Source organism: Chlorocebus sabaeus, chromosome 2 (assembly GCF_047675955.1).
Source record: "Chlorocebus sabaeus isolate Y175 chromosome 2, mChlSab1.0.hap1, whole genome shotgun sequence".
Classification (NCBI taxonomy): Eukaryota; Metazoa; Chordata; class Mammalia; order Primates; family Cercopithecidae; genus Chlorocebus; species Chlorocebus sabaeus.
In genome coordinates, this window is record NC_132905.1 from 19,490,116 (window position 1) to 19,776,950 (window position 286,835).

Sequence of the window (286,835 nt, forward strand, 5' to 3'; positions counted from 1 at the left end):
AGACACCAATGCAATGTGGGTGAATAACCAGGCAGGCGTCCCCGCAGTGATTAAACACCAAGGGAAGACTGTCTTCCCGAGTCCGTGACAGGCGCTGGAGTTTTGGGTCCACGGATAAAATGTGTCTCCTTTGTCTCTACTAGAGAGAAAAAATAACTAGAATTGGAAGGACAAGGAGATTGAAGGGTAGCAAGAGAGGCTGGAGAAGAGAGTGAAAAGACCACTTACCCAATTTGAAATTGATGAGATGTTCCTTGGGCTTGTTGGTCTGAGGACCCGAGGTCATAGGTGGATCTCTTCACAGAGTGAGGGTGAGGACAGGGAACTGGCCTCCAGAAGGAGTCCCTCTGACCTGGGTCTTTGGCACCAAATGTCACGCGCGTCCATGTGAAGAGACCACCAAACAGGCTTTGTGTGAGCAACAAGACTGTTTATTTCACTTGGGTGCAGGCCAGCTGAGTCCAAAAAGAGAGTCAGCGAAGGGTGGTGGGATTATCATTAGTTCTTACAGGTTTTGGGATAGGTGGTGGGGTTAAGAGCAATGTTTTGGGGGCAGGGGGTGGATCTCACAAAGTACATTCTCAAGGGTGGGGAGAATTACAAAGAACCTTCTTAAGGGTGGGGGAGATTACAAAGTACATTGATCAGTTAGGGTGGGGCAGAAACAAATCACAATGATGGAATGTCCTCAGTTAAGGTTATTTTCACTTCTTTTGTGGATCTTCAGTTGCTTCAGGCTATTTGGGTGTATATGTGCAGGTCACGGGATATGATGGCTTAACTTGGGCTCAGAGGCCTGACACAAAAGACCTGAAAAAGACAGCTTGAGACCAAAAGAATGTCTCTCCCTCTCCCCGGTTTCATTTCTTTTCTTTTTTTTTTTAGTAGCAGTTTACGCAAAAAGTAAACAAAAAAGTCTTTTACTATCTCTTATTAATACTATATGAAGCAGGGCACGGTGGTTCATGCTTGTAATCCCAGCACTTTGGAAGGCCAAGGCGAGCGGATCACCCTGAGGTCAGGAGTTCGAGACTAGCCTGGCCAACATGGCAAAACTTTGTCTCTACTAAAAATTCAAAAGTTACCCTGGCATGGTGGCTCATGCCAGCAATCCCAGCTACTCAGGAGGCTGAGGCAGGAGAATCACTTGAATCCAGGAGGCAGAGGTTGCAGTGAGCCGAGATCGCGCCACTGCACTCCAGCCTGCGTGGAACGAGACTCCATCTCAAAAAATAATAATAATAAAATAAAATAACTGTATGAATATCTAGTTCAAAAGAGAAAACTGATTCTACTTTTGCATCAGTGCATTATAAATATGAAGGCTAATTTTAATAAAGCCTTATAAATCATCTAATCTCCATCAGCTTTGGCCACACAAGATAATATTTCCCTAAACCTTTTATAACCTCTTACAATTTTTCCATTCCTCTTTCTTTTCCCAACTTTCTATAGCCATTCAGTTAATCTATTTTATTCTTTCCTTCTTTTATCCCAATTTGATACAGCCTTTAAATAACCCCAAAACTAGGCAAAATCACTTACTCTTTAACAAAAACTACATACTTATGTCTTTCTTGTAGTCTTCCTTCCTAAAAACGCGTCTTACTTTCCTTACATATTCTGAATACAGAATTGTCTTCCTTCTGGTCTCTAGTGTTAGTTACCATATATTAGTTAGAATTTCAAATCTTAGTAATCTCAATTTATACTGAAAATCTAAGAAGTAATTTTTTTTTTTAGACGGAGTCTCACTCTGTCACCCAGGCTGGAGTACAGTGGTGTGATCTTGGCTCACTCCAACCTCCACCTCCCAGGTTCAAGTGATTCTTCTGCCTCAGCCTCCCAAGTAGCTGGGACTACAGGCACACACCACCACGCTCGGCTAATTTTTTGTATTTTCAGTAGAGACAGAGTTTCACCATGTTGGCCAGGCTGGTGAACGCCTGACCTCAGGTGATCTGCCCGCCTCAGCCTCCCAGAGTGCTAGGATTACAGGTGTGAGCCACTGCCCAGTCAGAAGTAATTTTGTCAGTATGTACTACAATTTATGAATACACATTTTATAATATTTGGAAACACAAGCTTTCTAATGGAACAATTTTTCAACGTGGAATAGGATACTTTTACTAGCATATCTTAATATCTTTTTTTTTTTTTTTTTTTTTTTTTTGAGACAGGGTCTTGCTCTGTTGCCCAAGCTGGAATATAATGGTGTGGTTATAGCTCACTGCAGCCTCAAACTCGTAGGCTTGAGTGATCCTCCTGCCTCAGCCTCTCGAGTAGCTAGGACTACAAGCATGCAGCACCACTCCTGGCTAACTTTTAAACTTTTGTTTTGTAGAGACAAGGTCTCACTATGTTGCTCAGGCTGGTCTCGAACTCCTGGCCTCAAGCAGTCCTCTCACCTCAGCTTTCCAAAGTGCTGGGATTACAGGTATGAGCCACTACACCCAGCCCCTAAATATCTTTTGTTTCTCTGAAATAAGAAACCAAAAGTATATGAGCTTAAACTTATATGTAGTAATTAATGTCTTAGCATTGTATCTTATTTGGAAATGATCTAGATATTCAATAAATATTCATAGTTTAATTTAGCTTGGCAAAACTCTAAAGTCATAGTTACCAAACAAATTTGAAAAACTTTTTCCCTTTTGTGGCCATCGCCAAAGCAGGAGTAGCCAAAATGAAGTTTGATCCCTTTGTGACTTCTTTCTTTTCGTTTCTTGTTTTGTTTGTTTGTTTTTGAGATATAGTCTTGCTCTGTCGCCCAAGCGGACTGCAGTGGCACAATCTCAGCTCACTGCAGCCTCCCACCTCCCAGATTCAAGTGATTCTCCTGCCTCAGCCTCCCAAGTAGCTGGGCTTACAAGCGTGCACCACCACGCCCAGCTAATTTTTGCATTTTCAGTAGAGACTGGGTTTCACCATGTTGGCCAGGCTGCTCTCAAACTCCTGACGTCAGCTTCCCAGTGTTGGGATTACAGGTGTAAGCCACCACACCTGGCGTTAATTAATTTTATTAAATAACATATATATATTTTTTTTTAATGGAACACTTCAGAATTTACATGTCATCCTTGCACAGGTGCCGTGCTACTAATCTTCTCTGTATCATTCCAATTTCATTTTATTTATTTACTTATTTGTTTATGTATTTATTTTGAGACAGAGTCTCTCTCTGTCACCCAGGCTGGAGTATAGTGGTATGATCTTGGCTCACTGCAACCTCCACTTCCCAGGTTCAAGCATTTCCCCTGCCTCAGCCTCCCAAGTAGCCAGGATTACAGGCATGTGCCACCATACCCAGCTAATTTTTGTATGTTTAGTATAGATGGGTTTTCACCATGTTGGCCAGGCTGGTCTCGAACTCCTGACCTCAGGTGATCCACCCACCTCAGCTTCCCAAAGTGTTGGGATTACAGGCGTGAGCCACTGCGCCCGGCCTTCATTTCAATTTTAGTATATGTGCTGCCGAAGCAAGTACCTCACTGAATTTTAGACAAGGTAGGAAATTTACATTTCAAAGCACAAAGAAGAAATTTAAGCTTTCCAGAAAGCCGCTTAAGATTTACATTTTTTTTTCCTTCAGCAAAAATCATACCAACAAGAAAGGATGCAAACAGAGAGAGGGACTCACCATATCATTAAAAGAGGGGTTTCAGTCACCTGAAAAAAATTCCCCAAAACAAGATCCAAAATAGAAGAAGCAGAAAGGCCCTATTTTAAAAATTATAGTCTGAATACCTGCTTTTAATTAAGTTGACTTTGAACTACAGAGCTCTTAAGAAAATATTTTTATCAGGTTTTAGCCAGGTAAATAACAAACATTCTTGATTTTATTTTTGTTTTTGGCTTTTCCTCTCTGGAATTTACATTAAGAAGAGTTTTGTAGGAGGGGCATATTTGTTTGTTAGAGGTCTAGGGTAATCACTCTTTTAAGCTGTTTGCCTTTGAAATGTTTTAATTAAATGTGTCCTTTCTTTCTGAATACGTGGTTTCATTAAGCTTAGGAGAGAAGGCTAAACAAAACAAAAAAATTCCTATCATAGTCTAAATAGAAACCAAAATTTTAAATCAAAGGTATATGTGCACAAGTTACTCAAAACCAACATAAATAGGTGTGCCTGAGACTAACAACAGGTGCTCATACAGCACCCGGCACAGAGCCCGGTACACAGTAAGCACTCGGTGTTGGCTAGCTATTCTCATTATCATCATCATCACTGTCATCCTCATATATGTATGGGTGGCTGATTAATCTCTGAGATCATGGATGCGGAAGACTTTGGAAGTCAAGACATAAAAAGAAACTTTGAAGAGGGCCAGGTTATCCCAGGCCAGGGCAAGATACTAGAGCTGCACTGTAGCACTGCAAAGCTATAATAAAATGGGAAGCAGCAGCCCATGATTTCTGGGGGTGCTGGGGAAGACGAGGACACAAGAGGAAACCACTGATGGCTAGTGATCAGCATGACTAAAGAACCTCCCACAGCCAGAGTTTTGACCCATGATAGTACAGGATTCGGAGGAGGGGGCATTCCCCATCCCAGCAGATGTGCAGAGCCAAGGCTCAGGGGACAGTTGTCATCAGGAAGAGGATTCCTGCACTGGTGATAGGTTGAAGGAAATGACTTTATTTGGTCTTGGTCTCTCGGAATAAGGGTCCCAAGATTCCCTGCCCTGTTGTGGCCACATAGCCAGCAACAGTTCCTAATATAATGTGATATTAAACATGTTAAGTTATATATAAGACAATATATTTATTTACATAATAGCATTACATCTTTGTTCATAATTACATACATTAAAATTTACATTTACTGTCATATTTACATTCATATGATACATATCTATAATTATTTCATTCCTACATTGTGGTTGTATACTTTTACGTTAACCTCTTCATGTGACATTGATTTTGTAATGTCATTTTATTTAGAGAGAATAAGAAGATACTTTAGTCTTTTCTCTAGCACCGTTGACTAATGTTTTCTTGTTTTTTTTTTTTTTTTTTTTTTTTGAGACAGAACCTCACTCTGTCACGCAGGCTGGAGTGTAGTGGTGCAATCTCGGCTCACTGCAACCTCCACCTTCTGGGTTCAAGCGATTCTCCTGCCTCAGCCTCCCAAGTAGCTGGGACTACAGGTGCACCTGGCGAATTTTTGTAATTTTAATAGAGACGGGGTTTCACCAAGTTGACCAAGCTGGTCTCAAACTCCTGGTTTCAAATGATCCACCCACCTTGGCCTCTCAAAGTGCTGGGATTACAGGTGTGAGTCACCGCACCTGGCCCCTATTTTTTTAAGACAGGGTCTTGCTCCATTGCCCAGGCAGGACTGCAGTTGTCTGATCTTTGTGCAATGCAGTCTCAAACTCTTGGGCTCAAAGGATCCCCCCATCTCAGCCTCCTAAGTAACCAGGACTACAGGCATGTGTCTCCACACGCAACTAATATTTTAAGATTTTGTAGAGACGGAGTCTCACTATGTTGCCCAGATTGGTCTTGAACTCCTGGCCTCAAGCCACCCTCCCACCTTGGCCTCCCAAAACGCTGGGATTATAGGCATGAGCCACTGTGCCTGGTCCCAAATTTTTTATGGTCGATAGTTAAAGTTTCTTTCAGCTTCACAACTTATTACTGGCACAGTAGCCCCCTCTTATGCAAGGTTTTTACAGGAAGCCTTAATAATCAACCACAGTCTGACAATATTAAATGAAAAATTCCAGAAACAATTCATTAAGTTCTACATTGTATGCTGTTCTGAGTAGTGTGATGGAATTTGGTGCTGTCCCACTCCACCCCACCCTGTCCCCCCGGGGTGTGAACTGTCCCTTTGTCCAGCATCTTCACTACCTGCCCATTAGCCAACTTAGTAGTTGTCTTGGCTATTGGATCAAAAAAACATAGTCTAAATAGAATTCCTTACTATCTACAGTTTCAGGCACCCACTGAGGGTCTTGACATGTATCCCTCAAGGATAAGGGGGTACTATTGGAAGGTCATAAAATTCTAGGATTGTTATCAAATTTAGAAGAACCTTTATCAAGTTTCTTTCATATCAGGGCTGTAAGATTTCCGGATTTGTTATGTTTCCTTGATTATTAATCTTAAAATTTTTTTGAACTGATGCTATTTATTATATCCTTTTTGTAGTGGTGTATTTTGACTTTTGTTATTTTCATCAATGTCATTATTCCGTGACAACTTCTCCTTAGCTAGATCCCCCAAAACGCCAGAACCACGGGGGCAATACCCAAAAGGAAGGGAAGTGTGACAGAGAGGGAAGTTGGAGTGGAAAGGGGTAGCATTCTTAATAAACTACAGTTAAAACATCTTACATTGGCAAATTCTACTAAAGCATGTGATCCTGAGAGTGCATTACTTGGCCCCTCCCAGGCCCCTGGAAGGCCCCTGGCAAGTGAATGGCTCTAAGGCTTAAGCTGTGACTTTCACAGTAAGTTTGCTAAATCCATTTCTGCCTCTCCCCAGCATGATGGGGAGATTTTGTCCACCTCCACTTAAGCGTTGTTTTTTACAGGAAGCCTCCAGAAAAAGCTAGTTGTCACTACCTCCACCCCATTATCTGCATCGTGAGGCTGGAGGCCATGACTCTCTAGTTCCTTCTGTATCCTCAGTAGACTGAACAGTGCCTGGTACATAGTAGAATCTTAGGCTCAGAGGGCTGAAGTGAGCTGCCAGGGTCATGCAGATAGGAACTGCCAGAACTCAGGATCAGCCAGAATGAATGAATGAATGAATGAATGAATGAATGAACGAACGAATGAACTCTAGCTTCCCAGGCTCAGCCAGGGAAACCTCGTTTCTTTTCTTTTCTTTTCTTTTCTTTTTTTCTTTATTTGAGACAGAGTCTCCCTCTGTCACCTAGGCTAGAATGCAGTGGTGCGATCTCAGTTGACAGCAATCTCCACCTTCCGGGTTCAAGCAATTCTGCTGCCTCAGCCTCCCAAGTAGCTGGGACTACAGGCGCACTTCACCACCCCTGGCTAATTTTTGTATTTTTAGTAGAGACAGAGTTTCACCATGTTGGCTAGGCTGGTCTGGAACTCCTGACCTCAAGTGATCCGCCTGCCTCGGCCTCCCAAAGTGCTGGGATTACAGGCATGAGTCACCGTGCCTGGCCAGAAACCTCATTTCTTACCAGAGCCCTCGATGGCCTGCTTCCTGTCCTCCATCCTGGAAGACTGACCTGGAACCCCAGGAGAGGCAGAGATCTCTCACCTGGAAAATGGGTCTAATGACTGCGCCTCCCCCGCAGCAGGAGAGGACTGCAGATGGTGCGAGATGAGAGGAAGATCTCTGGCCCTGGAGACAGCATCATCAAGCAATAGCTTCATCTTTGCAAGCTGGGGCCTCCGCAGGAGCTTTCCCCTCCTCTCTCCAGGCTAAGCCTGTCTCAGCGCCCCACCCCCCACCTGCACCCCAGTCCTTTGGAGTCATCTTAAGCCTTTGGCTGATGTTTCTTTGCTGATGTCAACCAAGGTGATTGTTTTGTCCTCGTAAAGTAACTCTTGAACATACAGGCACTTCTCCCTCCCTCCTCTTGCTTTGAAGGGCGGGATGGCACCTGACACCATGGGCAGGATGAGGGCCAGCCCCATACCCATGAGGTCAGAAGGCAGCTGCCCCTGACCCTGTGGGTTTCTCTCAGAGGGGCCAGGTCTTCCTCACCATGTGTCCCCAGCACCTAGCCTGCGGCCCAGCCCAGGGTCACATTCAGTAAATGCTGGCTGAGAATTAAGGGGGAACTTTCTGGTTCCCCTCCAACACTTCTTTCTTTCTTTCTTCGTTCCTTCTTTCCTTCCTTCCTTCCTTCCTTCCTTCCTTCCTTCCTTCCTTCCTTCCTTCCTTTCTTCTTTTTTGTTTGCTTTTTGTTTTTGTTTTCCCAAGCTGGAGTGCAGTGGTATGATCTCGGCTCATTACAACCTCCACCTCCCCAGTTTGAGTGATTCTTCTGCTTCAGCCTCCCAAGTAGTGGGATTACAGGTGCCCGCCACCACGTCTGGCTAATTTTTGTATTTCTAGTAGAGACGGGGTTGTGCCATGCTGGCCAGGTTGGTCTCGAACTCTTGACGTCAAGTGATCCACCTGCCTTAGCTTCCAAAAGTGCTGGAATTACAGGCATTGGGCCACCGCACCTGGCACCAACGCTTTTCTGCAAGTGCTACAGTGTCTGCCACAGAGACATCTGTGCACACCCGGGGGCGGCTGAGGGGCCATAAGCCTCCTTTGACTCCATTATCTTGCCTGTGCAGGCCAGATGACTGCCTGAACCCACAACAGCTTTGCCAGAAGAGGGGCTCACTCATCACTTCCACATAACCTGTGCCCCTCTCCCACTGGGACCAGCTGGGGTGGAAGGGGTGGGGGTCAGGCTGGGGAAGGCTCCTGGAAATTGCATTTGCAACCTACCCCTCCCCTGCCAACCTCTACTGCCACACTGAAAGGAACAGGGAGACATCACTAAATTAAGGACCTAGGTAGAGAGAGAAGAAGAGAGTGTCCTGTCAGTCTTCAAAGTTTATTCAGAGCTCTTGGTACAGGAAGGCCCTGCTAGAAAACTCCAAGAGCCCAGGAGGGCCTTGAGCATAAAAGCTCAGAGTTGTCCTCAAGAAGCAACTGCATGGCAGTTATATCAGATGCACATTCAACAATAATCACAGCAAACCCTTACACAGATCTACAAGCCCTTAGCCACACTTCAGAGATCCCAACGTTTCTGAACAAAATAATTTAAGTGTAACACCAAAATTCATTCGGTAGCAAAAACCTAACCTGAACAGATGTATGAATACTCATATGTTGTTTTCTGCAGAAATATTAACGTGTTTCGTTATGGGATGCTAAGCCAGATCCCACTACCCACTAGTGTGTGATATAAGTCATGTGCTTTCCAAAACCCCAGAACTCCCTAAATTCCAAAATGCGTCAGGATCCTAAGACACTGGAGTTTCAGTTAAGGAGTTGTGACCTGTGTAGCTCCCTCCATGACAGGCACTGTTCTAACTGCTCTCCATCTATTAACTCACTCAATCCTTACAATGACCTGACAGAGTAGAACTTACTATTACTCTTCTAACTTTATAGATAAGGAAACTGAGGCAGAGAGAGGTGAAGTGACTTGCCCAAACACATACAGCTAATGAATGCTGTAGCTGAAACTTCCAGAGCCCAGTTCCAGAGCCCATTCTCTGAACAATTCTACCATCTATTTCCCCTAAAAGGACTGGGGTGGCCGGGTGTGGTGGCTCACACCTGTAATCCCAGCACTTTGGGAGGCTGAGGTGGGTGAATCACCTTATGTCAGAAGTTTGAGACCATCCTAGCCAGCATGGTGAAACCCCATCTCTATTAAAAATACAAAAATTGGCTGGGCTCGGTGGCTCAAGCCTGTAATCCCAGCGCTTTGGGAGGCCGAGACGGGCGGATCACGAGGTCAAGAGATCGAGACCATCCTGGATAATACGGTGAAACCCCGTCTCTACTAAAAAATACAAAAAAAACCTAGCCGGGCAAGGTGGCGGGCGCCTGTAGTCCCAGCTACTTGGGAGGCTGAGGCTGGAGAATGGTTTAAGCCCGGGAGGCGGAGCTTGCAGTGAGCTGAGATCCGGCCACTGCACTCCAGGTTGGGCTATAGAGCGAGACTCCGTCTCAAAAAAAAAAAAAAAAAAAACAAAAAACAAAAATTAGCTGGGCATGGTGGGCACCTGTAATCTCAGCTACTCAGGAGGCTGAGGCAGGAGAATTGCTGGAACCCGGGAGGCAGAGGTTGCAGTGAGCCAAGACTGTGCCGTTGCACTCCAGCCTGGACCAACAACAGCAAGAATCTGTATTAAAAAAAAAAAAATGGATGGTGGGGTGGGGCATGGAGGTTGAGGGGTGTGGTAAACAGCAGGAGATAACCAATTTATGTTGTGTGTGTGCTATGGTTTGGATGTGGTTTGTCTCCTCCAAAATGCATGTAGAAACTTGGTCCCCAATGTAATGGTATTGGGAAGTGCAGCTTTTAAGAGGGGATTAGGTCATTAGGAGGGATTAATGCCTTTCTTACAGGAGTGGGTTAATTCTCACAGGAGTGGGTGAGTTATTGAGAGCAGTTCATTACAAAAATGAGTTTGGCTTCCTCGGCTTTGTCTTGCTTCCTCTCACCCTACGATACCTTCTGCCATGTTACAACACAGCACGAGGCCCTCACCAGAAGCTGACCAGATGCAGCCACCCTGTCTTGGACTCCCCAGCCTCCAGGACTGTAAGAAACAAACCCCTTTTCTTTATAAATTACCCAGTCTCATGGGTTCTATGATAGCAACAGAAAGTGGACAAATTGTGTAACATGCACACGCCCAGGAGGGTGTGTGAGAGGTAATCCTGTTGTTACGGTTGTTCTGTAGGGTGGACAACCATTGGGAATTTCCCTGGGACTGTTTTGGTTTTAGCACTGAAAGCTCTGTATTTCAATAAACTCCCCAGACCTGGTAAACCAGGATGATTGATCACCTAGTTCTTGGCCTCTTTTCCTATGAGCAACATGAGGATCATGACCCACTGAGGAAGATTCTAGGATCTGAAGATGCTCATTATCTATATAACACAGCTTCTTAACCCAAACCAGGATCTCCAGCAGGCACTTACTCAAGATACGGGGAAGAAGCCCTGGAGGAAACACTGGCTGTATCAGATTCAGTGAGGGATAATGCCTCTGTCTCCACTTGGCATCTTCCTGAGAGGTTTCCAAGGACAAATGTGACTCTATCAGGTTTTCGCCTTGAGTGTTGATGCTGGCCTCCATTGTACATACAGTGGGAATACACTCGATATTCTAATTTAGAAATGCCTGACTCTCATCCCCAGCTTTGAATTTTAACTCCTCAAAGCCCAAAGTGACTTCTCAGGAATGACCCACACCATGAGCTCATATCTATCTTCCTGAGGACTGCCCAGACCTGTCGAAGTACAGAGAAGAAGGCAAGGCCTCTGCTCTTGAGAAGTAGGTATGGGCTATGGAGGCAGGAAAGAACTGTGCCCCAGGCTCAGAGAGTGGGGAAGAGAGTCCTGTGTGCTGAGGGCTCCCATGGACTCCTGGAGCGGGATGAAGAAGGAATGGGGGGAGGATGGGGTACCATACAATCCTCCTGAGAGCTGAGGATTTCCCCAGTTAAGAACTGAGGCTGGAGACTGCTGTTTAAACATAGCAGGTTGAACACACTTATTTCTCCCCATGGTTCTCTGAAATTCCAAGAAAATGAGACAGGGAATTTTTTTTTTTTTTTTTTTTTGTTAATGCATATCTATCTTCTGGGACAAAGAAAACATATGAGGAAGAAAATAGCAGATGAGAAGAATCAACCAAATTCCGGAAGCTGGAAGGCAGATGGTGAGTGGGGACTGACAAGAAACCAGGAAGCTGAAACCTAGCTGTTCACGGGGAGCCATTAGGACAAAGCAAATCACAGAATCTTGGAGAGGCTCAGGGATTGGACGGACCAGAAATCTCTGAAGACCTTGTGGTGTGGGGTAGGGCAGAAGACAGAAGGGTGGATTGGTTGTCAATCTGGGGGACAACTGGATGTCTAGGTCTCCTACCCCAGCTGGCACAAGCAATTGCGACCCCACCCCACAATAACAGGAGGCCCACCCACTGGATAGGCTGGGTGAAAAGAATAATCTGAGATGATGTTTGCTATGGTTTGAGTGTGTTCCCCAACAAACGTGTGTTAGAAACTTAATCCCCACTTTGGGAGGCCGAGGCGGGCGGATCATGAGGTCAGGAGATTGAGACCATCCTGGCTAACAGGGTGAAACCCCATCTCTACTAAAAAAAATACAAAAAATTAGCTGGGTGTGGTGGCGGGCGCCTGTAGTCCGAGCTACTTGGGAGGCTAAGGCAGGAGAATGGTGTGAACCCGGGAGGCAGAGCCGCAGTGAGCCGAGATGGCACCACTGCACTCCAGCCTGGGTGACAGAGCAAGACTCTGTCTCAAAAAAAAAAAAAAAAAAAAAAAAAGAAACTTAATCCCCAATGCAGCAGTGTTGGCAGGTGGGGCCTTATGGAGGTGTTTAGGTCATGGGGCCTCCATACTCAAGAATGGATTAATGCTGAGTATAAAAAGGCTCAAGGCCATGAGATTGATCTCTTGCTCCCTCTCTTACCCTCTCTGACTCTCTCATCTTCCACCATGGCATGACGCAGCAAGAAGCCCTTGAAAGATGCCAGCACCTTGATATTGGGTTTCCCAGCCTCCAGAACCATGAGCCAATACATTGCTGTTCCATAAAAATTATCCAGTTTCAGGTGTTCTGCTATAGCAGCACAAAATGAACTAACACAATGTTGGCACAAGACTCAGTGCTGGGCCTGGCATACAACAGGTCCTTAGTACGTTGTCACTATGATTATACTCAGGCCTCTTTCTATCTTGCTCTCTTATTTTCTTCCGGTCAGAAAGAGGCTCAAAGACATATGATATGGACAGCAGAATCTGGCGTCCTGCTAACACTCTTTCCACCTACCCATACACCCTCCTCACCTACTAGGCTATTTGATGTGGCAGAAATGACCACCCTTCCAGTGTCCTGCACTATCCTCTTCTTCCCCCTCCACCGCGTCCTGCACCGCCGAAATGGAGTTTCGCACTGTCACCCAGGCTGGAATGCAGTGGTGCGATCTTGGCTCACTGCAACCTCTGCCTCCCAGGTTCGAGCAATTCTCCTGACTCAGCCTCCCAAGCAGATGCGATTACACGTATGTACCCCTGTGCCTGGCTAATTTTTGTGTTTTTAGTAGAGACAGGGTTTCACCATGTTGGCCAGGCTGGTCTCGAACTCCTGACCTTGTGATCCACCCATGTCGATCTCCTAAACTGATGGGATTACAGGCGTGAGTCACCGCGCCGCGCCTACTATCCTCTTCTTTAGTAACAGAATCTCCTTTTTTTTTTTAGCTGGGTACCTTGCCTTACAGCTGTAAGAGATTTCCTAGTCTCATTTGTAATTAGGTGTGACCATGTGGCTATATAAGCAGAATTTGTTGAGAGAAAAACCAGGTATCTAGATCTTTAAAAGAGAGAAGCACCAGCTGCTGCTTCCCTTCCTCAGCCCTGCTCTCTTGACTGCAGATGTGAAGACCGGTGCTCCAGCAGCCATACTGCACAATGAGGATAGGGGCTGGATGCTAGGGATGGCAGAGCAGAGGGATGGAAGGAGCCATCTTCACAGAGTTGTCACATCAGTGGCATTGCCTGTCTCTGGTTTTTTTTTTATCTGTTTTTACACAACAGAGAAATAAACTTCTGTCTTTTTTCAGCCATTATTATTTGGGGGTTTTCTGTTGTGTGCAACTGATCTTAATCCTGTCTGATAAATGTGAGTGAAAATGCAACCTCTCCCTTGTCCTATTTCTTACTCAGAGATCTTAGAAGATCAGAATCAGCAGGGACCTTGGCTGTGTGGGGCAAAATCTGGCCCACAGGTGTTTTCTTTGGCTTGTACAAAGTTTTAAACATTAGGACACATTTGAATACAGTTTAAACATTAAAAGAGGGGTCGCTGACTTTTTTGGATGCTTGGAGGATCTGGCAACACTGGATTTATGTTTCAGCACAGTAGCATCTTGATGAGGCATTTGCTCTTTCATTGCCATGATCTCCACCTCTCCTATTGTGTGAGGATTCTCTTCTCCTCCTCCTATGAACGAGGCATGTCTATGGTTTATTCTATTAATTAGTATGTATTATACCCACTACACAGATGAGAAAATCAAGGCTCAAAACAACTTTCCCAAAGCCACAGAGCTGTAAGAGGTGGAGCTGAGGCTCCTGATCATATACATTTGATCTTGATTTTTATTTATTTATTTGAGACGGAGTCTCCCTCTGTCGCTCAGGCTGGAGTGAAGTGGTGATCTTGGCTTACTGCAACCTCTGCCTCCCAAGTACACATGATTGTCCTGCCTCAACCTCCCAAGTAGCTGGTATTAGAGGCACGTGCCACCACACTTGGCTTTTTGTTTTGTTTTGTTGTGTTTTGTTTTAGTAGAGACAGGGTTTCACTATCTTGCCCAGGCTGCTTTTGAACTCCTGGTCTCAAGCAATCCACCCGCCTTGGCCTCCCAAAGTGCTGGATTACAGGCATGAGCCACTGCACCCAGCCCCGATCATCTGTGTTTGCGCTTGAAACTTTTTTTTTTTTTTAACTTTTTTCAAAATGTTTATATTCTGTGTGGTTTTTTTAAAAAACTTAATTTTTTTTGGTTTAGATTCTATGTATTTTTTAATATTTCAATATATGTATTTATTTATTTGTTTTGAGACCGGGTTATGAGACTGGCTAATTTTTGTATTTTTGGTAGACAGGGCTTCACCATGTTGTTCTGGTCTTGAACTCCTGGGCTCAAGGTGTCCACCTGCCTTGACCTCCCAAAGTTCTGGGATTACAGGTATGAGCCACTGCACCCAGCCTGAGTTTGCAACTCTTGATTTCTCAACCCCTTGCTCAAAGTTTCACAGAGGAAGACACTAGAGCCCAGGAAAGTCTTGCTCTGTCGCCCAGATTGGAGTACAGTGGCTTGATCTCGGCTCACTGTAACCTCTGCCTTCCGGGTTCAAGCGATTCTTATGCCTCAGCCTCCCAAGTAGCTGGGATTACAGGTGCCCGCCACCACACCCAGCTAGTTTTTGTATTTTTAGTAGAGACAGGGTTTTACCGTGTTGGCCAGGCTGGTCTCGAACTCCTGACCCCAGGTGATCCGCCCGCCTCGGCTTCCCAAAGTCCTAGGATGACAGGCATGACCCACTGTGCCTGGCCTGGAATAGATCTTGAACTAGATTTTTCAGGATGGTTACATGAGAGGTAGACATTCTCAAATATACACAATCTTTGTTGTCTTCTCACAGGAGTGGCGTGCTGTGTGGATAATGAATGTTGGGGAAGGTGTCTCTCTCCAGCCCCTCTCAAGCTTTCTGTAGTTGCTGGTCCACTCTGTATTGCTGTGAAGACGCTCAAGACCAGCCTGTATCACTCGGGGTCCTGGCAGGAACCAGATGCCATTCTCAAACTGAGTCATTGAAGAGGGTTTAATATGGGATTTATTTACAAAGGTGTGGGCTGGTGTGGCTGCCCATATGCCCTCGAAATCACCTCTACATGGCAAGAGCTACTTACTGCCAAAAGAGTCTCTCTCTCGTTGCTGAAAATATTTTCTAGCCATGCGAGCAAGCTCAGACAGTTACGCTGAACAAACTAAGAGTGCCAGGAAGTTAATGTTCTGGAAGCATTGCCAGAGGGGAGGGGGCAGACAGATTCCCCAGCTTCCTCGCTGGGGACCTCAGTTGGGTTAAGCCTGTGACATATTTGTCATCTCCCAGAGTGCTGCCCAGGGATAGAGCTCCAGATGCTCAGTGTGGTGACCTGCTCATGTCAGCTTCTTCCCCTTTCCTGTCTTGTTTCTGCACCCACATCCTTCCCATGTTTCCTCTTCCCAAATAAACTACTTGCATTCAAATCTTTGTCTCAGGCTCTGCTTCTGGGGAAACCTGAACCTAGAGAGGAGAGTTTAAGGAAAGCAACAAAGGGTGCTGTGGGACTCTGGGACTGGTAACAAAGGAAACCACTACCTTTCAAGAAAACGGCAGGAGGCCGGGCGTGGTGGCTCATGCCTGTAACCCCAACACTTTGGGAGGCCAAGGCAGGTGGATCATTTGAGTTCAGGAGTTTAAGACCAGCCTGGCCAACATGGTGAAACCCCATCTCTACTAAAAATACAAAAATTAGCCGGGCGTGGTGGTGGGTGCCTGTAATCCCAATTACTCCAGAGGTGGAGGCATGAGAATTGCTTGAACCCGGGAGGTGGAGGTTGCAGTGAGCTGAGTTTGCACCACTGCACTCCAGCCTGGGCGACAGGGTGAGACTCTGTCTCAAAATCAATCAATCAGTAAATAAATAAATAGGCAAGAGGGAACCTGGAGAGGGGAGGGTACGGAGAGGACGGCCAGGACTGTCAGGAGCTGTGGCTTTGGTAGAGAGACACAGTCAGCCCAGTGACTTCGCACTGAGGGAAAGGGGGAATGAAAATCCTGACCCCTCTGCTCTCACCTGCTGATCTCCTGCTGGTGCCCCCTGTTGACAAAACCCAATCAGAGCCAGAGAGCAGGAGAGCCCACTGGTGTCACCCACAGCGGTGTGGCTGCCGGAAACAGAGCAGCAGAGCAGTGTGCAGAAGGGTGGAGAGTGCACCTGCAGTGGCGAACAGAAGAACTGCAGCACGCAGCCCAGCCCTTTGGATATGACCCGTTTGGAAAGCAGAATTTTGATAGTCTAGGATCTGGGTAAAGGGTTTTCCAGGTGTCAGGATGGAAGTGACTAAGGTGCAGAGACTGGAGGGTTGGGCCAGGTAGGAGCAAGCATTCCTGTTATCTACTGCTGTGTGATAATCTCCCCCTAAAACACAATGACTTAAAATGACATCCATTTTGGCCAGGCGCGGTGGCTCACGCCTGTAATCCCAGCACTTTGGGAGGCCAAGGCGGGTGGATCACGAGGTCAGGAGATCGAGACCATCCTGGTTAACATGGTGAAACCCCGTCTCTATTAAAAATACAAAAAATTAGCCGGGCGTGGTGGCAGGCACCAGCTACTCGGGAGGCTGAGGCAGGAGAATGGCGTGAACCCAGGAGGCAGAGCTTGCAGTGAGCCGAGATCTCACCACTGCACTCCAGCCTGGGCGACAGAGTGAGACTCCGTCTCAAAAAAAAAAAAAAAAAAAAATGACATCCATTTCATTACATATCTCAATACTGTAGGTCAGGAATTTGGGCTGGGCTTACTTGGGTAATTCTTCTGTCCCACATGGCATTGACCAAAGCCTGGTTTTCAGTGGGCAGCTGGGCTGGATGGCCCACCACAGCTTCACTAACATGATTGCTGTCTTGGTAGGGATGGTGGAAGGCTGGGCTCAGCGGGACTGCCAACTGGAATGGCCATATGTGGACTCTCTTAGCATGATGGTCTCTTCTAGAAGCTTGGGTTCGCAGAGAGAATGTTGAAGAGGCCCTAAAGGACACCACAAAGCTTCTTAATGACCAAGGCTCGGAAATCCAGGAAGCTTGCTCCCATCATGCTCTATCACTCCAATGAGTCACTCAGGCCAGCCCAGGTCCAAGAGGAGGAAACCTAGACTCCATCTTGCAATGTGAAGAATTGCAAATAATTTGTGGTCACCCTTAAGCAACCAGCAACTCATCTAGATTGACCGGCATTTCAGCAATGTGGTGGGAAGTGGTGGGACTGATGCTGAAGAGGGACTTGAATGTCATGAGAGGCTGGGGAGGTAATAAGGTGAGGAGTGAAGTTTCTCAAGTCAGATTCAAATTTAAACCCCAGTTTTGCCACTTATAACCCATGGGCCAAGCAGGCTGTCTCTCTATCTGAACCTCAGTGTCCTCATCTGTAAAATGAGGAGAACACCTACATCTCAGAATGACTGTAAAGATGAAACGGGATGGTGCTTATAAAATGCTTCCCAGTGTACCTGGCTCCAAACGTGTCTCAGTAAATGGCAGCCCCTATTATTGAACCTGAGTAACACGGAGAGCCAGGAAAGGATCTAACAAAAACCTCCCCTGGCTTTGACAATGTATGAGACCCACTGATGTTTGGCTTTGTGTCCTCACCCAAATCTCATTTAGTAGCTCCCATAATTCCTACATGTTGTGGGAGAGACTCAGTGGGAGATAACTGAATCACAGGGGATGGTCTTTCCCATGCTGTTCTTGTGATAGTAAATAAGTCTCAGGAGATCTGATGGTTTTAAAAATGGGAGTTTCCCTGCAGGAGCTCTCTCTTTGCCTGCTGCCATCCATGTAAGATGTGACTTGTTCCTCCTTTGCCTTCCATCATGATTGTGAGGCCTCCCCAACCACTGTGGAACTGTAAGTCCATTAAAGCCTCTTTCTTTTGTAAACTACCCAGTCTCAGGTATGTCTTTTTTTTTTCCTTGAGATGGAGTTTCGCTCTTGTTACCTAGGTTGGAATGCAACCTCCACCACAACCTCCACCTCCCAGGTTCAAGTGATTCTCCTGCCTCAGCCTCCTGAGTAGCTGGGATTACAGGCATACGCCACCATACCCAGCTAATTTTGTATTTTTATTTAGTAGAAATGGGGTTTCACCATGTTGGCCAGGCTGGTCTCGAACTCCCGACCTCAGGTGATCCTCCTACCTCGGCCTCCCAAAGTCCTGGGATTACAGGCGTGAGCCACCACGCCTGGGCTTGGATATGTCTTTATCAGCAGCATGAAAATGGACTAATACAGCCACCCTTTCCCTCACTCCCACATACAACCAAACCCCAAATCCAGCTGATTTTACACCCGAAATGCAGCCTGAATATGTTTCTCCACTTCCCCCACTGATATCACCATGCCCTACCCAGACCACGGCAGTTGCCTCCTTCCTGGTATCCCATCCTCCCTCACCCCCGCTTGCCCCCTGTGATGCCCTCCCCTCACAGCAGGGAGCACAGGCTTCTCAAAGTGCCCTGTGGGTGCGAGCCACCTGGGGGTCCTGTTTGTATAAAATACAGATTCCAGTTCAGTAGGTCTGGGATGGGGTCTGAAAGTCTGCATTTCTGGTCAGCTCCCAGGTGATGTGGGTGCTGACGACTCCTGGATCACACTTTCAGTAGCTGGAGAATTTTTTTTTTCCAAATAAAAGGGTGATTCTGTCTCGACTCCACTTAAAACACTCCACTGACTTCCTAGCAATCCCACACCATCACTGGGTCCCACAGCCCGGGCAGGATTCAGCTCCCATCCGACCTTCTAGCCCCTTGCTCTCCACTCTCCTGTTCTCTCTTTCCCCTTTGTTTATGGTTTTGTTAATTTATTTATGATGAAATGAGATGAAGCTACCATCCACACCAGTACTGGAACATTATCAATAACCTGTGTGTGGCCAGGCGTGGTGGCTCATGCCTGTAATCACGCCTTGGGAGGCCGAGGAGGGTGGATCACCTGAGATCAGGAGTTCGAGACCAGCCTGGCCAACATCGTGAAACCCTGTCTCTACTAAAAATACAAAAATTAGCAGGGCGAGGTGCCACGCGCTGAGGCAGAGAACTGCTTAAAAGCCGGGAGGCGGAGGTTGCAGTGAGCCGAGATTTCGCCACTGCACTCCAGCCTAGGGGACAGAGCAAGACTCCGTCTCAAAAAATAACAAACAAACAAAACAAAACAAAATAAATTAGCCAGGCGTGGTGGTGGGCTACTGGGGAGGCGGAGACTGGAAAATCGCTTGAAACGGTGGGAGGATGGGGATGTGGGGAGGTGGGGGAGGGGGGCCGGAGGGGCGGAGGTTGCAGTGAGCCCAGATCGCGCCACTTCACTGCAGCCTCCGCGAAAGAGCGAAACTCCTTCTCAATCAATCAATCAAACAATCAATCAATAAGCTGTACCCGGGTGTTCTTTCCCTCCGTCCTTACCTCCTCCCAGCTCCTTCCCATTCACGTGAGATAACCACTCTTCTCCAGTATCTATGCTCATTTTTCCCTTGCTTTAAATTTCTTTCCACTGGTGCATGTGTCTAAACATACACACTTTTGGTTTTGCTTTTACACATTCTAAAAGTTGCACCGTTGTATTCAGTTTTCTGCAACTTAGTTTTTTCACTCAACGTTGTTTCTGAGGCATTGCTTCTGTTGTTATCTGGCTGAAGTTCATTCCGTTTCACTGCTGTCTAACGTTTCATGGTGTGAATATTCCAGTTTATTTGCCCACTCGCCCATGGAGAGGCATTTGGGGGTGTTTCCAATGCTCCTGTTATTGGGAATAGCGCGGTGTGAACATTCTGCACAGGTCTCTGGCTGCGCCTGGGCGGGTTTCTTAAAGATGAATGCCCAGGAGGGGACTGTCTGTGTTCTCCCTCCCTTCGAGCTCCAGCTTTCCTCGCCTCCTTTCACTCCCAGCTCCCTGGAGTCTCTCACGTAGAATGTTCTCTCCACCCCTGGTGAATTCCTGCAGGTTCTGCAGGCCAAGGCTGGCCCCCCTCGAAAGCTCCTTAACTATACAATTATGTTGTGTGTTTCTGTGACGAGCGTCCGTCTCTCCGGTGGAAAGCACGCCCCTCGAGGTTTGCGATGCTCTCGGGGTCCCCGCTTCTAGCTCGGGCCTGGCTCACAGCAGCGCCCAGACTGCAAGGGGACCCTTGAAAGTTGCTGGAGGAGCCAGGGGGAAGGCAGCGCCCAGCGAGGCGGCTGGGGCTCGCGCCCACAGGTGGGTCCGGTCGGGCGCCGCGGGGCCGCAGTTTTCGGGTCGGCGGGCGAGGACGCTGGGTCCAGAATTCCAGGAAACGCGCGACCCGGGCCGGCGGACGGGGCGGGGGCTCCGGCGAGAGGGCGGGCCCGGTGAACCGCGCGGGGCGGGGTAGGAGGCGGGGCCCAGCCCCGTTAAGATCGTGGCCGGCCGCGGCCACCGCGGGCCCCAGAGAAAGCCGAGTGGCCACCGAGCCGGCAGAGACCCACCGAGCGTCGGCGGAGGGAGCAGCGCCGGGGCGCACGCGGGCACCATGACCCAGACGCCCGCCTTCGACAAGCCCAAAGTGAGAGCGCGCGGGGGCTCTGGGGCCGGGGGACCAGCGCCTGGGCGGCCCGAGGGGCTTAACGGGGCCCAGCCCGGGGCGTCTGAACCCCGGGAACGAACGGGGGCTCCTGCAGGCGCGTTCTTCCTTCGGCTTAGGCTGTGGCTTGCTTGCGGGCTAATCAGAGACAATGGAAAAGAGAAGGTCCGGAATCCAGAGGCCTCCAGAGTCTGCTTCTGCCCCTGACTTGACCCCTCTGGGTCTCAGTTTCGCTGTCTGTCAAGTGGGCATCCTAGCACCGTTGAGCGCTGTGTGGGCCTGGGCAGGGGCTTGAGGTCTCTGAAGCTCAGCTGTATGATCGGGCCCGATGTCTACGCCGGATAGGCACCTAGTGCTGTGCCCGGCGCCTACTGAGTGCTCAGTGAATGGAAGCAGCTTTGTACGCCAGCATTATGGTGGTGAGCGCCAAGGAGCCCGGGTTTGTGGATGCGTCCCGGGGAAGAACCGTGAGCCCTGCCAGAGAGGGGAGGGAGGGGAGCAGGGCACCCCCTTACCCCCGCGGGAAGAACAGGAGCTAGGTAGGCCCTGGGTTTGGGGCCCTAGCAGGGTTCACTCGAGGGCAAGCCATGGCCACTGGCCCCAGGGGAGAATCCTCTTGTCTCTCCGCCCACCAGCTGTGGCGTCTTGGGACTGGTGGGGTCAGGGAGGGTCCGGACCCCCTTGGCCTGTCTCAGAGTCCGAGAGGAGGGGCCAGGAGTCTGCCAAGTAGGGTGAATCAGCCAGTAGGGTGTGAGAGTGGGGGGTTGGGGTAGGAGTCAGCTGCAATCAGCCTCAACTTACCCTTCTTAGAAATAGGTGTGAGTGGCCCCACAGGTTGGCTCAGGCCTGTAATCCCAGTGCTTTGGGAGGCTGAGGCGGGAGGATCACTTGCATCCAGGAGTTTGAGACTAGCCTGGGCAACATAACTAGACTCCGTCTCTCCAAAAAATAAAAAAAGTTAAGGGAGGTGGGTGTGGTGGTGCACTCCCCTAGTCCCAGCTACTCAGGAGGCTGAGGCAGGAGGATTGTTTGAGCCCAGAAAGTCGAGGCTGCAGTGAGCTGTGATGGTGCTACTGCACTCCAGCCTAGGAGGCAGAGCGAGACCCTGTCTCAAAAAAAAAAAATAAGAAATAGGTGTGAATGATGATGACAGATATCACAGACGTGCCGGTGAGAATCCAATGAGTGTGCATGTGTTAGTGTGAGGGAAACAGGCTGTGGGTGGGAGAGCCCACCTACCTTCTGCGGAGGGTGGAGCCCGGCCCCCACTACTGATGCCCCCAGCCCAGAGAAAATGTTCAGCTACTCCCCAGCAGAAGCTGGGAGCACTGAGGTGCTGTACAAGCCCTCCTACCCCCACCCCTGCCTCCTTCACATCTTACTGGAGCCAGGTGGCCCATGATTGGCACCTCTCCTTTTCAGTCTTTTTGTTAAATGCTCTGGGCTCCCTCTGCCCTTGGGCTGGGGACCCACTGTCCCCTGATGTGAATCCTATGGCAGTAGCAAAGCTCCTTGATTGGCCCCGCACGGTGGCTCACGCCTGTAATCCCAGCACTTTGGGAGGCGGAGGCGGGCGGATCACAAGGTCGGGAGATGGAGACCATCCTGGCTAACACGGTGAAACCCCGTCTCTACTAAAAATACAAAAAATTAGCCAGGCATGGTGGCGGGCGCCTATAGTCCCAGGTTTGCCGGAGGCTGAGGCAGGAGAATGGCGTGAACCCGAGAGGTGGGGCTTGCAGTGAGCCGAGATCACGCCACTGCACTCCAGCCAGGGCAACAGAGCGAGACTCCGTCTCAAAAAAAAAAAAAAAAAAAAAAAAAAGCTCCTCGATTGCGAATGTGTTGGAGTTATGGAGACAAACAGCAGGGCCCACTTCTAGAGAACTTGTTGCAGACACCCACTGGATCCTTGCAGTTCTTCTGTAACAGACCATCAAGGGAGGGGCTCATATTATTATCCCCATTTTTTTGGCCTTGCCCAGTCCTCCCATCTGATTCAAGCTGGCAGATCATTTTCCCTGTTGGGACCTCAGTGTCCACATCGGGAGGATGGGACATCAGCTGCTTATGTGGGTGTCCTGTGTCCTGAGTCCCAAGGCCACAAGGTGATGCTTGAGAGTGAAGGTAGACTGTTACCTGCCATGTGTTTGAGGCGTGACAAATCTTATATGATTGTGAGGAGGAACTTGCCTGAGCTGGCAGGAGAAGCGGGAAGGAGTGTGAATCCCAGAGCCACTATGACCAGAGCCAGCTCCCTGCCCTCTCGTGGGTGGGACAGATGATAGTTATAATTATTAGCATTACTAGCTGCAGCTTATGGAGTGTTGATGTTTCTGTGCCAGGCACCGTTCTAAACACATTATCTGCATTTTTCATTTAATCCAGGCACGGAAAGGTTAACTAGGCCCAAGATCACACAGCTAGGAAATGTCCAGTCTGGGGTTTGAGTCCAAGGGAGGCTGACTTCGTAATCCCATGCCCCTAACCATCTTTCCTAAACTACCTCTGCAGAAACCTTTGGGGATAGAGGTGCCAGTGCCCCAGGTGCAAACCTCCTGAGACAGGAGCCTTTGCTGTGTCCTTTAGCTTCTCTTACCTGCCACCAGCTGAGGCCTGGGACCTGATCAGCTAGAAGAAAGCAGAGCAGGGCAGTGCTTTTCAAACTTAACTCAGATGGCCTGACTTTTAATGTTCACACTGTGATTCTGTGTGGGTCGGGGTGGGGCCTGTGATACTGCACTGCTGACCAGCTCCCGGGAAATGCTAACGTCACCGATCCAGGAACACACTTTGCGTAGCAAGGGCCTAGGCAGCTGCCTTCTGTTGTGCAGGACCCCTATTGACTCCAATGGAGATAGCACCAGGTTCAAGAGGCTACCTTCTTTGGAAGAGGTAGCCAACAAGATATGGGGTTTTACTGGGGGCTTACCTACAGGGAAGAGAGTCCAGTGGTGGCAGGCTGAGCAGAAGAACCGCAACCACTTGCAGAAGCATGCAGTTTATATAGCATTTTCATTTAACACCTTCCCCCAACCACCTGCACCTAGTAACCTTCATTTAACCCAAAACAAAGGGCCTCGGTCCCTATACCCCTCTATGGTCAGTGTCCCGTGGGAATGCGGTGGGGCTCAGATGTTCCTCATAGATAAGGAATGGATCTTCAGGTTGGCCACTCCTGGATTCCTTCACTCAGAACTCTAAACACACATTCAAGTGTGCCTGCCACACAGGGTCATTGTCAGGGAATGCCCAAGTCAAGTTTTCCCTGTCAGGTGTGTGAACACCTGCTGGGCACTGGAGGAAGTGGAAAGGGAGGTTGGAGGGGTGGCCCTTATCAACCTGTGTTCACAGGTGGCACCAGGCACTCAGGCATTCTGCATCCTGGAGGCCAACGCCGATCACATGCCTGTTGTTATAATAATCAGAACAATGGCTATCCTTGAAGTAGTCCTGGGTACCAGGAGCCTTCAGTGACTTCTTTTTTATTTGAGCCAGAGTCTCACTCTGTCGCCCGAGCTGGAGTGCAGTGGCACGATTTTGGCTCACTGCCACCTCTGCCTCCTGGGTTCATGCGATCCTCCTGCCTTAGCCTCCTGAGTAGCTGGGACTACAGGCTTGCACCAGAGTCTCACTCTGTTGCTCAGGCTGGAGTGCAGTGGTGTGATCTTGGCTTACTACAACCTCCGCCTCCTGAGTTCAAGCGATTCTCCTGCCTCAGCCTCTGGAATAGCTAGGATTACAGGCGTCAGCCACCACGCCTGGCTAATTTTTGTATTTTTAGTAGAGACAGGGTTTCACTATGTTGGTCAGGCTGGTCTCAAACTCCTCACCTCAGGTGATCCTCCTGCCTCGGCCTCCCAAAGTGCTGGGATTACAGGTGTGAGCCACTGTGCCTAGTCAGTAACTTTTATCTCACGGAATCCTCTGAATGACTTGACAAGGCATAGGTCTTCATCCCCATTTACAGATGAAGAAACTGAGGCTTAGAGAGTGGAGGGACTTGCCAGGGCTACACCAAATCTGAGAGCTTTGAAGCTGTAGACTGGCGAGTGAACTGGTACAGGCTGGGACAGCAGTTTCTTTTTTTTTTTAAGACAGAGTTTCGCTCTTGTTGCCCAGGCTGGAGTGTAGTGGCACGATCTCAGCTCACCACAACCTTCCCCTCCCGGTTTCAAGCGATTCTCCTGCCTCAGCCTCCCAAGTAGCTGGAATTACAGGCATGCACCACCATGCCCAGCTAATTTTATTTATTTTTAGTAGAGACAGGGTTTCTCCTTGTTGGCCAGGCTGGTCTCGAACTCCCAACCTCAGGTGATCCGCCCACCTCAGCCTCCCAAAGTGCTGGGATTACAGGTGTGAGCCACCACACCCGGCCAAGGGACAGCAATTTCTAAACTGTCCCTTGTCTGATGCAGAGGGGAATTGGGGCTAAATCAGCAATGTCCCTTTTCTGTCTCACATTTGAATGTCTACTCTGCACGAGGCGCCGTCCTGCTTTGCATACAGTGACTCATTTAATGTTTTTGTCAACCCTCTGAGGAAAGTCCTGTACTATTATTAACTTCACTTATCTAGGAGGAAACTGAGACTCAGAGAGGGGAGGGAAATTGCCAAAGTCACACAGCTGGCAAGCAGCAGAGCTAGACTTGAACCCAGATCTGCCTGCACTGAAGCAGAAGCTGTTCATTGCTTTGCTCATTTGCCACTCCCACTTTATGCAGAAAAAGGTGGGGCCGTGTGGGGGGAAGAGTTAGAATCGGGGCGGCAGTGTGGGCCAGTGCGTTAGCCCCGGATGTACTGCATAGCAGCTAGAGTACCTCAGGGAGACACCTCCTGAACCTCAGCTTCCCCCTCTATAAAATGGGATGACAAAACCACGATCTGGGGGTTCTTGGGGAAACTGATGTGCGGACTGGTTTTTGCACGGTGCCTGGCTGCTACCAGCAGGCCCTCAGGGGTGGGTTTCCTTCCTGGGGACTGGAGTGGGGGCTGCGGTAGACTCTGAGAGGCCTCCCCAGCTACAGTCTCCCTCCTTTTTTCTTCCTGACACACAACCCACCAGGTGCACTTCTCTTCGGGCTTGCAGTGGTTTTCAGTTACCAGAGCCACCTGTGAAAACACAAATGGCGCCAGGAAGAGCCTGCCTTTCCCATTTTGACTAACGTGGCAGTTGGTGGGGGAAGGGAACAGAGGAGACTGAGTTTCATTGAAGCCTTTTGCTTCAGAGGAGGAAGGGAGGAGCGGAGAGGGGAAGTGGTCTGTGGTCATACAGGGAAGCAGGGGAGGCCAGACAGCTTCCCAATCCTGCATTCAACCTCAGGGTGGGTTTGGCCTGGGTGGCGGGGGCCCTGTGATTCACGAGAGACTTGTCCACCTGCTCAGGTGTCTTGAAGGGGTCCCCATGGGACCCCCTGGGGCGGGGCAAGGTAGTAGGACCATGGTCTGGCTGTGGGTGGTGGAGAGGAGCAGGCTGTGGGGGCAGAGGGAGGTTGGAATCTGTATTTACCCAAGGTGTTGAGGGTAGGCTTGTCCTCAGCCCTTAGTGTTCTCAGGCCCCAGAGCAGTTGTTGAGGATAACCTCTGCATGCCTAGTGACCAGGGAGCTAGAACAGCAAGGAATTGGAACTTGGACACCAACTAGGGTCAGGCTGTCTGGGTCTGAGTCCTGATTTCCCACTTTCCAACTAGAGGAGCTTGACTGAGTCATTTAACTTCATGGTGCCTCAGTTTCCCCTCTCTAAAATGAGAATTATACCCATTCCCACCTCTCAAACACCAAGTGCAGGCCTGGCTCCGAGCAGGTGCGGCAGCAATGGCTGCCATTGGTCAGCACCACCATGGTTGGTAATGGTCCTGCTTAGACTTTTGAGACAGAGTCTCAGTCTGTCGCCCAGGCCGGAGTGCAGTGGTGCGATCTTGGCTCACTACAACCTCTGCCCCCCGGGGCTCAAGTGATTCTTCTGCCTCAGTCTCCCAAGTAGTTGGGATTACAGGTGTGCGCCACCATGCCTGGCTAATTTTTGTGTTTTTAGTAGAGACAGGGTTTCACCATGTTGTCCATAACAATGGCTGTCCTTGAAGTAGTCCTGGGTACCAGGTGCCTTCAGTTACTTCTTTTTTTTTTTTTTGAGCCGAAGTCTCACTCTGTCATCCAAGCTGCAGTGCAGTGGCACGATTTTGGCTCACTGCAACCTCTGCCTCCTGGGTTCATGCCATCCTCCTGCCTCAGCCTCCCGAGTAGCTGGGACTCGGGATCCACTTCCCCTCGCTGGTCCTCCCTTCCAACTCTGTGAAGAGGAGGTCTCGAACTCCTGGCCTCAAGTGATCCACCCACCTCAGGCTCCTAAAGTGCTGGTATTAACAAGAGTGAGCCACCGCGCCTGGCCCCTGTTTAGATGTTAGCATCAGTGACCCAGCACCTTGCTATGTGGCATGAAGGGAGCGTGCTGCTGTTAAGACCTCTGGGTTTAGAGTCAAATAGCTTCGTGGCTGTGGTGTGTATTAGACTTTCTAACGCAAGGTCCTCCCACTCTCTGAGCCTCAGTCTTGTTGCCTTTAAAACGAGTATAGGTATGCTGAGGCTATGCTGTGGCTCCACAGGAACTTCCCCAGGTGGAAGGCACACCTTGCCTTCTGTGAAACCTCTGAGCAGCAGAGCTGTGAGGCCTCAAGTCAGCAGGAGACACTGTGGGGACTGCTCAGTCCCTTCCACTGTGTACCTCGGAGCTGGTGGAGCCTAGATGAGGCTGAGCACAGAGGGCTTCCTGGAGGAGGTGGAGCTGAAACAGTTTATCAGCCCAGGGCTGCTCTGTCTCCTGGCCTCACACTAAAAGTCAGCTGAGAGGCCACAGTGGCATAAGTCACTGACCCTGGCACTGCCTAGCTCATCACCAAAAGCAGGGCTAGAGAGGGAGGGGACGTTCGGCTGGCAGTAGGCACCAGTGGCTCATCTGGGTCTGGCCATGGTGCTCAGGTTCTGTGAGCTGACCGGGCAGCCCTGGCTCCTTTGCCCCTGTGTGGGTTCTGCCAGCTCCCATGGGGGCAGGTCAGCCCCTTCCTTGTTGCAGGGAGAGCACCCAGCATCGCTGACATGGGACAGGGAGATGAGGAAATATGGCGTGGTCATTGAACATAGAGAGCAGTTGATGCTGTGCAAGGTGCTGTCGTAGGCACTGAGGACACGGCATGATGACACAGACAAGGTGCTCCGTCTCAGCAAATGGCTCATGAGTGAGACAGACATGTTACATACATGAACCCAAAAAGTCAGATGAAAACAAAACAGAGCAATGTGTTTGGGAGGCAAAGCCAGCTGCTGGAGGGCGAGTAGGGCCATCTACCTCCCAGGCAAACCCAGTCAGCTTAGTTCTCCCTGGCAAGCCTTGGGGACAGCTCATCGGACTGGGTTTGCCTGGGAGGTAGACGGCCCTACTCGCCCTCCAGCAGCTGGGAATGTGGAAACATGACTCAGATCTGGGAGTATCTGGCCCAGGAGTCCAAGACCTGGGTCCTCATGGTAGCTCTGCTGCCGACACACTGAGTGACCTTGCGCGAGTGAACCCAGCGCCCTGGGCCTCTCTGGCGGGCATCTCTTGAGAGCAGAGACTTAGTGCATTTCCCCAGGGCCTCCACAGTGCCTGGCACATAGTGGGGCTTAGTAAATATTTGTTGGTAACTGAGGATGCTTCCCGTTCACATCAGCGCTGGGAGGATTTCCTGCTGTGGGGACTGTGACTGGGCTGGCTGTAAGTCAGCCTTGCAAAGAGCAAAGGCAGTGGGAGGGGGCGTGGGATTCCCCTCCAGAGAGGTCTGGAGTGCCAGGGAGGGGGTATGGCCTGTAGGCAGGGCTTGGGAATAGAGGCAGAGGGACTTGAGTTCCACCCTAGTTCCACCACCATCAATTTGTGTAACCCTGGACGGGCCACTAAACTTCTCCGGGCTTAGCCTGGCAAGTCCACTTCCCCATCTGTAACAGGGGCCGACATGTACATTGCCTAGGGATCAAGATTAAATGAGATAAAGGGTCTGAAAACAGTAGGTAGTTGCTTTATCATTATTATTATTTCTGTATTATTGATGTCTGAGGCTGGGCCCACAGAGGCAGTACAGTAGAGTGGTTAGGAGCTCAAGAATCAGACTAGGGTTCAAATTCTGACTCCATCACTGACTGTTTTGGGGGTACTTCTTTGAACCTCAGTTTCTTCATCAGTAAAATGGGAGTGAAGTCGCTACCTTGCTGGTTGTAAGGATGAAATAAGATAATGCATGTAGACGGTCTAGCACATAGTAGATACTCAAAAGTTCGAGGCCACTGCTGACCCTTTTCCCTGAAAGGGGACACGAGAGCGGGGTCCCACCGCATTGTCATTGTCATCTGGAATAGGCTGACAGACTTCCCATGGTGTGTTGCAGTTTTCTAGAAAATTCAGTGAGAGGCCTGCCTGAGCTTGAGCCAACGGTGGAGGTAGCTTCCTGCCTCTGCTCCACTCCTGAAATGTGTCTGGGCCTCTTCTCAGGCAGCCCTGAGAAGGGATGAATGCTACTGGTCGTGGTGGGCAGCTGGCTCTGCTTTGCCCCTTCCCGGAGGCGCTCCTGCCTCCTGCCCGGCTCCCTGAACCCCTTGCTCCTGCACCCCGGCACCGTCTGGCTCCTGCTCACTGAGCACCCACTGTCTCTGATGCTGCCTTGACTACTTCCTGCATGTTATTCAAATCTCAATCAGATCTTCCCTCCCACAGTAGCTGGTCTTCTGTTCTGGCTTCCTGCCATCCTGTCCTCCACACAGCAGCCGGGAAAGGTTTTTTTTAAAGGGGACTCTCCGATTTAACACACTTGGGTGGAAAACCCTTTGCTTCGGCCTCTGCAGTCTCCCTGCCCCCCCCTCCACTTTGCCCTGGCCTCATTTCTCACCACTAACCTCGCTCTGCACTCTCGCCAACTCCCCGCCTGCTTCCTGATTCGGACACTAAGCACACACAGCTCCCCTGCCTGGAGCCATTCTCCCTCTGCTTCCTTCTTTCTTCTCCCTGGTGAACTCCTCCTTTAAGTGATCTTTTCCCAACACACTTTCTACATTGCGCCCACCCCAGTGTGATTTTTCTTTATCTCATAGCACTTGGTTCTGCCTCTTAGCACAGTTTGCAAGGCTGAGTTGAGAAAGGTGTGTTTGCTCATTCTCAGGCAGGAGAGGCTACCTCGTGCTGCTGCGGTAACAAACAGCCCCCAGGTCCGAGGGGCCTGCAGCGACCCAGGTTCACCTTATACTGTTTGTCCCTCCAGGGACTCCAGTGAGGTTTTGGCTCCTTGCGATCACTCAGGGCCCCAGGCGGATGGGAAGACTCCACTCTGAACATTGCCAATTGTTGTGCCAGAGTAAAGCAGAGCTGGCAGGTGGGGTTCTTGAATTGACATTTGAATACTTTCACCAGGCAGGGCAAGGCAGCTGATGCCTGTAATCCTAACACTTTTGGGAGGTCTAGGTGAGTGGATCACCTGAGGTCAGGAGTTCGAAACTAGCCTGGCCAACATGGTGAAACCCTGTCTCTACTAAAAGTACAAAAATTAGCTGGACGTGGTAGTAGGCGCCTGTAATCCCAGCTTCTTGGGAGGCTGAGGCACGAGAATCCCTTGAACCTGGGAGGCAGAGGCTGAGGTGAGCTGAGATCTTGCCACTGTACTCCAGCCTGGGCAACAGAGCCAGACTCCATCTCAAAAAAAAAAAAAAACAAGTAAAGAAACAAATAAATACTTTAGCCAGAAGTAGCCATGCAGACCACCCCACCCACAAGGGCACATGACTACTGCCCCCATTCACTGCCTGATCCTCCTGTTCTCTGGGCTCCAAGGCCAGGCCTGGTTTGACCTTCTGACTTCCTCCTACCTTCCCAGTAACCTCATGCAACTCCTCTCACTCAGCCTCAATCATCCCCATGGATGTTTAAACTTACCCAAGACATCCCTGCCTTTAAAAAAGCCCGCCATTCTCTTGACCCACATGCACGTCCTGCCCCCTCCAAGGCTGCTAGTTCCTTTAGGGGCAAAACTGTGAAAGAGTAGTCTAAACCTTCTTCCTCTTCTTACCTCCACTTCTCTCTTACCTTATTCCAGTGCGGATTCTACCCTCACTCAGGCCTCTAGAATGGTTCCTCTAGGGCAGTGGTTCCCAACCTTGACTACATATTTTTTTTGAAAATCCTCTGCCTGGGCCTGCCACCAAGGATTTTGCTTTAATTGACCTCAGATGGGGCTGAGGCCTTGGGAACTGGCCAGAACTTCCCGTGCTCCTAACTTGCAGCTGAAGTTGAGAACTACTCATCCGAAGCCCCCAGTGCCTGCGCTTTTAGCCCGGGGGACATGTTTCTGCCTTTTCATCCTGTGACCTCCAGCAGGGCCTGACTATGTGAGTTTCCTGTGGCTGCCGTAACAAGTTGCCACACCTGGCTGGCTTCAACCAACAGAAACGTGTGCCCTTGTAGTTCTGGGGGCCAGAAGTCCAACATTAAGATATCATCAGAGCCACTTGCCCTCTGAAGGCTCTCGGGGGAGTCCATTCCTTGCCTCTTCCAGTTGCTGGCGGCTCCAGGCATTCCTTGGCTTGTGGCCGCATCATTCCAGTCTCTGCCTCTGAGGTCACGTTGCTGCTTCCTCTTGTGTGTGTTTCTCTTAAAACTATTTGTTTCTCTCTTATAAGGATACATGTGATTGCATCTAGGTCCCAACCAGATAATCCAGGATAAACTCTTCCTGTCAAGACATTTAATAATCACACTTTGCCATATAAGGTTTTTTTTTTTTTGAGATGGAATTTTGCACTTTCACCCAGGCTGGAGTGAAGTGATGCAATCTCGACTCATTGCAACCTCTGCCCCCGGGTTCAAGCAATTCTCCTGCCTCAGCCTCCCAAGTAGCTGGGATTATAGGTACCTACCACCACGCCCAGCTAATTTTTGTATTTTTAGTAGCCACCATGTTGGCCAGGCTGGTCTTGAATTCCTGACCTCAGGTGATCCACCCGCCTGGGCCTCCCAAAGTGCTGGGATTACAGGCATGAGCCACTGCGCCTGGCCATAAGGTAATATTTTTTTGAGAGGGATTCTTGCTCTGTTGCCCATGCTGGAGTCCAGTGGCTCAATCTTGGCTCACTGCAACCTCCGCCTCCTGGGTTCAAATGATTCTGCCACCTCAGCCTCCCGAGTAGCTGGGACTACAGGTGCGTGCCACCATGACTGGCTAATTTTTGTATTTTTAATAGAGATGGGATTTCACCATGTTGGTCAGGCTGGTCTTGAACTCCTAACCTCAAGTGATCCACCCACCTTGGCCTCCCAAAGTGTTGGGATTACAGGCATGAGTCACCATGCCCAACCCATATAAGGTAACAGTTACAGGTTCTGGGCATTAGGATTAGCACGTAGACAGCTTTGTGGGGGCCACCATTCAGCGCATTGTGCTAACCCTGTGAACCACTGCTAACTTGACATCTGATGGCCTGGCCTTCTGCATACCACACACCCTCCCACCTCTCTGGCCACAGTACTGTAGGCTCAGCCTCCTCCGTAAAGCCACTAAGTGCTTGCGCTGGTCAAAGCTTCATCCTAGGCCTTTTCCTTACCTCCCTTATGTTCTCTCCCTAGGTGAGCTCCTTCAGGCCCACACCTTCTGTGCTCACCTACATTCCCACCCACATTCCCAGCGTGGGCTTCTCAGGGCAGCTCTGGACTCACATCCCATTGGCTTCCTCCATTTACCTTTGGATATCTCAAAGGCATCTCCAGTTGGCTGGACGCAGTGGTTCACACCTGTAATCCCAGCACTTTGGGAGGCCGAGGTGGGCAGATCACTTGAAGTCAGGAGTTCAAGATCAGCCTGGCCAATATGGTGAAACCCAGTCTCTACTAAAAATACAAAAATTAGCTGCGCATGGTTGTGGGTGCCTGTAGTCCCAACTACTCGGGAGGCTGAGGCAGGAGAATCGCTTGAACCTGGGAGGTGGAGGCTACAATGAGCTGAGCTGGAGCCACTGCACTCCAGCCTGGGCAACAGAGCGAAACTCCATCTCAAAAAACACCAAAAACAAAAGGCGTCTCGGTTTGACATAACTAAGACCAAACCAGTCATGCCTCCCTCCCCCGCGTCCTCCCTCCTGGAGGGAGCTCCAGCACTTGGTCTTCTCTTCCGGAGTTCTCTGTCTCAAACTGTGGGAATTGCTCCCCACCCAGGCCTAACCTGAAGTGTGAGCCTTGGCATCTCTTTCTATCCGCCTGTTTTTCCTCTATGCACCTCACAACCCTGGTCCAAGCCACAGTCATCTTTCAAATGGCTGCAGTAGCCTCTAACTGGCCTTGCAGGAGCCACCCTCTTTCTCTAACCAGCTGCCAACCCTGCAGTGGCTTCTGTGTGCTTTCCAGATAAAGCCCGACTCCTCGTGGCCCGCACAGCCCTGCCTGGGTGGTCCTATCCTGCAGCCTCTCCAGTCCCGTGAACCATCCCTTCTCTGAGCCTCTATTTAATTCCTTTCATACACCCCGTTTTCTCCTGCCATAGGGCCTTGCACATGCTGTTCCCTCCACCTGGAATTTTCTTCCCGCCTCCCTCTGTACCCCCCTTTGCGTTATGGGTTCCTCTCTATCCTCCAGCTTTTCACTCAGGCTCGTTGTTGGCCCTCTAGATGTGTTCACTTCTCTTGTTTGTTACCCTCTGTCATAGGAGTCGTCTTGGTTTGTGACTGTACATTTTCCCATGTGACATTTGCTTAATGCCTCTCCCACTCTGGGGCCTGTACAAGCCCCAGGAACAGGACTTAGACCCTTCTGTTTAACTCTACAATCTAGCATCCAGCAGGAGCGCAGGCCTTCACTGACTTTTATTTTATTTTTATTTTTGAGATGGAGTTTCGCTCTTGTCGCCCAGGCTGGAGTACAGTGGCATAATCTCGGCTCACTGCAGCCTCTGCCTCCCGGGTTTGGGTGATTCTCCTGCGTCAGCCTCCCGAGTAGCTGAGATTACAGTTGTGCGCCACCATGCCCAGCTAATTTTTTGTATTTTTAGTAGAGATGGGGTTTTGCCGTGTTGGCCAGGCTGGTCTTGAACTCCTGGCTTCAGGCGATCCACCCACCTCGGCCTCCCAAAGTGGTTGGATTACAGGTGTGAGCCCCCATGCCTGGCCTTCATTGACTTTTAGTTGACAACTATTTAGCATTTGCTATGTGCCAAGAACTCCCTGTGTACTAATGCAGTTAACCCTCATGAAGCCTAGAAGGAAGGACTGTCATTCTCCCCATTTAACAGATGGGGATGCCGAGGCACAGGAAGTGAAGTGACTTTCTCAAGGTCACACAGGGAGTAAGTGGAGGAGCCGAGATTTCAGCTCTAACCACGTGAGGCTCTATACAGTGTGACTCCGGCTCTCTGGCTGGGCCCTCTCCATAGCCCTGTGAGGGTTAAAGATAGAAAACAGAGGCTCAGAGAGGTGAGGTCCCTTGCCTGAGGTCACACAGCTGGTTGGCCGTTCCCTGGGCTATAAGCTTCAGTATTCCCAATGCTGAGCATATTTTGAGAGCCCAAGAAACAAACATTTGACTGGGTGGGAACTGAACTCATTTTGTCAGGGAATCCAGCAACTAAGCTGGCCCCGAGCCTGGGTGTGAGGACCGCTCTGTCCCTTGCCAGCTGGATGACCTCAGGAGAGATCTGATGACTCTGAGGTCCTGCTGATAGGACCTCTGGTGTCTCTGTTCCCTGCTGGCCTCCCATGGGCCTGGGTTGGGTTTCCTCTGCAGGAGGCAGCTCATGTATGTGCTCCTAGATGCCCTTGGACCAGCAGCTCCTTGGCTGTTCCTCCCTGAGCCAGGACAGCCAACTTTCTTATCCAGCTCCCCATGCTCCCCACCCCAGCATGAGATGTCAGCTGAGAGTTTTCTGGATCTCCCCTGGCTACGGAGAAGGCTTCCATCATTTGGAACAGGAAGAGCAGGAACGGCAAAGTCCCTTTCCCCACCGTCTCCCACTGCCTGCTGTGCTTCTAACAGCTCATACTAAACACCCTAACTGAGCAGCAGGGGCTGTTTCCTTTGGGCTATCGATGTCCACCTACACTGTCCTTTTTAATCCTTGCAATTTTTCTTGGACGGGGGGCATAATATTCCATTGTTTTTCAGTTGAGGAAACTGAGGCTCAGAGAGGTCAAGTGTCTTGTCTGAAGTCACACAGCAGAACTGGGAGTCAAGCCAGATGGGCTGCCTCCAAGGACCCTGCTCTTAAACTTTAGAGTACTAGAAAGTTCTTCTGTTGCCTAATATTGATTCCTGATAGGCTATGCTTGAGTAGCATCTGCTTTTGAAAATGGAGCCTGGGCCGGTTGCGGTGGCACATACCTGTAATCCCAGCACTTTGGGAGGCCGAGGTGGGTGGATCACCTGAGGTCAGGAGTTCGAGACTAGCCTGAGCAACATGGTAAAACCCCGTCTCTGCTAAAAATACAAAAATGAGCTGGGCGTGGTGACACCTGCCTATAGTCCCAGCTACTCAGGAGGCTGAGGCACAAGAATTGCTTGGCCGGGCGCGGTGGCTCAAGCCTGTAATCCCAGCACTTTGGGAGGCGGAGACGGGCGGATCACGAGGTCAGGAGATCGAGACCATCCTGGCTAACATGGTGAAACCCCGTCTCTACTAAATATTACAAAAAACTAGCCGGGCGAGGTGGCGGGTGCCTGTAGTCCCAGCTACTCGGGAGGCTGAGGCAGGAGAATGGCGTGAACCCGGGAGGCGGAGCTTGCAGTGAGCTGAGATCCGGCCACTGCACTCCAGCCTGGGTGACAGAGCAAGACTCCGTCTCAAAAAAAAAAAAAAAAAAAAAAAAAAGAATTGCTTGAACCCAGGAAGTGGAGGTTGCAGTGAGCAGAGATCGCGTCACTGCCCTCCAGCCTGGGAGACAGAGCGACACTCCATCTGTCTCAAAAAACAAAAAAAGAAAAAGAAAATGGATCCTGAATTTTGAAATATGCTGTGGCTCTTCCCTAGTTCGGGACATCTGGGTCAATTCCTTTTGTTAAAGCAGTTTATTTAGTTGGCTGAGAGTGAGAGCTGCCTACGTGACCTGGAGCACAAACTTTGGAATTGGGCTTGGGTTAGAATTCCGCCTCTGCCACTCACCAGCTGCAATTAAGAACAAAGATACTGGGTTGGGCCCCTGCTTCTATTACTTGCATGCTGTGTGGCCTTGGATGAGATATTTAACCCCTCCGAACCTCAATGTCCTCAGTTGTGAAAGAGATTGAGATAACAGCTAAACCCATGTCCCAGGAGCGGATTAAACGAGATAGTGCAGTACAGAGTTTACTGAAGTGTCTGGGGTCAGCAGCCGGCCAGTAAATGGTGGCTAATGGTTATCATGATTAATTAATTAAGCTCTGAAAGGTCTGACGGGAACTCATAGGTATTTGTTCTCTCTCTCCTTTTCTCTATCTCTTCCCCCTGCCCCCTTATAGGTAGAACTGCACGTCCACCTAGACGGAGCCATCAAGCCTGAAACCATCTTATACTATGGCAGGTAAGTCCGTAGAGAAGAGCCCTCTCTCCCTGGGATTTGGGTGGGGTTCACAGCTCCACCCAGAGGACCCTGGGGAATTCCAGGGTCACTGTTCCTTCCTGTCTCCCTGTGGGAATTAAGCCACGTCCAGGCCAGAAGTGGGACTGTGGAGACATGGAGGCCTCAGCACTGAGCTGGAGACCCGCAGACCAGCTCCTGAGCTTTCTGGGCCTCTGAGTTTTGTCCTCCTGGTGTCAAGTGAGCCAGGCCTGAACCTGCTCTCCCCACCCACCCACATACATGCATGAAGGTAGTTCCCAGGGCTGAATCAGTCTTTCTTTTTTTTTTCTTTTGAGATGGAGTCTTGCTCTGTCACCCAGGCTGGAGTGCAATGGCACGATCTCAGCTCACTGCAACCTCCATCTCCTGGGTTCAAGCGATTCTCCTGCCTCAGCCTCCTGAGTAGCTGGGATTACAAGTACATGCCACCAGGTCCGGCCAATTTTTGTATTTTTAGCAGAGAGGGGGTTTCACCATGTTGGCCAGGCTGGTCTTGAACTCCTGACCTCAAGCAATCCACCCAGCTTGGCCTCCCACAGTGCTGGGATTGCAGACGTGAGCCACCGTGCCCAGCTCCTGGTCTTTTGACTTAGCTGAGAGCCTATAGCTGGTGATGTGCCCACATGAGATGCCAGTACCATTTGTTGAGCATCTCCTAGAGCTGGGCTGGGCTTTATCAGCTCATTGAATTCCTCCACGCTTGGAAGAGGAAGATATGCTCTCTGCATTTTACTGAGGAGGGAATGGGCTCAGACAAGACAGTTGTCTAAGGTCACACAAATTAATAGCAGATCAAGAGTTGAACCCAAGGCTGTCTGACCCCTAAGGCTTTACCACATCATCAGGGTCATAACCTGCTAGGAGTCACGGAAAAGTGGCTCCCCCACTGTGGGCCCAAATCTCTGCATCTTCCAAGTGAGAACACACTTCCTGCCTCCGCTCTCAGAGACGCTAGGGAGCCAGAGGGTCCCCCTGTTCCCCGGCGAGGAAGGTCCTTCCCTTCCTACCCAGACCTCAAGGGCTCACGGCAGCTCCTCTCTTAGGACCAGCATTTAAGGGCAGGGACTTTAAAATCCAGCGGATCTGGATTGAAATCTGGACACATTATCTCCTGTCTGCGAACTTGGTCTCTATCAACTGAGGCTAAGAACAGGTGCTCCCTAGAGAGACGACCTAGGAGATACCGGCTCCTTGTCCGCCCAGCCCTGCCCCAGCACACCTGCGTTCCTCGCATGTTTGCACAGCACTCACTTTGTCTGGAGCCGAAAGAACTCAGTCTCTCCCTCATGGTCTTGACATTCAGCTCTGGACCCAAATTTGAACATTTCTGCTCCATAAGCCAGAATCCTGTTCTTCAGAGGCCTGCCCCTGTAGGGAGAACAAGGGATCCCTGGGGGTTGCCCCCAACTCTCGGGAGCATCTCCACCAACTCCCTGAGAGATTTCTGGTAAGTCCACTGTTCTCCATCTTTTCGCACTTCCGGGGACCTTTTTCTGCCCCTGGAAGCTGCCACTGATTTAATTCCTATTTAACTGCAAGGCATAAGATATATTAACATCTCCTGTGTGCCAAACACTTCTTTAAATGCTTTACCGGGGTTAAGTTATTGAATCCTTACAACACCTTGTAAGATAGGAACTCTACTGCCGTCATTTACAGATGAGGAGACTGAGCCGCAGTAAGTGGAGTAAGGTGCCCAGTAAGCACAGGGCAAAGGTTTCATCCCAGATAGTCTGCCCCCGAGTCCATGGTCCTGGCCATTACCCCCTGTCAGTTACAGGTTTTGGTGAAGTGACGCACGTAAAATGCTTAGTTCAGGGCCTAGCACACATTAATGTGCTCCATAAATGTCACTTAATGATAATATTCTTATTAATTAGAGCTTATGTCTCTCAGTGGGGTGAAGCCTCTTGGCTTATCTCTGCCTGGCCTTTGCCCTTGTCAAGCCACCAACTTACCACACAGCCCCTAATGAGGTCATTCAGTGGGGCACCAAGACGAGATCGAACCGAGGCACTCATTAAGGGGTCATGGAGTCATCAGCTGCAGCCAGGGCCTGTGAGCACCGGGCAGGGCCAAGAGAAAGGGGAAAGGAACCACCAGCAGGGGCACTGGTCTGATCGTCCGTCCCTCACACCACCTCTGGGCCTTGGAGATGGCGTGTGGCAGGAGCCAGCTGGAGCTTGGCCTGCAATCAGCAGGCGGGGGACTGGGGAGCGTGTCACACTCAGATATGGGTGTCTGTAAATGCACACAAATATGGGCTAAGAATGGAAGGAAGAGGGGAGCCTCTGGCCTGAGCCCTGCTAGGCCCAATTCAGTGGCCCTTTTCCAAGCTCTGGGACTCAGGCCTGCCTCATTAATTTGTTCTCACCCATTTCTCCTTCCTTCAGTTCCCGGGATTCTGCCCTTTTCAGGGACTTCTCCAACATAGTTCTCAGTCTTGTTTATCACCCTGTCAGCTATTTCTACAGAGATTCTGAACTGGATTGCTCTTTCCTCCGATCACTGCCCGGGTCTGGGCCACCACCGTCCCTCCCTGGTGCTGTGGCCTCCTGATTGGTCTCAGCTGTCTACTCTGGCCTTCCTCTCTATGGGCCCTGTAGTGCTGTAGCTGGAGCAACAGCCTTAACCCATGGTCTTCCCAGCTCATTCCCCAGCTTCCCCACCTCACTCAGGGCCAAAGCCAGAGTCCACACATGGGCCTTAAAGTTCTGCAACGCCTGCATTGCCTCTCTGACCTCTCTAAGGCTCCCTGCTTAGTCCACACTGGATGTTTTTCAAACACGCCAGACCTAGTAAACCAAGAGAGACTGGGTGGCTTGGCCAAGGTCACACAGCCTTTAAGTCACAGAGCTGGGATTCAAACCCAGACCATTGGGCTTCCGAGTCAAGACACGCAAAGTTTCCTTTCTTCCTCTGTGCACCCCTACAAGGAAAATACTATGTTTTACTGACAAGGGCACCAAGGGCCTTAGAGGGGAGAGCTCCTGCCCGGGATGATGTGGTAAATAGGGGTGCGAAATGGACTTGACCTGCAACCCCTGAGCTCATTCTCCCTCCCTGGGCTCCTGAGGGTGGGCTTCTTGTCGCTGTGTAGCCCACCAGGGCAGGAAGAGGATTAGACAGTGCCCCAGCACAGCAGCTGTGGCTGACCAGGGAGTAGGGATCGTCTAAGAACAGAGCGTGTGCAGTGGCTCACACCTGTAATCCCAGCATTTTGGGAGGCTGAGGTGGGTGGATCACCTGAGGTCAGGAGTTCAAGACCAGCCTGGCCAACATGGTGAAACCCCGTGTCTACTAAACATACAAAAAATTAGCCAGGCATGGTGGCGGGCACCTATAATCCCAGCTACTTGAGAGACTGAGGCAGGAGAATCGCTTGAACCAGGAAGGTGGAGGTTGCAGTGAGCCGAACTCGCGCCACTGCACTCCAGCCTGGGCAACAAGAGCAAGACTCCATCTCAAAAAAAAACAAAACAAAAGAAAAAACAGAGCGTGGCCCTATGAGGAGCCTCGGCTTGTGTGGGTGGCCAGGGACAGCAAGAGGTGCTCAGGCCAGATGGGCGCTTTCCAGCTCAGTCTGAGCAGCTTCCGGAGGCCAGATCCAGTGGGAGACTCTGGGAGTCCCTGTGCTCTTTGTCTCCTGTCGGGCCCCCGCGTTAGTTCTCCGGCCTTGGCTCTGGCTTCCCTCCAATTTGTTTCCCATGCAGCAGCCAGAGGAGCCTTTAAAAAGGTAAATTATTTCACGCTAGTCCCCTGCTTGAAATCCTACAGTGCCTTCCCAGTGCTTTCAGCCAAAGCCCTAGTCCCTTCCTAAGCCCATCCTGGCCCTGCTCTCCCTGGTGCATCATCTACAGAAATGCCTGCTCTCTGACCTCCAGCCACCCTGAGCTTCCTATACCCGCTGCTTCCTGCCTGCAGCCTTAGTACAGACCCCTCCCCTGCCCAGAACCGCCCCCTCCCCAAGGCTTCTGCTTAAATGTCGCCTCCTCAGAGAGGCCTTCCCTGGCTGCTCTGTCTAAACTGTGTGTTGAAAAGGTCCTTCTTGATGGTTGTTGAGGAGGGAGGCTGGAGAAGAAGAATCGAACAGGAGAAATAGAAAGCAAAATAATTTGTTCTTGGGGACCAGCTGGCAGTGGGCAAGGGGAGGCGCCCGTCTCTGGTGTGGACAGCTGGGTAGATGGAGGAGCCGTACTTGGAAATGTGGAACCCAGGAAGGGAGTGATCTAGAGGAAGGGGAAAAGTGGCATGAGATGCCTGCCTCTCAGCAGGCAGCCAGACACATGGGTCTGTCTTGGTCACTGCTACCTGCCCAGTGCCCAGCACATCACAGACCCTCAGTGGTGGTGTGTGAGCATAGAGAATTAGAAGCCGTGGCCCTCTGGATCCTGAGCTGAAAACCACCAAAGGAGATGACTTGGCCTGGCCAGGTGTGTAAAAGGCAGAGTCTGAGAGAGAATGGCCAGAGGGCAGAGCCCCTGTAGGTGGAGTCCCGGGAGCTGGAGGGAGACCGTTAGGAGAATCGCACATGGCTGGTGCAGCAGGTCCCAGGCAAATGTGGCCACTGGGTTTGGCAATATGGGAGCCACAGCCCTAGCGTCATCTCCTTGCCTTCTACCCAGCAGTTCCCAGAATGATATCCAGAACAGTGTTTGACAACTGGTACAGGCTCTTCAGGGGCCGCAGTTACTGGGCAAGGCCTTATGAGGGTGACTCTGGGGCAGCTGGCCAGCAGTGGGAGGGGAAGCAGTCTCAGGGGAACCCAAGGCACTGAGTTCCGACCTGCAGGTGCCAGTGCCGCACCAGGACACCGTTCCCCTGCAGGCTGGTGGGCACAGGGATTAGGGACTGGTAAGTAGCTGTGGTGGGCTGACTAGCAGGCTGGTGGGCACAAGGGTGACCCCCTGGTGGTACCCTCTGGGCACTCATGGGGACTGGGGCTAACATGGGGAAGGGAGCACATTCAGGGGGCTTAGGAAACATATTTATGTAGGGAAACATTTTAATATTTTACTAACAGAAGCTATTAAAATACTTACAAACTTACATACAAATACCATTTGGTCAAACCCTTCTGTTTCTTTGGCAATTTCCTCCTTTTTTTTTTTTTTTTTTTTTTGAGACAGGGTCTCCCTCTGTCACCCAAGCTGGAGTACAGTGGTGCAATCTTGGCCCACGGTAGCCTCGACTTCCAGGCTCAGGTGGTCCTCCCACCTTAGCGTCCCAAGTAGCTGGGACTACAGGCACACGCCACCACGCCTGGTGAATTTTTGTTTTGAAGAGGTTTCACCGTGTTGCCCAGGCTGGTCTCAAACTCCTGGGCTTAAGTGATCCGCCTGCCTTGGCCTCCCAAAGTGCTGGGATTACAGGTGTGAGCCACTGTGCCTGGCCTCCTATTTTTCTGTTTCTGCTTTGTGGATAATTGGATGCTTGGACCTCCTGATTTAATCTTCTAATTTTCTTTTATCTATTTTTTATCATCTTGTCTTTTTGTTCTACTCTGTGGAGGATTTCTTCACTTTTAGCTTCCAGTTCTTTTCTTACCTTCCGACGTAGCTGCCGCATTCTCTTATAAATGTCTGAGCGCACGTTCCTAGGTTCTGAATGTTCCCTTGTTTCAAGGATGTTATGTCTTCTCATCTCTTTGAGGATATTCATTTCTTTTTTGTTTTAGTTCTTAGGTTTTCATCTGTTCTCTGTGCCATTTCCTCGGAGTGCTTTTGTCTGTTCTCTTGTTTTGTCCCTCATGTTAGAAGCATTTCTTTCTTTTTTTCTTTTTTTTGAGACAGAGTCTTACTCTGTCACCAGGCTGGAGTGCAGTAGCATGATCTCAGCTCACCACAACCTCTGACTCCCTGGTTCAAGGAATTCTCCTGCCTCAGCCTCCCAAGTAGCTGTGATTACAGGCACCCACCACCACACCCAACTAATTTTTGTATTTTTAGTAGAGATGGGGTTTCACCTTGTTGGCCAGGATGGTCTCAATCTCCTGACCTCATGATCCTCCCACTTTGGCCTCCCAAAGTGCTGGGATTACAGACGTGAGCCACTATGCCCAGCCTAGAAGCATTTCTTAATGTCTGGTGTTCTCTGGCTGTCCTGAGGTGACCTTGTGAGCTGGAGCAGAGCCGGGATGGGAGGAGGAGGCAGGAGCATGTGCTGAAGGGAGGAAGCCCCCTGAGCTCGCGCCCTGCTTTCTGTGGCTGGGAGGGGAGGCCGAGATGCTTGGGGAGAGATGAAGGCTCCAAGCCAGAGTGACTGTTTCCAGCATGCCCTTACTGAGCGCTGCTGTAGTCCAGCCTGGTGTGGCAGCTGTGGGCAGGGAGGGGAGAGAGGTCTAAGCTGGATGGCAGCCCACTGGGACCCTCCCCTGAGCCTCCACCAGCCCTCTCCCATTGCGCTGGGCCAGGCAAGCCTCTGATGTGCCAGATGGAGGTCAGAGGAGCGAAGTCCTGATGCCTACCCCTACCCTGGGAATTGTGACACTGCAGTGACCCTGATAACCCCTGAATGGGCATAGGACCAGCTGGCCGTGCCAGCTCCTGGGGCTGAGGAGGAAGTCATGAGCTTGCCCTGGCACCTTCCTTGTCTCCAAGCATCAGTCAACCAAGGATATGGAGGGCGTGCGTGCACGTGTGCACACATACACACGCACACACAACTTCAACCTGTTTATCCCTCTTGAGATTTGCTGACTTGTGCACTGGGGGTAAAAGGTGCTGGGAAAATTCTGGTCCTGGTTCTCAGTTTCCCTGTCTGTCTAGTGGGAGCAGCTGGACTGAGATGCCCATGTCTTCTGCTGTGGTCCTGCAAGGAGGCCAGTGCTCCTGAATCTGCTCCACCCTGGCCCATCAGGCCTGCCTGGACCGTGGCCCAGGTTGGTCCACCACTCACTGTGTTGCTTCCAGGAGGAGAGGGATCGCCCTCCCAGCTAACACAGCAGAGGGGCTGCTGAACGTCATTGGCATGGACAAGCCACTCACTCTGCCGGACTTCCTGGCCAAGTTTGACTACTACATGCCTGCTATTGCGTGAGTTGCCCCCAACCCGCAGGTCCTGGGGCAGCATGGATCCCTACGACTAGGACCAGGCCTATCCCTCAGCCTGTGGGGGCTAGAGAAGGTGCTCTGAAACCACAGCTGTCTTTCTCACCATTGTGTACACTTAGTGAGTCTCTCCAGTGCCTTTAGGCCTCGGTTTTTCCTTCTGAGATGTGGGTGTGATGGACTGAAATTGCTTCAACTTCTACAGAGAAATGGCAGAATATGGGAGCTAAGAACACAGGGTCAGAGGCAGTGCAGGGCTTGAACCCGGGCCATCTATCTCCTAGTTCAGAGCTTCGTGTCGTGAGGGGAGGGGAGGCCTGAATGTGGGGTGGGGGCAGGGAGATGTGGGGAAGATTCTCTCGAAGGCTTTTTTTTTCCCCCTGTCTTGAGTCGCTGGGGAATAGCACTAGGTACTGAAAAGGCCCAGAAGGGGTATGGGTGAGTGCTAGAGAGAAATTTCAATGACTTATTTATTTATTTATGTATTTGTTTATTTATTTATTGAGACAGAATCTCACTCTGTTGCCCAGGCTGAAGTGTAGTGGTGCGATCTCAGCTCACTGCAACCTCCACCTCCCAGTTTAAGGGATTCTCCTGCTTTAGCCTCCCAAGTAGCTGGGTTCACAGGCACCCACCATCACACCCGGCTAATTGTTTTATACTTTTAGTAGAGATGGGGTTTTACTATGTTTGCCAGGCTGGTCTCGAACTCCTGAACTCAGGTGATCTGCCTGCCTCAGCCTCCCGAAGTGCTGGGATTACAGGTGTGAGCCACCGCACACAGCCTCCATCCTCATCCTCAAGATGCAAGAACTTCCAGTGACCCCTTCTGAGAGTGGCCTGATCTCCCCTGGGCAGGGCACTATCTTCCCACACTGGGTTCTCCCAGCACTTGTGTGCCTTCCCTCACACATTCTAGTAACCACTTCATTTTCACTTCTCATGGCAGGAACTTCCAGCTAAGCACAGTCCACCGTTATGTGATCAACACAGTGGCCCTGGCAGGCCAATTTGTGCCTTGCTTCCGGAACAAACATACAGTGATAACAATAAAAATGTTTTGAGCGTGTGTCCACTCTGCTCCAAGCACTGAGCCGGGTGGGTTTTATGAAGTTTGACTCATTTGTCCCCACAACAACTCCTTGTTGTCAGAGGGTGACTCACCGGGGGTCACATAGCAGATAAGTGTGGACACAAGGATCTAAGTCCATGACTATATCCCAGGAGTCTCTCACATCCAGGCGTCCCTCTGGACTTGTCCAGCTGTGTCCTTTTCTCTTATTTCTCTTCCCTGCCAGCCTTACCTTCATCACCGACAAATATTGGGCTACTCTGTCCTAGGCATGGTCCCCAGCTGAGAGGTCACAGCCATCACAAGACAGAGGGGTCCTTGCCACATGGAGACTGCATTCTAATAGGGGATACAGCCAACTGGCTGATAAACCATATGACACACAATGTTGAGTGGTGATAAGGACCTGGGAGAAAAAGAAAGCCCCAGATAATGGTGGAGGGGCCGTTTTAAGATAAGGCGGTCTGGGCCAGGTGCAGTGGCTCATGCCTGTAACCCCAGCACTTTGGGAGACTAAGGTGGGCGGATCATGAGGTCAGGAGATTGAGACCATCCTGGCTAACACGTTGAAACCCCATCTCTACTAAAAATACAAAAAATTAAATGGGCATGGTGGCGGGCACCTGTAATCCCAGCTACTCGGGAGGCTGAGGCAGAAGAATCACTTGAACCTGGGAGGCAGAGGCTGCAGTGAGCTGAGATGGCGCCACTGCACTCCAGCCTGGGTGACAGAGTAAGATTCCATCTCAAAAAAAAGAAAAGAAAAGAAAAGAAAAAGATAAGGCAGTCAGGGAAGGCCTCTCTGAGGAGGTGAAGTTTGAGCTGGCTCTAAACCAGGGGAGTGGGAGAGACGCAGTGTAGGACACTATCGGGGAAGGGGAAGAGCAGGCCTGTGTCTTCTCTGGTGGCCTCAGGGAATGAGGGAGAAGGAAGATGTTGGGGAGCCTGGCAAGGCCTGGAGGATGTAGGCCTTGTGGATGGGACCTGGGAGTTGTGATGTAATTCTCTGTGGCAGAAAGTTATTGGGGCTTTGAGGGGAGAAGCGATATGCTTTGATTTACCTTTTTAAACCCCAGCTGCTGGGTGGAGAACAGGATGACAGGGGCAAGCATGGAGACAGGGAGGCCAGTTAGAGATGGCGTGATGCAAGCCAGGATGGAGGAGGGAGAACTGGCATGCAGTTCCAAAGTAGAGCTGATAGGACTTGCACAGTGTCTAGGATCTTATCCAGTGAATGCCCAGAGCTTGGGTCTGGGGGATGAGAATGGGGCCAGAAGCGGGTTTAATCTGCCAAGGGTTGGGGATGTCATTTGCTCCTGGAGTTCCCAAGGGCCTTGGGGAAGTTTGATCCCAACCCCTTTCTTCCCTTCCCAGGGGCTGCCGGGAGGCTATCAAAAGGATCGCCTATGAGTTTTTAGAGACGAAGGCCAAAGAGGGCGTGGTGTACGTGGAGGTGCGGTACAGTCCGCACCTGCTTGCCAATTCCAAAGTGGAGCCAATCCCCTGGAACCAGGCTGAGTGAGTGATGGGCCTGGAAGGGGCCGTGCTGTGGGTGTGGCTGGGAGGCTCAGCTCTGAGACTGGAGGGGTGAACTGCCGGGAATTCCTGACCCAAGCAAGACTTTGCTCTTGCCCCTAAGCTGGTCCCTGGCCTCAGAAAGATGGGTTTAACTCTGTCACAAGAGACGTGGTTCCCATCCTCACCTTGCAGTTATGTTCTTACCTTGGGCACAAGTGTTTGGCTGTGTCTTGCTCTGGCCACAGGCCTGCTGTCCAGGAATGTTAACCTCCTTAGCCAGCCAGGATTTCTGAGGGGTCTCCCTTGTCACTGACGCAGATCAGATCTCTAAAGGTCCTGCTCTAACTTCATAACTGAAGTGAGCCTGGCCATTTCTAGCCCCCTGCCTGGGCCCACATGGATCTCTAAGTGGTGTCATAAAACCATCCTGCCCCATTTTCTGAACCATGACTCTGATACATATAGAATATGGACATCATGGCAGGTCTCAGCTGAGCAATGCTGGCCATCTGGGGGTGGAGAGGGCCATGTAACACCACACACCTCCCACTAAGACCTAGGAGCACCCAGCTGCTTTAAGAGCCAGAAGGGACATGCTAGGGCCTGGGGACATCTCTGCCAGTCTTTCCTTTGAGGCAGTGGGTCAATGGGGGAGGAGGGTCCTCCCCAAAGCCTCGTCTTCCTCCTCTGTCCCAGTCCCAGAGCTGCCCTTTAGGCCTTCCGTTTGCCTCAGGCCCATCCTTACTCCTCTCCTCACACAGAGGGGACCTCACCCCAGACGAGGTGGTGGCCCTAGTGGCCCAGGGCCTACAGGAGGGGGAGCGAGACTTCGGGGTCAAGGCCCGGTCCATCCTGTGCTGCATGCGCCACCAGCCCAGTGAGTAGGATCACCGCCCTGCCCAGGGCCGCCCGTCTCACTCCCTTGAGCCCACTGGCAGGAACTTGGGGCTTCCTGAAACAACTGGAGACCTCCTAGGCGGGCTCAGAACTTCCTGGAGATGTTCTCCTCAGGGACGCCATGCCTTTGTAGCCACCCTGCAGGAAGCTCAACACCACATAGGAACTTAACTATTGAAAAAAAAATCTAGGCTAGATTCTGATCAGCCCATGGTCCCCCCTTGAGACCCCCTAGACCAGGCCCCATCCTGTCTAGGCCACAGAACCTGTGAGTAGGCCTGATTTCCAGGATTTCTGAGGGGTCTTCCTTGTCACTGACGCTGATCAGATCTCTAGAGTTTGTGCCTCGTGGTGAACAGCCTCACTGTGTGACCTTGGGCAGGTCACACCACCTCTCTGGTTGTGCACCAAGACACCTCAGTTGTGCAGTGTCACAAGGAGATGATCACACTTAGTTCATTCCTCTACCCTCAGGATTAGTGAGAACCAAAGAGCTAGCTGCATGCATTTCCTCTAACCCTTGCAGCAGCCTGTAGAGCAGAACTACCGTTGCTTATTCCCATTTGACACATGAGGAAACTGAGGTGGAGTGAGGTGCAGCCTCTTGCAAGGCATGAACCCTGCATTTTCATCCAGGGACATCTAGTTCCAAAGCCTGTGTTCATTCATTCTTTCTTAAACACTTCATAATAACTTTATTGGTTAACAGTACATAATACATTAGCAATATACTTCGCAATACTAGTGTGAATTCTATTTTAGACGACATGTTAAACGGTCCTCCATTTCCTCATCTGCACATGGGAGTGAGCCTACCATGAGTGTTGTTGGAAACACCAGGTGAGAGAATGGTCCGTGTCATTTACTGAGCTCAGGCCCTGTCCTTGGTGCTTTACACACATGGCCTCGGCAAAGCCTGGCCACCCCTGTGCAACAGTGGCAGTGTTCTTTCTGCAAAGGGCAGAAACGGAGGCCCTAAGCCGAGCAGGTTTCCGCAGGCCATGTGGTTAGGACATGGCAGTTAGGATTTGAAGACACTGAGCCCTGTTTTGTGCTGGTCTCTCATGGTGGGGTGGCGGGGGGGGGGGGGGGGGGGGTTGGATGGGACAACAGGCAGGCTGGGAGGTCTCTCCATGGTGCTGGTGACAGAGCCTGGGTGGGCATCTCGCCCACAGACTGGTCCCCCGAGGTGGTGGAGCTGTGTAAGAAGTACCAGCAGCAGACCGTGGTGGCCATTGACCTGGCTGGAGATGAGACCATCCCAGGAAGCAGCCTCTTTCCTGGACATGTCCAGGCCTACCAGGTGGGTCTTATGGGAAGGAATGGAGAGGCTGGCCCTGGGTGAGCTTGTCTCCCACCCATAGTTGGGAGAAATCACAAGAACCAGGGAGCATGGGGTCTCCTGAGTTCTGAAATGTGTCTTTGTTGAGTCTTAAGGCTTGGAACTGGAATCCCCCTGGGCCAGGTGTGGTGGTTCATGCCTGTAATCCCAGCACTTTGGGAGGCTGAGGCAGGAGGACTGCTTGAGCCCAGGAGTTTGAGACCAGCCAGGGCAACATAGTGAGACCCCATCTTTGCAAATACAAAAAATGAGTCAGGCGTCAGGCATGGTGGTGCACGCCTGTAGTCCCAGCTACTTGGGAGGCTGGGCTGGGAGAATTGCTTGAGTCCAGGAAGTCGAAGCAGCAGTGAGCTGGGATCACGCCATTGTACCCCAGCCTGGGTGAGAGGGAGACCCTGTCTCAAAAAAAAAAAAAAAGAGAAGAAAGAAAGAGAGAGAGAGAGAGGAAGGAAGGAAGGAAGGAAGGGAAGAAGGGAGGGAGGAAGGGAGGGAGGGAGGAAGGGAGAAAGAAAAGCCTCCATTTGGTGTTGGGAGTCCTATGTTGAGCCTGCTTCTGACTGTGATTTGCTGTGTGAACCTGGGCAAGACTGTCTTCTGTGGGCCTCTGTTTCTTCTATTGGGGTGACTGAGTTGGAGCCAACATCTCAAAAGTCGCTTCCAGCCTGATGATGAATGGGCTTCCTGTGGAGGGGCAGCATGGTGGGGAAGAGTCAGGGCTCTGGAGTCCCACTGCCCGGGCTCAGAGCTTGGTTCCACACTTCCTGTCTGACCTTGGTCACATGACTCGACTCTCCTGAGCTTCATTCAGTCCCTCATTGTAAAATGGGTGGGATAATCGTTGTGAAATTAGATAATGTAAACAAGTCACTTCATATACTACCTGATACATGGTAACTGGCTAATGAGTGACAGCCGCCACTTAGATAAGGACTTGGGGGTAAAAGACCAGGTTTCCCCATGCTGTTGAAGCAGGCGGCCTGACTGGGATGGTTCAAGCTCCACAGCGTGGTCAAGGCAGGGCCTGCCGGGGCCCTCTCCCTAGGGCGCCCATGACCTGGCTCTCCCCCTTCTAGGAGGCTGTGAAGAGCGGCATCCACCGTACTGTCCACGCTGGGGAGGTGGGCTCAGCCGAAGTAGTAAAAGAGGTGAGGGCCTGGCCTGGCCATGGGGTCCCTCCTTCCTGCCTCCTCCCGTACTTGGCTCCATTGTGCTTCTCTACAGGCTGTGGATATACTCAAGACAGAGCGGCTGGGACATGGCTACCACACCCTGGAAGACCAGGCCCTTTATGACAGGCTGCGGCAGGAAAACATGCACTTCGAGGTAAGCAGGCCAGGGATTTGGGAGGAACCATCCCCGGCTGTCCCCACTTCCTATATAGAGAGGCAGAAAGCAGGGCAGGTCCCAGGAACTCGAGGGGTGGCCCCAGGCCCAGACACGGGGGAGGGATCAGCATGGCCTGGGGCCATCCCTGCCAGCCACACACCTGCTCTTCCAGATCTGCCCCTGGTCCAGCTACCTCACTGGTGCCTGGAAGCCGGACACGGAGCATGCAGTCGTTCGGTGAGCTCTGTTCCCCTGGGCCTGTTCAATTTTGTTCCAGGAAGGCCAAAGAGGGAAGAAACTGCAGGGACTGGGCATCAGCCCACGCCGGGCCTCTTAGATATGAAATCTCTTTGACGCCCTGGGAAGCAGGCATTGCTGTCCTCATCTGACAAACGAGGAATCTGAGGCCCAGATGTGCTGTAACTTGGCTGGGACTACCCAGCTGCTAACCAGCAGAGCTGGGGCCTTACAGCTCATTCAGCTGGAGCAGAATGCTCCGATACTCTGAGAGAAGCTTCCAAGCTTCCATACCTTCCAATTCTCCCAACTCTGCCTCCTGGGCATCGCATAGGAAGCAGGAGTCCCTCTGGCCAGCATGTTCTCTGTTCCTGGCACCTGGCCCTTGGGACCCCTGGGCAGTCCCCTGACAGCCAGCTTGAAGCTTTCCACTGGAGGGTCTGTTCCACCCTACCTGGCTCCCATCCTGGAGTCTAACCAGGGCCAAGACCCTTCTTCCGTCCTGTCGCCAAGCCCTTGGAACAATATCAGGCCTTAGGAAAAAGCTGCCTTCCCCAGGACAAGGACAGCAAGAACTCAGGGTGACCATGGTCAGGCCAGCACTTATCCATCTGCCAGGCATATGAGAAGGGGAGGGGCTTGGGCTCTGATGTTCTGATGACAACGGAGTCTTGAGGCTTGCCTTAGGGACATGTTGCACCTGTGGAGGTTCTTGGAGGCACGTGGGTATACGTGATCCAGGAGTCATCTGCACAGATATGGTGACTGAAGGAGAAGCAGTGGCCCCAGGAGGTGGTGGAGCAAGAGGGCCTAGGATAGAACCCAGTGGGACAACGGTATTTAAGGGACCAGCAAGAGAGACAAGTAGGAGGAAAGTCAAAAGTGTGGTGTCAGAGAAATCCAGGGAAAAGGTCTGAACAAACAGCCAACAGTGTGAAATTCTGCTATACAAGTCAATTGTGGTCGGAGCTAGGAAAGATCCATTAGATACAACAAGATGGTGGTCAGGGATCGTGCTAAGAACAGCTTTCATGGTATGTTGGAATAGCCAGCTCCCAGTGGGACTGAGGAACAAGCAGGGTAGGGTGCAGAGGGGAAGGCTAGAGAGGGTGGCAGCTGGAGGGGGATGTTGCTTTCTTGTCTTCCACCCCCACCCCCGCACCAGCTGCCACTCTGCCTGGTTCTCATGTCTGGCCTCTCTGCTGCCTTTGCCCAGCTCTGGTCTGCAGGATGGGTTGGAGTCTGGAGTTTGTGGTTACCTAGACTTGAACAAGTCACCCCAGTTCTGAATTTATTTCCCCATCTGCACAAGGATCAGCTCTTTCAGATCTGTTTGAGGCTGCTTTGAGGATCAAAAGCGGGTGAACGTCAATGTGTTCTATTTACGTACGAGTAAAAGGAGGCTCGTTCTCTCCTCCTCCCGCTTCTGCAGGCTGAAAAATGACCAGGCTAACTACTCACTCAACACAGATGACCCGCTCATCTTCAAGTCCACCCTGGATACTGATTACCAGATGACCAAACGGGACATGGGCTTTACTGAAGAGGAGTTTAAGAGGCTGGTGAGTGGGTGTGAGCCATACTGGCCTTGACTCAGGTTTGGGAGTATGATATCTACAGGTCTGGTCTGGGGCCTCGAACCTTTGGAGAGAGGGAGCGAGTTTGCCTCAACAGTCCAAGACAAGCCCAACCTAGACACTTTCCACAGAGAAGACTCTTTGTGTTGACGACCTGACCTAGGACCAGGTTTTGGATCCTTTGCTTGGGTTGAGTGCCTTTAAAGAATCCAGTGAAAGCTATCAGCCCTCTCCCCAGAAAGGTGTGTGCAGCTATGAAGTCTCGCGCGCTCTCTTCAGGTTGTTCTTAAATCCCAAGCTGAATGAGTCCGTTCCTGCAGGTGTCTGCGGGGTGTCTCTGGCCCCCTACATGCTACCCTGTCTCTCAAAGTTTTCTCCAACTTCCTTATCACAGCCCTTTATCATGTAATGACACATTAAGAACACAACCTCATGGTCCCTGCTCTGGCACTTGCTGCCGTGTGACAGTGGACAGTGGACAAATCCCTCCCCCTCTAAGCGTATCTGCCCATGTTCAGTGAAGAGGATGGACTATCACTACATTGCTAAGAGCTGCCTTCTTTGTTCCCTGGTTCCATGTCGTCTGCCATTCTGGCCTTTCCAGAACATCAATGCGGCCAAATCTAGTTTCCTCCCAGAAGATGAGAAGAGGGAGCTTCTCGACCTGCTCTATAAAGCCTATGGGATGCCACCTTCAGCCTCTGCAGGTAGGTTCCTGTCTGGGTTTCTGGGCGGTTGCCCCGTCCTGGCTCCAGCCTGGCTTTCTGCGGGACTTCTAGCAAGATGCCCTTCCATTCTTGGGCAGCACCAAGAATGTGTGATGACTCCCTGGTTCCTGGGCCCTGGCTGGGAGCAGCGTCTCATTAGGTTGGCTTGTTTTCTACATAACTTCTTGAGAGGCTGTTCTAAGGGGAAACTTTCTGAAGTCCAGTCCCAAAGGTCTGGGCAGTTTGGGACATCTCCATGGCTGCCCAAAGCCAAGGGCAGGGAGTGAGGCCCAGGCCTGTTCTGCTCCTTTTTTTTTTTTTTTGTATTTTTTTTTTTTAGTAGAGACGGGGTTTCACCGTGTTAGCCAGGGTGGTCTCGATCTCCTGACCATGTGATCCGCCCGTCTCGGCCTCCCAAAGTGCTGGGATTACAGGCTTGAGCCACCACGCCCGGCCTGTTCTGCTCCTTTCTATGTGGTCTTGGCAAGGCATCTTCTTGACATCATAGGAAGGAGTTCCTTTCTGGTTCTGGTGTTCTATGATTTTTACAACATCCTGGGTACTACAAGTTGCCTGATCTTTCTGCTTCTCTGAACCAACGAGCAGGGCAGCACCTCTGAGGACACCACCCCTCCAAGCCTTTGCCCTGTGGAGTCACCCCAATTCTGTGGCGCTGAGCAACATTTTTACATTTATTCCTTCCAAGAAGACTATGATCTCAATCGTCAGTTACTGATGCTCCTGAAGCCTGTGTGTCCATTTCTGCACACACGTATACCTCGGCATGGCCGTATCACTTCTCTGATTATGTGTCCTGGCCAGGGACCAGCGCCCTTGCACATGGGCATGGTTGAATCTGAAACCCTCCTTCTGTGGCAACTTGTACTGAAAATCTGGTGCTTAATAAAGAAGCCCATGGCTGGTGGCATGCAGCAGGTGGCATGTAATTGGGTGGTCTTGGGCGGGCCGATATGGGCAGGGTGAGCATGGAGGGAGCCGGGTCAGCCTGCTCAGCAGCAGGGCCTGAGTCCAGGGGCGGCTGTGAATGCTAGGCCAGAGATCCCAATGCTATGGGCCAAGAGGGGTCCAGAGACTGTCCTCCTTCCAGAAGAAATAAGGCTTCTCTGGTTGTCTGCTCAAACATTCCCTGAACTCTCAGCCCCCTCCTAATTCTAGGTTTTAAGGAGTAAACTTTCCTTTTGGGTTCCTGAAGCTGGTGGCTGGGGTGAGAGTGGATGAGATGGAAGAGGGCTTATCAGACACTGGCCTTGGAGGGTGCTGGCCTCTGCGGAATGCCAGCATCTTCTCAGAACCGTATGCTCTGGGAGCCTGGGGCAAGTCTGGCTAATTGTGGACTTGGGGAAAATAAGGCCCAACCCGTTTTTGCTGCGTTAAGGAGAAATAATCTTAAGCCAGTCACACAAATCATCAGCATTTATTTCCTGGGTCCTAGGTGTCACTTATCCTGGTGGAAAGGGTAGAGGTGGTCAGATCATTTTGAGCCAAAATCCCTTCCCTAAAAATGGATCTGTGGAGCTCCATGAGGGAACCTCAGAGTGCACAATGAGAGTTTAGCTAAAATAGCTTAAAAAATGTGAATTGATTGTCAGCTCTCTCCGTCTCTGCTGAAAAAACGTTTAAAATTTTTAAAAAGTTTAAAAGTGTTTTCTAAAAAAGGGACACGCAGGTCTTGACCCGGAAGATTGGGCTGGAGAGGAGGTGTTGGTGTTGGGACAGGGATCCTGCTGGGGCTACTCGCAAGAGGAGCGTTCCTGCGTGGGCTGCTCACTGTAGGGCAGGGCCCCGCCCAAGTCCTGGCGCCAGCTCAATAAATAACATCTTGTGGTTACAGTGTCTTGAAAGTGTACCTGGGCACGGTGAGAAGGTGGTGGGAATGTGGAGCCTGTGGGTGTGGGCAGAGGGCTTTCCCAGAGTGGAGGCCACAGAGGCCTCTGGGGAGCCTTCTCAGTCTGGCCTGGTTTATCTGGGACATGGGGCTCAGAGAAGAGGCTGCTGGGCCAATGCCAGGGTTCCCCCTCTGGGAGGGGACAGAAGGTCTCTCGTCCAGCCTTCTTGGACAAGGTCAGACTCAAGATGAGGTGGTCCCATCGCTGCTCTGGGGCTGGTTGCCAGCTTCCTTGTCTGGGGCGCTTCCCTCCACCTGTCCTTCTGGAGAGGAGAGAAAGAAGTTTTTCTTGGGCACATATACACAAAGCAAAGCACAGAAGGAGGTGTGAAAGGGCACAGCCAAACTGATAGCAGTGGATATGCCCTGGGGAGCAAGACAAACTGGACTGAGGTGGTGGTGGCCAATGGGACTTCAGCCTGGTCTGTAATATCTTTTTACATGGAAATGCACATGGTGTTAGTATAATTAAGAGTCAATTAAGGGCCATTATGGATGGGTGCTTAAAGCATCAAGTGAAGGGCTCTTGAAGGTAGTTTTATTTGTGCAGGTTCCCCAGAGGGAGAGGCCAGATGTTAAGTCCCCAGTGTGTCACAGGTGCTCAGCAAACGGCAGCTGTATTTTTTTTTTTTTTTTGGGGGGGATGGAGTCTTGTTCTGTCGCCCAGGCTGGAGTGCAATGGCACAATCTCGGCTCACTGCAACCCCCACCTCCCAGGTTCAAGCAGTTTTCCTGCCTCAGCCTCCGAAGTAGCTGGGATTACAGGCTCCCACTACCATGTCCGGCTGATTTTTGTATTTTTAGTAGAGACAGGGTTTCACCATGTTGGCCAGGCTGGTCTCAAACTCCTGACCTCAGGGGATCCGCCTGCCTCGGCCTCCCAAAGTGCTGGGATTATAGGTGTGAGCCACTGTGCCCGGCCAATGTTCTTCCAAGTAAAAAGCACTGCACCAGGCCAGCTCAGGGAGTGCCAGGGTGTGGCCTGCATCAGGGCCTGTGGGCACCAACTGTGCAGCATGGGGGGTGTGTGGCGCCTCCTCCTCAACTCCATCCTGCCAGACATCTTGGTGGGGTGAGGGGCAGCAGCAGGTTCACAGAGATGGAACACCTCACCCAGGGAGTCAGGATACAAGCCAGGTCTCCTCCCTTTCAGCTTCCCTTGAGCCCCCCTGTGCAAGGTGGGACAGGCAGCCCCAGCCACCAACTGGACCAGCAGTGCAGGGTGAGGGGGGTGCCAAACTCATGCCCAGGCCCCAGTCTCCATGTCTTCCTCCTCAGGCTGCATGATAAACAGGTGTCTTTTCATAAGGTGTCTCACGTGGGGCCTGGCATGTGGGCAGAGCTCAATAGGTGGTACCTTCTTAAACCCCAGTGACACTGTGCAATGTCACTATGTGCCCTACAAGCTCACTGAGGGCCTGAGTTCAAATCCAGCCCAACCAGACCACACCTTTTTATCCTTCAGGCTAAGCCCTTCACAGAACCAGGAGAACCACCACCCTATAGCAAGCTCTAGGGTCTGCAGATGGACGGGCACTTTCTTGTGCAATGCACACAGTAACATGGAGGTGTAACTAGGGTCATGATAAGCACGAGAAAACCGAGGCCCAGTGAGGTGAGCTGATTTGCCTGGATCAAGGGTGGAGAGCCCTGCCTGCCACCAAGGCTAGTACCCCTTCTACCAAATTTAACCTCTTCCAATAAGCAGCATTCCTGAAGGTTTATAGAGGCCTGACATCAGCACTGCCTCATGTGCCCCTGCAGCAAGCTAGGAAGTGGGTGGTAGCTTGGGACCCTGTCCTGAGCAAGCTGCCTAGAAAGCCTGCTCTTATTCCCAGCGGGGTGGTGCCTGAACTCTGTACTCCCCCTGCCTCGGGGAGTCTGCTGGACGGGGCCTGGCCCACAGCCCTGCCTGTGGAAACAGAACTGCTCACTGTGGGCTTCCTGGAAGGTTCCTTGGCCAGTCACTCTTGCCTGGACACCACCATGAGTGTTTCGTTTCTTTCAGTGAGCACTGTTCTTTCCTCAGGTCCCTTTTTTAAATGTCAGTCACCCTGGCAGGTGAATATCATGTAGCCAGAGGACCCACACTTTAGGGAATCTGAGTCAGGGAAAACAGGTGTTAGGAGGGCCTGGGAACATGGGCCAGCAACTACAACTGCTGAGGGAGAGAGAGACAGAACAGAGCTCACCAGAGCTGAGGGTGAGGATACAGAGGCCTTGAGAGAGCCCAGGGCAGAGTGCCCAGTGTGGCAGCTGGACATGCTGGTCATTCAGTTGGTCAATGAACAGCCATTGATTTGGCACCTCCATCATGTGCCAAACGCCACCAGGCACCGAGGGCACAAGACGCAGAGCCTGTCAGGAGCAGCTCAGTCTAGAGCAGGACCATTATGCTCAGTGGGCTCATGGAGGCAGCAGGAAGAAGAGGTGCCTCCCCCATCTGGGAGGGGCACTGCAGTCAGGGAAGGCTTCTCAGCTGAGCAGATGCCTGGGTCTCTAAGAATGAAGAGAACCCAGCCAGGCAAGGGGAGAAGCAAACAGAGGTGCAGCATGTGAAGGCCCACAGGGGCTTCTGAGCAATCAAAGTACTTTACTACAGCTGGCGAGGGGATGAGAGTTGAGGCTGGAGAGGAGCAGGGTGAGCCCGTGGAAGTTCTGCCTGGGCCACGTGACAGAGGAGGATGAACAGATCATAGGACAGAGGAGGATGAACAGATCATGGGACAGGGAAGGCTTGTGGGGTGGGGTTCCATCGACAGGGTGCCGGGGGCTCTCTCTAAAGGCGGCCAGATTCTATGTTAACTCCCTGGATGGCCCGGAGCAAGCCCCCCAACTTCTCTGGGCCTCAGTTTGTCCATCTATAACATGAGAGGGCTGGGTCCATGCCCCCACAAAGTCTTCTCTGTTCTGTACTTTTAATTCACTTCTGGCCAGTGAGGGGCAAGACGACTAGGGCTACCCAGGGAGGGGCAGGGCTGTGGCCCTCCACGGACAGCCCACGGGCAGACAGATGCAGCCTGACGGCTGTGCTGTGAAAAGCACACACGGCCTCTGTGGCGCTGTGAGAGCAGAAGGGAAAGGCCTCAGCCGTGCAGGGGTCAGGGAAGCTTCCCAAGGAAACTCCCAGGCTGACCATGGACTTGAGCCAAGGGGTTCTCTGGGGGGATGGAGCGGGTGGGGGGGTTCCAGCCAGTACTTGGGTGGGTGGATGCTGTTTCCTCTTGTCATTCGGTCTGTGGTTCCCAAGCACCTGCTGTGTGCCAAACAGAACGCAAGGCCTCTGCCCTCCTGGCGCTCACATTTAGACCCATGAGACCTTGTCAGAGAGTGATGAGGGTCATGTGATTGGGGAAGGGTGATCTAGCAGTCAGAGAAGGCCCCTTGGAGAGGCTTGACTAGAAACAGACCAAAGGTAGATGTGGCTGGAGGGTGGCAGGGAGAGGAGTGGCATCGAGTGAGACTCGGGCAGGGTCTGGACTACAGCAGGACTGCCCCAGAGCAGTGTGACAAGCTTAGCTTCACTCAGTGAAGCCACTGGGGGATTTTTTTTTTGGCAGAAGCATAATGGACAGAATGGTTTAAACGAGGTCTGCCGGCTGCTGCATAGCGCTGAACAGGAAGGGCGGAGATGGGTGTAGGGAACCCAGGGAAGCCGGCCACTATAGTCAGCCAGGTGAGAGCTGTGAGTGGCCAAAGCCAGGTATGACTGTGGCGACAGCGAGAAGTGGAGGGACCTGGGATTATCTTGGAAGAGAACTGACAAGACTTATGGGTGAATTAGGGGGCAGGAGGACAGGAAGAGCCCTGGATGCCCGGCCAGAAGAGTCCTTGGGGCCTGAGATTCGAACATCTTCCAACCTAGAGACTGCTGGACTCTGCCACTGCCCATGGGGCAGGGCTGATTTTAATGCGGTTTCTTCTCTAAGAAAGTGTGGGCAGTCTAGGACTTGGAGGCCAGCCCGGGGCCTGGCAGAGAGCTTCTGACATGCAGGAGTGCTGAGGACCTGCTGGCTCTAACCTGCCCCCTCGAGTGCCAGCTCGCCCATGTCTCCAGCCAGCTTCCTCACGCTCACAGCCTCCGAGTCTCCCTGGATGTCAGGGACTGCATTCCGACGGCCTGTCCGGTCACAGGAGATGAAGTCTGAGTAGGAGGACTCGACCTCCATCATGCCTGTCGCATCGCTCCTCAAGCCTGTGGGGACAGGAGGCAAGGGGGCAGAGGTAAGTCCAGATGCATTCCGCAGAGAGGACAGCTCCAGTTCCCCAGCACTGTGGCTTCTGTCAAAATGACAGTTATTGCCTCTTATTGAAAACAAAGCAAAAAGCACAGGAAAGTACAAAGAACAAAACAAGTCACCCATAATTCCATACCCAGACAACCACCATCAACATTTTAAAGCACATGGGCTCAGACTTTTCTTTAAATAAACTTACTGACAAACATGTACACATATTTATCAATACCACATGCCAGGCACTGGTTATATACTGCAGACACTGCCATGAACAAATTGGCCATGGTCCCTGGCCTCACAGAGCTTACCATCGACCACAGGTGGCATAAAGTCACCTCATGCCTAAGTCATAGCCTTGGTGCTCAGGGCTTCAAGGGAGAATGCAGGCTGCTGAAGTGATCACTAGGACCTGATCAAGGCTGGGGGTCACCAAGTGACATTTTACCTGAGAACCGAGGATGACGAGGCGTCATGTAGATGAAGAGTGAGGGGAAGAGCATTACAGAGAGGGGAACAGCACGTGTGAAGGCTCTGAGGGAGGGGGGGCATGGGGGCTTGGAAGGACAGAAAAAGCCAGTAGGCAGGAGTATGGCGGAAGAGGGACAATGACACTGAGGACACTGCTGAGGTAGGCAGGAGCCAGACCACATCTGGAACTTGGTTCCTGAAGGGCTTTAGGCCAGGTCATGAAGGAGCAGTCATGCATTTTCAAAGATGACTCTGGTGTCTGGGCAGAGCAGTGCCGGGAAGGGGCAAGTTAGGAGGCTCCTGCAAAGTTCAGGTGCCGAGATGGTGGGTGGAGGAGGGTGGCAGTGGGAAGGATTCTAGAGGTAACTTGGAAATCAAACCAAGAAGTAGTGTTGGACTGACAGGTAATTTAGGTTTCTGGTGTGAATAAGTAGGTGGACATAAGTATGGTTTGCTGACATGTGGAAAAACAAAGGAGGAATATTTGGGGGCATAAAGTCCTATTTGGCGTATCTGGTAACTCTGAGATGCCTGTGAGCCCTCCAAGGGGAGAGGCAGTGTAAGTACATGGAACCAGGAAGCTGGAGCTCAGAAGAGAGGTGGAGTGGAGAGGAAAGATATGAAATTAGTAGTTCTTACTACACAGATAGCAGTTCACAGCCCTGGTGCTTGGTGACACAGTCTAGAGAGAGAAGAGAAGAGCGCCACATATATAAAGAAGAGCCACATACATTTAGAAATGATTTGGGACCATACCTTATGTTGTTATGTAGTCTACTCTTTGGGACGCTTTAGAACATGTCACTAAGGCTCCCTCCACATGAATTTTGTGCCAGCATACTTGCATGGGCAATGATTTACTCTAGGATGAGGCCTCCAGAAATGAACACACAGGTACTTCCCAGTTTTCTACTGCCACACACAGCACTGGGCCTTTAGGAAAGTCTCTGTGCCCATCCCTAATTATACTAGAGATATACTAGAGATATTCTAGAGATATACTGAGAGTATATCTCTAGAAGCAGAATTGCTGGGCTAAAGGGAAGGGTGAAATACTTTTTAGATTTTTGACACATTTCCCAGTTGCCTTCCCAAATGGCATAGTGGTATTTATAATGACAAAAAATTGGCAGAAAGACTTATAAAGTCAGCATTGTTTTTATTTATATTCCCACCGGTAGCACACAAGATTGTCCATTTATGTACTCTTGGCAACAAGAAGTACTGCTACTATATTAACAAAAGGTTGATTTGCGAAGGGGATACTAGTATCTCTCATTGAGCACCTATGGTTTTCTGAAGGCAATTAGATAGCAGTCATTGCATGGACTCTGGCTACCTCGCAGACCTGAATTAGTAAGTGGGAGGGGCGGTCTAAGCACTGGCCTGACTTTAGGAGTTCATAGTCCAGTGGGGTGGGCCCACCTAGCAAATCCTAGTTCTAGACCCACTCAGGCAAATGCCCAGTGTTTTCTATAGTGTGAGGATGTTTACTGCACCTGGTCAGTAATAGCAGCCTACAGGAAACCACCCAAATATCCACCATGAGGTTAGGCATTGCATGAATTATGAAGTATTTATTAAAAAGAAATGTGCCATACAGCCACTATGGAAAACGGTATGGAGGGTTCCTGAGAAAATTAAAAACAGTACCATATGACCAAACAATCCCACTACTAGGTATACATCCAAAGAACTGACATTAGTATATCAAGAAGACATCTGACCTCCTATGTTTACTGCAGCACTATTTATAATAGCCAAGATATGGAATCAACCCAAATGTCCAACATGATTGAATGGATACAGAAAATGTATATATACACAAAGGAATACTATTCAGCCATTAAAAAAAAAATGAAATCTTGTTATTTGGGACAACATGGATAAACCTGGAGGACATAATGTGAAGTGAAATAAGCAAGACACAGAGAGACAAATACTGCATGATTTTACGCATACGTGGAATCTTAAAAAACAAAAGTTGATATTGGCTGGGCACGGTGGCTCACGCCTGTAATCCCAGCACTTTGGGAGGCCGAGGCAGGTGGATCACGAGGTCAGGATATCGAGACCATCCTGGGCTAACACAGTGAAACCTCATCTCTACTAAAAATACAAAAAAAAAAAAAAAAAAAAAAAATTAACTGGGCGTGGTGGCAGGCGCCTGTAGTCCCAGTGACTTCGGAGGCTGAGGCAGGAGAATGGCGAACTCGGGAGGCGGAACTTGCAGTGAGCCGAGATTGCGCCACTGCACTCTAGCCTGGGCGACAGAGCAAAACTGTCAAAAACAAACAAACAAACAAAAAGTCGATATCATAGGAGAGAACAGAACAATGATTACCAGAGACTAGGGAGGGGAAAGGAGAGGAAAGGATGGAAAGCTGGTCAACGGGTACATAGTTACACTTAGATAGGAGCAGTAAGTTCCTATTCTGATGCACAGTAAGGTGATGGTTAACAACAAGGCATTCTAGGCCAGGTGTCGTGGCTCATGCCTATAATCCCAGCACTTTGGTAGGCCGAGGCAGGTAGATTACCTGAGGTCAGGAGTTTGAGACTAGCCTGGCCAACATGGTGAAACCTCACCTCTACTAAAAATACAAAATTAGCCGGATGTGGTGGCACATGCCTGTAGTCCCAGTTACTATGGAGGCTGAGACAGGAGAATCGCTTGAACCCATGAGGCAGAGATTGCTGTGAGCTGACATCACGCCACTGCACTCCACGCTGGGCAAGACAGAGCGAGACTCCGTCTCAAAAAAAAAAAAAGGCATTCTATATTACAAAATAACTAGAGAGACTTTTGAATATTCTCATCAGAAATAAATAAATGCATGAGATGATGGATATGCTAACTGCCCTGATTTGATTATTATACAACATATATGTATCAAAACATCAAGTTGTACCCCACAAATATATACAATGACATGTCAGTAAAAAAAAAATAATAAATAATAAAGTAAGAAATGTGCCAGATGGCCCTGTACTGACATAGGGCAACACCTGAGATAAACTGGCAATTGAAAAACAGAGGTTGCAAAACAACACGTAAAATAAAACCCAGTTCCTGTGGGGAAAGATAGCAGACATATGAAAAAAAAAATCTCAAAAAACATGTATCAACCCTGTCAACTGTGGTTCTTTGTGAGTAAGGGGAACTTTCGTTTTCTAAGTCTATATTTTTTCAATGGTTGAAGTTTTCATAAACCCAAATTATTGTGCAATGCTTTTCGAAGGTAGCTGACACTGGCAGAAGTGCCCAGAAGGCACCCAGGGTGGGACTGAGCTAGTAAGTGCTGCAGGGGTGTGGGTGCGTGTGTGTGTGTATGAGAGAGAGAGAGAGAGAGAGAGAGAGAGAGAGAGAGAGAGAAAGAGAGAGAGGATCACTAGGGAGGGCTGGGCCCACATCCCCCACAACATCTAGCTCAGAAGAAACACTTAGCTAAAGAATGAATTAGGGGCCCTCAAAGATCAGACAGGTGAGACAGGGAGGTGGGAGGTGTCCTATGGTAGAAAAAGCAAAGAATGAGACGCGTGACCTTAAACCCAAGCTTTGCCACCTAACCCTGGGCAAGACCCTGCCTTTCTTCGGGCCTTCGTTTCCCCTGTGTAAAACAGAGGGCCAGGACACTGTCCACGGCAATTCCCCCCAGCTGCAGCAGATGGCGCGCCCTGCCTATCTTCCTAGCAGCCTTGCGTGCTGCCCTAGTCACGTTCTGGCTCCTCCTTGGCTAACAGAATTCCCGGAAGTTCCAGAGGTGGCTCCTTCTGCAGGTCACGAAGGTTCACTCCTGCCCTCTCCCTCTGCGGAAACCGCTCAGTGCTTAAGGACAGGGAAATGGCTTATGATAACAGTAACAACAGAGGATAAAAATGATGCCGAAAATTCCTACAATAACGAAAGGTACCATGGCCCAGGTGCCTGTGTTTTCACACACATCACGCACGCAGTGGCCACAGCTGCCCTCTTGAGGTGAGTGAGGCCGGTATAAGCCACAACTCAGAAGGGCCTCATTCCCACCTGAAACCTGCTGCTCTGGAAAGGGACAAACGCCGAGCAGGCCACACTGGCTCCCGGAGCCTCCAAGTCCTCAGCTCTTCCTCAGTTAGAATGTCAGCTCCACGGGAACAGGAATTTGGTCTGGATTTTTCCCATGTCCAGCTGAAACCTAATCCTGGCAGCTGAGCCAACAGGCTCTGGCTGCTCCATTTCCTGATTCTCATCTAGCACCTGGTAAAGAGCAGGCGCTCCATGCACACTCGCTGGATTTCACTCTCTGAAGGAGAGGGAGTTTGTACCTATCCCTCTTCTCCCCCGCTGTCCCCCTCCTCTGTGGGGAGGAGCAGCAGTTCCTTCTTGGACTGTTGAGAAGGGCCTCCGTGCACCGTGAAGTGCTGTGCAGGTGTTCTTGTACCAGGACCTGACACCATGGGATGGAGTTACAGGCTCCATCTGAAAGGCCAGCTTTGTGCTGGAACGTCTCCTGGGGCTTTGATCTCACAATGCCATCTGATGTTACAAGCTGCCCAGTGTAGGACACTGGCCCTCAGGACACGGAGACAGCAAATGCCACACTCAAAGACCAATCCTAGAAAACATCAACTAGGCCAACATGCTCTGGCTACCGTATACCCTCAGGGAGCAGCAACTCCAAAGATGGCTCTAGAGAGCTCTCCAATCCAAAGCACAAACACATAATTTAATTTTTCTCCCACATTTATATTCGTCACTTACCCTCTCATCTTTAAAGACAACAGCAAACGGGGAAATAAAGCATCCTCAGAGTTGGAAATCATGTCAGAAAAGGGTCATTCTCAAACCCTGTTAATGAGAGTGTAAACTTCCAAGACCTCCTTGGGCAGTGACTTGACAGCGTGTATCCAGAAACCTCAACTTTTTACATATCTTTGAGCTACTAAATCAGTTTATAATAATCTATTCTAAGAAAATAATCTAAGATCTACATGAAGATAAATGTACACCAATGTTCATCATAGTATTTTTTTTTTTTTTTGAGGCAGGGTCTCTCTGTGTCACGCAGACTGGAGTGCAGTGGTACAATCATGGCTCACTGCAGCCTCAACTTCCTAGGCTCAAGCGATCCTGTTGCCTCAGCCTCCTGAGTAGCTGGGACTATACCATGCCTGGCTCATTTTTTCTCAGAGATGGGAATCTCATTATGTTAACCAAGGTGGTCTCAAACTCGTGGTCTCAAACTCCTGGGCTCCAGTTATCCTCCTGCCTCGGACTTCCAAAATGTTGGGATTACAGGACTGACCCACTGTGCCTGGCCCACAGTATTATTTATAATAGCAGGAAACTAAAGACACCAAAATGAGTTCCTAAATGGATGTGTCAAATGTCCTAAATGGACAATGGAGAATTATTAATATATATATACTTAACTAATTTATATCTAAATGAAATACCATTCAGGCATTAAAATGATGTTTGTGAATATTTTTTAAAGACATGGCAAAATGTTCACATATAGTTAAATGAAAAAGAATATCAGTGATATAATTACATACATTAATATTTTTGTAAGTGATTTTAAAATCCATTATATTTCCTTTTTTATAGTGAACACATTCACTTAGTCTTAAAATTACTTAATTTTAGATTATGTGTAAATGTGGTCTAAAACTCAAAAGGTCCAAAAGGACAGAGATAAGACCTTAGTCTCCCTCCCATCTGATCCAGACACCCTCCCCAAGGCAAGCACGTTTTGGTGTCCTTCCAGACAAAATCTATGCAATATACATGTTCCCTCTTTTTCTCCTTCCCTTCTTTTTTCCTTTATTTAAAACAAAATTTTATTTTCCATCTTGCATTTTTTTCATTTAAAAATGTGTCTTGACTTTGGGAGGCCGAGGTGAGCGGATCGCTTGAGGTCAGGAGTTCAAGACCAGCCTGGCCAACATGGTGAAACCCCATCTCTACTAAAAACACAAAAATGAGCTGGGTGTGGTGGTGCACACCTGTAGTCCCAGCTACTCAGGAGGCTGAGGCAGGAGAATTGCTTGAACCCAGGAGGCAGAGGCTGCAGTGAGCTGCGACTGTGCCACTGCACTCCAGCCTGGGTGACACAGTGAGACTCTATTAAAAAAAAAATTATATATATATACACATACATACACACACACACACACACACACGCCTTGGAAACAACTGTAGATCACTCTGAAGCCACTGCAGCACTGATTACATCAACACACTGAAAACAAACCCAAAGTAATAACTAAATTGTTCCTTTTATTGTCCACATGATACTCTGTTGTCTCACTGTTGTAGACTGATTTAATTACCTCCCTATTGATAGACCTGAGGGTTGTTTCCATAAAAGTGGAATTGCCACCTCAAAGGATCTGTGACTTTTTTATTATAATAGGTACTGCCAAATTCTCCCCACAGAAGTTAGTTCCTATCTCTCAGTCCGTTTTGTGCTGCTACAACAAAATATTTTTCTTTTGAGACGGAGTCTTACTCTGTTGCCCAGGCTGGAGTGCAGTGGCGCGATCTCTGCTCACTGCAAGCTCCGCCTCCTGGGTTCACGCCATTCTCCTGCCTCAGCCTCCCGAGTAGCTGGGACTACAGGCGCCCGCCACCACGCCCGGCTAATTTTTTGTATTTTTAGTAGAGACAGGGTTTCACTGTGTTAGCCAGGATGGTCTCGATCTCCTGATCTCGTGATCCGCCCGCCTCGGCCTCCCAAAGTGCTGGGATTACAGGCATGAGTCACCGTGCCCGGCCAAGTCTCAGTAATTTCTAAAGAACAGAAATTTATTTCACACAGTTCTGGAGGCTGGGAAGTCCAAGATCAAGGCGCCAGCCTGTGGTGAGGCCTGCTCTCTGCTTCCAAGAGGGCACCTTAAACACTGTGTTCTCACAGGGCAACTGGCAGAAAGGCAAAAAGGGGCAAACTCACTCCCTCAAGCCCACTTATTTGTTATTTATTTATTCGATGGAGTCGCGTTCTGATGCCCATGCTAGAATGCAGTGGCATGGTCACTGCAACCTCCTCCTCCTGGATTCAAGGGATTCTCCTGCCTCAGCCTCCCAAGTAGCTGGGATTACAGGTGTGCACCACCACACCCAGCTAATTTTTGTATTTTTAGGAGAGATGAGGTTTCATCATGTTGGCCAGGCTGGTCTTGAACTCCTGACTTCGGGTGATCTGGTGGCCTCAGCCTCCCAAAGTGCCGGGATTACAAGCGTAAGCCACCATGCCTGGCCTCAAGCCCTTTTATAAAAGGTGCCTAATCCCATTCACAAGGAAGGAGACCACATGACCTCATCACTTCTTAAAGGCCCTACCTCTTAATACTATCACATTGGTATTTTGGAGGGAACACATTCAAACCATAGCAATTCCCAGTAGGTATATCAGATGAGCGCTTGGCTTCACCACAGTCTTCTTAATGCTGTTTTGTTCCTAATCTAAAAAGTGGTTTTAAAACCAGTGCCTGATTGTTTTAGTTCCTACTGCTCCTAGGAGTGAACCTGAGCATCTTCCCATATGCATCTCCTTTTCTGTTTACTGTTTCTTCAAATCCTTTTGCCCATTTCTAATGGATTTTAGGTCTTTTTCTTACTGATTTGTAGGAGTTCTTAATATATTAGGGCAATTAGTCTTTTGTCTAATTAGGAGCTACTAGTATTTTTTACTTGTCATTTGTACTTTGACTTTATTTTCGGCACTTCTCCCCACACCCATATTTTTTATATTCATTAGTAAAACTGATCTTTATTTTATGGTTTCTGGGCTTTGGAACATAATTAGAAAAGTCTTCCCCACTCTAAGATTAGTAAAGAAATCCCCTTGTTTATTTCTGGTACTTTGTTTTTTGAGACAGGGTCTGGAGTCACCCAGGCTGGAACCCAGTGGTGCCAGCTTAGCTCACAGCAACCCTGAACTCCTGGGCTCAAGGGATCCTCCTAGCTTAGCTTCCTGAGTAGCTGGGACGGGACTACAGGTGCATGCTAAAGTGCCCAGCCAATTCCTTTTTTTTGTTTTTCTTTTAAGAGATGGGGTCTCACTATGTTGCCCAGGCTGGTTCTGAACTCCTGGGCTCAAGTGATATTCCTGCCTGAGCCTCCCAAACTACTGGGATTACAGGTGTGAGCCACCATGCCTGGCCTCTAGTACTTTTATGGCTTCCCTTTTCATATTTAAATCTTTGATTGATCTAGAATTTATCTGTAATAAGGTATGAGTTAGAGAGCCACCTTAATTTTTTCTACCTATCTCAAATCATTTGTGGAGTAATCCATCATTTCCTCATTGATGTGAAAAGCTACCATTGTTACATACAAAACTGTCTATTGGGGTCTGTTTCTGAATCTTTTCATCTCTCCAGCTGATCTGTCTACTCATGTACTAGTATCATGTTTTCTATTACATTAGCTTTAAATTTAAAAAATAACTGTAGAATGGTTTCCTTCTCATAGATAGCTCAAATCTTTTTTGACTTTAGATTTTTTTTCTCTGGCTGTTTTTGCTGGTCTATGTTTTCTAATGAACTAAATAGTCATTTAACTTGTCCCCCCCCAATTTCTCTTGTATTTATCAGGACTGCACTAAATATATACAGTAATATCTGGTACCTGAATGTAGACAGAAATCACATTTTTATGATACTGCGTCTTCTTTCTTTCACAGTTCCTCTCCCATGAGGTCAGGCACTCAGATTTCCCTTTTGCTCCTCTGCGTACTCCAAAGGGCTGGCCCAGCGCCTGGCATATGCTGGTGCTTGACTCTTACTTGCAGAATGAATGATGAATTATTGCATGAGTTCTACTTCTGATGTGCAAGGTAAGTGCCTTCCACACATTCTCTCATGTAACCCTAAACACAATGAGTAGGCACTATTCTAATCCTCATTTTAGAAATGAGGAAACTGAGGCTCAGGCAGTAAAGCAACTGCCTTCATCTTGTTAGAATGCTTTTATACAGTCTCCTAGTCCAACACCTTGACTACTTGTATACCCCCTTAGTTCCATCCTTTACTGTCTTCTAATGTTTCTCTAATTGTTCCACACATCTCATTCTCTCTCATGACATTATCTTCCATTCATTTCAATGTCGATCCTCTCACTGCTGAGCTGCAGACATCTAGATGAATCCTCCCGGAGGATATCAACAAAATTATGCTCTCCCTCCTCCAGGACTCTCTCTCATTCATTCTCTTAGTCAGGAGCCACCTCCACAATCAATTATGCAAGTCAAAAACCTATTACCCGTAACACATGCCTGACTTCTTCCTCTCTGTAAGAAGGCATCCCGCACCTTAAAGCTCAATTACCCAGGTTCAATTATTTTCTCTCTTCAGGTCCATCCTCCCATTTTCTCCACGCAGTAATCATGGCCTCAGTTAGGCTTTATCATCTCTATCCACTCGATTACAACCTTCCCCAACTGGTTTTTCTGTCCCCAGTCTTCTCACTTATTCCTCATCCCACCCCCAATTCATCTTCAAGCCCTCTGTCCTCTACTTCAAGAGGGACATTCCCCAACATCAGCTGGCTCATCCTCATGCTCAGCTCAGGAACCTTCAATGATTAAAAAGAAGCATTTAGATCCATTTATGTATACTGGCATGGAAGGATGTTCTCAATATATGATTGCTAATATGCCCTAACACATGGGTCTACGGTCTTCTCTCCTGAGTTCTGAGTCTTCACTTCCAACAGTCCATGACCTATCTCCAGCAGGGAGACAGCTTTGATTCATTCAGGACCATCACAGGACAAATACCTGTTCAATTAATGAAAAGTTGTTGTAGAATCTAACCGAAAGATATCCCAGAGCTCATCTAGACAAGCCTCTCATCAACAGCTGCAGAAACGGAGGCTCAGAAAGGGCAAGGGACTTGCCTAGGGTTCTTGATCTAGCGGTCTTAACTCCTGGTCCAGAGCTCTTTTCCCCACATCACACGGCCCCCTTGGGAGTCCCTGATGACATTACAAATCTCTGAGGGGAACGGGTGGCAGGGCCGAGGGCATCTAGGGTGCTCGTCCAGCCCAGCTTTGCTGTTGACCAGCTGTGAGGCCATGCACAACTCCCCTCACCTCAGCAAAGTGGGGCTAACAGTCACACCCTGCAGTGCAGAGGGCTGTTATGAAGATTCAATAATATGGTGATGCAAAAAGTATAGTAAGTGACGGGGAATGTAAGCGGAATTCAATAAATAAATGATTAGGATGGTTCATTTGGAGGCTGAGTTAGTAAAACCTGCCTTAGGACGTTTCATTCAGCTCCTTTATTTTTACTCTGTTTAATGGTGCTACAGAAGATTAAAACTTCCTTCTCTGGTGCTTTATGGTGTTGCGTGGTAAGAATATAAATTCCCCAGAAGTAGTGACCCTGGCTGGTGTGTTTACTGTTATATGTCCAGAAGGCCCTGCACATACTTGAAGCTCAATGAATAGTTGATGAACAAGTAAATAATAGAAGATGTTCTAGATTACAGGGAAAGAAGAGCAAAGAATGTGCGGCCCTGCATCATAACAGTGGCTGGAGATCTGGTTCAATACCCGTGCAGTAGGGTGACCCCTGAAGAGTCCCCTTCTCTCTCTCAGCTTCCTTTCCCACCATCTAAATAACAAAATTTGAAATATGATCTCCAAGTCTTCCAGTCTTTTTTTTTTTTTTTGAGATGGGGTCTTACTCTATCACCCAGGTTGGAGTGCATGGCATGATCTCCGTTTACTGCAACCTCCGCCTCCCTGGTTCAAGTGCTTCTCCTGCCTCAGCCTCCAAAGCAGCTGGGATTACAAGCATGCACCACCACACCCAGCTAATTTTCTTTTTGTATTTTTAATAGAGATGGGGTTTCACCATGTTGGCCAGGTTAATCTTGAACTCCTGACCTCAAGTGATCCACCTGCCTCGGCCTCCCAAAGTGTTGAGAATATAGGCATGAGTCACTGCATCTGGTCTCTAAGTCTTCCAGTCTTGATATTTCATTTATTCATTCAATGTACTGAGCAACTTCTATATGCCAGGCACAGGGTATATACTGGAAACTAAAAAAGATATTTACAATGTGTAAAGAGAAAAAGGCACTGAACAAGTCAATGAATCTATCATCACAGATTATGATATGAGCTATGGGAGAAGAGGACAGGGTTCTCTGCATGTGGATCATTCAGTTAACGGCTGCATGATCAGGAAAGGCCTCTCTGAGGAGGTGGTTTTTGCTGAAATCTACAGAAAAGTTGGATAGAGGGTGACCCAGAAAGCCAACAGGTAATTTGAGTCTAAAAACAATCTAGAATCTCGTAGCTCAGCCTGAACCCTACGGGGTGCTAAAGAACGAAGCTCTTTCTTTTCCTCATCCTCAGAAGGTTTTGGTGTCTTGTGGGATCTGGATGATTGCCAGACATGTGACTGACCTTGAATGCCCAGGACAAAGGGTGAAGCCCTTATACTCTGTCCCCAGACCTTTTGGGGCCCTGGGGTCAGAGGTTATGGTGCTTGCAGGTGCCTGCTCTGGGCATTTCCCCACAGGAAGCCACTTCTCCAGTGGGTTTGTAATACTCCCCCCAGCTTTGTAAACTGAAGAGGCCCCAGTATCTGCCAAGAGCTACATGGTCTGTTCCAAGTCTGCAGCTATTAGTCCTCATTGCTCAGGCAGATTCCATTACAAGCTTCAAATTGTTTTCCAAATATACTAGAAAGGTCATTTCCTGTTTTGCTTTTTTTTTTCTTTTTCAAAAATTCAATATTTGCAGAAAACACACAAAAAGCAAACAGACTTTTGCAGAAGACATGAACAGAAGTGGGACTTGGTCTCATGGGAGAAGTTTTATCAGGGGTGGGCAAAATGTTCTCTAAGGCTTCTCTGAGGGACGAAAGGGCCGTGGAAACAGAAATGCCAGGGCCCTATTGAACAGGCATTCATCAAATTCCAAGGGTAGCGGCTTCTCTCTGTGATGGAAAGCCAGAAAACAGAGGCACTGAGGCCAACAGAAAACCCAGGGCCCCAAAATGAGAACATTCCATGAACCTGGGAAAAGGGAGGGCTGCCGGTTCTAGCCATGTGTGGCCTGCCCGGGGCTGGCTGCAAAGCCCTACCCAGCGCCTTAGGGGCACATCCAGTACAAGGTCACCAGAGAGGAGCCTGATGCCTGCCTGGGCAGTGCCTGCTGCCATTCAAAGAGTGGCCCTGGGTGAGGCTTTGTTTGGAGGCAGAGAGGCTGGGCCTTGGTCTCTGCACCTGCCAGGCCTAGACCCAAGCAGGCCTGGATGCAGGCAGTGATAGGGAGGGAAGGGCAGGGTGCTGGGGTCAGACAAGGTCCTGAGTGACTTCTACGCTGCCTATCCCCAGGGACACCTTTCTGTCCTCCTCTTCCAACTCATTTCTTCTCGGACCACTCTCCTCATGGGACTTCCAGACACCACACCCTTTGGGCCTCCCTCCAACCACTCCACACAGGCACATGCTACTGCCAGTACCTTTGTGTTAGGATGCCAGTCTCTTCTGTTTTCTCCCTAGGGGCTCTTATCCTTTCCTTGAAATAATCTACGTTGGTGACCTTCAAAGAGCCCCAACCCTCTCTTAAAAGTCTAGATTTGTGACAGCCTATTTGTGACAGCCTATTTGTGACGGTCTATGAGCGTGTCATTTGGCTATCCCACCAGCACTGCAAGCTTCAGACGGCAAGTCACCAGCCTGCTCGCCCTGGCCTTCCCAGCTGAGCAAGAGCACCACCATCTGCCCAGCTGGAAACCCGCAGCCACCCCTGACCTCCCTTCTTCTTCACCACCCATTGACAATTCTTTACCAAGTCCTGTCATTTCTTTTTTCTTTTTTATGTTTTTGTAGAGACAGGGTCTCACAATGCTGCCCAGCCTAGTCTTAAATTCCTGGCCTCAAGCAATCCTCCCACCTTGGCCTCCCAAAGAGCTGGTATTACAGGCATGAGCAACAGTGCCCAGCCTAGTCCTTTTGTTTCTACCTGCAAAACAGAGCTTGAATCTGCTGACCTCGCTCCTCCACACGCACCACCCAGGCTCCAGGATGTCTCACCAGGACTCTCAGCAGAGACCCTGACCAGAGTCAGAGTCCTGTGTCTCTCTCATCCCTAGCCCAGGGTCTGTGTTCTATATGGCAGGCAGGGTAACATTCTCAAAATGGAAATTGGGTCATTGGAATTTCCCTGTTCAATCTCTGATGCTTTTCTATTTCACATCTAGTGAAATCCACACTCCTGATGCCAGCCCCTGAAGTCCTACAAGGATCTGGCCCTGCCTGCCTCTGCAGATGAGCCTTTGTCTCATTTCTGCTCTCTTCTTGGTCCATTTTGCTCTGGTCACACTGGGCCTCTCTTTAAATCCTCAAACCTCATTTAATTCCTGACCTCAAAGCCTTTACTAGACTATTTCCTCTGTGTACAACATTCTCTGTAACCTCGCTCCCTATAGAGCCTCCTAAGTGGATAAGTGGATTCCTGGCCTTGGTTTTCCAAATGTTCTTGCTCTAGGACCTGACATGGGCTCCTGTAGGGCACGAAGCCTCCTGAGTTCCTCTGCCCCCAACTACTGCATGTCAGGAAAGCCCTGGCAGAGCTGCCTGGAGGCTAATGCGGTGTGGTGGACGCCACAAGGATTTCAGAATCTCAGCTGTTGTCCCTATAGCGGCACATGGTGCTGGGCACCTCACTTGACTGCAGACACCCCTTCTATAAAATCGGAGGGCTTACACCTGCCTTAAAAAGTGGCTGTGGGGATTAATTGGAGCCAACAGTTATATTCTTTATTATTATTATTTTTTGAGATGGAGTCTCGCTCTGTCACTAGGCTAGAGTGGAGTGGCACGATCTTGGTTCACTGCAACCTCCACCTCCCAGGTTCAAGCGATTCTCCTGACTCAGTCTCCCAAGTAGCTGGAACTACAGGCATGCACCACCATGTCCAGCTAATTTTTGTATTTTCAGTAGAGCTGGGGTTTCACCATGTTGGCCAGGATGGTCTCGATCTCTTGACCTCGAGATCCGCCCGCCTCAGCCTCCTAAAGTGCTGGGACTACAGGCTTGAGCCACGGTGCCCGGCCTGTTATACACTTCTTTCTTACTGCATGCCAGACTGTGCTAAGCATCTTACAAGCATTTAATTTTATAGTAACTCTATAACATAGAACATATAATTATCCTGTAGTACAAAAGAGGCAGCTGAAACTCAGCGAGGTTAAGGAGCTTGCCCAAGGCCATATACCCAAGGAGTGTGGAGCCAGATGGAGCCTGTGCTATTAGGCTATAAAGCAGGGGAGTGAATTAGTATCATGCCTGGCATGTAGTATGGGTTTACTGAAAAGTACCCATTCCCTTTTCCGACCTTCTTTTTCCCCTGTCCCCGGCTTCATAATAAGGCATTTCTGAAGGAAGAGCAAGAAAGTAAGCAAGTCCCTGGAAAACGTTCTACAAGGCTGTCTAAAACATACACCAAGATGGTTTTACCCATGCTTATGACCTCCTGTTTTGGATATTCAGCTGGATAAAAACCTTCAGAATCTTTTCATTAATGCTGGGTTGATTCTCTTGATTCTACCACCACATTCTACTCTTTGGTATTTAACTTCACAGCAACAGTAAAAATAATTATTTGGGGGCATGAATTTTTTAAAACGCTTACCTCCTCAGCAGCTACATCCTCCTGGCAGGGTGGTGTTACTATTTCATGTAGGGCCAGGGCTAGGGACTGGAATTGTGACACAAACTCTCTTCAACCCATGAAAGTCTGTGCTTCCAGGAGGTCTCTGGAAAGCTGAAGAACAGTCCAGCTGCATCACTGCTTGGTGGCCGGGCATGCTGGGTCCTCCCCAGGCCTCCTGCTGTGTCTGTATTATCAAACTTGCTGAGGCTCAGCTACACAGCAAGGTTCCCAGAGAGTGGCAGTCTCTATCTTACTGTGAGGGGACAGGAAGGAAGGGAAAGTGAGATCACTTCCTGGCAGCCCTGCCTAAGGCCTAGGGGCTGGGCCACACTCCAGGTCTGCCCATGCCAGGCTGGGCACCTCTGGACAAGGCTCTTCCCCTCAAACCTCAGGAGTCTCAAGTGTGGAATGAAGGGGGAAACTGGGTATCTCTGTGGTGGTTCTGAAACAGGTCTGCAAATTATCTGACATTCCTCCTCTCAGGAGGTAGAGTTTAATTTCAATTTCCCCAAATGAGCTGGCCTTAGTGACCTCTAACAAATAGAATGCAACAAAAATGATTTTGTGTCACCTCCAAGATGAGGCTATAAAGGGTTACATAGCTTTCACCTGGCTCTCTCTGGGGACACCTGCCTCTATAGCTTTGAACTGCATATGGGAAATCTCAGGTGGCCATGCCGTGAGGAAGCCCAAACAGGCCTATGAAGTAACCACAGGGCAGAGGTCCTGAGACGGCTTGGAAAGAGCAGCAGCCGGCCAGCATCCAGTGGTGCCGGCCCCAAGCTGCCCCAGTTCCAGTCACCATCTAACTGCAACTGCATAAAAGATCCAAGCCAGAACTGCCCAGCCAAGCTGTTCCCAAATTCCTGACCCACAGGAACCATGAGATATAAGAAACTATTGCTGCTGTTTTAAACCATTGAGTAACAGAGGTGATGGATTACTCAGGAGTGGATAACCGAAGCAATCTCTAACATTACTTCTAGCTCGGGGGTAAGGGAGGTAAGAGACTTCTAGCTCTGAAGGAAGGGCAGGAACGCAAGGAAGTCCTTGGAAAACTGCCCATCCCTTCACAGTAGGATGGAGACTGCCACTCTCTGAGAACCGTGCTGTGTATCTGAGCCTGGGCAAGTTTAGATCATACATCCACAGCAGGAGGCCTGGGGAGGACCCAGCATGCCCGGCCACCAAGCAGTGATGCAGCTGGACTATTCTGCTGCTTTCCAGAGACCTCCGTGGAAGCACAGACGTTCATGGGTTGAAGAGAGTTTGTATCAATCTAGTTCCTCTAGAATTCTATAAAATGCATCTCCAAAATACACTGTGGAGAATGAAAAGAAGCAAGAGATTATCTCTATAGTATTCATCCATTCCTTCAGAAAAATTTTACTGATCCCTCAGTGTATACTGGGCTTGGGACTAGATGCCACAGATACAAAAAGAGTAAGATACCATTGTACACGTGAGGGAAGTCCATGGTCTAGCTAGGGAGCTCAGTTCATAAACCCGCAATTTTTAACTACTGGTAGTAAGGGGGCACAAATCACAATTACCAGAATCACTAGAGGACAGTTTCTAATAGTAATTCTAATAAAGCCAGGTGGGGAGACCTGGTGGGGGATTATTAATATTCTAATAATGCTAGGTGGGGGGACCTGGTGGGGGATTATTATTATTCTAATAATGCTGGGTGGGGGGACCGAGGGTGTGCTCTCTAGCTAATGATCACTGTCCTCATCAGCTGCTGTTACTGATGGTTGGGTATCACAGTCCACACATATGATGAGAGAGAGGAGTTTAGAAACCACTTCTGTTTACACATCTAAGTATGCCAGGCAGAGGGCACAACATGCAAGAGGCAAGGGGAGCCTGCTGACCAGAAAGACCAGTAGAGGCTGTGGGGCTGGGGAGCGGTGAGAGGGAGAGGAGGTGAGTGGAATGACAGTCACTGGGGCCTTTCAGGGTCTTGAGGGCCAAGAGCAGACTTTGAATTTTGTTCTGACTTTGATTTTACCCTTAATATGTGAATGCTTCCCTTCCATGCCAATATTCAGAGGCTTCTCACTAGTGGAGGGTGAGTGAAGCCCTTCAGACAGTGAGGGAGTCTCTTCACACACTGCTCAGACACTGCACTGTGTGTCCATGGCCACTGCCAGCAGTGGCTGGGGCCCTGCTGCCTCCGGCTGCAGGATGTCCTTCCATCCTTCCTGCCTCCTGATAGAAGTAGGGTTCTGAACCCAGAACTCGCTACATAGGTAAATACTGGTTGAACAACAGCCTCCCTTGGAACCTGGAAGAGCAACATGTTTGCAAGCCAGGGACCATCACTACTTGAGCAGACTGTAGATGTCATCCGTACCTCTGGCCCACATTATCATAGTTTACACAAGGTTCCTAAGCCCTTGGTTATTCAGTATTCCGGGCCTCGACCCCACACCTCCAGATACTGAGTCTTCATGGGACTGCCAGCCCCCTGTGAACAGTCCTGTGTAACTCCTGGTGGCCCATGGCATGGTCCCTTAGCCTGAGTCCCCCTTCCTCTTCCCTGACCCACCAAAAGAGATGAAGTTTCCTTGTCTGCCACCTGCAGCACCTTGACTTCTTCCTAATAATAACCACAGTCGAAATTCATTCAACAGTCATTCAACAAATACACACAGAAATGTCCCGTGAGCCAGGCATGATGCTGATACATTTGCTCATTATCTGCCGTTCCAACTGATTCCAAGAGGGTAGGTACCCTGCCTTTCTTGTTTGTCACTGTGTCTTCGAAATATAGCACAGCTCCTGACATACAGATTTTAATCACTCAGTGACTAAATAAACCACCTGAGTCCTGGCTCCTGACCAAATAAATAATAACAATGATAAGAGTAAAACAAAACAAAAATGTATTTAAAATTAATTTATTTAAAATTTAATAAAATAAAAAAATAGCTACCACTTATGGGGTGAATACACTATGTTCAAACATGCTGGCATGTCTGGGGTGCTGAGCGTGCATTTTCATGGTTATACTTGGGGCATCCCACAGCACGGTTGTACTTTTACAGCATAAAAAGTACTTGGGGGCGCTGGATGTGGTGGCTCACGCCTGTAATCCCAGCACTTTGGGAGGCTGAGGCGGGCGGATCATGAGGTCAGGAGTTCGAGACCAGCTTGACCAACATGATGAAACCCCATCTCTACTGAAAATACAAAAATTAGTTGGGCATGGTGGTGCACACCTGTAATCCTGTTACTCAGGAGGCTGAGGCAGAAGAATCGCTTGAACCCAGGAGGTAGATGTTGCAGTGAGCCAAGATCATGCCACTGTACCCCAGCCTGGGCAACAGAGCGAAACTCCAGCTCAATTAAAAAAAAAAAAAAAGTACTTGGGGCATCCCAAAGGACAGCTGTGCATTTACGGTTATAATTGTGAACGTCAGCAATATTTGATACTGTATCCCAGTTCATGCCTAAGCAGAAACACTAGAGGCCTGGTGTGCTCTCAAGACGCTGGCATCCGAGAGGCTGGTGGCCAAGAGAGCACAGTGGCCCACACTTTGGGTTCTCTCTAGACCAGTGTTCTTAAACTTTAAGGGTCACAGACACATTTGAGAGTTTGAGGGAAGCTACGGATACTTTGCCCAGAAAAGGATATATTCTCTGTGTGTGTGTGTGTAACCATACCTATGATTACAGGGGGCTCTTAAAGCCCTAACGCCTACCCATAAGCCCTAGCTAAAAACCCCAGCTCTAGACATCACAAAACCCTGCATTCTTAAGGTCTGGAGGCTCTGGACCTCAACTCTCCCAGCACAGCTGGAACAGAAGCCTTCCTAAAATGGCCTTGGCCAGAAAAACAGTCCTGGGAGCCGACTGCTGCATCCTAGTCACTGCAGACATCTGCAACCAGGGGATTCCCAGGGGCCCTGAGTCAGAACAGGTCACAAGATGGGTGGCTTGGAAGGTTGCTATGGCAAGGCCCTGAAGCCTTGCTGATAAGCAGCTGAATAGTTCCAACCTCAAGGCAGCTTCCCTCCAGATGAGACCCTTGCTATGACAACAGTGAAAAGGACTCTTAAGAGAGGTGCTGGAGGCAGAGCAGAGGCCAAAAGAGGGAATTCAAAGGAGCTGGAAATCCCCCAGACTCCCAGGGCTACTAGTACCTAGAGAAATAAAGGCTGGATTCTCTGCCCCAATTGCAATGAGACAGAGCTGAAAGGGGGTGAGGGGTGGGAATGGGGGAGGCAAGTAAGCTATGGATCAGAGCCTGTATGAATCGGGGCTCCACCAATTGCTAGCTGTATAGTGCTGAGAAAATCACTTAACATCTCTGAGCCTCAGTTTCTTCTTTTGTAAAACAGAGATATCAACCCCCAACCCTTAGGGTTGTTGTGAAATTAAAGGAAATTCATGCGTAATGTTTTTGAGTCCTTTCCTCCTAGGAATCTGAAAAGGTAAGGAATGAAGGAAGTATAGGATGATAGTTGAGAGCTCACTCTAGTCTCAGACGAAACCTGTTAGGCAAAATTCCTGACCTCTCCGGACCTCAGGTTCTTCAACAGTGAAATGGGGACAATGATACTTTATAAGGTTCTACTGGGATTGGAAATAATGGATGTATAATGCCTGGCTCACATGACAAGATGCTCAATAAAAGGTGGTGGTTACTATTATCAGAAAGGCAAAGCTAAATTCAAGAAGTCGTTTTGGTGTAGCTGAAAAAATAGAAGATGTGGAACTAAAAAAAGCTCGAGTGAAATCTTGGTTATGCAACTTTCCAGCTCTGGTACATAGGCTAAATGATGTAATCTCCAAAGGCCTCAGTTTCCTCCTTGGCAAAACATGGATAATAACAGAAACTACCTAATTAGACACTGGATATAAAGGTTTAGCCCAGCATTGGCACAACAGCACTCATCCATATGCTATAAACCATATTCTTTGAGTTTACACAACAGCTCAGGGTATGACTGATGGCTTCCTGTGACCTGGGCAGATTCTTTAAATTGTTTTCAGTTTTATTAAGGTATAAGTGACAAATAAAAATTTTATATATTCACACTGTGACATTATCACAATCGAGCTAATTAACATATCCACCACCTCACACAGTTACTTTTTGTGGTGAGAACACTTAAGATATACTCTCTTAGCAAATTTCAAGTATAAAATACTGTATTATTAACTGTAATCATGCTGTACATTAGGTCTCCAAAATTTATTCATCTTATTGATCAGCATCTCCCCATTTCCCCAACAACCCTTCTACTCTCTCTGGAGAGCACCCTTCTACTCTCTCTGAGTTCAACTCTTTTAGATTCCACATATAACTGAGATCCTGCAGTATTGTCTTTCCATGTCTGCCTTATTTCACTTAGCAGAATGTCCTCCACATTCAACCATGTTTTTGCAAATGTCAGGATTTTCTTGTTTAAGGTTAAATAATATTCCTGCGTGTGTGTGTGTGTGTATGCGTGTGTGTGTGTGTTGATCACTATAGCATTATAATTTTTTTTTTTGAGACATGATCTCACTCTGTCAGCCAGGCTGGAGTACAGTGGCATGATCACGGCTCACTGCAGCCTCAATGCGATGCTTGGGCTCAAGTGATCCTCCCACCTTAGCCTCCTGAGTAGCTGGGACTACAGGTGCATGCCACCATGCCCAGCTAATTTTTAGATTTTGTTTTTATAGAAACAGGGTTTCACTATGTTGCCCAGGTTGGTCTCGAACTCTTAAGTTTAAGCAATCCTCCTGCCTCAGCCTCCCAAACTGCTGGAATTACAGGTGTGAGTCACCAAGTCCAGTCTATAATATTTGAAATCAGGTTGTGTGATACCTCCAACTTAGATCTTCTTGCTCAAGATTGCCTTAGTCATTTGGGGTCTTTCATGGTTCCACAGGAATTTTAGGATTATTTGTTCTATTCCTATAAGCAATGCCATTGGAATTTTGATAGGAATGGAATTAATTCTGTAGATCGCTTTGGGTAGTATGGACGTTTTGACAATATTGATTCTACTGGGCAGATTCTTTAAATGGCTTGGTGTGGACATAGCCTCAACTCTTTCCAGAACTAGGCATTAGAGATCTTGTTCAGCCAGGCAGGATTCTCATTTTTCACTCTGTCCCCTGGCTTCACTGGCTCCTCTCAAAGGAGTTTTCCTCATGGCCAGGAGACAGGGAGTGACTTCAGTGTCCATGGCAAACCAGATTAGGGGGTGTCCTTCCGGCAGAAGGAATAACTATGTGCTTCCCTGGGGGAATGGCCTGCCCTCCTTGCTGAGGTGCAAAGCCAAGTAGCCTGGGAGATGAGCCGGCACACTCCTAGCTGCCAAGCAGTTTGCCCAAATGGTGGGAAGGCAGCTGCCCTGTTTAATGCACCTGGGGAAAAGGACTGATTGAGAAAAGTGCTAAATGGATGTGCTGGCCCCAGGATTCAGTTCTGGACCATGTTTTGGTTGTCTGAGGGCTCTATACAGGATTTTCAAGGTTTGTAAGAGAATAGCTGTCCCTTGATTCCTCTGCATCCTCTGCACTGTCTGAAAGATCTGAAGGAGCACCGCAGAATGGCAGGCACTACACACAGAAGTCAGAGAGCACGGACTCAAGACTCCGGCCCTTCTCCTTCTTCCTAATTGTGTCACTACCAGCAAACAGTTCCACCTCTTTGAGTCTCAGTTTCCTCATCTATCAAATGGAGATAATATATATGTACTTCATAAGATCAAACTAAATGAGGCTGAGAAGGATGTAAGTGCTTATCACGCCTGGCACATGGCTTAAATAATAGTTTTAGCAGCTTTGCCCAACCACTCTTTTGTCTGTGGGTGTGGCCCAGCACATACCTGGCCTTCAGTCTGTGTTTGCTCCCTCCCCTCTGTAGACTGGTCCTTCTTGGCTGCAGGGAGAGAGAGCTGTGAGACTGATCCTGAGGCTAGGGCTTCTTCACTACTTTCATCCCAGGGGATAAGCTGCAGTGACAGGATGCACTTAATATGTGCTTGAGGATTTCAACAAATCCTTACATGGCAAACAAAACAGAGAGATTTCTCTGGAAGCCCTAGCTGGGCATGTAAAATATCTATGATATTTTGAGATATCCTGATGATATCTCATGAGATGAGAGAAAAGAAGAGTAATACTTATTATCTTCATTTAATAGATAAGGAAGCTGAAGCTCACAGGTGTGAAGTGACTTGTCTAAGGCCACCTGTACACTCTGCTTTACACTGGGTGCCCCCTCCCACCCACCCAGCACCACTTCCTCTTCTCTCCCCAAGGAGGTTATCTCATCTCAGACTTCGGGTTCTGTCCTCTGACTTCTTGAAGGTCCGAGGGAAGGAGAAGCACAGGCGCTAAGAAGAGAGTAGGCCAGGCACAGTGCGGAACTCTCTCAGTCCCTTAGAACTTTCTCAGTCCCTTACCCAAACTGGAGCTAGACAGTCTCCTTCCTAAGCCTGACTCACAATTCTTCCCTGCTTAAAACCCTCCAGTGACTTTCCATTCAGAGCCATCAGGATAAAGTTGATTCATTCATGGCCACCTCCAGACTCAACTCCAGCCAGGGCACCCCCTCTGCACTGTATTCAGCCCATGGAATTTCCATGGAGTGCTGCACCCCCCAAGCCTCCAGGCCTTCGCCGTGCTTCTCCGCAAGCCCCCAGCCTCTCCCTGTCCACTCTTCTCCAAGTCATCTCCTGCATACCTTTCAAGCCTCAGCACCCTCCGCCCACTAGCCCTCTGGACCTACCACAGACTACTGCTACTAGTCTATTGTCAGCCATACCCATAAGCTTCCTGAGGGCAAGGACTGTGCCACTTCTGCTTTGTTCTCTGGTGTCCAATTTATAGAAGATGCTCCATAAATATCTGCTAAATTAATGTAAAAATGAAAAAACTTTTCCTGGCTGAGGCAGGAGTATAAACTGAGCTGCACCAGACACAGCTGCACTGTGCCCCTACAGTGCTGAAGAGAGAGAAAAATCACAAGACCTTCTCTCTCTCATGCAGCTTTCAGTTCTCACACTATCCTTAGCTTATGGACAGACGCACAGTGGATTCCGCAAGTTCTTCAGAGCGAAGCTCTCATCCCCAGGCTCTTTAGCCTCCTTATGAAAATTCCAGCTATGGAGAAGGTCCAGGTGGGTGTAGGCCAATCCAGAATAGCCTTCAATTCTGATACTTTAACAACTACATCCATGGATGCCAATAGATGCCCGGTGGGTAAAAAGATCTCTGTGGACCCAGTACTTCCAACTTGACAATTCAAAGAAATTCACCAGATTTGTTGATAAATACTGCTGCTTTAGGTAAAAAGTCAATTATTATGCTACCCTGAGTTTAAAATTATTAACTTATGCCAGAAACATTTAGACATCATAAACTATGGACATTGACCCAAGGTGGCCATACTGCCAGGCGGGCCACTTGTGCTCTGTGAATGGCAATTTGTTCTCAGCCGGAGGGACCGCATCTTCATCCCCTCTCACCAGACTACTGGGCCGAACCCATTTCTTTGGGTTAGGTTTTGCCTGCTTTTGCTCCTCTATTACAGCATTAAAATGAAAATTCCCATAATGTGCCCCGGTCTTTGTGAAAACAGCTTTACAGAAAACTCTTGGCGGAGAAGAAAGCTGGCACCAGGCCCAACATTGCTAATAACTCCTGTGTATGATTGCACCTGCTTAAGTACATGGCCGGGAAACCCATCCCCTCTTAAGCCACCAGAGGCAAACTGTCTTTCTGATGCTATTACAAAAAACTGCCTGAAAATGGAATCTTGACTGTGAAATTGCAGCGTGATGTTATGTATATAACTTCTGAAAAAGAGCCATCCTGCTTTTTCTTCATAGGGTCAAAATCTCCCACTAATTTCATTTGGAACTTATGTATTTTCTTCCTTCAGCCAGAAATAAAGATATTCAGGCAAAAATGTGTGCTGCTCTGGCAGTAGAGCATGAACAGCACCACTACCTACCTGGTTTAATTTCTTTTTCCTGCTTGCATCTCTTCAGATTTTCCACTGTTGACTAATCAGTATGGGAATTCTAAGGAACCAGAAGAAAAGCAAAAATTAGAGCTAGACATACTCTGGGAAGACAATCTTTTGGGAAGACAAGTTGACAATACCTATTAACATGTTAAATGTGCACACATATCCTTTGGGGTGAAATTCCTGGACACGTCACATTCCTGAAATGTCCAGGAATTTATATTACAGATATATTTACCTAAGTAAAAAGATACTCAGTGAAACACTGTACAGTAGCAAAAGCAAGGGGGGAAAATAACTTAAATGTCTATTAATAGAAAAACAGTTAAATTATGGTGTATCAATACCATGAGAAACTATACAGCTATTTCAAAGAATGAAGGAGATTTCATTGTACTGATATGGAAAAATGTACATGCTTGATTGTGAAAAAGTATATTGTAAAATTGCATATATTATCATTTTTTAATTTTAAAAAATCTTTACTTTTTTTTTAATTTTAAGAGACAAGGTCTCACTCTGTCCCCAGGATGGAGTATACTAGTGCGATCATAGCTCACTGTAGCCTCAAACTCCTGGCCTCAAGCAGTCATCCACCCTTAGCCTCCTGAGTAGCTGAGATTACAGGTGTGAACTACTGTGTCCAGCTCAAATGTGAACGTGATTATTTATGTTTAGAAAAAAGAAAAAAGTGCAGCATTTGTGTACATGCACATTTTTAAAAAGTATACATACTTTACACTTTAAACAATTGCCAGTATACATAGAAAAGGGCAATGGTTCCCCCTGGGAAATTTCTCTCTTTTGAAAAAAATTCTTCTCTTTTGAGAAACTGTGAGAAAAGAAATGAAAGACTTTCACTTTGTACATTATCTATTTGTTTTGATTGAAAACTTTTAAAGAGACACGTGAAACTTTTAAAGAGGCATGTGTAACTTTCACATTCATTACACATGCTATGCAAAAAATTCTATATCTAGCTAACATATCAAGTGTGAGGGCAAAAGATATTTTCAAACAAAGACTGGGCAAGTTTACCATTCACAGGCCCCAAGAATACTCTCCAATAGAAAGAAAATTGAATACAGAAAATAAGTGAGATTTTTAGAATCAATAATGAGCAAAGGAAGGAATAATCCAGCACTCTTCTTTACTCCCTCTCCCTCCTTTACTCTTGGTATAACTGACTCCTCTTCTCAGTTTTTTTTTGTTTTTTTTTTTTAATGGAATCTCACTCTGTCACCCAGGCTAGAGTGCAACGGCACCATCTTGGCTCACTGCAACCTCTGCCTCCCAAGTTTAAGCGATTCTCCTGCCTCAGCCTCCCAAGTAGCTGGGACTACAGGCGCGTGCCACCGCACCCGGCTAATTTTTGCATTTTTTTAGTAGAGACGGGGTTTCACCATGTTGGCCAGGCTGATCTTGAAATCCTGACCTCAGGTGATCCACCCGCCTCGACCTCCCAAAGTGTTGGGATTATAGGCATGAGCCACCGTGCCCAGCCCTCTTCTCAGTTTCAATAGCACCTTTTCAAGGAAGACCCCAGCCACACTCTCCTCTTTCACTCCCCCTGCTTATTGACTTCTTAAAGTCACCAGTTGTGCTTGTAACTTCATGCAGGTAAAGGCCATGCCTGTTTTATTTAACATCATCCACCTATCACCTTGCTCAGTGCCTGGCGGGTATTAGGTTCTCAAAAAATGCTGGCTAAATACGTGAAAAATTTATTGAAGGCTCAGCTCAAATGCTACTGCTCCTCCAATTTCTTAGGCTTTCTACAGGACTCTGTCCCTATCTTGGGGCATTTTCACAACGTGTTCATGTTATCTGAGTCTTTTTTTCCTGTCCGGCTGTGAGTGTAGGAACCTAGTTTTTAGATTCCTTCCTGGGCAGGGGTCGTCGTGAGAGACCACTCGACACGGAAGTCACAGCGGAGAGATTTATTGCTAGTGCGCTAGGGTCCTATGTCTGAAGTTGGCCACAGGACCTCGAATGCCTAGTACAGACAGTTTATAAAGGCAAAAACCACAGAAACTCACAAAGCTTGAGGCGCAAGATGATTGGAGCAGGTTATGGCCTGAGCAAGGTGTCTTACTCTGATTAGTTGGTTTGAACCCGCGCGGGGTATTTCTCGGACTTGTTTTTCTGTTTGAGTTCCGGGAATTTTGGGTGGGTGTTTTGGATAGCCACATGGACGTTGGGCGGGTGCTTTAGATGGCCACCTGGTCATTGGGCGGGTGCTTTAGATGGCCACCTGGTCATTGGGCAGGTGCTTTAGAGCCTGGTGTGGCTTTTCTAAGCTTTCTAAGTTTCTAAGTCTCTAAGTCTCTAAGTTTCTAAGTCTATAAGTTTCTAAGTCTCTAAGTTTCTAAGTCTATAAGTTTCTAAGTTTTTGTGGCCTATTTTCATTCCCTCCTCTTTTTGTGCCTTAGAGGCTCAATCTTGAGCCTCCTCTTCTGTCCTGAGGGCCTGGTATTGTTGGGTCAGGACCATAGGGTGTACAATGTTTAATTTATCTTTAATAAAGGCGAGGGTGTTTTGGATAGCCACATGGACGTTGGGCGGGTGCTTTAGATGGCCACCTGGTCATTGGGCGGGTGCTTTAGATGGCCACCTGGTCATTGGGTGGGTGCTTTAGAGCCTGGTGTGGCTTTTCTAAGCTTTCTAAGTTTCTAAGTCTCTAAGTTTCTAAGTCTCTAAGTTTCTAAGTCTCTAAGTTTCTAAGTCTCTAAGTTTCTAAGTCTATAAGTTTCTAAGTTTTTGTGGCCTATTTTCATGAGCAACCTCAAAGTCTTATTTACCCTGACATTCCCCATAGCACCTTGCAGGATGCCTAACACATAAAGGGTTCTCAGCAGTAGATGAATCCATGCACATGCACAGGAAAGTACAAATGATGGCCGCAGGCTCTAACCAACTGCAGATAGTAGTGACTGGAGCCCAGAACACAAGCACCTTTGAGATATGCAAACAAACATGAGACTCTGCCCAGGGAGAAATTAAAATTAGAGCTAAACTTGAAATACAGTGGTGTGGGTGGGGGGATTGGGAGACAGGCCCTTATTCAAAAACAGAGAAGTGAAATCACTGAGTGATGATTTATTTTAAGTGTGTTTTTCTGTACTATCTAGCTTTTCTTCCCTTAAACATATTCTAATTTTGCAATCAGAAAAAAAAATCCACAATAAATGTTATAAAAACAAACCAATGGAAAATCAGTGGTGATTTTAGACTACAAAAGTCACCCGTCCCTCTGTTTCCTTACTACAACTTTGGACTTCAGATTCAGGGCCCTCTCAGGTGGGGCCCATACATTTTGTGAGGAAGTGTTCTTTCCTCTGAAGCCACAGGGGATAGGAAGGTGCCAGAAATGAGTGCTTCAGCAGGGGCAGCTCTCAGTTGCTTCCTAATGCAAATGCTGGCAAAGCTCCCAGAGTCAGGAACAGTAAGGAGAGAGCAGAAGGAATCAACCCAGTGCAAGATCAGGACCTCCACAAGATGCTGATCCAGTGCCTGGCATTTTAGAGCACTTGTGCATATTTCTTTCGCAGTACTTTTCACATGCCATTAAAATTATTCACTCCTCTGCCTATCTTCCCTTGATGGACAGAGAATTCCACAAGACCAGAGGCAGTGTCTTTACCCGGTCCTCTAGCCCAGTGCTTAGTACTAACAGGCTCTCAACGTACATTTATGGAATGTTAAAGGCCACACTGATAAAGTACTAAAACAGTACTAAAACTGACCTAGGTCCCTGGGACATAGTAAGAATACACCAAATACTTTCTTCAGTGCCATGAAGGGCCATTATTCAGTTCTGAAGAGCCAAGCTAAAACCTGTAATTTCTTGAAAGATTAAAGAGACTTTTTAGGAAAAGGGGCTTCCTCCAGTAAGAGCGGATGCATTATATATTCTAATCTGCAATTCATAATCAGTCAGCATAGGTGCCGATGGCAACTTCCAAAGAAACCATTCTTTGAAGGAGCAGTACTCCAAGTTTTCCTAAGGCATTTCTGAAGGATTTCCAGGAGGTAGTGAGCTCAGCCTAGGGTCATGATTAATAACCTGTTTCCCAGAACTTTAGATTTTCCACCTCAGTCTCCACTTAGGAATTCCTTCTGGCCCCTCGTGAAAGCACGTGGCAGAGTTAATTGGGCCAGTTCAGCTTCTTGTCTGTCACACCCAGCACATGCTACCAGCTTCTTCCTTAAGTGGCTGGGCCAGGGTCCTCTGGTCCCAAGAGAACAGCACCCACTTCTGCTTTTGGCCTCAGCACTGGCTGGCTGATGTGAGGTTCAGCACCACTTGACTGGGTGACAGGAAATAATGTTTGAAGAGCCAACATGGCAGCTCCAGGGTCCATCACAGGGGTTTCAAAATGATGATTTCAAAGATAACTTCCAGTTCCTCATGCAAATGCCATCCTATGTCTGAGGGGGCAGATGCCTGTGTACACTGGCTGACATTCTCTTTCTGGAAATTGAGAGCAGCTAATCCTAAGCATGTATTTTTGTACCAAGTAAGTGCTTTATGAGCCCTATCTCATTTCATCCACATGGTACCCCTTTGAGGTCAGTATGACTGTGACCCCCCACTTGCCAGAAAGAGAAGTAGGTTCTATAAGGTGAAGTGATCAGTCTAGGATCTCCCGGCTAGGAGGTGGTGAAAGCAGAGCTCTTACCTGCTATCCCTTTCCAATTTCTCACCGAACTCTAGATTGTCTACATTGAAAGAGATGGTGGACACCAACCAGACGCAGGGCTGCAAATTCCCACAGGGGCCAGGGGCCAGGGAGGAGACTAGAGGGCACAGTGATAGGGCAGGGGGATGCACAAATGGCAATGAACTGGAGAACACACCTGCCTAAAGGCATTCAAATTAAAACCAAAACACTACTCTGACTTCTGACTCAAGTTCACTCATCATCATTTAACAGATAGAGTGACTGAAATCCAGGGAGGTGATATGAAAAAGGCACTGCAGTATGGTGAAATATTCAAGGGCTTCGGGGATAGCCAGTTCTCATTGGGAACTCAAGCTCTATCCCCTGCCAGCTGTGAGACTCTGGGCAATCCACTGCACCTCTCTGTGCCTTTCTCATGTGTAAAATGGAGATGATCTCTGCCTCACATCATTGCTGTGAAGATTAACAGAAGTCAGCACATCCAAGATGCCCAGCCCTGTGTGTGACATTTATTTCAGGAAGATACAAAAGCCAAATAAGATCTCTGGACACATCTTTTCCACAACCTACCTCCACTCCCAAGATGCCCTAAACTCACTGCCAGGAGTGACTGAGGTGGGGTAGATCAGGAAACACACTGATAAGAGAAGCAACTTTGACACACAAAACAAGAACTGAAAGCCACCCTCATCTGGTACATGAAGGCCTAGTTGAGGAGTGTGACGCATTCCATATTTCCACTCTCCACTTCCTGGCAGGGACCACAAAATCTAGGCACCTTCCTTCCAGAACATCACCTCCTCCCTACCACCTTAGGAAAAAAGGTGGCTTTTTTCATTACCCCAAATCTCAAGATCCCGGGGGGGCTGGGATGAAGCAGAGGAGGCCCTGGCCTTCCCACTGCCCATGCCCATGAGTGGGTCCATGGCAGCAACAGTCCACCTTCAATGGGATGAAATGCTGGGGAAGACTGCAGCTTTAAGAAGTGCCAAGGGACCCCATCTCTACTACAAATACAAAAATTAGCCAGGCGTGGTGGCAGACGCCTGTAAACCCAGCTACTCGAGAGGCTGAGGCAGGAGAATCACTTGAACAAAAACGGGAAGCGGAGGTTGCAGTGAGCCGAGATTGTGCCATTGCACTCTAGCCTGGGAGACAACCCTCCTGTTAACTAAAACCTTAATTCAAACAAATAGTTTCTAAATACCACAACTTCCTGAGGATTAGGGTCTCTGATGCGCTTAAAGATAAAAAAAAAAAAAGAAAGAAAGAAAGAGAGAGAGAAAGAAAGCAAGAAAAAAAAAACCCTTAATTTGTTAAGACCTGGCACCTTAGAAACTCAAAATTAAAGATCTGATGTCTTTTGCTTTTTTTTTTTTTTTTTTGTACTCTGGCTGTGGCTATCCTTCCCTTGCGGCAGGAGGGGGTGGGTCTATGTTAAATGATGAAAGAGGGGCAAATAGAGGGATTTTCCCCTTTCTTCTCCCTCTCTTGCCAAACTAGGAACTAGGATGGTGGGCTTTAAATTTAAATTACGTCGTGTCTCCTTTGTACCTACGTGCCAGGCTTTCTACTACGCAATGGGGCACAGTGATGGGCTAGACAGACACGCAGAGAGGGTGCACATGGTCTAGTGGAAACATGGGGAACTGAAGTTACGCCAGTAACTATGTAAATACAGTTCAGTTAAACATGAAGGGGTTCAGGATAATATGAGAGCCTATAAGTAGATGGTTGCCCTCAGTCAGTGACGGGAGGGAATAATACTGACCATCTAGTGCTCTGTAAAGGGTTGAGCATAACATAGGGCCTAGTGCTTAAGAGATACTCAATAATGTCAATTCCTTCTTTCCTCTCTCCCCAAGTGTACGTGCTTGTGTATGCGTGCGCACATACACATACCACTGAGACTTTTTCTTTGTCTTTCTTCAAGAACACCTAACCTGAAAAAGACCCATAAAAACTCAGAAGTAACTTAATGTTGCCTGTTTTATGTCTTCTTTTAACTGTCCTCCAGGCACCCGGTTTTAGCTCCTCTGGGAAACCAAAAACCTAGGATACTTTGCTCCTAAAGCCATAAGGGCCCAACACAAAGGGAAAAGAAATATGGACAGTTCGTTTCATACTGAATTTGGAAATACAGAGATCATCTAGTTTTGTCCCCTCATTAGATACAAATGAAGAAACAAGACCTAGAGAGTGTGAAACGCTTGCCCAAGGTGACAGTTTCCTCGGGTGACCCTTCTAATATATGGCAGCTTTTTGTTTAAGCTGAAATCTTTCCCTGTTAGCTGTAACTTTTCAAATATACTTAACCTGCTAACGGGGGAGGTGGGCTCCCACACACTGCAAGCCATCTCAAGCCACTTAGGAACCCTCAGTTCAGGGACCCACCAAGTAAGGGACCTGGGTTTTCCTCGCTACAGAGTAGCTCGCTTAGTTTCAAACCCTGAAAACAGATACCAACAAATAAAACGCCTAAGGGCTTACATGTCCTGTTTATATTCTAGGCATAAACAGCAAATTTGTAAAAGGAAGTAATAAAAAGATCGCAAACCCAAGGTTAAAGATTTCCAACCCCTTCCCATCTTGGAGTTTTCCACACAGCTGCTGTAGCACTGGGTTTATATGTGATAAATTCATGAAGTCTGACCGTATCTGTAACTGAAATTTAACACAACAATCATATTCCTGAGGCGGAAGATAATGGGGAATTTTCACCACTTTCAGAGACTTTTCTTTCTAGAATGTTTAAAAATTATTATACCACCTTTGTAATCAGAAAAAAAGTAAGGGTTTTATAAACACCAATTTCTTAGGGAAGATTTATTTCTTCACCTATATTTGGAGCAAGGAGCTGCTTTTAAAGCTCTGAATACGCTGTCAAAGTTCTTTGGGTAAAAATGAAACGGCATCTGAATGGAGCCCATCTGTGAGACTTGAGGCTCCTGACTAGCCTTAGGCAGTTTCAGACAAGGCCATAATTTTCAGAGCAAGCTCACATATATCATTATATAAAAATAGACATTTTGTGGCCAACAGGCTGGAAAGCAAGCTCTCCAGAGAGCTCTGCCTCCAAGCTCTGCTTCTCCCTGGGGGTGGTGGGCAGGGGAGGAGAGTAAAGTTCTACTTACAAGAGCAAAAGTTTCCTCAAAATCCAGCGGTCCTCAGTCAGAAGCGGAGGCAGAATTTACGAAACCAGGATTCAAGGTTAGCAGTCCAGACCTGTGGTGCAGGCAGGATTCTCACTTTACCCTGCTCTCTGTCTCTTCCCCGTGTCTCCTAAATGAAAAGCACTTTGAGGTTTTAGTGGGTGTTTCCCATGTCTCGGGCCAAGTAAGTCCCCATTTGTTGTAATCCAATGCTCAGCCTGATGATGTCAACCACACAACTCACTCACTCAGTTTCCACCTCTCTGTCCACGGGAGAGATCCATTTCCTTTGGACAATGAGCCAGGGGGCTGTAACTGCATCCCAGGCCACCACGCTCGCCTAACATCCTTCCTTCAATTTTCAACCCTGCAGCTTTAGTGACAAAAGGCTTCCTATCCACTCACTGAGCCAGGGTTCCTGGGTAAATTCCTTTGCTTCTTAGTGGGTTGTCTGCTTTCCCATGTGTTTAATTCCTTTCTTTGGTATATAATATACTAGTTAAGGTGGAGATCTTCACCCCACCCCACACCTATCTCCTTCTTCCTGTCCAATTTTCCAAGTTGTTTAATTTCTCCCAAGTCTCCTAGGTACATGCTGGGCACAGCACATGAGTTTGTCCTTCATGTAGGGTGGGTGATGTGTGCCCACGGGCAAGGCTTGGAAACAGCACTGGTCTGTCCCCTGGGGAACTGGGTTCTGGTCTTGGTCAGGCCTTCAACTGAATGAATGACCTCAAGCAAGTTACATTCCTCTCTGGACCTCAGTTTCCCTATCAACAAAATGCTGGCTTTGGTGCTTTCCACTTCTGAGATTCAATGACTACAAATCAGTGACTGGGGAGCTTATCAACAAATGCATTACAGAGCATTTTACTACAAGCTACCCAACTACATGCTTGAGGGAAGGAAGAACCCTGGAGAAGTCAGAGGCCACTGCCCAAGATGCCAGGCTCAGCTGGGCACCTTTACCCCCTTTATGAAGGAGATGAACAGATTCTTTGGGAGTAAAACCAAAAGAATTCACTGAACAAGTCCTTAGGGACATGAAAAGCAGCAGCATAAACTACAAGACAAGACAAATAAGTAAGAGACTGTAAGTGTCCTTAGGGACCAACATGGAACAGCAGTGGTTACGAGAGATCATTTCTTGCATTTGGAGAATGCTTGATGGGAAAGACAAAGAACATCTCTCTACTTTTGTGTACAATGGGAAGCAAGGTGACATGCATAGTGGTTAGGAACATCATTTGGGAGCCACAGATGTGGATCTGAGTCCTGTGTGACTTAATTTCTCTGAACTTCAGTTTTTTTCACTGTCAAGTGGGATACTCATGCCTCTGTTTTAGGATTGTGAGAATTAAAAAACACATGTAAGGAAATTGAAAGTATTTGGTACATAGTAAGTATTGAATCAATGTTTGCTCTTGTTGTACATAATCTCATTTGATTCTCATAACATCCTTAGGAGAGTGAGATAAGTGCTATGAGGCTACATGAGCAACCTCTCCTTCCTGGATAACAAGACATATACAGAGAAGTCAGGTGACATGCCTAAGGTCACACAGCTCAAAACGAAAGGGACAGAATTAGAAATGAAGCCTCAACTACTAACTAGGTCAGCACACATGCCACACACATGACAATGCCAATGCCATTTCTCAAAACGGTTGCTGCAGCCAGCCTGGGAAAGGAAACACGCAGCCCACGAGGTCGGAGAGGCTGCTTTCCTTGCTTTGCTACCCAAATCCTATGTGGCCTGAAGCAAGACTGGGCTTCGACTAACTCTCTCAAAAGGAGCAGATCTGATATGTTTCAATGCCACTTCGATGGTGATGGGAAGGTAGGACCGGAGCTCTACTGGGAAAGCGGCTCTCTATAGTGGGGAAGAGGCTGTGGTAGTTTATGGTTTAACGAGAATTTTTACTAGTTCTCAGAAAACATAGATGCTTATCAAAAAACACCCAAGAAAACAGGCTATATGAGGAGGGAGTTTGCCAGTCTGAAGGCTTTTCAACAATGTGACATAGGACTGCTGTGGAATAAAAACCACACCAGCCTGGCTGGGCGTGGTGGCTCACGCCTGTAATCCTAGCACTTTGGGAGGCCCAGGAGGGTGGACTGCCTGAGCTCAGGAGTTTAAGAGCAGCTTGGGCAACACAGTGAAACGCCGTTTCTACTAAAATACAAAAAAAATTAGTCAGGTGTGGTGGTGTGTGCCTGTAGTCCCAGCTACTTGGGAGGCTGAGGCAGAAGAATTGCTTGAACATGGGAGGCGGAGGTTGCAGTGAGCCGAGATTGCACCACTGCACTCCAGCTTGGGTGACAGAGTGAGACTCTGTCTTAAAAAAAACAAAAAACCAAAACAAAACCAAAAAAAACACCATTTTGGTAACCCACAGAGAGCAGTCGCTCACAGCTCGGAGAGATCTGGGCTTCCTTCTGGACGCTAGACCTTCTTGCTGTGCCTTGGTTTCCCCGTATAAAATGAGAAGAATAATAGCCTTACTCTCCAAGGTTCTTGTGTTGGTTATGTGCCTGGCACATACTATACATTGAAAAATATTTGAATACTTCTTGTCTAATTCTGACCGTTTCATCATCCTTTGCCCTAATGGTGATGTGACAATGAAATAAAGTCATTTTAAATAAAGAGGGTCCTGTATTTCTCCAGAATGTCAGGATGAGTAACGAACAAAAGCCCACCCAGAGCTGTCAGGCCTGTTCTCAGCAGCAGCACTCAGTTTGGAGGGACTGGAGGTCGGGGCCATTGTTTGGCTGAGCCTTTATTCCAGAAGCCTGAGTAGGCGTCAGGAAATGAGGCTGGGCTCTTGAGATGGGTGCTTTGAATCATGTTTTGTTACTTGAACAAAAATAATAGTAAGGAGCCCATTCATAAAAACAACATCATTTTCTTCAACAACATGTACTTTGTATCACTTCCCTTGTGAACTGAGTAATTCTATGTCTGTGACAGAATCCCGGAAGGCAGAACCAAAGCAACACTGACACATTCATTTCTTCTTTAACTGACAATACTGGACACACTTATGTGGGCGGGGGCCACGCTGTGCACTGAGCACTCTATAAACACCACTTAATGTCATCCTCACAATAATCAGGTACAGGAGATATTATTAATATTCACATCTTACAGCTGTAGCAACAGATGCATGGTGAGCAAACTAACCTGCTCAAAGGCTCACGGGAGCAAGGGGCAGAGCCTGCGCTCTAACTAGGGACTGTGTGGGGCCAGTCCTGAATCCACAACCCCCTTGCACTACTGCCTCTTAAAGGGCTTCCCTTCAGGAAACTTGGCTATTTTTCACAGACAGTAGTATCAGCTCCTTTGAGGATGAAGGAAACTCTGGCTGTTTAATTCCACCCTCTACCCCCAGTTTAGAAGGGGTCTCTCCTTCCTCTGAATTTCCTTAGTACTCTCTGTTTCTTAAGAAACACACCCTTTTCTCTGTTGACACATATTTTTTTGGGGGCAGGTCTTTTTTGTCTGTCAGAATCCTAACTTCTTAAGGAAAAGATCTGTGTCTAATTTAGCAGCATTTTGTACATATTATGAGATACTTATTAAAACAAGGAAATCCATAAACAAACCCCAAAACTAATATTGGATATTTACCATATACCAGGTAATATTCTGTTTATTTTATTTATGTTGTAGAGACGGGGGTCTCGTCATATGCCCAGATTGGTTTTGAACTCCTGATCTCAAGTGATCTGCCTGCGTTGGCCTCCCAAAGTGTTGTGATTACAGGTGTGTCCAGTTGTATGCTAACTGCTTTATATAAATTACCTAATTTAATCCCATAAGGAGCTCTATGAGGTAGGTATAATTATTATCCCTGCCTGACACATGAGAAAATCACAGACACAGATTGATTAATTTGTTGGGGCAGAGTGTTAGTCCGTTTTGCATTGCTATAAAGGAATACCTGAGGCCGAACAATTTATGAAGAAAATAGGTTTATTTGGCTCACGGTTCTACAGACTGTTTAACAAGCATGGCACCAGCATCTGCTTCTGGTGAGGCCTTAGGAAGCTTTTAGACATGGTAGAGGGAAAGGAGAGCCAGAATGTCACATGGCAAGAGAGGGAGCAAGTGTGAGAGGGAGAAGTGCCAGGCTCTTTTTAAACAACCAGGGCCAGGCACGGTGGCTCACACCTGTAATCCCAGCACTTTGGGAAGCCGAGGCAGGCAGATCACCTGAGGTCATGAGTTCAAGACCAGCCTGGCCAACATGGTGAAACACCATCTCTACTAAAAATACAAAAATTAGCTGGGCGTGGTGGTGCACACATGTAGTCCCATGCTTTTTTTTTTCTTTTGAGATGGAGTCTCGCTCTGTTGCCAGGCTGGAGTGCAGTGGCGCCATCTTGGCTCACTGCAAGCTCCACCTCCCTGGTTCACGCCATTCTCCTGAGTCAGCCTCCCAACTAACTGGGACTACAGGCGCCCACCACCATGCCCGGCTAAATTTTTTGTATGTTTAGTAGAGACGGGGTTTCATTTTGTTAACCAGGATGGTCTCGATCTCCTGACCTCATGATCCGCCCGCCTGGGCCTCCCAAGGTTCTGGGATTACAGGCGTGAGCCACCACGCCTAGCCAATAGATTTTTTTTAAATTAAAAAATAACCAGTTCTCACTTGAACTAACCGAACAAGAACTCACTCATTACAATGGGGAGGAGATCACGCCATTCATGAGATCCATACCCATAACCCACACACCTCCCACCAGGCCCCACTTCCAACACTGGGGTTCCCATTTCAACATGACATCCAACAGATATCCATCAATATCGTTAAACATTCCAACTACATCAGCTAGCAACTGACGGATATCTGTTGAAGGAGTATATGAATAAAGAAATGCTGGCCACCACTACCCACTTTCTAGTCCACACAGCTGCTGTAGAGTGCAATCGCTCATCACCCTATCAAAGGCAGGTTTCAGCTGCCATACCATTTCCAACTCACTTATTCACTATGCTAAGCAGTTAGAAGGTCCATGTTTTCTCTACACAATTAATTGAGAAGCATATTGATAGAGATTTATGAATAAAAGTAGATTTTGTTCTTTTTAACTATAATCATAATTGCTTATTATAAAAAGATAAGAAAATACAGAAGAACAGGAAAAAAGGAAGAACAATACATCATCTTACCACAATCCTAGTGTAAGGCCCCAGAGAAGGAACCACACTTACACTTAAAACAACGTTCTTGGTCAAGCGTGGTGGCTGACACCTGTAATCCCAGCACTTTGGGAGGCTGAGGTGGGCAGGTCACTAGAGGTCAGGAGTTTGAGACCAGCCTGGTCAACATGGTGAAACCCCGTCTCTACTAAAAAACACAAAAAAATTAGCTGGGTGTGGTGGTGCACACCTGTAGTCCCAGCTACTCAGAAGGCTCATGAGGCTGAGGCAGGAGAATTGCTTGAACCTGGGAGGCAGAGGTTGCAGTGAGCTGAGATCATGCCACAGCATTCCAGCCTGGGTGACAGAATAATAATCTGTATCAAAACACACACACACACACACACACACACACACACACACACACACAGAGTTTTGAATTCAGAAACTTAAGTCATTTTTGAGGGGCGGGGAATCAAACCCACAAAAGATGACTAAGACACTGCTGGATGTATTTTTTTTGGTTTTGGAGTACACATGGCTGCTTTTTCTTCAGGGTTCGATGTCCTGAGGATCCACTTTGTGGTCCCCTTTGGACTGCTGATTTGGTGTCTCTGAAGAAGAGCTGGAAGGAGAAGAGAAGCCTGACCCCAGTGATTATGTGGCTAGAAACTGGACAGGTTCACAGGGTATCACACTGTCCCCTCCCTGCCTTTTTTCAAGCCACTTCCCACTAGCTTGAGATAAGTTTCCAACTACAGCTGTTTTGGGATAGATGGACCTTCACTTCAACAGTGACCTTAACTTTAAACAGTCTTGGACTCACTGATTTTTGCAGCTGACAGGAGCATGTGGTCTCCTCATTTTAGGGGTGAGGAATGCCAGATCCAAAGAAGGCAAGGGACTATCCTGAGGTAGTACAGCCTGGTGCTCCAACAGGAGAAGGTTTGAGACTCTCACTTGCTACTCTCTATTGGTCTGAGACTCTCACTTGCTACTGCACTTTGAAATACAAATTTGAAGGGCTCTTCCCTCTTATTTTGGTTAACGCCTACTCAGCCATCAGATTTCAGATTAAATGTCACTTCCCTAGGGCGCCCTTTTCTCTGAGCCACGTTAGCTCCCCCTGCTGTAATGGTCTCATGGTACCCCTATGTCTCTTCTCATAACCCTTAACATATTTATAAGTACATGGTCCATGTGTTTCCCCATCAGACTGTAAACTCCACAAGGTCAACAGTATGTCTCCCTGGTTCACTGAAAACATCTATCCCAAGTGCCTAGAAGAGTGCCTGCCATAAAATAGGAAACTCAATAAATATTTTCTAAACACACACACTACTTAGTCCAGTTTATGGTAAAACAATATCATACTTTTTGTAAAAAGCACCATGTCTTCTGAACTACAAATTGGGCCTTCTTGCTGAAAGAAGGATCATTGGAGAACAAGGGATTTCATTTCAAATAATTTCCAGAAGATAGAAAAAGTTCAGATCAGAGAGGTATGATGACAGAAACTGAAGTCTGGAGCACAAGGACAAGAAAGCACCATTGGAAATGAGAGACAAGGAAACGTGTGGGACCCCAGGGAGGCTCTGGACCTGAAGACAACAGGTGTGGAGAAGATTCAGAAGGGCCAAAAAATGAAGGGATCCACTGAAGGTCCTGTGCCACCAGCTCCTCTATCCCATACCTGAAGCACACAGAGGGCCCAAAAGCTTTGTAGAACCATAGCCAAAGACAGGAGGCCTCTTTAAATAAATTGAATGAACTGCCTAGGATTGATCTAAGGCTTCTAGTAAGAGACTGGCCACCTTATGCTAACATGTGAAGGGCCCTCAGTCTAACTGCTGCTCCTGCTCATGTGCCCTAAAGGATCTTCCACTTAGTACCTTAGTACCCTTCTAGTACCCAGCAGCTTCCCAGGCAGGACAGAGGCCTATGGGACAAACAGATGAACTGAGACCTACCCCTTAAAGAAGTCTTTTATTATTGATTGTCAGTGGTCAAATAAAGCATGACAGGATGTCTGATGAAAACCAACTGCATGACAGGAGTTCAAGTTTCAAGACCAGCCTGGCCAACATGGCAAACCCCATCTCTACTAAAATTACAAAAATTAGCTGGGCGTGGTAGCAGGTGCCTATAATCTCAGCTACTCAGGGGGCAGAGGCAGGAGCATTGTTTGAACCCAGGATGCAGAGGTTGCAGTGAGCTGAGACCATGCCATTGCACTCCAGCCTGGGTGACAGCCAGACTCCGTGTCAAAAATAAAAATACAAAAATTAGCCAGGCATGGTGGCACATGCCTGTAATCCCAGGTACTTGGGAGGCTGAGGCAGGAGAACTACTTGAACCTTGGGAGGCGGAGGTTGCAGTGAGCTGAGATGGTGCCACTGCACTCCAGCCTGGGCAACAGAGCGAGACTATCTCAAAAACAAACAAAAAACTGATGAGTCAAGAAAAAGCAGTATGGTAATGTGAGGTCCTTGTTTGGATCTGATTGGAACTAAAAAAATATGGAGATCACTGCTAATAATAATAGATTATTATTTTATGTGGGATAGTAGTGTGGTTATATTTTAAAAGGAATCCTTATTCTCTTAAAAGTACATGCTAGGCTGGGCACAGTAGCTCATGCCTGTAACCCCAACACTTTGGGAGGCCAAGGCAGGTAGATGACCTCAGGTCAGGAGTTCGAGACCAGCCTAATATGGTAAAACCCCATCTCTCCTACAAATAAAAACATTAGCCGGGCGTGGTAGCGTGTGCCTGCAGTCCCAGCTACTTGGGAGGCTGAGACAGGAGAATTGCTTGAACCAGGGAGGTGGAGGTTGCAGTGAGCCGAGATTGCACCACTACACTCCAGCCTGGGCAACAGAGTGAGACTCTGTTGCAAAAAAAAAAAAAAAAAAAAAAGCTAAGGTAATTACTGATAAAATGACGTCTAGAATTTACTCCAAAATAATCTAGTGGCAGGGAAAAATGGCTACCAGCACAGATGAAACAAGACTGGTCATGGGTTGTTGATTTTTGAAGTTGGGTAATGTGTGGTACATGAGGATTAATTATACTGTTCTTTCTAGTTTCGTACATGTTTGAAAATTTCTGTAATACAATTTTAAAAAACCCCAGATATCTCAATAAGCATATTATTTAGATATAGAGAGATAAATGCTAAATCAAATGCCTAAAAGGATCAAAAGTGTATGCTCTTGGAAGCAGGATAGGAGGAAGGGTAAAGAAAGGGAGGGGGCAAGGAACAGATGGTTTTTATTATAAATCTTTTATGATATTTGACCTTAAAAAAGACTAAGGCAAACTATTTGCATGTACCATTCTGACAAAAACAAAATTCATTTAAAAAAGGAAATGGGAGTAATATGATTTAGAGAAATAGAAGTAACCACCAAAAGAAGTAAAAGCAGAAAAATGGCTGCCTCAGGGTGGGGAGGTAAGCAGGAGACAGATGCTTTTTAAAAAGTCATATTCATGTATTACTTGGATTTTTTAAAGGTAGCTATTATCAGTTGCTACTATCAGTTACTAGCAGGGCCTTTTGCTAATCTCTACATTTATAAACTGAATACTTCCTCAGGTTTAGAATCCTAAATCACCCAGAGTGAATATCTCCATATTAAGTGTAATAATAACAATTATTGCTATTAAACAATTGTTTGCCATTTGTCAGTGCTTTACATATGTTACTTCTAATCCTTCTAACATTCCTGCAAGGCAAGTATAGATATTCCCATTTTACAGATGAAAAGGTTGAGGCTGAGAGACATTAGCCATTTGCTTGAGGTCACAGTGTGGGCTAGGCCTGTGAGACTCAAACACCAAGCTCCTTCCATTACCCTACTTCTCCTTTGCATTCCATTTGTTTGGTATAGTCCAGAAAGTACCTTTACATAAATTTTCTCATCAACCACAAGAAACAGGAGGGACATGACTATCTTTTTGACAAATGAAGAAATCAAACCTAAGAAAAGTCAGGTAACTTGCGCAAGAATCCAGGCTCCTGATCCTTAATCTAGTATTTCTTCTACCATTCCTTATTTCCCCTCAACAACAAACTGTTAAATCAGTCATAGTCTCCTTATGGGCATTTGTCAGAAGAGTCACTGTACATGAATGCAGCAATGCAGCCCAAGCAGGAATTTTAAAAAGGGGGGGGGACATTTTTTCCAAAGGAAATATACTAATAAACCATGGAATGTCCTCAGTTGCTCTAATGACAGCATGTTGCTTGAGTCCTCAAAGGGACTCTTGAAATGTCAGCAGCCTGCCTGCCTGGCACAGAGCAGATGAGTTGCTGGCACAGGCAGTCTGCAGCAGTTCTGACAACCAGTGCCACTCTACTTAGTTCCAAAGAAAGAAATGAGACATGCGTGCCTCTGCCCTGAAAAAAGAACTTCTGTGCTTCCTAAATCTACTTCAGTCAAAAGCCATGGGGCCCCAGGGCTTTTTAATAGTTGCCAGGAATCTTCTTAGAACAGTGCTACTCATCAGAGCAGAGGCATGTTTATGAAACTGTACATCAGGTTGCATAGGGGTGGGAGCCAAACGTGGGATAACTAAAGAGGGTGAACATGTGACCCTCAGTCATCTCAAGTCAGGGTAGCTGAAGCTCTCCCCACAAGAGAAGCAGCCCAACATTTGGGCACAAGAGCCTTAAGCCTGGTGTGAGATGCTCCTCAGTCTGTGCTGGCATCTGAATAATGGCCAAGCAGCAGTTAGGGGGAAGAGGCTGTTTACTTGAGTTCAAACTATTTATAGCACCAGCAATCTGCACATATTTGGATGACAAATCTCTGGGCTTCAAGTGAGTGGTGCTTTGCTCCTGGACAATTTCATCAAACACACTCCCTCCCCACGCCACCCCCAGTCCCCCTCACTAACACATGTTGCCCTCAGGATGTTTTATTTAAGTTGCTGAATTTTAAAAGATTATAAAAAGAAACCACATTTTAAGAACAAGTGACTTTTAATCCATTTATTTCCAAGTTTGAACTACATATTTTCTTTAAGGCTTGAATCAGAAATTAGATTATAATACCTGTATATTATATAAAAACATACACTTGCCCCACACGTGAACAAAACAGTAACTGGATGATGTCTGTAATTTAACATGTATATTGACCTGGGAAAGTGGCTCATGCCTGAATCCCAGCACTTTGGGAGGCCAAGGCAGGTGGATCATTTGCGGTCAGGAGTTCGAGACCAGCCTGACCAACATGGTGAAACCCTGTCTTTACTAAACACACAAAAAAATTAGCCGGGTGTGGTGGTGGGCGCCTGTAATCCTGGCTACTGGGGAGGCTGAGGCAGGAGAATTGCTTGAACCTGGGAGGCGGAGGTTGTAATGATCTGAGATTATGCCACTGCACTCCAGCCTGGGCGATGGAGTGAGACTCCGTCTCACAACAAACAAACAAAAACATGTATATTGTTGTAAAGATGCTGAGGCCCGCTCAAGACCTACAAAGAGAACGTTTCTTATAGTGCAATTAACATACAATGATTAAAGGCTTTCAGAACAGATCCACAAACAATGTGTAATTATACACGCATTACAAACAAAAGAGGTCTTATTACCTATGAATTCTGGGGAGAAGCAATGGTAGTGTATGGTGTTCACCAATGCCCAATGCGCCCATTGCATGCCATACAGGAAAAAGGCTCAACTGTAACAAACCCATGTGCAGAGCCTTCTGCACAGTTTTAACTCACAGAAGGTGTTACAGCCTTGCCAATGAATGTGTTTGGAAAAACCAGTCTACTCTAAAAGCTGCCTTGTGTTTACAGCAAAAGCATTGATGATCTGAATCTTGCATCTCCCCTGACCCAGGCATTGCCTAATTCTAAAGACGAAAAAGTGCTTGTTAGTTAACATGCTTGTTGGCAGCTTCCAGTCCTATAATGCAGGCAGGATATGGTGTAGAGAAAAAGGCCAGTAAAGTGAAGACAAAGGTTTATAGTACAATGGGTGATGGTAGACAGTTAACACGGCGAGAGGAAATAGAAGAGATTCCTAAAAGGGACTTACATGTTTTCTTGTCTTTTCCCTCTGCCAGTAAAGCTCATTAGAAGGTCCCTAAGACAATCTTTGAACAACCGCACTTTTTTTAACATTAGGAAAAAAGTTCTGGTCATGGTAAAGAAAAAGAGGTGTGTCTATACATAGAATGTAAATTATTTAGAAATTTCTTCAGGTCACTTTGTTGTTATTATTATTATTACTATTATTATTTGAGTCTCACTCTATTACATAAGCTGTAGTGAGAGCACGACCTCAGCTCACTGCAACCTCCGCCTCCTGGGTTCAAGCAATTCTCCTGCCTTGGCCTCCCAAGTAGCTGGGATTACAGGCCTGCATCACCACATCTGGCTAATTTTTGTATTTTTAGTACAGATGGGGTTTCACCATGTTGGCCAGGCTGGTCTCAAACTCCTGGCCTCAAGTGATCCACTTGCCTCGGCCTCCTGAAGTACTGGAATTACAGGCATGAGCCACTGTGCCTGGCCTAAAGCATGTAATGTTTGATCCCATGTTTTTATTTCTAGGAATTTTTGAATTATAAAACTATCCTTATCATTGAGACCTTAGCTGAGATGTCACTTCTTCAGAAAAACTTTCCCAAGCCACCCAACCTAAAATAACCACCCATCTACCTATCACATCACTTTCTGTTTAAGTGTCCATACAGCACCACTTTTTTTGTTGTTCATTAATTTCTTTACCGCCTGTCTTTCACTGCTGCCTTCTGTCCCACATTAAAATATCAGTTCTGTGAGATGAGGGGCCTGGTCTGTCTTGGACACCATTCTTCCCAGGTAGTGCATACTAGCCAGGGACACTGCAGCAGCATCTCATTTAATCTTCACAGCCATATGAGGTTTCTGTTATCCTTCCACTTTAGAGACAGGCAAACTGATGTACAGTTTCATTTTAGTGAGTGGGCAGTAACTGGCAGTCGGAATCTAAATACTGGTATGTGTGACGACAAAGTCCACATTCTAAACTACCTCTCTCAAGATGAATCAAAAGTTTAAATAGTTTAAATGTGCACTTTTTAAACCAAACCATCCTAGTTGTGGAAATGTATTAAATGGAGATGATCACACAAGAACACATAATTAGATATATCTTATTTATTGCATACAACTTATCATAGCAAATACTGGAAATGTTTAGGCAAGTCACCAGTTAGCCATAAGGTTCAAGTTTACGTTTTAGTAAACAGGCCCCCATATCAGACACTATGAGGATTTAACGAGACAATGCATAGCACCTGGCTCACAGTCCATGTTTTGTTGTTACTGCTATATTTATTCATTCATTCGAGACAGGGTCTTGCACTGTAACTCAGGCAGGAGTGCAGTGATATCACCACAGCTCACTGTAACCTCAAACTTCTAGTCTCAAGTGATTCTCCCACAACTCAGCCTCTGGAATAACTGGGACTACAGACACGCACCACCATTCCTGGCTAATTTTTTTTCATTTTTTGTGGAGACAAGGTCTTACTATGTTGCCAGGCTGGTCTCGAACTTCTGGTCTCAAGTAATCCTCATGCCTTGGCCTCCCAAAGTGCTGGGATTGCAGGTGTGAGTCACTGAGCCCAGCCTACATTTAAATCTCTAAAAGGATATACAATATACCAAATTGTGTATCTCTGGACAGCAGGATTACACGGGGAGTGTGAGATATGGCAAGGTTCACACCTGTAATCCCAGCACTTTGGGAGGCTGAGGCAGGCAGGATCACTTGAGGTCAGGAGTTCAAGACCAGCCTGACCAACATGATGAAACCCCGTCTCCACTAAAAATACAAAATTAGCCTGGCATGGTGGTGCATGCCTATAATCCCAGCTACCTGGGAGGCTGAGGCAGGAAAATCTCTTGAACCCAGGAGGCAGAGGCTGCAGTGAGCCAAGATCATGCCACTGCACTCCAGCCTGGACAACAAGACTGAAACTCCATCTCAAAAAAATAAATAAATAAAATTAAAAAATAAAATAACAAAAAATAAAAATAAAAAATTACATGTTTATGTATATTTTATTTACAGTTTTGGAGGTAACCACCACAATTACGAAAAACCATTAAAGTAAAAAACAGCTTTCAGAAGGCCTGGCTAAAGCAAGTGGGGATTTTTTTTTACTTTCATCACTATACCTTTCTGTCCTGGAGTGTTTATTTTTGTGTCTGTGTATTACTTTTATAATTTTTGTTACACTGGCAAAAGAAGGAAGGCTGGTGGGATTGTGTGATCACCAACCACAATAAATAATAACGGACTGAATAATGTAAATATACATTTCAGGAGAAAATTTAGTCTTACCTTGACTGGAATAGATATTCTACTAGACATGTGCCTTATCAAGATTTCTTTTAAATGATACTTCTCAGTGTTGTGGAAATAAGAGAAAATGTAGGTGAAAATGGAAAATGGTACAACATTCCTAAAGGGCAATTTGACAATATGTGCTAGAATCCTTAAAAATGTACAGGGTATATGGGACCTCTCTGTACTTGCTGTGCAGTTTCACTGGGAACCTACAACTGGACTAAAAAATAAAGTTTCTTAATTAAAAAATGTAAATGCTCTCTGACCCACTCATTTCGCATCTAAGAATCTATCCAAAAGAAACCACTATAGATGTGTGTGCAAAGACTTGACTTAAAGTTATTCACTTCAGCACTATTCAAAATACTGTAAAACTGAAAATCGTTAAAGTCCACAATTAGGGAGTAGTTAAATAAACTTTGGTAGATCTACAGAATGGAATATTACACAGTCACGATAAGTAATACTATCAAAGAATATCTGATGACATTTAAAAAATGTCACATAAGGGCTGGGCGCGGTGGCTCACGCCTGTAATCCCAGCACTTTGGGAGGCAGCGGCAGGTGGATCACAAAGTCAGGAGCCAAGATGGTGAAACCCTGTCTCTACTGAAATTACAAAAAATTAGCCAGGCGCGGTGGCAGGTGCCTGTAATCCCAGCTACTCGGGAGGCAGAGGCAGGAGAACCGCTTGAACCTGGGCGGCAGAGGTTGCACCACTGCACTCCAGCCTGGGCGACAGACTGAGACTTCATCTCAAAAAAAAAAAAAAAAAAAAAAGAGTCTCACTTTCATGTTAAGGTGAGCCCCTATATATAGAAGGGGCTCATGTTTGTAAAATGGAAAGTAGAAAAAAATGGAAGAAACTATTAATCAGTAGTATATCAGGATGATGACATTGCAGGTAATTTTTATTTTCTTATTGGTATTTTCAATTAGTATTTTATAATAAAATATAGCATTACTTCTACAAAAAGAAAAAATACAAAAAGTTATCTTTAAGTGCTTTTGGATCATACATACCAAGCGCTACAAAATGTGCACACATTGACTTATAAACAAGAGGGACATTTATATCAGAGTTACTTACTGCTTTGTTTTCAGACAGGGTCTCACTCTGTCACCCAGGCTCCAGTGCGGAGGTTATAGTAAGCCAAGATTGTGCCACTGCACTCTAGCCTGGGCGACAGAGCAAGACCCTGTCTCAAAATCAATCAATCAATCAATCAATCAATCAATCACCTATGATTGCCCGAGGTAAAGTACATATTAAAGTCAGGCCTTTTTCAAACTCAGTAGCAGCTGCTATAAACCAATGAAGGGCATGAAGGATATAAAGACTATAAATGGGCTAACTGCACTAGAAAATGTAAAGAAAATTATAAGCCCATGTTCTAGGACCGTTATGGGACAGTTTCTGATGTCCAGTATCTGACGTTACCTGTGCTGGTAAAGGCAGCAGTGGTTTTTCTCCAGAAGAGTCCCCCTTAGTGGGGCTGGCCATTTCTCATGGAAATATTGTCCGTGACTGCTTCACTTCCATCTGTGTAACATCCAAGCACAGATGTTAAACTACCTTTCTGCTTAAGCCAACTACAGTGAATATTGTTGTTTGCTACTAAGAATCCTGACCAATACATGCCCCCAATAACACTTCCATTATGGTTCCCAGCACAGTACATTATAACTACTTGTTATATTCTATCTCCCTTAGTAGATGGAAAATTTTGTATTTTATTCAACTCTATAGTCCGAGCACTAGCAGAAGGCCTGACAAACAGAAGGCACTTAATGAGCATAAGCAGATATTAGAAAAAAACTCACTAACACACGAAAGCTATTGCTTTAGTTAGAATGGTGAAATAGGTAATTTTTAAATGATGCTTTAAAATATTTTCATAAGCGCCCACGTCAAAGTTGGTATCATTCATCCAAGACCAAGTAGCATAGATAGTAGTATTCATATCAAGGTCAAGATGTCCTAATGAAGAAAAACAACTGCTGGTTTTCTTTATTTCCATTAATGATTTTTACTGGTTGTTCAAAGGACTTATCTTAAACCAAGCCTCAAAGGTCTGAGAGGTTTATACACATCTGGAACAATGACAGGAATGTGAAATCATGATCATGAAAGTCTGTTTCCTCCTATATTCACAGCCTACCTTATAATATAATAAATGAATGGAGAGTTATAGAAAGTTACAGAAAGACCACTGCCTGAGATGGACTTGGGATCAAACAAAAAAAATGAGAAAGGGAAAGCCCTCCAAAACTGATCCTAGAAATCATGGCTAAAGCTGGGCACATGTGTAGTCCCAGCTACTCAAGAGGCTGAGGCAGGAGGCTTGAGCCCAGGAGCTCTGGTTCTGGCTGTGGAAAACATAGCAAGACCCCATCTCTAATAATAATAATAATAATAATAATAATAATAATAATAATAATAATAGCTAGAATAGAATTCACAATAACTCACACTATATCACAATTTAGAGAGAGCTTATACATAAAATGAAGCTGTGTCCTTTCATGACATCAGGAAAAAAAAAACACTTTAAAATAGAACAAAAATGAGATCAAAATCATAATGTCATGAGGCCAGTGATACCACAGTAGCAGAAAGTCTCAGGAAATGAGAAGGAGTAGTGACAAAGGATTCAGTTTAAAATCATTTTTCCCACCTGCTGTAGGAGAGAGGCAGCTTTGACTTCAGATGCTCATTCCAATTCCTTTGGGTGAAAAGAGAGTAATTCCTCACAATCCCATGATCCCCCTAAGAGATGATCAAGATACTTTACCAGAGCCCCCTTCTCCACAGTCAAAATTGGTCTCTCCATCTGACTGAGAAAAGTGAGGTTAATAAGTAGTCTTATACCTCACCCCAAAAATAGCTCCTGGTGGATCCACAAATCTAAATGCAAAAATATGAAACCATATAAGCACTAGAAAAACAAATGGCACATTTTATGACCTCACAACGGAGAAGGTATTTCCAAATACTATGATATAAAATCCAGAAGTCATTGAAAGAAATATTAATAAATGTGACTATGTATAAAAATATTCTGCATGGCAAAAAGCATGATGAGCAAAATAAAAATCAAACGTCGAACTAGAAGAAATTATATTTCCTATCAATATAAATAGCTTATTTCCTTAACCCACAAAGAAATTTTCAAAACTGGTAAGACAGACGGCCAGGTGCAGTGGCTTATGCCTGTAATCCCAGCACTTTGGGAGGCTGAAGTGGAAGTATTACGTGAGCCCAGGAGTTTTAGACCAGCCTGGGAAACACAGTAAGACCTCGTCTCTACAAAAAAATACAAAAATTAGTGAGGTGTAGTGTCATGTGCCCGTAGTCACAGCCACTCAGGAGGCTGAGGTAGGAGGATCGCTTGAGTCCAGGAGGCTGAGGCTACAATGAGCTATGATTATGCCACTGTACTCCAGCCTAGGCAACAGAGCAAGATCCTGTCTCAAAAAAAAAAAAAAAAAGAAAAAGAAAAAGAAAAAAGAAAGAAAGAAAAAAGAAAAAGAAGAAATTGACATGACAAAGATCAACAAGCCAAGGGCTTGATTCCAAGCCCTCCTCTGAGTCTTCCCAGCTGGGTGCCTAGACAGAAACAGAAACAAGCCATGCTTGTTGTGCCCAGTCCAAACTTCTGACCCACAGAATCCCTGGAAAAAAAAAAATCAGTTGTTCTAAGCCACAAAACTTTGGTAGTTTGTTATACTACAATAAGTAGTAAAATATTGGATTGTGCTTTGCTAATATATAGTTGGGAATTTTTCATAGTAAAATGTAGAAATTTTCCTGAGTAAAAGGGCTTGTGATTTTTCCTTTCTCATAATGTCACTGTCAGGTTTTTTGTTTTGCTAATCTCTTTCTATTCTCAGGAAGCATTTGTGTAATATTAACTCTTTCTCTTAAGTGCTTGGTATACTCCCAGTGATGGGCTAGTTTTCTTTGAGGGCAGAGTTTAACTGCTGATTCCATTTTGTTTTTTGTTTTTTGAAATGGAGTCTCACTCTTTCAATCAGACTGGAGTGCAATGGTACGATCTCCACTCACTGCAACCTCCGCCTCCCGGGTTCAAGCGATTCTCCTGCTTCAGTCTCCCAAGCAGCTGAGACTATAAGCATGGGCCACCATGCCTAGCTAATTTTTGTATTTTTTTTTTTTTTTTGAGACGGAGTCTCGCTCTGTCGCCCAGGCTGGAGTGCAGTGGTTGGATCTCAGCTCACTGCAAGCTCCGCCTCCCGGGTTTACGCCATTCTCCTGCCTCAGCCTCCCGAGTAGCTGGGACTACAGGCGCCCGCCATCTCACCCGGCTAGTTTTTTTGGTATTTTTTAGTAGAGACGGGGTTTCACCGTGTTAGCCAGGATGGTCTCGATCTCCTGACCTCGTGATCCGCCCGTCTCGGCCTCCCAAAGTGCTGGGATTACAGGCTTGAGCCACCGCGCCCGGCCTAATTTTTGTATTTTTAGTAGAGACGGGGTTTCGTCATGTTGGCCAGACTGGTCTCGAACTTTTGACCTCAGGTGATCCTCCCGCCTTGGCCTCCCAAAGTGCTGGGATTACAGGCCTGAGCCACCACGCTGAGATGGCTCCATTTTTTTTTTTTTTTTTTTTTTTTGAAATGGAGTCTCGCTCTGTCACCCAGGTTGGAGTATAGTGGCGCGATCTCGGCTCGCTGCAAGCTCCGCTTCCCTTCACCCCATTCTCCTGCCTCAGCCTCCGGAGCAGCTGGGACTACAGGCACCCACCACCACGCCCCGGTAATTTTTTGTATTTTTAGTAGAGACGGGGTTTCACCGTGTTAGCCAGGATGGTCTCGATCTCCTGATCTCGTAATCTACCCGCCTCAGCCTCCCAAAGTGCTGGGATTACAGGTGTGAGCCACCGTGCCTGGCCTCCGTTTTTACTAATAGTTATATTACTGATACATTTATCCATTCACCTAAATTTTCAAAATTTTGGTTTAAAATTATTCATAGTGACCAGGCACAGAGGCTCACACCTGTAATCCCAGCACTTTGGGGGACCAAGGCACGTGGATCACCTGAGGTCAGGAGTTCGAGACCAGCCTGGCCAACATGGTGAAACCTCGTCTCTACTAAAAATACAAAAACTTAGCTGGGCATGGTGGTGCGTGCCTGTAATCCCAGCTACTGGGGGGCTGAGGTAGGAGGATCGCTTGAACCTGGGAGGCAGAGGTCACAGTGAGCTGAGCTCGTGCCACTGTACTCCAGCCTGGGCAACAGAACAGAGTGAGACTCCATCTCAAAAAAAATTAAAAAATTATTTATAGTATCATTATTTTGTTAATGAGTATACAATCTCCCTTTTTCACTCTTTTTTTTTTTTAAGCACAATTTTTTTTTTTTTGAGACAGGGTCTCACTGTGTCCCCTAGGCTGAAGTACAGTGGCATGATCTAGGCTCACTGCAGCCTCCCCGCTCCAGGGCTCAAGCCATCCTCCTACCTCAGCATCCTGAGCGGCTGGGACTACAGGCACACACCACCACACCTGGCTAATTTTTGTGGAGATGGCATTTGGCCATGTTGCCCAGGCTGGTCTCAAACTCCAGAGCTCAAGTGATTTGCCCGCCTCAGCTCCCCAAAGTACTGGGGTAAAAGACTGTGCCCAGTCCCTTCTTTTTAATTCTTGATTTTGGTTATTTGTGCTCCTTTCTTTATTCCTGTCTTCCTTTTCTTGATCAACCTAATCAGAGTATTATCATTTTTATTAATCTTTTCTAAGAAACATACTTTGGCTTCATTGATTTTCCCTACTATACATTTGCTTTATACTTTATTAACTTCTACTCTTTTCATTCTTTCTTTCTTTTTATTTTATTTGTTTTAGAGACAGGGTAGGAAGGGTCTCACTATGTTGCCCAGGCTGGCCTCCAACTCAAGCAATCTTCCCACTGCAGCCTTCCAAGCAGCTTGGACTATAGGCATGCACCACCATGCCTAGCTTCTCTTTATCTTCTTTAGAATTATTTTGCTGTGTTTTCTCTGACTTACAAAATGTGGTCTGACTTACAAGATGGATGCTTGCTCAGTTTTTAGCTTTTCTTCAAGGCCATATACTTTTGAATCTGCAAATTCATCTTTCTGCAGTTCTAGAAAATGATCAGCAATTATCTCTTCAAATATTGCTTCTGCACCATTCTTGTTCCACTCATTTTGAAATTCCAATTAAATGTACATTAAAGCTGGGTGCAGTCCCACCTACATACTTGAGGTGGGAGGATCACTTGAGGCCAGGAGTTTGAGGCCACAGTGTGCCATGATCTCACCTGGGAATAGCCACTGCACTCCAGCCTGGGCAATGCAGGAAGAAAAAACTTGAAAAGAAAAAAAAAACTTTTAAAAATGTATATTAGAACTTGTCACTGGGTCTTTTTAATTCTCTAACCATCTTTTCTATACTTTACATTTTTAAAATCTCTTGACAGTTTATTCTGGAGAATTTTCTTCTATTCTATCTTCTAGTTCACTATTTCTCTCTCGCTAGGTAATCTGCTTTAAATTCATCCACTGCATTCTTGTTTTTGATTATTATATGTTTTGGTTCTAGAATGTCTATTTGGGTTTTTTCAAATCTGTTGTCACTTTTTTTTTTTTTTTTTTTGAGACGGAGTCTCGCTCTGTCACCCAAGCTGGAGTGCAGTGGCGCAATCTTGGCTCACTGCAAGCTGCGCCTCCTGGGTTCACGCCATTCTCCTGCCTAGCCTCCTGAGTAGCTGGGACTACAGGCACCCGCCACCACGCCCGGCTAATTTTTTTGAATTTTTAGTAAACACGGGGTTTCACTGTGTTAGCCAGGATGGTCTCGATCTCCTGACCTCATGATCCACCTGCCTCAGCCTCCCAAAGTGCTGGGATTACAGGTGTGAGCCACCACGCCTGGCCTGCTGTCACTTTTGACAGTGTCTACTTACTGACTTTTTTTGTTTTTTGAGACAGAGTCTCGCTCTGTCGCCCAGCCTGGAGTGCACTGGCACGATCTCAGCTCACTGCAAGCTCCACCTCCTGGGTTCAAGCGATTCTCCTGCCTCAGCCTCCCGAGTAGCTGAGATTACAGGCGCCTGCCACCACACCCAACTAATTTTTTGTATTTTTAGTAGAGATGGGTTTTCACTATGTTGGTCAGGCTGGTCTTGAACTCCTGACCTGGTGATCTGCCTGCCTCCGCCTCCCAAAGTGCTAGGATTACAGGTGTGAGCCACCGCACCTGGCCTATTGTGACGTTATTATCTTGGCTTCTATTTCTTTTTGAATAGTAAATAGTGTTTTATATTCTGCATCTGAAATTCCAATATCTCATGGCTTTGATAGTTTTGTTGTATATGGGTTTTGCTAATTCTTTTCATGGTATCTTATTTCCTTGTGAACCTGGTTTTAATCCTATGTGCTAGTCATTACATAAAAAGTTATTTAGAGGACTATTTTGATGTTCGGGATGATAACATCTTCCTCGAGAGAAAATTTTCACTTGCTTCTGCCAGCTGCCTGATGGCACTATTACTTGAGAACCATAATGATGAAAGATCTCGGTCTACGTTCCCTAGACCTAGAAGCTGGTTGGCAAGGCTATGTGAGGGCTGGCTTAGTTCAAGTTCCCTCTTATGCCCTTAGGGGTTCCATTCAAACTAGAAAAGTGGTTTATCTGATTCCCCGTCCTTGACGGACAACAAGCTAAGAATTCTGTCCTCATATGTGAAGCCACCAATGATACAGCTTAACCTTAAAAAATGCTTTCTCGGGATCAGCAAATGCTTTCAGAACAAAAATGGCTTTGGTGGCTATGCTTACCTGATAAATATTGAAACTCTAAACCTCAGTAACTTGGACTTCCTTTTTCACCTGGTGTGACACTTTGTGGCTTTTGCTGAATACATGGCCATAAATAACTTTGTATCTTGTAAGTTAAAAGTCAGTTCACTTTGTAGATGGGAGTGTAAACCAGCGAAAACTTCTAAGGATGAATTACAATATACATCACAATTGTATTTATTTATTTATTTAGAGACAAGCTCTGGCTCTATCGCCTAGGCTCGTGTGCAGTGGCATGATCTCTGCAACCTCTGCCTCCCCAGCTCAAACCATTCTCCTTCCTCAGCCTCCTGAGTAGCTAGAACTACAGGCATGCAATACCACACCCAGCTAATTTTCTTTTTTCTTTTTATTTATTTTGTATTTGTTTTCATATTTTTTTCTTGGGGTTTTGCCCATGAAAAAAATGTTTCCCCGGCTGATGTTGAACTCATGAGCTCAAGCGATCTGCCCATCTCAGCCTCTCAGTTTTGGAATTACAGGCATGAGCCACCACGCCCGGCACTACATCAAAATGTTAAATATACATACTCTCTGATCCAGCGCAGTCTTCTTGAAATTAATCTCACAGATATACTTACAAAAATGCACAAAGACACACATAAATAATTTTCTTTGCAGCAGTGGTTTTTGCTAGTAAAAACTGAATATGACAACCTGAATATTCACCAAGAAGTGGCTAGTTATTAATACATAAATTATCGCATGTTTATACAACAGAATACCAATGTAATGCAAATGCATCATTTTTTAAGTTTTCCAACATCCAGTCACTTCTTTCTATTTGGGGTACTTCAGCATTGTGCATAGTCTCACTGGGACTCTGAACCTTAAGAAGTAACACTATGACAAAGGAACAGTTGGAATTTATTCCTGACAGTGTCCAAGGACAGTGATGGCAACACACTGGCCTGGGTGCTTCAGCTAAAACAGGATGATGATTCCCTGGCCTGCCTTGGTTCTGACAATTTGGAAGCCTTGTCTGACACTCCTTCAGTACATTGCCTGCTTCTGTTACTCAAAGCCAAAAGGTTTGTGATACAACCATGAAGTCATTCAAAAGAATAAAATGTATCTATGTGAACAGTAGTAGTAGAATATTTTGTATAATATGATCTCATTTATAGAATTTTTAAGCAACCAATAGATTTTATGTTTGTTTGGACATGCATAATTTCTGGAAGAATTATCCAGGAAATTGTTAAGAATGGTTTACTTCTATGAAATGAGAATGGAGATTTGAAGGAAAGGGGAGAAGAAATCTTACTTAAATATTCTTTACCTTTTAAAAACTTTATTTTTTAAAAGTTTATTTTAAGAAGAAAAACAGGCAGATGAGATGGACTGCTTTAAAGCTGAGATAAACTGAAATTTTTAGGTGCTTATACATACTGAGGGCCATTCAAAGTCAAAGCCCCCTGTCATTCTTTAGGTGATAAGTGATAAGGAATGACATGTGCAAAGAAGAGTTTAGGCATAACTTCAGCAGAAAGAGCTTTATTAGCTGGGCACAGTGGCGCGCATTTATAGTCCCAACTACTTGGGAGACTGAGGCAGGAGGATCACTTGAGCCCTGGAGGTAGAGGCTGCAGTGAGCTGTCATCATGCCACTGCACTCCAGCCTGGGCAACAGAGCAAGACCCTGTAAGAAAGAAAGAAAGAAAATGAAAAGAAAAGAAGGAAGGAAGGGAAGGAAGGGAAAGAGGGGAAGAAAGAAAGAGAAGAGACAGAAAAGGAGAAAGAAAGAGAAAGGAAGGAAGGAAGGAAGGGAGGGAGGGAGGGAGAAATGTGAGGTTGGACTGGAGTGCTGGCAGTATGAATGGAATAGAAGGGAATAGTCCAAAAGATAAGATGATTTTCTATCTCTTACAATTATTTGTTACCCAAATACTTACTATTTTAGAGTGTCAAGCACAGGACAAAAGATATCTGAACTTTACCAAAATCAACCAAACAATCGATCAATCATATAGTCCACTTATCAAGTCTCAGTTCTCCTACCCATAAAATGGAGAGAATAAAATGCCGAACTCATAGGATTATAAGGGTAAAAGAAAGCTATGTATATAAAACATATGAAGTCTTCCATAAATGTTAACTACTAGTACTACTAATATTACTATTACTACCACAATGATGAGGATAATTTAAAAAGCAACCTCTCCGTGTATTAGAATAGGACTCAAGTATATCTAAACAGCCTAACTTTCAGTAACACATTTACAGTATGGAAAGGGATGGCATAGAGTACATATTCATTGTCCTTTTTAAAAATATTATAGTCATTTAAAGACAGAAAGTTTTATTTCTAATGACTAGTGATTTTACAGGGGTAATCTTATAGAAAGCTAGTCAACTTTGGAGAAATAGTGAGGTTCCTAGCCCCTCTGCTGCGTAAAGGCTGCCTCCTGAGTTCCCAGACATGGAAAAGCTTTAAGAATCCCAAAGGGCACCAAGTCTCATCTTTGTACCACATACTCCACCATAGATTTTTTTCTTTTTTTCTTTTCTTTTTTTTTTTTGAGACGGAGTCTTGCTCTGTTGCCCAGGCTGGAACGCAGTGGCGTTATCTCCACTCACTGCAAGCTTCGCCTCTCGGGTTCACGCCATTCTCCTGCCTCAGCCTCCGGAGCAGCAGGGACTACAGGCGCCCGTCACCATGCCCGGCTACCTGCCTTGGCCTCCCAAAGTGCTAGGATTACAGGTGTGAGCCACCTTTTTTTGACGAGTCTCGCTCTGTCACCCAGCTGGATCGCAGTGGCGCGATCTCGTCTCACCGCAACCTCTGCCTCCCAGGTTCACGCGATTCTCCTGCGGCAGCCACCCTAGTAGCTGGGACGACGGGCGCTCGCCACCACGCCAGTTAATTTTCGTATTTTTAGTGGACACAAGGTTCCACCATGTTGGCCAGGCTGGTCTCCAACTCTTGACCTTGTCAAGTGATCCACCTTCCTTGGCCTCCCGAAGTGCTGGGATTAAAGGGGTGAGCTACTGCGCCCAGCCTAACACAGTTCTTAGAGACCAAGGAATAAGGGTATAGTTTTTTTTAAACATTTACTGTTCAGGAAAGGCTAAAAAATAGTACAAAGAAATGAAAAGTCCCTCTCATTAAGTATAGATTACTCTAAATACACTGAAAATCCCAGTAAAATCATTTATTTATATATGACCTTAACAGAGTAGATAGATTCATGGCCCCCTTTTAATTTTAATGAAGTACTCATATTGCAAGATGCATAAAACCCCCAGCAGTTTATTTTGAAACTGCAAACAATCCTGGAAGGCTTGAATAATGAGCCTGACAAACTGGAGACTTTTATTCCACTACCATAAAAATAATGAGTGGGGCCTTTTGAAAAGCATGGCATATTCCAAAGGCTTAGAAGAAAAAAAATCATATGAAGGAGACTTAAACCTATACATCCGGTATGATTTTTACACACCAATTTGAGAAAACTAATAAAGCCAACAAATACCTATCAACTCTCTACTCTGCCATAAATAAAAAAGAAAAAAGAAATGTTTCAATTGGAATCCAAATTTAGTACAGATCTTCATTAACTTACTACTATTTGCCGGGCATGGTGGCTCATGCCTGCAATCCCAGCACTTTGGGAAGCCAAGGGGGGGGGGGGGGGGGCAGATCACCTGAGGTCAGGAGTTCGAGACCAGCGTGGCCAACATGGTGAAACCCTGTCTCTACCAACAATACAAAAATTAGCTGGGCATGGTGGCGCACACCTGTAATCCCAGCTACTCGGAAGGCTGAGACTGGAGAATCGCTTGAACCCAGGAGGCACAGGTTGCAGTGAGCCGAGATCACACCACTGCACTCCAGTGTGGGTGACAGAACCAGACTCCATCTCAAAAACAAACAAACAAACAAACAAAAACCTTACTACTAATATTAGCCAAAAGACACATTATGGCTAATAATTAAGTTTTGGTTCTAACATATGTGAGATAACGCGATATATAAGACAAACACACTTTTTTTAAGCTCAGAGATTCAGCTAAATGAGAACAGAAAATAAAAAGATTATTTTAGGTTAAATGATTTAGTTGTTCATAGTAATAAAGCAGCAATAAACTTTAAATTAGGTCTCTAGGCTGGGTGTGGTGGCTCACGCCTGTAATCCCAGCACTGTGGGAGGCCAAGGCAGGTGAATCGTGAGGTCAGGAGATCGAGACCATCCTGGCTAACACGGTGAAACCCCATCTCTACAAAAAATACAAAAATTACCCTGGCGTGGTGGCACACACCTGTAGTCCCAGCTACTCAGGAGGCTGAGGCAGAAGAGTCGCTTGAACCTGGGAGGCGGAGGTTGCAATGAGCTGAGATCGTGCCATTGCACTCCAGTCTGGGTGACAGAGCAAGACTCCGTCTCAAAATAAAATAAAGTAAAATAAATAAATGAGGTCTCTAATATTCCTCCCAACTCTTAGGTTTTATGACCTTATCACACAAGTATTTTCTTACTAAAAAACATGAGGTTCCCTAGCAAGCAGACACACACACACACAAAATATATATATATGGAACAATAAAATAATCTATACACATATACACACACAAAATGAGTGGGAGTACTAAGATGAAAGAAATATTTTCAGAGTATGAACAGGATGCTTTTCAGATGAAATCCTCAAGTATCAACAAAGAACTGTGGGTGAGCTTAAATCATGTGGGCCTAAACTACTCTGTAACTTATCTAAAACCAACATGATGATATCTCTGAATTTAGACGCAGAAAGATACATGGTAGTCTGGATACTTAGGAGGATTTAGTTTAAAGCCAATGTGTACAAGAATATTTATAAACTTACATAAAACCTATAGAGTCTGGCAAGCTTTGGAGAGACAAACAAACAATTCTGGTCAGAAATGAACTTCCTGTAAATAGATTTCAGTGTTTTGACAGTAAACTGTTCAGCACTATTCCTTATAGTTTTTGTAAAAGGAATAAAAGGAAGGTAGAGAATACACAGATCGCTCAATACATTTTCATGTTTGTTTACTTGTTTGTTTTCAATTGAAATTAAAACATTTTTTAATTTCTAATACTGAGGATAATTCTATCGATAGTATCTTTTCTTTTTTCTTTAAGAATAACAACATAAACAAAAATAAAAATGACAACATCAAAAAAAAATAGCACAGTAACATGTTAAATGATTTCTGGTAGTCTGTCAAAAATACAGATATTAAAATAGGACACTTAAATGATATTAAGCTTCAATAAATCCGTAAAACCCAAAACCATAACAATTTTTAATACCCTACTCTCAGAAAAGAAAAAATGTTACGTTACTGAAGAACAAAAATCAATCAATAAGGTGATGATTTGCCTGTATCTTATCAATTGAGTTGGGGAAAATCCTGTCTCTGTGGCTGCCCCCATGCTCCCTGCCCTTTTCAGAAGACTTTCTTCAAACTGCAGGCAGCCTCAAAGTCTTTCCAGGAAATGTTTGAAAAAACACAGTCTGTTGCCTTCTGCATAGACATTTTGGATCTTACAAAGCACTTAGAGGTTTGTCCTCTGCTAAAAACAAGTTAGGAGGACCAAGAATCTGTTTTTTTCCCCCAAGCTGGAAGCTCCTGCCCACCAGCAAATTACTGCCTATTCCAGCCCTGTCCCCACTGGTACTTGCTACCCCCTCACCCCCTCACCCTTGTCCCAGTTCTTAGCTAGCAATTAGCATCAAGTCTGGGCCCTGCTCAAAACCCCATCCTTCCCCTTGCTCTGAATATCAAGTTAAAATGATATTCAAAATGGGGTGTTGGTTACATAGGTGTATGCATTTGTCATGAGCATTTCACCATATGCAAAATTTATTTGGATTAAAAATTTTTTTAGGCCGTGCGCAGTGGCTCACACCTATAATCCTAGCAGTTTGGGAGGCTGAGGTGGGTGGATTACTTGAGGCCAGGAGTTAGAGACCAGCCTGACCAACATGGTAAAACCCCGTCTCTACTAAAAATACAAAAAAAATTAGCCAGGCCTGGTGGTGTGTGCTGTAATCCCAGGTACTGGGGAGGCTGAGGCATGAGAACTGCTTGAGCCTGCGAGGCAGAAGTTGCAGTGAACTGAGATTGAGATCATATCACAGCACTCCAGCCTGGGTGACAGAGCAAGATTCTGTCTCAAAAAATAAATAAATAATTTTTTTTAAAAAATTAATAAACTGGTCTACAATGCTCTGCTGGCCCTGTTAGCTTCTCTGAATTTATTTTGTGCCAAACTTCCCTCTCACTGTCCTTTGGTCACTTTTTTCAGCTTCTCCAAGAGCAAGTTCTTCTCTCGACCCTGAGACTCATAGCTCATTTCAGCATGTAAAACTCTTCAGCCAATTCCACACTCCCTTAACTAACCCCTTTCTCCTAGTTAATGCCTACTCACCCCACCAGGCTCAGCTTGGGTGCCTCTTCCTCCAAGGAGCCTTCCTTCCTCCCTTCACCTGTGTGCACAAGAACACACTCACGTATGCAGGCCAAGGCATCTCTATGCTCCCTTAGCATTTATTATAAACGAGCATTAGAGTATAAGGTCCATGACAGCAGGCACTATGTTTTTATTAGTCACTGTCATAACCCTAGTAGCAGGTATATCACAGATGATCAGTAAATATTCATTTAATGAATGTCAAATGAAGGCATAAAGATGTCAGGCATTCTGATCTATAAACCTTCACCATTTTGCTGATCTAATATGCTGTCAGGACTCTGTCATCTGAAATCCATCTGTGCAGATGTCACAGCTCTGACTCTAATTCTACTTGGGTTTCCTATCTCAGAACATTCCTATCTCAGGAAATTTTCCAGGTTCAACTTAACGCAACAATTTTCAAAGAGCAAAATGTGTTTACTCTTAACATGTACACTTCAGGCACTTGTCTAACCTCTCAACCAACAGAAGTGGTTTGTCTAGACAAGGATTTATGTGAGATATTCGCTACATGGCGTTGGTCACATTGGCACTCCAAGGCAGCATAAACTTTAGCCTTTCCTGGGGTGGAATTAATGATGTGACACCTTCAAGCTTTCAGCTTTGGAAAATAAAAAAAAAGTAAGTCAACTGATTCCCTAAAAATTCTCTCTCTTGCAAGGTTGTTATGAGGCGGTGGGAAGAAAAATGAGAAAGATGAGTCAGTGTGAGTCAGTGTTAAGAAAAAAGCTCTGCTTCTGGTAAATAGTTTGCTCTTTTACTGACAGGACTAGGATTACCCGACTCCCACTTCTAAAAATACACAAATAACAGGTGGTATACATTATATAAGTGGTTCCAAAACACAGACTCAGATCATTGATTCTAAAAAGGGAACAGTTAATCAGCAATGAGCCAGACCTTCCCCAGAGCCTGCTTCTTGGAGAAGCCCCCAGACTAAGTAAGCATTTCCCTAAAGACAATTAAGATCCTAAATGCTTCCACAGCTCACTCAAGTGACCTAAAGGAATGACCGAGCCACCCTTACAATAACAACCACTTCATGAGCACCTACTACGTGCCAATAACTCTGCTAGGCTTCATACAATTCATCTTTAAACTTTACAACAATCCTGTAAGATGGTTGTTATTATCCATGTCTTATAGATAAGGAACCTGGAGCACAGGAGTTGGGTTAGATTTATACAGAGCTGCATAGCGGCAGCACCAGCTTTGATTCGGAAGTGCCTGCTTGTTTCCTTTCCTTCCAAACTGAATTCAGAAATACGTATGAATCACCCTGAGTAAGGCAATGCATCAGGTACTGCAGGGGATACAAGGCTAGAAAAGGCCACTCCAATTATCAAGAAAGTAAAATACGAAGTAAATGAGACTATCAAGGAGAGCTTCATTTCTCTATTTCCAAGATCCCAAATAAGGCCCGCCACATAGAGGTTGCCCATGAAACTACTACTGAAACAAATGTGGAAGAAAAGGGAAACACACAATCGAATGTAACACAGGCAGTCTGTGGTTAGTGTCACAAGACAGAATGTGCTGTGATGATTTAGATTCTATCTTGATGGATGGCTTTGAGAAATATGCATGAACAACATGGCATTTGAGATAACTCTGACAAACAGACTGACAGGCAACAGAGAAAAGTAAAGAGATCAATGGAGTATGTGGGGGGTTTAACAGCTGAGACAAACCATTTGGTACCTCTAGCAGCACAGGGAGAAATAAAGCTAGAAGAAACAGATTCTACATTGTGTTGGCCCTGAGTCTGCTTCAAGTCCCTTTTTATATAGAAAAGCGTAGCAATTATGATTATTTCCCAGCCGATTCAAATACATGGGGAGACACTCTTAATGGTTAAATAAATAAAAATCTGCTGTATAACCTTCTGTGGAACAAAGTGGTGGCGGCAGAATATAACAGAATAAATGAATGTTTGTTTACAAATTTAGAACATATGTGGTTGTAAAACTAAAGGAGCATTACAGGTAAGTTCTACCACCTTTATTACCACAACTCTGCATCATGATGATAAGGGTTCTGTGACAGCACATTTTATTTTAATTTAACCTATAGCTCCTTCAGCAGAGGATCAGTCAAGTCAATGACACTCAACAGGCACAGCTGGCTAGAGGACTTTCCGGAAACAGAGGGGATGGGAGGCGTTTTTTGGTTGACATAACAGTTGATTGTCTCCTCACTCAAAGGGGCATTTAGTAGGTAGAGACCAAGATGTTAAACTTTCAGCAAATTGTGGGGCTGTCTTATAGAAACAAAAATTGTCCCTTTACTCTGCTTGACTTTTAAATACCAAGATATTCATGTAAAGCTTTTTATAGTTATCTGAACCTAGAACTCTACTCCTTTTTGTCTGTAACAAAGTACTTTTGCATGATTTCAGAGGCAATGTATTTTCCAAGAATGCATTTACCAAGTAAAAGGAAAATGATGCTTTGTTTTGTATTTAAGGAGTGAATTCTCATGTCCATGATATATTTTCAAATAGTTCAGCAAAAAATGGAAATACACACACACATGCAGCTAAACTATATGCAGCAAAATGTTAACAACTGTTTGGGCTAGGTTTTTGGTACAGGTGCTCATGGTACTCTTGTTAATTTTTTCCGCATTTGAAATTTTTCATAATAAAAAGCTGGAGGGGAATCCATCTGGCCCTCATTAAGTGAGAGGTCATAATAGAGGTTAAGACCACTGACTCCAGAGCTCTGGGACCTCAGGCAGGTTACTTTCCCTCTCTCTGCCTCAGTTCCTCCATCTGTAACATAAGGATAATAATAGTGCCTATCTCATGGAGCAGTTGTAAGGATTAGATGACTTAAAAAAAAAATGAAAGTTGTGGCTAGGCACGGTGGCCAAAGCTTTAGCAGAAAAACACCTGGGAAAGCTTCACCAGAGTCCTCGTCCACCATGACAACACTCCTCCTGCTCATTCCTCTTATCAAACAAGGGCAATTTTTGCGAGATTTCAATGGGAAATCATTGTGCACAGAAATCATTACACATCCACCTTACAGTTCTGATTTGGCTCTTTCTGACTTATTTTTGTTTCCTAATCTTAAGAAATCTTTACAGGGAACCCTTTTTTTTTCAGTTAATAATGTAAAAAAGACTGCATTAATATGGCTAAATTTCCAGAACCCTCAGTTCTTTAGTGACGGGCTAAATGGCCGGTATCATCACTACAAAATTGCATTAAACTTGATGGAGCTTATATTGAGAAATAAAGTTTATCTTTTTCATTTTTATCTTTTAATTCAATTTTTCCATGAATTTTTTTGAAGTCCCCTTTTATGTACTTAACAATGCTTGTGTGAGAATTAAATGAGCGAATATATATAAACACACAGCACAATGGTAAGCACATATTGGATGCTTACTACATATTTAAATGAAAGAATAAAACTGGTCCTGAAGATTCAATATATACAAAACTAAGGTATACCTCAGGTACTAGATAAAATTCCCCCAGTTCCTTCAGAAGTTAAAATTAGTTCCAAATTCCATTTTTAAACGATTAACAAGGAAGATCAGAGATTATATTTAGACCTCTTCCTAACTCCCTTTTCACTGAAAGAGATACAGTATTATCAAAGAAAAATAAATAATTCCTATAATTACAAAAATCCAAAACTTTTTCTGTTACTTTCTCAAATGGAAGTTTGTTTTCTTTTGAGACAAGGTCTCACACTGTTACCCAGGCTGGGGTGCAGTGGGGCAAACACAGCTCACTGCAGCTTCTACCTCCTGGGCTCAAGCAGTCCTCCCACCTCAGCCTCCCAAGTAGCTGAGACTACAAGCATGGGATACCATGTCAGCTATTTTTTTCTATTTTTCATAGAGATGGGGTCTTACTTTGTTGCCTGGGCTGGTCTTGAACTCCTGGGCTCAAGTGATCCTCCTACCTTGGCCTCCCAAAGTGCTGAGATTATAGGTGTGAGCTATAGCGTCAAGCCTTAAATGGAAGTTTAAATTAGAAGTAACACATCTTCTAGTACAACACTGGCTGGATGACTACTGGAGATGATTTGTGTGGGAGCTTTTGAAAAGAAATATCAACAAAGTATACCGAAATCTCCAGAAAAATAATCCAGAAAAAAAGACTGTGTCATAAAACATTTATACAGAACAGTATATGGGGAAAAAAACGAACAGTTCATATGTCACTGGGACCAAATGACAGCTTCAGGATATTGCTCATTTTGAGATAAAACTGTATCTTGTACACGCTTTTGGTATTTGGGCATAGAGTGGGGGTTTAGTTTGTTTGCATAAGTAAGTCTGCAAAAGTACAAGATACTAGAAATCACAAATACTACGAATGCCAAAAGTTTAGTATCTGAAAAAGCAAAAATCAAACTTTTAAAAAGTCAAATCTAAAACGCAAGTGGTAGTTTTAAAAGTTTTAAAACTTCCTGAGAATTTAAGTCTACAGCATTGACTTTCTGACCTGGGTTTATGTAACTCTTATACCCAGGGGATGTGACAGCTGATTGTCTTGTCCAAACAAACAGTGCAGAAAATGATTAAAACCATCAGGGATATTTCATTTCTATTCCCACAGTATCTAATTCTTATCTCAGACAGATATATGTGTGTGTGTGTATGTGTGTGTAGTGTGGGGTGGGGGGGTTGGATGAATGTTCTACATAATTAGAATTCTTTATAGTACTAAGGAGAAGGCAAAGTGTTTTAAAGTCTTAAAACTGATTTTCTAGAGAAATTCTGGCTTTCAGAAAGTAGCTAAGTACCTGTGGATGACAGAGCTATCTTTAATTAGGAGTTGAGCAAATTGTTATAAGCAAAATCTAGACAAATAAAGATACTGTTTATATTTCAAAGACAGGGAAACAGACTGCTACAAAACTTTTCCAACACAAATCCCCGGCAAATAGTTTTCCTTAGGAAAACTATTTTTATCCCTTTATCAACTTGGTTGATAAGTATTTCATTTTCAGTGCATATATGGACAAGCTATATAAAGTAAAATTATTTTCATTATTTAAAAAACATTTTGCAAATGGAAACAAAGCTTAGTGTGCTGTAATGTTTATTTGCTAGGCTGACAAATGACTCTGCCACGAATATTATGAAGTCTCAGAATGAGAATACACAGAAGGAATTGGCTCGACTCCTGAAAAAACCTCCAGAACCATGGTCCCTCCCTCCAGATTAGAACACCACTCTGGAAAATTGCGATTAATGTTAATTAATCCAGAACATATTTACATATATTATTCCACTGCCTGTGTGGGATAAGATGCTACCTTTTTTTTTTTTTTTTTTTTAAGAGACAGAGTCTCGCTCTGTCGCCCAGGCTAGAGTGCAGTGGCGCGATCTTGGCTCACTGCAAGCTCTGCCTCCTGGGTTCACACCATTCTCCTGCCTCAGCCTCCCAAGAAGCTGGGACTACAGGCACCCGCCACCACGCCCAGCTAATTTTTTGTATTTTTAGTGGAGACAGGGTTTCACCGTGTTAGCCAGGATGGTCTCGATCTCCTGACCTTGTGATCCGCCCACCTTGGCCCTGGTCCATCTTGCTCTATCATCCAGGCTGGAGTGCAGTTGTGTGATCTCAGCTCACTGCAACCTCCGCCTCCCGAGTACAAGTAATTATCCTGCCCCAGCATCCCAAGTAGCTGGGGTTACAGGTGCACACCACCACACCCAGCTAAGTTTTGTATTTTTAGTAGAGAGGTTTCACCATGTTGGCCAGGCTGGTCTCGAACTCCTGATCTCCAGTAAGCCGCCCGCCTCAGCCTCCCAAAGTGCTGGAATTACAAGTCATGAGCCACCATACCCAGCCTATTTTTAATGGAGAACAGGGTTTCACCATGTTGGTTAGGCTGGTCTCAAATGCCTGAATTCAAATGATCCACCCACCTTGGCCTCCCAAACTGCTGGGATTACAGGCATGAGCGACCACGCCCCACCAATGCTATGTTTAAGATGCTATTACTTTTCCCATTTTTCTGATGAAGAAACTGCAGCTTAGAAAGGTCGGTGTCCAAAGTCACCAAGTTAGTAAGTGCCACAGCTGCCACACTCAGCTCCCACGAGCTACGTGGGAGTGATAGTAATGGCGGTGGCAGCACGTAGGCTGTACTCACCGTGCGTGGGGCATTGTTCTTCACACTTCCCTGTGTCAACTCATGTGATCCTCAAGACAACCCTATGAGGCAGGTTTGTATTTGGACCACCAGCCTCCTCTTTCTCTACCCTGCTCACCACAGATGGCCTGCTTCTCTCCCCACAAAATCAAAATCAGCATCCCGATGTCATCATATTCTCTCTACCCTTAGTCTAAATCAAAATTTGTTCTAAAATGCTGGTAATTGTTGAAGCTTGATTATGGATAATGGAGGTTTTTTCCAGTAGTATTCTCTCTACTTTTGCCTATATTTGAAATTACCTTATAAACATTTAACATGTTTTGCTCTAACATGGAATGTAAGCTATTGAAAAGGCTACAAGACTAGCTCCACTGACAATGAATTCAAAGGAAGTGTTACTGAAGATGGCTATGCAATAATAGAAGAACAGTGACGTTGATTCATTCTCTCATTCCAGGAACATAAATTGAGCACCCATTGTATGTTAGGATGTACAGATGTCCAAGGAAGGACTCCTGTCCTCAACAAGCTAAGAGTTTAGTAGCAGACACAAAATAAACACAAAGGTAATTATGGAGGAGGACTATTTATGAGAAATGTTATAAAAACAAAAGTTTGAAGTGCTATGTGATTTGGAAAAAGAAATAACATCAGGACAAATTCCATTACATTGAACTCCCTGAGACAGTCCAAACTTTTTGGTATATTCAACATTATTTAAAATCAGTGAGGGGCCTGGGTGCAGTGGCTCATGCCTGTAATCCCAGCACTTTGGGATGCCGAGATGGGTGGATCACCTGAGGTCAGGAGTTCGAGACCAACCTGGCCAACATGGTGAAATCCCGTTTCTACTAAAAATACAAAAATTAGCCGGGTGTGGTGGTGCATGCCTGTAGTCCCACTTGACTGAGGCAGGAGAATCACTTGAACCGGGAAGGCGGAGGCTACAGGGAGCCAAGACTATACCACTGCACTCCAGCGTAGGCAACAAAGTAAGACTCTGTCTCAAAAAAATAAAAAAAATTTGAAAAAACAAAAAATATACTAGAAAGGTGTCTCGGGAAAGAAGCTTACCAGGGCACCATTTATAATGACCAACAATAAGGCCTGGTGATATTCATTTCAATTGATACACAGTAACCCATACATAACAACTGAAGAAACAAAGTAGAAGCTCTCTCCCTGATGGGATCAGGACTAATCATGGTATAACTCATTTTAAAAAAATACAGTTAAAGAGAGGAATCATTAAAAATGTATGTTTATTTTCCAAATACTTGCTAAGGGATAAAAGCCTCTCCTCTCCCCTCTCCCCTCCCTTCTCCTCTTCTCTTCTCTGAGACAGGGTCTCTCTCTGTCACCTGTGCGGGACTGCAGTGGCATGATTATGCCTCACTGCAGCCTCAACCTCCCTGGGCTCAGGTGATTCTCCCACCTCAGCCTCCAAGTAGCTGGGAGTACAGGCACGCACCACCACAATCTGCTAATTTTTGTATTTTTTGTAAACACAGGGTTTTGCCAGATTTCCACAGTTTGAGGCTTGTGTCTCAAACTCCTGGATTCAAGTAATCCACCTGCCTCAGCCTCCCAAAGTGCTGGGATTATAGACGTGAGCCACTGTGCTCAGTGAAGGCCTTTTCTTGAGAGTAAGTTCAAGCAATTAAAGTTTCTGCACGAACTACACTCATGATGTACATCTATGATTTTCAGTTTTCACTAGAACGATACATGTGAAGTATTCTGAAGGCAGAAACATATATGTATATACGTTTTGGAGACAGGGTCTTACTCCATCTCCCAGGCTGGAGTAAGTGGCGTGATCATAGTTCACTGTAACTTCAAACTCGTGGGCTTCAGTGATCCTCCCACTTCAGCCTCCCAAGTAGCTAGGACTACAGGGACACGCCACTACACCTGGCTAATTTTACTTTTTGTAGAGATGGGGTCTCACTGTTGCCCAGACTGGTCTCAAACTCCTGGCCTCAAGTAATCTTCCTCCCTCAGCCTCCTAGTGTTAGGATTACAGAACCTCACCTGTCAGAATCTCCATATTTTTATAAATTTTTTTCTTCAATCTTTTCAGAGGTCTGTTCCACCTCTAATTTGAAAAGAATATTTTTTCTTAGCCATTTACCTTTATCAGGTAAACACATTCAACTTATTTTTCATAAAAGCAGTATCTCTTTTCCTTTTTCCCTTTATATTTCATTGGTTAACATAATATTTAATTATTTTGTAATCACAATAATAAAACTAAACAGGCTAGGGAACAAACCCAGTTGACTCTTATTGACTGTCACTGTTATCAACACATTATGAGCAAACATTTATAATGCAGGCTGGGCACTGCAGGTGTGGTGGCTCACACCTGTAATCCCAGCACTTTGGGAGGATGAGGTGGGTGGATCACCTGAGGTCAGGAGTTCAAGACTAGCCTGGCCAACATGGTAAAATCCTGTCTCTACTAAAAACACAAAAATTAGCTGGGCATGGTGGGCCACACCTGCAATCCCAGCTACTCCAGAAGTTGAGGCGGGGATGAATTGCTTGAACCCAGGAGGTAGAGGTTGCAGTGAACAGAGATTGCACCACTGCATTCCAGCTTAGGCCATAGAGCAAAATTCCACCTAAAAAAAAAAAAAAAAAAAAAAAAAAAAGGAAGAAAGAAAGAAAGAAAAAGGAAAGTCAATGTAAAAACTGCAATTTTCACGGCCGGGCGCGGTGGCTCAAGCCTGTAATCCCAGCACTTTGGGAGGCCGAGACGGGCGGATCACGAGGTCAGGAGATCAAGACCATCCTGGCTAACACGGTGAAATCCTGTCTCTACTAAAAAACACAAAAAACTAGCCGGGCGAGGTGGCGGGCGCCTGTAGTCCCAGCTACTCGGGAGGCTGAGGCAGGAGAATGGCGTGAACCCGGGAGGCAGAGCTTGCAGTGAGCCAAGATCCGGCCACTGCACTCCAGCCCGGGCGACAGAGCGAGACTCTGTCTCAAAAACAAAACAAAACAAAACAAAAAACTGCAATTTTCTCCAAATAGAGGGGATAGCTAACATTGTTGGCTGCCTCCTGTGGTGGGCACTGCCCAATTCCAGGCTTGTATCTATTTTTCATTCTTCCACAGTTACAGAATCCCTCTGTTGTTGGGAATGGCAATGTGTACAGCTAAGAAACTGCATTTACCAGCCTTCTTCACAAGTAAGAATGGACAATGAGATGTAAACTGAACATGGTGGTTGGGACTTAGGGTACTTTTAAAGGGTGTCCTCTGCCCTCCCCTTTCCTACTTCTTCCTGCCTCAAAGACTGTTTGGCTAGAGAGCCAGAGCAACACGTGCAGCCACGAGGTGACTGCAAGCTGTGTGATAAGCATGGTGAAACAGAAAGAGATCGGCTGCCTGAAGGCACTGTGGAACTACCATGCCAGGAACAGACTATCTACTTTGGACTTAATATTTTTTGAGAGAAAAATAATCTGTCTTCTTTAAAGACAGGTTATTTCTTTAAACGTGCTGTTATCAGCAGCCAACACAATTCCTCTTTGACCAATCTACTTAGCGTCCATTCCCCTACCCATAGAAAAAAAACTTTCCTAACAGAAACACAATTCTGTTTTTGATTGGTCTAGAGATAATTTCATCCCTCTTGTAAACGGCTTGTTCAAGAACCAGGCCTAAGCCCATCAGGGCATCACATTGCCCTACTGACAGGAACTGGCTCAGGAATGAGCACATGACCCAGTCCAGGCTAATGAGATTCTAGGGTTAGTTCTCTGGCGGCTTCTGAGAAAAATTCTCACTCTAAGGAACAATTTTTCTTTTTCTTTTTTTTTTTTTTGAGATGGAGTTTTGCTCTTGTTGCCCAGGTTGGAGTGCAGTGGTGTGACCTCAGCTTGCTGCAACCTCCACCTCCCAGGTTCAAGCGATTCTCCTGCCTCAGCCTCCCAAGTAGCTGGGACTACAGGCATCTACGATCATGCCCAGCTAATATTTTGTATTTTTAGTAGAGAGGGGGTTTCACCATGTGGGCCAGGCTGGTCTCGAATTCCTGACCGCAGGTGATCCACCCGCCTCGGCTTCCCACAGTGCTGGGATTACAGGTGCTTTACAGGTGTAAGCCGCCATGCCCAGCCAAGACAATCTTTCTATTCCTTAGGTGGGTGCCATACATAGATCTGGGGTCTAGGCCTATTGCAGCTATTTTGCTGCTTGCCTGAGGAAGAGGCCAATATTCTAGGGAGGGCACACCCAAGGAAATCTTCGGGAAAGAAGCCTGTGACAGTAGATTAAGTTAACCTTGAAGTCTGTCCAGGACAAGTATAACTGTATCAGCCAAAACATACACATGTTGTAGAGGTCATCTCAGAAGCAATGGAGTAGGTACTGAGAGTTATGCAAATATTTTGGGAAGGCTAAAGGAAGTCAGGTCTTCCCAGCGGTCATGCAAGGCAGGGCATGGGGTCTTCAAAATATTTCTGTGCCCTTTCCATACGAGGCCTGATAAAGAACTTACTATACAGTAAGTTTGCAAATACTGAGTTATTTTAGAAGTGCTTTTTGAACAGGTTTTTGCAAAAAAAAAAAAAAAAAAAGGTTACTATATAAGTGTTGATGTGTCAAAGGCTTTATAGTAACAAATGTAACAGCTGACATTTACATGTTAAGTTCTTTCTATCTGCGAAGACTATGCTGAGCCCTTTATTTCACGCAATCCTCACAAGAAACAAGGAACTCTCATAATACCCACTTTACAAGTGAGGAAGCTCTGAAGTTTAGCAAGGTTAAGTATATTGTGCAGTAAGTAGAAAGTGCCTGGGCCAAGATGTGAATTCATGTCCAAAGGACTCCAGGGCCTCATTCCTAACCACAACTTTGTACTGCTTCCTTATGAATATACAAAAGCACAGCAACCCTATCTCTGAGAGTGCACTTCTTCAAAACATTCTGTTCTCCTAACCCTCTTAAGTATACTATACTTGTCACATCACAAGTCCCAATTTTTTGGTTTATAAAATACAGCTGCCAGTCACAGTGGCTCACACCTGTAATCCCAGCACCTTGGGAGGCTGAGATGGGCCGATCACTTGAGGTCAGGAGTTCGAGACCAGTCTGGCCAACATGGTGAAACCCTGTCTCTACTAAAAATACAAAAATTAGCTTGGTGTGGTGGTGCACTCCTGTAGTCCCAGATACTCAGGAGGCTGAGGCAGGAGAATTGCCTGAACCCAGGAGGCAGAGGCTGCAGTGAGCCCAGTTTGCGCCACTGCACTCCATCCAGCCTCGGCGACAGAGCTAGACTCTGTGTCTTGAAAAAAAAATTATAAAAGAAATTTTTAAAAAATATGGCCACTACATTTAATATGTGCTATAAATAACATGCAGAGATCATCAAAAACCAATGAAAGTTAAGCCTTATGCACATAAGAAAACAATAGAATTATGTTATGCTTAACTGACACTGAAAATCAAGATTAAACCATCAGTTTTGTTTTTTTTCTTAAGTTTCATTCTGTTGATTAGCAGAAACACGGAGTAGGTAGGTTTGCAAAATCAGGACTGGGAGAAAGGAAGATAACTCACATTAATTAAGCCCCTTCTAGTGGCCAAGCTTTATAATGGTTAACTCTCACATGACCTCATGAGACATTTTACAGATAAGGGAATCTAGACTTAGAGACCTTGCCCAAGGTTACCCTGATCTGCCTGAAAAGCAAGTTTTTGTTATTCTCATTATGCAACTCTGCATTCCTATGAGTTCTAGCAATTTCTAAGGATTGGCTAACAGAGAACAATGACCCTGAGGCCACAGGAAAGCTCTGTAAGTTATTAGCCTCCCTGGAAATATCATTTTCATTTTCAGTTGCTTTCTTTTTTTTTTTTTTGAAACGGAGTCTCGCTCTGTCGCCCAGGCTGGAGCGCAGTGGCCGGATCTCAGCTCACTGCAAGCTCCGCCTCCCGGGTTTACGCCATTCTCCTGCCTCAGCCTCCTGAGTAGCTGGGACTACAGGCGCCCGCCACCTTGCCCAGCTAGTTTTTTGTATTTTTAGTAGAGACGGGGTTTCACCGTGTTAGCTAGGATGGTCTTGATCTCCTGACCTCGTGATCCGCCCGTCTCGGCCTCCCAAAGTGCTGGGATTACAGGCTTGAGCCACCACGCCTGGCCTGTCATTTTCAGTTGCTTTCTATTATAGTGTCTTTGGCTTTAACAAATTACAAATAAGAAAATAAGCTATACTTGGCCGGGCGTGGTGGCTTATGCCTATAATCCCAGCACTCTGGGAGGCCGAGGTGGGAGGATCATTTGAGGTCAGGAGTTCGAGACCAGCCTGACCAACATGGTGAAACTCTGTCTCTACTAAAAATACAAAAATTATCTGGGCGTGGTGGCACACCCCTGTAGTCCCAGCTACTCGGGAGGCTGAGGCAGGAGAATCACTTTAACCTGGGAGGCAGAGGTTGCAGTGAGCCGTGATCGCGCCATTGCACTCCAGCAATGAGCAACAAGAGCGAAACTCCATCTCAAAACAAACAAACAAACAAACAAAAAAGAACCTACACTTAAAAATCTAATGCTTCAAATTTTACTTAAAAACCACAAGAAAACAAGTATTATGTTTTATATAAGCCAATTAAAAAATACATATTTCTTTTCTTAGGTAGTAAAATATAATCAATAAGCAGCAGAATGTTAAGTTTTGGTACAAATATTCAAATAAAAACACAGTCTGCCAGCCAGGTCAACATACAGAGATCCCGTATCCACAAAAAATTTAAAAATTAGCTGGACGTGGTGGCACACACCTGTAGTCCCAGCTACTCAAGAGGCTGAGGTGAGAAGATTACTTGAGTCCCAGAGTTCGAGGTGGCAATGAACTATGATTGCACCACAGCAACTCCAGCCTGGGTGACAGAATGAGACCCAGTCTCAAAAACAAAACAAAACAAAACAAAACCCACAGTCTAGTCTTAAAAGCACACAGCCCATGAAGAATCACTTAAAAAATAAATCAAAGTCTGTATTTCCTAGTCCTTCATTGCTGATGTCACTAAATATCCCATTGCTCATGTCCTAAGCCCATCCTGATTAGAAAAGGGAGGAACAAAATTAGGGCTACTCTTGCTACCATCATATGCATAGGAGGTCTGGCTCCCTCCACTGAATTCCCATGCCTAGAAGCTAACCAAAGGGCTGAGTCAGTTTCTCCACCCACTCATTCCTGCCCAGTCCTAACTTCCTTCCCCTCTCCAACCAACTAATACTGATGAGGCCCTACATTCCTTTAACGGTTCCAGTGCTGGTTAGAATCAGTTATTCTACCTCAGTATAACCAGAGAATCAAAAATATCAGTACCGCCAGGCACAGTGGCTCATGCCTGTAATCCCAGTACTTGAGGAGGCCGAGGCAGGTGGATCACCTGAGGTCAGGAGTTCAAGACCAGCCTGGCCAACATGGTGAAATCCCGTCTCTACTAAAAATACAAAAAAAAATTAGCTGGGTATGGTGGTGGGCACCTGTAATCCCAGCTACTCAGGAGGCTGAGGCAGGAGACTCTTTGAACCCAAGAGGTGGAGGTTGCAGTGAGCCGACATCATGCCACTGCACTCCAGCCTGGGCAACAAAGCAAGACTCCATCTCAAACAAAAACAAAAACAAAAAAACAAAACAAAAACATCAGTACATGTGAAAATCCCTGGAAGGTTTTTCACATAACTCATGTATCCAGTTCAATTTGACTACCAGGGTATTAATTTGGTCACTGGGATAACGTAATTAATTTTGGTTAATTGGTAGTCACCCAAGAAAGCCTTTAAAGGAAGTTCTAAAATGAATCAATATATTGTATAATTTTATAAATGGATCAATATACTGTATTATTTTATAACTAGCATGCTTGAACATAAATGAATCCTTGACCGAGAAACTTGTTATAGCATAGGGTGGTTGCTTAAATACTGGAAAAACTGGGCAGGGCACAGTGTCTCACACTTGTAATCCCAGCACTTTGGGAGGCCGAGGCAGGTGGATCATCTGGGGTCAGGAGCTTGAGACCAGCCGGGTCAACATGGTGAAACCCCGTCTCTCTTAAAAAAATACAAAAATTAGCCAGGTGTGGTGGGGTGTGTAATTCCAGCTACTCAGAAGGCTGAGGCAGGAGAATCGCTTGAACCTGGGAGGCAGAGGTTGCACTGAGCCAAGATCGTGCCAATGCACTTCAGCCTGGGCAACAAGAGTGAAGCTCCATCTCAAATAAATAAATAAATAAATAATAAAATAAGTAAATACTGGAAAAATTATATGACTTGACCAGGACGCCATATATTTTACATCATGACTCAGAGATACATAAATGGAGCTGAAACAGAAGTTTCACAAAACTTATTCTTACTCTATATGATGTATCTGAGATGAACTGTGATTTTTTTCTATTTTTCCATTAAAAAAAAATGCTAGGCCGGGCACGGTGGCTCACACCTGTAATCCCAGCACTTTGGGAAGCTGAGGTGGGAGGATCACTTGAGGTCAGGAATGCGAAACCAGCCTGGCCAACATGGTGAAACCCCATCTCTACTAAAAATACAAAACTTAGCTGAGTGTGGTGGTGTGTGCCTGTAGTCCCAGCTATTCAGGAGGCTAAGGCAGGAGAATCGTTTGAACCCGGGAGGCAGAGGATGCAGTGAGCCAAGATCGTACCACTGCATTCCAGCCTGGGTGACAGAGCGAGACTCCGTTTAAAAAAAAAAAAATGCTGGAACCTTTACCCCAAATATTCCTCAACCTACATTAGCAGGCTACAATGTAGGTTGAGGAATAGCAGTTTGAAAAACACTAATACAGGCAGCCCTTCCACTGTGTGGTTTTGCAAATATATAAGGCCAACCCAGGAAAGCAATGTTGGGAGCAGTTAGTGTTGGACAGAGAATATAGATTCTGGCTCTTTTTTATTACTACATTAAGTTGAGCTACTAAATGAGGAATTTTTTTTCCACCTACCAGAGTGGAGCATAGATGACAGTGTGTAAAGGCTTCCTTTAATTGGGAGATAGTGGGATTAAACAGAGCATGTGACTTAGCATCAGAAAATGTGAATTCATTTTGTAACCCCAATATAATAAAATAATGGATCTAGACAACGATCATTAGTAGTTGCTAAGCCATTCTGTGAAAGACTGATGGGAGACTTATAATAGATTGATCATACTATCAACATCTGAACCCAATGATCAATCTTAATTATCATGCAAAGAGAGCTAATTAGACCTTACTGCCTCCTGACATGATACAATAGGATGTGCAGAGCATCACCTATAGGGTACAAGGGACAAAAAAACCATAAAAGGAATAAACATATTAAATGGATGCTGACCAGGCGCAGTGGCTCACGTCTGTAATCTCAACACTTTAGGAGGCCAAGGCAGGTGGATCACTGGAGATCAGGAGTTCAAGACCAGCCTGACCAACATGGTGAAACCTCACCTCTACTAAAAATACAAAAATTAGCTGGGCGTGGTGGCATGCGCCTGTAGACCCAGCTACTCAGGAGGCTGAGGGAGGAGAATTGCTTTAACCCTGGAGGTGGACGTTGCAGTGAGCCAAGATTGCACCACTGAATTCCAGCAGTCTGGGCAACAGAATAAGACTCCATCTAAGAAAAATAAATAAATAAATAGATGCAATCAACCAAATGCAGAATATGAGAAGTTGCATAGGGCAAATGATACGACTTTATAAAACAAATAAATGGCAAAGGGAAAAAAAAAAAGAAGAGGAGAAATTGCTACAGAGTAATAAGATTTTAAACAAGGGTATCCATTCTTTTGGCTTTCCTGGGCCACACTGGAAGAAGAAAAAAAATCACACACACAAAAAAATCTCATAATGTTTTAAGAAAGTTTACAAATTTGTGTTGGGGGGCCGGGCGCGGTGGTTCAAGCCTGTAATCCCAGCACTTTGGGAGGCCGAGACGGGTGGATCACGAGGTCAGGAGATCGAGACCATCCTGGCTAACACAGTGAAACCCCGTCTCTACTAAAAAATGCAAAAAACTAGCCGGGCGAGGTGGTGGGCGCCTGTAGTCCCAGCTACTCGGGAGGCTGAGGCAGGAGAATGGCATGAACCCGGGAGGTGGAGCTTGCAGTGAGCTGAGATCCGGCCACTGTACTCCAGCCTGGGTGACAGAGCAGGACTCCGTCTCAAAAAAAAAAACAAACAAACAAACAAATTTGTGTTGGGCCTCATTAAAAGCTGTCCTGGGCCACATGTGGCCCATAGGCTGCAGACTGGACAAGCTTGATTTAAGAGATGATCAATCAGGTCTAATATGGGCACCTTGTTTGGATCCCAGTGAACACAGACCAACTGTAAAAAGACATTTATGGGCCGGGCATGATGGCTCATGCCTGTAATCCCAGCACTTTGGGAGGCCAAGGCAGACGGATCATGAGGTCAAGAGATCGAGACCATCCCGGCTAACACGGTGAAACCCCATCTCTACTAAAAATACAAAAAATTAGCCGGGCATGGTGGCGGGTGCCTGTAGTCCCAGCTACTCAGGAGGCTAAGGCAGGTGAATGGTGTCAACCCAGGAGGCGGAGATTGCAGTGAGCTGAGATCGCGCCACTGCACTCCAGCCCGGGCGACAGAGCAAGACTCCGTCTCAAAAAAAAAAAAAGAAAAAAAAAGACATTTATGAAAGTTGGGCAGGCTGGGCATGATGGCTCATGCCTGCAATCTCAACACTTTGGGAGGCTGAGGCAGACGGGCAGATCACCTGAGGTCAGGAGTTTGAGATCTGCCTGGCCAACATGGTGAAACCCCATCTCTATTTAAAATACAAAAATTAGCGGGGTATGGTGGTACATGCCTGCAATCCCAGCTACTCAGGAGGCTGAAGCAGGATAAGTGCTTGAACCCAGGAGGCAGAGGTTGCAGTGAGTAGAGATCACGCCGCTGCACTCCAGTCTGAGTGAAAGAGTGAGGCTCCGTGTTTAAAAAAAAAAACAAAAACTGGGTACACTGACGTACGTCTGTATTTCCAGATACTGATGAAGCTAAGGTAGGAGGATCCCTTGAACCTAGGCGTTCAAGTACAGCATGGGCAACATGGCAAGACTACATCTTGAAAAACACATTTTTTTAGAAAGCCATTTATAAAATTGTTGAGGAAACCGAATACCAAATGGATATTATGTAATACTTAGGAATGACTACTGCTTGTTTCCTTAGGTGTAATAATGATATTGTGACTACAAGGGGGAAAGGAGGAGGAAAAAATCCTTTTCTCTTAGATGTGTGTATTGAAGTACAGTATTCATGGATGAAATACGATGCCTAGGATTTGCTTTATGATAATTTAAGGCAGGGTGGAAGTGGGCAATTTAGATGAAATAAAAGTGACCATATGTTGGTAACTGTTAAAGCTGAGTATATTAGGTGTCTTTTGTTATCTTTTCTACTTTTGTATGTTTAAAATTTTCCATAATAAAAGGCTAAAATATAAGAAGAAAATAAAACCTGGATTCAAACTCCAGGACTTATTAGATATAGTATCTGAGAGGGATCTGTCACATCCTCTGATCTTCAGTTTTCTCATTTGAAAATGAGAATGATGATCCCTACCCCACAGAATTGTTGGGAGGACTAAAATGAGATCATGGATTTGCATCTTTTGGAAATCCTGCTCTTCTAAACTGCAGAGCTATTGACAAATGTTAGCACAGCAGTTAGCTCCCTCTGTCTGCAATGCTCTGGAAGTAGAGAGACTACAGGTTTGTGGGAGTGGAGCTAAGTGATGGGCTGAGTCCATCTGGACCCCACACATTTTCATTTTGTAAGAGCTCCTTAATATGACACTGTGTACATTATATTGTCTTTTTCTCTCAAAAGGAGGCTGTCAGAATTTTCAATAAAATGTAAAAAATTTTAAGTTTTAAACTTTTAACAGAATTGTGACATGCTCTACCTTGAATTATTTTTGTTTCTTATTTTCCCAATTATTCATATTTCTCCTACTAAAGTTAGAAAGTATATTTACAGGATGGCTGGGTGCAGTGGCTCACACCTATAATCCCAGCACTTTGGGAGGCCAAGATGGGTAGATCATCTGAGTTCAGAAGTTTGAGACCAGCCTGGCCAATATGGTGAAACCCCGTCTCTACTAAAAACGCAAAAAAAAAAACAAAAAAAAACCGCTGGTGTGGTGGCGTGTGCCTGTAATCCCAGCTACTCCGGAGGCCGAGGCAGGAGAATCACTTGAACCTCAAAGGCGGAGGGTGCAGCGAGCCAAAATTGCACCACTGCACTCCAGCCTGAGGGACAGAGTGAGACTACATCTCAAAAAAAAAAAAAAAAAAAAAGTGTATTTACAGGAGACTGTGTTATTGACATAAAAGTCAACACAGGCAGGGCATGGTGGCTCACGCCTGTAATCCCAGCATTTTGGGAGGCTGAGGCGGGCAGATAAGTTGAGGTCAGGAGTCAAGACCAGCCTGGCCAACATGGTGGAACCCCATCTCTACAAAAATACAAAACTGCTGGGACCGGTGGCTCACACCTGTAATCCCAGCATTTTGGGAGGCTGAGGCGAGAGGATCACCTGAGGTTGGGAGTTCAAGACCTACCTGACCAACATGGAGAACCCTGTCTCTACTAAAAATACAAAATTAGCTGGGCGTGGTGGCGCATGCCTGTAATCCCAGCTACTCAGGAGGCTGAGGCAGGAGAATGGCTTGAACCCAGGAGGGGGAGGTTGCGGTGAGCCGAGATTGCACCATTGCACTCCAGTCCGGGCAATAGGAGTGAAACTCCATCTCAAAATAATAATAATAATACAAAAATTAGCCAGGCATAATGGCGGGTGCTTGTAATCCCAGCTATCCGGGAGGCTGAGGCAGGAGAATTGCTTGAACATGGAAGGCAGAGGTTGCAGCGAACCGAGATCACGCCATTACACTACAGCCTGCAACAGAGTGAGACTCCGTCTCAAAAAAAAAAAAAAAAAAAAAAACCAAAACATTGTTTAAAATATTCCAGGTGCTTTTAGAATAATAGATATGTGTACTTCAGTACTAAAGGTTCATCTCAAATAAAAGGAAATTAACAGAAGTTCAAGCATAGGCAACACAAAGGGATACCTGGCACTATCTGGCTTCAGCTTAAAGAATGGTTGGAAAGAGCCAGTGTAATCTCTCTAGGTGCAAATCAGATCAAGTCATTTCACTTCCTTTCAATGGTTTCTCCCACCTTCTAGAAGAAGTCCAAACTGCTGAACAAAGGCTCAGGTGGTTCTCCAGCCTTATTTCCTCCCTCCTCCCCTAGTCAAAGCCCCAACAGGACTGATGCCCCTTCCCACCAGAGGCCAGGAAAGCTTCATCTTCCACTCCTCTCTCCCTTACCTCTTAGTGGTCAAGTCCTGTTGATTCTCCTTCTGAAATGTCTCTCAAATCTGCCCTCTCCTTTCCCTTCCTGCTGCCACTGCCCTTTTTTACCCTTATTTCCCCAGCCCCCTAAAGAAGATATTTCCTGATTTTTTTTTTTTCTGATTATGAAGGCAATTCATGCTCATAAAAAAGGAAAATTAAGGCAATGAGGAACAGAATAAAAGTTTCCCCATGATCTCATAAACAGCTTACCTTTTAGTACACTTATGTTTCACTGCAGTATTATTCACAACAGCCAAAAGATGGAAGCAACTCCAAGTGACCATCAATGAATGGATAAACAAAGTGTGGTATAAACATGCAATGGAATATTATTCGGCCTTACAAAAAGAATGAAATTCTGACAGATGCTACACAACAAGGATGAACCTTGAGGACAGGATGCAAGATTCCACTAACACAATGTATCTAGAGTAACCAAGCACATAGAAAACAACAGTAGAATGGGTGCTGCTAAAGGCTGGTGGGGAGGGCGAAATGGGGAACTAAACCTATTAAAGGTATAGTTTGGCTTTTGCACTTTTGCAAGACGAAAAAATTGCGCAGATTGGTTGCACGGCATGAATACACTTAACACTACAAAACTTTACACCTAAAAATAGTTAAGATGGTACATTTTATCACAATTAAAGATTTAACATTTTTAAAAAGAACTAGTATTTCCAGACATTTTTATTATAAACATGTATACATTTAAAAAAAACAGCAACATACTGTACTGTAATCTGCTTTTTACACCTAACCATATCACATAAACATCTTTCTAATATATATAGCTCCCACCTAATGGTCTTTTTTTTTTTTTTTTTTTTTTTGGGATGGAGTTTTGCTCTTGTCACCCAGGCTGGAGTGCAATGGTGCAATCTCAGTTCACTGCAACCTCTGCCTCCCAGGTTGAAGGGAATTTCCTGCCTCAGTTTCCCAAGTAGCTGGGATTACAGGCGTGCATCACTACACCCAGTTAATTTTTGTATTTTTAGCAGAGATGGGATTTCACCCTGTTGACCAGGGTAGTCTCGAACTCCTCACCTCAGATGATCCGCCCGCCTTGGCCTCCCAAAGTACTGGGATTACAGGTGTGAGCCACCATGCCGGGCCAATTTTTCAATTTTATAAAACCATGAAAGTCAGTATCTTATGATGTCTTATGACAGACACCTCTTTTTTTTAACCTACCCTTCTCCAGTATCAATACTCTGATGTTCCCATGGGAAAACTACTTTACCTTACTCATCCTGTCCTCCCATCCCCATGCCCAGCCAACTCTTACTCTGTGTGGCTAAGCCAGGTACATGTATTTTTAAGTTTATTTCGAAGTATTTATTTTTCATGTTGCTATTGTCAGTTCTCCTACAACTACCTTTTCTATTTTTGGTTGCATAAAGCGATTGCTTTTTGTCTATCTTATAACTGCTGTTCACTTAGCCTTATTATATCTAAGTATTTTTAGCTTAATTCTTTTGAATTTTTTCAGCAGACAATCATATCACCGGTAGAGATTTATATCATCCAGGTAGTGGTTAAGAGTAAAAGCTCGGCCGGGCGCGGTGGCTCAAGCCTGTAATCCCAGCACTTTGGGAGGCCGAGACGGGCGGATCACGAGGTCAGGAGATCGAGACCATCCTGGCGAACACGGTGAAACCCCGTCTCTACTAAAAAATACAAAAAACTAGACGGGCGAGGCGGCGGGCGCCTGTAGTCCCAGCTACTCGGGAGGCTGAGGCAGGAGAATGGCGGGAACCCGGGAGGCGGAGCTTGCAGTGAGCTGCGATCTGGCCACTGCACTCCAGCCTGGGCGACAGAGCGAGACTCCGTCTCAAAAAAAAAAAAAAAAAAAAAAAAAAAAGAGTAAAAGCTCTGGGTCTTCAGGTAAACCTAGATTCAAATACTGTGTGACCCTGAGTGAGCATTCTACCTCAGTTTCTTTATCCATAAACTTGCAATTATTAGAAGGCCTATCTCACAGGGTTGTTGTAAACATCACATTATTCATCAAGAACAGTGCCTAAGGCCGGGCGCAGTGGCTCATGCCTGTAATCCTAGCACCTTGGGAGGCCGACACGAGTAGATCACTTGAGGTCTGGAGTTCGAGACCAGCCTGGCCAACATGGCAAAATCCCATCTCTACTAAAAATACAAAAATTAGCTGAGCGTGGTGGCTCGCACCTGTATTCCCAGCTACTTGGGGGGCTGAGGCAGGAGGATAGCTTGAGCACAGGAGGCAGAGGCTTCAGCGAGCCAAGATTGCACCACTACACTCCAGCATGGGTGACAGAGTGATACTCTGTCTCAAAAAAAAAAAAAAAAAAGAAAGAAACAAAAAAAAGTGCATGAAAAGTACTTAACACAATACTAGTTCAATAAATGCCTGCTATCTGCCCATAATGAAAATTGTGACTTGCCTTCCACACTTATACCTTTATTTTTGTTGCATTACACTGGTGCACTCCTTTCAGGAATAACCTGGCTTCCCACGTCTCCAAAAAGTAACAGGCATCAGACTCCTATTGAAGGATCTGTACTGTGGAACTCCTCTACTCCCACCTTCTCAGGAAAGTTATACTATCAATTCTCTCCTTCATATCCTGTATCTTCTCACCCTTTCCCTCTCTACTGGCTCTTTGCCAACAGCGTTTAATCTCTCATGCTCAAAAAAACTTCACCTATTCCCCAATCGCTCCCCAGCCTTCTCTCTACCTCCCTTCGCAGCCAAACTTCTCTGAGCTGCCTACACTTTGTCTTTCTCACATCCCACTCTTAACTCATCCCACTGATATATTATATTGAACCTTTGAAAGCTGCTGATATTATAGATTCCGCCCCAACCATTTCACCAAATCTGCTCAATGAGGTCCCAACTGACCTCCATATTTATTTACCCAAAAAGACACATTTTAATTTTTAACTTGTATTACTCAGACATCTCAGCAACATCTACAAAGGCCAACCTCTTCCTTTGGACTTCATTACTATACTTTGCTGGTTTCTCTCCTGTTCCTGTTTCTCTAGCCATTTCTTTTAGTGTAGCCTAAGTGCATGACTCTTTCTTCCAAGAGAATGCAACGCAGTAGCCCTGAATAATCTCAGCCTTTTTTTTTTAACCTCTCTAGATGGATCTCTTTCAATATTGATCTTTAACTTCCAGTTGTAGTGGACTGCTTTTGGCTCCATGAACGTACTTTTGAATATGTCTGGAATATCCCCATGATAGCTAACTCAGACTACACCCTCTAGACATTTTATCAAAACCCTACCTGAATCTCCAAACTATGCTAGATTGACCTTAACATGCGCCCCCTTTCACAATTCTCCTCACAATTATAATCACTTGTTTGATGCATATTTTCTTCACCAATCTGTGATCTCCTTGAGGGCAGGGACCTGCTTCCTTACTACCTACACGGTGCCTTGCACATAGAAGATGCTCATTAAATATTTTTTTAATTAGCCAGGCACAGTGGTGTGCACCTGCAGTCCAGCTACGTGGGAAGCTGAGACAGGAGGATCACTTGAGCCCAGGAATCTGAGACCAGCCTGGGCAACGCAGTGAGACCTCATCTCAAAAATAAATACATACACGCACACACAGTCACACACACACATATATATGAATCACCACAAATGAATGCCTGCAAAGTGAAAAACAGATGGGAGGAATGATAAGACCAAGAGAGAGCCAGGCGCAGTGGCTCATGCCTGTAATCCCAGCACTTTGGGAGGCTGAGGCAGATGGATCATGAGGTCAGGAGATCGAGACCATCCTGACTAACACGGTGAAACCCCGTCTCTACTAAAAATACAAAAAATGAGCCGGTCGCGGTGGCAGGCGCCTGTAGTCCCAGTTACTCGGGAGGCTGAGGCAGGAGAATGGCGTGAACACGGCAGGTGGAGCTTCCAGTGAGCAGAGATCGCGCCACTGCACTACAGCCTGGGCGACAGAGCAAGACTCTGTCTCAAAAAAAAAAAAAAAAAGACCAAGAGAGAAACACAAAAAACTGATCTTTCTGAAACCATACCTTTGATCAAAAACACACACCTCTGGCTTAAAACCCTTTGATGGCTTCCCACTGCCCCCAAGATAAAGCCCAAACTCCTCCACACTTACGAAGAGTCTTCCAGGAGGAGCATCTGCTTGTCTCTCAAACACCATCTAGCCAGACCCCCTCCAACTCTCATAATCTGCTCTCCAGCTAGCCTGAAATCCTTGCAGATTCCCAAGAAGTCTGCACTCTCTCCCCAAGGCTTTGCACACACTGCTTTCTCTACCTACAGCAAGGTACACTCCACCAGCCTCATCTTCTGGTCAACATAAACGCAGCCTTCTTGTCTCATTTTGGAAGTCACCTTCTTTTGGCATCTCTCCCTGATCATCCACACTAACCTCACCTCCAGAAATCCAGGTTAAACTGTTTTCTCTGTGCATTCACAGTCCCTCTGCACGTCCAAAATCATAACCGGAATCACTGTGAATTCTTGTTTACGGGTCTGTCTCCTCCGGAAAACTGTGGAGTTCCCTCAGGACACGATGTCTCTTGTTCACTTTTTTACCCTGGCTATCAGCCCGGGCCCTGACTCACAATAAATGCTCAATGATGGTCTTCGTTGTAGTAGAATAATAAAAGCTCCCAAGTATTGAGGACTTACCTCCACGAATTTCAAATATAAATTTACCTTGTAATAACGTCATCAGACAGGTGCTACCATGATTCCCATTTTGCAGACGATAAAACTGACGCACAAAGAAGTCAATCCTCTCTGGCCCCAGAACAGTCGCACACACAAATACATTTTCTGCACAGTTTCGAGTTATTTTCCGGCCCCCAAATAAGAAGGGATTTTTTTTTTAAAGAAACTTTCGAATGAGGTTTACCAATGGCTACAAATAAACAGCCGAAAACGGACTCTCCCTGAACGCGGGGCGGGGTCAAAGGGCGTCGGGGGCTCAGTCCCCAGCGTGGCTGAGGGACAAAGATCGGACCGCAGCCTCCCTCCCCGAGGTCCCCGGCGGTTCAGCCCCTCGCTCCCTGCGACAAGTCGACGCCAGGCCCGGAGCGTTGGGGCCGCAACCGGGCGCCCAGCTCCTGCTCACCTGCGGTCTCGCCGCCTCGCAGTGCCTGGGCCGCCGGCCCGCAGCGCCTCCCCGGGGCAGCCTAGCGCCAGCAGCCAGCAACCCGCAGCGCAGCCCGTTGCCTTGGCGACCTGGGCTGCCGAACTCCCGCGGCACTCGCGCTACGGCGGCTCGGATGGGACCAGGACGGTTCGCGTCCCTTTCCGCAGCCGCGGAGGGGGCAGAGGAGGGACGAGGTGAGGGACGAGGTGGGAGTCGAGGGCTGAGCCGCGAAGGAGGGATCCGGGTTGGAAGTAGGCCCGGGGAAGAGAACGAAAGGGGGACAGTGAGGCCAGGGAGAGGTCTTGGGCCGCGAGTACTGGTTGTGCCTCAGTTTATCTCTTTGTAACCTCAGATGGGGACCGTGCGAGGAGGAAACGGAGCCTGAGGTGGTGGCTTGGTAGACTGGGTTTTTGTTTTTTTGTTTTTGTTTCGAGACAGAATCTCACTCTGTCGCCCAGGCTGGAGTGCAGTGGCGCAATCTCCGCTCACTACAACCTCTGCCCGCTGGGTTCGAGCGATTCTCATGCGTCAGTCTCCCGAGTAGCTGGGATTACAGGCAGGTGCCACCACGCCCGGCTAATTTTTGTATTTTTAGGAGAGACAAGGTTTCACCATGTTGGCCAGTCTGGTCTCGAACTCCGACCTCAGCTGATCCATCCGCCTGGGCCTCCCAAAATGCTGGGATTACAGGCGTGAGCCACCACTCCCTGCCAAGACTGGGAATATTTGAAGACAAGAAAACTCATGTGGGAGGGGTGGCAGATTCCTCTCTTTTATAGTCTGAAGGGGTGGTGTGTCAAAGAGTGATTAAATTGGTTTCTTTGATGGAGAATTAGATCATCAGATTTAACTTCAATCTGAGGAATAATTTATTTTTCCTTGTGTCAAGCAATCACACTTCTTGGAATAACTGCAGAAATGCTGAAACCCGAGCACAAAGGATATATTCATTACTTCATTTTTGTAAAAGCAAAAGGGTTGCGACCAGTCAAAATATCAAGGGCTGGGCGCGATGGCTCACACCTGTCATCCTGAAACTGCCTTTGCGAAGAATAATAACTGAGATATCAGACCTAATTGACCCTGTCTTGCTTCTAACCCCTAAACTGTCCTGTTCATTCCCGGGTATAGGCTAAAGTAACTTTTTTTTTTTTTTTTTTTTTGGGACGGAGTTTCACTCTTGTTGCCCAGGCTGGAGTGCAATGGCACCAACTTGGCTCACCACAATGTGCACCTCCCGAGTTCAATTGATTCTCCTGCCTCAGCCTCCTGAGTAGCTGGAATTGCAAGCATGCACCACCACGCCCAGCTAATTTTTTGTATTTGTAGTAGAGACGGGGTTTCTCCATGTTGGTCAGGCTGGTCTGGAACTCCCCGCCTCAGGTGATCCGCCCACCTCGGCCTTCCAGAGTGCTGGGATTATAGGTGTGAGCCACCGCGCCCAGCCAGGCCAAACTAGCTTTGGGAAAGAATTTAGTGTATCGTTTAAATAATAGCCCTTTCCAGAAAGCCAAACTGTTCTTGTAAAACAAATGAAAGGCCACAGGCTACCAGCCACCAAGCCAAAATGAGAAGGGCTGGAGTTCTAAATATTACCTGTCATTATTCTTATTCTAGAGGTCATAAGATTTTTCTATTTTGATTTTTTGAGACAGTGTCTTGCTCTGTCGCCCAGGCTAGAGTGCAGTGGCACGACCTTGGTTCGTTGCAATCTCTGCTTCGCAGGTTCAAGCAATTCTCATGCCTCAGCCTCCCCAGTAGCTGGGATTACAGGGACCTGCCACCACGCTGGCTAATTTTTGTATTTTTAGTAGAGACGGCGTTTTGCCATGTTGGCCGGGCTGGTCTTGAACTCCTGACCTCAAGTGATCCGCCTGCCTCAGCCTCCCAAAGTGCTAGGATCACAGATGTGAGCCACTGTGCCTGGCCCCCAATTACTCTTGAGGTAAAATCACTGCTGTGAACCTAAGATAGCCTTTTGAGATGTCTTTTCAGGTTTTTGCATTTCTAACAACCAGATGTCCACACTGGACCTGCCAACCAATTCTGTGGCCCCCATCCAGGAACTGACTCAGCAGAAGAGAACAGCTTTGACTCTGCAATTTTTTTTTTTTTTCTTTTTGAGACAGTCTTGCTCTGTCGCCCAGGCTGGAGTGCAATGGGATGATCTCAGCTCACTGCAAGCTCTGACTCCTGTGTTCACGCCATTCTCCTGCCTCAGCCTCCCAAGTAGGTGGGACTACAGGCGCCCACCACCACTCCTGGCTCATTTTTTGTATTTTTAGTAGAGACGGGATTTCACCGTGTTAGCCAGGATGGTCTCGATCTCCTGACCTCGTGAGCCACCCGCCTTGGCCTCCCAAAGTGCTGGCATTACAAGTGTGAGCCACAGCGCCCAGCACCTCTCTGCAATTTCATCCTCCAGCCGAGCAGTCAGCACTCCTGATTCATTGGCCCCCTACCCACCAAATTATCCTTAAAAACTCTGATCCTTGAGTTTTCAGGGAGGATGATTTGAGTAATAACAAAACTCAGGGCTCCCGCACAGCAGGCTCTGTGTGAATTACTTTGTCTTTTGTAATTCCCCCTTCTTGATTAATCGGCTCTGTCTAGGCTGCGTGCAAGGTGAACCCCTTGGGCAGTTACAATCCCAGCACTTTGGTAGGCTGAGGCAGGCAGATTGCTTGAGCCCAGGAGTTCAAGACCAGCCTGGGCAACATAGTGAGACCTTGCCTCTACAAAAAAATAAAGAACTTGGCTAGGTGTGGTGGTGTGCACCTGTAGTCCCAGCTACTCGGGAGGCTGAGGTGGGAGGATCCCTTGAGCCTAAGAGGCAGAGGTTGCAGTCAGCAGAGACTGTGCCACTGCACTCCAGCCTGAGTGACAGAGGGACACCCTGTCTCAAAAAAAAAAAAAAAAAAAAAAAAAAAAAAAAAAAAAAGCCGGGCACGGTGGCTCACGCCTGAAATCCCAGCACTTTGGGAGGCCAAGGCAGGTAGATCATGAGGTCAGGAGACCAAGACCATCCTGGCCAATGTGGTGAAGCCCTGTCTGTACTAAAAATACAAAAATTAGCCAGACATGGCAGCACACTCCTGTAGTCCCATCTACTTGGGAGACTGAGGCAGGAGAATTGCTTAAACCTGGGAGGCAGAGGCTGCAGTGAGCCGAGATCACACCACTGCACCCCAGCCTATATGACAGAGCGAGACTCCTGTCTCAAACAAACAAACAAAAAGTCTATCCTTAGGGAATTGAGGAAATAAATTATGATACAACCATAAAATAAAATAGATTACCATAGCAAGAATTAAGACTGACCAAGGTAGATATAGATGTAGATACAGTTTACATACAGAGCTGTCTTCAAGCTATGTAACCAGCCAGTGGGTTTACCTTGCCTGCTACCTAGACAGAGGGGACTTATCAAGACGGGAGTTGCAATAAAGAGTAACTCACACAGAGCCGGCTGTGCGGAAGACCAGAGTTTTATTATTACTCAAATCAGTCTCCCTGAGCATTCGGGGATCAGAGATTTTGTTTGTTTGTTTGTTTTGAGACGGTGTCTGTTGCCCAGGCTGGAGTGCAATGGCACAATCTCCACTCCCTGCAGCCTGTGCCTCCCTAGTTCAGGTGATTCTCCTGCCTCAGTCTCGGCTCTGGTGTAGCTGGGACCACAGACATGCGTCACCACACCCAGTTAATTTTTGTATTTTTTAGTAGGGACAGGGGTTTCACCATGTTGGCCAGGCTGGACTCAAATTCCTGACCTCAAGTGATCCACCTGCCTCAGCCTCCCAAAGTGCTAGGATTACAGGCATGAGCCACTGCTCCAGGCTGCGGAATCAGAGTTTTTAAGGATAATTTGGTGGGTGGGGGGAAGCCAGTGAGCAAGGAGTGCTGATTGGTCAGGTAGGAGATGAAATCATGGGAAGCTGAAGCTGTCCTCTTGCATTGAGTCAGTTCCTGGGTGCGGGCCACAAGATCAGATGAGCCGGTTTATCAATCTGTGTGGTGCCAGCGGATCCATCAAGTTCAGGGTCTGCAAAATATCTCAAGCGCTGATCTTAGGAAACGTTTAGGGAAGGTCAGAATCTTGTAGCCTCCAGCTGCGTGACTGCTAAACCATAATTTCTAATCTTGTGGCTAATTTGTTAGTCCAACAAAGTCAGTTTAGTACCCAGGCAAGAGGAAGGTTTGTTTTGGGAAGGAGCTGTTATCATCTTTGTTTTACACTATAAACTAAGTTCCTCCCAAAGTTAGTTCAGCTTACACCCAGGAAGGAACAAGGACAGCTTAAAGGTTAGAATGAAGATGGAGTTAGATCTTTTTCACTGTCTCAGTCATAATTTTGCAAAGGCGGTTTCAGCTATATATATGGCAGTAGTCTCCGAACTAGTCCTGCCGTTGCTTCTACTATACCTCAACCCTAACACATCCCTGCTCCAGTCTTTATTCTAACCAGCAGCCAGAATGATCCTTTTGAAAGATAAATATGGCCGGGCTCAGTGGCTCATGCCTGTAATCCCAACACTTTGGGAGGCTGAGGCGGGTGGATCACGAGGTCGAGTACAAGACCATCCTGGCCAACATGGTGAAACCATGTCTCTACTAAAAATACAAAAATTAGCCAGGCATGGTGGCGCGCACCTGTAGTCCCAGCTACTCAGGAGGCTGAGGCAGGAGAATTGCTTGAACCCGGGAGGCGGAGGTTGCAGTGAGCCGAGCGAGATCGCGCCACTGTACTCCAGCCTGGCGACAGAGTGAGACTCCGTCTCAAAAAAATAAATACATAAAATAAAATGTAAACTGTCAGGCCTCTGAGGCCAAGCCAAGCCATCGCATCCCCTGTGACTTGCACGTATACACCCAGATGGCCTGAAGTAACTGAAGAATCACAAAAGAAGTGCAAATGGCCTGCCCTGCCTTAACTGATGACATTCCACCACAAAAGAAGTGAAAATGGCCGGTCCTTGCCTTAAGTGATGACATTACCTTGTGAAATTCCCTTTCCTGGCTCATCCTGGCTCAGAAAGCTCCCCCACTAAGCACCTTGTGACCTCCACTCCTGCCCGCCAGAGAACAACCCCCCTTTCACTGTAATTTTCCGTTACCTACCCAAATCCTATAAAACAGCTGCACCCTCATCTCCCTTTGCTGACTCTCTGTTTGGACTCAGCCCGCCTGCACCCAAGTGAAATAAACAGCCATGTTGCTCACACAAAGCCTGTTGGTAGTTTCTTCACACGGATGCGCATGACATAAACATGATTGGCACGGTGGCTGAAAGCTTTTTTTTTGAAACTCCATCTCAAAAAAAAAAAAAAAGGTAAACATGACCATGTCCCTCACCTGCTCAAAAGCTTTCAACTGTTTCCCCATTACATTTAGAATAAGATCTACAGTTGTCACCATCAACAAGGCTGGAAGTGAACTGCCCCCTGAATACTTGTCCAACCTCATCTCTCAGCATTTTCCCTCTAAGCTGTCACCATTGCAGGGTGTCCAGGTTCTTGGCGTCTTGAACAAAGAATTGGACACAACACACAAAGCAAGAAGAAATGAAAGGATTTATTGAAAATGAAAGTACAGGCTGGGCACGGTGGCTCACGCCTATAATCCCAGCACTTTGGGAGGCCGAGGCACACGGATCACGAGGTCGGGAGTTCGAGACCAGCCTGGCCAACATGGTGAAACCCCGTCTCCACTGAAAATACAAAAATTAGCTGGGTGTGGTGGCGCACACCTGTAATCCTAGCTACTCAGGAGGCTGAGGCAGGAGAATTGCTTGAACCTGGGAGGCAGAGGTTGCAGTGAGCCAAGTTCAAGCCACTGTACTCCAGCCTGGGCCACAGTGCAAGACTCCATCTCACCAATACACTCCACAGTGTGGGAGGGGGCCCAAGCATAGGGGCTCAAGGGCCCCTGTTACAGAATTTTTGGGAGTTTACCCTCTACTTGGGACACGCCGTATGTAAATGAAGAGGATGAAGTAGAGTTACAAAGTCTTTTACTTGGCCTACACCCTATGGAGAGGATATTTCCTGTCATAGCTGAAGTGTGAATCGGCCTTTTGTTCCCTGCCTCCAGACCCTGTTTTCCTGTCTCAAAGCATGCTTTCATCTCAGGGCATTTTCTCCTGCTCTTCCTCCAGGTATCTTTATGGCTTGCTTCCTCACTTCACTCATGTCTGTGCCCCAGTGTCAAGCTGTCTAAAAGACCTGCCCAGACTACTCTTAAAAATAGTAGGGCCGGGCGCAGTGGCTCATTCCTGTAATCCCAGCACTTTGGAAAGCCTAGGCGCGCGAATCACTTGAGGTCAAGCGTTCGAGACCAGCCTGACTAACATGGTGAAACCCTGTCTCTACTAAAAATACAAAAATAAGCCAGGAGTGGTGGTATGTGCCTGTAATTCCAGCTACTGGGGAGGCTGAGGCATGAGAATTGAGTGATACCTTACCTTGGTTTAATATGAATAGACTCTCCCTTAGCTGAGAAAGCCAGAGGGACTCCATTTGGCTCCTTCATTTGTAAGACATCTAGGGCTCCTTACCCACCCCCTTCCTCAAGGACTTAACTTGTGCAAGCTGACTCCCAGCACATCAAAGTGTGCAATTAACTGATAAGGTACTGTGGCAAGCTATGTCCACAGTTCTAGGAATTCGCCCGGGTGATAGTACTCTAAAGCCCCCGCATTTGTGTCCGGCAGATAGCACCCAGAGCCCCTGCACCTATCACCTTGTGATGAATTTAAAGCCCCTGCACCTGGAACTGTTTGTTTTCCTGTAACCATTTGTCTTTTTAACTTCTTTGCCTGTTTTTACTTCTGTGAGATTGCTTCAGCTCGATTCCCCCTCCCCTTTCCAAACCAAAGTATAAAAGAAAATCCAGCCCCTTCTTCGGGGCTGAGAGAATTTTGAGCGCTAGCCGTGTCTCGGTCACCAGCTAATAAAGGACTCCTGAATTAGTCTCAAAGTGTGGTGTTTCCCTATAACTCCCTTGGTTACAACAATTGCTTCAACCCAGGAGGCTGAGGTTGCAGTGACGTGAGATCATGCTGCTGCACTCCAGCCTGGGTGACGGAGTGAGACCCTGTCTCAAAAAAATAATAATAATTAAAATTAAAAAAAGAAAAGAAAATAGACCTCCACCAACTCTGTGTTCTCCTTTCTTTTTTCACAGCTTTTTTCAGTGTCTGTTATATACGTGTGTGTTTGTTGCTTGATTTTTTCCCCCTACAGCATAAGATCTTTTAAGGGTAGGCACTTTGTTTTGTTCTCTACTATTTTCTCATCACTGGCAACAGTGCCTGACACATAGTAATAGCTTGGTAAATATTTATTGAATGAACGAATAAATTAAGTGAAAAAAAAAAAGCGGCGAGTGGATTACCTGAGGTCAGGTATTCAAGATGAACATGGCCAACGTGGTGAAACCCTGTCTCTACTATAAATACAAAAAAAAATGTAGCCAGGCGTGGTGGTGGACACCTGTAATCCTAGCTACTCCAGAGGCTGAGGCAGAACAATCACTTGAACTCAGTAGGCGGAGGTTGCAGTGAGCCGAGACTGTGCCACTGCACTCCAGCCTGGGCGACAGAGTAAGACTCCATCTCAAAAAAAAAAAAAAAAGAATGCCATCACATGTAAAAAGGAGTGATGGGTAATAGCTACAATGTTGGCATATGCATATTCCAGTAGCAACTCCGGAAGGATATCTGGGAGATGAGGGTGGGGAAAGGGTGGGAAGGACACTTCATTTTCACACTGTGCTCCTTTATGCAGTATTTTATAACCAAGTATATGTGTTATCTTTTCAACAACATAAGGGGGAAACCTAGGTTTTTTCACTCACGTCTGTGTGAAGAGACCACCAAACAGGCTTTGTGTGAACAACAAGGCTGTTTATTTCACTTGGGTGCAGGCGGGCTGAGTCCGAAAAGAGAGTCAGCGAAGGGAGATAGGGGTGGGGCCGTTTTATAGGATTTGGGTAGGTAAAGGAAAATTACAAAGAGGGTTGTTCTCTGGCGGGCAGGGGCAGGGTCACAAGGTGCTCCGCGGGGGAGTTTTTGAGCCGTGATGAGCCAGGAGAAGGAATTTCACAAGGTAATGTCATCAGTTAAGGCAGGAACAGGCCATTTTCACTTCTTTTGTGGTAGAATGTCATCAGTTAAGGCAGGAACTTGCCATCTGGATGTGTACGTGCAGGTCACAGGGGATATGATGGCTTAGCTTGGGCTCAGAGGCCTGACAGGTTTGACAACGGATATGTAAAGATGGGAGGAGCTGCCTTGGGTGGCAGTGAGTCCCCTACCCTAGAAGAGATGTTGCTGAGGGGCTCCTGCCTGAGGTGGGAGATTGGAGTAGATGATCTCGAAGATCTGCTCTCCTCCCTTTGGCCAAGTAGAGGCGACACACTCAACCAGTTAGGGCCAGAAACACTAAGAGATGGGTGGGATCCTACATTTGGGAGGACAAATGCTTGCAGGTTAGAAAGTGAAAAACTGTTCAGCTGACAGCTAGACCTAATATTTCTAATGGAACATAAACGGTGATCACAGAATATGAACAAAGATCAGACAAGACCACCATGTAGTTGGAGCAAGACACAGACAAAGCCACTCTGGTACCACAAATAGGACTCAACATCTTCCAATTCTGACTAATATGAGTGGGTTTTGCTTCTTTTCCAAGAACAAATCTAGCCTTGTTTTAATCCTTCTACCTCCCGGATAAAAATATGTAAGATAACTAATCACTGAATTGCCTCTACTCCTTGACTGTGTCCAATCCAAAACTGTTCTCCACTTCCTTAAACTCTCCTTGGATTTAGTTACCCAGCATAAACCCAAATCCTAAAATAAGTTATCCCCAGTTACCTCTTACCAAGACACCCTATGTTTTATTTGGTATATGTTCTCCCTTTCTGAACAAGCTAAATAAACCTAATTCTTTTTGACTACAGGTATGTTTCTGGTAGAATTTGATCTATAAAATTTATCACAGTCTTAGCTCTCTTAAGTCCAGACCAACAATACTCAGACAGAAAGAAGCAAGAATGTTAAGGGCTCCCTGGAAAGTGCAGTGGTCCTGAAGCAACCTGACTTAAACTGGTATTTGTGTATGTGCAGTGAGGAGAGGGATCTGGGAAAAGAGAGGTAGGAATTATTAAATGTGAGTAGTTTTCTTTCTTCTTTCATCAACACTTTTCATGGCCTTGGGCACACTTTGAGCCTCATTCCATTTCTGTAAAAGATGAATTTGGAATACATTTTCAAGGAATCCAGGAAATAACATCCCCAAATATGCCACACTGGTATGATGATTGCTCTGTCCATGAGAACTGCACATGGACAGAAGGGCTTTTCATGAATTTCCCTTATCAGACTAAAGGCTGATAATCCAGAAGGAATTCAATTACGAATCCCCTTCCAGCGAGTTTTATCAATCAGGGAAGATTAACACACCACAGGTGAAGAGTGACACCTCATCGTCCAGACATCATCGTTTGCCACATTCCAACTAAACTATTATATATGTAAGTAAATAATGTTTTCATTTTCTTCTTTAAGTGAACTCTCACATTTGACATGTGTTTTGAAAGGAATATTTACATCACTGGTTAAATGAGAAATCAGCATTGCTTAGTATAAATGAAAAGGTTATTGCAAACACGCACCTCAAAACAAAACAATATTTTTAAACTGCAGGCGTGGTTGCCTGTTTGAGAAATTTGGAAAATGAAGCCCTTACTGTGTTAAAAAGGGAGATAAACATTAGAAAAATGTTAAATACCATACTGGCCTCAAACAACTAGCCTATTGGTTTGAAATAGGACGTTCTCATTCTGCTGTTTAATATCGCTTAATGTTCTGTTCATGCACCCTTAGAGCCTTTCATTTTTCTCAAATGGGGTGCATCCCACATTTTAGGAAACGATTCCCATCGTTTCTTGGTTAATTTGGACTCATCCTTTGGTTCGCAGATTAAAAAATAAATCATTCAGAGAAGTTTTCCAAGACTACTGCCCAACTAAATTACTTTCCCCTTACAATAGTAGGCACTAAATACACCTTTATTGAAAGCCTATTCCCCCATACTGCTTCATCGTATTCATTACATTGGGGCATGGTGTCAGATCTCTTAACTAGAGAATAAATTCTGAGCGTAGATACCGTGCCTCTCTGTACACTTCTATAACCTCCAGATCTTTGCACAATGAATACAAATGATGTAAGGAATGACACCTTCCCAGTTCCTGCAATCCCAGGATGGTTTAGCCCCGCCTTCCCCCTCAGCCAATGACAGGCGCACCCTCAGCCAATGAGAGGGCCCCCCCCCCCCCCCCGGCTCGGCCGCTCCGGTCGTGGACGGTGGGCGGGGCCACGCCGTGACGCATCCGTGCGCCGGTGGAGGGCCAAGTTTCCGGCTTGAGGAACCGTCGCGTTTCTGGGGAGACGCCTCAGCTGGCACTTACCACCGCATTAGAAAGCAGCCTCAGGACCTGCCACCTCCATCACTGGCGTCACCATGGGGGCTGTGCTGGGTGTCTTCTCCCTCGCTAGCTGGGTGAGTTCGGGGTCCCGAATCCTCGCCGGACCTGCGGTTTGTGGGGAAAGGCCTCAAACCCAGACCTGCACGGGCCTTGGCTCCAGAGGCCCTCGGGATGTCAGGAGGCCCTGGGCTACACAGGGTGTCCGGGGCCCCAGACCCAAATCCAAATCCGCGATACCCTTAGGTCGGGATCAGGGGTCTCGCCCTCTGGGTTCCTCGGGAAACGGCCGCCATTGTTTACAATTCAGATGGCTCCGCCCTGCGAGGCTTCCTGACTGTGGGTTCCTCCGGAGCTGGAGTGGGACCAAGGAATGAGAGCTCCCAGCGCGGGAGCTCCGGTTCCTCCCGAAGCACCTCTTAAGGTGCCATCTTTTAATTCTGGGTGGCTCAAGTAACATTTTTATCCCCTATCACGGGATTTGCCAAAACTGCAGAGTATGTGGCAAAGCTGGGATTTTAGCGGAGGCTTGTCTGCAGTTCTGGTGCAAGGGAAAGAAGGCCTTAGATTGTTACTCAAAATTGGAAACCAGGGCTTGAATATTTTGGGACTGCTATAAGTCATTTATCCGAGGATAATCACCCCAGCATTCCTGTCTTCGAGAACGATTGTGACAGTGAAGTGCGTAAATGGGTTTAATCGCCTAGTAAACTGTAAACATTTTAAAGAGAAAATTTTGGGGCCTATAAAAGAATATGCTGAGTTCCCTCATTTACCCTCTTCAGAGTAGCGTGATTCCTTGATTCCTCATTCTCCAGCTGATGTAATTGACCAAGTGTGTAGAAAAAGCACACTCAGTTTTCTCCTGCTGCACTCACAACACACTTTTGACACCAGATATGTGGTGTATGGGGATTTTCTCCCAAACATCAGGCAAACATTCGCTCTGCAGGGGATGCCCTACAAGTCAATTCCGAAGCTCTCTACTTGGAGATAGCATCAAATCACACAAGTTGAGGGCTCAGTCTCACAAGACTGTGCCCACTTTCTGTGTCAATGGCAAGCCTCAGGTTGTTTTACTTGTGCTTCTGACCGGCCACCTATAAATCAGTTTCCATGACCTCCCTCCTTGGCTTTGATTAATTTGGCCACAAAACTCAAGGCAACATGTTTACTGGTTTATTATAAAACTATTTTATTTTGTGTATTTATATATTTTTAATTTTAGATTCAGAGGGTACATATGCAGTTTTGTTACAGGAGTATATTGCCTTATCCTGAGGTTTGGGCTTCTAATGATTCCGTTGTCCAAGCCGCGAACACAGTATCCAATAGGTAGTTTTTCAACCCCTGCTCCTCCACCCTCTTCCCTACTCTTGGAATTTCTAGTGTTTATTGTTGCCATCTTTGTGTCTGTGTTCCCAGTGTTAGGTCCCACTTGTAAGCAAGAATATGCTGTATTTGGTTTTCTGTTTCTGTATTAGTTCACTTGGGATAGTGGCCTCCAGCTGCATCTTTGTTACTGCAAAGGACATGATTTTCTTCTTTTTTATGGCTACTATTAATATATTTTTTTTAAAGATACAGATGAAGCGATATGTAAGACAAGGTATAGGGGAAGGGGTCTGGAGCTTCCATACTCTGTCTGGGACAGTGGCACCATCTTGGCTCTCTTCAACCTCTGCCTCCTGGGTTCAAGTGATTCTCATGTCTCAGCCTTCCAAGTAGCGGGGATTATAGGTGTGGGCCACCACGCCCAGCTAATTTTTGTATTTTTGGTAGAGACAGGATTTCACTATGTTGGCCAGGCTGGTCTCGAACTCCTGGGGTGTGAGCCACCATGCCCAGCCAAAAGTTCTTCTGAACTTTGTCCTTTTGGGCTTTTATGCAGTCTTCATTATGTAGTCAGCATTCATTGAATCATTGGCTTTTGGTGACTGGCCTAACCTTCAGCCTCTCCTCCTTGGAGGTTCAGGGGTGAGACTGAAAAATCCCAACCTCCTCCTATGACCCTCCCCCATCATGAAGCTTACCTAGGGACTGCCAGTCACCAGTCATCTCATTAGCATACAAAAAGACACTGGTTATTCCAAGGATTTTAGAAATTGTATGCCAGGAAATGGGAACCAAACGTACTTATATTTCACAGTATTACACCAGGGATTCTGTTTCAGCTCTTTCTACTTTTTTTGGAAGGGGGACAGTTTTGCTCTGTCACCCAGGCTGGCGTGCCGTGGCACAGTCATAGCTCATTGCAGCCTTGAACTCCTGGATTCAAGTCATCTCCCACCTCAGCCTCCCCAGTAGCTGGGACTACAGGTGTGTGGCACCATGCCTGGCTTCATTCCACTATTTCTTAGGAGCAGAATGTATTTTAGAGTTGTTGGTCCTAAATCAAAAGAATGTTTCATTTTTAAGGGCTTTCTTGAGAGCAGTGGTTTTCTAATTTTTCTGACCTTGACCTAAAGAAAGATTGTACATAATTGATCTGATGCACCTATATGGAGACAAAGGTTTATGAAATAATCCTATACCATCTACTGTACAATTTCCCTTTTATCTTCTATCACATTAGAAAATCCTGGTGAGTTGAAGGCCGGGCGTGGTGGCTCATGCCTGTAATCCCAGCACTTTGGGAGGCCGAGGCGGGTGGATCACAAGGTCAAGGGATCGAGACCATCCTGGCCAACATGCTGAAACCCTGTCTCTACTAAAAATATAAAAATTAGCTGGGCGCATGGTGGTGCGCGCCTGTAGTCCCAGTTACTCAGGAGGCAGAGGCAGGAGAATCGCTTGAACCGGGGAGGATGAGGTTAACAATGAGCTGAAATCACGCCACTGCACTCCAGCCTGGTAACAGAGCGAGACTCCATCTCAAAAAAAAAAAAAATCCTGGTGAGTTGATTTTTACAATCCGCTAGTGTTTCAAAATCACTATTTACAACATACATTCTTTAAAAATATAGTTACGAAAGTCATTAGTTAAGGAGTGAATTGTTAATTTGAAACATTTTTTTCTATCATGATAACTTGAAATGCATTTTGGCTTTGATTGAAAGCTAAGATTTGAATTGTTGCCATCCAGGCATTTCTATCTATATGGTGCCTTTATATTTTATTAATCCCTTTTATTCAATAGAAACAGTAAGGAGTTCTATATACCAGAGAGTGGAATGAGTAAGGGAAAGAATAATAGAGAGTGAAATCAGAAAGGTAGAGAACAAAATCATGTTGATACCCGTTATATGGTCTTGTAGGTTTTTAAGGACTTTGGCTTTTTACTCTTAAGTTATATGGGAATCTATTACAGAGTTTGAAAAAAGGAGTGATATGATCTGGGCCTGTGTTTTGACAAGGTGGATTATCGTAGCTGTGTGGAGAATAGATGGTAGAAAAGTAAAGGTAAAGCAGTGTAGGCAGGGAAGAATCTTCCTCCAACCTTTTGGGTTCTGTTTCTAGGGCTTGTGAATTTAACTGACGAAACAGATTATTTAGAGGAACAAGAGTTTATGCATGCAAGACATGTTCACACAGGAGTGCTCAGTAATAGTAACTCAAAGGGGGTGGTTAGAACTTGAGGCTTTCTTTTTTTTTTTTTTTTTTTCCTTTTTGAGACCAAGTTTCACTCTTGTTGCCCAGGCTGGAGTGCAATGGTGGGATCTCAGCTCACTGCAGTCTCTACCTCCCAGGTTCAAGCGATTCTCCTGCCTCAGCCTCCCAAGTAACTGGGATTACAGGCATGTGCCACCACACCCAGCTAATTTTGTATTTTTAGTAGAGATGAGGTTTCTCCATGTTGGTCAGGCTGGTCTTGAACTCCTGACCTCAGGTGATCTGCCTGCCTCAGCTTCCTAAAGTGCTGGGATTACAGGTGTGAGCCACTGCATCTGGCCAAGGCTTTCTAATTTAGTAGGAAAAAGGAAGCTGGGAGAAAGGCTTCTATGAGAAGAGCAAATAGGTTTCCTTAGGAAAGACAAGTTTGTTTTTAGGAGAATAGGAAATAAGAAAGTTTGTGGTAGTACTTGTTTATGCAGGTATGGCAGGTCTTTCGAGCTTCTTCACGGCCTTAAAACCTCCCTGGAGAGGGACTTTATGGCAGCCTCATTTCCCAGAAGTTGCTGCTTTTAGTCAGACAAGAGAAGCTCCCAGAAGGCTTTTTTTTTTTTCCCCTGCATCTGTTGAAGCTCAGATGCCTTCAGCTTAAAATAATCTTTTTAACAACTCAGAGCTTTTTTTTTTTTTTTGAGACTGAGTCTCACTCTGTTGCCCAGACTGGAGTGCAGTGGCGCCATCTTGGCTCACTGCAACCTCTGCTTACCGGGTTCAAGTGATTCTCTTGCCTCAGCCTCCCTAGTAGCTGGGATTACAGGCGTGTGCCACCACGTTGGGTTAATATTTTGCATTTTTAGTAGAGATGGGATTTCACTGTGTTGGCCTGGCAGGTCTTGAACTCTTGACCTCAGGTGATCTGCCTGCCTTGGCTTCCCAAAGTGCTAGGATTACAGGCGTGAGCCACTGTACCGGCCAACTCAGAGCTTCTGAATGGATCCCTACAGCTGTGAGATGGGAGCTTTTGAACTTAATCCAGATGAGAGATAATAGTTGTGGCTTGGACAAAGGTGATAGCTAAGGATACTGTGAAAATGGTCAGATTCTGGATATATTTTAAGGATAGAGCTGATGTACTGACAAATTGGATGAGGATTTTGGGGAAAGGGAAGGCATTCAGGATGACTCCAGGCTTTGGGCCCAAGCAACAGGAAGAATAGAGTTGTCATTTACTGAAATGGGAAAATGACATAACATATAGTAGGACAGATTTGTCGCACAGATATTTACTGAGTACCTGCTATGTAAAGCTACAAAAGATGTAACATTGTAAAGATAGTCTCCCCTTCGAGATATTTACATTCTTAAGACAACTATAGGTAAGTTAAGTTTATTAGTTTGCCAGGGCTTCATAACAAAGTACCACAGACTGGGTGGCTTAAACCCAGTGATTTCTTATCTCTGAATTCTAGAGGCTGGAAGTCTGGGATGAAGGTGTCAGCAGGGTTGGTTACTTCTTTTTTTTTTTTTTTTTTTTTTTGAGACTTGCTCTGTAGCCCGGGCTGGAGTGCAGTGGCCGGATCTCAGCTCACTGCAAGCTCCGCCTCCCGGGTTCACGCCATTCTCCTGCCTCAGCCTCCGGAGTAGCTGGGACTACAGGCGCCCGCCACCTCGCCCGGCTAGTTTTTTGTATTTTTTAGTAGAGACGGGGTTTCACCGTGTTAGCCAGGATGGTCTCGATCTCCTGATCTCATGATCCGCCCGTCTCGGCCTCCCAAAGTGCTGGGATTACAGGCTTGAGCCACCGCGCCCGGCTGGGTTGGTTACTTCTAAGGCTGGTGAGAGAGAATTTGTATTATGCCTCTCCCCTAGTTTTTTTTTTTTTTTTTGGTTTGCCGGCAGTCTTTGTCCAATTTTCCCCTTTTTAGAAGGACACAGTCATATTGGATTAGTTGCTCACTCTACTCCATATAACCTCATCTTAACTTACTACATCTGCAATGACCAAGTAAGGATACATTCTGAAGTACTGGGGATTAGGACTTCAACATAAGAATTTGTGGAGGACATGCCTCTGCAGTGTTTGGCCTATACTGTAGTTAAGAATTGGATGGAGACAGACTGGCTGGTCAATTTCCCATTGCTATTGCAATTACAAATAATAATGGCTACCACGATATATTGAGCCTGATATATATGTCAGGCATTATACTAGGTGCTTCATATTCCTGACATCATCTCATTCTTTACTCAGTAACCATGTTCGAGTAGGTGGTATTATGCTCGTTTTTACAGATGAGAAAACTGAACTTTTTTAGAATGAATGTGAGCACCTTGCTGCAGACCACACAAAATTATCATAAAGTGCACACAAGATACCATCTATAAAAAATGAAGATTATTCCTGGGACCATATTTTAAGGCCAGAGTTATCCATTGTTTACATCTACTAATTCTGAATTAGCCTGTCCTTATAATATGACTTGATAATGTCACCCCTCAGAGCAATTTTTTTTTTCAGGCAGTTTCCTAATCAAGTGTAGTGACTCAAATTATATCCTCTCTTAGCTGGACATGGTGGTGCTTGCTTGTACTCAGGAGGCTGAGGCCAGAGGATTGCTTGAGCCCAGGAGTTTGATGCTGCAGTGAGCTATGATCACACAACTGTACTCCAGGTTGGGCAACAGAGTGACACCTTGTGTCTTTAAAACAAAACAAAACGAAACAAAGCCTGGGTGCAGTGGCTCACGCCTGTAATCCCAGCACTTTGGGAGGCCGAGGCGGGCGGATCGCTTGAGGTCAGGAGTTTGAGACCAGCCTGGCCAACATGGTGAAACCCTGTTGCTACATAAAAATTAGCCAGGCATGGTGGCATGTGTCTGTAATCCCTGTAATCCCAGCTACTGGGGAGGCTGAGGTAGGAGAATTGCTTGAACCCAGGAGGGTGAGGTTGCAGTGAGCTGAAATGGTGTTACTGGACTCCAGCCTGGGTGACAGAGTGTGACCCTGTCTCAAAAAAAAAAAAGAAATAAAATTATATCTTCTTTCATGTAGTGTGGTCATTAACAGATTTTAGCAGACTAAAGATCTAGGTTACTCTTTTTTTTGAGACGGAGTCTCAGTCTGTCGCCCAGGCTGGAATGCAGTGGCACAATTCTGCTCTCAGAATTTAATTAACATTTATTGAGCTGTTAATATGTTTCAGGTCGTGTTGAGGTGCTCATTTAATACAGCAGTCTGAGGGAGGAAAATTCTATCAATGAGTTCGTTTTACAGATGGTGAAATGGGGTTAGAGTACGTAACTTGCTGGGGTAAAAAGTGGTAGAAATAATATTTACTCCAGAGCCCATACTTTCTTATTTTTTTTATTTTTTTTGAGACGGAGTCTCACTCTTGTCACCCAGGCTGGAGTGCAGTGGCTCAATCTCTGCTCACTGCAAGCTCCGCCTCCTGGGTTCACACCATTCTCCTGCCTCAGCCGCCCGAGTAGCTGAGACTACAGGTGCCCGCCACCACACCCAGCTAATTTTTTGTCTTTTTTAGTAGAGACGGGGTTTCACCGTATTAGCCAGGATGGTCTCAATCTCCTGACCTCGTGATCCGCCCGCCTCGGCCTCCCAAAGTGCTGGCGTTAGCCACCGCACCCAGCCCAGAGCCCATACTTTTAACCACTTCCTCCCAGCCATGATTCTCTCAGTGAAAACTGTAAGGCCTGATTTGCCTCGCTTTCTCTTCTGTGACATCTGTGTCATAAAGGAGTCTACTGAACGCGGTCTCAGGTGACCATGGTGTGCTCATTCCAGGTTCCATGCCTCTGCAGCGGTGCCTCATGTTTGCTGTGTAGTTGCTGTCCTAACAGTAAGAATTCCACGTTGACTCGCCTCATTTATGCTTTCATTCTCCTACTGAGCGCTGTTGTATCCTATATCATGCAGAGAAAAGAGATGGAAACGTACCTGAAGAAGGTAAGAAGTAACAATGCCCTTAATGTATTGGTTATTTTTATTTTTATGTTTTGCAAAATTCTAGTTTAATTCTTCATCGTTAATCAAGTTCATTGTAATTTGGAGATTTTTTACTTATACGGGGTATGGTTAGTCCTTTTTCGGAAATACGGAATGAACATCTTTAGGCCCCAGTCGAGCAACTGAGAGAAAACATTAAAAGAGTGCCTCCAAAACATTTTCTTCCCTTATGTGTTAAAGGTTGAAGCATCTAAACTGGACTAGTTCTTCACCTCTGGAAGGACTCAGTGGTAGCTGGAAAATCTCACGGGAAAGTGGCACACAGCCTCTTCAGCCTAAAAGAGCAAAGAAGAGAGAGCATATTTTTGTGAAACAAAGTCTCACTCTGTTGCCCAGGCTGGAGTGCAGCGACAGGATCTTGGCTCACTGCAACCTCCGCTTCCCGGGTTCAAGCAATTCTCTTGCCTCAGCCTCCCAAGTAGTTGGGATTATAGGCATGCACTACCATGCCTCGCTAATTTTTTGTATTTTTAGTAGAAACGGGGTTTCACCATGTTGGCCAGAGTGGTCTTGAACTCCTGACCTCATGATCCAACCACCTCAGCCTCTCAAAGTACTGGAATTACAGGCGTGAGCCACTGTGCCCAGCCGAGCGAGCATTTATATTTTTAAAATACAAGTTATTTATACTGTTTGGTAACAAGATTGTAAATGCATCGGAAGACAGAGAAAAATTCCATAGTCAGTCTCGCAGTTGTTGAAGTAGTTAATTTTCTAAATCCAGTCTTTCCTGCGGTGGGGTAGAGTCTCTGTCTAAATGTAAATATTCTGATAACACTGAAATTGCTTTTTTCCAGATTCCTGGATTTTGTGAAGGGGGATTTAAAATCCATGAGGCTGATATAAATGCAGATAAAGATTGTGATGTGCTGGTTGGTTATAAAGCTGTGTATCGGATCAGCTTTGCCATGGCCATCTTTTTCTTTGTCTTTTCTCTGCTCATGTTGAAAGTAAAAACAAGTAAAGATCCCCGAGCAGCAGTACATAATGGGTATGTCAGATTTATGATTAACTGGTTACATTATGGTGTGGCTCTTCCTTCCTTCAGCAGTTAATATTGCCATTCTGATGGAATCAATGGAATATGTAAATGAGTGACTCAGATATATTTCTGGTCTATTATGCATGTGAAATTTTTTAATGTCATTTTCAGTTAGATTGCTGTAACATGGAGGGGATAGGGAGTCTTGTCTTTTTATTTTCTTCTCTTAAATTCCTTTGCTTCATGTTCTTAGATTTTTGTTGAACACCTGTTAAATAGTTGAAGCACTATGCTAGATACTACATAGACACACACTTTCTTTTTTCTGTTGTTTAAAGATAAACATGGGCGACAGGGCGAGACTCTGTCTCAAAAAAAAAAAATAAATAAAGATAAACATGTACCTGATAAAGTTAAACAGTGTACAAGAAGTCAGTGAATATATATGTGCTACTGATTTACATATTCTATTGCTTCTGACTCCTGACCACCTTTTACCTATGTTTCCAATTGTCTCCCTTTTTTATTGTTGTTTTGTTTTTGTTTTTGGAGATGGAGTTTCACTCTTGTCACCCAGGCTGGAGATCTCGGCTCACTGCAACCTTCCCCTCCCGGGTTCAATGATTCTCCTGCCTCAGCCTCCCTAGTAGCTGGGATTATAGGCACCTGCCACCATACCTGGCTAATTTTTGTATTTTTAGTAGAGATGGGGTTTCACCGTGTTGTCCAGGCTGGTCTAGAACTCCAGACCTCAGGTGATCCGCCCGCCTTTGCCTCCTGAAGTGCTGGGCTTACAGGCGTGAGCCACCGTGCCCAGCCATATTTCTAATTCTCAAAGACTGAATGGCGTTTTGTAAACTTAATATGTATTATAATCCCCTTTTTACAGATGCAGTAACTGAATTGCAGAGGGGTTAATAAATTGCCTGAGACCTGTTAACCAGTTGGAGGTTGGAGCTAAGATTGAAACTTAGATCTGTCTAGCTCCAAAGCCTGGTTCTTTCCACTCTGCCATACAAGGCAGTCACTAAAGATCATGAACTGAAAATCAGGTGCCAGTGATGAGCTGTGTCATTGTGGGCAAGGTATCTGTGCCCTGTATTGTAAACAGAGGATTTGTGATTACTTTTCATTCAGACCTCACAGTTTAATGGCTCTGTGTGTACCTAACACTGTTATTTTAGAACTCCCAGAATGCTAGAAAAATGCCTACCTTTAAGTGGTAAAAGTAGGGCGACTCTAAATTTTCTGTTTTCTCTAGTAATAAATGTGAGTGATTTGTCCTCTATGCTAATGTTGTCCTTTAATTGTGTGAAATATTAAATGAATTAGCCTATTAAATGAGTAGTCAAATGAAGAAAATAGACAATCATGTTGGGGAAAAAAGCTATTAAGCTATTATTTTTGCATTTCAGAAATGAATTTTTCTCAGTATAAGAGTGAAAAAATTTAGCATTTCATAAATGCATTTTTATATTTTAATAGGTTTTGGTTCTTCAAAATTGCTGCCCTTATTGGAATCATGGTTGGATCTTTCTACATCCCTGGGGGCTATTTCAGCTCAGGTAGGGTTCACCTTTGAGGCGGTTAATTTTAAACTGTATAAACTTTATAGATGATTGAGTTAAAGCTACATTTTAGGCCGGGCACAGTGGCTCATGCCTGTAAGCTCAGCACTTTGGGAGGCCAAGGTGGGCGGATCACCTGAGGTCAGGAGTTTGAGACCAACCTGGCCAATATGGTGAAGCCCTGTCTCTACTAAAAATACAAAAATTAGCCAGGCATGGTGGTGCACACCCGTAATTCCAGGTACTCAGGAGGCTGAGGCAGCAAAATTGCTTGAACCTGGGAGGCAGAGGTTGCAGTGTGCCAATATCGTGCTACTGCACTCTAGCCTGGGTGAAGATCAAGACTCTGTCTCCAAAAAAAAAAAAAAAAAAAAGGAAAGAAACCTACATTTTAATTACTGTTTTTGCAGAACTGACAATTAAATGAGATGGTATCCAATTAATAGGACTTAGTATCTGCATCTCTCTCTCTCTCTCTCTCTTTATATATATATATATATATATAGACAGAGTCTGTCACTCTTGTCTCTCAGGCTAGAGTGCAGTTGCATGATCTCAGCTCACTGCAGTCTCCACCTCCTGGATTCAAGCAGTTCTCTGCCTCAGTCTCCCAAGTAGCTGGGATTACAGGCGCCCACTACCAACACGCCCAGCTAATTTTTGTATTTTAGGTAGAGACGGGATTTCACCATCTTGGCCAGGCTGGTCTTGAACTCCTGACCTCGTGATCCACTTGCCTCAGCCCCCCGAAGTGCTGGGATTAAAGGTGTCAGCCACCACGCCTGGCTGCTACTCATAATATGTGGTTTTGAAGTCAGGAGGCATTCACTGCACCTCTCAGGTTTTCTGGAACCATATGTTAATCTTTTGGCAGTATCTTAATAGTTCGTGTTCTCACTTGATGCAATACAAAGCTAATCAGAGAGCCTGTCAAAATAAGGACTTAGAACTCTTGTGCTCCCGTATCTGTCTTAACCTACTTCCTTAGCATGCATCAGGTGACATCTTTAGGTTTCTACTATGATTTTCCCACCTCTAAAAGAAAAGACTTATAGTCATTTGGAACTCAGGTCCCAGGCTCCCCTTGGCACAAGCTAAAACGTATTTTAAAAGGTCTGAAAACCAGTAGAATGCTTTTAAGAATCCTTTGAGTTTGGAATCTTGCTGTACTGCTAGAGACAATGTCTACCACCTCTCTCTTGTTTTAATTGAAATCCTTTCAGAATGTTGGATCTTCTGAAAAGTTACTCTATGGTAGAGAATAACTTGTTCTCTCGGTTCTTGTAGTCTGGTTTGTTGCTGGCATGATAGGGGCCGCCCTCTTCATCCTCATTCAGCTGGTGCTGTTGGTAGACTTTGCTCATTCTTGGAATGAATCATGGGTAAATCGAATGGAAGAAGGAAACCCAAGGTTGTGGTATGCCGGTAGGTATCTCTGCTCACCTATGTTAGCCATACTGCTACATTAAGCAGGGTGTACAATAAAAATCATGATTATAGTCCCAGCAGCTATAGTCCTCAGCGATAGAGTCCAAGGTAGGAGAATGGCTTGAATCCAGGAGTTCAAGACCAGCCTAGGCAGCATATTGAGACTCCATCTTTACATTAGAAAAAAAAATTGCCAGGCATGGTGGCATACACCTATAGTCCTAGCTACTCAGAAGGCTAAGGCAGGAGAATCTCTGGAACCCAGGGGTTCAGAGCTGTGGTAGGCTGTCATCACACCGCTGTACTCCAGCCTGGGTGATAGAGCAAGGCCCTATCTCAAAATAATAATAAAATTAAATAAAAGGGAAAAAATCTGTAATTTCCTGAATTTGGCTCTGAATTATATGCATCACTGGAAGAAAGTAGCACAGATAATATAAATCGTTGGGTTTTCCCAATTTATTTATTTTGAGAGTCATAATGTAATTCCTTGTGTTTAGATAAGGAAAAACAGTTATGTTTAGTGACTTTAGTTCTGGTTTTGATAACCTTGTTTCCATGGAGAGGAAACTCAGATGGGTTCAACATATGGGACAGCTGCCCACCTACTTTAGGCGGATAGGAGTGAGTAGTCCTTATGGCCTTGTTCAGAAAGGGACCCCACACCTGCTATGAAAAACTTTCTGGTGGAAAAGGGGCACTTACAATTTCTAGACTGAACAGTAGCTTGCGAATGTATTTTGGCTCTGGTAGAGCGCTAACTACCTTGTGATACACATTTGCACACATTTCTGATTATTTCCTTAGGACAAATTCCCAGAAATAGAAGAGTCAAAGTGTATGAATATTTTTAAATGCTTTCAGTACATACTGTCGAATTGCCCAGTTGTATTTTCATTTGATTTGGTTTTAAAAAATATTTACATGTATTTTTTATGTTTACCATAAAGACAAATGATAGCACTTTATAACTTTATAAAGACTAAAACATGGCTGGGCGCGGTGGCTCAAACCTGTAATCCCAGCACTTTGAGAGGCCAAGATGGGCGGATCACGAGGTCAGGAGATCGAGACCATCCTGGCTAACACGGTGAAACCCTGTCTCTACTAAAAAATACAAAAAACTAGCCGGGCGAGGTGGCGAGTGCCTATAGTCCCAGCTACTCGGGAGGCTGAGGCAGGAGAATGGTGTAAACCCGGGAGGCGGAGCTTGCAGTGAGCTGAGATCCGGCCACTGCACTCCAGCCTGGACGACAGAGCGAGACTCTGTCTCAAAAAAAAAAAAAAAAGACTAAAACATGCAAATCTCTACCTATCTGCAACCCATTTTCCTTTCCAGATGTAGCCACTCTTGTGAACCTTTATGTATTTATGCATTCACCTTGCTTTTGTATTTAAATGTAAACAGGATTGTACTGTATATTGTTCCATGACTTGGCTCTTTTCATTTCCTACATGATGAATATCCTTCCTTACCAGCGAGTGTAGGTATGTCTTACTCATTTAACCTGCATTCAAGCTCCTGGCATGGAGTTTACTGTAAGCTGCATGGTATTCCATTCCATACAATTCCATGGCATTCCATAGCAGAGTATACGTAATTCATTTAACCTTTACACTAGTGTTGGTCATTTAAATTGTTTGTAATGACAATTTTATTTTTATCTATTTTTTTCTTTTCTTTTCTCTCTCTCTCTTTTCTTTTCTTCTTTCTTTCTTTCTTTCTTTTTTTTTTGATTGGGTCTCTCACCCTGTGACTCAGGCTGGGAGTACAGTGGCACAATCATGGCTTACTGCAACCTCTGCCTTCCTGGCTCAAGCAGTCCTCCATCTCAGCCTCCCAGGAAGCTGGGACTACAGGTGCACACCACCATACCCACACTACCATGCCCACACCACCACGACCAGCTAATTTTTGTGTTTTTTGTAGAGACAAGATTTCACCATGTTGCCCCGGAACTCCTGGACTCAATTGATCTACCTGCCTTGCCCTCCCAAAGTGTTACGATTACAAGTGTGAGCCACCATGCCCAGCTGTTTTTTTCTTTAATTCATTTTGGATCATACAACTCTAGAAGAATTTAATGAGTTGCAAATTGGTCATACTTTATAATAACAAGTGTAGAAAAATCTTGTATATTCAGATGGGAAAACATTAAGAAGTGTGCTAATAACTTAATGTACATCATTTAATTTTAGACATGCAAAATTCATTGGGATAAGTAGAAACTAGTTGTCTTACATCTGAGCTTTGACTTGAATACAAGTTAACTGAGCTCATCATTCTTGCAGTTGGTCTGAGTGTACTGTATGTGCTGTTTCATGTTTTCTAATTTTCAGAACTACACAGCTAATTGTTTGTTGTTTGAGATGGGGTTTTGTTCTGTTGTCGAAGCTGGAGTGCAGTGGCACCACCTCGACTCACTGCATCCTCTATGTCCTGGGCTCAAGCAATCCCCCTACCTCAGCTTCCCAAGTAGCTGGGGCTACAACCTCATGCCACTAGGCCTGGCTGATTTTTGTATTTTTTTGTAGAGACAGGATTTTGTCATGTTGCCAGGGCTGGTCTGGAACTCAGGCTCAAGCAATCCACCCACCTCGGCCTCCCAAAGTGCTGGGATTGCAGGCGTGAGCCACCGTGCTCAGCCAACACAGCTGATTGTTGATTATCAGTGTGAATTGAAAGGACCCATTACTTTAGATATTAAAAAATAGCAAATGAGCCACTTTTCCAGTTCAGGGATGTAGTCTTATTGTTCGTGATGGGAAATAGGTTTAGATAGCCAATGACTGCAGAGGAAAAAACTGTCATAAAAAAATACTTGTGTGTCTATTCTGTTTTCCTCTAACACCATCCTGGCATGGAGCTTGCTGTGAACTGGGTCATTTTGAGGGTGTAGGGATCATTTAGGTTCCCAAGAAAAGCTCACAATACACATTAATTAATACACAGGTAGCAGTTCACTCTAGCTGGAGTGATCAAACGTCTGGTAATCAACCCATGAAATCAAATTAGGTAATTCAGGAAGTGAATTCAGTTGCTTGGTGGATTTTGGAATTTAACATCAAGTCAGTTGAATACAATCTTGATACTTTAACTTTGAGGCCTTTGTAATTTTACTGTAATTTACCAGAGAAAAGTGAAATAATGTCTCCTCATTTTTATATGGAGTGGAAGAAAATTCACCTTCATTATTAGTTTATTACAGTTGAATCATTCATATTGGTTTCCTTTTCTCCAGCTTTACTGTCTTTCACAAGCGCCTTTTATATCCTGTCAATCATCTGTGTCGGGCTGCTCTATACATACTACACCAAACCAGATGGCTGCACAGAAAACAAGTTCTTCATCAGTATTAACCTGATCCTTTGCGTTGTGGCTTCTGTTATATCGATCCACCCAAAAATTCAGGTATGATTGTTTACTACTACTTCCTCCTGTCAAAGGTTTTTAATTCTAAGCTTAAAATCTAGGTACCCTTTCTTATGAATTTATGTCTAAGTTTATCCACTTGAACATTTTTCCATATCATAAAATCTTCATAATTATAACTTAAGTAAATAGTATACTATTTCATGCCTATATCATAATTTAAAGAATTTCACAATCATTAAAAAAATTTTTTTTTTTTTTTTTTTTTGAGACGGAGTCTTACTCTGTTGCCCAGGCTGGAGTGCAGTGGCATAATCTCGGCTCACTGCAACCTCTGCCTCCTGGGTTCAAGCAGTTCTCTGCCTCAGACTCCTGAGTAGCTGGGATTACAGGCGTCCACCACCACCCCCGGCCAATTTTCGTATTTTTAGTAGAGATAGGGTTTCACCATCTTGGCCAGGCTAAACTCTTGACCTCGTGATCCACCCGCCTCCTTGGCCTCCCATGGTGCTGGGATTACAGGCATGAACCACCATGCCTGGCCAGGAATGAGTCTTCATTTTTTGTTGTTTTTTGAGATGAAGTCTCACTCTTGTCCCCTAGGCTGGAGTGCGATGGTGCAATCTTGGCTCACTGCAACCTCCACCTCCCGGGTTCAAGTGATTCTCCTGCCTCGGCCCCAAGAGTAGCTGGGATTATAGGCGCCTGCCACCATGCCTGGCTGATTTTTGTGTTTTTAGTTGAAACGGGGTTTTACCATGTTGGCCAGGCTGGTCTCAAACTTGTGACCTCAGGTGATTCACCCATCTCAGCCTCCCAAAGTGCTGGAATTATAGGCGTGAGCCACCGCACGCGGCTGGGAATGATTCTTATGAGTCATTAGCTAAGATATTTTAGGGGAATTAAACTGAAAAATAATTGATTTTAATATTTCAAAATAAAACTCATGCTCTTGAGTTTTAAATACCAGAGTTTAGGCTGCGTGTGGTGGCTTAACTCTTGTAATCCCAGCACTTTGGAAGGCCAAGGCGGGTGGATCACTTGAGGTCAGGAGTTTGAGATCAGCCTGACCAACATGGTGAAACGTCATCTCTACTAAAAATACAAAATTAGCCTGACATGGGGGTGCATGCCTATAATCCAGACTACTTGGGAGGCTGAGGGGCAGGAGAATAGCCTGAACCCTGGAGGCAGAAGTTGCAGTGAGCTGAGATTGCGCCATTGCGCTCCAGCCTGGGCAACAAGAGCGAAACTCCGACTGGGCGCCATGGCTTATGCCTGTAATTCCAGCACTTTGGGAGGCCGAGGTGGGCAGATCATCTGAGGTCAGGAGTTCGAGACCAGCCTGGCCAACATGATGAAACACCTTCTCTACTAAAAGTACAAAAATTAGCTGGGCGTGGTGGCGGGCACCTGTAATCCCAGCTACTCGGAGGCTGAGGCAAGGAAAAGCTTGAACCCGGGAGGAAGTTGCAGTGAGCCGAGATCGTACCACTGCACTCCAGCCTGAGTGACAAGAGCAAGACTCCATCTCGGAAAAAAAAAAAAAAGCTTAAAAAAATTCATGGAGTTATAGATATGAAATATGAAAATTCTATCTAGACATCACCTTTCCTTTTAAAAGTGAGAAAACAAGTCTCAAAGAAGTGATAGGTATTACCCAGCTACTAATTAGTTACAAAGCTGATCTTCGATCTTTTCACTATACCAAGGGAGTAGAAAATCAAAGGCCTTCTGTGATGAACAGGAATTTCTAGGATCATGAAATGCCTTGAGAACCAGTAGTACTTGCTTCGTCTTTCTGGGTTCTTTTGCGAGCTAACTGAACTGAAAGGTTACTTGTCACCTTTCAACTCTCAAGAAGAATCCGAAAGTTCTCAGTTACTGATAGTTGAATGAATCCCAGAGAGGTGTACTGCATTTTGGAAAGTCAGCCCTTGGCAGTCCCTGTGCCACTGTTTTCCTTTTGATTCCATAGGAACACCAGCCTCGCTCCGGCCTCTTGCAGTCCTCTCTCATCACCCTCTACACTATGTACCTCACCTGGTCAGCCATGTCCAATGAACCTGGTAAGGGAACGTCAATAACACATGTTTTTGATAAAAAGAAAGTAGGAAATCAGCCCTTACATAGGTGGTATAAAAACTGGAGCTAGAGCAAATGTGAAACAAACAAAACTTAAACGTACAGTGTTCACTGTAGGTTTGTAGGTATTTGCCTTTCACATTTTAGTCCCCACATCTATTCATAGCTATATATAACTGACAGCCTAAAGGGTCAGAGTCCTTCAGATGGTCTAGGCTTTACCTAACCTAGGCTGAGTCAGACTAGTTAAGAGCTCTGGTCAAGGGCAGCCTTGTTTTGGCCCTTTGTTTTGACTGAATTATAGTTTGATGTCACGGGCTCTAGAAAAAACAGCTGTGGGAAATCTCATTTTGTAGTTACTGTAGGATTGTTTCTCAGGAGGATATTCTGTGGGCTTCTTTTAAAGGAAAACGATAAATGCAGACCCCCCCTCCACCAGTGATAACTTATTTTTTGTTCTTAAGTAACTATGTAGAAACCAAAATAGAGATAAACTTCTGTGCTTAAAACCTTGGCATTCTTTTAAAGAATTAAAAAGATTTGTCAGTCAAACTACAAAACCAATAAAATCAATAATGATGTTTATGGAATTTGACAGATTTGTTGTTCTTTTCTTTTTTTTCCTAATTCTAAGTCATTGATTGTGACCAAATGTGTTACTGACTGCTAAGTTTCAGATTTTTTAAGTAAAGCATTCGTATGTTTCACATCGTGACTGAATGATATGTAAGGAACTCCCCAAGTCCTATCTTGAAACAAGATGAGCTGTAACCAAGGATAATAAAATTTTTCTCATTTTCAGATCGTTCCTGCAACCCCAGCCTGATGAGCTTTATTACACGCATAACTGCACCAACACTGGCTCCTGGAAATTCAACTGCTGTGGTCCCTACCCCTACTCCACTATCAAAGAGTGGGTCTTTACTGGATTCAGATAATTTTATTGGACTGTTTGTCTTTGTTCTCTGCCTTTTGTATTCTAGGTAAGTTAAAAGATAGTTAGAACAAGATTTTCATGGAGGTTGATAATAAAGTGAAGAAACTGTTTTGCTTTCATAAAGCAGCATAAGAAATTTAAAAACTTCACTCCCTTTAATGAAAAATTCTTTACTTGCGTCAGTTACAGAGCTGTGTACATATATATACATATATATATATTTTTTGAAACCGTGTCTTGCTCTGTCACCTAGGCTAGAGTACAGTGGCACGATCTCAGCTCATTGCAATCTCCACCACCTGGGTTCAAGCGATTCTTCTGCCTCAGGCTCCCGAGTAGCTGGGATTACAGGCACCTGCCACTATGCCTGGCTAATTTTTGTATTTTTAGTAGAGATAGGGTTTCACCATGTTGGCTAGGCTGGTCTCGAACTCCTGACCTCAGGTGATCCTCCTACCTCGGCCTCCCAAATTGCTGGGATTACAGGTGTGAGCCACCATGCCCAGCCTGTAGTAAGTTTTGAAATTAGGAAGTATGAGTCCTCCAAATTTGTTCTTTTTCAAAATTGTTTTGCAGTTATGGGTCCTTTGCATTCCCATGTGAATTTCAGGATCAGCTTGTCGATTTCTGCAAGAAAAATGTAGTTGGGATTTTTATGGGGAGTACTGTCATCTCAGCAATATTAAGGCTTCCAGTCTGTGACCATAAAGATAACTTACTGAAGTCTTCTTTACTTAAATCATTTATTTAGGTTTTTAATTTCTTTCAGTGGTTTATAGTTAGTTATTAGTATACAAATCTTAAACTTACTTTGTTTTTAAGCATTTTATTCTAAATTCCAAGCATTTTATTCTTTTTGATGGTATTATAAATGAATATATGTTTTCTTAGCTTAAGTTTTGGGTTGTTTATTGCTAGTGTATAGAGATATGATTGGTGACCAGGCACGGTGGCTCATGCCTATATTCCCAACACGTTAGGAGGCTGAGGTGGGAGGATCGCTTGAGTCCAGGAGTTTGAGACCAGCCAGAGCAAGATAGTAAGACCCCATCTCTATAAAAATTGGCCAGGTGTGGTGGTGCAATCTGTAGTCCCAGCTACTTGGGAGGTGAGGTGGGAGGACCAACTGAGCCCAAGAGGTCAAGGCTGCAGTGAGCCATGATTGCACTACTGCAGTCCACCTGGGTGACAGAGTGAGCCCTCATCTCAAAAAGAAAGAAATACAATTGATTTGTGTGTGTTTGTGTGTGTGTGTATGTGTGTGTGTGTGTTTTCTTTTTTAAAGAGAAGTCTTGCTCTATCACCCAGGCTGAAATGCAGTGGTGTGACCATAGCTCACTACAGCCTCAAGCTCCTGGTTTCAAGTGATCCTCCCACCTCAGCCTCCTGAGTAGGCTCAGGTGTGTGACGGGCACACACCATCATGCCCAGCTAATTTTTAATCTTTTCAGAAACAGTCTTGCTGTGTTGCACTGGCCAGTCTTGAGCTCCTGTCTTCTAGCGTAGCGATCCTCCCACCTCAGCCTTTCAAGTAGTTAGGATCACAGGCGTGAGCCTCCACACCCAGTCCTAATTTCTGTATATTGATCTTGTATCCTGCAACTTTGGTGAACTTATTTATTGGTTCTAATAGTTCGCATGTATATGTATTCCATAGGATTTCCTATATACAAGATGAGGTAATCTACAGATAGAGATAGTTTTACTTCTTTTCTAATCTGGATACCGTTTATCTCTTTTTCTTGCTCTGGCTAGAACTTTACTACATTGTTGGATAGAAATGGTGAGAGTAGGATCCTTGTCTTGTTCCTGACCTCAGGGGAAAAGTTTTTAGTCTTTCACTGTTAAGTATGATGTTAGCTCTGGGTTTTTCCTTTATTCCTTTTGTCAGCTTGAGGCAGTTCTACTTTGGCTGTTTTTATCATGGAAAGGTATTGGATTTTGTCAGATGTTTTTTCTGTGTCTATTGAAACGATCATGTAATTTTTGTCTTTTATTTGTATTTTCATTTTTATTTAGTCATTTAACAAACTTTTAGTGAACATCTGTAGTGCTGGAAATACATAGACTAAGGTCATTGTTAAGGCATTCTTTGAATAGCAAGGAAGACAGGAGTGGTAAGTGCAGTGACAGAAGGAAGCCTAGGAAGCTGTGGGAAGTCGGAGGAGTGTCTTGTATAACGTAGCCAGTGAGGGGTGATGTCACTGAGGGAAGGCCTTCCAGAGGACATGACAGCAAGTCAGAGAAGTGAAGGATGAGTAAGTTAGCTGGAAGGAGGTTGGCGCATGGTACATTCCAATCATAGAAGCAGCACTTGTGAAGTCACGGAAACAGACACTGAGAGCATAGTGTATTTTATGAAACTCCTAAGCAATTAAGCCATCATATCAAGTAGTAACTGATGACAGTGCCATTAATCTTAGGATGACAGGCGGCAGTTCAGAACTTTAAGCAGGATCTTCAGAAAGCTTTCAGTCTCCAAAGTAGGAACAGCTCAGCAGTAAGTGTCTTGTATACAGGCCAGTGGCAGCAGTTCATTGTCATGGCCCCTTTCTGATTTGTCTTCCTTGGGATCACTTTCCAGCATCCGCACTTCCACTAATAGCCAAGTAGACAAGCTGACCCTGTCAGGGAGTGACAGCGTCATCCTTGGTGATACAACTACCAATGGTGCCAGTGATGAAGAAGATGGACAGCCTCGACGGGCTGTGGACAATGAGAAAGAGGGAGTGCAGTATAGCTACTCCTTATTCCACCTCATGCTCTGCTTGGCTTCCTTGTACATCATGATGACCCTGACCAGCTGGTACAGGTAGGAGACACAGACAAAACAGACGGAAGATCATAAAACCCTTGGATGGCCTATAAAATTTCATCCATTTTCCTGATCTCGGAACCCTTGCTCTTACTCATATTATGAAGGTGGGTTAAATACTCTTGACTTTATCCCCTCTAGCGTTTAAAACCCATTGGAATCCTTTTTTTTTTTTTTTTTTTTTTTTTTCCCTGAGACGGAGTCTCGCTCTGTCGCCCAGGCTGGAGTGCAGTGGCCGGATCTCAGCTCACTGCAAGCTCCGCCTCCCGGGTTCCCGCCATTCTCCTGCCTCAGCCTCCCGAGTAGCTGGGATTACAGGCGCTGCCACCTCGCCCGGCTATTTTTTTGTATTTTTTAGTAGAGACGGGGTTTCACTGTGTTAGCCAGGATGGTCTCGATCTCCTGACCTCGTGATCCACCCATCTCGGCCTCCCAAAGTGCTGGGATTACAGGCTTGAGCCACCGCGTCCGGCCACCCATTGGAATTCTTTGCAGTGCAAATCGCTGGGAGCTCTTACAAAGTTGAGTTAATTGAGAGAGAAAATCATGACATAAAGCAATCTGACCCATCTTTGTTCACTAATTTTCTGTGTATAGAGATGGCCATGTCAGAGCATTCTGGTTCAAGTAATAATGTACTAACAAAGAAAAGTTTCAGGGAGGCTATCTCAATCTAGACTTTTGCCAATAACTAGGAACATCTAAAGAACTTTGCCCTGATAGTCTTTCATGCTGGCAAGAGGAAAAGTCATTTGAAAGACAGAGTCAATGAGTTCTTTAGTTCTTGGTCATAACAACTAAAAATAGCAGCTTCCTCTGGCCCCTCTACAACCCTACTGGGAGGTAGTACCAGCCAAGTTTCACTGGAGAATTTCTTGGCCTTGGCTGGGGGGCTGCAGAAGGCTGACAGAAATCAGGTAGACCGGTCTCTTCTACCTGACTCTCTCTTGTTTTCTTAGCCCTGATGCAAAGTTTCAGAGCATGACCAGCAAGTGGCCAGCTGTGTGGGTCAAGATCAGCTTCAGCTGGGTCTGCCTCCTGCTTTACGTCTGGACCCTTGTGGCTCCACTTGTCCTCACCGGTCGGGACTTCAGCTGAACCTCTGAGTGCCGAGGACACCACTGAAACTCACAAAGGTCTCCTTCACTGAAAACTCATATACCTTTTAAGTTTGCTTCAACTAAAATATTAAGTGAATGCTTTGCAAGTTTGACTGTATCCAGGTTTATATCAGAAGGTGAGATTGAATAATGCTTGATGCAGAATCTAAACTTCTCATTTATCTGTATATTTTGTTTACTTTTAAGGATATAGCACAAAGGGAACATTTTTTGTTTAAAGTGAACTACAGCTGTGCTGTGAAGAGAGTTCTTTATAAAGCCTGTAGGTTCTTTCAGCTTTGGTTTAAAATGTAAGATAGGAAAATGTTGGATATTTGAGGCCATGCTTAATATATTTATATTGCAGTATCCTTTAAAAGCAAAAAAAAAAAGCATTTATATTACAGTTTTCCTCTATGAAAGTCCTTACTTATATGATACAAGCACTCTGTTTTGTGCTTAAATTCTTCAGAGGGGTAGCATCAAAGTTCTTGGGGAAGGATTGTGTATGTGGGTCCCTTCCCTAGAAGAATGGTTGCTGATTCCCAAGAAGAATGGCTACTGCTTCTACATCTTGAGTTTTTAAATTTACTTTTTGTACACTGTAGTATTGATACTGCTTGATTCAAGTCTGGTGCTTTGCCAGATGTATTAATTTCAATAAATGCTTTGTGAGTTTGGTTAAAATGAAGATTCACTTGGGAAAACACTGCAGCTTTAGTTTGTGTAATTATCTTGTTATGAGTATGTAAAAGTAAAATGCATGTGAATTAATTATATTTGCACTACGAAGGTATTTGGTTAAAAAAGAAAGAGTTTTAAGATTTTAATGCCCTTTCAACAACTTTTATGAGTTCGCAGCCATTCTTTATTTTCTGGATAGCCAGGTTTTATCAGGCTTCTAGTCTGGATGCTCCTATTCCTCCTAAAGATTACGGTCTGGCTAGTGAGCAGAGTCTTGAATTTATTCAAAAGTTGTCTTAAATATCTTCTCTAGGTGAGACACTTGGTAGATGAGAGACAGGGAAGGCATTGTCAAGTAACATTTTCATGAGAGGTGGTGTGCAAAAAGGTAGAATAAAAGAGTTCTTTCAACAAAGATTTACTGTCTGTTCTGCACTAGACCCTGTAGGTTTTGGGGCACAGTGTTAAACATGATAGAGGCTCTGCCATCTTGGACTTTAATAGCTTAGAGAAGACAGCAAATGAGCTGACATTTATAATATGGCAAATTAGTGCTGTGGTTTAGGAATCGGAGAGAACTCAAAGGAGAGGTATTTGGTGTAATGGTAGGCTTTCTGGGGAAAGTGATATTTAAGCCAATAATTCTTAGAAGTTAGCTGACAGAGAGAGATGGGAAAATGAGATGACGTTTCTGGAGTAGATAAAACTGCATGTTAAAGGCAGGAAGATGAGAAAAAAAAGTTCAGTAAAGCTGGAATGGGGAAATGTAGTCAGGGACTGAATTATAAAGGGCTTTATCAACCTCAGTAAAGAGTTTGGACCGTATGTTAAGGGTGGCTGAAAACATATTCATAGTGTCGTGAACAAATTTTATCTTCAGTCACTTGGGCTGATTTATATAGAGAATGGATTTAGAGAGATGAGACCAGGAGCAGTCCATATGAGATGTGAAATAGAAAAGTGGAATAATGGGGAGAAAATGACAGGTGAGGACCACTTAGCAATTAGTTTTTTTTTCTTTTTTTTTTTTTTGAGACAGAGTCTCACTCTGTCACCCAGGCTGGAGTGCAGTGGCTCACTGCAAGCTCCGCCTCCCAGGTTCATGCCATTCTCCCACCTCAGCCTCCCTAGTATCTGGGATTACAGGCACCCGCCATCACACCCGACTAATTTTTTTGTATTTTTAGTAGAGACGGGGTTTCACTGTGTTAGTCAGGATGGTCTTGATCTCCTGACCTCGTGATCCACCTGCCTCAGCCTCCCAAAGTGCTAGGATTACAGGCATGAGCCACTGCACCTGGCCAGCAATTAGAATTTTAACACTGGCAGTTATGAATAATATGAGGGAGAGATAGATTTCTGAGTGATTCTGGTTTAACCATCTGGGTGGATAGTGGGTTCCGTTTATTCAGGTGGCAAACAGGAAGAACGTGTTTGAAGAAGAATGGAGGTAGGTGGTCTGTTAAGAATGGTTAAGAGGCTTGGGAGTCAGACTGCTTGGGTTTGCATCCCAGCATTGCTGTTTTCTGGCTGTCAAACTGGTCAGCTAGTATTTGTTGAGTACATACTATGCTTTATGACCATGGGCAGCTGAGCCTCAGTATTATACAAGATTGTTAAAGAATAAAATTATTTTGCAAAGTGTAACCCATTTTCAGCACTGACAGTAGCTGCTGATCTCATTATGGGCTAAAATAAGACAATATTCAAAGGTCAGAGATGTTTAGCCAGAATCTGTTGGAGGCTGGATTTCAGATGTTGTTACAGAATTAAACAGAGGAACACAGAGGGGACAAGCTCAGTTAGGGTGGAGGTGGGGGATAGGGAAGCAGGACTTGATATAAATTATTGGAATCATTGTCTTTTAAACCAGTGGTTTATGTCAGGGTGTAGCATTTCAAGGGATTTGAGGGATAGATGGGGACATGTAGCCCCTTATTTTGCCAGTGTCAAGCAGACACCCCGCTTTTCTTTACAGTAGCGGGGTCAGCTTAAGTGCTCTAAAGGTCCTAAACTTCCAAACATTACAGTGCCCCATCCCCTGCCTTAATGTGATTCAAAATACAGTGTGAAACTGTAAAATCAATGTAACAAAGTCCAATAAAGTTTTTATTTTTTTCTCATGATGATAACTTTGTTATTAATTTGAAGTAACAAATGCCCTTTAAAAGCCGGGAGGCAGTGTCCCTGCTTTGCTTGGTCCTACCTTAAGAAGTAATGAAGTCTGCCTGTTAGTAGGAAACACAGTAGTTTAATCAAGACTCAAGTGAATTATACATGTGAGTGCTGAATTATACACAAGCATAAGTAAGCCAGCATTCTGAGTAAGGCCAGGATCATCATTTAAAGCAGGGGAGTATTTTGAGTCATCTGATCTCAGGGTGGCATCTCATTCCAGATGAGTACCTTTGTGTTTCATCACTATGAAAGGGCTTGCCTAGCCTTGGGGAATGCGGGTTGGGGCCCTGGCTTTCAGATCAGGGACATGCTCTAGGAACTCATCAAAGGCAATAGCAGTGGCTGCCACTTTCACCTTGTTAAAGCTGGGAGAAAGCTTCTAGGTCCATGCTGGACTCCTTTACTTTCTAGGTTGGTCTTGTGGGGTACCTGGTTGGGAGGTAGAACTTTCACTTGATAATCAAAGACACTGCCTGCCAAAGAGTAGCCGTGGACCTGGTTCTCAGTATAGAGGTGTTTTTTTTTTTTTTTTTTTTTTTCCTTTTTGGCTAGTCAAGTGAGGAATGGAGAAGGAACAAAGAAATCTGTAACTGGTTCTTTTTTCTTTTTAGACAGAGTTTCGCTATGTTGCCCATGCTGGAGTGCAGTGATGCCATCTTGGCTCACTGCAACCTCCACCTCCCAGGTTCAAGCAATTCTTCTGCCTCAGCCTCCCGAGTAGCTGGGACTACAGGCACGTGCCACCACGCCTGGCTAATTTTTGTATGTTTAGTAGAGATGGGATTTCACCATGTTGGCCAGGCTGGTCTCAAACTCCTGGCCTCAGGTGATCCACCTGCCTCAGTCTCCCAAAGTGTTGGGATTACAGGCATGAGCCACTGCACCCGGCTGTTTTCGTTTTGCACATTCAGGCTTAAGCGAGTATTCACATAATGAGTCTTGCATTTGATCTGTGCAGATTGATAACAGATAGTAGGCTTATGCTTATTAATGGAAGCTGCTGTTCATCTCTTTACTCCTGTTGTGTTGGTCTGTCCATCTTGTTACCTAGGCACCCAACTCAGTGATGTCCTAATTGCTGCTGGATGACTCAAGCTACAGCATGCCTATGTTCTCAGGTGAAGAAGAATAATAGAAACCACCTAGATGGGTAGGTGTACCAAGCATTAAACAGACAGTATCCACATGCCTGTAAGGTGGTGATTATTTCCCTCCCTGTTTCCTTTTATATATCAGTTTGAGGCTTAGAGAAGTTCATGACTTCTCTTAAGTGGTTACTAACCCTGTGGTTACTCAGTAAGAGCCAGGGCTTGGCTTAAGAGTTGTTTTTTCAATTAGACCTCATTGTCTCGTGGCCCATAAGAATATGAGAGGCAAGATTTATTAGAGACATGTAGGGGAGTCATCTGGCTCATTAATGACTCATCATCAACTCACCAGATCTACCGTGGGAACCTAGTTTTTGTCTACTCTCAGGCACAGAGTGTTTTGCCTCTCTATCCATCACTGACAAAGTCAAGTTAGTAGTCACCTGAAGGGAGTGACTCATGTTTTTTACTAGGTCAGCATATCCCTAGTGGCTGGCACCTACTCAGGAAGGAGCATGAATATTAGGTTAAAAACATTTTCCCCAGAAGAGTGGCACCCTAAAGGGTCTTATTACTCACCTTTAAATGCAATAATGTGAAACTTTGCTGCCATTGAGTGTATGGGTACCAAACCAGTACTGTGTAAGGAGGGGGCAGGAGGCATCAAGAAAATACTGACTCATAGCAAAGGGCCTCGTAAGACTGCTGTGAGAGAAAAGGATTTTAACAGTTAGCTTCATTTTTCTATACGTGAAAAACAGACTGAACTTAAGTTCCACAATTTCCTCTGGAAGGCTGACTTGAAGGGCTGGTTATGCTGCAATATAAGTACTTAACCTGTTGCATCATTAAAAGTGTACCTCCTGTTTTAGAGTATTTCTCAACTGACTCATCAAGTCACCAGATCTACCATGGAGACCTAGTTTTTGTCTACTCTGGGGCATAGAGTACCAAACAGGGGACATAGAAACAGCTTAGCAAGCATGGGACCAGAGTTGGGCAAGCCATGATCCAGTTACCCCTCATGGAGTCTGGGTTTACTTCTGGAATAAAATGTTCAGTTACAGCTTGGGTTTCAGAGAGGTTAACAACCACTGCTTGTATTTTCAAGAAGCCAGGAAAAAAGTCAATGTCTGGTACTTTCTTACTCTATGAAAGAGTCCTACCTTCTCTCTCTTTTCTATCTGGGGACTGGTTATTTGTCTCCTGCCATCAGGAGAAAATAGTGGGCTTGTCACACTTCCTGGGTTTGAATCCCATCCTTAGTATTTGGCTAGTTGTGTGTCATTGGGCAAGCTACATTTTCCCAACAGGAACAGTAACGCGACTTCATTAAGGGTAGCTGAAAGTTAAAAGAGATTATTTATGAGTGTCTTTAGCATATGTGTGCCCAGCCCACATGCACATTCAGGGAATGGCTGGCTATCACTGGAAAGACTTAAGGCCAGTCCAAGAAGTATAACTGGGCCTCAAGAATGTGAAAATTTATATATCAGTATATCACCTCTACTGCTCTGTGTAGCTAGCTGCATTCTCCTGTACCTACTGCAGCAGTGTAACTGCGTATGGTCTTCAGAGGCAGCCGGCGCGTCTACAGAATGCACTGTCCTATCACAGTGCCCCTCCCTCCCTCACCTGCAGGGGAGACTGTCTCCCCGGGCCGTGAATAATGAACCTTGGAACCTTTATCCAAACTGTCATCATCACAAAAGAACCCCACGCACATTTAACTTTTCAGAGATTTTTATTGTTTCAGACCCAGTCATGCATACTAAAATTACCTATTTTCACCACTTTGACTTAGAAAATGCACTTAGAAAAATAAACTTTGGTCAAAACAAACACTGAAGTACATGAATCCACCATGTATCCCTATGCTCAAAGCCAAACTGAATTTCAGTTTGAAGCAAGGAATGTGACCAGTGGCTGAAACGGTGCCCCAAGCTGGTCAGAAAATCAGCTCACCTCCCATTCCATCAGAGGCTCTTGGTCAGAGAGGTTTCAGATATTTCACTTGTAACAGGTTCCTACCTGATAGGCCAAGAAGCTGAGGCATAGCCACAAGAATCCACAGCAGCAGCATCTCACTGCCTCACTAAACCTGCTGCCCAGTGAGATGAAAAGAAAAACAGCTTCATAAAGCAGGAGTTTCACCACTATCATCTCCATCCACAAATCACATTGATCCTTCCCATGAACCAAGCTCCTATTGGCTCTGATGTTTGTTCTAGCATTTTAAGCAAACCATTTCTCTTAAGTCAGAAGAACAGAAGAATGTATTTATTTATTTGAGACAGAGTATTGCTTTGTCGCCCAGGCTGGAGTGCGGTGGCACCATCTTGGCTTACTGCAACTGCTGCCTCCCAGGTTCAAACGACTCTCCTGCCTCAGCCTCCCGAGTAGCTGGGATTACAGGAATGCACCACCACACCCAGCTAATTTTTGTACTTTATAGTAGAGATGGGGTTTCACTCTGTTGGCCAGGCTGGTCTCAAACTCCTGACCTCAAATGATACACCCCCCCTTCAGCCTCCCAAAGTTCTGGGATTACAGGGCATGAGCTACCACACCTGGCGAAGAGCAGAAGAATTTAGATTTACAAAATTAACAGATCCCAATACGGAGAGGTGTTACCAGAACCGACATCTTTCCTGAACAGTAGACATGTTTCTGTTCGGTATCTCCACACCTCTCATGGCCACAGGAGATACAGTATATAGTATATAATTGGTTTAGCTAACATTTTACTCCCTAAATTAAAGGAGGCTTCAAAGGAAAACCTTAAACGTTGGCAACTTTAAAATGGTAAAACTTTTAAAAGGTATTATAATCACCACAGCAGTACTCTAGCTTTTGCTACCCAAATGAAAAAAAATCCCATGATCTGAGAGTCAAATAGTATTTAGAGAAATGCCTCTTACTGTCATATTTCTGGAAAAATTGTGTTTTGTAACCTGATTTAAAAATTTTTACTTTTATTTTTTTTTGAGATGGAGTTTCACTTGTCACCCAGGCTGGAGTGCAGTGGCGCGATCTTGGATCACTGCAACCTCCGCCACCTGGGTTTAAGTGATTCTCTTGCCTCTGCCTCCCAAGTAGCTGGGATTACAGGCGCCCGCCACCATGCCCAGCTGATTTTTTGTATTTTTAGTAGAGACGGGGTTTTACCATGTTGGCCAGGCTGGTCTCAAACTCCTGACTTCAGGTGATCCACCCGCCTCGGCCTCCCAAAGTGTTGGGATTACAGGTGTGAGCCACCCCGCCCGGCCTTGTAACCTGACTTATAGACCTCCTAAGTAAGTGACTCCTTGTGAAACCAGGATGAAATATGAAAGATCTAAAGCTACTTTTGCCTTAATTTTTGCAGCAGCAATAGAATAAAAAAGAAAATGCAAGGAAAAAAATTTAAAAAATAAAGCAACCTTTGCCAAGAGCAAGTTGGAAACTCAAGACATGAAGCCAGGGTGGCACTTTTGGCTGTTTCTGTAGATTTCATCCAGTCTCTCCCCCATGAAGGCAGAACAGGGGAAGAGGCACAATTTTCCAGAATTCCAAGTTGGGATATGGGGGAAGAAGAGGAAGAAAATTCCCATATTCTGAAATGTATAGATACATTTGGAAGCTTTTAGGTACCAATTCATTCAGATCTAAATTTCCTAAATAACAAGCCAATTGAGGGGGGGAAAAAAGCTTCTACAAAGAGAGTACAGTGTCTCTGTGGCAGTGAAGCCAACTAAATATAAGGAATAAAGTTTGGAGTGTAGATCTCTATCACAGAATCACTCAGGGATGTTAAGCAGCTCACCCAAGGGCACGTAGTAAGGTAAAGATGGAGCCTGCATCTCCTAATTTACCGTCCCATTTCCCTCCGACACCACATTACCTTGAATTTAGGGAAAAGTTAATTTCCAAGTGTTTGTGCAATGGGCCAGAACGTCTCCGTGAAGGAACATACTCCCAGTTCTTGAGGTTCATGTGTTTGCCTCACCAGTGTGCTCCCTAGCTGGTTATTCCCCACCCTGCTGAGACAATGTGACGCAAACACCCTGCTGAAGCCACAAGGAGAACACCTTGATTTTCACTCAGGGAAGTGGTTTTATAGCGTGGTTCAAGCTTCCTGAGGTGTCAAAACTATTTGATATCTCTTTGGAGCCAGAACAAAGCAAGCAGTTCTCGGAGGCAGATAAAACGTAGGCTCCAACTCCTAGAAGCTGAGTGAAACCACTCCTTCCTTGTCCAACTGGAAAAACCTAAGAAATAGGCCTCTCCAAATCACTTCTGGTCTTCGAGATAATTCTCTAGGTGAGCTTTGGCCATGCCTACATTAAAACAAATGCCACTGGCCAGGAATGCAGTGTAAAATTGAAAGATCAGGGCTGAGTGATTCATTCCTCTTTACCTAGTTTTTGTTTTGTTTATCTGTCTTCCTTCTTGGGACCTAAGAAAGCCTCCACCCAATTATCCCATCCAGGCCACCAGGTTCTGAACCCCCTCCTTTAGCCATCCCACTTGCCCTACTTGGGCCTTTTCAGCAATGCTGGTCACATCATCGTCAGATGGAACTAGAAGCAGCCAGGAGTGCTTTTTGGCACTTCCAGCTCAGCCAGGACCCTAGAGGATCCAGGGTTACTATCCATGGTGAAAATAACTTCCTCTAGAATTGGTATTCATGAAGTAAAGTAATTTCCAACAACAACTTCTCCAGACATTTAAAAAGGCGATAGAGATGAACAGCTAAGTAACAACAGACTGGCCTTCAAATTTCAGAGTATTGTTTTCTCCCTAACTGAGCTGTCCACCTTGACTGGTTAGTCTAACAGATGCATGGAGAAGGTGCACACACAACACACGGTACTTTTCACTATTTAACACCATGATCATGTGGAATATATTAGAAAGGAAATAGGTCAAAAGCCATCATGTGAACCATCTAATTTGATGTTTGGGCTAAGACTAAAATCTTGGCAGGGAGGTTCTAAAGTGCTGAAATGCAGAACATTCAGGCTGACTGGTTCACCCACACCAAAGAGAGAAACTCAAGTGGGGCTGGGAGGGCGGGGGGAGGGGGGCCAGAAGTGACCCAGCAATAATCTGCACTTGTGTTCATTTCCAGAGACCAAAAAAAAATTTTTCTTTTTTTGAGGCGGAGTCTTGCTCTGTCACCTAGGCTGGCGTGCAGTGGTGCAGGTGATTCTTCTGCCTCAGCCTCCCCAGTAGCTGGGACTACAGGCACCAGTCACCATGCCCAGCTAATTTTTGTGGTTTTAGTACAGATAGGGCTTCACCATCTTGGCCAGGCTGGTCTCGAACTCCTGACCTTGTGATCCGCCCACTTTGGCCTCCCAAAGTACTGGGATTACAGGCGTGAGCCACCACACCCGGCCCAGAGACCAGAATTTAAGAATCTCAAGTAATTAACCATTGTAGCTAGGTTTACAATATAGTAACAGTCTCAGGGATGGAAGGAATTCATCATACAAGATCCTAGTCCCCTTTTCTGGCCTCATAAAAGCCATATTTTCCAAATTTAACCATCACTATAGAAAGAAAATTGGTGTCAGTGAGTGCCAGGAATACATATAACAGTTTCTTTAAAGGCAGAGCTAATTACTGACACATCTCTCTTGGAAAGACATGTGTACCACAAACAAAAACAGGATCCAACCACTTGTATCTAGGTATCTTTCTAAGCAGAAAATCTAACATTCAGTAACTAAACCAAATCCCATAGCCTCAGCAGCCAAAACGGCCCTAGCTGACATTTCATCCAGCCTTATTTTATAGAGAAGGTTGAGGCCTACAGAGGCCCATGTCTTGTCCATAGTTGCACACCTGGGATCCAGGCCAGAATTCTTGTAGCTACACGGGCCTGGAATCCAGCATTTTAGGTTGAATAAAATCATTTCCTGCTAGGTCCCTGTATGATTCTATTGAGAACCAGGGCTAAGGCTTTATGGATTTGGGAAAACTTAAGTTTCTATTGCAGGCTTCAACCAATGGGTCCCAGAGGTGCTTTGAAGTCTCCGGCTTCCACATTTGACCACAAAGTGCTGCTTATGTCCTGATGCTTGCATGATTCAGTTAAGGTGCTTTCCAAATCCAGTGACAGCAGCTGGGGCCTTGATCTCCAGTAAGTTTCCTGATGAGCAGCAGAGGTCTGTACTTAGGGTTCCTGTGAAAAACACAAACTCCCAGTCTCACGTTTGGTCACACTGCAGGTTTGGCCAAATTATTTCATACAAGTAGTTCTCACTGGCCAAACAGGTTGTTTTTCTCCTGGAAAAGTGGGATCAAAGTGACTCTGGTCCTGATTTTTCTTGCTTCCAAGATGTGTAAGAACCAGATCACCACCCCCCAACCAAAAAGCAGAACAAAACAGATACAGCCTCCAGATTAATAGTTGCAGACTGGGATTCCAAATGTTTAAGAATCAGTGGGGACATTTTCCATGTCTTCCATGGAGTAATTCAAGTAACCAAAGGCTTACCCCAAAATGGGCTCACCCTCATATCTCATGGGCTGTTCCTCCATCCTGCAGTTTAATTACAAGGAGCAAGACTGAATCCTTGGCCCCTTAAATTCTCCTTGTGCCTCTCCAAAGAAAAGAAGGAAAAGAATTAAAGATGGTGACCCTGGGGGACGGGCTAGTAGCAGGAGTACAGCTGTGACTTCGCAGCTCGCAAGGAGTCGTCACACTGTGCATCTGAGGCCAGGCCCTCAGGCAGCAGCGTCTGGCCCAGGATGCTGTCACAGGCAGGGACAGGTTGGCAGAACTCTTGCACAAAATCGTCTTCTGAAGCTAGCAGTACTGCGTTCCAGGTGGCAGTGTCCAGCTCCCCAGCTGTGCCCCCATACTCCTTGGGGAGAATGCTTCTTGGAAGGTTTGCGTGGAGAGAGTTCAAGTCAGACCCATGGAGGAAGAACTAAAAGGGAATGAAATGAAAACACACATGTCCTTAGGTTAATCAGGAATGCAGAAATTTCCTCCGTGGTAGGTGCTCAAATATCTGTTGAATGAAGAAAGGAAAGGTTAATGGCAACTCTACGCTTACTTTTTCAGCCCAGAAAGCCTGGAGTATCCTTAATTATCTTTTCCTTATACCATATGCCCTGCTGGCTGGAGCTTCAGAATGTATCCAGGATCCAGCCGCCTCACCACCACACTAATGGCATCAGCCACATTGCTTCTCCCTGGATTCCTCTAGTGGCCTCCTATCTGGTCTCCCTGCTCCCACTCTTGTCCCTCTGCAATCTAAGTTCTTTTCAGTGAAATTCAGATCACAGTCGTGCCTCTATGTACAGCCTTCCAGCACTCCCACCTCAGACTCTGAGGCCCATCACAGTCTGGCCTCATTACTTCTCTGAGTGCTCTCACCACCTGCCCCTCCAGTCTTGACCCAGCTACGCCAGCCTAGCTGCTCTCCCACGTGAGGGTGGTGTCCTTGCTGGCCTCCCAGATACCTAGATGGCTCACTCTCTCAAGTCTTTGCTCAAATGTCAGCTTCTTAAGGCTGCCACCTCTAACCACTCAGTTGAATACCGCAACCCTTCCCACCTCACACATGCTATCCTTTTCTCTGCTTTTTCTCTGTAGCACTTACCACATTCTAATACTAGATAGCATTCACTGTGGCTCCCTTTAGAACATAATCTTCCTAGGGGCAGGGGTTTTGGTCTGTTTTGTTCATCTAGAACATGCTTGTACACAGAGTTGATCAATAGGTATTTCTGAATGAATGAACCTATGAAGGAACAAAGGAAGAACATCATGGGCCCCAAATCAGGGCATTTCACAGATGTAAAAGATCTGTCCAAAGGCTGCTTTGGTAAAAGTTCCAAACAGAATCTTTAGGGACCCACATGGGTTCACACCCAGGCAGGGAAGCCACTAAGTTAGTGGTTTGTAAATCTAGCTGTGCATCACAATTTCCTAAGGGGATTTTAAAGCACAGATTCCTGAGCTGATGAATCAAAATCTTCAGGGAAACAGCCTAGGAATCTGGAGCTGGATTTCAAGTTCCCTCCTTTACCTCCTTGGGGTTTTCTATCTATATATGTTACTTTGGAAAAGCAAGGGCCCAGTGCGATGGCTTATGCCAGTAATCCCAGCACTTTGGGAGGCCAAGGCGGGTGGATCAACTGAGGTCAGGAGTTTGAGACCAGCTTTGCCAACATATAAAAGCCTGTCTCTGCTAAAAATACAAAAAACAGCTGTGCGTGGTGGTGCATGCCTGTAATCCCAGCAGGAGGCTGAGGCAGGAGAACTGCTTGAACCCCAGAGGCAGGGGTTGCAGTGAGCTGAGATCGCACCACTGCACTCCAGCCTGGGTGACAGAGCAAGACTCCGTCTCAAAAAAAGAAAAAAGAAAAAGCAAGAAAAATTCAGGGCCCAGTCTTTGCAGTCATCTTCCTAGGCCTCGGGAAGGAGAAAAATACCACCCATCCCATTTCAATCAGTGGGACTGGGAAAGACTAAAGAGGGAAGTGGCTCCTCTGGGTCAGAAAGGAAGACTCAAAGTGCCATTTAGCCCTTCTTCAGTAAGAGGTAAGCTAAAAACTCACACAGCTTATAAACCTTGAATTGCTCCACAAACTATACAGCAGGACAACATATTAGGCAAATGGAAAGGCTTAAGTAGCATTTTTAAACCCCATAGTTCTAATGACCATAACTTAAAAAAAAATTATTTTAGAGGCAGTGCTCCACTCTGTTACCCAGGCTGGAATACAATGGCAAGACCATAGCCCATTGTTCAAGCCCATGGCAGCCTTGAACTCCTGAGCTCAAGCAATCCTCCCACCTCAGCCTCCTGAGTAGTGGAGACTACAGACATGTGCCACCACACCCACCTAATTTCTTTTTTTTTTTTTTTGAGACAGAGTCCCACTGTTGCCCAGGCTGGAGTGCAGTGGCATGATCTCAGCTCACTGCAACCTCCGCCTCCTGGATTCAAGTGATTCTCCTACCTCAGCCTCCCAAGTAGCTGCAATTACAGGCATGTGCCACCATGCCTGGCTAATTTTTTGTATTTAGTAGAGACGGGGTTTCACCATGTTGGCCAGGCTGGTCTCGAACTCCTGACCTCAAGTGATCCATCCACCTTGGCCTCCCAAAGTGCTGGGACTATAGGCGTGAGCCACCGCCCGGGCACACACACCTAATTTTAAAAATTTTTTTAGAGATGGGGTCTTGCTATACTGCCCAGGGAGGCTCTTATGATAAAAATCCTGGTTCTGCTCTCTCTACTGGCAAATATTAAATTCTGATTAATTTACTGTTCCATCTTCCCCTCACAAAAGGGACTGTTCATTTATTTTATCTGTAACTCTGTACTTTCCAAATGAGTCGTTACAGGGCAAAAATAATAAACAAGTACCAGATGTCACAAATAAATCAATGGAGGGAAAGAAAAATCTGAAGTCAATAGGATCATCACTTACTCTGTTTGCTATTTTCTCCTTTAGAAATGGTTTTATGATGGCAAAAATGCCTTTAAATATTCGAGGTTCATTCACAACATGGACTGCTTTTATCCGAATGGGGAAACCATCCTGTATGGGAAAGGCAAAGGGGTTTAGAACATCTGGAGAATCTTTCCACTCCTTCCTCCCCAGAGTTAAATCTTCATTTTCAGCCCCAATATCAGTCTGATCTGATCCTTATGGCCTCCTCAATGACAGTCCACGTGGGGCCTAACTAGAAGATGGGCCTCAGGGAAAGTCTTTCCTAGGACCCAAAACTGGGTTAGAAGAGAGGCAAATGGAGGCTGGGCGTGGTGGCTCACACCTGTAATCCCAGCACTCTGGGAGGCCGAAGCGGGCGGATCACTTGAGGTCAGGAGTTCGAGACCAGCCTGGCCAACATGGTGAACTCCCATCTCCACTAAAAATACAAAAATTAGCTGGGTGTGATGGCACACGCCTGTAATCCCAGCTACTTGGGAGGCTGAGACTGGAGAACTGCTTGAACCCTGGAGGCAGAGGTTGCAGTGAGCCAAGATCGTGCCACCGTACTCCAGCCTGGATGACAGAGCAAGACTCCATCTCAAAAAAAAAAAAGAGAAGCAAACATACGAAGAGATGATGCTCTTACAGCAGAAAACAGTCTGAGTCTACAGGGACGGATCCGGCAAACATCAGACCTTCTAGATCAGTGTTGCCCAAAGTATATTTCTCAGGATATTAGAGGTTATACAAAACAGGGCCCCACAGCAGGCAAATGAGTTTGAGAAATGCAGTCCACTAAGCATAATCAAGTGGTTTCCTTAACTGCAGTCCTGTTCAGAGCCTTTAACATGTAAATTCTTACAGTTTAAGATTTGGACATTCTTAAACTGAAAGGGACATGCTATATAGCATTTCCCAAACTTACTTAATTTTTTCTCCTCTCCAGATGATCTTACAGTACTAACACTGATCCACACTCTTGATCCTGGCACTTGAATCTACATGGTATTCAGCAGGAGGCATCAAAAGCAGTGCCAGCGAAGGAAAGCCAGGGTTGGCTCAAAGCCAGAATCCAAATGTTTGATAATGTCCAAATGTAAACTGATTTATTTAAATAATAAACCTGGTGCACCACAGGGACTGAAACATTTGTGGAATCCAGTAAAAAGAGCTACTATATCACTGGTGCCCCATAGTTCACAAAGGACAACACCCCATGTGGCGGGTGTTGAACAAATAATCAAAACCTGTCACAGCTGTGACAGGCTATATTTTCTCTAGGTCTCCATTTCCCCATCTATCAAAAAGGAAAAATAGTTCTTGCCTTGCCTATCTCAGAGGATTCGTTGAGGGACTGAATGGGCCCTGATGACTGTAAAGCACTGTACAAGCCATGAAACACGGTGTAGATATGGAGGGAGCACCACAGTCCCCAGTGAATGTTCTGAAACAACATGAGGTGTGAAGCATCTGACCAAAATACAGCCCAACAGAGTGCCATATCTCCCAGGTCCACAGAGGGCAGGAGGGGCTCCAGCACCTTACGCAGAAGCATAATTTCTTAGAGTTTTTTAAAAATTTTTTTGGGGACAGAGTTTTGCTGTTCTCGCCCATGCTGGATGCAATGGCGCAATCTCAGCTCACTGCAACCTCTGCCTCCTGGGTTCAAGTGATTCTCCTGCCTCAGCCTCCCAAGTAGCTGGGATCACAGTTGCCTGCCACCATGCCCAGGTAATTTTTGTAGTTTTGGTAGAGACGGGGTTTTACCATGTTGGCCAGGCTGGTCTCAAACTCCTGACCTCAAGTGATCCACCTGCCTCAGCCTCCCAAAGTGTTGGGATTACAGGTGTAAGCCACTGCGCCCAGCCAGTTTTGTTAGAATTTTTCCTCTGCCTTCCACACCAAAAAAAGGCAAAAAGCAGTTCCCTAGTTTTTTGGATTCTTGCCTTCCTAAAGTACCTATTCCAGAGAGTACTTGAGAGACTGATGAGAACAAGTGGTAAATAGGACTTTTAAATTTCTTCACATAATGCTTTTGTGTTTTTCAGATTGCAGGTGTGGGATGTGCAGTTTGTGTATCATGTGAGACCCACAGTAAATGGACAGGCCCTGGGGAAAGCCAAAGCCACAACGAAACAGGCAGGATAGATAGGGGTCTTACCTGGAGGATGCCAATCACCTTTTTGGCTATAAAAGGGCCAAAGTGAGATGCTTTTGATAAACTCACTCCTTTGTAGTCTGCAAGAATTACAATTCCATTCACCTGGGTTTCTTCAGACTGAATGAGTTTTTCTAAGGTCAAGTATATGGCTCGGATGTTTTCGGTAATTGGATAGTTGCTCGGTATCCATCTGTCTAAGGTCATAAGAGATTGACAGTATGTTACAGAAGTTAATATAAATAAGGGATCAAAGATTTATCTCCTATCACTGTTGTTTCAAAATGGAAAAGAAAGATACTCTAGTAGCCATGACTCTATTTAGGTTAGTAAATGGAATAATAAGCAGCAGCTGGTTTCTTAACTCCAAACAGCAGCACATTTTGCGATGCAAATACAATTGAGTGTTGAGGTTAAAAGCATGAGCTCTGGCTGGGCACGGTGGCTCATGCCTGTAATCCCAGTACTTTGGAAGGCCGAGGTGGGAGGATTGCTTAAGCCCAGGAATTCAAGACCAGCCCAGGCAACATGGTGAAACCCAATCTCTACAAAATACACAAACATTAGCCAGGTGTGGTGGGGTGTGGCTGTAGACCCACTACTTGGGAGCCTGAGGTGGGAGGATCACTTGAGCTCAGGAGATTGAGGCTGCAGTGATCATGCCACTGTACTCCAGCCTAGGTGACAGGGTGAGACCCTGTCTCAAAAAAAAGATGCACTCTGAAGTCAGACACACCTGAGGTTTGAATGTTACTAACTGTGTGACTTTGGGCATGTTACTATAATACCTCACTCTAAGCCCTAATGTCCTCATAAGTAGAATAGGGTGATAATGCCTACCTTCATGGACATCTGTGCTTTCTGCCATCATGTATCTCCCCTTGTCTTCATAGCACCAACCTGATTTTCCTTATGGAACCACCTCCTTCCACTCTAGCCATGCAGTTTGGATAGAACTGACTTGACTCCTGACTCCAGAAGTGAGCAAGTGATTGGGGACTGATTGGCCAGTGATTGGCCAATCTGACAGCACATCCTTCTGGCCACAGTGTGTGATCCAAGCCAGGTCAAGCAGAGTCAAGGAGACTCAATTCTAGGACCCTGGCCCTTTGGAAAGAGATCTCTCTTCCCTCTTGTAGTTTTGAGGCGGTGAGTCTGAGATTCACAGGCCCCATGAGGCAAGAGAGCTGGCCTGGGAATGAAGCCCCTGTTGAGGACAGCAGTGGTGGGGACAGCTTTCCAGTGCCAGAGTTTGGGCCCCTGAATGGAAATACGGCTGGACTTCAGTTATCTGAACAACTGAGTTTTTTTTGTTTGTTTCAGCCAATGTGAGTTGGCTTTCTGTCACTTGCCACACAAAGACTGAGTCTTGGCCAGATGTGGTGGCTCATGCCTGTAATCCCAACACTTTGGGAGGCCAGGGCGGGTGGATCATTTGAGGTCAGGAGTTCAAGACCAGCCTGGCCAACATGGTGAAACCCTGTCTCTACTGAAAATACAGGCCAGGCACAGTGGCTCAAGCCTGTAATCCCAGCACTTTGGGAGGCCGAGACGGGCAGATCATGAGGTCAGGAGATCGAGACCATCCTGGCTAACACAGTGAAACCCCATCTCTACTAAAAAATACAAAAAAACTAGCCAGGCGAAGTGGCGGGCGCCTGTAGTCCCAGCTACTCGGGAGGCTGAGGCAGGACAATGGCGTAAACCCGGGAGGCGGAGCTTGAAGTGAGCTGAGATCCGGCCACTGCATCCCAGCCTGGGCGACAGAGCCAGACTCCATCTCAAAAAAAAAAAAAAAAAAAAAGACCAGGCTGGCCAACATGGTGAAACCCTGTCTCTACTGAAAATACAAAAATTAGCCAGGCATGGTGGTGCACATCTGTAGTCTCAGCTACTTGGGTGGCTGAGGCAGAAGAATCACTTAAACCCAGGAGGCAGAGGTTGCAGTGAGTCGAGATCGCGCCACCGCACTCCAACTTGGGCAACAGAGCGAGACTCTGTCTCAAAAAAAAGCTGAGTCTTGACTCATACACAACCTTGACAGGGGTACTGTGAGGATGGAGCATAGTGCTGTGTTCCCCTCCTCTTTCCAAGGTGGATACTTTTCTTTTTTTTTTTTTTTTTTTTTTGAGAGGGAGTCTGAGTCTGGCTCTGTGGCCCAGGCTGGAGTGCAGTGGCCGGATCTCGGCTCACTGCAAGCTCCGCCTCCCGGGTTTACGCCATTCTCCTGCCTCAGCCTCCCGAGTAGCTGGGACTACAGGCGCCTGCCACCTCGCCCGGCTAGTTTTTTTGTATTTTTTTTTAGTAGAGACGGGGTTTCACCATGTTAGCCAGGCTGGTCTCGATCTCCTGACCTCGTGATCCGCCCGTCTTGACCTCCCAAAGTGCTGGGATTACAGGCTTGAGCCACCGCGCCCGGCCGGTGGATACTTTTCTAATATGCCCCGTGTATTTAATGATTTCTTTCCTCTCTTTGGGAAAAAAAAAAAAAATGAAAATGCCCACTTTTTACTGTTAGCCACTGTTCTCAAGAAAATCCCAGCAAAATCTACGTGCCTCTTTCTTAAAAGATAAAACCTCACGTTTGCCAACAACGGGATATGTGATATGTGCAAAATTCTTTTTCATTTTTATTTTTTTGACGGAGTCCTGCTCTGTCACCCACGCTGGAGTGCAGTGGCATGATCTCGGCTCATTGCAACCTCTGCCTCCCAGGTTCAAGCGATTCTCCTGCCTCAGCCTCCGGGACAGTTAGGATTACAGGCATGTACCACCACGCCCAGCTTTTTGTATTTTTAGTAGAGACGGGCAGGGTGGCGGAGGCGGGGGGTGGTTTACCATGTTGGCCAGGCTGGTCTCGCACTCCTGACTTCATGATCCACCTGCCTCAGTCTCCCAAAGTGCTGGGATTACAGGCATGAGCCACCGCACCTGGCCTGATATATGCAAAATTCTCATGAAAGATCTTTGTCCCCGAATTGTGCCAGCTTGCTGTTTAACGTTGCTGCCAATTAACCCTGCCTCTATGTAACTGGATATCATCCCTTTCAATCACATGTCTCAAAAGAGCTTTAATAAAGGCAAAGCTGATACCCAATTGAGAAGAAACGTTTCTCTGTATGCCTCTTCCTAAAACACTGGGTCGGTGGAAAGGGGTCCAGATCTGCTCCAGACATATGGGGAAAAAATTCATCTCACGAGCAAAGGGTTGAAACCGTGCAAGCAAAGGTGCAATCAGTGTTGTAATATCTGACTGTGTTGTAATATTCTTATGAGTTGAGTACAGAGGAGCAGCAGAAAAACCTGCTGACCGGTTTCTAGGTCTCTTGGTGCCCTAAAATCTGTACTGCATTGCTTTTTTTAAAATAAACACTAATTTTGGCAAGTACCTAAAATAGCAGGTAAGCCATTAACAGTGGTCTTGGTACATCATAGTAAAGTCTGAAGAGAATGGAGAGTTTGGGGAATGAGTAAAGGCAGAGGAAAGTGCATGGAGGTGTCCACTCCCCATCAAACTTCCCTTCAAGAGGGCGTTTATATGAATGAGCAGAAGAGGGCTATTAGTGTGTTCTCATTCCCTGGCTTGCTTAGGGAGAACATTGCATCCTTACTTTGCATTCTTCTCTCAGCTTGGTCTGATGGAAAATGTTGAGGCTAGGAATGGAGTAGAACATTCCAAAGTTTATAATGCTTTTGGTGTCATGGAAGAGAACAGGCCTAAGAATCAGAAATCTTGAGTTCTGGCTGCCCCTGGTCATTGTGTTGAAATGCTCTTTGGGGAGCATTTCTTTCTTTCTTTTCTTTTCTTTTCTTTTTTTTTAATTTTCTGTAGAGACAAAGTCTCACTATGTTGCCCAGGCTGGTCTCAAACTCCTGGCCGCAAGTAGTTCTCCTCCCTCACCCCTGCAAAGTGCTGGGATTACAGGTATGAGCCGCTGCGCCTGGCTGGGGAGTATTTCTAAATGCTCTTTTAGTGGCAGAGAGCCCCCATTCGTAAACTGCCATGACAAAGAAATGTAAGGTATCCTAATTACTGCCAAGAAATGCGAAGATCAAAAAACAAATCCAAAGTGAATCGTGTCAGTGGCTTCACAAAATAGAGGAAAGGAAGGAAAGGTTGGAGGAGGCACAGAGGAGGCACTTTCCAGGTGTCTGCCCAGTCCACACCCTTGCACTGATACCTGTACCTCAACCTATTCACAAAGAGGGCTCAGGGCGGGCCCTGGCAGCCATGCTTGTATCCTATGGCCAGGGGCAGGTTCTTAGGCCCCACCTGATGCTCCCCGCTAGAAATCTGGAATCTGCATTGAGGAACTTAATTGGGTGGTCAGGCAAACCTGAGAGCTGAGCGGGTGCCAGATTTAACTGTGTGCACAGGAGTGGGACAGCCATACACAGAAAAAAGTGTGAAGAAGATACGCAAAAGGCAGAAATATGTGGCTGAAGGATACACAGACTGTCAGGCAGAGACAGGGAGAATGGCTGTCTTGGCTCCTGGTGGCAGTCTGGTTCTTGGTTCTAGGCCCTAGTAAGAACTGCCACGCCTTCAGTTCTCTGGTTCTGGGAGGTACTCCTGTCTCCTTCGACTAAATCCTCCCTTTTTTCTGAAGTTGGTTTGAGTAGGTTTTTGTTATCTGCAATCAAAAAAGCCTTGACTGTGACAAAGGAGGGGTAAAAAAGGGACTTGGAAAGGAGGACAGGGTGCTGAATGGACACATTGCAAAGACTGGACACACCCGCCCCACAACAGTCTAGGGAGATACCTGGGCGGATGCAGACGACATGGCAGCCCCTGGGGTCAGTGTGGGGCAGCACGGTGAGGAACCCAGAAGCAAGGACATCTTTTAAGGCTGATGGCTTCAAGTTATTGAAGACTTCGGGCCAGCTTCTCCTACAGCTGTGGTAGTTGATGAGGAGCTGCAGGGCCCGGTCGTAATCAAACTTGCGGGCTCGGAGGAAGCGCAGCAGGAAGGCGTCGTCAAGGGACGTGCTCAGGTTCGGGTACTCCTTCCGCACCATGTCACGAAGGGCCTGCACATCTCGAAGTCTCCATTCCGGCTTTTCCTGCAGCTCTTCCCGGGCTTTCGTGACCAGTTCTTCTGTCAGTGAGCACACGTAGCCCGGAGGCTCAGGTGGTGGTGGCAGCTCATTTTCAGAGAGTGAGGCCACAGAGGGGCTGGTTCTCAGAGAGTCACTTTCTTCTGACATTAGCTAACAGGGTCCCTGCCAACACAGAAGCCCTAAGCAAAGTTAACAAGTGCTTATTTCAAATCCCAGGGCAGCCCAGTGTAGGGGACAGGAACACTTCTGTAAAAGCCAAGTAACCTCAGGGCAGTGTTTCTCAACTGGGGGCAATGATGGGGATCTAAACCACACACGCAAGTCTGACCCCAGTCTGGCTGCTGTTAGTCCCCAGGGAGGCAGCCAGCAGCTATAGCAGACTATATACTCCCTCATAAATACCAGGGCCTTCCTTATAAATGTATTAATAGGTGCTCAACCTTATTCATCATTAAATAAATGTGAATTAAAACAACTCTGAGGCCAGGCGTGGTGGCTCACACCTGTAATCCCAGCACTTTAGGAGGTCGGGGTGGGTGGATCGCCTGGGGTAAGACTTTGCAACCAGCCTGGCCAACATGGTGAAATCCCGTCTCTACTAAAAACACAAAAATTAGACGGGTGTGGTGGGCACCTGTAATCTCAGCTACTTGGGAGGCTGAGGCAGGAGAATTGCTTGAACCCAGGAGGTAGAGGTTGCAGTGAGCTGAGATGGCGCCACTGCACTCAGCCAGAGCAAGACTCTGTCTTAAAAAACAAACAAACAAAAAAGTCTGAGATTCAGATTGGCAAAAATAAGATAAAGTAACGTACTCTGATATGTTTGCTGCTGCTGGGAGTATAAATTGACAGCCTCTTTGGAGGGCAGTTGTCAATATCTTCAGAATGTAAACCCACATGCCCTTTGGGTCAGCAATTCCATTTCTAGGACATATACTTGTATATATGTGCACAGTATGCACATGGCCTTCACAAGTATTGATTATAATGACAAAAGATTGGAAACACCTTAACTGCCCATCAGGGGAGACTGGTTAAGTAATATTACCATACGAATGGGGTACTAGTCAATCATGAAAAGGAATTAGGCAGATGTTTATGAATTGATATGTTAAAAAAGCAAGTTGCAGAATAGTGTACAGAAAATCACGTTTTAAAACTATATATACACACTTGTGAATGCACACAAAAGGAGATAATAAGGAGGGAGATAATAAGAAACTTACCAATGGTTATCTCTAGGGAACAGAACTGGACAAGTGAAAATTTAAGATGAGAAAGAGGATTTTTACTGTACTGTTTGAATTTTTTACCACATACCCATGTAACATATGTGCCGGTCAGATCTCCTGCTGGGAAAACGCAATTGATAAAGGGCCTCCAGTAGCTGTCCCTCTAGATCCACTATCCAGGGGAAGCCACAACTTTCCACAGCCCTTCTGTGGCCTCACTGCTCCTAGCCAATGATTTAGTGAGACATGGGACTCAGTGTTTGCTTGAGGGCCTGGCCAAACCTTTGTTGGGACTGCCCTGCAGTCGGAGACTTGCTGCCCAAACATTCACAGGAGCTGATCTGCATCACTGCCCGTGGCTCTTCCTCACTTCACCAGCTCCCTTCCCAGGTGTTGTCCTTCACAAGGGTTGCCTCTAAATTTCTAGCATGTCTAATCTCATCCTAGTGTCTGCTTCTTAGAGGACCCGAACTCATGTACTTTTTTGTTTTTTAAGAGACAGGGTCTTGCTGTGTCACCCAGGCTAAAGTGCAGTGGCGCAATCATAGCTCTCTGCAGCCTCGAACTCCTAAGTTCAAGCAATCCTCCTGCCTCAGCCTCCCAGGTAGCTGGGACTATAGGTGCACACCACCACCACAACTGGCTAATTTTTAAGTTTTTTTCTCGGGCTGTGTGTGGTGGCTCACGCCTATAATTCCAACACTTTGATAGGCTGAGGTGGATGGATCACCTGAGGTTAGGAGTTCCAGACGAGCCTGGCCAACATGGTGAAACCCTGTCTCTACTAAAAATACAAAAATTAGCCAGGCATGGTGGTGCGGGCCTGTAGTGCCAGCTACTTGGGAGGTTGAAGCATGATAATCGATTGAAACCAGGAAGCAGAGGTTGCAGTGAGCTGAGATCACATCACTGCACTCCAGCTTGGGCGACAGAGCGCGACTCCATCTCAAATAAGTAAAAAAAAAAAAAAAAATATATATATATATATATATATTTTTTTTTTTTAAAGGACCACTCTGCTGTCTTGGGAATGGACTCTAAGGGGGTGAGGACCGAAGCAGAGACCATTTAGAGGCTATTGTAATAATCCAGCTGAGAGATGCTGGTGGCCTGGAGTAGGTAGCCTTCGCTGACCCTCAGGCCAGATTAGGTGGCCCGCACTTCTCCCACCCTGTTGCAATTGTCTGTTGGCAATTTGTGAGCAACATCCAAGTTTGTCTTGTTCATCACCTTAAACCCAGCACCTAACGTGGTGTTAGACACATAGTCTGCACTCCATAAATATTTGTTGAATGACTTTAGTCTGGTTGGCAGAGATATGCTAAGTGAGGAATGGAACACCTATGGCTTTGTTTTTATGGAAGCCACCAAGAGATGCCTGCAGTCCCATCTAGTGTCTACCTGAGCGACAAACCACAGTGTTCACAAGGTACAAGCCTCACCTCAAAGCCCCTCTCCAGCCTCATTTTCCATCTCATCCCATCTTGATGCACATTAAATGCCAGTCAAAACAAACTATGAGCCATCATCCTTGGAACAACTCGTGCACTTCTGATACACTCTGCCTGGAATTTCCTCTTCTAATTTGTTCCTAACTCGACAGCTCATGGCCTTCAAGGCCCAGCTGCCATGTCACCTCCTTTGTGAATCCTTCCCAAACTCCCTGAGGGTGATTCCCTCCAGTTTTCCACAGAACTGGGTTCCTATTTCTTTTTTAGAAATTACAGTCCAATGCCATTGGCGTTTACATAGAACTCTCCAGAGTCAGTTTTACCACCCACTCATTTATCAAATAATTACTGATCACCTACCATGTATGTCAGGCACTGTGCTCACAGGCACTGGGAACACAAATGCAAATATAATTCCTCGCCTAATGAAGCTTACATCATAGTGGAATGAAGAGAATGCATACTTGAGCATTTTACCATGTATCAAGCATTGCTAAGCCCTTTACCCATTTCCTCATTTAATCTTCACAGTATTTGGTGAGAGCGCTATTACTGTTCCCATTTTACAAAAGACAAAAAGGACTGTCCCCTAGAATGTAAGTTCCACGACGGCAGAGGGCTTGTCTTCCATGTCCACTGCCACCCCCAGTGCCTGGCACATGGCAGTGGTCTGTACACATCAGCGGAGGCTATAGGTTAAGCGATGCGCCCAAGGGGGCACACCCGGTGAGGCAGAGCAAGGATGCATCTAGCCCCACCCTGGTCTTCTAATCTCTACCCTCCACCTGGAGCTTCATGTTGACTCTCCAGGGACTCAGCAATGCCGAGCGCTCAGCAGGGCTCAGTCACGGGCTGGTGAATGAGCTGACAGGCGGACATATGACTGAGATACAGACACCATTGGTAAGGGTGAAGCCAGAGATCTCCCCCACCTGAAGCCCATCGCTTTCTGGAGCATCACTTTCCTTTTCACGCCTTCCTCTCAACAAGAGGAGGTCAGAAAGCCATCTCTCCTAGAGCCCCCAGACCCCACATCCCGTGGACAACCTTCCGAGGCCCCCACTTCCGGCTGTCACCCCCTCCCCAGGTGTCCCCATTTCCTGGGGTCTCTCGCTTCTCTGGTCCCCACTTCCGGTTATCCCTCCCTCTCAGGGGTCCCTCAGCCCCCACGGCACACGGACGGGCTCGCGGGCACTCACCGGCCCGGCTACGGGCGGAGCGCGGGTCAATCGGCGGCGGGAGCCTCGTCCGGCAGCGCGCACAGAACCGACCCGCACTCCCTGCCCGGCCGGCCCGGCCCCTCGCGCCGGAAGTGACGTTCCGGGGCGTGGGAGGCGGGGCTCCGCCTAGGAGCGCGCATGTGTGACACTTCCCCGCAACGCTGGCGTTCAGTCGCCCCCTGGCTGTCAGAGCTCCGTGCTGTGGACCTGGAGTGGCTGGGTACCAGCCGCTTGTCAAACGCGGCTTATAGATGGGGCAACTGAGGCTCAAAGAAGGAAGGAAAGACGCTGCCATTTTCCAGGAACATGCTAACATGCACCTGTTGTTTAACATCCAATGATCTCATTAACTCCTCATATTTATGCATTTCCCCTATTTCAGGAAAGGGAAACTGGCAATCAAGGCAGTAAAGGGCTTCAAACCCAGACCTCAGGATTAGCATTCTAGGTTTCCCCCCAGCTACGGCTGCTGTCAGGACTGGCTGCTCCAAAAGGGGAGATTCCAAACCAGGGGACATCTGTCTGTCATTAACTGAGTGACCTGGAGCAAGTCCCCATTCCTCCTTGGGCTTCTGTTTCGTTATCTGAAACCTGATTCTTGCTCTGGAGCCTGATTCAATAATTACTTTTTTCCTGCTTTGGGGTTCATGACGTTCCCTCCAGACAAAGGCTTTACTAACTCCCACCCCAGTCCAATAAGATCCCCTCGCAAGTATTTTGTGCAACTGCAACTTTGAGGCAAATCTCCTAGGTCCCTCTGAGGCAGAGTAGACACTAAGCCATTTCTAGAGAGAAATTCTGGTGGTCCAGGAGAACTCTGAGCCCAAAGAGACGACCTTAAACAGTCTTTTCGTTTTCCTACCCCAGGAGCAGGAGGAGTCCCAAGAAGATGGTAAGTGACCCATGAGGGCTACAAGAAAGTGGCAGTTTCTGCCAGATACTAGATTGAGGGGCAGGGGGCAGCAGTGTGGAGGGGACCTGGGAATCACGAGTTTTGACTCCTGCTTTCAGTTTCACCACTTCTAGGATTGACAGACAAAATATAGAACATTCACTACAGTTTGAATTTTAGATAAACATTTAAGTATGTTCCTTTCCAAACACACACACACACACACACACACACACACACACACACACACACACGTGTCTTATGCAACATTTGGGACACATTTATACTTTAAAAATTGTTGTTTATAGGAAATTCAAATATGACTACTGGGCATCCTGGATTTTGTTTTCTTTGCTAAATCTATGTATTATGTTCCCGTTACTGTTACAAGGAATTACTGCAAACTTCATGGATTGAAACAACACAGATATATTCTCTTGCTGTTCTCTAGGTCAAAAGTCTGAAATCAAGGTGCTGGCAAGACTGCATTCTTTCTGGGGATTTTGAGGAAGCATATCAGTTCCTTTCCTTTTACAGTTTGTAGAGGTCACCTGCATTCCTTAGCTTATGGCCCCTTCTTCAAATCACCTCAACTTCTTGCTTCTGTTGTCACATCTACTACTGACTGATCCTCCTGCTTCCCTCTTCTTGTAAGGACTCTTGGGATTACACTGGGCTCACCCAGATAATCCAGAATAATCTTACCATCTCAAGATCCTTACATTAATCACATCTGTGAAATCTTTTAACACGTAAGGTAAGGCCGGGTACAGTGGCTGTAATCCCAGCACTTTGGGAGACTGAAGCAGGTGGATCACTTGAGGTCAGGAGTACGACAAGACCACCCTAGCCAACATGGTGAAACCCCGTCTCTACTAAAAATACAAAAATTAGCTGGGCATGGTGGCACACCCCTGTAATCCCAACTACCTGGGAGGCTGAGGCAGGAGAATCACTTGAAACCGGGAGGCAGAAGTTGCAGTGAGCCGAGATCATGCCACTGCACTCCAGCCTGGGTGACAGAGCGAGACTCTGTCTCAAAAAGAAAACCCCCAAAACAGCCGGGCGCGGTGGCTCAGGCCTATAATCTCAGCACTTTGAGAAGTCAAGGCAGGTGGATCACCTGAGTTCAGGAGTTTGAGACCAGTCTGGCAAACCTGGTGAAACCCTGTCTCTACTAAAAATACAAAAATTAGCCAGGCCTGTAATCCCAACCACCTAGGAGGCTGCCTGGGCTCCTGCGCCCTGCCAAATGGCAGCTCTTGTGGCAAAGGGTGAGGGATGACCCTGTCCTAACCATTCTGTCCTAGGTATTGGAATAAGCCCCTCTCCTCCACCCAAACCTAGGACCTACTACTGGTACCTGGAGCCCAGATGGCAATCCTAGATGCTGCCAGCAGGAGAAGAACTTGGTCTCAAGGGCAGGTCAGTGAGAGGATTCAGAGATGCCCCAGAAATCCCTGCCCCATCTCTCAACTGAGGGCCGTTATCACATTTTAGAGAACCAGATTATCTCAGGATTAGAAAGTCTCCGATAAACAATGACAACAAAAAGAGTTTCTGCTTTTTGAATGATTATATATACCAGGCACTGTGCTCGTATGATCTTAATTTCACCTTACAATGACCCTGTGAACAGCAAGTTAGCATTGTCCCATTTACAGAAGAGGAAACTAAAATCCAGAAAGAGGCCAGGCCTGGTGGCTCACGCCTGTAATCCCAGCAATTTGGGAGGCCAGAGTGGTGGATCACTTGAGGTCAGGAGTTTGAGACCAGCCTGGCCAACATGGTGAAATCCCGTGTCTGCTAAAAATAGACACATTAACCAGGTATGGTGGCAGGCGCCTGTAATCCCAGTTACTCTGGAGGCTGAGGCAGGAGAATCACTTGAACCCGGAAGGTGGAGGTTGCAGTTAGTCAAGATCATGCCATTGCACTCCAGGCTGGGCAACAGAGCGAGACTCCGTCTCAAAAAATAATAATAAAGTAAAATAATGTAAAATATTGAGAAAGAGAAAGTCTCCTAAGGGCTCAAGATATGAAAGAGAGAGCTAGGTATCAATTCAAGCCTGTATGACACCATGGTCCCAAATTTTACTTTGTCCTAAAGGTCATGTAGCCCTGTCTCTGTTTTTACAGGTTGGGAAAAAGGATCAGAGAAGGACAAAAAATTGCCCAAAGGCACATGATGACTAAGTGTTTGAGCTGGTATTTGATGTCTGTCTTCTCTGCCTTGGACACTCAGAATTTATGGAGTCTGAACAACCTCTTAAAAAGACTCATTTCCTTATGTATAAAATGGGAATATGGCCCTTGTTTAGAGGGGTCCTTGGGAGGATGTCATAGAACAGCATGTGCAGGTCAAGCACAGTGACTCACATCTGTAACCCCAGCACTTTGGGAGGCCGAGGCGGGCAGACCACCCAAGGCTAGGAGTTCAGGACCAGCCTGGCCAACAGGGTGAAACCCCGTCTCTACTAAAAACACAAAAAATCCTACCTGGGTGTGGTGGTGCACACCTGTATTCCCAGCTACTCAGGAGGCTGAGGCAGGAAAATAGCTTGTACCTGGGGGGCAGAGGTTGCAGTGAGCCAAGATCATGCCACTGCACTACAGCCTGGGTGACAGAGAGAGACTCTGTCTCAAAAAAAAAAAAGAAAAAGAAAAAGAGAAAAATGGCATGTGCAGAGTTCCGGCACATTGTATCATGAAATGTCTGTTTATTGGTGATGATCACCCACTCTCAAGCAGCAAGATCACCAGGGGCAGCTTGCCCTGTGTCTTGGTTTGGAAGGTTCCAAAAATCTTGCTCTCCTAGTTTCATCCAGCCTCTGAAGAAAAGAATCTTGACACTGCATTGCATACATGCTGGAGGAAGCTAGACATGCCTGAGCTCTCTATGTTCAGGGCCTGTGATTCTAAGCTCAGAAAATCTCCTAGGACCAGCCTTAGTATTGATGCTAAGGTAAGACTTATTTATTTTTATTTTTATTTTTTTGAGACAGAGTCCCACTCTGTCACCCAGGCTGGAGTGCAGTGGTGCAATCTTGACTCACTGCAACCTGTACCCCCTGGGTTCCAGCGATTCTCCTGCCTCAGCTTCCCTAGTAGCTGGGGCTAAAGGTGTGCACCACTGTGCCTGGCTAATTTTTGTATTTTTAGTAGAGACGGGTTTCACCATGTTGGCCAGGCTAGTCTTGAACTCCTGACCTCAGATGATCTTGCCTCAGCCTCCCAAAGTGCTGGGATTACAGGTGTGAGCCACCATGCCTCACCTGGTAAGGCTTATTTAGGATGGCACCACAGTACAGGGCATAATTTCTCAACCTTAGCACTATTGACATTTGGAGCTGGAGAAGTCTTTGTTTCGGGGGCGTAGGAGAGATGTGGTCCTGTAGGATGTTTAATGTCATTCCTAGGCTTTACCCACTAGATGACAGTAGCACTCCACATTCACAGTGATGAAAACCAAAGTTATCTCCAGACATTGCCAAATACCACCTGGGAGACAAAGCTGCTCCAAATTAAGAACCACTAGTATGGGAGAAAGAATGTTAGGTTCTGGTCAGACAGACCTGAGAAAGCCTGTGTCACTTACCAGCTGTGTAACAGTGGAACAATTATCTGTCTCTCCAACCCTTGGTTTCATCAACTGTAAAATCCTGTACTAACTGCTACCGGTTATTGAATGCTTTCATTGGTACAGTGATGAGCTCTTTGCATGGATAATCTCATTTGATTGTCAATAACAGAATCATGGGGCCAGGCACGGTGGCTCACACCTGTAATCTCAGCACTTTGGGAGGCCGAGGCAGGAAGATGACTTGAGGCCAGGATTTCGAGACCAGCCTGGCCAACATGGTGAAACCCCATCTCTCCTAAAAGTACAAAAATTAGCTGGGTGTGCTGGTGGGTGCTTGTAATCCCAGCTACTCCGGAGGCTGAAGCAGGAGAATCATTTGAATCTGGCAGGTGGAGGTTGCAGTGAACCGAGATCATGCCACTGTACTCCAGCCTAAGCAACAGAGGAAGACTCCACCTCAAAAAACAAACAAAAGGTCACCCCTCCAAACCCCCCAGAATCTGTAAAGACACTGACCAATGGAAATAGGGAGGAAGATGAGGAGGGAGTGGTCCATATCAGGTATTTTCTCTGTACCTTGCATGAAAGCAGGTGACCTCACATACATTTCTGTGCTGTCACTGGCTGTGTGATCTTGGGCAAATCACATTTCACCTGGGGTTCAGTTTCCTCATCTGTGAAAATAATACCAACTGGGGAATTCTGGAAAGATGGAGGCAATAATGCCTAGCGTAGATTTGAATCTCCCCAAATCCCCAAACAAAAATAGAAAAAAATTCATAAACACGTTTACCACAAAACTAAGTGTGACAAGGCATCTTCATGAATTCCAAAACACAAGTGGGGACAAATCACCAACAGCTACAAGGCCTGCATGTCACTGGCATTTCCGTGCAGTGGAAACAGAAGGGAAGCAGCAAGGCGTCTGATGGGCCTAAGACATGGAGAGTGCTAAAATTGCAACATGTATTCACGTGTTGTTGGGAAAACAGCGGCTGAAACTGGAAAGCGTTTTGCCAACTCCAGTAGTGGGCGAGTGTAAGATGTTTGCCACACAACCTAAGGTTTAAAGGAGTTTTTAACCCCTGTGAATTATTGAGTCATTTTAACCAGTAATTATAGCATCTTTCCATTATATCAGCCCCTGTATCCTTGAAAACGAAAGATTCCAAGTGTGGAAGAAAGGAACTACAGAAGTAATACAGAATAGGTTCCATAAACATCCTATACAACTCTATTTACATTGGATATGTCAATGTGAACTTCAGACTACTTTTAAAGGAAGTGTATATGCGTGTATTCATATATACAATACCTAGTTCTAGCTACTAAAAAAGACTTAAACCATGGTCATCTTGTAGCAATGAGCATATCTTGCACCCAGATAATAGTTTTGATTAATAAAAATAAAAAGAGTTCTTGAAGAAATTACTCATTCCAGATCTGTAGCAGGAGATATACAAAATGAACCTGAAATATCTTGTCATGTCAGTTAACAAGGAAGCTATCAAAGGTTACCAGGGTCACACCAAAAGGACTTAGAAGCCAGCCTGCAGATGAAACAATGTTAGCTGCAATGAAGATAATACTTGCAGTTGATTGAAACTCATCAAATATGTTTAAAACCCTGGGTTCATAATGATATCCAGCAAATCAGTCACCTTCTGATGATGACGTGGAAATAAATTGTATTCTTGAAAACTAGGTAAATAAAGAATCTAGTCATTCTCCTGCCTTTCCTAAATGAACTGTAGCACTGGGAAACCAAATAATAGATAAAGAGAAGCAGCTTCCTATAAAATTACTACAGCTAATACATGAAAACAAAATGATGCAATATTGCCATTTTGTTATTTATAGTGAATGAATGTATCTAGCCATTGTACACAATGGCAGCTAACATCAAAAAAGGAGCAAACTCCAGTCTTGTAGGAGCTGCTTGGAAAGGAGTCCAGCACCAGCTATAATCATGCCAAAAAGATGGACCCTGAGTCTGATCCAGCTGCTAATTTGCAGGCAATGCAGAGGTCAGAGGGCCGTGTTATATTGTACTATGAGGATGCAATTGACAAAATTCAGACTTTGAGAAACTACACGTAAAACAGCCTGAATTCAACAGATAAACTTCAAGGAAGAGAAAAGGATGGAAGGGAGAACCTGTAGACTATTTTTAAAAAGAGGCTTTTGGATTAATAACAGAGGCTTTTGGCTGGGCACTGTGGCTCACACCAGTAGTTCCAGCACTTTGGGAGACCTATATGGGAGGGTCTTTTGAGGCCAGGAGTTCGAGACCAGCCTGGGCAACATGGTAAAACCCTGTCTCTACAAAAAAAAATACAAAAATTAGCCAGGTGTGGTGGCACATGCCTGTAGTCCTGGCTAATCTGGAGGCTGAGGTAAGAGGATCACCTGAGCCTGGGGTGTTGAAGGCTGCAGTGAGCCAAGATTGCACCGGTGTACTCCCTCCTGCAAGACAGAGTGAGACCTTGTCTCCTAAAAAAACAAAACAAAACAAAACACACACACACACACACACACACAAAAGAGGCTTTTAAAAAGTGGACATGGCCGGGTGTGGTGGCTCACGCCTGTAATCCCAGCACTTTGGGAGGCTGAGGCAGGTGGATCACCTGAGGTCAGGAGTTCAAGACCAGCCTGGCCAACGTGGTGAAACCCCATCTCCACTAAAATACAAAAATTAGCCGGGCATGATGGTGGGTGCCTGTAATCCCGGCTACTGGGGAGGCTGAGACGGGAGAATCTCTTGAACCCGGGAGACGGTGGTTGCAGTGAGCCGAGATCGTGTGACCACCTGGGCAGTTGAATGAGACTCCATGTCAACAAAAAATAAATAAATAAAAATAAAAAGTGGACACAACTAAACAATAACATCTAGGGATGCACACTCAGATGAGCAAGTCATGAAGAAATGCAAGGAAGTAATTAATAGTCAGATTAGTGATTATTTTGGGGGGAGGGGCTGTGATTGGTATGGAGTACCTGGTTAGGTGGGGAGGGGAACCCTGAGGTGGCTGAAAAATTCTGTTTCTTGACCTGGGTGGTGGTTACAGGGTGTTTGTCTTAATATAACTCACTAAGCTACAATTTTTTTTTTTTTTTGAGATAGGGTCTCACTTTGTTGCCCGGGGTGGAGTACAGCAGTGTGATCTCAGCTCACTGTAGCCTCAGACCTCCCCAGACTCAAGTAATCCTCCTACTTCAGCCGCCTGAGTAACCGGGGCTACAGGTACATGCCACCATGCCTGGCTAATTTATGTATTTTTCGTAGAGATGGGGTTTCAGGTTTTGCCATGTTGCCCGGGTTGATCTCAAACTCCTGGGCTCAAGCAATCTACTCACGTCGGCTTCTCAAAGTGCTGGGATTACAGGTGTGAGCCACTGCATCTGGCTGCTACAAATTTAATTTGTGTGGTTTTCTGCATCTGTTTTGCTCTATAATATAAAGGTTTTAAAAAATGAAGACAGCAATACCTACTTCACAGTATGTGTGTGTGCATATGAGTGTATACATGTACACATACTTGTATCTACATGTGTGGCTTCTGTTAGCACCAGGTAGATAGGTAGGTGCTCACTAAATATGACTTCCAGGTGAATTTTGTTCAAAACACTGACCTGTGTGATTTCAGCACCGTTACCGACATTGCTAACTTGTGTGGCTAATTAAAAATAGTTCATGCTTCCCAACTGGGGCAGAGACTGGAAAAAGTAAAATAAAAAATTGTTAACAGTTATTAGGTAATACTATGTGACAGGCACTGTTTCCAGTGCAACTAATCTAATTGAATCCTCATAACTGTATTATGGTGATTCCCATTTTACAGAGAAGAAAACTGAGGCTTAGAGAGATTCCCTGTGGCCACACAGGAGGTTGGCAAGGCAGCCTGTTTTGTTTTGTATTGTCTTGTTTTGAGGCAGCGTCTCACTCTGTGGCCCAGGCTGGAGTGCAGTGGCACAGTCTTGGCTCACTGCAACCTCTGCCTCCTGGGTTCAGGCGATTCTCCTGCCTCAGCTTCCCGAGTAGCTAGGATTACAGGCGCATGCCATCACACCCGGCTAATTTTATTTGTATTTTGAGTAGAGATGGGGTTTCACCATATTGGCCAGGTTGGTCTCAAACTCCTGGCCTCAAGTGATCCACCCGCCTTGACCTCGCAAAGTGCTAGGATTACAGGCATGAGCCACCACACCTGACTAGCAGGTTTGGAACCCAGGCAGTCTGGCTCTCAGCTCTGCCCTCTCATCCACTGTAGCATATGTACCATACTGTTTTTCACTTGGTGTCTAGTGCCCTGTTTGCAATAATAGCTCCCCCTTTTGGAGTGCCTGCTAATGTGTGTGCCATCCTTTGACATTCACTACCTGAATCTCACATCAACCCTGGAAGGTGGAGGTACTTGTTAGTCTGCATTTGGTGGATAGGAAAACTAGAACTCAGAGAGCTGAAAAACTTGCTCAAAGTAACAGAGTAAATAAATGGCAGTAGGTGGTGGGGGAGGAGTTTGAATCGGGGACGGGGAGGGTTCATACTCTGACCCTTGGGATTCTAAAGAACAAAATGTCCTATACTCTTAAACAGATGCTCATCTGATGGGTCTGACCCAGTTTGAGGTCATGGGTTGCCCAACCAGTAGTCCGGAGCCTGGCTTGGCTTGAGAAGTGTCCAGATGCGGGCTGGGGGAAGTCAGAGGCTTGGCAAACACCAGACATGTTTGATCCATGTCAAAGGGTCGTGCAAAGCTTGTGACCCCTGGGCCTGGGGTTCCCTAAGGGGCGAGAGACTCCTTTTTCTCAGTGTGCCAGCCTTGTGCTCACAAGCTGCCCAATCAGGACCTAGAACGGAGCTGGCCACCTCTCGGGACAGGGTAAAGAGATGCCCGTGGGTTGGCTGTGCGGATTTCCCAGAAGTGGGAAGAACCTGGCTGTGTTTTCGTGGTCACACACTGATTTCCCAACCTGAGTCAGCATGGCTGCTTGGAGGTACAGCATGTCCTCTCTGTTCCCAGGGGCCCTGGATCCCAGCCTGGCTGAAGCATTTCCAAAACATGGCCTGGAATAGTGAGAGAAATGGAAGGGGTGGAGATCCCACATCCCCTCCATCAGTACCAGCCACCCACCATTGTATTAATAGCACCTAGCATGGACTGAGTTCTTACCAGGTGCCAGGTCCCATGCTAAGCATGTCATATGTATTCACTTAACTAACCTTACAGAGATGCGATGGAGTAGAGGCTCTTCCATTTGACAAAGGAGTAAACAGACTCAGAGAAGCCACATCACTTCTAAATGGTCCCACGGAGATGGAATTTGCAGGTCTGTGATTGTGGAATCCTGGAGTGTCAGCTCCGCAAATTCACTACTTCACTCAGCCCTCACAACAAACCCCCAGTAAGGTGTTGTCACCCCAGTAAGGATATGAAAAAACGGAAGCTCGGGGTGGTGGATGTGACTTGTAAGATGTTTCTAGAAAGCTCTGCTGTGACAACCAGTAACTGTTTTTTAAGAGCCCCAGTCAAAACCCATAGCTGCTAAAATTTGGCTGTGACTACCCAAAACCCCTACATTTATTATTACCCCTATATCCCCCACATTCTCCTAGGATGGGAAGAGGAGGCAAAGAGTTCTTTGGTGGCCATCTCCTCGGAAGAGTGGAATGGGGTCATAAGGGCTTTTCCATGAGAGGGGCTACTATTTGTAGAGATTAATGTGTGGCCATTATGAGCGGGCCCAGTGGTCTCATGTGGGCGTGGGCATCTAGAGGCTGAGAGAAACAGGCTGCCTGGCTGAATCAGTACAGGAGCCACAGTGTGGGTGTGCTAAGGTCAGCCACATTCCCAGGACTTTCAGGGCACAGGCTGCTGGCTGGTGTGTTTCCCGTGGACCAGCGTTGGCAGAGAGCACCTACAAGGGGTCCTCTTGGGTCCTGTCCCCTAGAGCCTCCTGGAGGGGCAGAGGTGTGGCAGCAGCAAGAAGCTTGAGTTGGATGTTGAGTTCCTAAGGGCTGATGAATGACTTGCAAGGGACCCCTATGAGGAGAGGTGCATCCGCCAAGGTCAAGAGTGAGAGGGCCCCTGTGACAGTGGCCGTCTCCATGGAGCCCATGACAGAAAGGGGCAGCTTGAAGCCAGCCAGGATGGTTGCAGCTCAAGGGAGACCCTTTCTCCCCACTTGCTATCTCCAACACCCCCCACTGTACCCCACGTGTAGATGAGGGAAGGAGAGATAGAGAAGGAGCCACCCACACCGCCTCCCTGCAGCAGGTCTGAGAGCGAGGGGAGAAGGTTTAAACCCTAAATCAAATTGGGAATTTTGGTTAGAAGCTTCACTGGATATTCTCATTTCTAAATTGAGTATATTTGTGACCTAAAGTGACCATAGAATTACCTGTTTCCTCAGAACGAGCAGAAGAGTAAGGGGGAGATTTCACTCAGTGGCAGGGAAAATGTTTCTCCACCAAATACATCTTAGAAGGGACACTGGGAGATAAAAATTAAGGTGTGCTTTGATTATGTCACAGGCCAGGTTTCTTCAACATCCTGGTCTCAGTGAGAAGGAGGATTCTCCAAAACAAGTCTAGGAAGTGAATGTTCCAGAATGTTCTAGAACTTGCTTCATTAGGCAGGCAAGAAGCATGCCTCTGGGAACCTCTTGAGCCCTTCATGGGCTAGCACACCAATACCATCCCCCCAGAAGCTTCAGTTGTTGGCTTCTAATGGCTTACTATTTCCATTTCTACTGAGAACGGCCATCTCAGAAATCACCTCACCCTGGAGTTTATTCCTCTCACCCACAGGGTGGCTGGCAGCCAACAGCTGACTCGTACAGAGGTACACAAAGCCAGCCTTTTTGCTAGACTTTACCTGAGACCACATCTTTGCACTTAGTCAGTGCTGTTAGCCTGGAGGAATAACATCTCCATTATTCCACGAAGGACCACATCTTTGCTTGTTTCCCTCCCTGTCTTGCTTCCCTTCATCCCTTATAGGTTCTTTCCTTTATAAATCACACAGTACCTAATCTTTGCCTCAGGCTCTGTGTCTGAGGAGCTGAAGATGATTCTGGGCATCAGGAGGTGGTTTTGTGACTGGGCTATTTCACTAGCTCTGAGCTAGGTAATCCATTAGTGAAACTTCTAGATCCTAAATCAAACTACGTAGATTCAATTCACAGTACCATTACTTCACTGCTGTGTGACCTTGGCCAATGACTGGTTACTACATCCCAGTTTTCAAATCTGTGATACAGAAGGCAAACACTGACCCACCTCACAGGGCTTTGCAAGGATTCAACATACAAAAGTACCGAGGATAGTGCCTGGCACAGTCGATGGTGCTATTGTTATTCCTCCAGGCTAACAGCACTGACTAAGTGCAAAGGAAGTGGCTTTTTGCCATCTCGTTGAGGATGCTGTATCCTGGGGTAAGTGGCCAGATCACAGGACGGCTGTGGTTCAATTGTAATAAAATAATCTCCCTTGGCTGGGCGTGGTGGCTCACACCTGTAATCCAGCACTTTGGCAGGTCGAAGCAGGTGAATCACCTGATGTCAGGAGTTCGAAACCAGCCTGGCTAACACGGTGAAACCTAGTCTCCGCTAAAAATACAAAAATTAGCCAGGCGTGGTGGTGTGTGCCTGTAATCCCAGCTACTCGAGAGGCTGAGGCAGGAGAATCACTTGAACCTGGGAGGCAGAGGTTGCAGTGAGCTGACATTGTAACACTGCACGAGACTCCATCTCAAAACCAACAACAACAACAACAACCCACCCCTTATGGAACCCTTACTATGTCCCAGTCCCTGTTCTACGTGCTGCATATGTGCTTATGTGCTAGTTCACTCTGTCTTCACTATCTTTCAAAGCTGATATAATTATCTCCTTTTTTTTTTTTCCTGAGACGGAGTCTTGCTCTGTTGCCAGGCTGGAGTACAGTGGCACGATGTTGGCTCACTGCAACCTCCGCCTCCCGGGTTCATGCTATTCTCCTGCTTCAGCCTCATGAGTAGCTGGGACTACAGGTGTGCGCCACCATGCCCAGCTAATTTTTGTATTTTTAGTAGAGACGGGGTTTCACCATGTTGTCCAGGTTGGTCTCGAACTCCTGACCTCAAGTGATCTGCCTGCCTCGGCCTCCTAAAGTGCTGGGATTACAGGCATGAGCCACCGCACCTGGCCAATTATCTCCATTTTACACATGAAAAAACTGAGGCCCGGACAGTCTAAAAAACGAGCTATTAGATCCACAGGTTAAAAAAAAATGAGTGCATCTAAAATGATTACAGTTAAAAAAGCCAGGCCGGGAAGTAGTTTGCAGTTTCGTAAAAAGTTAAACATACGCTTATGTGACGAGCAGTTGTATTCCTGGGTAATGAAAGCATTTGTCCACTCAAAGACATGTACATGAATGTTCATAGCAGTTTTATTTGTAATAGTCAAAAACTGGAGGAAACAATGACATGCCCAGGGACATGGATAAAGAAACTGTGGCATCTGTATCTTTCTTTGTTGTTTGTTGGAGACAAAGTGGAGTGCAGTGGTGCAATCACAGCTCACTGCAGCTCGACTTCAGGGCTCAAGTGATTCTCCCACCACAACCTCCTGAGTAGCTGAGACTACAGACAGGCACACAGCACCATGCCTGGCTAATTTTTTGGTGTTTAGTAGCGACAGGGTTTCGCTATTTGGCCCAGGCTGGTCTCAAACTCCTGGGCTCAAGTGATCTGCTCGTCTCAGCCTCCCACAGTGTTGGGATTACAGGTGTGAGCCACCGTGCTTCACCTGTGAGATCTATTAGGTTGGTGCAAAAGTAATTGCGGTTTTGCCATTAAAAGTAATGGCAAAATGGCCGGGCATGGTGGCTCATGCCTGTAATCCCAGCACTTTGAGAGGCTGAGGCAGGCGGATTTCTTGAGGCCAAGAGTTCAAGACCAGCCTGGCCAACATGGTGAAACCCTGTCTCTACTAAAAATACAAAAATTAGCCGAGCATGGTGGTGCATGCCTGTAGTCCCAGCTACTCAGGAGGCTGAGGCAGGAGAATCACTTGAACCTGGATGCAGAGGTTGCAGTGAGCTGAGATTGCGCCACTACACTCCAGCATGGGCAACAGAGCAAGAGCCTGTCTCAAAAAAAAAAAAAGTAACAGTCAAAACCACAATTACTTTTGCACCAATCTGATATATGTACATCTACATCTCAATCCTACTTAGCAATAAAAAAAGACAAATTATTGACATGTGCAATAGCATGGATAAATGACAAAATAATTATGCTGAATGAGAGAAGTCAGACAGAAAGAGTACATATTGGCCAGGTGCAGCGGCTCATGCCTATAATCCCAGCACTTTGAGAGGCCGAGGTGGGTGGATTATCTGAGCTCAGGAGTTCAAGACCAGCCTGACCAACATGGTGAAACCTCGTCTCTACTAAAAACACACACACACACACACACGAAAATTATCCACGTATGGCAGCGCACGCCTGTGATGCCAGCTACTAGTGAGGCTGAGGCAGGAGAATTGCTTGAACTCCCGCAGGGGCAGAGGTTTCAGTGAGCCAAGTTTTCGCCACTGCACTCCCAGCCTGGGCAACAGAGAGAGGCTCTGTATCAAAAAAAAAAAAAAAAAAAATTAATAAAGAGTACATATAGCATGATTTCATTTCTGTAAAATCCCAGAAAATGTAAAGCCATGTATAGTGAAAGAAAGCAGCCTATAGTGATGATCGTTACTGGGAATGGGGTGGTGGGATGAATGGGGGATGACTTATAAACCAGCGTGAGGTAGCTTTTGAAAGCAATTGAAACACTTGGCATCTTGATTGTGGTGATGGTTCCTTGGGTAGGTACATATGTTGAAACTCATCAAATGATTCAATTTCAGTATGTATTGAACATCAATTGTATCTCAACAATGCTGTTTATTTTTTATTTTTATTTTTATTTTTATTTTTGAGACTGAGTCTCGCTTTGTCACCCAGGCTGAAATGCAGTGGCACGTTCTTGGCTCACTGCAACCTCCACCTTCTGGGTTTAAATGATTCTCCTGTCTCAGCCTCCCGAGTAGCTGGGATTACGGGCGTGCACCACCACGCCCAGCTAATTTTTGTATTTTTAGTGGAGATGGGGTTTCACTATGTTGGCCAGTCTGGTCTCGAACTCCTGACCTCAGGTGATCCACCTGCCTTGGCCTCCCAAAGTGTTGGAATTATAGGCGCAAACCACTGTAGGTCTGGCGATAATGCTGATTTTTTTTTTTTTTTTTAAACTAGAATGGCACAATGAGGATTTGAATCCACGTATGTCTCACTGGACATATGCTCAGGAACTGGTAAGTTATAAAAAGACCTCCTTTATTGGCTGGAGACATAGAATTAGTCCAAACGGTGTCACCTCCAGGAAGCCTTACTGTCATTTCCATAGAGGACAATGGCCTGGGCCCACACCACCCTCCTGCCTGTCTTCAGCCTTTGTCAGTGGATCCTTTCCCCACTTGGAAGACTCCCCTTGCATCCTCCTCCATGGTGTCCTCCAAATGTGCTGGCCGAGAGCCCAGTGCCTGAATCAGAGGGACCTGGGTTTGAATCCCACCTCTGCCATTAAACACCAGCTGTCTGACCTCAACTGTGTTCCTTTGCTTCTCTGGGCTTCAGATTCTCCATCTGAATAATAATAGAAGCTACCTTGGGATTGCCTCAAGGATCAAATGTGAGAGAGTTCACCTTAAACAATGAGTGGAGGGCCTGGTGTGTAATAAAGCACTCAATAAATGTTAACTATTATTGATCTTCACCTGGGCAGTGGCTGCTGACTGTTTAAGTTTCTCAGCCTTTGAATCAGGTACTTCCGACCCAGCTCTATTTATTGACATGGAAAGATGCCCAAAGTGTACTGCTGAAGGGAAAAAAGCAGGCTACAAAAGAATATATTCCTCCCAGGTCATTTTAAAGATCAAAGCTAACCATGGACATCTAGCACCTAGTAGGGTACCTGGGACACAGGAAGCCGTCACTGAAAGCTAGCTGTGACTATATAATATAATACCATAGTAATACAAAAGCATTTTTGTAGTCCGTATGATGCCACCTTCAAATATTATGTGAGCTCCTGTGAAACGAGATGATATTTGCAATGTGCTTGCATCAAAGGGAGGTAGAGCTGCGTATTCCCTTCTGCCTTCTTTCTGACACGTTTCAGGGAGTGATCATGGGCAGGGCTTGAGTTGACCTTGGGACCCATTGATCTGATGTGAATTTTGCTACTTTTTTTTTTTTTTGAGAGACCGGAGAGTGCAGTGGCTATTCACAGGCACGATCCCAGCACTGATCAGCGCGGGAGATTTGACCTGCTCTGTTTCCAGCCTGGGCCAGTTCACCTCTCCTTAGGCAACCTGGTGTTTCTTTGCTCCCAGGAGGTCATGTTTTGGTCCTTTTTTGTGTGGCACTGGAGTGAAAGAAAAGAAAAGCATTGCCCTTTGGCGTTGAGACTACAAACTTGGGTTTAGGGTGCTCTTTGTAATAACTGAGGTACTATATAACACATTAAACACTCGGGGGCGCTCCAATCTGTTGGCAATAGAGATAAATACAAAAAGCCGTGATAATAACGATGCTATGTGAATACTGCTGTTACATTTAACAATGCCGTTTATATTGAACATTGAGCTCTTACTATGAGAGCCTAAAATAGAGCAAGAGAGTCACAAACTTTATCACCTTTTAACCTTGCAAACATCCCATTAGAGAATATTATCAAAGATTTTCTAATAGGGCATATCACTCTGTGGGATTTAAAAAATTTGTGTATTATATATATACATATATACATATATATACACATATACATATACACATAATTTTTTTTGAGACAGGGTCTCACTCTGTCGCCCAGGCTGGAGTGTAGTGGCACAATCGCAGCTCACAGTAGCCTAGATCTCCTGGGCTCAAGTGATCCTCCTGCTTCAGCCTTCCAAGAAGCTGGGATTACAGGTGTGCACAACTATACCTGGCTAATTTTTTAATTTTTCTGTAGAGACAGGGTCTTGCCATGTTGCCCAAGCTGGTCTTTGACCTCCTGAAGTACTAGGAATATAGACGTGAGCCACTGCAACTGGCCTAAAAATATATATTTTTAATGGAGTTGTAATTCACAAGTGTTGTAAAAGGTAAAAACATTAAGTGTACAGCTTGGTGAATTGTTACATGTGTATACACACAGGTAACCTCCATCTAGATCAAGATGTGAAGCTTTTCTAATATCCTTTCTACTCACTCCTACTCCCACCCAAGGCAACCATGCTCCTAATTATATTACCGTTTATTCGTTTTGCTTATTTCTGAACTTCACGTAAATGGAATCATACATATGCAAACTTTAGGGTTGCCATAAAAATCCAGGATGTCATTTTTCTTTTTTTTGAGATGGAGTCTTGCCCTGTCACCCAGGCTGGAGTGCAGTGACACGATCTCAGCTCACTGCAATCTCCATCTCCCGGGTTCAAGCAATTCTCCTGTCTCAGCCTCCTGAGTTGCTGGGGTTAGAGGTGCGTGCCACCACGCCTGGCTAATTTTTTTTTTGTATGTTTAGTAGAGACAAGGTTTCACCGTGTTGGCCAGGCTGGTCTCAAACTCCTGACCTCATGATCCGCCCACCTTGGCCTCCCAAAGTGCTGGGATTACAGGCATGAGCCACCGCACCTGGCCTCAATGTGCTCTTCTTAATCACTGTATAGTCGTCGTCTCCTCCTCCTCCTCCTCCTCCTTCTTCCTCTTCCTCTTCCTCTTCCTCTTCCTCTTCTTCTTCTTCTTCTTCTTCTTCCTCTTCTTCTTTTTTTTAGAGATAGGGTCTTGCTATATTGCCCAAGCTAGTCTCAAACTCTTGAGCTCAACTAATCCACCTGCCTCAACCTTCCAAAGTGTTGGAATTACATGTATGAGCCATGGTTCCCAGCCCATGAGCCACTCAATTGCTGTATAATGTTCTATTGTACAAATGTACCACCATGTATTTATTCCTTCTGCTGTCGGTGGCCAAGGGTGGGTTATCTTAGAAAAGCAGTGTAGAGTGGTGGTAAGTGGGTACACTGTGGTATCAGAGGCCTGGGGAATTTGTCTCTTAGCTCCACCTTTTACTTGTGACCTTAGCCAAGTTACTTAATCTCCTTGTGCCTCAGCTAATTCAACATTAATATGGACTAAGAATAGTACCTCAAATGCTGTTGTATGGTTTAAAGGAGATATTCCATATAAACTACTTCAAATTGGTCCCAGCACAGAGTTAACTCAGTACATGTTATCTATGTCATACCCGTTAAACCTAGAAGACTGAAGTTCAGAAGCTTGACAAGCCTTGCTCAAAGTCACACACCCAGTATGTAACAGATTCCTCTGTCATGGATATTGACTAAATTAGAGTCATTCATTCAACATTTTTTTTTGTGCATTTATTATGTGCCAAGCACTCTTTTAGGACCGAAAACAGCCAGAAAGTTTCTACCAATATGAAATGTACATTCTTTTTATTTTTTTGAGATAGAGTCTCACTCTGTTGCCCAGGCTGCAGTGCAGTGGCGCAATCTTGGCTCACTGCAACCTCTACTTCCCAGGCTCAAGCGATCCTCCCAACTCAGCCTCCCAAGTAGTTGGGACTACAGCTACATGTTGCAACACCTTAGCGAGGTCTCACTAAGTTGCCCAGGCTGGTCTCAAACGCCTGGGCTCACATGATCCTTCTGCCTCGGCCTCCCAAAGTGCTGCGATTACAAGTGTGAGCCACTGTCTCCAGCCTAAATCAAATTCTTACTTATAGAAAGAAGCTTATAGACATGGCAAGGTGCCTGGAATATCTTGTTTAGTGTGTATATGTGTGTGTGTGTATATATATGTATATATGTGTGTGTATATATGTATATATGTGTGTATATATATGTGTGTGTGTGTGTGTGTGATATAAATCAGGTCCTAAGACCATAAGCAGGTGTGGTATGTCTGCATGTAGCACCGTCTGGGGATACACTGAACAACCCTTTAAGTAGCACTTATTCTGTGCTGGGTGCTGTGCTAAGCACTCCACAAATGGTTAGCTTGTCCATGCTCCTAACATTTAATACCCTATGTCTGACAGGTGCTGCCATTATACAGTTTTGCAAGTAAAGAAACAGGCAGAGGAGAGGCTACACTCTAGCATGGTTAGGTTACAAGCCAGCACATGGTCCCGGGCACTTTGGTCTGAGTCTGTGCTCTTGACCGCTTAGCTCTGCTACCTCTGCTAAGAGTGTTTTTCTCTGGGTAGTAAAATTTCCGTGTTTTGAACGTAGTTATTTGTACTTCTCTTTATTGGTTGAGTTTTTGTGATAAGTAGGTTCCGTTTTCATTAAAAAAAAATTACTAGAGTTCTAATATGGGTTTTTTATGTCTTTAAGAATTAACTGTGAACGCCTGCAGGGAAGGCTAGAATCCTAAGAGAGAGTCATTTTGCCAAAGGGACAAGCCACTCCGGTCTTTTTTTGTGGCAGTGAGACTACTGTCCTTGATGTTGAGGACCCAGGGACCAGCCCTGACTTCCTCCCACCCTAGGACCTCCTGTGATCCTGGGCAAGTCCCTGGTGTCCCTGCCACTACCTTCCACCAGCGAGGGACCTGGCATGGAGTGGCCCTTAATAAATATCCGTTGGATAGAGGAAGAATGAACTGCTGTCTCCTCTGGGCCTTGCTCCACCTCCACCACCACCAAAATCTGCTCCCTGCCTATCCTTGGGGCCTTGAGAATTAACAAATGAATAAAGTCACTGTAAAGTACCCATTATTTACAAGTTTTTACATTTATTTATTTATTTATTTTGAGACAGAGTCTCACTCTGTGGCCCAGGCTGGAGTGCAATGGCACGATCTTGGTTCACTTCAATCTTCGCCTCCCAAGTTCAAGCAATTCTCCTGCCTCAGCCTCCTGAGTAGCTGGGATTACAGGCGCCCACCACCATGCCCAGCTAATTTTTATATTTTTAGTAGAGACAGGGTTTCACCATGTCGGCCAGGCTGGTCTCGAACCCTTGACTTCAAGCGATCTGCTCACCTTGGCCTCCCAAAGTGCTGGGATTACAGGTGTGTGTCACCACACCTGGCCTTGTTTGCAGGTTTTTAGAAAGGCAAACAGCAAGTGGCATCCGACCCAACCAGATGGATAATGAATGGTGGCGCGTCAAGCTAGGGGAGTGTCCTTCCAAATGTCCCTGAAATCACTGTGCAGGCCACTTCGGAGACAGGCCCAGGCCTCCCTGCGGCAAGGGCTGCTGGGAGTTTCCTGCCTGTGACCACCCCCACCTCGTGACCCGGCCCCTATCACCCCAGCCTCAGAAAGGCTGGGCCGCGGGGCCATAAATGCCTGTTATCATCAGTCTGTATCTCTAGAGCCGGGCTGTTTACCAGCAGCCCTGCAATTATTTTTATTACATACAAGTCCTATAATTAATTTTTATCACTGTTTTCTCACAGCCACCTTGCAAGGAGGGCTAGTTTTGCTCTTTTGGTTTGCAGTTGGGGGAACTGGAATCCAGGCCTTGAAGGGGTTTCGTGGAATTTCCTAGCTTTGCCCAAAGTTCTAGAAAGGGTCAGAGTTTGAATTCACAGACAGTGCTGGTCCGAGCAGAGAGTTAGCAGCAAGGCGGGGTGGGTGGTGGAGAATAGCCGTTCAGAATAGACGAAAGTCCTGAGGTTTGGCTGGTTCCTAGCTGTGTGACCTTAGGCAAGTCACTCAAACTCTCTGTGCCTTAGTTCCTTTTTTTGTTTGTTTGTTTGAGATGGAGTTTCGTTCTTGTTGCCCAGGCTGGAGTGCAATGGTGCGATCTCAGTTCACCGCAACCTCCACCTCCCGGGTTCAAGCGATTCTCCTGCCTCAGCTTCCCCAGTAGCCGGGATTACAGGCATGAGCCACCATGCCCGGCTAGTTTTGTATTTTTAGTAGAAACAGCGTTTCTCCATGTTTGTTAGGCTGGTCTGTAACTCCCGACCTCAGGTGATCCACCCACCTCAGCCTCCCAAAGTGCTGGGATTACAGGTGTGAGCCACAAGCCTGGCTCCACCCTGCCCCCCCCTTTTTTTTTTAAGAGACAGAGTCTTGCTCTGTTGCCCAGGCTGAAGTGCAATGGCCTGATCATAGCTCACTGCAGCCTTGAGCTCCTGGGTTGAAGTGTTCCTCTTGCCTCAACCTCCTAAGCAGCTAGGACTACAGATGGGCATCACCGAGCCCAGCTAATTCGAAAAATATTTTTTGGTAGAGATGGGGGTTTTACTATGTTGCCCAGGCTGGTCTTGAACCCCTGGCCACAGGCAGTCCTCCCATCTCAGCCTCTCAAAATTCTGGGATTAACAGGCGTGAGCCACTGTGCCTGGCTGTGCCTTAGGAAGGAATAACAGTACTCAACTCATCCGTTAGTACAGATGGGTGCTCAGTAACTGAGGTTCTATTGACTCTTGAGTTGGAACCTGGATTCATCTAGGACCTGTCCCACTGGATGACTTGGTCATGCCCCTTGCCATCCCTGAGCCTCAGATGCCTCATCTGTAAAATGGACATCATCTTGCCTGCTGCATCCTCTGATCTCTCATCTCTAGTCCCATCGGTCTTCTTCACAGCTTCCAACCCACCCCCAGCTTTGCCTTGTTAATTCCCAATTATCCACTCAGATATTCTTCCTTCCCTCCCTCCCTTCTTCTCTTCACTCATGTAATAAATATTTTGTGACCACCTGCTATGTGGCAGGTGATGGATAAGACAGGCAAAATCATTGTCTTCATGAAGGGGAGATAGACAATAAACTAAAAAAAGAAAAAAAGGGCCGGGCATAGTGTCTCATGTCTGTAATCCCAGCACTTTTGGAGGCCGAGGCAGGCAGATCACCCAAGGTCAGGAGTTCAAGACCAGCCTGGCCAACATGGTGAAACCCTGTCTCTACTAAAAATTCAAAAAATAGACAGGCATGGTGGTGGGCACCTGTTGTCCCAGCTACTTGGGAGGCTGAGGCAAGAGAATCGCTTGAACCGAGGAGGCAGAGGTTGCACTGAGCCGAGATCTCGCCACTGCACTCCAGCCTGAGTGACAGAGCAAGATACTGTCTCAAAAAAAAAAAAAAAAAAAAAAAAAAAAAAGGATAAAAAGAAAACCCCAAATAAACAAGAGAATTGCAGACTGCAATCGGCATTTCCTAAGGGGAAGTTATAGCACCCTAAGAGGAAGTAACTGGGAAGGTTACTTCCTAGAAAGGCCTCTCCAAGGAGACACTTTTGTTTTTTCGTTGTTGTTTTTTTTTTGAAACGGGGTTTGGCTCTGTTGTCCAGGCTGGAGTGCAGTGGGGAGCCCAGCCCTGACAATTGTATTCTTATCACCAGTTCAGCAAAGGGTCGTCAGATGCTTCCCGTACTTGGAATGGATTATTTCCTCATTTGTTTTCCCTTCTATCCAAACACAATCCTGCTTTGTCCAGAGACATATTTCCAAATGGTAATGGTTTCTGTATATGTGTTTCAAAAAATTTTACATCAAATTTGAAGTATAATACACATACGACTGGGTATGATGGCTAATGCCGTAATCCCAACACTTTGGGATGCCGAGTCGGGAGGATCACTTGAGCCCAGGAGTTGGAGGCTAGCCTGGGCAACATAGTAAGACCCCCCTGCCTCTACAAATAATAATAATAAATTAGCCAGGCATGGTGACACATGCCTGTATGTAGTCCCAGCTACTCGGGAGGCTGAGGTGGGAGGATTGCCTGAGCCTCAGAAGATGGAGGCTGCAATGAGCTGTGATGGTGCCACTGCACTCCAGCCTGGGTGACAAAGACCTCAACTCAAAAGAAAACAAAAACCAAAAAACAGACATCAAAAAGTGCACAAAACTCAAGTGTGCAGCTCAACGAATCATTGCAAAGAGAACCCCCGTGCCACTGGGACCCAGACGAAGAAATGGAACCCGGCCAGGCTCCCAGAAGTCTTCCCTTTGCCCCTCACAGTCACTCACTAGCACCCTCTCCAGGGTAACCACAAGCCTGACTCCTGACACCAGAGATGAGTCTTGTCTGTTGTTAAACGTTAAAGAAACGGAATAACACAGGATGTAGTCTTTTGTGTCTGGCTTATGTTTGTGAAATTCATCCATACTTTTCATAGCTAGAGTTTATTCTTAGTGCTGTATAGTGTTCCATTGAATGAATATGCCACAGTTTCAAATAGTTTTTTTTTGTTTGTTTGTTTTTGTTTTTTTGAGACAGCGTCTAGCTCTGTCGCCCGAGCTGGAGTGCAGTGGTGCAATCTTGGCTCACTGCAACCTCCACCTCCCGGGTTCAAGCAATTCTCTGCCTCAGCCTTTCGAGTAGCTGGGGTTACAGGTGCCTGCCACCACACCCAGTTAATTTTTGTATTTTAAAAAATTTTTGTAATTTTTGTATCTTGGCCAGGCTGGTGTTGAACTCCCGACCTCGTGATCCACCTGCCTCAGCCTCCCAAACTGCTGGGATTATAGTCATGAGCCACTGTGCCTGTCCAGTTTTTGTTTTTCTTTTTTAACAACTTTCCTGATAATCTGAGTATCCATTCAATTTGGGCAGGGCAGCGGTGGGAGGAGAGCAGGAACTGGGTTTGACCCACAGGCACGTTTTATTTTACACACCTTGTGTTTTTGTATCGTTTTCATTGAATTAGTTGCTGATGAAGATGGATATTTGTCTCCTCCTGAAGAATCTGCCATTGCTGGTCCCCAATTCCAAGTGCCTGGAGTTGAGTCCTGGCTGCCTCTTCTCAGCTCGTGCATTCCATTCCCACCTGCCACAGTCACCACCACTCCCTGTTGCTCTAAAACCACTCACTGACATCACTCACCTGGCCCTGTAAACATTTGAGTCTTCCATTCTAGCTTTAATTCAGCAGAGGTGGCCAAAATGCTTTATTCTAAGGTCTGCACAACAGTAGGCTAACCAAGCAGCTTAAGTTAGTTTATACGTGGCCTCCATAGTGTTAAACTTTGGGATGCATATTTCAGTGTTCAAAAATGTATTATCATTATTACTATTTCAAAAATGTTTTAAAATATATTTCCATTATTATTATCATCATTATTGACATTATTACTGTCTCCAAAGATGTTTTTAAAATATATTTGCCTGGTGTGGTGGCTCATGCCTGTAATCCCAGCACTTTGGGAGGCCGAGATGGGCAGATCACTTGAAGTCGGGAGTTCGAGACCAGCCTGGCCAAAATGGTGAAACTCTGTCTCTACTAAAAATACAAAAATTAGCTGGGCATGGTTGTAATCCCAGCTAATTTGTAATCCCAGCTACTTGGGAGGCTGAGGCTGAAGAATCGCTTGAGCCCGGGAGGCAGAGGTTGCAGTGAGCTGAGATCGTGTCACTGCACTCCAGCCTGGGCGACAGAGCGAGACTTCATCTCAAAAAATAAAAAATAAAAATATATTCAAATATATAGTAGAGGTCAAATTCAATATGGCAACTCTGGACCCAGATGGCCTGAAATCAAATCCTGGCTTTACTACTCAGGAGTTATGTGAACTCAGGCAATTACTGAAACTTTCTGTGCCACTGTATAAAGAGAGATGTTAATATTTACCTTGCTGGGTTCTTATAAAGATTAAATGAGCTAATACTTGTAAAGTCAGTGCCTGGCACAAAATAAGTATTCAACATATATTATTTGTTTGTTTGCTTGTTTATTTATTTATTGTGAGATGGACTCTCACTCTGTTGCCTAGGCTGGAGTGCAGTGGCACAATCTTAGCTCACTGCAACCTCTGCCTACCGGGTTCAAGCGATTCTCCTGCCTCAGTCTCCCAAGTAGGCAGAATTACAGGCATCTGCCACCACTCCCAGCTAATTTTTGTGTTTTTAGTAGAGATGGGGTTTTGCCGTGTTGGCCAGGCTGGTCTCGAACTCCTGACCTCAAGTGATTCGCCCGAGTCAGCCTCCCTAAGTGCTGGGATTACAGGCGTGAGCCACTGTGTCGGGCAGCTAGCTATTTATCATCTTTAAAATTAGTATGGCAAGCTGATCATTTGACCTGCTGGGGTGACCAACCATCCTAGTCTGCTGAGACTGAGGAAGAGTTTCAGGACACAGGACTTTCAGAGCTAAAACTAGACAAGTGCTGGCCAAAAGAGGATGAGTTGGTCACCCTAGCCCTGCCTGACGATAATATTTCACTCCAGTTTAACAGAATGATCTTTTACTTTTTAAATTACAGATTTGATGTTGAAAATGATATTCGCACTACATATTGTAGAACCCCCCTCAAGCATCCCTATGGTATAATTTCTGCAAAACATTAATCTTGCTTACATTTTCCTCATGTTACAGATTGGGAAAGTGAGGCCCAGGGGTGTAAACCAGTGGCAGAGCTCTTCCCTAGACCTGTTGTGAAGCCACTGCCCATCACCTGGTGCTCAACATGCACTAGGTGACACTGTAAGTGATTTTCATTAAATTTAATCTCATGTAATCTTAGGAGGTGGGTTCTACCATTATAACCATTTTAGAGATGGGATGCTCGTAGCTATCTTCTGTCCCACAGACTCACCCATATCCCTGGGATTAGAATTCATTCATTCTGTACATCTTGGCCCGATTGTGGTTTCCTTGGAACTTTTGTTACAGGGAAACCCAGCAAGGTTTCCTGGGTCTTGTTTAGCCATTGAGCCTAATCTGTCTGTTTCAAGACTTTTTTTTTTTTTTTTTTTGAGACAGAGTCTTGCTCAGTCACCCAGGCTGGAGTGCAGAGGCATAATCTTGGCTCACTGCAACCTCCACCTCCCAGGTTCAAGCAGTTCTCCCTGCCTCAGCCTCCCGAGTAGATGGAATTACAGGCACTCACCACCATACCTAGCTAATTTTTTTTTTTGTATTTTTAGTAGAGACAGGGTTTCACCATGTTGGCCAGGCTGGTTTCGAACTCCTGACCTCAGATGACCCGCCCACCTTGGCCTCCCAAAGTGCTGGGATTACAGGCATGAACCACCGCCTGGCCTTGTTTTAAGATATTTTTAAAGGACCTTTTGTTTCAGTTAGCAAATGTCTGCTACTTTCCTACTACTGGGGCTATGTGGTGACTGACAAAGAGACTTTGCCCTCAAGGACTCGAGGCTGCTGGGGAACCCTGCTCACCGGGGTCTCTCTCCACTGCACTGTGGCCAGCTTGAGGGCAAGGTTGGGGTCTTTTCATCTCTGTGTCACTAAGAGGAGATCAGCAGCATGTGTGGAAACTGGCAGATCACACCACAATGCAGAGAGGGCAGCAGGAGTCCAGATCCCAGCCATGAACTGTCGAGCTTCAGGCAGGGAGCAGTGGGAGTCCCAAAAACTTATGGGGGTTTCTCAGTCTCAGTGCTATTGATATTTGGGGCTGGCCAATTCTGTTGTGGGGGATGTCCTGTGCGGGGTAGGATGGTTAGCACTGTCTGTTGCCTCTGCCAGTAGCGTCTTCTCAACCAGTCATGACAACCTAAAGTGTCTCCAGACATCACCGAATGTCCCCTGGGGGCAAAGTCACCCCAGGTTGTGAACTGCTGGCTTAACTGAAGCAAACTTAACGAAGAAAGTGTTTGCAGAGGTGAGGCATGCAGGGACTAGCAACAGTGGGGAGCTATTAGCACCGCAAGGCCAAAGGGGTGAGAGAGAGAATGGTGTTACTTGACCCAGAGATAGCTGGAGCCATATAAGTGAGGCTAAGACAGGAGTTGAGGCTGTGGAGAAATTCAGCCACTGAAAAAATTAAGGCAAAACAGGGAGGGAGCTGGGGGTGGCATAAACACGCCCACTTCTCCCTCATCCTGCCCTTTTATCTCTGCCGATTCCCCTTGGCTGAATGCATTGTGATATCAGAAGGCACCAGTTCCTCCAGGCCACAGAGCAGGATGCGGTGGGTAAGCAGAGAAGAAACACCACAAGGAGGCAGGGGCAGGCCCCAGAAGACAGGACATTTGTGTACATCTTGGAGGATGTGTACTTTGGAGAAAGCTGGGAAGGAGTATCTCACCAGCGGGAAAAGCATGCATGAAGCCATGGAGTTCTAAGACAGCCTGGCTCCCTGCATTGTTTATTTAATTGTGATTGTTTGTTTGATTGACTGTGCTCTGTGTGCACGTGGTGAAAATAAAACATTTCAAAAGGTACAAAAGGGCATAAAATGAGAAGTAGGTCTTCCTCCCACCCTGACCCCAGCTACTCAGCCCCCCTACATCCCCCCGAAAGCCATCTTGCTCTCTGGTCTCTTATCGCCTTCCAGAAATAGTTAGTGCACATGCTAGCTTATGTCACCTAAACTCCTAATTTGATTTAATTTCACGGGTGTTTGCAGAGCCCCTATTGTGTGCAAAGAAATGAACTGAGCTCTCTGGTCTCAGACCCTACTCTGATCCACTAAGCACCGGCAGCTTCAGGCCCACCACAGCTGGCCTCCCATCTCTTTCTCTAAGCAACGGGTAAGCCTGCTACAGTTATGTTGTTCAACTTATTTTATTTTATTTTGTTTTATTTTGTTTTGTTTTATTTTATTTTATTTTATTTTATTTTATTTTATTTTATTTTTTGAGATGGAGTCTTGCTCTGTCACCCAGGCTGGAGTGCAATGGTGCTATCTCAGCTCACTGCAACCTCCGCCTCCTGGGTTCAAGCGATTCTCCCACCTCAGCCTCCTGAGTAGCTGGGATTACAGGCGCCCGCCACTACACCCCGCTAATTTTTGTATTTTTAGTAGAGACGGGGTTTCACCATGTTGGCCAGGCTGGTCTCAAACTCCTGGCCTCAAGTGATCCACCCGCCTCAGCCTCCCAAAATGCTGGGATTACAGGCATGAGCCACCGCGTCCGACCTCAAGGGATGTTTTGTGGATTGGACTGAATTAAAACTGAACCATTGGTGAGAAGCGAATTATAATGCAGGAGTACACATAAACCTTGGGTGTGATTCAGGAGACCATGTGTTTTGGGGAGAGGAGTGAGGGTTCTGTCTCCAAAGGCTTGCTCTTGCTGGAGCCAATGGACAGTTGTCTAAGAAGGAAACGCCTATAGTGTGACCTAGAGGGGGCGCTAGAGTGTGAGCAGGTTGGGTCCAATCACCTTTGTGGGACTTGATCTGGCTTAGATCAGTCCAGGGAAGACCGGATCTTGCCTGGCTACTCCCAGCTGGTGTCTGTAGCCCTTGGGGGAGTTTAAGACCAGGAGAGGGGAGTTTCTGGCCAGCTACTGAAATGGGGAACCCCACAACCAACATGTAAACTTGTCGGTGCCTAGAAGCAAGCAACCAAATCTGGTTCTCAGATGCCCAGGCAGAAGCCAGGAGGCCAGAGCAGCCCAGGTCTCCAGGAGCAGACAAGGACCAGGCTCTTCCTTGCCTGCCCTGCTCTTCCCTGCTGATCTCTCTTGTTCTCTCAACACCTGGCTCTTTCCTGACAGTGCCTGTGTGTTGAGCACTTCAGGGCAAACACGCCTGCCATGATGGACCACCTTTCTGTGCAGATGCTGAGTACACACCAGCTCCCACTCCCACGGCTGCTTTGCAAGGACAGTGTTAATGATCCTCACTTTGTAAACAAGGACAACTGAAGCTCAGAAAAGAGGGATGGAGGCTGGTAAGGTCGGGCATCCTACACATATGGTGATATCATTGGACATTTTGTGTTGAAGAACGATGGAGTGTTGAACACAGAATCACAGAATTTTATTTTATTTTTTGAGACGGAGTCTCAATCTGTCACTCAGGCTGGAGTGCAGTGGCGCAATCTTGGCTCAGGGCAACCTCCACCTCCTGGGTTCAAGGGATCCTCCTGCCTCAGCCTCCCGAGTCGCTGGGATCACAGGTGTGCACTGCCAGGCCTTGCTAATTGTTTTGTGTTTTGAGTGGAGACGGGGTTTCACCATGTTGGCCAGGCTGGTCTCAAACTCCTGACCTCAAGTGATCTGCCCACCTGGGCCTCGCAAAGTACTGGGATTACAGGCATGAGCCACTGTGCCTGACCAAGAATTTTAGAATCATAAAATCCAGGAGTCCCGGACTCCCAGGTTACCAGTATAACCCACGCTGCCACCAACTCCCTGTCCGTTTCCCACACTGTAAGTGAAATGTCTCTCTGGGGCCCACCTCCCAGCCACTCAGGCCTCTTCTTCGCTCACCTGGGGTCTTGTTCCAGACTTTTCTCTTGTTTCTCCTCCTTCCAAGCCTGTACACAGCAGCCAGAGGCATCTTTCCAAACTACTAAGCAGATCGTGCCACTCTGCTCCCCCTTAAAACCCTTCCCTGGCTCCCCTTTGCCCTCAGGATAAAGTTCAAACTCCTTGACATGGTTTACTAGATTCTCAGTCATCTGGCCACAGTCTCTGGCCACTCCACCCCTCTTCTACCACCCCCCACCCCCAACTCTATACCAACCCATACAGAACTCATTTTGTTTCACCAGATGTGCTGGATGGCTGTCTCCCCTGACCCCTGGACCTTTGCACTGACTGTTCCCACTACCTGGAACACAGTCTATACCACCACCTCCTTCTCTGATTGAAGTACTCTCTCTTCTTGTTTGCTCTGGGGACAGTTTCTGCTCACATGCCTCCTGAATATCTGGGTTGGTGTTCCTTCCTTTACCACACTTCGCACTCCAGTTGCTGTGCTTAACCATGTGACAGAGGTCACTGCATCATGCGTGCCTGTGTGTTTGCCTGTGTCCGCATCTGCGCATGAGCCACAGGAGGGCAGATATCGGGGTCATCTTTTCTCTACTGAATCCCTGGCACCCAGCACTGTGCCTGGCAGAGAAGAGTTGTTCAGCCAAGATATATGTTGATAAATGAAGTTTAAGATGTTAGAATCACAAGCTTTTAGAGCCATGGACTTGGTGAAACCGAAGCCTAAAGTCTCAGAATTATATAATCCTAGATTTAGCGTTAATTATGCGAAGAAATTGAGAATATCCGAATCTTAGGATCTCAAGGTTGAAAGAATTCTTATATAGGCATCTTGTCCAAGGACTATCAGCGGATTAGAAAGTTTTAATTGTGCCCTTCTATATTATTTAATGTATATTTTTACATTTATTTATATAAAAATAATACATTTGTCTCTCAAACATTTATTTTAATAAAAGTTTAGTTGGCGCCTAGTGAGTGAGAATGCACTCACCACAGTGGCCTCAAACATTTATTTTTATAATGTATCCTTCTATATTTATTAAGCACTTATTTATTAACCAATATTAATTGAGCCTATTTATTCTGTGACCAGCACATAGTTGTGCTAGGCAACTATGTGAGTCATCTATGGTTGCATAACTAATTACCTTGATTTTAAAACAGAAAACATATATCATAGTTTCTGTGTGGTAGGACTTCAAAAATGGCTTAGCTGGATGGTTCTGGCTTAGCTTTCTCATGAGGTTGTAGTCAAAATACCAGCTGGGACCATGATCCCCTGAAAGCTTGACTGGGGCTGGAGAATCCACTTTCAATTTGGCTCATTTGCATGGCTGGCAGTGTAGGAGGCCTCAGTTCCTCACATGTGGACCTTGCCATAGGATTGCTTGAGTGTCCTTACAACATGGCTGCTGGCTTCCCCAGAGCAAGGGATTCAAGGTGGCAAGATGAAATCCACAATGCCTTTTATCATCTAGCCTCAAAAGTCACCCTCCATCTTTTTCACAATATCCTAGTGATCACACAGGACAACGCTATTCAGTTTGGGAGGGGAGTACAAAAATGGTGGGAATTCCAGGAAATGAGGATCACTGGGGGACATCTTGGAGGATGGCTACCACGGCAGCATTGAACAAGACTCAGAGTCTCTGCTCTTACGGAGTTAGCAGTCTAGGGAGCGAAGGATAGAGGAAGACAATCAAACAAGACAATGAGTTAGAGCTGGAGTAAGCAAACTACATTCATGGGCCAAATTCAGCCTACTGCCTACTTTTGTAAATAAAGTTTTATTGGAACTCAGCCACACCCACTTACTTACATATTGCTTATGGCTGTTTTACGCTGTAAGAGCAGACTTAAGTAGTTGCAGCAGGGACTGTATATCCTGCAAAGCCTCATGTATTTAGCTAAGTGATCAGGGAAGGCCTCTCCAAGAAGCAACGTTTGAGTAGGGACCTGAATGTTTAGAAGTGGCCATGGGAAGAGCTGAGGACAGAATGTTCCAGATAAAGGGAACATTAGGGTAAAGGCTGTGAAATGGGAACAGCTTTAGTGTGTTGAGGAACAGGGAGGAGCCCAAGGGGGCTGGAATAGAGTGACCATGGGGAGATGATCTCAGAGGCATGATCAGGAACCAGGTTCTGTAGGACCTTGGGGCCCTGGTGAAGAATTTAAAATTGTTCCAGGAACGATGGGAAGCCACTGGAAGGTTTTAAGCAGGGAGAGGTAGGATCTGATGGGGATGGTAGAGATGCCTGGTGTAGTTTGGTCCCATTCTTTGAGCAAGATAGTGCCTCTGCTGGCCCCCTAAGTGCAGCTGTCCCGGAGCCTGTTCGTGTTGACAAGACTCAGGTGAAGACCTTTGGCATCATCCCACAATTACATGTTCAGGTCTTACCAATCCTTCTAACCTGGAAGTCCTTTCTTTTGACTCACTCTGAGTCCCTTGCCAGCCTGCCTCTTCTGGATCTAATAAATCTGTGAAGTTGGAAAGAACACTGAATTTTGAGCCCTGGGTTCCAGACCATGCCCTTCCCTGACTTGCCTGCAACAGTCCAACAGCCTCTCTGTGTCTCAGTTTCCTTGTCTGTAAAATGAGGGGAGAGTCCAGTCTGCCTGGCCCAAGACCAGGTGATTAAATGTCCTAGGAAGAGCAGAGCATGAAGGGCGTGTGGCAGCACAGGTTGGGGTGGACTTGGCCACACTGGGGTTGCTGAGGTAAGCAGCGGGAAGTAGGGGTGGTTGGTACATTGGGAAGAAGGCTTCCTGCTAACCCTCCTCGGCTTGAGTTTTTGTTTTTTGTTTTTCTTCAAGATGGAGTCTTGCTCTGTCGTCTCCCAGGCTGTAGTGCAGTGGTGTGATCTTGGCTCACTGCAACCTCTGCCTACTGGGTTCAAGTGATTCTCCTGCCTCAACCTCTCAAGTAGCTGGGATTATAGGTGCCTGCCACCTCATGCCTGGCTAATTTTTGTATTTTTAGTAGAGACAGGGTTTCATTATGTTGGCCAGGCTGGTCTTGAACTCCTGACCTCAGGTGATCTGCCCGCCTCGGTCTCCCAGAATGTTGGGATTACAGGTGTGAGCCACCGTGCTGGCCTGAGTTTTGAACAAGAGGAGAGCTCACTGCCTCCCAGAGGCCCTTGGGATGGTGAAGTTGGAGTTGTCTGGCTGGGGTCAAGACCTTTGAGGGAGGAAGAGCCAGGGGGCTAATCCACGTCCACGTCAGCCTTAGGTGTTAGGAGAGCACAGAATCTGTTGTCAGAGAGATCCCTGGCACCATCACTGATTTGCCCTGTGGCCTCTGTGTCCTCAGTTTTCTCATCTGTGAAATGGAGTAACCTGACCAGAGATGCTTCTGCTGTACACAGCACTAGCATTTTATATACCACTTAGAAAAGACACTGCCAATTAATTATGACAATGCCTCCTTATCACTTAGAATTTTTATTTTCTGTAATTAAAAGGCTCTTTGAGACTTAGACGTAGTTTTTAAAATTATATATTGGCAGGGCACTGCAGCTTATACCTGTAATCCCAGCACTTTGGGAGGCCAAGGCGGGAGGAGGTCAGGAATTCGAGACCAGCCTGGCCAACATGGTGAAACCTTGTCTCTACTGAAAATACAAAAAATTAGTCAGGTGTGGTGGTGGGCACCTTTTATTCCAACTACTCGGGAGGCTGAGGCAGGAGAATCGCTGGAACCTGGGAGGTGGAGGCTGCAGTGAGCGGAGATCTTGCCACTGCACTCCAGCCTGGGTGACAGAGTGGAACTCTATCTCAAAAATTAAAAAAAATAAAAAATAAATCGCCAGGCATGGTGGCTCATGCCTGTAATTCCAGCACTTTAGGAGGCCGAGGTGGGCAGATCACTTGAGGTCAGGAGTTCGAGACCAGCCTGGTTAACATGGTGAAACCCCATCTTCATTAAAAGTACAAAAATTAGCCAGATGTGGTGGCGTGCACTTGTAGTTCCAGCTACTCGGGAGGCTGAGGCAGGAGAAATGCTTGAACCGGGAAGGTGGAGGTTGCAGTGAGCCAAGATCATGCTATTACACTCCAGCCTGGGCGACAGGGCAAGATCTCTGTCTCAAGAAAATAAAAAATCGTATATCACCCTTGTGCACACATAAACAGGGAAATCTGGGTAAGATAGATTAGGTAAGGAATTTCAAAATTTCACAGTCAGCATCCAGCCCATTGAGGTTACTTTTCTGCTCAGAATCTTCATTGTCCATATTTTTCCATGCAATATTGTCTTCCATTCCAGTAAATGCTTTGTTCATGCAGCGCTGCTTCTTTTTTTTTTTTTTTCTGAGACAGAGTCTCACTCTGTCGCCCAGGCTGGAGTGCAGTGGTGTGATCTCGGCTCACTGCAAGCTCTGCCTCCTGCGTTCATGCCATTCTCCTGCCTCAGCTTCCTGAGTAGCTAGGACTACAGGTGCCCACCACAGTGCCCGCCCCCACGCCCAGCTAATTTTTTTTTTTTTTTTTTGTATTTTTAGTAGAGACGGGGCATCACCGTGTTAGCCAGGATGGTCTCGATCTCCTGACCTCGTGATCCACCCACCTCGACCTCCCAAAGTGCTGGGATTACAGGCATGAGCCACCACAGCCGGTCCATGCAGCATTTCTTGAAAGAAGGCTCCACTGCGTTCTTTGCCGGAAGAACCTGGATTTCCTCCCAACCCACTTACTCCTGTGCTGCAGGTTTTGCCCCAGGTGCTTTCTTCATCTTATCAGAAGGTGTCAATGGAAGGTTTTGGGAAACAAGCAGGACTCTTATCCCTTCCTCAAATGATCCTTAAGTCATTTTTGATGAAATACAAAGGGAGTGCAGTTGTAGTTGTCCAGTTAAGCCACTGGAAATAATGACCAGAACCAACTAGGTCAGGGCTACCACCTGATCTAACCCTTAGCAATTTTGGGACGCCATTGATTTAAAGACACGTCGTGATTTCAGAGATACCATAATGTGAAAAAGGGCGTGTCATAGAATTTTTAAAAACATTACAATAAGGCTAGACACAGTGGCTCACACCTGCAATTCCAGCACTTTGCAAGCTGAGGTGGGGGGATCAGTTGAACCCAGGAGTTTGAGACCAGCCTGGGCAACATAGTGAGACCCAAAGTCTCCAAAAAATTTAAAAATTTCCAAGCACGGTGGCATGTGTCTGTAGTCTCAGCTACTTAGGAGGGTGAGGCAGGAGGATCTCTTGAGCCCAAGGGACTGAGGTTGCTGTGACTGAGCCACTGCACCCCAACCTGGGTGACAAAGCAAGATCTGTCTCAAACAGAAAAAAACCTCACAGGATTTTATGTGACGATGAAATGAGGTAAATGAATGATGGTCCCTGACCACAGGCCCCAGAGTGCTCAGCTCAGCACGGCCACTCCCTTGGCATTGCTCAACTCTCCCCTGACTCCTCTCAGCCCAGGGTATGGCCCTCCCTTGCAGGGCCAGCTCAAGTTTATAGCGACAATCGCTGCCCCTTGCAGACGTGATCTTAAAGCCATAAAGGCTTTTACAGTTTCACTCTCCCCCCTAGATAAGCCTGGGGAGCCCTTCCCAAGGCCGGGGAGCAATCTCAGAGCCACAGTGGGAGGGGTTGGGCGTTGCACAAGTTGGGAAATGGAACAAGTTTTATGGCCCCAACTTCGCTAAAAATATCACGTTCTCAGATCCTTGGCTGGAGTCTGCTAGTGAAACCTCAGCACCTGCAGTGATATTCACTCATTCATTCTTCCACTCATTTGATACAAAGGGAATAGTGTGCAGGACACGCCAGCACGGATTTTCTCACTTCACCACTATTATGCTGTGTGTGGACCCAGGGCAAACCACTTTCCTCTCATCCGTAGAGCAGGGCTAGTCCGTTTCACCTCCCCCACAATCTCAGTAAGGTGAGCGGGTAAGACCAGTATGTCAGCACACTTAGTACCTAGTAGGTCTACAACAAATTTGCTTGAATCCCTTTCGTTCGCCAACTATATTCATCTTTTTTGTTTTTATTTTTTGAAACAGGATATCACTGTGTTTCCCAGGCTGGAGTGCAGTGACACAATTATGGTTACTGCAGCCTCGAACTCCTGGGTTCAAGCAATCCTCCTGCCTCAGCCTCCCAAGTAGCTGGGGCTATAGGCGCACACCAACGTGCCTGGCTAATTTTTTTAATATTTGCAGAGATGGGGGTCTCACTAAGTCGCCCTGGTGGGTCTTAAACTCCTAGGGACCCGAGGATTGCTCCGAGCAATCCTCCCACCTCAGCCTCCCAAAGTGCTGGGATTATGGGCGTGAGCCACCATGCCCATTCACCTCACTTGTTCTTTGCAGCCTTCCCTTTCCCTCTCTCCAACCTCGAGGGTGGTGTAACCTAGAGTGAAGTCCTCACCTATTTTCTGTTTCTTCTCTTCATTCTTCGATGAGCCCAAGCAACTATTGGCTTTTCATTTCTTTCATTTGTTAAATTAAGGTATAATTTTCTTTCTTTCTTTCTTTTTTGAGACGGGGTCTCACACCCGTTGCACAGGCTGAAGTGTACTGGCGCGATCTTGGCTCACTGCAACCTCTCCACCTCCCGGCTTCAAGCGATTCTCCTTCCTCAGCTTTCTGAGTAGCTGGGATTACAGGCGTGCGCCACCACTCATGGTTAATTTTTGTATTTTTAGTAGAGATGGGCTTTTGCCATGTTGGCTAGGCGGGTCTTGAACCCCTGACCTCAGGTGATCTGCCTGACTTGGCCTCCCAAAGTGCTAGGATTACAGGCGTGAGCCACCAAACCTGGCCAAATTAAGGTATAATTTCCATAGACTAAGATTTGCCCTTTTTAGTGTGTGCTTTTGCAAGTTTTGGCACATGTATGCAGTCATGTCACCACCATCACAGTCAAGATTTCTCTCAGAGTACTTCCATCACTCCAAACCCCTCCCCTGTGTCCCTTGGTATTCAAACCCCTACCCCAGCCCTTGCCCCTGGCAGCCGCAGATCTGTGTCTATGGTTTTGCCTTCTCCAGAACATCACAGAGATGGAATCATACAGTATGTAGTCTTCTGAGCCTGGCTTCTTTCACTCAGTGTTAGGAGTTTGAGTTCCATGATTTTCTTGTTTTTTCTTTTTTGAGACGGAGTCTCCCTCTGTCGCCCAGGCTAGAGTGCAGTGGCGCGATCTCAGCTCACTGCAACCTCTGCCTCCAGGGTTCAAGCGATTCTCCTGCCTCAGCCTCCTGAGTAGCTGGGATTACAGGCGTGCACCACCACACCCAGCTTATTTTTTCGTTTTTAGTAGAAACGGGGTTTCACCATGTTGGCCAGGCTGGTCTCGAACTCCTGACCTTAAATGATCCACCCCGCCCTCACAGCCTCCCAAAGTGCTAGGAATACAGGTGTGAGCCACCGCGCCTGGCCCCATGTTGTTTGTATCAATAGTTACTTCTTTTTGCTGAGCAATCTTCCTATTGACTTTTTTTTCTTTAATAGAGACAGGGTCTTGCTCTGTCATCTAGGCTGAAGTGCAGTGGCTTAATCATGGCTCACTGCAGACTCAAACTTTTGGACTTAAACAATTCTCCTGCCTTAGCCTCCTGAGTAGCTGGGACCACAGGCACGTGCCACCACACCCGGCGATTTTTTTTTTTTTTAAATTTTATGTGGAGACAGGGGTTCTTGCCGTGTTGCCCATGCTGGTCTCGAACTCCTGGCCTCAAGAGAGTCTCCGTTTTTCACCTCCCAAAGCTCTGGGATTATAGGCGTGAGCACCGCACTCAGCCCAATTGACTATTAAACTTCTCGTCTGTGCTTGTGACGTAGACTTTTTATCTCCAGCCCAAACTTTTCCCCAAGCTCTAGACTCATATATCCAATGAGTCCCTGGATGTTTAATTGGGATCTCAAACAGCACATCCAAAACTAAGGTCTTTGTTTTCTAACCCAAATTGGCAGCTCCTGCCGTCTTCCTGTATCAACAGACAGCACCACCTGGCCACAAACTTCTCTTCACACACCTTAGCAAGTTCTTGGCTGTTCCACTTCCAAAACACTCCACTGTGACTGCCTCTCACCACCACCACCTGTATTCATTTTCCGTTGCTGCACAACAAATTGCCACAAATGTAGATGCTTAAAACACTGCCCATTTGTCAGCTGGGCACAGTGGCTCATGCCTGTAATCCCAGCACTTTGGGAGGCTGAGGCGGGCAGATTACCTGAGGTCAAGAGTTCGAGACCAGCCTGGCCAACATGGTGAACCCCTGTCTCTACTAAAAATAGAAAATTAGCTGGGCGTGGTGGTGCGTGCCTATAATCCCAGCTACTCAGGAGGCTGAGGCAGGAGAATCACTTGAACCTGGGAGGCGGAGGTTGCAGTGAGCCGAGATCACATCATTACACTCCAGCCTAGGCCAAAAAACAAAACTCCGTTTCAAAAGAAAGAAAAAGAAAACACAGCCCATTTGTGGTCTCACAGGTCTATAGTTCAGCAGCCCAGAGGTGGCGAGATTGGGTTCCCGGCTCGGGTTCTTAAACGACTGGACTGTGTACCTACCTGAGGGCTCTAGGGAAGGATCCAAGCTCATTCATGTTGTTGCTTGCATTCAGTTCCTCATGGTGGTTGGACTGTCACCCTGTCACCATTTTCTTGCTGGTTGTCAGCCAGGGGTCTCTCAGTTTCTAGAGGCCACTTGCATCCCTTGCCAAGTGGTCCCCTTTGTCTTCAAAGCCGGCAACAGAGACTATCCCTTATGTGGAATCCTTCTCACGTTTCTAATTTCATAGAAAGAGCCCAGTTCCCTTTATGGCCTCACCTGATTAGGCCAGGCCCACCAAAGAATATCTCCCTATCAAAAAGTCAGCTGGTTTGGGACTTTAATTACATCTGCAAAATCTCTTCACAGGAGCACCTAGATTCATGTCTAATTGGATAACTGAAAGAAGGTGTGCATGCACCAAAGGCAGGCGTCTTGGGGGGCGTTTTAAAAGTTCTGCCCACTCCACAACCCTAGTCCATGCTGCCATTATCTTTCACCTAGATCACTGCCCAGGCCACTTGTGGGCGTCTCTGCTCCCACTGTTTTTCCACATAGTCTATTCTCTGTACAGCAGAGAGTGGCCTTTTAAGAACATCAAGCGGATCATATAACTTCTCTATTCAAAAATGAAGAGCTTCCCACTATACCCACAATAAAATCCAGGATCTTTCTCATGGCCTGGAAGGCTACCTCTGGTCTCACCCCTGCCTGCCTCTCAGACTCGGAAAAATGTTCAACACATCATAGACACTCACTAAATATTTGTTGAATGAATGAATGAATGAAAGTCTCTTGGATTGGTTCTTTTCTCTACTCCACTGCCACCATCTTGGTATGGACATTACTATCTCTCACCTGATCCAGTATACTTGTGTCTTCATTGGTCTCCCGGCTTACAGTTGCACCCGTTCCATTGTCTGCCACAAAGCAACCAGGATGATGTTTTAAAGATGCAGATCTGGCTGGGTGCAGTGGCTCAAGCCTGTAATCCCAACACTTTGTGAGGACGAGGTGGGCGGATTGCCTGAGCTCAGGAGTTCAAGACAAGCCTGGACAGCATGGCAAGACCCTGTCTCTACTGAAAACTCAAAAAAAAAAAAATAGTTGTAGATGCCTATGGTCCCAGCTATTCAGGAAGCTGAGGTAGGAGGATCAGTTGAGACCAGGGGGTGGAGGTTGCAACAGTGAGCTGTGATTGTGCCACTGCACTCCAGCCTGGGTGGCAGAGGGAGACCTTGTCTCAAAAAAAAAAAAATGTATATATATATATACACACACACACATATATTTATATACATATATATTTATATACATATATACAGATCTGCCTATAACCTGCACTGCTGTCAAACCTCCAGTGGGCCGGGCGCAGCAGCTCATGCCTGTAATCCTAGCACACTGGGAGGCCAAGGCGGGCGGATCACTTGAGGTCAGGGGTTGGAAACCAGCCTGGGCAACATGGCAAAACCCCATCTCTACTAAAAATACAAAAATTAGCTGGGTGTGGTTGCGGGCTCCCGTAATCTCAGCTACTTGGGAGGCTGAGGCAGGAGAATTGCTAGAACCTGGGAGACAGAGGTTATAGAAAGCCGAGATCAGGCCATTGCACTCCAGCCTGGGTGACAGAGCGAGATCCCCTCTCAAAAAAACAAACAAACAGAAACCTCTAGTGGCTTCCTTTTTCCCGGAAGAAATTCCAGACTCCTCTGTCCAGTATTTGAGGTTCCCACCACTTGTGTGCACACCAGCTGTCGTAGTGAGCGAGCTTCCAGAAGTGGGATGAGGGCTTCCACCGGAACTGGGGGAAGTTTTAGAGACATACTGGAACTGTATTAAGAGATATTATACCCAAAGTCTGTCCTTTACAGTCTTCTCTCTGAAAGCTTTAAGGAGAAAGTCTCCATTGGGTATGTGTACGCCCTTAACATCTCTGTAATATTTGTCAGTTTTCCTTTTTAATACGAAAGCAAGAGCAGAGCTTTCCCTGAGGCGATTCCACCTGGCTGCAGTTGAAAAACATTGTTTTCTTTTCACTAATTTTGCAATCACCTCTTATTTATGGCAAATGGTGCTGGTTTCCTATTTACGTCAGTGACCTGAAGTTTAAAGGGAATCATGATGAACCGATTTAACGAAAAATAAGTAATGGAAGTTACGGCGGTCCTTGGGCATAGAGAGGGCAAGGTGGCATGTGCACGAAGTTTGGAAAATGCCAGCCCTGTCCTGCCCCCATGCACAGAATTCCCGCTGCCTCCTCCCACTTGCCACTCACTCCTCAGCCTCGAGTGTACTTCTGTCTTGCCTCATTATTGCCTCTGAATCCTCCTTCAAAGCACACACCTCTCCCTTTCCCAGAGTACAGTCACCTCGCCCTCCCTGCCACCTCACCAGCTGTCACGTTCACCCCTTTGGCTCTTGTCATCAACTGCTTCTAATTTTCCCGTCCTTGTGAAAACTGAAAGCTCTAGGAGGGAGGCGCCTCGTGCCATTGCTTCTCCATAATCCCAGCGTGTCCGGCGCAGGGCTCTGCCCATCGACATTTGGCATGAGATGAACTTTCCACCATTCACACTACTTCTGTGCCCACCACGCAGTGATGGAGTCACCAGTGTCTTCCTCAAGGCCTCATGTTGGCCCCTGGAGCCAGACAGTGAGCATCAGATCAGCGTCCACACCAGCTATGGAGTGGTTACCAGCTGTGTGTTGGGCAGGTCCCTTCCTCTCTCCTCCGGAGCCTGTTTCCTCTTTGTTGTTGTTGCTGCTGTTGTTGTCGTTGTAGGATCTCATGCTTTTGCCCACACTGGAGTGCAGTGGCATGATCTCGGCTCACTGGAACCTCCCTCTCCCAGGTTCAAGCGATTCTCTTGCTTCAGCCTCCCGAGTAGCCAGGACTACAGGCACATGCCACCACGCCCGGCCTTTTTTTTTTTTTTTTTTTTTTTGTATTTTTAATGGAGATGAAGTTTCACCATGTTGGCCAGGCTGGTCTCAAACATTTGTCCGCAGGTGATCCACCTGCCTCAGCCTCCCAAAGTGCTGGGATTAAAGGCGTGAGCCACCATGCCCAGCCTTGTTTCCTCATTTGTGAAACAGAACCACAGGAATGACAGCCTCAGAGGTTGTTGTGGGAATTAAATTATGTCCAGTCATGTTTGGCAAAGAGGAAGAGCCCAGTAAATGTCCTTGGCGTCATGATTTGGTGTCTAACTCCACCATCGTCAAACAGCTGCCTGGGATCCTGTGATTCAGGCCTCTGAGATCACATCCTGGAATTTATGTATGATACATGGATCTGAGAAGTGTAGATCAAAGGTTATCTGGGTTCCACAAACGAGGAAGTAGGACGATCTCACCAATTTGGGATGACAGGCCATTCACACCTCATGAAACTTTCTTTGGATCTTCAAGCAGCCTGTCACCCAGGGGCCCTTCTACTTCTGGTCCCCACGCTGAGCAATGATGGAATAATGGAATAAGAAGCTTCTAGTAGCATGGCTTAGGGAAACAACTTTTCAGAGGAACTAAAAAGGGGTCAGCCTAGGCAACATAGCAAGACCTCATCTTTACTAAAAATAAAAGAAAAAATTAGCCAGGTGTGCTGGCACACTGTACCCCAGCTACTCAAAAGGCTGGGGCGGGAGGATTGCTTGAGCTCTGGAGGCAGAGGTTGCAGAGAGCTATGATGGAGCCACTACACTCCAGCCTAGGTGACAGAGAGAGACCGTGACTCAAAAAAGAAAAAAAAAAAGAGGAGCCTTAGAAATTCCAGTTCTTTTTTCCATTGTTTTGTAGCAGAGAAAGAGGTTTAATTGTAGGGCCGCCAAACAAGGACATGAGAGGAAACCTCCAATCTGTCTCCCCGAGAAGCTTGAGAATTGATAATTCCTTTTTTTTTTTTTTTTTTTTTTTGAGGTGGAGTCTTGCTCTGTCACCCAGGTTGGAGTGCAGTGGCATGATCTTGGCTCACTGCAACCTCTGTCTCTTGGGTTCAAGCAACTCTCCTGGCTCAGCCTCCCGAGTAGCTGGGATTACAGGTGTGCACCACCATGCCCGGCTAATTTTTGTATTTTTAGTAGAGATGGGGTTTCACCATGTTGGCCAGGCTAGTCTTGAACTCCTAATCTCGGGTGATCTGCCCACCTTGGCCTCCCAAAGTGGTGGGATTACAGGTGTGAGCCACCAGGCTCAGCCAATAATTCCCATTTCTTAATCAGGCTACCTGGATGGTGGAAGCATGGGCTCAGGTCTTGGCTGGGGTCTCTAGCTGTGTGACCTTGGACAAGTTTCTTCACCTTTCTGAACCTCAGTTTCATCATCTATAAAATGGGAATTTGACTGTCTGCTACCTGAGCTGATGCTGTTTAGCAACTGAAATAGAAACCAAACCTGAAGCTCTGGCTGCCTGTGCTGAGATTTGAGATTAACCAGGGCAAAGGGCTGATGAGGTGGAGGAACCAAGGGTAGAGGAATTTATGGCAGCCCAGGGTTTATGGTTTTGATATGGGTTTATTAAGCACAATTTAGACTGAAATAGTCTCTGCTGGTCCCACCCCCTCGTGTCCCCGATGGCAGCAGCGTGAACAAGGCCTCCGTTGCAACGCTGTTGAAAACATTTCCTGGTGCTGACTAGTGGAGGGAAGGCACAGGGGAAGGCGGGAGCGGCCCTGGGGATCAGGTAGACAGCGAATGGGTGCTCGGAAGGTTGGAGAGTTTAATGGTTAACCTCTTGCTAGAAAGGGGCGCATGAAGAGTTCACTTGTACTCCTCATGCAACGGGAGCTCTCACAGTTACTGTGCTCTCATTCCATTCAATCCTGACGTCTTTCCTGGAGGGAGATACCATTCCCACTTTACAGATGAGGCTCGGAGTGGTGGAGTGACCTGCCCAAGGTTACGCTGATCAGCAAGACGTGTGCTTCCCAGACCAGAACTTTTGTCCCCTCCCTTAAGGAAGAGCTGAAAGGATCACGCTGCTCTACCCTCATCCCCAATGAGGATGCCCCCATATGTTGGCGTCCCACGGTCCAGCCATCACCGAATGCTGTGGTGTGCTGGTGAATGTTAACAACGGGCTCTCCAGGAACAAAAGCCCTGATTTGTAGAGTTTGCTAGTCCTTGTGGTGTAAACACTCCAGCAATAACCAATTTCAAGCTATCAGTGTGGCACTGGCAAACATGGAATTGGGAAGAGAAGCTAATAGTCAGTTCTCACAAGCCAGCTCCAGCACAACCCCGAGTGAATGGAACGCTGTGGTCTGTGGTGGCCGAGACACAAGGCCGCCCTCCTATAATAGTTTAGCCATGGAGAGAACCCCAGTGCCTACAGATCTGGCTGGAGATTCTCAAGCACATCCCTTGCTTTTATTCTTTCTACTTATTATTTAAGTTTTGAAACAGGGTCTTGCTCTTTCACCCAGACCGTGGTGCAGTGTTGCATTCATAGCCCACTGCATTCTTGAACTCCTGGGCTGAAGCAATCCTCCCTCCTCAGCCTTCAGAGTAGCTGGTACTATAGGCACACACCACCACACCTGGCTAATTTTTAAATTTTTTTGTAGAGATGGGGTCTCCTTATATTGCTCTGGCTGGTCTCGAACTCCTGAGGCTCAAGTGATCCTCCTGCCTCAGCCTCCCAAAGTGCTGGGATTACAGATATGAGCCACTGTGCACAGCCTTGTTCTAGAAAAAAGCAAAAAACAAAACAAAACAAAAAAACCACTTGCTTTTATGGAATGTCCCCACAGCTACTCATCTCCCATTGCTGGCAGATTGAGGTGACCCAGAAAAGGGCTCTGTCTTGGACCTTGGTGGAGGATGACAGACCCTTGGACCCTCTTGCCATTCTTCCAGATCTTTCCATTACACTCTCCCTCATCACTCCCCTCTTCAAGAGGGGGGATCAACTTTCACTCTCTCCATATACTAAGTACTTGGAATCAAGAGACCAGGGTTAGATGTCCACCTCTGCCACCCAAGAGAAATCACTTCCGCAAGTCTCAGTCTCCTCATCTGGAAAGCGGGAGTAATCATGCCTAACTGCTTACCTCGTGATGTGAAGACTCAGAAATTATAATGGATACAAAAACATTCTGCACATCACAAAGAACTATAAAACTATTCTCATTCTTCCTTAAAAAAAAATTTTTTTTAGCCCCCAAGTAGAACCAGAAGATTCAGTCTTATTTCTGACACCTAAAAGAAAATAGACTCATCCGAGGACTTAGAAAACATATGCGCCATTTATTTTGTTTTATAAACTTTTGTTAAAACACACAAGAGTACGAAATGTTTCTTTGCCCCATCAGGCAGCAGTGATAGGGGCTCAGGGGTCAGCGCAGGACCTAATGACATTCACACCCACATAAGATGTGGGTCGTTCTGATGGGACCCAGCCCACTTTGGTAATTGCTTGATGTAAATTTCACAATTCATCTTAATCAGGGCAGATCACAGAAAAATTTGGCAAATGTAATTGGCTTGGTAACGACAAACGATAGAAGAGCGTTCATTTCCGACCCTCTCCTCTCCTCTGTCCACTCTCAGGGGAGCCATGCGGATTTTAGAAGCTCCTGAGAACTGCCTGAAGATCGGGGTGTCTTGGTGGGGGAACCGTTGTGCCCATGCTTGTCCCCCCAGCAACCCTCTGTTAGTCCATCAGATTTTATGTTTTAGGACCACAACTCAAGTGGCCAAAAAAAAAAAAAGAGAGAGAGAGATTTTCTAATATGTCAGCTTAGAGTCAAAAAAGTAAACTTTGTTTTGTGTTTCTCACATTACAATAAAGTTATGAAAGTGGAATGGGTTTCTTCTCCAGAAAGGGGTAGATTCCCAGCAGAGAACTGACCCCCTGCTCCAAAAGATTGTTCCCATGAAGGGCCACTGTTGCCCTCTGCACGCCATGGGACATTCTTATCTCAACCTTGCTCCCATGACAGAGGCCTGAGCAATGCTGGAGGGAGGAGGTGGAGGAACAGAGTGGGAATGACCACAATGCCCGGAAATGGTTCCAGCCTCCCTGCCTTACCGCAGACCAGGCTGAGCTGTCTGGAGGAGATTTCAGGGGCACTTGAATGAGGTGGTGGAGGAAGGCTTGGGAGCTTTGAGCGGGGCGCAGTCTCTCCTGGGACTGGGGGTTTGGCTGACTGCCGTAGGGATGTGGTGATTCCTCTCTGACACATCACCCCAATACTTCTCCATGCCTCTTTCTCATAAAAAACAATCACTAATGGTGGGATTTCTGGGCACTGGGGCACTGCCTCCATCCACTCAGAGGGGTCAGTGTTGAGCGGGGGGCAGGAGTCAGTCCAACAGTTTCCCTCCTACCTAATCACACCTCCAGCCCCAGGACACATCCCTTTTGTTCACACTGGTCAGTGGCATTTTCCAGAATGTCCCCAAAGCCACCAAGATTCCACATGGATGACATGCTGGACGCTCCATCCTAGGGTCAAACGTTTCCAGAATACACCTGGAGTGACGATCTCCAGAATAGGCCTCAAACCCAGGCCTGCTTAGCCCTCCCGTGCCCCCACACTGCACACACTGTCCCACTCCCATGCCAACAGGCCAGATGAGCCTGACTCTCAGGAAACAGACCCCTGCCACCCCTCCCCGAGACTTGGGGAATGAAGAGAGAAAAGCTCTTAAGAGTTATGAATTCTCCTACATATTTATCAGCAAACAGGATACTCGACCCTAAGTGAATTTTAGTGCAGCCTCAGGCCAGTCTTGGTCCTGGGAGTGGGCAGAGTTCCCAGAAGAACGAGTCCAGTTTCTGAGGCTGGAGAAGGGAGCCAGAAGCCCCCCAACTTGATCACAGTGAGAACAAAGGCAGCCTTTGGAGAAGTTATTCAGCCACTCTCGTTAAGAGTTCCTGTTCTGATCCAGGGAGACCTGGGTTCAAGTCCTGACTCAGCCACTTCCTAGTTGTGTGAGTTTCAGAAAAAAAAATCACTACACCTCTTAGAACGCAATTTCATCTTCTGTAACAATCTCTAGGTTAGGAGGGGCGGGTAAGTGTGGGGAGGGAGGAGGAGAATAAAAAAACAAAAACAATCTCTAGGTTAATAGGGAGGAAGGGAGGATTAAATGAGATGATGCATATCAGACGCCTTAAGACAGTGCCTGGGAGTAAGGAAGAGCTTGAGACAGGCCCTGGGAGATTATTCCTCCTGGATGTCACTCTGATGTGAGAGTTTACCCATCTTGTCCTCTCCAGCCCCAAGCCTCATTACTCTTTTACATTACATCATCCACCCCACCTGACCTCCCAGCTCCCAGCCTCCCATCCTCTACAGAACTGCTGTGTTCATTTTCTGGAAGCCCAGCTCCCTGCATACCCCTTGCCGCTGATCAGGACCTCAGCCTGGTATTCCAGACCCTATGCTCTCCAGCAGGCCTTCTCTCTCTTCGTCATCCCTCTCCCACACCATTCTTCCTTAATTCTTGCTAGATTCTTCCTATCACGAGGCCTTGGCTCAGGCTGTTCTTTGGAATGTCCCGTCTCACCTGCTTTACCAGCCAGAAGTCTACCCTTTCTCAAAGGCCTAGTGGATGGTCTGCCTCCTTCTGATGCTTTTCCTCTCCACTCCAAGTTCCTGTTGCAGTTGCCAACCTGGGCTTGTTTTCTCGGGTTGAAGGTCTGCAGAGATCCTCACCCCAAATACCCACCCAAGTCCCTGAAGAAGGAGGGTGCGGTGGGGCTGGAGGAGAAAGGGGTCTTCCCTCACCACAGCCTTCTAGACCCTGCCTGGCCCCAGTCAGTGCTTACAACATGCTCCCAGAATGACTGGGGGAATCGTTTTCAAGGCCTCCTTGGCCTCTGGAGAGGTGGTGTTGGAGAAGACGGGATGGCTGAGCAAGGCGACAGCACAGGGAAACGGGCGTTTGAGGTGGGGGCAGCAGCAGAAGGAGGAGCGAATGGATGAAGGTGAAGGTGAAGGCAGTGGCTTCAACATGAGAAAAGTTGTCCAAGGCAGTAGAGGACTTTCCAGTGGCGTCTTCCCAAGTCAAAGTCTCGTTATCCAGAGCAGGGTGTCAAGGGTGGCAGTGGGATGTGGCCCTTAGGTCATGTTCTCGGGCCCTTTATCCTTCCCATTCCTGCTCTGGGACTGGTCCTGGCGTCACGTCTTCCTTTGCCGTGACCACGTGATCACCAGGCGTTCTCTGAGGGGGCTGGGGGGAGCCAGCGGAGCCCCCAAGCCCCAGCGGCTTGCTAGATAACTTCCTGCTTGGTGATGGTCGGCTGGGGGATGGCAGAGAGGGGCTTGACGATTGTGGCGACGGCTCCTGGCAGGAGCTTGTAGGGCTCAGACCCTGAGCCACCTGGCGGTGAGGGCTGTGGGGTCTCAGGGGTGGCTGGAAGGACAAACAGACAGATAGGGGCTGCTCAAAATTCCAGCCTTTGTGGGAGCAAATGAAGAGCCCTGGGAAAGTTCTCCCCCCAACCCCCAGCCCGCCCCGCCTTGACTTAATTTCTTCCTCTATAAAATGAGAGAATTAATTAAACCAGATAATCCCTAAGGTCTTTTATGACTCAACCTTCTGTGAGTCCCAGATCATAAAGCCTAAGTTTTATGAGGTCTGGAAGGTCCCACCACCCATCTCCTCCATCATTTATTTGATATGCAGACTTGAACTGCTTCTCTGAAACCAAGGCCCAGGCCTGGCTGTTACCAACGGCAATGGGATGGGTGACAGGGATATTCTTTCCTGGGAGAAGGAGCCAGCAGCTGATGAGACCCAGGGCCAACTGGCTCAAAAAATACCACTTCTTGGATATTTAGGAGATGAGTAATAGAAACTGGCCTCACTCTCATGGCAGGTTTGGAGAGCAAATTTGACCCAATTGGCAATCTTTGTTCAATGGACAACTTTCTCCAAGAACAACGTCAGTAAAATATCATCTCATCTCAGTGGATCACTTCATCCCATTGATAATCTTATTCTTTGAAGAGCCTTGCCCAATGACAAGTTTACACTTTGGAGGTTTCAGAGGATGGTCTAGTCCAGCAGACATCCTGACCCAATGGATAGTCTCATCTAATTGTCTAATGGATAGCCTTACCCAATTGAGCAGCCTTACGTCAATGACCACTTTTACCTAATGGACAATGTCAACTAATGGGATTCTCACCCAAGAACATCTTCACCTAGTAGGTTACCTCATCCAGTGGATTGCCTCATCCCAACAATGGCTTCATTCAGTAAAGGCTGTCAGTCACCTTACTGAATAAACAGCCTCAACAAATGGACAACCTTGCCCTTTATTCCCTACCCTGGAACCCAGAAAACTGTTGCATCCTGGTTCTACCTTCTAGACTCCACCTTCTCCTGCTTCCTCTCTTAAGCCCCATCCTCACCCTTTGCAAGGTAAAGCCCCAGAGGTTGCCCACCTGCCTGCCCCCTGGGTCGGGGCCACTCACACATCTGTCCATTGCTGAGGTGAGTGGGCATTGTGTTGGCAACGATGACATTGGTTCCCATGTGTTCCTGCATCAGGTGAGGGTGCAGGGGGTGGTGGGCATGGGGTGCATCGCTGGAGGACCCTGCAGGAAGAGAAGATCGATCAGGATGAAGAGTCGGGGATGCAGACTTCAGGCCTTGGGACGCCATCTTCCTCAGGTATGACCAATCAACCTGCCCATCCAATATTGGCAGTGCCTGTTGGGTACCTATTCCTGTGTTAGTAAACTAGGGTGTACCATTCCCATCCGTAGGCTTCATGAGGGTGTTAAGAAGACCCAAAAAAAACCCCAATAGAACAGAAGTGAGTTGAAAGAAACAAGGTGCCTATAAGGAAGCTCTGAGATCAAGTAAATGTTCTAATGAGTAGCGTATTGGATGTAATCAATGGCTCTCAAGGCTCCTTGGTGTGCAAGTCCTTCAACCATTTGGTCCCGCCTCACCTTACAGCCTCATCCCCCACATCTCTGCTGCAGCCAGCTGACCTACTTATAGCATCTATGTGTCCCCTGTGTTTTCCTATCTCTATGCTTCTGCTCATGTTGTTGCTTCCGTCAGAGATATTTTTTCCACCCCAAACCCGCTCCACGTCCATAAGCCCAAATCCCAGCTCATATATTTCCTCTCTTTAGAAGCCTCTCCCGATTCTCCTCATTCTCCTTCCTTGGATTTCTCATAGTAATTTATCTGTAACACAACTTTTAGGAACAACCACTTCTTCTGTCTATGAGCATTACAATTTCAGATGTATTTTTCTTCTTTGAGAGCCTAGCAGATTGTCTGGAACACAGTAACCGCTTTAAACATGTGTCAGGGAGTAAAAATACCACATGGGGTATGGTTTAATAATAGCCTATGGTGAGTAATATGACAATGATGGAATTTCAACGCTTGCAAGAGATCTCTACAGTACATCGATCTCAGTGATAAATAACGATTGTTGATAATTAACAATTATCATGTGCTAGGTACTGTTGTATAGCACTTTTCATGTTTTACATAATTTAATCCTTACAAAAATCCTATAGAACAGATACTATTATTAGCCCATTATACAGATGAGACAACTAAGCCCAGAGCTCTTAACTATTTGGCAACAGACCACAGGCTCCTGATCCTGATCTCAGTGACACCTGATTCATGATAACCCCATGTTCACAGGGTCAAAGTGAGAATGAAATGAGCTATCACACAACAGTGGTTCCCAAATGGGGATGATTTTGGCCCATCAGGAGACATTTGACTATATCCGAAGACATTTTTGGTTGTCCCTACTGGAGAAGTGCTACTGGCACCTTATGGGTACAAGACACAGATGCAGCCAAACAACGCACAGGACAGCCCCGCACAACAAAGAATCGTCCAGTTCCAAGTATCAATAGTACCAGTATTGAGAAACCTCGCCCTCACTGAAGCACCTCCAAAATCTCGAATTCAACATCCCTACTTTGACTTCACCTCGTGTCCTTCCAGCTCCCTTAATCTAGTACCATCACTGCAAAACTTCTTCAGCCCTACTGAGGCTGTCAATTCACTGACACTGTCTTTTCACTATCACCCCATCCTTTTGTTGATGTTGTTGAGACAGAGTCTTGCTCTGTCACACACGCTGGAGTGCAATGTCACGATCTCGGCTCACTGCAATCTCCGTCTCCCAGGTTCAAGCGATTGTCCTGCCTCAGCCTCCCAAGTAGCTGGGATTACAGGCGCATGCCACCACGTCTGGCTAATTTTTTTGGTATTTTTAGTAGAGATGGTGTTTTGCTGTGTTGGCCAGGTTGGTCTTGAGCTCCTAGCCTCAAGTGATCCACCTGCCTCGGCCTCCCAAAGTGCTAGGATTACAGGTGTGAGCCACCGCGCCCAGACTCCATCTTTCTCTTTGAGTGCAGCCCAGACTCCATGACCTATCATTCTAATCACTCCCTTGCAGTCATCCTAACTCCTTCATACTCCCCTTCACAGTCAAACCATTTCAAAGGGTTATCTACTCTATCTCCACCTTCCCACTTGCTCTCTTTGGAGCGCTCTCCAATCTGGTTTCCACTCTCCCAGCTCTCTGAAACTGCTTTCAACATAATTGCCAAGAGCCTCCAGCTGCCAATCCAATGGACTCTTTCCTCTCTCTTCCCCGCCTCCCTTCACCTCTCCATTCCTCCCTCCTTCTTTCTGTCTCTCTGCAGAGTGTAACACCATTAAACACTCTGTCCTTCAAACACGCTCTTCTCTTGGATTCTGGAATTGCCCTGATTTTCTCCTACCCCTCCGGCTAGTCTTCTTCCCTTCCCTCCATGGCTCCATCTTCCCCCAATTCCACGGAGCTGTCTTTAATCTTGTGCTTGAGCAGCAGACTCATACATTCAACTGCCTCCTTGGTAACTTGGATTTGTAATAGTCATCTCAAGCTTAATGAAAGTCCACAATGAGGCTGGGCATGGTGGCTCACACCTGTAATCCCAGCACATTGAGAGGCCAAGTCAGAAGGATTACTTAAGACCAGGAGTTCAAGACCAGCCTGGGCAACATAGTGAGACATCGTCTCTATAAAAAATAAAAATGAAAAATTAGCTGGGTATGGTGGCACACACCTGTAGTCCCAGCTACTCGAAAGGCTGGAGGATCTCCTGAGCCTGGAAGGTTGAGGCTGCAGTGAGCTATGACTGCGCCACTGCACTCCAGCTTGGGTGACAGAGAGAGATCTTGTTTCAAAAAAAAAAAAGGAAAAAGGAAAAAAAGAGAGTCCACAATGGATCACTGAGGTCATCCCTCACGACCACCCCCAGACCCCAGCATCAAGTTGTTTATTCTGTCCTCCTCATCTCAATAAACTACTCCATCATCATTTCTGCTATTCAAAGCAAAAATTTAGACTCTGTCCTTGACTCTTCCTCTTCCTGTCACTCCCTATATCTAATCAGTCAGCAAATCCTGTGGGTGTGGGCTCTTCCTCCAAATAGATGATCCGGTTTATCTTCACTGCTCCATTTCCATGGTCCAAGCCTTCATCATCTGTCACATGATTGGAGACAGTGACATTCTCAGGAATCTCTGCAATTTACTTTGTACCCAACAGTCAGAGTGGTTTGTTTAAAGCATTAGTCTGGGCTAGGCATGGTGGCTCACACCTGTCATTCTAGCACTTTGGGAGACCAAGGTGGGCAATCACTTGAGGTCAGGAGTTTGAGACCATCTTGGCCCATAGGGTGAAACCCCATCTCTGCTAAAAATATTAAAAAATGAGCTGGGCGTGGTGGCGGGTGCCTGTAATCAGAGCTACTTGGGAGGCTGTGCAGGAGAATTGCTTGAACTCGGGAGGTGGAGGTTGCAGTGAGCCGAGGTCCTGCCACTGCACTCCAGCCTGGATGATAGAGGGAAATTTTGTCTCAAAGAATAAAAATAATTAGTCTGGTTTTCACTCTCCTTACAATAGTTGCAATGAGAATAAAATCCAAATTTCTGACAAGGTTTACAAAGCCATATGTTTATGATTTGGTTTCTGCCCAATCTCCATCTTCACCTTCTCCATCTCCTCCATCTCACAACCTTGCCCTTCTTTCTCAAACACACAACTCTCTCCTCTCCGGGGCCCTTGAAGTAGTTCCTTCTTCTTGGAATATTCCTCTCTTGTCTTTTTTTTTTTTTTTTTCGATGGAGTCTCGCTGTGTCACCCAGGCTGGAGTGCAGTGGCGTGATCTCGGCTCACTGCAAACTCCACCTCCCAGGTTCATGCCATTCTCCTGCCTCAGCCTCCCGAGTAGCTGGGACCACAGGCGCCCGCCACCACGCCCAGCTGATGTTTTGTATTTTTAGTAGAGACAGGGTTTCACCGTGTTAGCCAGGATGGTCTCGATCTCCTGATCTCATGATCTGCTCTCCTTGGCCTCCCAAAGTGCTGGGATTACAGGCGTGAGCCACTGTTCTCTTGTCTTTTAAGCCTTGCATTTCCTTTCAGCCATTAGGGTCTTAGCACAAGAGTCACCATTTCCGAGAGGTCTCCTTTGGCCTCCCCTATCTAAAGAGGATTCCTTTTCAGTTAAACTCTATCATATTACCTGTTTATTTCAAAATCATAAAATGTGAGCGTTTATACACACATGCACGCACATACGGGCATATACACAGATATCCATGCATCCATACACACTCACACACACACAGCCTCCCGGAGGGCAAAGATCTTGTTCTTCACTGAATTGCCAGCACTTAGAACAGTGACTGGCATGTGCTAGACTCTCGGCGCCTAAACAAATAGACCATTGCCTTTGTTCCCATTTTTTCTGGTGAGGAAACTGAGGCACAGACAGGTTAAGCAACTTGCCCAAAGCTGCACAGTGGGGAAGCCAAGGAGCTGAGGGGTGAGCTCAGGTCTGTGTGAGGCTGTCTCCTGGAGAGTCCCCCCTCCAACCCCGCCCCTCCTGGGCCTGGCACGGACCTCCCAGCAGCATCTCCTGCAGCAGGTTGTCGATCTTGGCCATGCCGAAGAGCTTGATGAACTGGATCTGCTCGATCATCTGCCAGGTGATGCTCTGCAGGGTAGGCAGCAGCAGCAGCAGCTCTCCAAAGCGGCCGCGCGAGTCATACTGGCGGTCGTTGATGTAGTCTTCCAAGCTCACCTGCACCTGGGAACGCAGCCGCTTGATCTTCCCTGGATCGCTCAGCCCTTTGGCATCTACAATGGAAGAAGGTGGGCAAGGGAGGGCAGTGGGGTCCAGCTGGAGCATCTGGGGAGTCAAGACCCAGATGTCCCCTGACTTGTGTCACACAAGGAGTCTTCAGTGTAGGCACAAGGATTCAGGGACCTCAACAACCAGGGTATGCCAGTATGAATTGTAATTTCCTAGACACAGGCAGAAAAAGATGTCTGCCACATTTCCTAAGGCACTAAACCAGAAGAGTGGGGAATAGGAGATGGAGGGCAGGACTTGAGGAATGCATCCAATAAGCACCTAGCAACTGCCTCATCTTACACATGGGGAAACCCAGACACAGTGCAAGGATAGGGCTTGTCCTGGGTGGCACAGCCAGTTGTTGGCAGAGCCACGATGGGAACTTGGGGTTTTGGGCCACAGTTGCGGTCTCCTCATCCAGACCTCAGCACTTGTTGCCTCTACTGTGTTAGAATAGGCTCCCCTTCCCTGGTTCCTGCTTCCTATCACCTTAGGGACTCAGGTTAGGTTTCACCTCCTCCAGGAAGTCTCCCTTCTACCCTCCTAGGTCTGCATCCTGTGTCCTTCCTGTTTCCAAATCTCTGCGGCCCCTCCATCACTGCTGACCACACAGGATGTAATCGTTGTGCCATCCAAATGTGAGCTCTGCAGGGGCAGGCATATGTCTTATTTGCCATTTTTATTTTATCTTACTTTATTTTATTTTATTTTTTGGGACTGAGTCTCCCTCTGACTCCCAGGCTGGAGTGCAGTGGTGTGATCTCAGCTCATTGCAACCTCTGCCTCCTGGATTCAAGTGATTCTCCTGCCTCAGCCTCCTGAGTAGCTGGGATTACAGGCACGTACCACACCCAGCTAATGTTTGTATTTTAGTGGAGACGGGGTTTCACCATGCTGGCCAGGCTGGTCTCACACTTCTGACCTTAAGTAATCTGCCTGCCTCAGCCTCCCAAAATGTTGGGATTACAGGTGTGAGCCACTGCACCTGGCCTTTGCCATGTCAAACCCACCACCTAGCACCATGCATAGTCAATATTTATTGAATAGGGCTGGGTGTTATATTTATTTATAACTATATATATATTTTGTCAGATGGCTGGATGAATGAATGAAAAAAATCAGTGAATAAATTCTAGATCCTTAGCCTCGAAGGGACTTAAGCGGTCATTCAATATTTAATCCCAACCTTTGTGGAGGTAATGCATTTATTTCCTCTTTCCTGGAGAAAGGAAGTGGCAGAAAGAACATTCACCCACATTTCTAGTGAGCTCTCTCCACTGAATCATGTTTGTTCGTTTGTTCATTCAGTCCACAAATGTTTACTGAGCACCTCCTGCATGCCAGGGGAACTAGGTTCCCCACCCTTCAAATTGCTGGAGGCTGCTGCCTCTGACTCAGCATCAGTGATCCTGCCCATTGTGCAGAACAATTCTGCCCGTCCAGCCTCATGCCGAGCACTACAGAGGATACAGGCTGGGCCAGGCTATGGAGGGAGCTAGAACTAGAAATCTCACCCTCTGGGAAGGGTGGGATAGCACGTGGTAGGTAAGAATGTGGGCTTGAGAGAGAGAGAAATCGGGATTGACAGGTGGTCTGAAGTTCAAATCCAAGCTCTGCCATTTTCTGGTTGCGTGACCTTGGGCAAGTTAATCATGCCTCAGTTTCCTTATCTGTAAAATGGAGATGATAATTCTACTTCACAGGTACCACGTTGGTAAGATAATCCACATAAAGTGTTTAAAAATAGCTCTTTAGTGAGCATTTAATACATGGGGCTCATCTTCCTCTTCATCACTATATATATATTTTTGTTTTGTTTTGTTTTGTTTTGTTGAGATGAAGTTTTGCTCTTGTTGCTCAGGCTGGAGTGCAATGGCATGATCTTGGCTCCCACTGCAACCTCCACCTTCCGGGTTCAAGCGATTTTCCTGCCTTGAAATCACACAGCTAATTTTTGTGTTTTTAGTAGAGATGGGGTTTCACCATGTTGGCCAGGCTGGTCTTGAACTCCTGACCTTGAGTAATCTGCCTGCCTCAGTCTCCCAAAGTGCTGGGATTACAGGCATGAGCCACTGCACGCGGCCTTTTCATTACTATTATTACTAGAGGTAATCTATCTGCAGTGTGAAGGACAGTGCCGGGCACACAGTAGGTCCCCTCTAACATGTAAGCAGGGAAGGCAAGCAAGCCTCCGGGGTTCAGGCACCTTTGACACTGGGAAACAAAAGCAAGTTTTGTACAAAGACTGATTACAAAGGCATTCTGTATAAACGCAGGTGCGAATGTCAGTGGACAGAATGGGGAGAGGAGAGCCAAGAGTCGCAGGAGAGGGTAGTAATGCTTTATCTTCATCCTGCAATGTGAAGGGTTGGGAGATACTGTCTACAGTTGATAGAACAAGAAAAGAAAGATAAAAGCACATGACATGCAACAGAGACACAAAAATAGCAATAAAAATATATTGGGAAAAGTGAGGGAGAAAAGATGGGAACGGTAATGGAGAAAAGCAAAATCCTCCGCTATCCTAGGAGGAACGTTATGATCCAAAATGAATGCATCAACAAATATAAGGCTTAGTCTTTCATTTAGAATTGTTGAGGAAACTGCCCGAAGAAACAATTAAAAGAATCAGACATGTTTCTCTTGGGGAGTAGACTTAGAGCTGGAAAAGTAGGATGGGGAGAAGTATTTGCATTTTAAGTATGTATAGATTTATTTATTTATTTATTTATTTATTTATTTATTTATTTATTAGATGAGGTCTTGCTTTATCACCCAGACTGGAGTGCAGTGATGCAATCATAGCTCACAGCAGCCTGGACATCCTGGGCTCAAGAGATCCTCCCACCTTGGCCTCCCGAGTAGCTGGGACTGCAGGTGCTCACTACTATCCCTGGCTAATTTTTTTTTAGTTTCTATAGAGACGAGGTCTTGTTATGTTGGCCAGGCTGGTCTTGAACTCTTGGCCTGAAGTGATCCTCCTGCCTCAGCCTCCCAAAGTGCTGGGATTACAAGTGTGAGCCACCACATCAGGTTCTAGATATTATTTTGATAAAAATTTTTTGAGGAAAAGAAGCAAATATGAAAGAAAAGAGGAAGATGGGAAGTAAGGAGAAAGAAGGATGAAGGGAAGAAGTAAAAGAAGGGAAAGCCCAGGCCTTTGGAGTCAGGGTGCCCTGTCGAGTCATATCCTCCCTTCGTGTTTCTTTGAGATGGTGTCTCACTCTGTCGCCAAGCCTGGAATGCAGTGGTGCGATCTTGGCTCACTGCAACCTCCACCTCTCAAGTTCAAGTGATTCTCCTGCCTCAGTCTCCCAAGTAGCTGGGATTACAGGCATGCACCACCATGCCCGGCTAATTTTTGTATTTTTAGTAGAGATGGGGTTTTGCCATGTTAGCCAGGCTCGTCTTGAACCCCTGATCTCGTGTGATCCACCCGCCTCGGCCTCCCAAAGTGCTGGGATTACAGGTGTGGGCCACTGCACCTGGCCATATCCTCCCTTCAAATCTTGACTTGCCTCATCTGTTAAATGAAAACGGCCTCTTCTAGCTGTCGTTAACATGAGATGAGGTTGTGAACTCTGTACATAACCCAATAGGAGAAGTCTGGCAGAGTGTTCTGGAGAGAGAGTCAGGGATGGCTTAGGAGGTGTGCACTGTACCTGGGTCAAAGAAGATGATGGCTTTGAGGTAGGCATACTCATTGTCATCGATCTGCAGCTCCTGGAAGGGCAGCACCAGCTCGTCAAGGATACGCATGGACACCCGGCTCATCTCCGCCAGCTCCGGGCAGTGCCGAGGGACAATGTAGTCATTGCCTGGAAGGGTTGGGAGGGAGGGAGGATGGGAAGTCACCTTGGGTTGACCCCTCTCCTCTAGTTTTGGCTTTTAAGTTGGCAAGATAGTTGGTGCCTGTGGGAGGAGGACCTGCAGGGAAGATGACCCCTATTTCACAGGTAAGGAAGCTGAGGCCCAGATTCAGAAGATGAGCTGCCTCCAGCAATCCGGCTGAGCTTGGAACTTGACTTTCTAGGACCCCTTTCACATGACCCAAGCTCCATTTACCAATGTGACTCACAAGATCGATGCCACTCAAAGGCCACCTGGTAGGCACCAAAGTATCAAAGTTAAAGGACCAGATTCTGGAACTGCACTGCCCTGCTTAAATGGCTCTGCCCCTGATAGCCGGTTAGAGTTGGATAAGTTACTTAACCTCTCTGTGCCTCAGTTTTCTCATCTATAAGATAAGGATAAATAATCGAGCTTCCCTCATAGCATTGTTGTATTAAAATAGGTAGTGTTTGCAAAGCAGTGAGCGCAGTCCCTGGCGCACAGTGTGTGCTGTACAAGCATTTAAAATAATAAATATGCTGGCCGGGCGCGGTGGCTTACGCCTGTAATCCTAGCACTTTGGGAGGCCGAGGCGGGTGGATCACGAGGTCAGGAGATCGAGACTATCTTGGCTAACATGGTGAAACTCCGTCTCTACTAAAAATAAAAATAAAAATAAAAAAAATAAAAAATTAGCCGGGCGTGGTGGTGGGCGCCTATAGACCCAGAGACTCGGGAGGCTGAGGCAGGAGAATGGTGTGAACTCGGGAGGCAGAGCTTGTAGTGAACCGAGATTGTGCCACTGCACTCCAGATGGGCAACTGAGCAAAACTCCGTCTCAGAAAAAAAAAAAATAATAATAATAAATATGCCATGAAGGCACAGGTGACACAGCCTGGGCTTTGTGCCATTCCCAACTACCTCTTGCTCCTACTCCAGAAAGAGCATCAGAATGCACAGGTAGGCTGGGCACAGTGGCTCACACCTGTAACCCCAGCACTTTGGGAGACTGAGGCAGGTGGATCATTTGAGGCCAGAAGTTTGAGACCAGCCTGGTCCACATGGTGAAACCCTGTCTCTACTAAAAATACAAAAATGAGCTGGGTGTGGTGGTGCACGCCTGTGGTCCCAGCTACTCTGGAGGGTGAGGCAGGAGAATGGCTTGAACCTGGCAGGCAGAGGCTGAAGTGAGCCGAGATTGCACCATTACACTCCAGCCTGAGTGACAGAGCAAGACTCTAAAAAAAAAAAAAAAAAAAAAAAAAAAAAAAAAAAAAAAAAAAAAAGATGCACAGGTAATTCCAGGGATAATCCTGATTGTGCTCTGACTTTACTGCTGGGAATTTGATGCCTTACATCACATTTCTTTGCATCTGAGTGGAGTACCCAGTTGAGAACTGAGTCCTGGAACCCTCCAATGCAAGCCTGAGGACAGGGCCACTCCTGACTAGTCTCCCTCGCCCATACATGCCACCATGTGAATCTCCTTGCCTGGGTGAGTGCCATGCTAGGTATGCCCTCCCTGGAGCCCGGGCCAGGGCAGGCAGCCTCCTCACCTAGGAGCAGCACATCCTTGAACACCATGGATCGCTTGGTGGCTCCGAGCAGCAGGTGCTCGCCAGCATGGGCTCTGAGCAGGGCCACCTGAAAGAGAGAAGGAACAGTGTTTGTCATCTGTACCCTTGGGAAGGCTGCCCGTAGCCAACTCAGTGACGCTGGGCAAGTCAGCTTAATGTTCCCCTCTGCCTCTACCTGCCTGAACCGTGAAATGGGCATCATAAAACTACTGCCCATAAAACTAGAAACCTGGAAGGAATTCTGCAGAAAACCAGTAGGAGAAAGAACATGCGCTCAGAGCTGAGAGACCTCGCGCCGACTCTGCCTTTGAACTGCTATGTCCTTGGGTGAGAAGCTGCTTCGCGCTGGGCCTCTTCTGTGTGCCTGATGAAACTGTAAGAAACATTCTGTGTGCTTTTTATTTTCTTTTTTGAGATTCTCAAAAAGGTCTATGATCCCACAAAGTTCCAAAACCCAAATTCCCACCCATGGGCCAGCTATGGAGAATTATGAAGGGTGCTTTGTAAAAATATAGATTCTATTTTTTTTTTGAAACAGAGTCTCACTCTGTCACCCAGGCTGGAGTGCAGTGGCATGATCTTGGCTCACTGCAGCTTCTGCCTCCCAGGTTCAAGTGATTCTCGTGCCTCAGCCTCCAGAGTAGCTGAGACTACAGGCGTGCACTACCATGCCTGGCTAATTTTATTTTTAGGAGAGACGGGGTTTCACCATATTGGCCAGGCTGATCGTGAACTCCTGACCTCAGGTGATCAACCCAACTTGGCCTGCCAAAGTGCTAGGATTACAGGCGTGAACCACGGTGCCCGGCCTGAAAATATAGATTCTCAGGCCCTGAGATTCTGATCCTGATTCTGTATGTTTAGGGTGGACCCAGGGATCTGTGTTTAATAAGCTCCACAGTTGACTCTGAAGTGCAATTCTGTCTGGGAAAATATTGCTGTGGCAGATCCCTCCAGGGACTGACATTGCAGGACTCCAGGATTCTGAGAGGGCATTACAAGAACTTGGAGGTGGATGTTGGGTCTCAGGGCTGGTCCTTCTCAAAGCAAAGGTATGAGCACTGGCCTCTGGCAGAGAATCACCTTGATGAAACCCTTCTCTGCAGGGCGTACAAGGCAAGACTTCGAAGACTAGAATCGTAGGTAGGCACCCAGCAAGCTCACAGAAGGACATAGCCAGCCCACTGAGGGCCATCTGCTTTAGTGCTTGCCTGAGGACCAAAGGATGGCCTGAAACAAAACAGCACCAGGCTGGCAGCCTCAAGTATCTTATCTTCACGGCTGAGTTAGGGAGTTTGGAGGTTCTATAGCAAGCCAAACTAGAAGGTTAAAATGCCTTTGTTTGTTCATTCATTTAATTGTTCGTTCTTTCAGTTATCAAATCCTAAATGCCTACTACCTGCCAGACGCTTTTTAAGACAATGGAGGCATAGTGTTTAAAAATGAGAGACAAGGTGTCCAGTCTCATCGAACTAACATTTTGTAGGAGAAAGTATGGAACAGACAGTAGAGAACAAATAAATACACAGCACAGTGGGTGATCACAACATAAAAGAAAGAGGAAGGAGAAAAGATGGGAGGAAGGGAAGAAGGGAGGGAGAGGAGTGGAAAGGACGGTGAGAGCAATGGGGCAAGAATGGCTACATTAGATGGGGAGGTCAGAGGAGGCCTCTAAGGAGGTGAAATTGTTGTTAGAGGAAAAAAGAGATTTGCCTGAAGGTATTTGGCACAAAATAAACTTTCAATAAATATTTGAATGAAGGAAGGAAGGGAAGGGGAAATGAATGAATGAATGAATGAATGAGCAAACATCTTGACTTCTTCTCTAGCTCTAGCTGCTCCTGGGCAGCCACTTGTCCTTGCCACTTCTATTCCCCATGGATAGAATCTTGTGACGAACACAGAAAAAGAGGAAACTGCCTGGGAGGGGAAATCCACTTTCCATGACCAGTATGGAGGAAGGCTGAGGATGCTGATTGCTGAGTGCCTCCTGCGCGCCAGGCACTGTGCAAGCCTTTCATCAGTCACCCCAGTGGCCCTCACACCGCGAAGCAGAAGACCTGGATTTGAATCCCAGTTCTGTGGCTAACTTGCTCTATGACTTCAGGCAAATTGCTGTCTCTCTCTAAGCCCCAGTCTCTTTCTCCAGTTGTATCCAGGCCCAAGAAGCACACCAACTGGGAATCTAGTTTCTGGGACAATGTCAACAGAATTGGAATGCCCTTTGGAGGACAATGCCCCCGATTTTCCCAGGGATGCCCCACCTGCACTGGGCAAGCTGGGCTCCTCATACACCAGGAATGGGGAGCTGGGAGCTCTTCTGATCCCAGGTTCAACCCCCTGATATGGCAGCTGTTCTGGGGGGTGGGCCGGGAGGTCGGGTGGTGTGTTAATGATTGTCCTCTGTTATTGGCCACCCATCATTGCTCTCTGAGAATGCTCTGAGCCCCAGCCAGGGAGGTTTGGGTGGGAAATCGAGGTTAACAATTGCTCAGGTTGGGGGTATCTTGTTGCCCTGCTAAGCCCCTGGGAAGGAACAGGAGGGATTAAACATTAATGTAGAGACTCCAGCAGAGGGGACTGGGGCCAGAGCACAAGGAGCAGGGGAGAGGGTAGGGGCAGATTGTCCAAGATCCTTGCCCTGTTGACTCTGCTAACGGAGGGAGGAACCATGGAAGAGGACCCTGGGTCCAGCCCCTGTATGAGGCTGGGGACCAGCCAAACCAGCATTTTCAGTGTCCCTATATGCAGTATTAACAGGTGTTCCAGGAGAATCTTGGGGCCGAAGGAGTTCGGGAAGCCTTGGCCTCTGAGAAGTCAACTTCTCAGAAGTTTCCACAGACTCACATGCATTGTTGGTGTCTTATGCAAAGGTGCGAAACAGGTAAGTGAATGCACCAGAGGCTGTCTCCAAAGGTGGGGAGGTGGCCCAGCCCAGCTCCTCTTCCCTAGATGGGGAACATCTGTTTGGAGGCCCAGGGGTGCTCTGGGCAGGAGCTTCATAAGTGGCATCTCCGAAATTCATCTGTTCTCAGACACACGCCACCTTCCTTCAACTCTTTCTTCCCCCAGGGACATTTTAGTATTCCAAAAAAAAAAAAAAAAAAAAAAAAAAAAAAATGTACGGTGGGGAATACGATGCTGAGTTCAACTGTTTTGGTGGGAAAGAAGGAAGAAACTAACATTTAGGGAGACGAGCTCTGGTCCCGCCACTGCGCAGCTTGCTCCATCACCCGAGTTTTGCACTTTTCAGACAGTAATGTCCTCAGTCCTCCCAACCACACTCTAAAGTGGATATTATCATTTCCACTTTACAGATAAGAGAACACTGAGGCTCAGAGAGAGGAAGTCATTTGCCCAGGATTAGGCAGACAACCAGTATTAGAGCCAGAGCTTAAGCCAAAATCTCCTGATCCCTGTCCCAGGGTCCCTGTCAACATCCCCCTGGGAGAGCCACGGGTATGATGGTTAGGAGCTTGGACTTTGGAGCTTCCCTACTAGGTTCTAATCCCAGCTGTGCTGGATAGTAGCTATGTGACCTTGAGCAGGTTACTTAACCTCTCTGTGCCCCAATTTCCTCACCTATGAGATGGCAGTAATAATAGAACCTTAGTACCTACCTCATAGAGTTGTTGGAGGAGCTAACTGAGTTAATATTTGTAAGGTGATTTGAAGTTTCAGACACATGTGTGCACTACGCATTTTGTTAAATAAAATAAAATCAAGCCAGTCCACGGCTATATCCCAGATGGGCCAGCAGCCCCCTGGCTGCCCTGCCCGGTGCCCACTACTGCCCACCATCCACGCCCATCCTTACCTGGTCGTCCAGGGGGAGCTCGCAGAAAGCCGGGATGTACTTGGCCCACTCGACGAGAACCAGCAGCTGCTCCTTCATGGACTCACATACGTCTGCGATGCTGGCGATCTTCTTCGCCCGAATGTCGCCATTGATCCCGGAGACGGGGGAGGTGATCTTCAAGAGATACAGGGAAGAAAATGCTGGAGATGTCCGGGCCCTCCTGTACTCTCTGTCCCCTGCACAGAGCCCCCTCCCTGGAATCAGATGTGAGGAGGGAGCAGCATAGTGGGTGCCTTCCAGCTCTAAAGGAAGCTCAGGGTAAAAACGGAGGGAGGGAGGAGGCAGGGATGAGGGAGAAGGGCTCCCTCTCGGCCTTCACCTATTACCTGCCCCTTGCCTCCTCCTCTATCAGCTTTAGAGCGCCAAACAGTCTCTCAGCCTTAGAGGAGAAGCAGGGAAAAAAAATCATCATCCTTATGTGACAGTGAGGCAACCATGGCTCATAGAGGTGCTGTGACTTGCCCAAGGTCACTCAGCAAGGGATGGGCTGGGCCCCACGTTGCCACCTCTGTCCATTGAACCACTGCTCTGTTCTCTCAGGGCTGAGCTGATTGCAGGCCCTCAGTGAAGGCGAAGACTCTGCTTGGCCTGTGGGATGCAGGCAGTAGGATGAATCAGAACGTGCCCCAGGGCACCAGGTTTGAGTTCTGCCCTTGCTGCTAACTGGGCCATGTGACGCCGGACTCAGTATCCCTCTGTAATATCCGAGGCCCCTCCCATCAGCTGCTCCAGGGCCTGGCTGGGGAGAATGGAGGTGGAGGAGGTGAGCTCCTCTGTGGTGTAGGGGATCCCTGGGTGAGTGGCAGGGTCACCCCGGTACCTGTCGGGACAGGACCTCTGCCTGCAGGAGCGCATTGATGGAGGGCAGGCTGCTGTCCTCATAACTTGACCTTCGAGTGCTGATCCGGTCCCGCTCATTTTGGACGGCTGTGAGGAGGCAGAGAGAGGTGAGGAGGGAGAGCAGGGAGGGAGTGAGGGGGTGGGAGTGTCTGTGACTGATGAGGAGTGGGAGCAGGAGGTGGGGGGCGTCCAGAGAACAGGCCCACATCAGCATGTGGATTGAGGGGAGATGGCCTCTAACTCAGCTGGTGGAAGAACTTTCCACGTATCAGAACTGCCCCCCACACAATGGAGAGGCTATAGGAGTGATCCACCCATCATCAGGGGCGTGCAAGACAGTGATGACTCAGCTATGGGCTTAAAATGGGTCTTGAGCATTGAGGATGGGGTTTGACTAGATTAAACATGTTCAGGCTCCGGTCTACAAAAGGGTCCCTTTCTTTCCAAATCAAAGTGAGTAAAGCAAGCAAAGCAAATTACTCTGGGTGACACGGAGATGGCCTGGAGATTCCTGAACAAGGGGATCTGGGGGCTTCAACTGCCTTGATGGTTTTGTACATCATCAGGAGCTGCATGTACTCCAGACTAACCTCAGTGTCAGCAAGGCCAGGCGCTGTCTCCCTCCCTCCCACTGCTGTTCTGTTCCAGGCACTGAGGGATCTGGAGCCTCAGCCCACCGAGGCCCCAGGCTCCACTGCCCGCCCCCATCTGGGTCAGTCCTGGCCTGAGATAGAAGATGATCCTTCCACTGTCCTGACAATGATGGGATAGCCCTTAGAGTCCAAGAGGCCTCACTGTGGAATGAGGCTTGGCTGATTCGGAAAGGAGAGATGATGAAGCTGCACGAGATCCGGCTTCCTGTCTGGAACCTGCCACTCTGTGCGCTGGTGGCAATCGCAGCCTCTCTCTGGGGCTCACTTTCCCTACCTGTAGGCATCTCCCTGCCAGCCAGCTCCCTGCACTTTCTTGTCTCAGGGACTGGCAGGTTGGTTCTTCCAGTCCATCAAGCTGGGGCACCTTCCTTGACTTCCCCTCACACCCCAGTGCTGTAATGATCCTGACAAACAGACCCGCTGCTCCCTCCCTGCTCCCGGGCCTGCTGTCTCTCCTGGATTAGATCAGCCTCCTCCTGGGCTCTGCTTCTTCCTTGTGCCTGCAGTCTATAGTCCTCTCACAGAGGGATCCGTTCAAGTCGTGTCCCCTACTGCTCCAAACCAGTGTCTTCCAACCTCACAAGTCCCTAAGGCCCTTCCTCTCCTCTCTGATCGCCCTTTTAGCAGCGTCCCACTACTCACTCTGTCCCCAAAAACCCGCCTCCCCGCCTGGATGCATCCGCACACTTGAGGGCTGCTGTGGTCACTGCCTGGCGTTCCCTTTCCCACACAACGCAGCAGCGTCTTCATTTCACTCCTGCCTCTGCACAAATGTCACCTTTCAGACACCCTCTCCAGCCACCCTGTCTAACACAGCATGCCCCCGACCCTGGCCCTGCCCTACCCCGCTTTATTTTAATTCCGGGCACTTATTGTAGAATTATTTGTTACTTCCTTTACTATCTGTCTCTCTCTGAGAAGGAAAGCTTCAGAAGGCCAAAACTCCAACCCTGCGGTCGCTGCTGTCGCCCCAGCCACCAGAACAGAGCCTGGTACACAGTAGGTGCTCAATAAATATTTGTGAAGTGAGAGAAATAAGGCGCTGGAGGAGACAAGCTCTAATTCTTTTTCTTTTTCTCTTTTTGTTTTTGAGACGGGGTCTAATTCTGTTGCTCAGGCTGGAGTGCAGTGGCGCAACCATAGCTCACAGCAGCCTCAACCTGCTGGGCTCAAGTGATCCTCCTGCCTCAGCCTCCCGAATAGCTGGGATTACAGGCGTGTGTCACCATGCCTGGCTTTTTTTTCTTTTTCTTTTTTTTTTTTTTTTGAGAGATGGGGTCTCATTATGTTGCCTAGGCTGGTCTCAAACTCCTGGTTTTAAGCGATCCACTCAACCTCACAAAATGCTGGGATTACAGGTGTGAGGCACCACGCCTGGTCATAAACTCTAATTCTTATAAGAACCCTATTTCTCCAGGGAACATTGACACCCTAGCTGTTCGACTTTCTCTTGATGTTGACACACTGTTAAAATCAGAGAATAAAAGTCAAATCCTTTGCATTGAGCCCGGAAGTCAGCGGATGGAACAGAAATCCAGAAGCACAGCCTCCTCTCAGACCCACCACGTGGACAGGGCCAGCTCAGAGCACGGTTTCCCTGCCCGGGCCGTCCGCCCCACCTGCCCACACCCCTCCCACGGCAGCCTCCTGCCAGCGCCCGCACCCACCCACCAGGGCGCCAAGTGGCCGGCGGGCCGAATGAAAGGGCTGCTGTCAGCAGCTGCGGCTAGGGCTCCTCAAGGTTAGGCGGGCGTTATCAGTGCCCGGCGCGAGCTCAGTCACGGAATGATGTTTTCCAAATGTTTGCTCAGTATTAGCAGGGTCGGGGACCTAATGTAACTTCTATTGAATATTAACCGACCTGGGCAGAGGCGGAGAGGTGATGAGCCTGTCTTCCCAGAGAACTCCTGGGTAGGGGGCTGTGGGGAGCAGGGCCGTGGCTTCCGAGGAAGGTTCCATCAGATGGCCCCTGGCCCATCACCAACGCTCACCTCCTGCAACCCTGGGTCTGCTTTCTGGGCTGGGATTTTGATGCCAGGAGCCGGATATTTGTCCCAGGCCTGACAGCGGAGGCTCAGGCAGGTGTCTGTCTCCCTGGCTTTGGGTTACAGGAAAGAATTCTTGGCCTGTTGTTGGCCCATTGACCCCCAGGGTTCTCCCTGGATTCTTTGTCCCTCCAGGGAGCCCGTTCCGGCCACGGTGGACTATCCTCTGGCGGAGACTTACAGGCCCATGAGACCTGAAGCCCCTCTCTGTGGTCGAGAGAAAGTTTCAGCCGTCTAGATCAAGAAATGTGCCTCCCAAACTGATCACTGCAAGTTTCACTCCAGGGAGCTTAGCGTCTGCTCAGCTCTGGGGAGCCTGAGTTCTAGACCTGACTCCAGCCCTGACCCATCACATCACCTCTCTAGCCTCGGTGTCCTCTTCTGTAAAGTGGGGAGCGGGTAGGTTTGATGCGCTCTTATAGACTCAGCTGGTCTCGAAATCCTACCTTCCCAGTTCACACTTTCTGGTTCTCAGGGACTATTTTGGATTTCAGTCCTCAAATTCTCCTAAGGTCATCAAGAAAAAGAATGAAAATTTGTCCCAACTCTCCGGGCCAGTGAGACTTCCACCGAGACTTTCTTTGGGCTTTGGGAGCTTCCCGGCAGGCTGAGGAGGGTTGGTGGGGCCTAGAAGACTTAGGCACAGCTAGGAATACTCTCATTTCCTACAGCTTGACCACAGTGACAACTGAACACTTTGTCACTCTGGCCCGTTCTCAAAACAACCAAGTGACTGCATGTGTCATGAACTTCCAGGTAACCCAGGCATGTAAACAAGCACCAGCATCGACTAACCCATGCTCACTTGCCATCAGCCAACTCTCCTATCCTCCGGGCAGCATGTCCGTTTCCCTGGGCCAGGAAGCAAGCAGCTATTTTCAAGGCTGAGCTAAGGCTGAATGGTCTCGGGCTCTCACCCCCTTTCCAGCAGCCTAGTAAGGGGTTTGCTGGCTTTGCAGCAGCTCAAGAGAGGGCCAGGGGCCAGGCGCGGTGGCTCACGGCTGTAATCCCAGCACTTTGGGAGGCCGAGGCGGATCACCTGAGGTCAGGGGTTCAAGAGCAGCCTGGCCAATATGGTGAAACCCCATCTCTACTCAAAATACAAAATTAGCCAGGTGTGGTGGCACAGGCCTGTAATCCCAGCTACTTGGGAGGCTGAGGCAGCAGAATCACTTGAACCCAGGAGGTGGAGGTTGCCGTGAGCCGAGATCGTGCCATTGTACTCCAGCCTGGGCAACAAGAGCAAAATTCCATCTCAAAAAAAAACCAAAAAACAAAAAAAGAGGGGACCAGGGAACAAACACACTCATCCTAATGGGCAGTGTGACTTGTGCAGGTAGGTCAGGGAGTGAGGAGCGAGACTCATAGGGCTGAAGCGTTCATTATCCAATGCCCTCATTTTATAGATGGGAAAACTAGAGGCCAGAAGGGACAGAAACGTCCCTAAATTACACAAGTGAAAATGACTCTGGATGTCTAATAAGAGACATTTATAACAACTGACCACACGCAGGACCATCCACTCAGGAGGGCTGCCAACCCCTCTCCCTTCTGCCTGTCACAGACCTGAGCTTTCACTGTGACAGAGACGTTCTCTCAAACGCAGTGCCCTCTGGATGACACCTAGGAGCAATCGTAGTGCCTAAAATCTTAGGCTTTTGGGATAATGGAATCACTGACTAATACAACCACGGAAATGTTGGAACCTTAGTCTGTACTCCTCGATCTTTTTTTTGCTTCCAGCTGTTCACACGTGCATCAGGTTCCCATTCATAACCTCTCTCAGTCCACAGAATGGAAGCTGAAGTGGATGAGACAGGCTCAATCCCATTGAAAACTGGGATTGGGAGATGAGGGAGTGTCTGCAGCTTGAAAAAGCCCCTCTTGCCCTTAGAGAACCACTGAGGTCTAGATGTTACAATTGCAGTGTTTAGAGCAGGCCTTGGGGACCACCCACTCCTGCATCGGGGTCAACAAGCCCAGATTTTCCAAGACAGCTCGTGAGTTCAAACTAAGGCCCCATAAGGATGAGACATAGAAGATATTTCCAAGGGAGGGGGCAGAGAAAACAGGGGGCCAGGAGCAGATACAGGGGAAACAGCGTCTACCAAAGCCTCCCCTCCCCTCCTTCTCAGTGGGCCCCGGAGCAAGCTGGGTCCTACATTCCTGCTTCTGGGGTGTGCTCGGGTGGTGGGGGTGAGGGGTGTTTCTACAGAACTAGCAGGACTAGACCAAGGTTTGGCTGGTGCGGCCCAACTGTGGACTAGAAGGGAAGGTCTGGGACTAGTTGCAGAGCTGGGAAAGGTTGACTTTAGAGGAGCAGGGAATGAAGAGATTCGAAAATGAACTCAAGTTACTTTTTTACTTTTCGAGAGAGAGTCTCGCTGTCTTGCCCAGTCTGGAGTGCAGTGGCATGATATCGGCTCACTGCAACCGCCGCCTCCTGGGTTCAAGCAATTCTCCTGCCTCAGACTCCCGAATAGCTAGGACTACAGGCATGCGCCACCACGCCCAGCTAATTTTTTTGTATTTTTAGTAGTGATGGGGTTTTACCGTGGTGGTCTCGAACTCCTGACCTCAAATGATTTGCCTGCCTCGGCCTCCCAAAGTGCTGGGATTACAGGCATGAGCCACTGCGCCTGGCCTCAAGTTACTTTACAGCAGTTAAAAGATTTTTGCTTCCCTTGCTTGGGCTGAAAACAATTTTAAATGTCCCTGGGATCTGGAGGGCATAAAATAATAGACAGTGCTGAAGTGTGGTCCCAATAACAGAAGCTCTGGGACCTCAGGACTTCCAAGGAGCAGTTGTGGCGCCCTAGGCAAGTTGCTTAACCCTTGTGGGCCTCAGTTCCTGCATCCACAAAAAGGGAGGAATTGTAATAGGTTCAATGGGCTGGTCTCCTTTCATTTTCGTGACATTTTCCCACACAGGGTTGTCATGAAGATGAAATGAACCCAGCCCATTGAAGTGCGGAAAAAGCCCAGCCCAGTGGCTGATACCTGCTGGTAGCAGGAGGCCTGGCAAGACCTTAATAAATATTGTGCTGTGGTCTTCTCCTCCTCCTTCGTCCAGGATGGGACTGGGGTCTTGTTCCCATTTTCTAGAATGTGAAGACTTTGGAGATCACCTGACACCCACAAATGAATACCAAGGGAATTGCGGCATTTGTCCCTGGGACAGGAAGCTCAGGCATCTGGTACCCCTGGCTATCCCCTTTGTAAAGTTGGGGTAGTGAGTACTCAGATGCTTGCAATGTCATTCTCTATGCTTGTCCTAATGTTCAAAATATTATATTAAAACACACACACACACACACACACACACACACACACAATGTGGCTGCTTTGTGGTGGCACAGACAGGCAGGCAGGGGTGGTGGTTGCTGGGAGCCTGAGGAGCCAAGAGTAGGAGCTTATCTCTCTGAATCTTTCTCAAGACCAAGCCCAGCCGCTCCCTATGGTCAGATTTCCCGGCCCTCCCTCTTCTCAGCCTTAGCCAGTCACCCTGGGGCCTGCCACTGAGTCATAAAGTGTGGCTACAGTTGTAAATGACTGTCGGGGAGATGTGGGTGCAGGTGGGGCAGTGGTGGGGGGGCGGGGAGGGCCGAGGCTCACCTTCCTTCTTCATGCCAGCCCGGAAGCATTTCTTGAGCCTGCAGTAGCGGCACTGGTTCCTCTTGTCTTTGTCCACCACGCACTGCCGGCTAAATCTGGGGAGGGCTTTGGATGGTTGGATGGAGAAGACACAACTTCCTCCTCTAAGGACAGAACTAGGGCCCTGGCTATCCAGTTGACCCCCCAGCCTCAGTGCTCTCATCTCTTCATCCCAGGAGTTCTCTCTTGAGCCCACCAGGAGCTGGAGAGGTGCTATGAACTCTCTAAGAGCCCAGTCCTGTCCTGCTAAATATGGGGAAACTGAGGCTCAGAGAGGCGACATGTGGTCACGGGTCGCTCTGCTGGTTGGTGTTAGAGCTGAGTTGGGAACCTCGACCTCTTGAGTACCAGAGCCTTGCTATTTCCACCACATCCTATAAAAGCCCAGAACCCAGAGCAGGCTCCTGGTTATGGCTCAGAGTTAATGCTTGGTTCACATAAGCCTCTCTCTGGAGGCGGATAGGAAGTAGAGGCAGTGCCACACAGTGGTGACGGGTGGGGTCCTGAATATTAACCCTGGCTCTGCCATTGATTCAAGCTGGTTGACCTTGGGCAAATGCCTAGCGCTCCACGCCACAGCTTCCTCCTCTATAAACGGGAATAACAACAGTAACCATCTCACAGGGTGTTGACAGGTGAAATGAAGTCATGCACTGATGGGCACAGTCTCTGTACATGACAAGTGCTCACGATTGACAGCGGCTATGATTTTATTATTGTCGTTACCCGGAACAGGAGATGCTTTCGAAAGAGGGCTCTCCAAGGCCTTGAGAAGACTTTGGGTTTGGTGGAAGCCCTTGGGGTAGGTGGAATGGCCTGGGGTTGGTGGAGTGGCCTAGGGTCAATCTCTTATTTGTCCCGGAAAAAACACCAGAGTGGAAGACAAGCTCATCTACTGAGACTTCAGAAGAGGCCTCATGGAATGGGAAAAAGAACAATGGGCTCCAGGGGATGATTAAATCCACACGAAGACTTAGTATGGTGCCTGGCATATGATAAGAGCTCAATAAACGGCAGCCAGTAACTTGATGATCAGTAAATGTGGTTCCTAGAATAGATGCTCGTCTTGGATTCACAAAGCCTACAAAACCAGAGGAGCCGTGAAGGCCCTGAAGGGCAGCTGTCTCTGGGACCCACCCACTCAGGGAGAAGACAGACCTTGGGGCCATAAGCCCAAGTGTGCCCATTTCCCAGCTGGAGAAATTGAGGCTCCTCACCTGCAGGAGTACATGTGGTTCTTCCGCACACTCCTCCGGAAGAAGCCCTTGCAGCCGTCACAGCTCGAGGCACCGTAGTGTTTGCCCGTGGCCCGGTCCCCGCAGATGGCACACAGGGCGCTGACACCCAGGCTGTTGGGCGCGTTGAGGTTGGTGCCTTCTGATGGGGATGTGTCTGCACCAGGAGAGAAGGGAGTGAGGCTTCAGGAAGAACAGAAAGTCAGACATCTAAGGGAGCCTTGCGGGGATCTCTCCAGGGCTTCGGCTTCAGCCAGATCTGGGGGCTGTTCCCACTCCATCACCTCCCCGCTCAGTGACCTCCCGACTTTTTGGAGCTTCAGTTTCCCATCTGTAAATTGGGACTGGTTGTGACTTCACAGAGTTGTGTTTGAGGGTCTGCATCTCCCTGTGGTGGAGGCCGTGAGCCCCAGCTTTTCTCTAGGAAAGCATGAAAACCTGGCCACCTTCTGGGGTGGGAGCCTGCCTCCTAACTGGGGAGGGGGCTGCGGAAGGGAGGAACATTCCCCTGCAATCTCTCCCCAGAACCAGGTCCTGTCCCTCAGTTCTCACCAAGGGACCAGGGCTGGGTGGATCTCAGCTTGTGTGCCCAGGGGCCCCGCAAATTCTCTGAAGAACGGGAAAGACTTGGGCCGAGAACAGTCCCACTCCTGTGGCCTCCGAGGAGGGTCTGGACACGTCTCCCATCCCTCCTGTCCCACAGGCAAAAGCTATGCATCTACACAAATGTGAGGAGGGCCATAGAGGCAGGTGGAAAGAGGATCTCGGGCTGGGGGCCAGGAGTCCTGGGCATTAGTGCTGATGCTGCCACTAACTTGCCTGTAAATGTGGGCAACTTCCTTTTCCTTGCTTCAATTTCTTCTGGGCCTCAGTTTCTCTAACCATAAAAGGGAGCAGTTTGACTGGTCTGATTGTTTCCAAATTTAAAAAAATATCAGCAGCTGAACTCCCCCCGCCTTTTTTTTTTTTTTTTTTTTTGTCAGCAAATCTTTCAGCAAAGATAGACCCCTTTGGAGAAGATGACAAATGCAATGGATCAGCCCCCGGGAAAATGCAAGCGTGTGTGCCACACAGTCCACACACACGCACACACGCCACACACAAGCACAACACACGCACCACACAGTCCACACACGCACACACGTCACACACAAGCACACACACACGCACCACACAGTCCACACACGCACACACGCCACACACAAGCACACACACACGCACCACACAGTCCACACATGCACACATGCACACATGCACACATGCCACACACAAGCACACACACGTGCACCACAGTCCACACACATGCCCGCCACACACAAGCACACACACACGCACCACACAGCCCACACACACACGCTACACACAAGCACATGCACATGCACCACACAGCCCACACACATGCACACACTACATGCCACACAGTCCACACACATGCACACATTACACGCCACACAGTCCACACACATGCACACACACACCACACACAAGCACACACATGCACCACATTGTCCACACACACGCACACATGCCACACACAAGCACACGCACACACTATACAGTCCACACACATGCACGCCACACACAAGCACACACACACGCACCACACAGCCCACACACACACGCCACACACAAGCACACACACACGCACCACACAGCCCACACACACACGCCACACACAAGCACACACACACACTATACAGTCCACACACATGCACGCCACACACAAGCACACACACACGCACCACACAGCCCACACACACACGCCACACACAAGCACACACACACGCACCACACAACCCACACACATGCACACACTACACGCCACACAGTCACACACACATGCACACAGACACACACCACACAGTCCACACACATGCACACATTACACGCCACACAGTCCACACACATGCACACACACACCACACACAAGCACACACATGCACCACATTGTCCACACACATGCACACATGCCACACACAAGCACACGCACACACTATACAGTCCACACACATGCACGCCACACACAAGCACACACACACGCACCACACAGCCCACACACACACGCCACACACAAGCACACACACACGCACCACACAGCCCACACACACACGCCACACACAAGCACACACACACGCACCACACAACCCACACACATGCACACACTACACGCCACACAGTCCACACACATGCACACACTACACGCCACACAGTCACACACACATGCACACAGACACACACCACACAGTCCACACACATGCACACACACACACACCACACAGTCACACACACATGCACACAGACACACACCACACAGTCCACACACATACACACAGACATCAAAAAGTTGACACACACCACACAGTCCACACACAAACACATACACATGCACCACACACTCCACACACGCACACACCACACAGTCCACACACGCACACACCACACAGTCCACACACAAACACATACACATGCACCACACACTCCACACATGCACACACCACACAGTCCACACACGCACACACCACACAGTCCACACACGCACAGACATGCACAACAGTCCACACAGGCACACACACACACCACAGTCACACACACACGCACACACACACACACACGCACATACATACAGTCCACACATGAACATACACACAGTCTACACATACGCACACACACAATTCACACACACACACATATCAACACACACATATATACACTCATGTGTACACATACACTCCACACACATGAACATACACACACAGTTCACACATATGCACACATAGTCCACACACACACAGAGTGCACACACACATACACACAGTCCACAAATGCACACACAGATGTGCACACACATATGCACACAGTCCACACACATAACACATGCATGCACACACATGCACAGTCCATACACATGCACACACACGGACACATACACACATCAGCACACACCTACACAAACGTGTGCACACACACATACAGCCCACACATATACATACACATAGACACAGTCCACACACACATACACACATGCACTAGCATACATACAGACACATACAAACATGCACACACACACGCACACACACGTGTATTCATAGAAATCCTGAATCCGACCTTGGATTCCTCAGAGGCATCCAGTTAGACCCAGAGAGGGCCACGTGCTGTAGGTAACAGCACAGCCTCTGAAGTCCTTCTGCCCAGGGTTCAGTCCCGGCTTGCCCACTTTTTAGCCATGTGACGTTGGCTGTGTTTGTTTACTTCTCTATGCTTTTGTTTCCTCATTTGTAACATGGGGAACGTGATATTCCCCTAGGTTTGTTATGGGGACCCGGTGAATACTCATTTGTGTATGCGAAGTGCTTGGCGCATAGTAAGCACTGTATCAGTGTTCGTGAAATAAAAACTTCTGCATAGGCAAACTCTCGGAGCAGAGGACTTCCAGGCTGTGTCACAAGCAGACACTGCCGCATCTCATTTCTGCCATCACAGACTCCCAGGTATCCCCAGGACTTGGTGAATTATTCCTGGAGATGGGGATAATTGTTAAGCCACATGGGTGCCCTTTCTCCCTCAGCCTCTCCTCCCTCGACCCCCGGGGAGACTGACCCCACAGCTCCTGGTCATTCAGTAGGAGGCTGGGGAAGTAGCTCCCAGCTCTGGGGCAGGATGGGCTGGGGGCTGTCAGCTCTATCATCTCCCCTCTGAGGTCAGCCGAGCACCTCCATTCTGCAGGTGAGGACGCTGAGGCTTAGAGAGGACAAGTGGCTTCCTGATGTCATTGCACTGCTTGCTGTGAAGCAGAGCCACGGGTTTATGGTCCAGGCTTGCTGGGCTACTCCGGCCAGTGCCGCACGTGTTGAGGTGTCTGCTGGGGCCTCTAATGAACAAGGAGCCCCCTGGGGCTGCCGCTACATGGGGGTGGGGAGTGGACAGGGAAGAAATATCCTTGGAGCCTTTGAGCCACCAGCCCAGGATATACTCAAAACACTTCAGAGGACAACTTCACATAACCCCAATTCAGACCACTTCAAAATCCAGTGAGGAACGTGGGAACCCTGCTTACAGATGCTCAGAGTCCTTGACACGACCCATGTTGGGGCCAGGCCCTTTACCAGGGCTAAGCACCCAGGCTATTTATCCTCTGGCCAGTGCTGGGAGGCAGACACTATTATTTATTCCCATTTTATAGATGAGGAAACTGAGGCTCAGAGAGGAAACTGCCTTGCCACGTTCACACAGGTTGGAAGGATCTATGCCGGATTTGCGCCTAGATCTTTCTGGTTCCAGAGCTGGAGGTGGTCTTGTCTTTGGGACATCCAGTTCAGGGGCTTGGCCTCTGCCTCAGGAGCACACAGTTCCTGGGCTTTGAAAAGGTGATGGGGTTGGGGAGCAGCCCGGGGCAGGGCAGTGGTCCTCGTGGGGCCACGCGACACTCCACCTAGTACAGCTTCAACTTGTTTGCTATCTCTGGTGTGTTTTTGCCTTGCGCTCCTCACCTGGCCCTCAGGCCTAAAAGCCCGCCAGCCAGCAGGCCTGGGGGAGTGAAGCCTGTTTTGTAGAAGATACAGAAGCCAGGAGAGGGGAGGTGACATGCCCAAGGTCACACAGTGATTGGATGGCAGGGGCAGGTGAGCACCTGCTGAGCTGACAACAGGCAGTGCCCAGCGGCTGCCTCCTCGCTCTAGCTGAGCTGACCACAAGCTTCCAGGCCTCAGCTGGAGCTGCAGCCTGATACTGGCTGTGTGGCTCCAAGACACACAAGGAAGTGGGGTGGCAGGCTGACCTCAGCCAGCTGCTGCCCCCTCTCCTCTGAGGCTGGGACCGATGGGGCCCTTCCCTCCAGGAGGGGTTTCCAGGCCTCCTCTTTTCCCCTACCTCCCTGGGGAGGAGAACTGCCCACCCCTCCAGATATGCCCCGGAGATGTCGGAGGGATGCCTAAATCTGCAGAGACACGCCCGCAACAAAATCTGCTCAGAGACAAACGGACATGTTGCTGATGTGACTCTCACTTGGTGAATGGCAACAACAGAGTCCTGCACTTGGGTCTGTGCAATTGGGCACACCAGAGACCGCTGAGCCCCGCCCGCAGTACGGGGGACTGTGTGTGTACACAGCAGGTATAAATGTGGGCACACCAGAGACCGCTGACCCCGCCCGCAGTACGGGGGACTGTGTGTGTACACAGCAGGTATAAATGTGGGCACACCAGAGACCGCTGACCCCGCCCGCAGTACGGGGGACTGCATATGTACACAGGCACACATGGGCACACCACAGACTGCTGACCCCCGCCCGCAGTACGGGGGACTGCATATGTACACAGCAGGTACAAATATGGGCACACGACAAAACGCCCACACAGGATAAAGATGCAGGAAGAACAGGGCACTCCAACAGGTCTACATGCACAAACACATGTGCTCTATGACCCGCACACACAGCACACATGTACCAACATCCACAGACACACATACACACACATAGTCACTTACATACATAAGCAAGATCAACACGGGCACCTCCTAGAGACACAAACACGGACCCACTCAATGAAGACAAAGGAAAATAGACCCAGAACTCACACACAGAGACAAATGAACACACATAGCAAATGTGTTCCTGAAAGCATCACCCCACCCATACAACCTACATGGAAACTCACCATCACATACGAACGCACACACCACACACACAGTGCTGAGTTGGCTTCGTAGTTAGCAAGACTTCCCTGAGAACTCCGTTTTCCCTAGGAAAGTCCCAAAGACACCAAGAAATGCAGTTATGTCTCCAACCACCGTCTCCAGGGTTACAATGTCCCTCGCTGTCTCTCTGAACCTAGGCCCAAGGGGTTCAGAAGCGGCCGTGCTGGCCTGAATTGCTGGAGCTGGGCACCGAGGGGGAGCTCACCATCACGTCACTGCGCCAAGCGCCAAGCAGAGCCGCTGTGAGGCAGTGAGGAATGGAAGGGCCTGGGAGGAATAGCCGGGATCGACTTTTGCTGGAAATTGGCCCTTGCAGGCCTCCCTTCACCCGGAATGCCTGTGATCACCGCACCTGGGCACATGGGCTTCACCTGGCAACACCTGTGCTGGCCTGTAGGACCAACCTACCGTTTTCTATCATTCTCCTCCCACCCCAAAGTTGAGTGCCAAAGATCTGTTCCTGGACCCAGGCACACCTGCCCCCACTGACACACCTGCCCCCACCTACCGTTGCCCATCGTCAACACCTGCACATTCTCAAATTCCAGGGTGGTGTAGGCTGGGTCCAGTGCAGCACTGTAGTCGGCCATGTCCATGTCGACGAGGGTTTTGGAGAGTCGCATTCTCCCTGCCTTCACACCGCGGCCACCTGCCCTGCCCTGGGCGCCCACCCGGAAGGCCCCCGCCCTCCGCCCTCCCACTGCCTCCTCCCAGTGCCCTCTCTGCCTTCCTTTCAAACCGTCCTCTGGGAAGATCTGCTGGGAGTCTTGGCCTAGCCTCTGTGAAGGGGTGGAGGCTCTGCCGGGGAGGGGTGGGGGTTAATGGTTAATCGGTCCCCCGCCGGTGGATAGGCAGGGCGGGGCTGCAGGGATTTGGCTGTTTGTTGGTTTCTGGCTGACACCCGGGGTGCTAATTACAACTGTTGAGGCCCTAACTCACCAATGTTCAGTTATCAATTGTACAAGGCAGGCATCATGACTCATGGGCACTCATTTGACCCTTGACTCACCCACCCCTCCAAGCCATTGTCACCCCAAGTCAGGCATTCTAACTGATACTATCAGACACTGACAGCCTACCTCCGAGATCCCCTAATTCAATAACTTCCCAAATCATTGACTTCTACCCTCAATGCTCTTGCGGAGATAAGACCGCCCCATAGCCCATGATTTAGAAACCTAAATCCCAGGCCCCAGATGCCAATCTTCTGGATCCTTGTTCTGGGAGCTCCCTTCCAGTTCCCCTGCAGTTTCCCGGTTCCCCTGGGAGCAGAATGGACTGGAAGTTTGGGAGGGCCAGACTCACCTCCAATTCCCTGCTCCTGCTCCCTATGATCCCACCCTGCCCCTCACCATCTCCCACAGCTCCCAGTGTTTCTGCCCAGGCCGACTCCATCTCGGATTTTCCCGTCACAGTCTCCTGTTTCCCTCACCCCCACCCCCTCCCAGAGCAGGCAGATACCTGGATTTACATTCTGGCGCCTACCATCTACTAACTGGGACCTTGGGTAAATGATTTTCTCTGAGCCTCAGTTTCCTTCTCTGTAAAATGTACAATCAACCTCAAAGGGTGGTCTGAGAAGGAAATGAGATGGCATAAATCACACGCCAAATGGGGCCTCATAGACCTCCACCCTCTTCCTCCTCCCTCTCCCTGTTTTGTATCCCTCTTTCCATCCCCGTTTCTCTCCACCTGTCTCCTACCTTCAGAGTGGGCTTTGTAGGGGTGTTGCCAGTGCAGTCACAGGCAGCCCAACCCTTAGAAAGTCCTGGTGCCTGGTTCATCATGACGTAAAATTCATCATGACTTTTGAACAAGGGGTTGTGCATTTTTGTTTTGGACGGGGCCCTGAAAATTACACAGCTGGGCCTGGCTGTCTGAAGCTCATGGTGCGCTCTGTTCTTCTCTCATTGCCTTCTGTGCAGACATTTTCAAGGGCTGCCAATCAATCTGGGGAAGTAAAGTCTTGATGTAGAAGGCAGAGAGTGAGGGCAGAGGAAGGAAAGCCTGAGACTTGGGAGGCCTGGGAGCCTGTCCTCTGCTGCTGACTGGAAAGGCAGGTTGGAGGGACTCAGTGACACCTGTGAGCAAGAGTGGGTGAATTAGTGGGAGCACCAATTAATGAGTGAGTGTGTGGGGGAATTAATGAGTGGGTGAATTAGGAGTGATTGAACGGCCGGGCGCGGTGGCTCAAGCCTGTAATCCCAGCACTTTGGGAGGCCGAGACGGGCGGATCACAAGGTCAGGAGATCAAGACCATCCTGGCTAATATGGTGAAACCCCGTCTCTGCTAAAAAATACAAAAAAACTAGCCGGGTGAGGTGGCGGGCGCCTGTAGTCCCAGCTACTCGGGAGGCTGAGGCAGGAGAATGGCGTAAACCTGGGAGGCGGAGCTTGCAGTGAGCTGAGATCCAGCCACTGCACTCCAGCCTGGACGACAGAGCCAGACTCCATCTCAAAAACAAAAAACAAACAAACAAACAAAAAAAAACAAAAAAAAAGGAGTGATTGAATTAGAGACAGGGTGAATTAATGAGTGAGTTGACTGAATGCATGAATTGAGTGAGTGAATGAACGAATGAGTGGGTAAATTACTGAGTAAGTGAGCAAATGGGTGGGTAAATTAATAAGTGAATGGGTGAGTGAATTAATGAGTGAGTGAATGAGCAAATGGGTGAGAGAATTAATGAGTGGGTGAATTAACGAGTGAGAGAATGAGTGAATGTGTGGGTGAATTAATGAGTGAGCAAATCGGGAGTCAGGGCATGTGTTTGAGTGCTTTCAGGAGGCATCTCCATGTTCTTCCCACTGCTAGAAGCCGTTTCTCTGCCCTGCTGAGCTTTATTCTCCCCACTTGATCTGACCTCTGAAGCTGAGACGACTGGGAAGTGCTATATCCTGCAGGGAAAGGGGAGAAGGAGCAACTATTGTGGAGGACAAGAGAGGCTAGATTTGGTGTCAGGAGACCTGGGTTTAGGAACTGGCTCAGTCACTATTCCGATAACTTTATTTCCATCGTCTCTTCTCAGGGCTTCAATTTCTCCCTCTGTAAAATGGAAAGATGATCCTGGCTCAGTTTTCTGTTGGCCAGGACAAGACTCTGAGGCAGGGAGCAAGAGGCAGCCCCCCACAACCCACACTTTGAGATTTGATAAGGGGCTGAAAGAGATCATATACCGGTGGGTTCCTCCCATGCCTACCCCAGGAATATCTGATCTGGCTCCACCGGCCTTGGGGGCAGAGCAGAGGTGGGCAGAAACGGAAGATCTGACTAAGGGGTAAACACAGAAGAGACATGGAGGGCAACTCCGGGAGGAGCCTCCAGGAGCCGAGCCCAGGCCTCTGTCACCTGCCTGGCACCTATGGCAGGCCACAGGCACAGCTACTCCCCACACAACCCAGCAATCACGGCCTCATCCACTCTGAGGCACACTTCCACATTGCTTAAAGGGAAATGTGATCAATGGCATGTCAGAATTTCACTGGTAACAAAAATAACAAGGCGTTTTTCTATAGATGACATCTTAGATTCAATTAAATAAGGTCTACGATCAACCAGGGTCAACCACACCATGCCACAGCCATGACCCATTATATCCAAGAGCTATTAGGTGGACAGCCTGCAAATGAAGAGCTGTTAGATACACAAACCACGACATACCTGACTTACCAAATGCACAATCTATATGACTGCCTAGGAGGCACGTTCTAGATTCTCATCCCACTACGTTATAACCTGCCCCATAAGTAAATCTGTCCACTCATTACTGTAAATTGTATAATCTATTACATACATGATTCATTCCACCCTTAGCCAACGCCAAACAATATCTTCTAGATACATATTCCTTATATAAATGATGCACCACCTATAAGATCTGCTGGCTCTGTGACCTCAGGCAAGCTATTATTTCTTCTATTCTTGTTGTTCATTGTTACTACATAGTTTATTTAAACCAAGCCATGGCTCTCCTCCCACCGCCCAAGATGCTGAAAGGAAAGAAGGCCAAGGGAAAGAAGGTGGCTCTGGCCCCTGCTGTTGTGAAAAAACAGGAGGCCAAGAAAGTGGTGAATCCCCTGTTTGAGAAAAGGCCTAAGAATTTTGACAATGGACAGGACATCCAGCCCAAAAGAGACCTCACCCGCTTTGTGAAATGGCCCCGCTCTATCAGCAGAGAGCCATCCTCTATAAGCTGCTGAAAGTGCCTCCTGCAATTAACCAGCTCACCCAGGCCCTGGACCGCCGGACAGCTACTCAGCTGCTTAAGCTGGCCCACAAGTACAGACCCAAGACAAAGCAAGAGAAGAAGCAGAGGCTCTCGGCCCAGGCCAAGGAGAAAGCTGCTGGCAAAGGGGACATCCCCACTAAGAGACCACCTGTCCTTCGAGCAGGAGTTAACACCGTCACCACCTTGGTGGAGAACAAGAAAACTCAGCTGGTGGTGATTACACACAACACAGATCCCATCAAGCTGGTTGTCTTCTCATCTGCCCTGTGTCGTAAAATGGGGGTTCCTTACTGCATTATCAAGGGGAAGGCAAGACTGGGACGTCTAGTCCACAGGAAGACCTGGACCACTGTTGCCATCACATAAGTGAACTCGGAAGACAAAGTCACTTTGGCTAAGCTGGTGGAAGCTATCAGGACCAATTACAACGACAGATATGATGAGATCCACCGTCACTGGGGCGGCAATGTCCTGGGTCCCAAGTCTGTGGCTCATATCACCAAGCTCAAAAAGGCAAAGGCTAAAGAACTTGCCACTAACCTGGGTTAAATGTGCACTGTTGAGTTTTCTGTACATGAAAATAATTAAAATACAAATTTTCCTTCAGCCAGCAAAAACAAACAAACAAACAAACAACAAGCTGTGATAATACAGCTGCCCAGAATCTTTGTGGATTACAGATGCAAAGTAGCCAGAGATGTGTCCTTGCACCCATAGTTCACTAACAGACAAGTCAGTTACATTTACTAAGTACAGAGAACTGAATACACATGACATTGCACATCCATCTTTTTGCTTTGCATTTCCATTTTAAACATATGTATGTTACAACTTTACATTTTAAATATGACTCCATGTATTTTGTGACAATGGCTAAGAATGCAATGATCCCAGGCCCCTGAAAGAAGCACACACTGGTCTGCAATGCAGAATGTTTTCACTCGGGTACCAAACAAACACTTAACACATAACAGACAAAAAATCCTTAAAAATCAGATTAATACAATGTTCTTCATGTTAAATAAGCAGACAGAATGGGAAGTGGAAAGAGAAGACATTGGGGTGCTTTAAATGTACAGTATCTTGAGATCTTGAACGTTTCAGGCCAGGCGTGGTAGCTCACACCTGTAATCCTAGCACCTTGGGAGTCCGAGGCAGGCGGATCGTCTGAAGTCAGGAGTTCAAGACTAGCCTATCCAACGTGGAGAAACCCTGTCTCTACTAAAAATACAAAAATCAAAAATTAGCCAGGCATGGTGGCAAGCCCCTGCAATCCAGGCTACTTGGGAGGTTGAGGCAGGAGAATCTCTTGAACCCGGGAGGTAGAAGCTGCAGTGAGCCGAGATTGTGCCACTGCACTGCTGCCTAGGTGATAGAGCAAGACTCTGTCTTAAAAAAAAAAAAAAGAATGTTTCATTCAAGGGATGAAGAGACGTTGGTTCATGGGTACAAAAATACAGTGAGATAGAAGGAATAAGATCTAGTTCTTATAGCACAGTAGGGCGATTATAGTTAACAATCATTTATTGTATATTTCAAAATAGCTAGAAGAGAAGATCTGAAATGTACCCAACACAAAGAAATGATAAATGTTTGAAGTGATGGATATCCTAAATACTTGGACTGATCATGACACATTGTATGCATGTATCAAAATACATGTGCTCGGGCCGGGTGCGGTGGCTCATGCCTGTAATCCCAGCACTTTGGGAGGCCAAGGCGGGTGGATCACGAGGTCAGGAGATCGAGACCATCCTGCCTAACACGGTGAAACTCTGTCTCTACTAAAAATACAAAAAATTAGCTGGGTATGGTGGCGGGTGCCTGTAGTCCCAGTTACTCGGGAGGCTGAGGCAGTAGAATGGCATAAACCCGGGAGGCGGAGCTTGCAAATGAGCCGAGATGATGCCACTGCACTCCAGCCTGGGCAACAGAGTGAGACTCTGTCTCAAACAAACAAACAAACAAACAAACAAAAAACATGTGCTCCATACATATGTACAATTATTATGTATGAATTATAAAAAGAGTCATTCCCTTCCTCCAAGGGAATTTTTTTTTAACTAATGGCAAAAAAGAAAGCAACTTCATAACGCCCTCCAATGAGGAAGAACATTATCCTGACAATGCTTAGGTATGAGCACATAATAAATACAGGAAGTCACAGAGCAAATGTCACAGTATTGGTTTGGTTTTTTTTTTCTCTGCTTATAAAAAAATATTCAGCTTCTTTCTGTGGACTGAGTGGGTGTTAGCCTATGGGTGTTGGTCTCTGGTGCCTGTATACCAGTGACTATATTCCAAGCCCAGGACCAGCTGTCTGTACAAGGCAAGTTTTTATTTCGAACCTTGGTTACTCCTTCTGTAAAATGGGTCTAACTTGTAGTTTGTGGTGAAGATTAAATGAGAGAGTAGATAAGATTCTTAGCCCCCCCTTTCCCCTGACCTCTCTTTAGGGGAATAAACCACAGACCTTGTAGTCAGATAGATCTGAGTTAAAATCCAGGCAGTGCCAATGTACCAGACTCTGTGACCTCAACTTCTACCTTTCTCAGCCTTAGTTTCAGCATCAGAAAAATTGGGTTGATACCTTCTTTGTAGGAATGATTCAAGCATTAAATGACCAGGTGTACGCACACAGTACAACAGTAGCAATTACTGTCACTGGTCATTGACTCCATGAACACTGGCCACATAATCAGTCGGAATCAGGACCCCTGCTCAGGACAGCTCCAGGTACCGCACGCCCAGCCATGAACAAGGTCTGGCCTCAATGCCATCAATTTAGCAGCCGTTCTTTACCTCGGCTCACCGGCTGTCAGGCCCCAACTCAAGAGGCAGCAGATTCCAGGGGATAGCAGAGGACCTTGGAACCCACCGAGAGACCCAATTGAGATGGGAAAGAGGGATTGCCCTGGTCAGCCTGCAGTCAGGGAGGCATGTATAGGGAGCTCGTGCCTCTGCTGTGGACGGTGGTAAGGGAGCTGCCACTGTGAACCACATTGTTTTTCTTTTACATTATAATAAGGTCTAATGTTTACAGAGAAATTCTGTGCTAGTCCTGGTGCTAAAAACCTTCTACTCTTCTCATATTATCTGCCCATTGAGATACGGGCTATTGTCATCCCCATTTTAAAGATGACAAAATTGAGGCTCAGAGAGGTGAAGTGACTTGCCCAAAGCCACACAGCTCGTAAGGGAGGGGCTGTCGTTTGAACCCAAGTCTACCTCCAGAGCTTGAGGGCTTCACCCCTCTATGCACTGCCTGGATCATGACTCCTGGAATCCCAGAAAGGACTTCAGAACTCTAAGGCACTGGAGCTGCTGGTTTCACTGCCTCAGTCTTGCATGGGAACTCAAGGACCTGAGAGGTAAAGCACCTTATCCCTGGGCATAGGCAGGTTCAGGGGCATCCTCCACATGCCTGGCCACCCCAGGGCTGCCTGGCATCTTCTCTTCCCCTTGGTGCTCACCACACCACTATCTCCTATCTTTTCTTCCCCACCCACCACTCTGGGAGCGGTGCAGGAAAAACTGGGACTTATCAAGACAAAGAACAAAAGTCGTGGAGGAAAGAAGCCAAGAGCCATCTCCACTCTGGGGTAGGGCCCTTCAGTTTTGCCCCTTTGAAATTTCAAATTCCAGTTTGTGGACAAAGTCCTAACTATCTCACAATATAGGTCCCCAACCACTGACCAAACTCCAGTCCAGGCAGCCACCAGCTGGCCTGGTCTTGCTGCTTCCTTTAGCGGCTTCCAAGGTCCAGGGACATGGGGTCTGGGCCACCAAGAGGCTCTGCCAGGCTGTCCCTGCAGCCACAGCCACCCTGCCGGACCCCTGCCTCCCATCTGAGAGGACAGCCCTCTTCCTAGAGCTGGGATCTGACGCTTGCTGATATCAATGGCAGATACCAGGTAGGTCCCCTCCCTTTCTCTTCTTTGAGCTCCTAAAATGCTACTCATACCATCCTCTGCACTCTGGGCGCAGGCCACCATGGCTTAATCAAATCAGGCACCCACAAAGCTTCAAGACTGGAAAAGATGCCTCGGCTAACCCACCCATTTGGTGGACAGAAACACTGAGGCCGTCAGGGGAGTGGCAGCTGGTCAACTGAACCATAGACTCAGGGCCCAGACCTGGGGCCCCTCACAGAGCCTCAGAAGGTGAAAGGGACTTGCTCAAAGCCACGCAGCGGTGATGGGTGAGCTTTGTCTTAACAACGAGCACTTTCTGCTTCATCACAGACCATGAGTGGCGTTGTGTTTGTCCACCCAATGATGGGTGGCCACTGGCTTGTCACAGGAGTATTTCCTAGAGGAAGATGAGGGAGCTTGGGGCTGAAGGCCAGCGGGTTTGGAAGGAAGCAACATTCATGTGGTTAACTGATAACTGGGCCCCATCCCTGGGCCTCCTTCCTCCCTCCCTGTCCTCATCCTGATTAAGACCAACTTACCCAGCTGCTAATCATTGCTGAGCCTGTTGATTTTGCCTTAAAAAATTAACTGGGCATGAGTTTGCGGTTTTCCTCACCCCTAACCCTGAAAAGGCCTGGGTGGGCAGGAGGCTTCCAGGGTTATGCAAGAGGCCGCTGGCCTCCCAACGTATATCCCACGGCCGCCTCGGCTACTCTCCAAAGAGGAGGCTTTGCTCAAGAGTCAACAGTCTGCTTGTTCCCCCTGTGCTGGGTCCTGAGCAAATTTGCTCTGTTACCAAAGAGAGATAAAGGCAGCTGGGGGAGAGCTTTCCAAACAGGGATGAGAAGCGGCAGCTTTGAGCTTGGGGTTCTAGAACTCTGCAGTGTCAGAGCCAGGAGAATCTTTAGGAGGATGTGGGCTGGGGCTTTTCAAGTTGGGTTCCAAGGCTCCCGGGAGCCGAGGGTATGCATCCACAGGCCCAGCTTCAACCGGCGACTCCCTTTTACGTGCAATCTTAATATTTTATTTGAGGGTTGGAAAACCACTGATCCACCCTCATTCCCTCATTGCACAGATGGGGAGACAGAGATCAGAGGGGGAAGTGACTTGTCCAACGACAGAAGGTCACCTCGGGTATTCAGGGGCTTCAGCCAGCATGGGAATGAATGGGGGGCTCTCTATGGACCTGAGCAATGTCTTGAAGAACATTGGTGAACAAGACGGCTCTGCAAATGCCTTGGCATGCCGTACTTCCCCTCCTCCCAGGGCTAGCTGGAAGCAGAGAGGTGCCTGAGAGCCACTGGAAGACCCAAATCCATGGAATCCACCTGGCTGTGTGTCCCATGGGCCCTGTGAGGATGTGACCAGCAGCCGTTCACTGCAAACCAGAGACTACATTATAATCTATCTCAGCCACCTCCTGTCTCTAGAGGAATCAGGCCCTGAAGAAAGATGCAGAGCCCTGCCCTGACTCTCTCAACCTCTCCGAGCCTCAGTTTCTTCACCTGTAAATTGGGAATTATGATAACTTCTAGGGTTGTCATGAAAATGAAATGAAGTGAAATATACACATTGATCATCATGGCCAATGGATATGCAGCTGTTTTAGCGGCTTTGCACGTGTTACTTCCTGGATCCTCCCAGCCACTCTGGGAGGCAGGCAATGTTTTCACTATCATTTTACACAGCAGAGGCACAGAGAGGTGGAGTCATATACCCATGCTCACACAGCTGATGAGAAACAAGAAGTAGAATTGGAACCTGGGCAGCCTGTCTCTAGAGTCCGTGCCTTTAACTCCAGGGCTACCCTTCCCTTCCAGGGATGCCAGTGAGAGATGGCCAGGAGAAGGGCAGAGAGCAGGGCACTGTGGGAGATGCTGACTGCAAAGCTCTGGAGGTAGGGCAGAGAGTATGGTCTGGAGAATGATCAGGAAGGAAGCCAGGAGGACTTGGATCTGTGTGGGTGGGGCCTCTCTGCAGGCTGCCTCCTGCCAGGTGGCTTATGACATCTGGGTCGAGGGTGTTGCTATCCTCCTGTTTATGTTCATCCCTCCTGTTTATGTTGCTGAATTTATCCGCAGGGGTGACCTTGGGAATTAAATGCGACCTTCCCGGCCCTTGTGGGGCCTGAAGGCTGATGGGAGCCGCTGCCTGACCTAGACTCTGGTTTGGGGAGTGAGGGCTGAGCCCGCATCCCAGAAGCCACCCTTGGTCTCCCCATCCTCTTGTTCTGAGGGGCCCCAGGGATTTGTCAGGTCACTAAGGTGAAGTGTTTGGAAGTCCTGAGGCTCAGGCCAGAGTTACTGCCCTGTATAGTTGTGCAGGTTGCTCACTGCACAAAGGTTCTCCATCCAAGAGGGTGAGTAGGGATGGAAATCTGGCCCCTGTTCCACTTGCCAAGCGAAGTGCCCATGAAACTCTCCCTGCCCAGAGTGGGAGGCCTTTTTCTTATTTGCCCAAAGGCTTCATGTGAGCTGCTGGATGCCCTGCCCCAGCTCTAGTTCCAGCCACTGTGTGTCCTTGGGCAAGGTCATTTCCCTCCCTGGCCTTGGTTTCCCGCTGGAGAAGTTTTGTCTAACAAAGCAGAGACTCAACCCTGAAGATGAAATAGAATCATCTGAAACCTTTAAAATATACAGATGTTGGCCAAACACGATGGCTCACACCTGTAATCCTAGCACTTTGGGAGGCTGAGATGGGAGGATTACTTGAGCCCAGGAGTTTGAGACCAGCCTGGGCAACATAGAGAGATCCTGTGTCTATTTTTTAAAAAGATTTTTTAAAATTTAAGACAGATGCCCAGTCTCCATCACAGACCAATGATCGAGTCTTGGGGTAGGGGTGGGGAGGTGCCAGGCATCTATATTTTTGTGCAGCCAATATTGAGACCCATGGTAGGGGGCTTGAAATTTGAAGCTGGAAAGCCTTCGATGGCATCCAAGTTCTATCACTTACTACAACTTACTAGTCAAAACTTCAGCGAGGCTCAGTTTGCCCATCTGTAAAGTAAGAATGATGATCATTTCCTCACAAAATCAAAATGCTAATTAAATGAGATAATGTTCAGACAGCGCTTGGCAGCGTGTTCCCCAGGTAGGGAGCTCCTGATTCTTGCTACCAAGACTATTATTGTTGTTATTGGCAATTTGACGTTGAAAAAACAAAGGGCCTTTCTAGGTGAAGTATTCAGTGACTTGAAGACAGACCTCCTCTGTTCCTTTGAGTCCATTTCTAGTACCTGGGTCTAAATCTTGGCTGCACACCTGTCATATTATTGAGGTATGTGTTATTATTATGATTTAATATTTTACTTAACTTGTGAACATCTTTACATTTAGTTTTGAATTGGTGCTACATTCACACGGTTCAGAAAGAAAACATAAAAGGTGTATATTGAGAAGTCTGGCTTCCACCTCTGTCTCCTGTTCACCTGTTCTCCCTGACTTCCTCACTATGGGAGACCACATCCCTTACAGATGTATCTACCAAGGTTTCTTTATACAGACCAGACAGCACGTAAGATCATACATGAGTAGTTTCTGCTCTTACACTGTTCTGTATCTTGTTTGGTTCATTTAACATCACAACCTGGAGATCTTTCCACGGC

The 286,835-nt window shown here is 46.8% G+C and overlaps 5 protein-coding genes, 2 long non-coding RNA genes, 1 other non-coding gene and 2 pseudogenes across 29 annotated transcripts; 6 read left to right on the top strand and 4 right to left on the bottom strand.

Annotated features, from left to right (window-relative positions):
- Nucleotides 1-3,044: 3,044 nt before the first annotated feature.
- LOC119618651 (U6 spliceosomal RNA) lies at nt 3,045-3,145 on the bottom strand (annotated as a pseudogene).
- A 17,303-nt stretch (nt 3,146-20,448) lies between these two features.
- ADA (adenosine deaminase) lies at nt 20,449-52,875 on the top strand. 5 transcript variants are annotated; one of them, XM_008016501.3, is made up of 12 exons: nt 20,450-20,611; nt 36,118-36,179; nt 43,130-43,252; nt 45,714-45,857; nt 46,619-46,734; nt 47,930-48,057; nt 49,170-49,241; nt 49,318-49,419; nt 49,595-49,659; nt 51,092-51,221; nt 51,841-51,943; nt 52,550-52,875. In XM_008016501.3, the coding sequence occupies exons 1-12, from the start codon at nt 20,579-20,581 to the stop codon at nt 52,561-52,563; spliced, it is 1,092 nt and encodes a 363-aa protein (XP_008014692.1). In that variant the 5' UTR covers nt 20,450-20,578; the 3' UTR covers nt 52,564-52,875. The 5 variants fall into 5 exon arrangements, with proteins under 5 accessions (XP_037838671.1, XP_008014692.1, XP_072862488.1 ...); XM_037982743.2 differs by lacking the exon at nt 49,170-49,241 and having other exon boundaries at nt 20,449-20,611; XM_073006376.1 differs by lacking the exons at nt 20,450-20,611; nt 36,118-36,179 and adding an exon at nt 36,194-37,665.
- A 487-nt stretch (nt 52,876-53,362) lies between these two features.
- PKIG (cAMP-dependent protein kinase inhibitor gamma) lies at nt 53,363-142,623 on the bottom strand. Of its 14 annotated transcripts, none has more exons than XM_037982744.2 (6): nt 142,492-142,599; nt 90,021-90,168; nt 82,187-82,256; nt 80,055-80,107; nt 57,871-58,044; nt 53,363-54,112 (listed from the first exon to the last, which is right to left on the bottom strand). In XM_037982744.2, exons 5-6 carry the CDS (start codon nt 58,019-58,021, stop codon nt 54,033-54,035), a joined length of 231 nt encoding a protein of 76 aa, XP_037838672.1. In that variant the 5' UTR covers nt 58,022-58,044; nt 80,055-80,107; nt 82,187-82,256; nt 90,021-90,168; nt 142,492-142,599; the 3' UTR covers nt 53,363-54,032. The 14 variants fall into 14 exon arrangements, with proteins under 14 accessions (XP_037838672.1, XP_072862508.1, XP_072862514.1 ...); XM_073006407.1 differs by lacking the exon at nt 90,021-90,168 and adding an exon at nt 104,988-105,089 and having other exon boundaries at nt 142,492-142,580; XM_073006413.1 differs by lacking the exon at nt 80,055-80,107 and adding an exon at nt 104,988-105,089 and having other exon boundaries at nt 142,492-142,580.
- LOC140709001 (uncharacterized) lies at nt 142,611-143,344 on the top strand. The gene is made up of 2 exons (XR_012089315.1): nt 142,611-142,706; nt 143,108-143,344. It is a non-coding gene; the product is annotated as an uncharacterized lncRNA (long non-coding RNA).
- Nucleotides 143,345-152,901: 9,557 nt separating this feature from the next.
- Nucleotides 152,902-178,914, top strand: SERINC3 (serine incorporator 3). Of its 2 annotated transcripts, XM_037982752.2 has the most exons (11): nt 152,902-153,080; nt 160,357-160,518; nt 161,376-161,569; nt 163,046-163,125; nt 164,416-164,553; nt 167,799-167,968; nt 169,908-169,998; nt 170,817-170,997; nt 173,536-173,763; nt 174,726-174,902; nt 178,780-178,914. In XM_037982752.2, the coding sequence occupies exons 1-10, from the start codon at nt 153,042-153,044 to the stop codon at nt 174,862-174,864; spliced, it is 1,422 nt and encodes a 473-aa protein (XP_037838680.1). In that variant the 5' UTR covers nt 152,902-153,041; the 3' UTR covers nt 174,865-174,902; nt 178,780-178,914. The 2 variants fall into 2 exon arrangements, with proteins under 2 accessions (XP_037838680.1, XP_037838679.1); XM_037982751.2 differs by lacking the exon at nt 178,780-178,914 and having other exon boundaries at nt 152,903-153,080; nt 174,726-177,676.
- Nucleotides 178,915-180,541: 1,627 nt separating this feature from the next.
- TTPAL (alpha tocopherol transfer protein like) lies at nt 180,542-199,490 on the bottom strand. 4 transcript variants are annotated; one of them, XM_008016579.3, is made up of 5 exons: nt 199,365-199,490; nt 195,185-195,644; nt 190,425-190,618; nt 188,258-188,368; nt 180,542-185,739 (listed from the first exon to the last, which is right to left on the bottom strand). In XM_008016579.3, the coding sequence occupies exons 2-5, from the start codon at nt 195,627-195,629 to the stop codon at nt 185,461-185,463; spliced, it is 1,029 nt and encodes a 342-aa protein (XP_008014770.2). In that variant the 5' UTR covers nt 195,630-195,644; nt 199,365-199,490; the 3' UTR covers nt 180,542-185,460. The 4 variants fall into 4 exon arrangements, with proteins under 4 accessions (XP_008014770.2, XP_008014783.2, XP_008014792.2 ...); XM_008016592.3 differs by having other exon boundaries at nt 198,157-199,479; XM_008016601.3 differs by lacking the exon at nt 188,258-188,368.
- Nucleotides 199,491-210,528: 11,038 nt separating this feature from the next.
- Nucleotides 210,529-214,666, top strand: LOC103245626 (uncharacterized). The gene is made up of 2 exons (XR_005234734.2): nt 210,529-210,708; nt 214,147-214,666. It is a non-coding gene; the product is annotated as an uncharacterized protein (transcript).
- An 11,546-nt stretch (nt 214,667-226,212) lies between these two features.
- Nucleotides 226,213-227,600, top strand: LOC119618428 (uncharacterized). Its single transcript, XR_005234735.2, has 2 exons — nt 226,213-226,351; nt 227,324-227,600. It is a non-coding gene; the product is annotated as an uncharacterized lncRNA (long non-coding RNA).
- Nucleotides 227,601-243,550: 15,950 nt separating this feature from the next.
- HNF4A (hepatocyte nuclear factor 4 alpha) lies at nt 243,551-275,708 on the bottom strand. The gene is given in 13 exon segments (XM_073006433.1): nt 243,551-245,926; nt 246,964-247,116; nt 251,463-251,699; nt 255,360-255,515; nt 257,085-257,172; nt 260,923-261,078; nt 261,785-261,891; nt 268,118-268,212; nt 269,374-269,548; nt 274,258-274,311; nt 274,314-274,350; nt 275,291-275,352; nt 275,594-275,708. Coding segments are annotated over 13 exon segments (1,578 nt in total). The 3' UTR covers nt 243,551-245,783.
- A 3,333-nt stretch (nt 275,709-279,041) lies between these two features.
- On the top strand, nt 279,042-279,863 carry LOC119618567 (large ribosomal subunit protein eL8 pseudogene; annotated as a pseudogene).
- Nucleotides 279,864-286,835: the final 6,972 nt, after the last annotated feature.

Excerpts from the sequence above, each read along its gene's own strand:
- ADA (XM_073006376.1), top strand. The coding sequence starts at position 37,451 with ATGTTTGCACAGCACTCACTTTGTCTGGAGCCGAAAGAACTCAGTCTC. Across the intron at positions 48,058-49,169 it reads GACATGTCCAGGCCTACCAG|GAGGCTGTGAAGAGCGGCAT; the intron begins GTGGGTCTTATG and ends TCCCCCTTCTAG. Across the intron at positions 51,222-51,840 it reads AAGAGGAGTTTAAGAGGCTG|AACATCAATGCGGCCAAATC; the intron begins GTGAGTGGGTGT and ends TGGCCTTTCCAG.
- PKIG (XM_008016436.3), bottom strand. The coding sequence starts at position 58,021 with ATGATGGAGGTCGAGTCCTCCTACTCAGACTTCATCTCCTGTGACCGG. Across the intron at positions 54,113-57,870 it reads GCTGGCACTCGAGGGGGCAG|AAGGACAGGTGGAGGGAAGC; the intron begins GTTAGAGCCAGC and ends TCTCCTCTCCAG.
- SERINC3 (XM_037982752.2), top strand. The coding sequence starts at position 153,042 with ATGGGGGCTGTGCTGGGTGTCTTCTCCCTCGCTAGCTGG. Across the intron at positions 153,081-160,356 it reads TCTTCTCCCTCGCTAGCTGG|GTTCCATGCCTCTGCAGCGG; the intron begins GTGAGTTCGGGG and ends TGCTCATTCCAG. Across the intron at positions 167,969-169,907 it reads CGATCCACCCAAAAATTCAG|GAACACCAGCCTCGCTCCGG; the intron begins GTATGATTGTTT and ends TTGATTCCATAG.
- TTPAL (XM_008016579.3), bottom strand. The coding sequence starts at position 195,629 with ATGTCAGAAGAAAGTGACTCTCTGAGAACCAGCCCCTCTGTGGCCTCA. Across the intron at positions 190,619-195,184 it reads TGTCGTCTGCATCCGCCCAG|ACAGATGGATACCGAGCAAC; the intron begins GTATCTCCCTAG and ends TTATGACCTTAG. Across the intron at positions 185,740-188,257 it reads AGGAGAAAATAGCAAACAGA|TTCTTCCTCCATGGGTCTGA; the intron begins GTAAGTGATGAT and ends ATTCCCTTTTAG.